Source organism: Sinohyriopsis cumingii, unplaced genomic scaffold (assembly GCF_028554795.1).
Source record: "Sinohyriopsis cumingii isolate HCF-2022 unplaced genomic scaffold, ASM2855479v2 utg001818l, whole genome shotgun sequence".
Taxonomy (NCBI): Eukaryota; Metazoa; Mollusca; class Bivalvia; order Unionida; family Unionidae; genus Sinohyriopsis; species Sinohyriopsis cumingii.
Window position 1 is genome coordinate 44235 of NW_028316062.1, and position 288358 is coordinate 332592.

The window sequence follows — 288358 nt, forward strand, 5'->3', positions numbered from 1 at the left end:
AGAAACACAAAGGATTGGTGCAGTTGGAATATTTCAAATGCGTGGACACCGGGAAATTCTACCACTGTGCAATTTGTTTATTACTAGTAATTTGAAATTGGACGTTATTGCTCGATTAATGAGACGGCATAAAATTTGACATTCATCTTGGACGAAAGGCATATGCATAATCAAGTTTCTCCTCACATCCTCTCTGTACGATTATTTATTTTTCAGCAGCCAAAATGTGTTCGATATCATTTCTACAATGCTGTTCTGTAAATAATGAGGAGCAAGATCAATATATATATATATATATATATATATATATATATATATATATATATATATATATATATATATATATATATATATATATAATGAAAACATGACTTGAACGAAAACAATGATTTTAATATTCTTGTTACCAAGTAAAAAGTTGGAAAAGTAAAATGCGTTTTGGAATAGTTGGCGGCTGATAATGTCTCGATGGTCAAATTGATTAAATCCTGTTACTGTAATGTGCTCGCTAAAATTCAACGTATCGATAAAATTTCCTGAATGACAAGAAATCTATGGATGCAACAAAATGCATATGTGATATTTTATATCAATGACGTTTGACTGATATATTGAAAGTTATGGAAATGTGATAGTGCACAAAAGAATAGATCGTTTTCGGTAAAACCATTTGCTTACAAACTTGATAGTAGATGGTTCAATATTCCATGATATTTTAACATACTGGAAGATGATCTCCGAACAGAATCGTTTAGTAGCGCAATTCTCACGAATTTAGTTTCAAAATGAACCATCAGTATGATGTTCTTGGCTACAAGTGTGAATGGTGGAACATGTTGTAAATGTGATCATAATGCATTGTTTCATAAACGAGACGGAGACGATTAGTGGAACTGCTTATGTGTTACTCAAAATAAACGACTAATACAACATTTCGTATTGAATTTCAGATATCAATGAATGTTCCTCCAACCTTACATGTCAAAACGGTGGTACCTGTAACAACACAGCCGGCTCATACAGTTGCATTTGCACAAGTGGATGGACAGGCGCAAACTGTACAAATGGTAAAGACACAATCTGAGTTTTCACGATAGCTTTGAAACAATTGTAGGTCATATCAATCATCCTTCAGACTATAGGAAATCTTTGGAAAAGAAATGGGAAATGGGAATCTGTATCAAAATGTGCAAATGCGCCGTTGCTTTCACATTTTATAAGTCCCTGCAGGAAATTGGTATGTGTGACCATTTCAATCAAATCTTTATGTCAGAGACTCAACAGAGTTGTTGCTACAAAATTAAAATAATATCATAACTTCCTTGAAATATAATATTTAATTCTTTCATTGTTATGAAAGATACTAATATCTTGCTAAAATGTCACTGTGGAAAGGAAACGTCAGCAAACCGTTTCAAGATGTTCATGTTGATTGAAAACCTAGCCGAAGGTTTCCTAGCAAAATTACTGATTTAAACATCATTAATGTTTGATTGATGCATGGAAAGATGATTCACTTCACCGAAAAAGGTAAATGCACACATGGACTTTTGTTTGAGACATTATCCTTTCAGAGACGTTGAAGATAGTACGATGCCATTGTCTAGGTTTGTACAAAGGAAAACGTTATCAATAACTCAGTATTGCCCTTATCAAAGTTCTTGCGTCGTTAAATTTGAAATCTTCAATCAGCATGTTCTGATTCGTTATACATGTACTTGCAGCAAACAGCCATAAACATGATCAGATGACACTGTTTCATTTCTGAAATCACCAATACTGATAGGAATTTCGTAAATGTTAATGAACATTAGAAAAACTTAAGTTTATGCATTCATCAGCATATATCAATGACTGTTCCTACTACTTTCCATGTGAAGGTGGTGGTATCTGTACATAAACAACCGGTTTGTACAGTTGGAAGTGTGCAAATGCAATGACACTTGAAAAATGTACAACTTTGCAATTGCGTATTGCACGTAGGTTAAATCTGGTTCTTATTGCTGGACTACTGAGAGAAATTAGAGTTTTTGATTAATCTTGGAGGAATCGAATATGCCTAATGAAGTCATCTACTAACCTCATCTCTGTTGGATTTTTTATTTCATTTTCCTTCTTACCAAGTAGAAAGTCCCAAAAGTTATATTTGTTTTCGGAAGATTTGGTGTCAAATAATGCTTTGATGCTGACTTAGATAAAAAAATATGTTACTTGAATGTGTCTTCTAAACATGTACGTATCGATGAAATCTCTCCAACGCAAAGCAATCAAAGGATACGTTCTAATGCCCACTTGAATATTTTGTATTAATGAAGATCGACTGACCTATTCAAAGTTATGGAAATGGGATAATGAACAAAAGGATATATCGTTCTCGTATAAACATTTGCATAGAAAATAGTTCCTAGATGCTTAAATATTTGGTGATATGTCAAGATGAAGAAAGATGATCTCCGAGCAGAAATGTCCTGTAGCGCAATTCTAACGTATTAGGTTTAAAAATGCTTCATCAGTATGATGTTATTGGCTACCAATTGGAATGGTGAAACAAAGTGTAAATGTAATCATATGGCACTGTCTTGAAGCGAGACAGAGAAGATTAGTGTAAATGCTTGCTGCTTACATGTTACTCAAAGTTTACGACATATGCTACGTTTCGTTTTGAATTTCAGATATCGATGAATGTTCCTCCAACCTTACATGTCAAAATGGTGGTACCTGTAACAACACAGCCGGCTCATACAGTTGCATTTGCAAAAATGGATGGACTGGCGTAAACTGTACAACTGGTAAACAATCTTAATTTTGCCCATAGAATTGACACATTTGTAGGTAATATGATTCCTCTTTCATGCTATGGTAAAATTTCGAATAAAGATAGGAAATGTTTATCCGTATCAAACAATGACCTGCTGCTATGTGGGACACCTTATATCAAACCATAATGACGTCGATTGATCGTTTGAGACAAAATGCGAACAATTTCGTTAAAACCATGAATTATAATATTTAATACTTTCATTGTCATGACACCTATACATCTCTTGCTAAAGAAAACTACCGTAGAAATAATGCATCTGCATATAATTTCAAGGTGTTCTTTTTAATTGGAAAATATATCTGGAATTTTCCTCTGCCCAAATTAATGACATGAGCATCACTGCTCTTTGACATCTGCATGGATGGAAAGATGATTTACGGAGAAACAATAATGAACACATGGACGTGTCGTTATGAAAAATTGTTCTTTCAGAACCTATTCAGATGCATAATTTGACTTTGTCAGGATTTAGTTCCAGGAAAATGCTGACACTAAATAAACAGTTTCGTTATCAAAGTTGTATTTAGGTTTGATATGTTCAATCAACATTTTGTGATTCATTCTAAATCTAATTGCGAGCAGTAGCCATAAAGATGATCACATAACACTGTTTCAGTTCTGACATAATCAATACTAATTTGAACATTTTCTTAAATGTTACTGAACAATAGAAAAACTTAAAATATTCGTATTTTTTAGCCAATTGATATGAAATTTACTACTACTTTCTATGAGAAAATCTTTAGAAACACAAAGGATTGGTGCAGTTGGAATATTTCAAATGCGTGGACACCGGGAAATTCTACCACTGTGCAATTTGTTTATTACTAGTAATTTGAACCTGGACGTTATTGCTCGATTAATGAGACGGCATAAAATTTGACATTCATCTTGGACGAAAGGCATATGCATAATCAAGTTTCTCCTCACATCCTCTCTGTACGATTATTTATTTTTCAGCAGCCAAAATGTGTTCGATATCATTTCTACAATGCTGTTCTGTAAATAATGAGGAGCAAGATCAATATATATATATATATATATATATATATATATATATATATATATATATATATATATATATATAATGAAAACATGACTTGAACGAAAACAATGATTTTAATATTCTTGTTACCTAGTAAAAAGTTGGAAAAGTAAAATGCGTTTTGGAATAGTTGGCGGCTGATAATGTCTCGATGGTCAAATTGATTAAATCCTGTTACTGTAATGTGCTCGCTAAAATTCAACGTATCGATAAAATTTCCTGAATGACAAGAAATCTATGGATGCAACAAAATGCATATGTGATATTTTATATCAATGACGTTTGACTGATATATTGAAAGTTATGGAAATGTGATAGTGCACAAAAGAATAGATCGTTTTCGGTAAAACCATTTGCTTACAAACTTGATAGTAGATGGTTCAATATTCCATGTTATTTTAACATACTGGAAGATGATCTTCGAACAGAATCGTTTAGTAGCGCAATTCTCACGAATTTAGTTTCAAAATGAACCATCAGTATGATGTTCTTGGCTACAAGTGTGAATGGTGGAACATGTTGTAAATGTGATCATAATGCATTGTTTCATAAACGAGACGGAGACGATTAGTGGAACTGCTTATGTGTTACTCAAAATAAACGACTAATGCAACATTTCGTATTGAATTTCAGATATCAATGAATGTTCCTCCAACCTTACATGTCAAAACGGTGGTACCTGTAACAACACAGCCGGCTCATACAGTTGCATTTGCACAAGTGGATGGACAGGCGCAAACTGTACAAATGGTAAAGAAACAATCTGAGTTTTGCCGATAGCTTTGAAACAATTGTAGGTCATATCAATCATCCTTCAAACTATAGGAGATCTTTGGAAAAGAAATGGGAAATGGGAATCTGTATCAAAATGTGCAAATGCGCCGTTGCTTTCACATTTTATAAGTCCCTGCAGGAAATTGGTATGTGTGACCATTTCAATCAAATCTTTATGTCAGCGATTCAACAGAGTTGTTGCTACAAAATTAAAATAATATCATAACTTCCTTGAAATATAATATTTAATTCTTTCATTGTTATGAAAGATACTAATATCTTGCTAAAAGATGTCACTGTGGAAAGGAAACGTCAGCAAACCGTTTCAAGATGTTCATGTTGATTGAAAACCTAGCCGAAGGTTTCCTAGCAAAATTACTGATTTAAACATCATTAATGTTTGATTGATGCATGGAAAGATGATTCACTTCACCGAAAAAGGTAAATGCACACATGGACTTTTGTTTGAGACATTATCCTTTCAGAGACGTTGAAGATAGTACGATGCCATTGTCTAGGTTTGTACAAAGGAAAACGTTATCAATAACTCAGTATTGCCCTTATCAAAGTTCTTGCGTCGTTAAATTTGAAATCTTCAATCAGCATGTTCTGATTCGTTATACATGTACTTGCAGCAAACAGCCATAAACATGATCAGATGACACTGTTTCATTTCTGAAATCACCAATACTGATAGGAATTTCGTAAATGTTAATGAACATTAGAAAAACTTAAGTTTATGCATTCATCAGCATACATCAATGACTGTTCCTACTACTTTCCATGTGAAGGTGGTGGTATCTGTACATAAACAACCGGTTTGTACAGTTGGAAGTGTGCAAATGCAATGACACTTGAAAAATGTACAACTTTGCAATTGCGTATTGCACGTAGGTTAAATCTGGTTCTTATTGCTGGACTACTGAGAGAAATTAGAGTTTTTGATTAATCTTGGAGGAATCGAATATGCCTAGTGAAGTCATCTACTCACCTCATCTCTGTTGGATTTTGTATTTCATTTTCCTTCTTACCAAGTAGAAAGTCCCAAAAGTAATATTTGTTTTCGGAAGATTTGGTGCCAAATAATGCTTTGATGCTGACTTAGATAAAAAAATATGTTACTTGAATGTGTCTTCTAAACATGTACGTATCGATGAAATCTCTCCAACGCAAAGCAATCAAAGGATACGTTCTAATGCCCACTTGAATATTTTGTATTAATGAAGATCGACTGACCTATTCAAAGTTATGGAAATGGGATAATGAACAAAAGGATATATCGTTCTCGTATAAACATTTGCATAGAAAATAGTTCCTAGATGCTTAAATATTTGGTGATATGTCAAGATGAAGAAAGATGATCTCCGAGCAGAAATGTCCTGTAGCGCAATTCTAACGTATTAGGTTTAAAAATGCTTCATCAGTATGATGTTATTGGCTACCAATTGGAATGGTGAAACAAAGTGTAAATGTAATCATATGGCACTGTCTTTAAGCGAGACAGAGAAGATTAGTGTAAATGCTTGCTGCTTACATGTTACTCAAAGTTTACGACATATGCTACGTTTCGTTTTGAATTTCAGATATCGATGAATGTTCTTCCAACCTTACATGTCAAAATGGTGGTACCTGTAACAACACAGCCGGCTCATACAGTTGCATTTGCAAAAATGGATGGACTGGCGTAAACTGTACAACTGGTAAACAATCTTAATTTTGCCCATAGAATTGACACATTTGTAGGTAATATGATTCCTCTTTCATGCTATGGTAAAATTTCGAATAAAGATAGGAAATGTTTATCCGTATCAAACAATGACCTGCTGCTATGTGGGACACCTTATATCAAACCATAATGACGTCGATTGATCGTTTGAGACAAAATGCGAACAATTTCGTTAAAACCATGAATTATAATATTTAATACTTTCATTGTCATGACACCTATACATCTCTTGCTAAAGAAAACTACCGTAGAAATAATGCATCTGCATATAATTTCAAGGTGTTCTTTTTAATTGGAAAATATATCTGGAATTTTCCTCTGCCCAAATTAATGACATGAGCATCACTGCTCTTTGACATCTGCATGGATGGAATGATGATTTACGGAGAAACAATAATGAACACATGGACGTGTCGTTATGAAAAATTGTTCTTTCAGAACCTATTCAGATGCATAATTTGACTTTGTCAGGATTTAGTTCCAGGAAAATGCTGACACTAAATAAACAGTTTCGTTATCAAAGTTGTATTTAGGTTTGATATGTTCAATCAACATTTTGTGATTCATTCTAAATCTAATTGCGAGCAGTAGCCATAAAGATGATCACATAACACTGTTTCAGTTCTGACATAATCAATACTAATTTGAACATTTTCTTAAATGTTACTGAACAATAGAAAAACTTAAAATATTCGTATTTTTTAGTCAATTGATATGAAATTTACTACTACTTTCTATGAGAAAATCTTTAGAAACACAAAGGATTGGTGCAGTTGGAATATTTCAAATGCGTGGACACCGGGAAATTCTACCACTGTGCAATTTGTTTATTACTAGTAATTTGAACCTGGACGTTATTGCTCGATTAATGAGACGGCATAAAATTTGACATTCATCTTGGACGAAAGGCATATGCATAATCAAGTTTCTCCTCACATCCTCTCTGTACGATTATTTATTTTTCAGCAGCCAAAATGTGTTCGATATCATTTCTACAATGCTGTTCTGTAAATAATGAGGAGCAAGATCAATATATATATATATATATATATATATATATATATATATATATATATATATATATATATATATATATATATATATATATATATATATATAATGAAAACATGACTTGAACGAAAACAATGATTTTAATATTCTTGTTAGCAAGTAAAAAGTTGGAAAAGTAAAATGCGTTTTGGAATAGTTGGCGGCTGATAATGTCTCGATGGTCAAATTGATTAAATCCTGTTACTGTAATGTGCTCGCTAAAATTCAACGTATCGATAAAATTTCCTGAATGACAAGAAATCTATGGATGCAACAAAATGCATATGTGATATTTTATATCAATGACGTTTGACTGATATATTGAAAGTTATGGAAATGTGATAGTGCACAAAAGAATAGATCGTTTTCGGTAAAACCATTTGCTTACAAACTTGATAGTAGATGGTTCAATATTCCATGTTATTTTAACATACTGGAAGATGATATTCGAACAGAATCGTTTAGTAGCGCAATTCTCACGAATTTAGTTTCAAAATGAACCATCAGTATGATGTTCTTGGCTACAAGTGTGAATGGTGGAACATGTTGTAAATGTGATCATAATGCATTGTTTCATAAACGAGACGGAGACGATTAGTGGAACTGCTTATGTGTTACTCAAAATAAACGACTAATGCAACATTTCGTATTGAATTTCAGATATCAATGAATGTTCCTCCAACCTTACATGTCAAAACGGTGGTACCTGTAACAACACAGCCGGCTCATACAGTTGCATTTGCACAAGTGGATGGACAGGCGCAAACTGTACAAATGGTAAAGAAACAATCTGAGTTTTGCCGATAGCTTTGAAACAATTGTAGGTCATATCAATCATCCTTCAAACTATAGGAGATCTTTGGAAAAGAAATGGGAAATGGGAATCTGTATCAAAATGTGCAAATGCGCCGTTGCTTTCACATTTTATAAGTCCCTGCAGGAAATTGGTATGTGTGACCATTTCAATCAAATCTTTATGTCAGCGATTCAACAGAGTTGTTGCTACAAAATTAAAATAATATCATAACTTCCTTGAAATATAATATTTAATTCTTTCATTGTTATGAAAGATACTAATATCTTGCTAAAAGATGTCACTGTGGAAAGGAAACGTCAGCAAACCGTTTCAAGATGTTCATGTTGATTGAAAACCTAGCCGAAGGTTTCCTAGCAAAATTACTGATTTAAACATCATTAATGTTTGATTGATGCATGGAAAGATGATTCACTTCACCGAAAAAGGTAAATGCACACATGGACTTTTGTTTGAGACATTATCCTTTCAGAGACGTTGAAGATAGTACGATGCCATTGTCTAGGTTTGTACAAAGGAAAACGTTATCAATAACTCAGTATTGCCCTTATCAAAGTTCTTGCGTCGTTAAATTTGAAATCTTCAATCAGCATGTTCTGATTCGTTATACATGTACTTGCAGCAAACAGCCATAAACATGATCAGATGACACTGTTTCATTTCTGAAATCACCAATACTGATAGGAATTTCGTAAATGTTAATGAACATTAGAAAAACTTAAGTTTATGCATTCATCAGCATATATCAATGACTGTTCCTACTACTTTCCATGTGAAGGTGGTGGTATCTGTACATAAACAACCGGTTTGTACAGTTGGAAGTGTGCAAATGCAATGACACTTGAAAAATGTACAACTTTGCAATTGCGTATTGCACGTAGGTTAAATCTGGTTCTTATTGCTGGACTACTGAGAGAAATTAGAGTTTTTGATTAATCTTGGAGGAATCGAATATGCCTAGTGAAGTCATCTACTCACCTCATCTCTGTTGGATTTTGTATTTCATTTTCCTTCTTATCAAGTAGAAAGTCCCAAAAGTAATATTTGTTTTCGGAAGATTTGGTGCCAAATAATGCTTTGATGCTGACTTAGATAAAAAAATATGTTACTTGAATGTGTCTTCTAAACATGTACGTATCGATGAAATCTCTCCAACGCAAAGCAATCAAAGGATACGTTCTAATGCCCACTTGAATATTTTGTATCAATGAAGATCGACTGACCTATTCAAAGTTATGGAAATGGGATAATGAACAAAAGGATATATCGTTCTCGTATAAACATTTGCATAGAAAATAGTTCCTAGATGCTTAAATATTTGGTGATATGTCAAGATGAAGAAAGATGATCTCCGAGCAGAAATGTCCTGTAGCGCAATTCTAACGTATTAGGTTTAAAAATGCTTCATCAGTATGATGTTATTGGCTACCAATTGGAATGGTGAAACAAAGTGTAAATGTAATCATATGGCACTGTCTTTAAGCGAGACAGAGAAGATTAGTGTAAATGCTTGCTGCTTACATGTTACTCAAAGTTTACGACATATGCTACGTTTCGTTTTGAATTTCAGATATCGATGAATGTTCTTCCAACCTTACATGTCAAAATGGTGGTACCTGTAACAACACAGCCGGCTCATACAGTTGCATTTGCAAAAATGGATGGACTGGCGTAAACTGTACAACTGGTAAACAATCTTAATTTTGCCCATAGAATTGACACATTTGTAGGTAATATGATTCCTCTTTCATGCTATGGTAAAATTTCGAATAAAGATAGGAAATGTTTATCCGTATCAAACAATGACCTGCTGCTATGTGGGACACCTTATATCAAACCATAATGACGTCGATTGATCGTTTGAGACAAAATGCGAACAATTTCGTTAAAACCATGAATTATAATATTTAATACTTTCATTGTCATGACACCTATACATCTCTTGCTAAAGAAAACTACCGTAGAAATAATGCATCTGCATATAATTTCAAGGTGTTCTTTTTAATTGGAAAATATATCTGGAATTTTCCTCTGCCCAAATTAATGACATGAGCATCACTGCTCTTTGACATCTGCATGGATGGAATGATGATTTACGGAGAAACAATAATGAACACATGGACGTGTCGTTATGAAAAATTGTTCTTTCAGAACCTATTCAGATGCATAATTTGACTTTGTCAGGATTTAGTTCCAGGAAAATGCTGACACTAAATAAACAGTTTCGTTATCAAAGTTGTATTTAGGTTTGATATGTTCAATCAACATTTTGTGATTCATTCTAAATCTAATTGCGAGCAGTAGCCATAAAGATGATCACATAACACTGTTTCAGTTCTGACATAATCAATACTAATTTGAACATTTTCTTAAATGTTACTGAACAATAGAAAAACTTAAAATATTCGTATTTTTTAGTCAATTGATATGAAATTTACTACTACTTTCTATGAGAAAATCTTTAGAAACACAAAGGATTGGTGCAGTTGGAATATTTCAAATGCGTGGACACCGGGAAATTCTACCACTGTGCAATTTGTTTATTACTAGTAATTTGAACCTGGACGTTATTGCTCGATTAATGAGACGGCATAAAATTTGACATTCATCTTGGACGAAAGGCATATGCATAATCAAGTTTCTCCTCACATCCTCTCTGTACGATTATTTATTTTTCAGCAGCCAAAATGTGTTCGATATCATTTCTACAATGCTGTTCTGTAAATAATGAGGAGCAAGATCAATATATATATATATATATATATATATATATATATATATATATATATATATATATATATATATATATATATATATATATATATATATATATATATATATAATGAAAACATGACTTGAACGAAAACAATGATTTTAATATTCTTGTTAGCAAGTAAAAAGTTGGAAAAGTAAAATGCGTTTTGGAATAGTTGGCGGCTGATAATGTCTCGATGGTCAAATTGATTAAATCCTGTTACTGTAATGTGCTCGCTAAAATTCAACGTATCGATAAAATTTCCTGAATGACAAGAAATCTATGGATGCAACAAAATGCATATGTGATATTTTATATCAATGACGTTTGACTGATATATTGAAAGTTATGGAAATGTGATAGTGCACAAAAGAATAGATCGTTTTCGGTAAAACCATTTGCTTACAAACTTGATAGTAGATGGTTCAATATTCCATGTTATTTTAACATACTGGAAGATGATCTTCGAACAGAATCGTTTAGTAGCGCAATTCTCACGAATTTAGTTTCAAAATGAACCATCAGTATGATGTTCTTGGCTACAAGTGTGAATGGTGGAACATGTTGTAAATGTGATCATAATGCATTGTTTCATAAACGAGACGGAGACGATTAGTGGAACTGCTTATGTGTTACTCAAAATAAACGACTAATGCAACATTTCGTATTGAATTTCAGATATCAATGAATGTTCCTCCAACCTTACATGTCAAAACGGTGGTACCTGTAACAACACATCCGGCTCATACAGTTGCATTTGCACAAGTGGATGGACAGGCGCAAACTGTACAAATGGTAAAGAAACAATCTGAGTTTTGCCGATAGCTTTGAAACAATTGTAGGTCATATCAATCATCCTTCAAACTATAGGAGATCTTTGGAAAAGAAATGGGAAATGGGAATCTGTATCAAAATGTGCAAATGCGCCGTTGCTTTCACATTTTATAAGTCCCTGCAGGAAATTGGTATGTGTGACCATTTCAATCAAATCTTTATGTCAGCGATTCAACACAGTTGTTGCTACAAAATTAAAATAATATCATAACTTCCTTGAAATATAATATTTAATTCTTTCATTGTTATGAAAGATACTAATATCTTGCTAAAAGATGTCACTGTGGAAAGGAAACGTCAGCAAACCGTTTCAAGATGTTCATGTTGATTGAAAACCTAGCCGAAGGTTTCCTAGCAAAATTACTGATTTAAACATCATTAATGTTTGATTGATGCATGGAAAGATGATTCACTTCACCGAAAAAGGTAAATGCACACATGGACTTTTGTTTGAGACATTATCCTTTCAGAGACGTTGAAGATAGTACGATGCCATTGTCTAGGTTTGTACAAAGGAAAACGTTATCAATAACTCAGTATTGCCCTTATCAAAGTTCTTGCGTCGTTAAATTTGAAATCTTCAATCAGCATGTTCTGATTCGTTATACATGTACTTGCAGCAAACAGCCATAAACATGATCAGATGACACTGTTTCATTTCTGAAATCACCAATACTGATAGGAATTTCGTAAATGTTAATGAACATTAGAAAAACTTAAGTTTATGCATTCATCAGCATATATCAATGACTGTTCCTACTACTTTCCATGTGAAGGTGGTGGTATCTGTACATAAACAACCGGTTTGTACAGTTGGAAGTGTGCAAATGCAATGACACTTGAAAAATGTACAACTTTGCAATTGCGTATTGCACGTAGGTTAAATCTGGTTCTTATTGCTGGACTACTGAGAGAAATTAGAGTTTTTGATTAATCTTGGAGGAATCGAATATGCCTAGTGAAGTCATCTACTCACCTCATCTCTGTTGGATTTTGTATTTCATTTTCCTTCTTATCAAGTAGAAAGTCCCAAAAGTAATATTTGTTTTCGGAAGATTTGGTACCAAATAATGCTTTGATGCTGACTTAGATAAAAAAATATGTTACTTGAATGTGTCTTCTAAACATGTACGTATCGATGAAATCTCTCCAACGCAAAGCAATCAAAGGATACGTTCTAATGCCCACTTGAATATTTTGTATCAATGAAGATCGACTGACCTATTCAAAGTTATGGAAATGGGATAATGAACAAAAGGATATATCGTTCTCGTATAAACATTTGCATAGAAAATAGTTCCTAGATGCTTAAATATTTGGTGATATGTCAAGATGAAGAAAGATGATCTCCGAGCAGAAATGTCCTGTAGCGCAATTCTAACGTATTAGGTTTAAAAATGCTTCATCAGTATGATGTTATTGGCTACCAATTGGAATGGTGAAACAAAGTGTAAATGTAATCATATGGCACTGTCTTTAAGCGAGACAGAGAAGATTAGTGTAAATGCTTGCTGCTTACATGTTACTCAAAGTTTACGACATATGCTACGTTTCGTTTTGAATTTCAGATATCGATGAATGTTCCTCCAACCTTACATGTCAAAATGGTGGTACCTGTAACAACACAGCCGGCTCATACAGTTGCATTTGCAAAAATGGATGGACTGGCGTAAACTGTACAACTGGTAAACAATCTTAATTTTGCCCATAGAATTGACACATTTGTAGGTAATATGATTCCTCTTTCATGCTATGGTAAAATTTCGAATAAAGATAGGAAATGTTTATCCGTATCAAACAATGACCTGCTGCTATGTGGGACACCTTATATCAAACCATAATGACGTCGATTGATCGTTTGAGACAAAATGCGAACAATTTCGTTAAAACCATGAATTATAATATTTAATACTTTCATTGTCATGACACCTATACATCTCTTGCTAAAGAAAACTACCGTAGAAATAATGCATCTGCATATAATTTCAAGGTGTTCTTTTTAATTGGAAAATATATCTGGAATTTTCCTCTGCCCAAATTAATGACATGAGCATCACTGCTCTTTGACATCTGCATGGATGGAAAGATGATTTACGGAGAAACAATAATGAACACATGGACGTGTCGTTATGAAAAATTGTTCTTTCAGAACCTATTCAGATGCATAATTTGACTTTGTCAGGATTTAGTTCCAGGAAAATGCTGACACTAAATAAACAGTTTCGTAATCAAAGTTGTATTTAGGTTTGATATGTTCAATCAACATTTTGTGATTCATTCTAAATCTAATTGCGAGCAGTAGCCATAAAGATGATCACATAACACTGTCTTAGTTCTGACATAATCAATACTAATTTGAACATTTTCTTAAATGTTACTGAACAATAGAAAAACTTAAAATATTCGTATTTTTTAGCCAATTGATATGAAATTTACTACTACTTTCTATGAGAAAATCTTTAGAAACACAAAGGATTGGTGCAGTTGGAATATTTCAAATGCGTGGACACCGGGAAATTCTACCACTGTGCAATTTGTTTATTACTAGTAATTTGAACCTGGACGTTATTGCTCGATTAATGAGACGGCATAAAATTTGACATTCATCTTGGACGAAAGGCATATGCATAATCAAGTTTCTCCTCACATCCTCTCTGTACGATTATTTATTTTTCAGCAGCCAAAATGTGTTCGATATCATTTCTACAATGCTGTTCTGTAAATAATGAGGAGCAAGATCAATATATATATATATATATATATATATATATATATATATATATATATATATATATATAATGAAAATATGACTTGAACGAAAACAATGATTTTAATATTCTTGTTACCTAGTAAAAAGTTGGAAAAGTAAAATGCGTTTTGGAATAGTTGGCGGCTGATAATGTCTCGATGGTCAAATTGATTAAATCCTGTTACTGTAATGTGCTCGCTAAAATTCAACGTATCGATAAAATTTCCTGAATGACAAGAAATCTATGGATGCAACAAAATGCATATGTGATATTTTATATCAATGACGTTTGACTGATATATTGAAAGTTATGGAAATGTGATAGTGCACAAAAGAATAGATCGTTTTCGGTAAAACCATTTGCTTACAAACTTGATAGTAGATGGTTCAATATTCCATGTTATTTTAACATACTGGAAGATGATCTTCGAACAGAATCGTTTAGTAGCGCAATTCTCACGAATTTAGTTTCAAAATGAACCATCAGTATGATGTTCTTGGCTACAAGTGTGAATGGTGGAACATGTTGTAAATGTGATCATAATGCATTGTTTCATAAACGAGACGGAGACGATTAGTGGAACTGCTTATGTGTTACTCAAAATAAACGACTAATGCAACATTTCGTATTGAATTTCAGATATCAATGAATGTTCCTCCAACCTTACATGTCAAAACGGTGGTACCTGTAACAACACAGCCGGCTCATACAGTTGCATTTGCACAAGTGGATGGACAGGCGCAAACTGTACAAATGGTAAAGAAACAATCTGAGTTTTGCCGATAGCTTTGAAACAATTGTAGGTCATATCAATCATCCTTCAAACTATAGGAGATCTTTGGAAAAGAAATGGGAAATGGGAATCTGTATCAAAATGTGCAAATGCGCCGTTGCTTTCACATTTTATAAGTCCCTGCAGGAAATTGGTATGTGTGACCATTTCAATCAAATCTTTATGTCAGCGATTCAACACAGTTGTTGCTACAAAATTAAAATAATATCATAACTTCCTTGAAATATAATATTTAATTCTTTCATTGTTATGAAAGATACTAATATCTTGCTAAAAGATGTCACTGTGGAAAGGAAACGTCAGCAAACCGTTTCAAGATGTTCATGTTGATTGAAAACCTAGCCGAAGGTTTCCTAGCAAAATTACTGATTTAAACATCATTAATGTTTGATTGATGCATGGAAAGATGATTCACTTCACCGAAAAAGGTAAATGCACACATGGACTTTTGTTTGAGACATTATCCTTTCAGAGACGTTGAAGATAGTACGATGCCATTGTCTAGGTTTGTACAAAGGAAAACGTTATCAATAACTCAGTATTGCCCTTATCAAAGTTCTTGCGTCGTTAAATTTGAAATCTTCAATCAGCATGTTCTGATTCGTTATACATGTACTTGCAGCAAACAGCCATAAACATGATCAGATGACACTGTTTCATTTCTGAAATCACCAATACTGATAGGAATTTCGTAAATGTTAATGAACATTAGAAAAACTTAAGTTTATGCATTCATCAGCATATATCAATGACTGTTCCTACTACTTTCCATGTGAAGGTGGTGGTATCTGTACATAAACAACCGGTTTGTACAGTTGGAAGTGTGCAAATGCAATGACTCTTGAAAAATGTACAACTTTGCAATTGCGTATTGCACGTAGGTTAAATCTGGTTCTTATTGCTGGACTACTGAGAGAAATTAGAGTTTTTGATTAATCTTGGAGGAATCGAATATGCCTAATGAAGTCATCTACTAACCTCATCTCTGTTGGATTTTGTATTTCATTTTCCTTCTTACCAAGTAGAAAGTCCCAAAAGTAATATTTGTTTTCGGAAGATTTGGTGCCAAATAATGCTTTGATGCTGACTTAGATAAAAAAATATGTTACTTGAATGTGTCTTCTAAACATGTACGTATCGATGAAATCTCTCCAACGCAAAGCAATCAAAGGATACGTTCTAATGCCCACTTGAATATTTTGTATCAATGAAGATCGACTGACCTATTCAAAGTTATGGAAATGGGATAATGAACAAAAGGATATATCGTTCTCGTATAAACATTTGCATAGAAAATAGTTCCTAGATGCTTAAATATTTGGTGATATGTCAAGATGAAGAAAGATGATCTCCGAGCAGAAATGTCCTGTAGCGCAATTCTAACGTATTAGGTTTAAAAATGCTTCATCAGTATGATGTTATTGGCTACCAATTGGAATGTTGAAACAAAGTGTAAATGTAATCATATGGCACTGTCTTTAAGCGAGACAGAGAAGATTAGTGTAAATGCTTGCTGCTTACATGTTACTCAAAGTTTACGACATATGCTACGTTTCGTTTTGAATTTCAGATATCGATGAATGTTCCTCCAACCTTACATGTCAAAATGGTGGTACCTGTAACAACACAGCCGGCTCATACAGTTGCATTTGCAAAAATGGATGGACTGGCGTAAACTGTACAACTGGTAAACAATCTTAATTTTGCCCATAGAATTGACACATTTGTAGGTAATATGATTCCTCTTTCATGCTATGGTAAAATTTCGAATAAAGATAGGAAATGTTTATCCGTATCAAACAATGACCTGCTGCTATGTGGGACACCTTATATCAAACCATAATGACGTCGATTGATCGTTTGAGACAAAATGCGAACAATTTCGTTAAAACCATGAATTATAATATTTAATACTTTCATTGTCATGACACCTATACATCTCTTGCTAAAGAAAACTACCGTAGAAATAATGCATCTGCATATAATTTCAAGGTGTTCTTTTTAATTGAAAAATATATCTGGAATTTTCCTCTGCCCAAATTAATGACATGAGCATCACTGCTCTTTGACATCTGCATGGATGGAAAGATGATTTACGGAGAAACAATAATGAACACATGGACGTGTCGTTATGAAAAATTGTTCTTTCAGAACCTATTCAGATGCATAATTTGACTTTGTCAGGATTTAGTTCCAGGAAAATGCTGACACTAAATAAACAGTTTCGTTATCAAAGTTGTATTTAGGTTTGATATGTTCAATCAACATTTTGTGATTCATTCTAAATCTAATTGCGAGCAGTAGCCATAAAGATGATCACATAACACTGTCTTAGTTCTGACATAATCAATACTAATTTGAACATTTTCTTAAATGTTACTGAACAATAGAAAAACTTAAAATATTCGTATTTTTTAGCCAATTGATATGAAATTTACTACTACTTTCTATGAGAAAATCTTTAGAAACACAAAGGATTGGTGCAGTTGGAATATTTCAAATGCGTGGACACCGGGAAATTCTACCACTGTGCAATTTGTTTATTACTAGTAATTTGAACCTGGACGTTATTCCTCGATTAATGAGACGGCATAAAATTTGACATTCATCTTGGACGAAAGGCATATGCATAATCAAGTTTCTCCTCACATCCTCTCTGTACGATTATTTATTTTTCAGCAGCCAAAATGTGTTCGATATCATTTCTACAATGCTGTTCTGTAAATAATGAGGAGCAAGATCAATATATATATATATATATATATATATATATATATATATATATATATATATATATATATATATATATATATATATATATATATATATATATATATATATATATATATATATATATATATATATATATATATATAATGAAAACATGACTTGAACGAAAACAATGATTTTAATATTCTTGTTACCAAGTAAAAAGTTGGAAAAGTAAAATGCGTTTTGGAATAGTTGGCGGCTGATAATGTCTCGATGGTCAAATTGATTAAATCCTGTTACTGTAATGTGCTCGCTAAAATTCAACGTATCGATAAAATTTCCTGAATGACAAGAAATCTATGGATGCAACAAAATGCATATGTGATATTTTATATCAATGACGTTTGACTGATATATTGAAAGTTATGGAAATGTGATAGTGCACAAAAGAATAGATCGTTTTCGGTAAAACCATTTGCTTACAAACTTGATAGTAGATGGTTCAATATTCCATGATATTTTAACATACTGGAAGATGATCTTCGAACAGAATCGTTTAGTAGCGCAATTCTCACGAATTTAGTTTCAAAATGAACCATCAGTATGATGTTCTTGGCTACAAGTGTGAATGGTGGAACATGTTGTAAATGTGATCATAATGCATTGTTTCATAAACGAGACGGAGACGATTAGTGGAACTGCTTATGTGTTACTCAAAATAAACGACTAATACAACATTTCGTATTGAATTTCAGATATCAATGAATGTTCCTCCAACCTTACATGTCAAAACGGTGGTACCTGTAACAACACAGCCGGCTCATACAGTTGCATTTGCACAAGTGGATGGACAGGCGCAAACTGTACAAATGGTAAAGAAACAATCTGAGTTTTGCCGATAGCTTTGAAACAATTGTAGGTCATATCAATCATCCTTCAAACTATAGGAGATCTTTGGAAAAGAAATGGGAAATGGGAATCTGTATCAAAATGTGCAAATGCGCCGTTGCTTTCACATTTTATAAGTCCCTGCAGGAAATTGGTATGTGTGACCATTTCAATCAAATCTTTATGTCAGCGATTCAACAGAGTTGTTGCTACAAAATTAAAATAATATCATAACTTCCTTGAAATATAATATTTAATTCTTTCATTGTTATGAAAGATACTAATATCTTGCTAAAAGATGTCACTGTGGAAAGGAAACGTCAGCAAACCGTTTCAAGATGTTCATGTTGATTGAAAACCTAGCCGAAGGTTTCCTAGCAAAATTACTGATTTAAACATCATTAATGTTTGATTGATGCATGGAAAGATGATTCACTTCACCGAAAAAGGTAAATGCACACATGGACTTTTGTTTGAGACATTATCCTTTCAGAGACGTTGAAGATAGTACGATGCCATTGTCTAGGTTTGTACAAAGGAAAACGTTATCAATAACTCAGTATTGCCCTTATCAAAGTTCTTGCGTCGTTAAATTTGAAATCTTCAATCAGCATGTTCTGATTCGTTATACATGTACTTGCAGCAAACAGCCATAAACATGATCAGATGACACTGTTTCATTTCTGAAATCACCAATACTGATAGGAATTTCGTAAATGTTAATGAACATTAGAAAAACTTAAGTTTATGCATTCATCAGCATATATCAATGACTGTTCCTACTACTTTCCATGTGAAGGTGGTGGTATCTGTACATAAACAACCGGTTTGTACAGTTGGAAGTGTGCAAATGCAATGACACTTGAAAAATGTACAACTTTGCAATTGCGTATTGCACGTAGGTTAAATCTGGTTCTTATTGCTGGACTACTGAGAGAAATTAGAGTTTTTGATTAATCTTGGAGGAATCGAATATGCCTAATGAAGTCATCTACTAACCTCATCTCTGTTGGATTTTGTATTTCATTTTCCTTCTTACCAAGTAGAAAGTCCCAAAAGTAATATTTGTTTTCGGAAGATTTGGTGCCAAATAATGCTTTGATGCTGACTTAGATAAAAAAATATGTTACTTGAATGTGTCTTCTAAACATGTACGTATCGATGAAATCTCTCCAACGCAAAGCAATCAAAGGATACGTTCTAATGCCCACTTGAATATTTTGTATCAATGAAGATCGACTGACCTATTCAAAGTTATGGAAATGGGATAATGAACAAAAGGATATATCGTTCTCGTATAAACATTTGCATAGAAAATAGTTCCTAGATGCTTAAATATTTGGTGATATGTCAAGATGAAGAAAGATGATCTCCGAGCAGAAATGTCCTGTAGCGCAATTCTAACGTATTAGGTTTAAAAATGCTTCATCAGTATGATGTTATTGGCTACCAATTGGAATGTTGAAACAAAGTGTAAATGTAATCATATGGCACTGTCTTTAAGCGAGACAGAGAAGATTAGTGTAAATGCTTGCTGCTTACATGTTACTCAAAGTTTACGACATATGCTACGTTTCGTTTTGAATTTCAGATATCGATGAATGTTCCTCCAACCTTACATGTCAAAATGGTGGTACCTGTAACAACACAGCCGGCTCATACAGTTGCATTTGCAAAAATGGATGGACTGGCGTAAACTGTACAACTGGTAAACAATCTTAATTTTGCCCATAGAATTGACACATTTGTAGGTAATATGATTCCTCTTTCATGCTATGGTAAAATTTCGAATAAAGATAGGAAATGTTTATCCGTATCAAACAATGACCTGCTGCTATGTGGGACACCTTATATCAAACCATAATGACGTCGATTGATCGTTTGAGACAAAATGCGAACAATTTCGTTAAAACCATGAATTATAATATTTAATACTTTCATTGTCATGACACCTATACATCTCTTGCTAAAGAAAACTACCGTAGAAATAATGCATCTGCATATAATTTCAAGGTGTTCTTTTTAATTGAAAAATATATCTGGAATTTTCCTCTGCCCAAATTAATGACATGAGCATCACTGCTCTTTGACATCTGCATGGATGGAAAGATGATTTACGGAGAAACAATAATGAACACATGGACGTGTCGTTATGAAAAATTGTTCTTTCAGAACCTATTCAGATGCATAATTTGACTTTGTCAGGATTTAGTTCCAGGAAAATGCTGACACTAAATAAACAGTTTCGTTATCAAAGTTGTATTTAGGTTTGATATGTTCAATCAACATTTTGTGATTCATTCTAAATCTAATTGCGAGCAGTAGCCATAAAGATGATCACATAACACTGTCTTAGTTCTGACATAATCAATACTAATTTGAACATTTTCTTAAATGTTACTGAACAATAGAAAAACTTAAAATATTCGTATTTTTTAGCCAATTGATATGAAATTTACTACTACTTTCTATGAGAAAATCTTTAGAAACACAAAGGATTGGTGCAGTTGGAATATTTCAAATGCGTGGACACCGGGAAATTCTACCACTGTGCAATTTGTTTATTACTAGTAATTTGAACCTGGACGTTATTCCTCGATTAATGAGACGGCATAAAATTTGACATTCATCTTGGACGAAAGGCATATGCATAATCAAGTTTCTCCTCACATCCTCTCTGTACGATTATTTATTTTTCAGCAGCCAAAATGTGTTCGATATCATTTCTACAATGCTGTTCTGTAAATAATGAGGAGCAAGATCAATATATATATATATATATATATATATATATATATATATATATATATATATATATATATATATATATATATATATATATATATATATATATATATATATATATATATATATAATGAAAACATGACTTGAACGAAAACAATGATTTTAATATTCTTGTTACCAAGTAAAAAGTTGGAAAAGTAAAATGCGTTTTGGAATAGTTGGCGGCTGATAATGTCTCGATGGTCAAATTGATTAAATCCTGTTACTGTAATGTGCTCGCTAAAATTCAACGTATCGATAAAATTTCCTGAATGACAAGAAATCTATGGATGCAACAAAATGCATATGTGATATTTTATATCAATGACGTTTGACTGATATATTGAAAGTTATGGAAATGTGATAGTGCACAAAAGAATAGATCGTTTTCGGTAAAACCATTTGCTTACAAACTTGATAGTAGATGGTTCAATATTCCATGATATTTTAACATACTGGAAGATGATCTTCGAACAGAATCGTTTAGTAGCGCAATTCTCACGAATTTAGTTTCAAAATGAACCATCAGTATGATGTTCTTGGCTACAAGTGTGAATGGTGGAACATGTTGTAAATGTGATCATAATGCATTGTTTCATAAACGAGACGGAGACGATTAGTGGAACTGCTTATGTGTTACTCAAAATAAACGACTAATACAACATTTCGTATTGAATTTCAGATATCAATGAATGTTCCTCCAACCTTACATGTCAAAACGGTGGTACCTGTAACAACACAGCCGGCTCATACAGTTGCATTTGCACAAGTGGATGGACAGGCGCAAACTGTACAAATGGTAAAGAAACAATCTGAGTTTTGCCGATAGCTTTGAAACAATTGTAGGTCATATCAATCATCCTTCAAACTATAGGAGATCTTTGGAAAAGAAATGGGAAATGGGAATCTGTATCAAAATGTGCAAATGCGCCGTTGCTTTCACATTTTATAAGTCCCTGCAGGAAATTGGTATGTGTGACCATTTCAATCAAATCTTTATGTCAGCGATTCAACAGAGTTGTTGCTACAAAATTAAAATAATATCATAACTTCCTTGAAATATAATATTTAATTCTTTCATTGTTATGAAAGATACTAATATCTTGCTAAAAGATGTCACTGTGGAAAGGAAACGTCAGCAAACCGTTTCAAGATGTTCATGTTGATTGAAAACCTAGCCGAAGGTTTCCTAGCAAAATTACTGATTTAAACATCATTAATGTTTGATTGATGCATGGAAAGATGATTCACTTCACCGAAAAAGGTAAATGCACACATGGACTTTTGTTTGAGACATTATCCTTTCAGAGACGTTGAAGATAGTACGATGCCATTGTCTAGGTTTGTACAAAGGAAAACGTTATCAATAACTCAGTATTGCCCTTATCAAAGTTCTTGCGTCGTTAAATTTGAAATCTTCAATCAGCATGTTCTGATTCGTTATACATGTACTTGCAGCAAACAGCCATAAACATGATCAGATGACACTGTTTCATTTCTGAAATCACCAATACTGATAGGAATTTCGTAAATGTTAATGAACATTAGAAAAACTTAAGTTTATGCATTCATCAGCATATATCAATGACTGTTCCTACTACTTTCCATGTGAAGGTGGTGGTATCTGTACATAAACAACCGGTTTGTACAGTTGGAAGTGTGCAAATGCAATGACACTTGAAAAATGTACAACTTTGCAATTGCGTATTGCACGTAGGTTAAATCTGGTTCTTATTGCTGGACTACTGAGAGAAATTAGAGTTTTTGATTAATCTTGGAGGAATCGAATATGCCTAATGAAGTCATCTACTAACCTCATCTCTGTTGGATTTTGTATTTCATTTTCCTTCTTACCAAGTAGAAAGTCCCAAAAGTAATATTTGTTTTCGGAAGATTTGGTGCCAAATAATGCTTTGATGCTGACTTAGATAAAAAAATATGTTACTTGAATGTGTCTTCTAAACATGTACGTATCGATGAAATCTCTCCAACGCAAAGCAATCAAAGGATACGTTCTAATGCCCACTTGAATATTTTGTATCAATGAAGATCGACTGACCTATTCAAAGTTATGGAAATGGGATAATGAACAAAAGGATATATCGTTCTCGTATAAACATTTGCATAGAAAATAGTTCCTAGATGCTTAAATATTTGGTGATATGTCAAGATGAAGAAAGATGATCTCCGAGCAGAAATGTCCTGTAGCGCAATTCTAACGTATTAGGTTTAAAAATGCTTCATCAGTATGATGTTATTGGCTACCAATTGGAATGGTGAAACAAAGTGTAAATGTAATCATATGGCACTGTCTTTAAGCGAGACAGAGAAGATTAGTGTAAATGCTTGCTGCTTACATGTTACTCAAAGTTTACGACATATGCTACGTTTCGTTTTGAATTTCAGATATCGATGAATGTTCCTCCAACCTTACATGTCAAAATGGTGGTACCTGTAACAACACAGCCGGCTCATACAGTTGCATTTGCAAAAATGGATGGACTGGCGTAAACTGTACAACTGGTAAACAATCTTAATTTTGCCCATAGAATTGACACATTTGTAGGTAATATGATTCCTCTTTCATGCTATGGTAAAATTTCGAATAAAGATAGGAAATGTTTATCCGTATCAAACAATGACCTGCTGCTATGTGGGACACCTTATATCAAACCATAATGACGTCGATTGATCGTTTGAGACAAAATGCGAACAATTTCGTTAAAACCATGAATTATAATATTTAATACTTTCATTGTCATGACACCTATACATCTCTTGCTAAAGAAAACTACCGTAGAAATAATGCATCTGCATATAATTTCAAGGTGTTCTTTTTAATTGAAAAATATATCTGGAATTTTCCTCTGCCCAAATTAATGACATGAGCATCACTGCTCTTTGACATCTGCATGGATGGAAAGATGATTTACGGAGAAACAATAATGAACACATGGACGTGTCGTTATGAAAAATTGTTCTTTCAGAACCTATTCAGATGCATAATTTGACTTTGTCAGGATTTAGTTCCAGGAAAATGCTGACACTAAATAAACAGTTTCGTTATCAAAGTTGTATTTAGGTTTGATATGTTCAATCAACATTTTGTGATTCATTCTAAATCTAATTGCGAGCAGTAGCCATAAAGATGATCACATAACACTGTCTTAGTTCTGACATAATCAATACTAATTTGAACATTTTCTTAAATGTTACTGAACAATAGAAAAACTTAAAATATTCGTATTTTTTAGCCAATTGATATGAAATTTACTACTACTTTCTATGAGAAAATCTTTAGAAACACAAAGGATTGGTGCAGTTGGAATATTTCAAATGCGTGGACACCGGGAAATTCTACCACTGTGCAGTTTGTTTATTACTAGTAATTTGAACCTGGACGTTATTGCTCGATTAATGAGACGGCATAAAATTTGATATTCATCTTGGACGAAAGGCATATGCATAATCAAGTTTCTCCTCACATCCTCTCTGTACGATTATTTATTTTTCAGCAGCCAAAATGTATTCGATATCATTTCTACAATGCTGTTCTGTGAATAATGAGGAGCAAGATCAATATATATATAATGAAAACATGACTTGAACGAAAACAATGATTTTAATATTCTTGTTACCAAGTAAAGAGTTGGAAAAGTAAAATGCGTTTTGCAATAGATGTCGGCTAATAATGTCTCGATGGTCAAATTGATAAAATCCTGTTACTGTAATGTGCTCGCTAAAATTCAACGTATCGATAAAATTTCCTGAATGACAAGAAATCTATGGATGCAACAAAATGCATATGTGATATCTTATATCAATGACGTTTGACTGATATATTGAAAGGTATGGAAATGTGATAGTGCTCAAAAGAATAGACCGTTTTCGGTAAAACAATTTGATTACAAACTTGATAGTAGATGGTTCAATATTCCATGATATTTTAACATACTGGAAGATGATCTCCTAACAGAATCGTTTAGTAGCGCAATTCTTACGCATTTAGTTTCAAAATGAAACATCAGTATCATATTCTTGGCTACAAGTGTGAATGAAGGAACATGTTGTAAATGTGATCATAATTCAGTTTTTCAATAACGAGACCGAGAAGATTAGTGGAACTGCTTATGTGTTTCTCGAAATTTACGATGAATAAAACATTTCGTATTGAATTTCAGATATCAATGAATGTTCCTCCAACCTTACATGTCAAAACGGTGGTACCTGTAACAACACAGCCGGCTCATACATTTGCATTTGCACAAGTGGATGGATAGGCGCAAACTGTACAAATGGTAAAGAAACAATCTGAGTTTTGCCGACAGACTTGAAATAATTGTAGGTCATATCAATCATCCTTCGAGGAATAGGAGATCTTTGAAAAAAATGGGAAATTTGAGTCTGTTTCAAAACGTGCAAGTGCGCCGTTGCCATAACCTTTCATCAGTCACTGCAGGATATTGGTATGTGTGACCATTTAATCCGAATCTTTATGTCAGCGAATCAACAGAGTCGTTGCTGCAAAATTAAAATAATATCGTAACTTCCTTGAAATATAATATTTAATTATTTCATTGATGGGAAACATACTAATATCTTGCTAAATGATGTTACTCTGGAAAGGAAACGTCAGCAAACCGTTTCAAGATGTTCATGTTGATTGAAAACCTACCCGAAGGTTTCCTGGCAAAATTACTGATCTAAACAACATTACCGTTTGATTGATGCATGGAAAGATGATTCACCGAAAAAGGTAAATGCACACATGGACTTTTGTTTGAGAAATTATCCTTTCAGAGTCGTTGGAGATATTATAATGCCATTGTCTGGGTTTGTACTAAGGTGACGTTATCAATAACTCAGTATTGCCCTTATCAAAGTTCTTGCGTCGTTAAATTTAAAATCTTCAATCAGCATGTTCTGATGCATTACACATGTACTTGCAGCAAACAGCCATAAACATGATCAGATGACACTGTTTCATTTCTGAAATCACCAATACTGCTAGGAATTTCTTGAATATTAATGAACATTAGAAAAGCTTTTATTTTTGCTTTCATCAACATATATGAATTACTGTTCCTACTACTTTCCATGTGAAGGTGGTGGTCTTAGTACATAAACAAACGGTTTGTACAGTTGGAAGTGTGCAAATGCAATGAAACTTAAAAATTGTACAACTGTGCAATTGCGTATTACCCGTAGGTTGAATCTGGTTCTTATTGCTGGACTACTGAGAGAAATTAGAGTTTTTGATTAATCTTTGACTAATCAAATATTCCTAATGAAAGCATCTACTGACCACATCTCTGTTGGATTTTGTATTGATGAGCTGACAAAAGTGTGCCATACCATTTGTACAATGCTGTTCTATAACAAATGTAGCGCCGTATGATACTATACAAAGGAAGCATAATATTGCTTCTATATAAGATAACGATTCAGATTTTCAATTTCCGTCTTACCGAGTGGAATGTCCCGAAAGTAATATTTGTTTTCGGAAGATTTGGTGCCAAATAATGCTATGATGCTGACTTAAATAAAACGTATGTTACTTGAATGTGCCTTCTAAAAATGTACGTATCGATGAAATCTCTCCATCTCAAAGCAATCAAAGGATACATTCTAATACCCACTTTAATATTTTGTATCAATAACGATCGACCAACCCATTAAAAGTTATGGAAATGTTGTGATGAGCTAAAGGATATATCGATCTCGTATAAACATTTGCATAGAAATAGGTCCTAGATGGTTAAATATGTTGGTGGTATGTCAACATGAAGAAAGATGATCTCCGAGCATAATAGTGCTGTAGCGCAATTATAACGTATTTGGTTTAAAAATACTTGATCATTATGATGCTATTGGCTACAAATTGGAATTGTGAAACACGTTGTAAATGTAATCATATTTTCACAGAATTGTAACCGAGTTGGTGTTTGGACGAAATTCACAAGACAAACAATGTGGGAAGATGGAATTTTATTACTGAATTAATAATGATAAATATATGATGTAAAAATACAATCGAAAATAAACAAGAAAAATAATAAATAAAATGAAGTGCAGATCCGAGAACCCTCATGGACTGCACATACCCAAACAGTATTTTGTTCAACAAGATATTCACAAAATCTCGAACAAAAATTATATTAAGATTCAAAAATAATCTTAACACAATATTCAAAGGAATCTTTGACACACTTAAAGATTCAAAATAATCTTTGACAGACCTTAATATTCAAAATAATCTTTGAAACAACTTAAGATTCACAATAATCTTATCACGACTAAGATTCACAATAATCTTATTACAACTAAGATTCACAATAATCTTATCACAACAGACAGCGTTGGTCTGGAAGCTCCAGATGACTCCAAGAAACTTTAGACGGCTTCGTACAGCTTCGGGCCGCTCTAGTCATATTCACAATAACATTTCATAGACATTCACGGCTACAAACACGGTCAGCTACCATAACAGTCAGCTACTATAACAGTCAGCTACGAACACAGGCAGAATCATCTTCTTCAAACCCAGTCAGAAAAAACTTCCAACACAGTCACAAACAGCTTCAAACACAGTCAGAAACATCTTCAAACACAGTCAGAAACATCTTCAAACACAGTCAGAAACAGCTAAAAGAAAACCAAATTGGACATGATAATCTCTAGACATATGATAATACTTTAAATCTGCGTTGTAATAAACACATTATTACGCGATAACACAGTACAAACCGAATAAGCTTCGCCTATCAAATAAAAAGAATGCAAATTTAACACTTACCCGTATGGCTGGAGAATAAATGGGAGTGTATACTCCTTGACGTGATCCAAAAAGACCAGTGTGGTTTTCAGAGATTCGTCTTACTTAAATCCATAGGAGAGTGAGTACAAGTCGGGGTAGAATACCCGTGCATATCATGTAAGTCATGATACCCGACACAAGTAATCTGTGGCTAGGTACATGTTAATACAGTCGCTTACCTGGAAAAACACATTAACCCTATATAACGTTCTACACACGTACAAGGAGAAATAGTCTAATTGGTTTTAAGACAAACCCAAGTTATTTCTTTGCCTAATTCTGTGACACATATGGCACTGTCTTTAAGCAAGACTAAAAAGATTAGTGGAATTGCTTGCTGCTTATATGTTACTCAAAGTTTACGACATATGCTACGTTTTGTTTTGAAATTCAGATATCGATGAATGTTCCTCCTACCTTACATGTCAAAATGGTGGTACCTGTAACAACACAGCCGGCTCATACAGTTGCATTTGCAAAAGTGGATGGACTGGCGTAAACTGTACAACTGGTAAACAATCTTAATTTTGCCCATATAATTGAAACATTTGTAGGTCATATGATTCCTCTTTCATGCTATGGTAAAATTTCGAATAAAGATAGGAAATGTTTATCCGTATCAAACAATGACCTGCTGCTATGTGGGACACCTTATATCAAACCATAATGACGTCGATTGATCGTTTGAGACAATATGCGAACAATTTCGTTAAAACCATGAATTATAATATTTAATACTTTCATTGTCATGACACCTATACATCTCTTGCTAAAGAAAACTACCGTATAAATAATGCACCTGCATATAATGTCAAGGTGTTCTTGTTAATAGAAAAATATATCTGGAATTTTCCTCTGCCAAATTAATGACATGAGCATCGCTGCTCTTTGACATCTGCATTAATGGAAAGATGATTTACGGAGAAACAATAATGAATACATTGACGTGTCGTTATGAAAAATTGTTCTTTCAGAACCTATTCAGATGGATATATGACTTTGTCAGGATTTGCTTAAAGGAAAATGCTATCACTAAATAAATAGTGTCGTTATCAAAGTTGTATTTAGATTTGATATGTTCAATCAACATTTTGTGATTCATTCTAAATCTAACTACTAGCGCTATCCATATAGATGATCACATAACAATGTTTCAGTTGTGACATAATCAATACCAGTTTGAACATTTTCTTATATGTCACTTAACAATTGAAAAACTTAAAATATTCGTATATTTTAGCCAATTGATATGAAATTTACTACTACTTTCCATGAGAAAATCCTTAGAAACACAAAGGATTGGTGCAGTTGGAATAGTTCAAATGCGCGGACACGGGAAAATTCTCCCACTGTGCATTTTTTTATTACTAGTAAGTTGAACCTGGACGTTATTGTTCGATTAACGAGACAGCATAAAGTTTGACATTCATGTTGGACGAAAGGCATATGCATAATCAAGTTTCTCCTCACATCATCTCTGTACGATTATTTATTTTTCAGCAGCCAAAATGTGTTCGATATCATTTCTACAATGCTGTTCTGAAAATAATGAGGAGCAAGATGAATATATATATAATGAAAACATGACTTTAATGAAAACAATGATTTTAATATTCTTGTTACCAAGTAAAAAGTTGGAAAAGTAAAATGCGCTTTGGAATAGATGGCCGCTAATAATGTATCGATGGTCAAATTTTTTAAATCCTGTTACTGTAATGTGTTCGCTAAAAGTCAACGTATCGATAAAATTTCTTGAATGACAAGAAATCTATGGATGCATCAAAATGCATATGTGACATTTTATGTCAATGACGTTTGACTGATATATTGAAAGTTATGGAAATGTAATAGTGCTCAAAAGAATAGATCGTTTTCGGTAAACATTTGCTTACAAACTTGATAGTAGATGGTTCAATATTCCATGATATTTTAACATACTGGAAGATGATCTCCGAACAGAATCGTTTAGTAGCGCAATTCTCACAAACTTAGTTTCAAAATGCACCATCAGTATGATGTTCTTGGCTACAAGTGTGAATGGTGGAACATGTTGTAAATGTGATCATAATGCATTGTTTCATAAACGAGACCGAGAACATTAGTGGAACTGCTTATGTGTTACTCAAAATGTACGACTAATACAACATTTCGTATTGAATTTCAGATATCAATGAATGTTCCTCCAACCTTCCATGTCGAAACGGTGGTACCTGTAACAACACAGCCGGCTCATACAGTTGCATTTGCACAAGTGGATGGACAGGCGCAAACTGTACAAATGGTAAAGAAACAATCTGAGTTTTGCCGATAGCTTTGAAACAATTGTAGGTCATATCAATCGAACTATAGGAGATCTTTGGAAAAGAAATGGGAAATGTGAATCTGTATCAAAATTTGGAAATGCGCCGTTGTCTTAACGTTTTATAAGTCCCTGCAGGAAATGGGTATGTGTGACCATTTCAATCGAATCTTTATGTCAGCGATTCAACAGAGTTGTTGCTACAAAATTAAAATAATATCGCAACTTCCTTGAAATATAATATTTAATTCTTTCATTGTTGGGAAACATACTAATATCTTGCTAAAACATGTTACTGTGGAAAGGAAACGTCACCAAACTCTTTCAAGATGTTCATGTTGATTGGAAACCTAGCCGAAGGCTTCCTAGCAAAATTACTGATATAAACATCATTACTGTTTGATTGATGCATGGAAGGATGACTCACAGGAAAAGGTCAATGCACACATGGACTTTTGTTTGAGACATTATCCTTTCAGAGACTATCTATATTTTATGATGCCATTGTCTGGGTTTGTACAAAGGAAAAGGTCATATAATAACTCAGTATTGCCCTTATCAAAGTTCTTGCGTCGTTAAATTTGAAATCCTCAATCAGCATGTTCTGATTCATTACACATGTTCTTGCAGCAAGCAACCATAAACATGATCAGATGACACTGTTTCATTTCTGAAATCACCAATACTGAAAGGAATTTCGTAAATGTTAATGAACATTAGAAAAACTTAAATTTATGCATGCATGAGCATATATCAATGACTGTTCCTACTACTTTCCATGTGAAGGTGGTGGTATCTGTACATAAACAACCGGTTTGTACAGTTGGAAATGTGCAAATGCAATGACACTTGAAAAATGTACAACTGTGCAATTGCGTATTACACGTAGGTTATATCTGTTTCTTATTGCTGGACTAGTGAGAGAAATTAGAGTTTGAGATTAATCTTGGAGGAATCGAATATGCCTAATGAAATGATCTACTCACCTCACCTCTGTTGGATTTTGTATTTCTGAGCTGACAAAAGTGTACCAAAGCATTTCTACAATGCTATTATATAACAAATGGGGGGCCGTATGATACGGTACAAAGGAAACATAATACAGTATTGCTTCTCTATAAGATAACTATTCGGATTTTCATTTTCCTTCTTACCGAGTAGAAAGTCCCAAGAGTAATATTTGTGTTCGGAAGATTTGGTTCCAAATAATGCTTTGATGCTGACTTAGATAAAAAAATATGTTACTTGAATGTGCCGTCTAAACATGTAATTATCGATGAAATCTGTCCAAGCAAAGCAATCAAAGGATACATCCTAATGCCCAATTGAATATTTTGTATCAATGAAGATCGACTGACCTATTCAAAGTTATGGAAATGGGATGATGAACAAAAGGATATATCGTTCTGGTATAAACATTTGCATAGAAAATAGATCCTAGATGGTTAAATATTTGGTGGTATGTCAACATGACAAAATATGATCTCCAAGCAGAAAAGTCCTGTAACGCAATTCTAACGTGTTAGGTTTAAAAATACTTCACCATTATGATGTTATTGGCTACAAATTAGAATAGTGAAACAAGTTGTAAATGTAATCATATGGCACTGTCTTTAAGCAAGACTGCGACGATTAGTGGAAATGCTTGATGCTTATATGTTACTCAAAGTTTACGACATATGCTACGTTTTGTTTTGAAATTCAGATATCGATGAATGTTCCTTAAGCCTTACATGTCAAAACGGTGGTACCTGTAACAACACAGCCGGCTCATACAGTTGCATTTGCAAAAATGGATGGACTGACGTGAACTGTACAACTGGTAAACAATCTTAGTTTTGCCCATAGAATTGACACATTTGTAGGTCATATGATTCCTCTTTAGAACTATGGTAAAATTTTGAATAAAGATAGGAAATGTTTATCCGTATCAAACAACGACCTGCTGCTATGTGGGCCATCTTATATCAAACCATAATGACGTAGATTGATCGTTTGAGACAAAATGCGGACAATTTCGTGAAAACCATGAATTACAATATTTAATACTTTCATTGTCATGACACCTATACATCTCTTGCTAAAGAAAACTACCGTAGAAATAATGCATCTGCATATAGTTTCAAGGTGTTCATGTTAATTGAAAAATATACCTGGAATTTTCCTCTGCCAAAATTAATGAAACGAGCATCATTGCTCTTTGACAGCTGCATGGATGGAAAGATGATTTACGGAGAAACAATAATGAACACATGGACGTGTCGTTATGAAAAATTGTTCTTTCAGAACCTATTCAGATGGATATATGACTTTGTGAGGATTCTGTTAAAGGAAAATGCTATCACTAAATCAATATTTTCGTTATCACAGTTATTTTTAGGTTTGATATGTTGAATCAGCATTTTGTGATTCATTATAAATCTAATTGCTAGCAGTAGCCATATAGATGATCACATAGCACTGTTTCTGTTGTGATAGAACGTATTTATGCACTCATTACGATTATAATAAGTGGATTCTGAGAAAAAATTTCGGGAATCTGTTGCCCTGACGTGACAAAAATTCAAGTAAGAGTTTATTGGCAGCGGGATCATACCCATCTATATTTGGTCTGTTCACGCATGCATATCGATGACTTGCCATTGAATTTCTGTCACTTAGTGGGCGCTCAAGAAACATATGTTAGTCACTATATGTGAGCAACTTAACTCGTTTTTGGTTTTAGACAACAATTCATACCATGCCATTCGCAGTGATGAGCAGTAATGTGCAGGATCTAACTTTTACACGTGTATGGATTATTCAAGCACATCAGCGAGCGACAACACATTGGTGCGCTAGTACTGATCGTGATAGTCACCCATTAGTTGCAATCAAATGCCTACAAAACCTTTTTTGAGTGCGCGTAGTTACTGACATAAATATCTTTACGTAACGGTGACGATTAAAACACTACAATCGGTGGTAAGTGAGTTTCAACAAATGTTTCCCAATCATTCATGTACTGGAAAAGGTACACTGCTTTTCTCATTAGCATCTCTGTATTAGTGGAACAATATCGATTAGTGTTTTGGAAATGTTCTGCCACTCGATTCCGTACTAACTTTATCAAGGAGTAATTCAGAAAATATTGTCGAATCCCTGAGCAGAGATCGCGTACTTTTGCACTGTCAGAACTAAAAGCTCCTTTGCATATCCAGCAATGAGTGACTTCAGAATATTATCACTGGTCTCAATCATATATATGGGGGAATAGAGATGTTAGCCATTTCGCTGTAACCTCAAGCGATTTAAGACAACTGTTTTGTTCATCCTCAAACACACATAATAATGCAAACATGTCAACTTTTCTTGTTCTTCATGGTATTCGTATATTACGTTTACATGCAAATCGCATCAGTTGTTGAACCGTTGCTGTTGCATTAGCATCCGTTGGTGTATTATCTGGGACAACAGGTTGATTCCAATATTTCATGTATATCTCTTTGTCGAATAAGGCTTGGTATTCTTATTCCACGCTGCTGTGCAATTTGTTTTACTTGGCATGCTTATATACGGGGAACGATTTCGCTAATTGAAAAGTCCACTTATGACTCGCTTTAATTTTCTAACAATATCAGGAACTTCAGTTCTAGTTATTATTTAATTTAATTAGGAACACACTTTCCTAACAACTTCAGGTGTTTGTGCAATCACAAGTTGAGCGAATTTTCGCCTGTCCATGAGGTTATATTCACTAACAAAAGTTGGTTATGTGATTTGATTCCGATGCCAAATTTACGATATGGTCAAGCAACTGTAGCAACAATATAAACGAGCAAATGTGATTTACAGTATGCCACATAATTCATATCTTCCTATGCATATTGCATGACAATTATTGCGTTTCAATGCCATGTAATTTTGTATATATGCTTATCTAATGGGGATAAAACACAGTAGATTGTTTCAGTTATTGCCGTATTAACTCTTTACAAGCTTCCAGTGTTATTTTATACCAATACATGTGGAGTCCGCCTGTAGTAGCACGAAATTGTGTATCAGCCCTTTATGAATCATTGCCTAGGTCATGGTCCTCATTGTAAAATTCCCTTGATGTATGATATATAATATACCTTTCACAAAGGAGTCGGCCCAGATCAGCTAAAATGGTCCGTCACCGAATATTACACCAGCTCGATCATAGCCAGATGTTGTACCTGTGCACCTAATATTGTCAATCGTAAAGTTAATGTATTCAGTAGTTTTTGTTTTCTCGTGTCTGATAATAGTTGCGGCACATTTTCCTCATGTGCTCGCGCTGCTCTCCTTCGCATCGTATATCTTTGTGTAAAAAGTATACTGTTGATTAGTCAATGTAGAAATAAGCATTGTTATGGCCAAGACAATTAGATTTTCTCCATTTATATACTACGAAAACTCTCCAGTCTATGATATACTATCTCCTAAATTTGTATAAAATATCCTCTGTCGGTACACACTCTTTTCCTTGATACACTGTTTAGTTAAATCATTAATGTAGCATCGGAGAGAAGATCGTCTGTAGTATAGTTGTAATCAATATTTTTCAAGTATAGTTGCAGTCAACAATCGTGTCTACCGAGGTAGTGTCATAGGTGTTTTGCCCGTTAGTGATCCAGATCATGACCCCTGTCTTGTATGATTCTAACCATTGTCTGGTCACTTCATGTTTGTGGATTAATAGTCACATAGTTGCACATAGTATACGGATTTGTTGCTAAAGGAATGAAAGTCGATGGGATAGAAGGACATGATTTTTAACTGCAACAAAAATACAAAACACCTATTAACACAATATGAAAGGTGGTATAAATGATAAACATGAATTATAAATAAATTTCTAAATCAACTCAAAAAAATTTTAACTTCTTTTCGGACATTAAAGCATTCCCAAGTATATGTAGAAAACAAACGCTACATGCACACACACCAATAGTTCAAACTTGTGCAAGTGTGCAAGCCTTTGGAAGGGCAGGAGTTGCACAGAAGATGCACATTATATATTTGTTAAAAATATAAAGGTACACATTATATATTTCTATTTTTTTTTCAAAATATAAAAGTATCAAGTATGTATATTGTATCCTAAATATTGTTTTACTAAAGATGAGTGCTATATTTAAATGAGCGCAAAGTTAATTTCCCAAAATGTTCTGCTTTCTGCCTTTAATATTTCCGGTATTAATTTCTTTACATAATTCTTTATTTGCACCTTTTGAGACAAATCAAATAAAACTCTGACTGCTCGACAACAAGAATATTTGAATTTATGTTCCCATTGTTATTATATTATATATTTATGGGGTAATGATGCATATAAACTCTTCTGAATTGCATTCGTTCCTTGGAGGGTGAAGCTGAGATTGGGAGGAGGAGGGGGTAATATCTTTGGCGTATACGCAATAAACATGTCATTTGATTAAAACATCTTGGTTTATTATATTTATTTTATATAACGATAATACCATAACATAGTATGAAAATTTAGTATTAATATGTGAAAAGATATGTCAATTTGAAACAGTCAGTTCTTGAATCATGTATGTTATAAGATGCGTTATAAAATTTGGGAAGATGAACAATACAAATGTTATATTTTAGGTCAGAATTTGCAATATACATCCACGTGTGATTATAGATGTTAACGAATGTGTCAGTTCACCATGTAGCAATACTTTTACATATGCAAATAACGAATAAAAAGGAATTTGAATCGACTTCATCTTTTTACTTTACTTGGTGCGGGTTGAAAGTGAAATTAATTTCGTAGAAATTCACGAGATAAGACATGTTTAAATTACGCTATGTATCGTTATCTGTGCATTGCAGATCTATTTTCTGTTGTTATTTGTGATCATGTACTGCCATATAATCTAAAACTCCAACACCTATCTATTTATAATTGGCAGCAAGTGACAGAAGGAATCATTCATTGCTTGAATCAATATATTGTACCATGAACACGATACGTTGAATAATACAAATTATACACCTTGGTCTAAATATAATATAAGTGTTATGTTTCAATTCAGACATTAATCAATATGTGAGTTCGTCATGTATAAATAACGTTACATGCACCAGGAAACATTGGTGATTGCAGCTCCTTCTGGTTATCGACACTTTATATTTAGACTGTTAAAGAATACCAACCTAGTCATGCACTATTATCCACTTGCATTATATTGTAGACGTGGATGAATGTCTCAAGACACCGTGCGAAAATGGAGGTATATGCAGAAATACAGCAGGGACATTTATTTGCAATTGTTCCACTGGCTGGAGGGGTTCGACATGCTCCGAATACCAAGGTAAATCGAAGGGGCTTCTTCTGTCCCAGTAAGGGAAATCGAATGTTCAGAATACTAAGTTAAAGTGATGGGGCTTTTCTGTTAAGTCTGGTGAAATATAAACATGCGTGCGTTACTATTATCCCTCATCAGTACATAAACTCGCAATTCACTGTTACAGTAGATACATTATCTCACTGTAACCACCGTTAAGTGATGAATTCTTGATTAACCATTTATATCAGAACCAAGTAAAGCTAAACACCAAAGAATGTATATCATATGACATTCGCATTGGTCGTTATCGTAGATCAGTAGTCATTTCATTATTTTAACTGATTCCTTTATCCATTAGTGTACTTAATTTTCATTGCTTACGTAATCTCGTACACACAGAATCACACATATGTGTAGACTACCCCTGTCGCTGAAGCCTGTGTTATTCCAGACTGCATATTGTCTCGTGTGTCTTGCGCTTTATCAATGTCAGCTATTCCGTCACGTTTTTGTAATTATCAATTTCTTTCTTTCTCTCTCTCACTCTCTCTCTCTCTTTAGATAGATAGATTAGATAGATGGATAGATAGATAGATATAGAGATATTGTGTGCCTATATGTACATGCTCATTTACCTATTAAATTCTCTATATATTTATTTTTCAAGCTTTCTCATTAATCTACGGCACGAACGCAGGGGATTCAGTGCTAACCGGCGTTGATGATGACTGTAGCTCTGTAATAACCTCTTCATTACAATTCCCTATTTATGGAATTCTTTATAGGGATATATACGTAAGTATTGCCCTTTCCGCACATGTCTATGTTTTCACTAATCGAAGTATGTACATTATAATCAAAGTGCAGAAAGTGATACGACCCCAACATCATTGGAGATCTCTACAGTAAAACATGTTAATTGCATAGTAGGTATACAAAATGCATTTGACATAATTGTAATTAATACATTTATTCCGGTACTAAACACTGACGAGGCTAAATTGTAGCCGAAATGTACAACTACCATTACAATCCATGCAGCGTAGGACTAGTTTTACCAACATAAAACATGACGTACACAAAACGAAGATTATACTGACACAATTGATTTGAAAACACAGTAAAGTTCAGTGCGCTTATAATTCAACTTTAACAGACAAACAATTGCCATAACAAATGTGCTGAACGTGGGCACATATTTATGCAGTTGGACATTGTTTTTTTTATATCACGTACTGATTTATGGAAGAAAACTGCGTGACCGAAACGTTCAGGAGCATGTTCAAATTACGTTCAGTTTATAAAGAAGCAGTACTAACTATTAAATACGCCACAATACAAGATTTGACCTGGAAAGCTACAAAACGATTATATTTATAACACTGCATCACTGTCACAACATAAAAAACAGAGCATAAATGGTAATACTTCTTTCAGACATTTTATTATGAGAAAATATCTCCTTCAGTCATGGCTTACATTGCATAATATATATCGCATGCAATTGCAACGACATAACATTTTGTACAGTTTGTTGTCAGTACGTTTCAATAAATCTAAATATTACTTTGACATTGAGTACGGATATTGCATGCAGACAAGCAACGAAATGGCTAACATACTAGAGTAGGACGTTTTTTCAACAGCTTTGTTGATGTTCTTATGGGGTTTGACACCATTATTAGTACAAGTTAGGCTATTCACGGCGGCCAGAATATAGTTGGAGAAAGAACCCTGGAAAACCCAGGAAAGAACCACCGACGCATGAGAAGCTACTGACAAGCTTTCTAACATACCCACATTTAGCCGACCCCGATGTGAGATGGCAGTGATCCGTAACAGTGAGCGCTTTAGGCTACTCGGCCTCTTGGCGCGCCCTCTTTCAACAGCTCAGTTATAGGCGTTACAATACTACGATAGTTGAGATCTTATATATTACTTCATATTTATAAACTCACTGTGATGCGGAACGTATTAAGTCACGACAATGACTACCTGTCCGACATTCCATTCTTAAATTTGTCTTTTGCCCATTCATTTTCTCAGAGTTACTACAAACTTTAGTTACCCAACGTTGTAGATGACTTGGATTCTGTGCAAGGAAAATAATATTGATTACAGATTAAAACGTTAAACAGTCACAGTCACAGTCACTGGAAAACAAACAGGTTGTCAGTCAGTAACATTATGCCCATATCACAGACTAACATGGTTTATTCTTTGGGTAGAAAAGAAGTCTACCGACATAGGTTTAAATAGGTGGAAGATCGACGTCGCTGTTGCATAAATAAGAAATTCATTTCTGCACATAAGATTCAGTTGTGTACAAAATTAACTTTCAATGTACATAATGTACCGTTCATGGTATTCTTGTTTTATGTTAAACATTCCATCCAGTGCATTATTTATACGTTCCGATGCACCTAGATTATTATGTTTATTAGAATATGCTGTTTTGGATTTACTGGAGATAGTTGCACTTGAATGAACTGACTGGAATGATTAGTGTAAACGATTTTCCGGAAATCAATGAGGCTTTACTTTGCAATATCATTTCTACGATTCTACCTTTTTATTTAATACAAGTAGCACTTTTGCCTTCGATGGGTACGTACCATCGTCCTCCACTACGGGCGGCTGGAAAGGTGCTACACATTGATTACAATTACTCTCAAAATAATTTATTTGTTAACCTTTATATATGGAGACATGGCAGAGACAGCCTAGTTAGTGAAAGTATTTTAGTGCATGATTTCTGGTCAAAATGTGGTATGATTGGAGTCGACTTTGATATAATACAATTGTAACATGTTCTATATCGAGAAATGACTTTAAATGTAGTGCCAATGTCTAATCATAATGATGTATTAATATAATTTAGATAAAAAATGTACCAACAACAAATTGTCATGAAATCAACCTTCAACCATACAAAATCAAATTTAGAATAGTGTGCTTGAGTACTTTGACTACATTGTATTTGGACAGTTGATATAGAACATATATATCACAGTCGATCACATTACAATAACATCGATTGTTTTATCCTTCTACAAAATTTTTACCAATAAGGAAAAACAAATTCAGACACAGTTCTATGAATAACTTTGACATCTAAGTTGGTGTGCTTATACAGTGGCACTATTTAACTAAAGGCTGTTGAAAACGTTAGTTAAACTTTTTCTTTCATTTCATGATTTGTACTATCGTTCATTCAATCCAGTGGAATATGCAGAATGTTTCAGTAATTATGTGCTTTGTTTGCAGGTATGCAGTAACGGGATCGTGTCATTCTCTAAACCCGTTACCACGCCCACCCCCGCACGTGATGATGAGGAACTGATACAGCATGCCTATCTAGCACCTTATTTTACTGACCTTGACCTTAGAAATAATATCTCATATGGGGGTGGAAAAATTTACTATCATGCATACGATATCATTAAAAATCAAACTTTAGGGACAAATGAAAACATAGTGCAGGCACGAAATTTCGTGCGTAGCACAGAAAGCGACCAGACAACTTTTAGTCCAACATTTGTTCTACTGGTTACATGGGACAGGGTGCAAGCTTATCCTGCTTCGTCCGGAAAAAATGAGGTATTTCATTTGTTCTTTATCAGCCATTGTATAGACACTACAACAGATGGAATTTTTTACATTTATCCTCCTATACTGCATTGCCTAAACGAACCTTATTCAAATGTTCCTTTAGAACAGTTACTATTACAATTACCAGTCATGTTTGAGAGAACATAATGTTATTGTAGAAAGGTGAAGTTTGAAAAGACATGCGCATATCCCGTTATGATAAAATGAAATGCCCTTTAACTTTTGGCATGGCTACGTCAACACGATTCAGCGTATTCACCTAACGTAAAAGACAAATCACAACAAATGACATTCTAAAATATATTTGGAATTATTTTTAAAATATATTTATTGAAATCACTTGTTTTTAAAATTTATTTCGCATGATTATGTTATTGCCAAATTAATCCAGTAATTTACTTTCGATCAAAGTTATTTCAATTTGTTCTTTCGTTACTTCAGATCACATATACCAGTGTGCTAAATATTTCCTTGCTGTTAAACAAAATATATAGATGAATAATATCAACACAGAAGCTGGAACATAATTTGCAATGATCTTTTTCGCGTGATTTTCATTAAAAAAGTAGAATCCACGTAATCTTAATCTGCATGTGTTATTTGATATATACGTCTGAACTCTTTATTGCATTGAATTCTGACTCTAACCTGGATATAATTCAATCGGCCTTCCAGATCTAAAGAACTGTCGTAGACATTTGAACGAGCAGTTTTTGAAGATGGGTCTATGAAACTGTAAACGTAGATGACAATATATACATAGGAAAACAAACAAAAGTCCATTTTGTTTTTGCAGCAAATTTTATGTCTGTGTCACAGACTAACTGACTAACCATAAGTTATATATCGCTTCACATCCATTTAAATGTGTAACCATGTCTTATTTGCTCAGCTTCGTAGAATACAGAAAAAGACGTGATGCAGGGTGGATGAGACTCATGATTACACAGTAATAAACACTAACTCTTGATTACACAGCCAACATGGCATTACACAGCCAACTCTTAATTACACATATTAGCCCCACATTTGTATTACATAGTTTAACCCCAGATTACATATTTTAACCCCCAAATCTTGATCACACATTATTAGATTCTAAACCTTACGATGAAATTAAACTGCATTTTAATTTCCTATCTTTCAGAGCATAAGTTTTCATGTAATATTGGTGACAGACGGATTGAACACATTTGCCCTTTACGTCTACCTCAGAGGTCAAATGCTCTTGCAACATAGCGAGGTTTTTATTGGATATGCCTTTGAAATCTCGAACACGTTGAAGAAAGATCTGAATTCCTTCACTACTAGAGCTTTAACTATTGATAGCAATGTTGAAACGAATGGTAAGAATATGTTCCTAACACACTCATATCCTCTCTTTATTTCTCTCTCTCTCTCTCTCTCTCTCTCTCTCTCTCTCTCTCTCTCTCTCTCTCTATCTATCTATCTATCTATCTCTCTCTGTGATGTAACTTTCTTAAGCGAAAATACTTTTCGATGCTAGTGTCCTTATTGCCAAACATCTTACTAGTTTAGATTGCTCACATGATGAGCATTTCAAATATGTATCTCTGCACTGATATTAACTTCAGCAATACACACACACACACACACACACACACACACACACACACACACATATATATATATATATATATATATATATATATATATATATATATATATATATATATATATATATATATATATATATATATATATATATATATATATATATATATATAACGTAGCCGTAGTTATGGGTACCAGATTTACCTTTTTATATTTAGCATATCGTTATTTAGTTCACGACTACATGAAACATTGCTAATAACAAAAACATATCTTTATATTAATAGTGTCTAAAATTATAATTAGAAATAAGTTCGACTGACTTATATCTTGCTCCTTAGTTGAAAGGATTTTTTAAAAATGCAGTGCTTAACAATGACGATATTGCTAATGAAGAATCAATTCAATGTCTAAAGCTAATAGCTCCTTACTCCTTTGTGTGTATCACGTGTTTTACAAAGTACCTCGGTATTTGTACCTGGGTCGCATACAAGTGCTGCACTGGAAACTTATTTTTGGACAGAAATGGCCCAAACTGGCACTCAGTTAATATATATATAGAAAGTAATATATCTCGTTTAAATTACATTACCTCTTATATATATAAAACTTGTTTTTTTTTCGGGTTTTATTTCGAAATCAGATTTGGACATGATAATAACACACGTGCTTCGTTTACATTTAAGATCTTTCCTTAATCCAATACTAGCTTAGAATCACGACAGTGTCAACTCTCACTTTGTTGAAATCATGTTTCATGTAATAAGATAAATCAACCTAGATTATTAATATGTGTCTGAATTTCTCAAGAAAAGGAAAGAATGGAAGTTGATAAATGTATTAGTGATGCAATACCAATGTCCATTTTGAAGTTCAGAATATGCTTACCACAAACGCCATTCCTACAAGCAAGTACATAGCAAACCATGTAATGTATAACAGCAAAATACTTCGCTAAAAGCAAGCGAAAGGAAAGTACTTACATCATTCTTTACGCAAAGAAAACAATTCACATTGATCACAGTAGCCAATGTCTAGGTAGTTGACTCAATTATAGCAATCCATGCTGTTTTATAGCTATATGTGTACGCTTCCCATTTCCACTGTTTCCTGATTAGACTAATCATTGATCTAGAAATTGGTAATATTTTTGGATGACCATTTATAAAAAGTTAATCAGAAAGAGTCAAATGATCATGTGTACACTTTAGCTCGCGTTTATTCAGCTGCCAAGTAATCATACGCGAGATGCATCTTGGATGAGTTGATTGAAAAATTGTAAAATTGGACATAAAAAGTATAGTAGATTAGATGATGCCTCTATGACGTGTGTACGAAATATATGTCTTACGTAATATATGTTCTCACTATTCGCTACTCTCGTGAAAAGAATGAACGTTATATCAACAAAAAGAAGCAAGCTTCTTTGCAGAGTCTGTAGAGTAAGTGAACCTTCGATTGTTTTCTTTTAACTATAAACAAAGAAGTCCAAAAGAATGGCTTGGCCAAATACTTTCCGATATGGAGACGACCTCTTTTTCTGGTGACATAATGGGGACATCTACGTCTTGAATTATAAGAAAACATTAAATAATACAGCAATAACACAATGTCTAGATTCACAAAATAATCCCGTTTGAATAATAATGTTGTAATGTTGGAAAAAAGTAAGCTAAACCAAAATTATTTCAGATGTTCTACGGTAAGTCTTCATTCTGGTCCATCTCAGAAACAACGAGCTTATAATACGGAATCTCTCATGACTTATTTACATACTATCAAAGGGGATTTCTCATATAAATTTTACAGTTTGAAGAAGCAAAATTATCGTAATATAACACTACAATATTGTGAATGGTGTCATTGCCCCAAGGCAAACGAACACGTGTTAATTATGGCAAGCAAATGATTGTGTCTATATCAATTATGTTGTCATTTATAGGTCTAAAAGGTGTTTTGTATTACCGATTGACACCAGTAGATTTTCAACTCAGCAGTGACCAACTTGTTTGTCTTTCTTGGTGGTCAGAAGACCGCAACAACAAGGATTACTATGAAAGTATGAATGACAATATGCCAGCATGCCCTTGCTCCATGAACTGGCTTTGGTGGGACAATAGTTTTGGTAGCTACTATTTTCAGGATCCCTATACATACTGTGCTGTCGTTCGACCAAGGTGGTGGTACAGTCCTCATGGAAAGGTAGATATCCTTTGATTTTCACTAGCTACATTCGTATACGATATTTACTAACATGGTGTTGATAAACTAACTTTACCATTTAGTTTCAATAGTACAGTCTATTTGGGAAATAATATAGCTAAGACTTCCATACTCATTGTGATGTCATGTGTCCTAAATGAGAATAAAGCCCTCCTTTTAAAGATTGTCATTTGACACTATTTTATATTTTCAGTGAAGATTTGTCTTTAATATAACTAGTGTAATTTTTAACATTTTGATCCTATCTTTGTTATCTTAGTTGATAATGGTTCAACCAAGTAAAGTGTACCCCAAATATCCCTCGTTGCGGTCACACCTTCTAATATACATGCCAAATTATTCCAAACTCTCGGCCGCATAGAATAAAGTGAGACATATTGAATGAACAGGTTATAAATATCAATGAACTATCATGGATTAAGTAGTCTAATTAAATCCATTACACGATTTAAACATACATAGAGAGATGAGATTTCATTTGTCTTGCAGCATCACGTGATTATTTGTTTAGAGGATACACACCACATGCATTTATTTAATTTGTTTCAGGTATAAATTACTATAAGAAAATTCTTATATAATTGAATTGAAGTAGGAAGCCATGTGGTAATTACGTTTATCATAATGATATTTGGGAACAACAGAGATAAAGGTATCTTTGATATTTGACAAGAATATGATATATGTTTTCTTCTATAATTAGCCAAATAACTATTTACCACCACCCACCTGCAAGACAATAGAAAATGTATTGTCTTATAGGATCAACAAATGTATCGAGTTTCTGTATAACCATATTCACATGCAAATGTGTATTTATTGGAAAGTCTTTATTCATGGAGTTATTATGTCTTGAATACCTCATTACGTTTAGTAAAGTTGCAGTAAAAAATAAATGTCCCAGTTCACATACTCACGCGTATTTGCTATATTCCCTACATTACAATCGTTATTCAAGGACATATCGTAAGTAACTATTCAGATAAATGGGTTTATAACGTACTGTTTCCGATACAAGAGATTATTTGCTTGGTATAATCCGCCTTACCGCATATAGTACTGATTCATTACAAAGAATGTAATCATTATAACATAACGAGAATGATGGTCAACGTCCGCCTTTTGAAAAAAAAAAAAACGATTTATTATTATTAGTAGTAGTATTATTATTATTATCATTACTATTATTAGACCTGTTGCTATAATGTAACGACTGAACAGTATCAACAAACAGCACCCACTGCAGGAGGGTTTCTACAATATCACAAGATAACTAACTCCAAGCAATATCAGGCCGTAGACTTGAGGATGAAGGACTATTGCTGCAATAGAACCAAACTATGTAACTTGTACTATGAGCTACGTCCTGTCAGCCCCTGTTACAGCATATTTCCGTACTTTTTCGGTGAGTGCGATTTCTGAATCGGTTGTTTGATGTGAGCGACGATATTTTACTATCCCAATTATAAAGAATAAATATCTTGTTTCGGAATAAATCAAATAATGTAGCAGATAAACAAAACTATATGTTCACATCCCTCGGGGTAAGATATATTCATATGGATTGACAATACTTAAAATAATTTTCCCAACATTAAAATGAAGGACAATTACAAGATCTGTCACCACACTTGTTTCTTAGAAACCTTTCTGAAGAGGGTAAATTTTTCATTTAGCTGATGTTCAGCTTGCTTCATCCGAGGCATTTTAGAGTAAGGATATTCTTAGAATACATTATTGTTCTCTATCTAAATGCAAGCAGCGTGTTCTGGCCAACCAGAGGGACAATTATTCTAAAGCAAAACTTATTTTGCTTCGTTGTTCATCGTCCTTTCTTTGCATTTAACAAACATGGAGTAATTGACAATGATTCAGTAAATAGTGGATCAAACTGAGGGAAAGAAAAATCAAACACATGACACTCTTATGTTAATATGCAGTTTCTATGATTAATGAAAGTTATTTACTTTGATTTATTGACTCAAAATATTACCACTTTGATAAGTACCCAGCCAATCATTCCATATCTTAGGATCCTTGTAGGCATATCATATTCCGACAATCCCTGTAAACTATGTACAAGCACTGCTAACGGTTTCCTCCGATAATTCACTTATTTATGCAATGCTACTGATTTGATTGTACTGCATAGTCACATATTCCTTTTATCCCTAGTAGGAAAAGGTTATTTGTATTATTATATTCTTATTTGACATTAGTTGTGTTTTTTCTATTAGCAATCAGACTTTATATGTATTTACCTGACGAATGAAAATAAATAGAAAATCATGATTTAAAAATGCCCGTGTGAGTAATCATTGAACAACGCCGAAGTTACTTTATTCCAACAACGTGAACGCAGGCTTCGTATGTTTATCCTTACAGTTGTTTTCTTTTCTCGGTTATCATCAACATAAAAATATAAAGAGATCGAAAATGTAAATGCATCTCATATTTTCCTAACAACATAGTGTTTTTCAATATGTCACTGGTTGATAGTGTTGATGGTTTAATGAAATAATATGAAAGATGCGATTTATTCGACTACATAATTAATTTTACAGCTATATTCTGGGGTGATCCTCACATTGAAACCCTCGACAAGAAGAAGTTTACATTCAATGGATGGGGAGAATACACACTTGTATCCTTAGAGACAACCAAAGCCACTTTCTACCTGCAGTCACGTACATCCCGAGCAGAGAAAGCTAACGGCAATCTGACAGACGCTACAATTTTTTCAGCCTTTGCAGCGAAAGATAATTTAGGCTCCAATGTACAGGTAGAACTCAATGGAAGGAAAGATGGTAAGCATTATTTTTGTTATTCTATTTTATTTTCTTTAACTTCGCCTCAGAACTTATTTACATTTTTAATCAGAATGAAATATATTTTATCGTTCCTTCTGTTGGTTGCGTTCAGTAAAAATAGCGTATTAATATTATCGGAGTTTGCTAAATCTTCTTGTCCTTAGCTGGATTCTTTATTTTCTGTTGTGAATGGTTTATATTATTGCATCACAACTCGAAATGTTATTAGTATAGTAGCTTTACTGACACTCTCCGATGACAATCACACTCCTTTCAATAATTATCTAAATACTCGTCTATGGATGAATTTGGGTAGGGCCGATTATATAAACGTTAATGTGGAAGAACCATTATCTTTGTTAAGTCAATAAAACAATTAAATACATCACAAATAAATATACAGGCAATAACTTTGAAGACGGCAATTTGCACAATATGTTGTCATAGTAATATTATAAACATCTAAGTTGATGGCATTGTTTTTCATGTTATCTACTTAATATCAGCTTTAACTATATACAAATATTTTCAACACTAGCGTTCCGATTATACTCAGATGTTATTCTAAGTCATTGGCGTTTTGCGTTTGGTAGTGTTTAGCCTTTGGCCTTTAGAAAAAGGATATACAGCATGACGATCTTATGGTAATGAACAATACAAGAAAAAAATGATAATGAAATATATTCCAAGATACCAAAACAAAAACAAATATAACATAATATAATACAACATACAAGTTTTAATTAGCAATGCTGACGAAACAATAACTTACATAACTGTGCTTTAATTTCTTATAGGTTTAATCATATACGCAAAATCCAGTGAGAATATGTCTTCGTTTGATGACTATACGAAGGACTTTGCTGACATGACCAAGGTGTTTGAAGTGCAGGATGAATATATTTCGCTTTCTCGAGACGATGCTACAAAGACATTAACGGCCGTATTTTCCAATGGTTTATACTATACTATTTATGTTTCATTCTGTATATTATCATCAATGTCAGAAAAAAATGTATTTAATAACTACATATATTGTTTCCATCAAATAAACTCCAATAATTATTTGGCTTGAGATATTGCTTTAAAGTATATGATTCTGGCCTTCTCTCCGTTAAAAATCCAAATCACATTCATAAATGAGTGAGAGTGGAAAGGTATAACGTAGTGAATGAAATTTTTCCTTTATTTCTTGCTAAATTTTGAACTGTTAAAAGTTCAGGGTAATATTAAACTCATCAATAATAATACAAATTCAAAATTTGAATGTTAGATTTGTTTTTCTGAAACTGATCACAGGTAATATTTAACTTTAATGTGCGTTAATGGAAAATTTTATTTGTATGAACGGGAAGTTATCCTTTTGCAAACATGTGTAATATTTCAAAAATTAATCATTACATTGTCAAATTTGTATAAAGTCAGGTACTAAATTATTATACACCTTAACATTTAAGGAATATCCTTCAATGTGTCAGTTGGTGTCCGGATGTTATCTGTTAGCGTGGTAATACCTACTGAGTTTAAAGGACAGACAAGGGGTCTGCTGGGAAACTTTGATGGAAATCCGGATAATGACTTTATGTTTGACAATGGCACTTTCTTGTCTTCAAATATCTCTGAACGTCAAATTTTCAGCTACGGACAAACATGTAAGTGGTGTTCCCGCTATCTAATTAATTGTAATCTGTGAATGTGCAAATAAAGAACTAAAATTAATGCCTTCTAATTCAACAGCAACGATGTGCGTTGACGGTGGAAACGTATACTATCCATGGTATCCGTTAGGGTTGACAGCTTTTAAAACAATTATTAGATGTATTTATCAACATCAAAGAAATGAACCAACTGATTTTCGGATCACTATCATGACAGTCAAAGTTATAAACTATATTTAGTTAATGCTTTTAACTTTAAAACTACAACTGATGTTTTACTGCTCAGAGAGCAAGCAAAGTCTCCTGACGAAAACACTGAAAGTGACTTAATTTTCCCAAACGATATGATATGTCTCTGTATGAGGCGGGGTTAATTGTTATTAATACATATATCTAGCATGAACGTCGACACTACCTTGCATTTAACCGTTTTTAACTTTGACTTTACACTTGCTTCGTTTTGTCATGAAAAGAGTTTACGACGATAGGTACTGTGCTCATCACGAATGACCAAATACACTTAAGGACACTAGTTTTATACTATTATTGGGTTTTTATATTTCAGGGGAGGTGAATTCAATGAAATCAGTTTTCATATATCCACTTGGAAAAAACCATTCGGACTTTCACTACAAAAATTTTGTCCCCAAATTTTTGGATGAAGCGAACGTTGAAAAGGTTAAGAATGCCAAGAAGACATGTGGAGAAGACAATCAGGAATGTATATTTGATCTAGTTTTCACGGAAAACGAGGCGGTTGCTAATAACACTCGCCATCTAGAAGCACAGGCTGCGACTGGTCAAGCAGAAATAGGTAACCAAATCATATTTAGCAGAATAATTGCACAATAGATCATTAACTCTGGTAAAGAGTTGTGATGTGATAATTGTAATAATCAACACACATACGCACACACACATACATACATGATTATATAAACAATCAAAGTACCAGTAAATGAATAGTCAGTAGACAAAATATCTGAAAATGAGACTATACAATGAGATGAGACTTGATTAAATGAAATTTGATAATGAGATGAGACTTGATTAAATGAGACTTGATAATGGGATGAGACTTGATTAATGACACTTGATAATGAGATGAGACTTGAGTAATGAGACTTGATAATGAGATGAGACTTGATTAAATGAGACTTGATAATGAGATGAGACTTGATTAAATGAGACTTGATAATGAGATGAGACTTGATTAAATGGAATAAGGAAGAACATATGTTTTAATTTGAATATACGTGAATCACGATAATGAATAGGATTTATTAATAAATTAAAATAAATACATCTTTCTTCTTGTTTTTGAACTTCTTGCCTACGTAATAATAGTTTTACTGTTGTTAACGTTGCTGTTGTGTGTTTTAATTTTACAAGTTGCATCATATAGACAGATGTGTAACACAACAATTACCAACCGTTAAAATTCTTCTTACAGTGAATACAATTCCAACTATCACTGGCAATAGCACAGTGTATGCGTATGTTGGCCAACAGGTTTCTGTTCGAGCAAATGCATCTGATGATGGACCGATTACCTACAAACTGCTTTATAATACGGCAAATGCCACGAAAACAGACCAGGCAGACAATTCCACCATCATTTCCTTTGTTGTTAAAAGTGATGACCCAGTATCAGTCAGGTAAATATATATATATATATATATATATATATATATATATATATATATATATATATATATATATATATATATATATATATATATATATATATATATATATATATATATATATATATATATATAGATAGATAGATAGATAGATAGATAGATAGATAGAGATTGCTGTAATGAATTTCATTTTGCATAGACATTAAGGTAATCAGTATTTTCTACTATGAATAATATGCAATTTGATAACGTAACCTATTATAACAAAGGTTTTCATTTAAAAACGTGAAATTACATATATTCTTTTATAATGCTTTATAATACGGCAAATGCCACGAAAACAGACCAGGCAGACAATTCGACCATCACTTCCTTTGAGTTAGGTATATATATGTATATATATATATATATATATATATATATATATATATATATATATATATATATATATATATATATATATATATACTGCTGTAATGAATTTAAGTTTGCATAGACATAAAGATAAGCAATATTTTTACTATGTATAATACGCAGTTTGATAAAGTAACCTATTATAATAAAAAAGTTTACATTCCCACAGTTAAATCGTGAAATTACATATATTTTTGTTTATATCGTAATGGGTAATAAAACAGTGAAGTGGACAATAATATGAAACATAATTAAGTCACAAATCAATATTAACGTTTTGAAATCCCGTCGAGAAATCTAGTAGCATTCACAAATCAAGGATTGCTTTCCATCTCTAAGTATGTCTATATACATGTCTTATTCCAATTAGGTTTTTGCAGTTCCTACACAGTAATGCAAATCAATTTTCCTGACAAATTCCAGGCTCTATTATAGAATAAACGTTCATAAAATAATTTTGTAAAAATAAAAGATATTAAAAATATATGCTGTTGCGTATATATTTTAGATATCTTTATTATTTTCACCAGGTCTAGTCATTTTCTTCCTGAAGGAAAATATTGAAACAAAATAGCACTAACGACGAAATTAATAAAGTTGCTTCTACAGATGCAGTTTTCTCTATAGAATGGCGTAGTGAAAATTAATGCAGTTACTGGCATAAGTGTATTCCGTGATGTATCCACAATATTGGACTCATCTAAAACATAAAACCATTTGATTCAAACTTTTAGATTATGTTCTCTAATGATTATAAGTGGTAAGTGTTGATGTCAATGAGTATCATATTACTCTTTTAATTTATAATTACCAATATATTGTATGTATATCAGAAAAGGATCGCATCATTCTCATTGCAGCATAACAGCTCAAGATAAATTAAACGTGCATTCCCCTGCGCTGATGCTTGATATATACCTATGTAGTGGCTGTAAAGAACACGGGCATTGTGATTTCACACAACAAAGGGCAGACAACCGGTCAACTCCGAAATTTAAATACGCTGTGTGCATTTGTAGACCTTATTGGCAAGGTAAACAAATCAGAATCTTACAGCTATGAGTAGTTTATTCCAAATATTTTCTTTCTTCCCTCAGTACTATGTCTGTTTTCAATATATATATATATATATATATATATATATATATATATATATATATATATATATATATATATATATATATATATATAATACAGATTATATAATGCAAATAACAGCCCTTTCATGTGCAATGGATCAGACAAGGAACCACATGAGTCAGGGATTAAGATAAGTACAATAATTTGACAACCAACAGTTTAAAACTAGTTTTTAACTAGCCTGAGCGCTTTCGACTCTAAAGGCAAAGAGTTATTCAAACATTTTAATTAACTGAGGCTACGACAAAAATCTGATAGACGAGGCAACCCAAATGGCTAAACAAACGAAGTACAATGACCAACCAAAATATGAAGAGAATGAAAAGGCTGATCGGATACTATTTATCATGACCTACTAACCAGACCTACCCCAAAGTATCTAAATTCATCAGTAAACACTGATCCATCGTGGAACTAAGGTTACTAAGGTTAATCCCTATCGGAGACCAAAAAATCTCAAAGACACCATAGTCATGGCGAATCTAACGCCAATCACTAACCATGACCGCCCTAGCAAAACTGGTTCTGTGGCGATAAAAGGTGTATAACCTGTCAACATATTATAGACACCAGCACATTTTTAGCACAGCGTCTGGCGAAAAACTTAACATACATTGTCCAGACAAAACGTGCAAAACAAAGAATGTAATTTATCTCATCACATATAGCTTCCAGTATGTTGAAGAAATTGAAAAGCTACACAAAAGGATCAACCTCCACAGATATCATTCAATGACCAAAGAATCTGTACAGATATCATTGGATGACAAAGAAGCAGAACACTTCTCTCGCGACCACACTTTCAGTGATATAACACTTATTGCAATTGCTCACAATCCCAACTGGAGTTCCGAAACCAGAAAAGAAAATAAATCTTACTGGGTATGCCGCCTTAAAATATTCAAAATGCAAGCGGTTCAAACCAAGATAAAGACAGCCACGCACAAATAAAATCAGCTTCTTGAAGACGGGCCATTTTCTTTTATATGATTCTCTAAATTTGCTTGTTAGATTAAAATTAGTACTGCAATAATGAAATATCCGGGATATAATTTGCGCTTGCATCATATCACAATAAAATCATATGGTGATATGGCTGATTAATTTCTAGGTCAATATAAAATATATGTCAGGATCCGCCTCAAGTTGAAGTATATTAGTTAAAACATAAAATATTTCATTTTCTGTAGAATGTCACGTAAACTTTTGTAACCTCAACGATATATCTGTAGTATTTTTAGTGTTTTTTTCTTTTGTCTCTATATTGTGTTTGCATTGAAAAAGACTGTTTTAGAACCAAAATCATTAATTCTCTTTGTAAACGTGTTTTGTGCTGTTCGTTCTCAGCTTATAGAATATATATATATATATATATATATATATATATATATATATATATATATATATATATATATATATATATAAATGGGTGTGGGTTAGTGGGTGTGTGTAGACTGATATAAAGTAATATATACAACTTACACGCAAGCCTAGATACCAACATATGTGTACAGAGACACGGTAATAAAAACTACTTTGTGCTAGATAATTGCTGAAACGCAGACTTGCCAGACCTGTAAACTCGTACGATTTTGCCGTAAGTCTTACGAAAACTGCCCTTAAAATACGGACTTACGACATACTCGTAAAAACTAGGGAAAGTAATCGTTGCCGAAAAATCCGGAGAATTGGTTCATCCGTGTTTTATTTGGACCCGGGTTTCATCTTAGAATTAGTGAAATTATTCAGGGAAACCAGACGAACTATACAGCAGCACTCCAGACGCTTTAAACTGCACCTTTTTGTTCATGCAAAGCGTCTGTATGATCAAACTGTTGATTATAGAATGTTTAAAAATGGCGCCCAGAAAGCAATGTATGTTTAAGACGAAAGGGAAAATAAGTTTCCAGAAAAGTGTTAATAATCAACACAGAATAAAAAAAGGAGTATTCAAATTCTTGTGAATAAAAGCTGGAAGGGACACAATTACGTTTATTGGACATAAGGTGTCAATATGAGTATGTCTAGTGGCGGGAAATTTGATTGCCGTCGTCATGAGAAATGGAAAAGAATTTCCAAGAATTATATCAAGTTGAGAGAGAGAAGCAAGCCACTGACCTGCATAGAGTTTGGAACTAGAGTTTGTGCAGCTGTACTAGTGGTAAATAAAGACTACGCGTACTTTACAAACTTTTCAGTTGAACATACTGTTTATCGTCAATGCGTCGAACTTGTCGGTACGTTTTCAAGCTTTACAATAGCAGTTATTTATGCATTCTTATACCTTACTGAAAACTGGTCAATCTTACGGAAAAAACTCAACTGACTTACGGAGACGGATTCGTCAGGGTTGGCAGGTCTGACTTGCTTTATATATATATATATATATATATATATATATATATATATATATATATATATAAACATTGTTTGATCGAAGCAAACACGCATAAACTAAACTACAGCATCAATGGACAAAAGTTCCTAAAATTTACATTGCAGGCGAAAACTGCGAAACTGATTTTAATGGTTGTGCCTCCACACCATGCTCTCCACTAAGGAATTGTACAGACAATCCAGCTCCTATCCATGAAAGTTTAAACCGAGCCTATAACTGTTCCGCCTGTCCTAAAGGATACACTGATGGAGTAATTGATCCCAGCAAGTGTATAGGTAAGTAGGCGATCTTTTTGTTGCTAGGGTGGTTGGCCTTAGCAAGTGTATATGTAAGTAGACATGTTTCGTACCAATGAGGTTGTAGTTCCTAGCAAGTGTATAGGTTAGTAGGAACGCTTTCTGTTGCTAGGGTGGTTGGCCTTAGCAATTGTATACGTAGGTGGACATGTTTCGTACCAATGAGGTTGTAGTTCCTAGCAAGTGCATAGGTACGTTGTCACATTTTTCATGCTAGTGTGTTGGTGCCTAGTTACGTAAGCTCGCTTTTCTAAGTTTAGGCAGTACATAGTAGATATGTTTCTTACTGATGGGGATGGTAGACACACGCAAGTAGGTACGCTTTTTGACGCAGGGTTGTTAGTCCAAGTCAGTGTATAGTTAAGTGACATGTTTCGCAATGATAAAGTGGTAGTCCCTATCCAGTGTAAAGGTAACTTGGCATATTTCGTCCTAAATGTACATCCTGTTGGAGTGCGTGATCCCGCATAATCTGTGTTTTTTCTTAGTTTGCATATATATAATGCACATATATATATATATATATATATATATATATATATATATATATATATATACACAAAACATGGCTTTGAAACCGTTGGTATATAAAGCAATACGATATACCAGTATTATTGGTATCTCAAATTGCGATCCGCCCATAGCGCAATAATACGCACATATAAATATTAACACGACTGTGTTCAGTTGATTCTAGATCAATGATGAATTTCTATACATTAATGATTAGTAACGTATAAAAATAACGATCAAAAGTATTAATACTCCCAGTTTTCGAAATGAATTTAATACAGCATACATTTTCTTCTCAATCCTTTCTGCTTTCTGTTCCCCCGTCCCCTCTAATGCATCACGCAGAAATGTGGAATGAGAGAAAAAAGAAATTTGAGCTGGATTCAAACATTGAAATATAATTTGCACCAAGTAACCTACAATGCTATGGTTCGTCGTAATGATATGTGTGCACTTTCCTGGGGATTTATCAACCGTATGTATCAATGATACAAACCTGCAAACCATGTCGACATTATACGGTAAATTTCTAGGTTCCGTGGTACACATACTGTGATGTGTTTTAATGCTTTGTTATTGTTTTTTAAACATATTATGATGCTATAAATATCGATTATTATTAATTAAATAATAAAATGTCTAAAGGCCTCTCTCTCTCTCTTTCTCTCTTTCTCTCTCTCTCTCTCTCTCTCTCTCTCTCTCTCTGGACCATTGTAGCAAGATACGGGCTAAAATCTGTGAAATGACGAGCGTAGAGGATTTTCGTTTGTGTCATCCCACGATTTCTCTGGACTTATGAATGATGGTAAAAGTTAAGTCAAACCGACCAGAGGGTGAGAGGGAGAAAGAGAGAGAGTGAGAGAGAGCTTTAAAGTCAAACCGACTAGAGAGAGAGAGAGAGAGAGAGAGAGAGAGAGAGAGAGAGAGAGAGAGAGAATTTTATTATCAGTGGTACTGTTACTAAAGAAGAATAATGACCTGGAGCAACTGAACATATATTAAAATATTTTCATTACATCTTGTTGGTTTTGTAATTTTGCTTAGATTATATTCCACATTAATTTCCATGCCACGGCACGTGAATGTCTAGGCGTTCATGTGAATGGGGTAGCTAACCAAGCGTTTGTAGTGCTCTACTTTCATGTTTAAATCATACGTTTGCATTATATTGATTTAATCAATGTCAAGAAAAATAAAGACTGAAAAAGAAAATAATCAAGTTATCAATATGCACAAATGATTGTGAATAGCCACAAAAGGCATAGAACTACATTGTGTAGCGGACATACTCTGGGTTGTGATTAGTTCATTCACTTGGTCAATACACAGCTGCCTGTAATAAATATTAACTCCGTTCAAAGGGTAAATATATGATTGTTGTATCAATATTTATTGTTGTATGTACACTGTATCAATGATATACTAATCGTTGTATAAATATTTCATTAAAACGATACGGCGTACATACTATATATATATATATATATATATATATATATATATATATATATATATATATATATATATATATATATATATATATATATATATATATATATATATATATGTGTGTGTGTGTGTGTGTGTGTGTGTGTGTGTGTGTGTGTGTGTGTATGTGTGTGTGTGTGTGTGTGTGTGTGTGTGTGTACTTTCATGAATTAGCTTTCCTTCATTTGCTTTACTCTGACTACATATTAAACAAAAATAATAGTGATCAAGACAATATATCGAGTCCAGCTTAATGATGTTTTTGGCTGATTGTCCCATTATATGAGTTCCATTGGGCATATATGGATATCGAAGTCTAGAGGTGATGATAAATGACGAAGATGAATTGGATCCTATGCAATGTGTAATTTAGTGTTTGACAAATTGAAAATGGTTTTACACATTACATATTTACACATAGAATACATTTACAATAATGGACCTTAATATCTTAAATACAGATGTCCATCACTAACACACTATTTGTCATTTAGGCATATTAACGTCTTGATCTGTACATTTGTAATCATATATATTCAGTAACTAGATATTTTCTTGCTTTTGTGATGCATACGTATGTACCAAAAACCTCATGTATAAGACATATTTCCAACATTTCGTGTTTCAGATATAAACGAATGCAACACAGCATCACATGGATGCACCCAGACCTGTGTAAATACAGACGGAAGTTATTACTGTGCGTGCAACAATACATTCAGATTACACTCGAATGGGAAGGACTGTCAAGGTTGTTACGGTTCTCGTACTGTTTATTTCGATGAATTGTAAAATCAAAACATTTTGATCTTAAGAAACCTTGGATAAAAATAGTACTAATTATTTCAACTTGGACATATACTTATTTCAGTATTGTGATATTTCTTAAAAGGTGCATTATACGGAAAATGATCACATACTCTACGACATGCATTATGTATGATTACTACAATAAAACAAACAAAATTAATCTTGGCTTTATTTGAAGTCTCGGGTGATGTTTAAATGTATAACTTTTTAGAATCGCAACAAATGAAGTTATATATGAGAAATGAAATTTATTTAGTAGATAAACTAATGTATTTGATGAAATATAAACATAAAACCTATGTAGAAGAAAAAATTTGACATTGTTATATCGTACATACACATACAATGGGTGGACCATAAATCAACGTGTATACCTACATATAACGTAGGTAACATGTATACCTAAATATAACGTAATCTCGCATATTAGTTATTTGCCCCTTTTTTAGTCTTATAATTCAATTTCTAGTGTTTCTATGATAATTTTATTGCACAGGAGATAAAGAGACTGCCATTGTCCTCTTTGGTTAATCAAAACTTCTATGTTGACACTGTTTTAGATATCAACGAGTGTCAAGAAGGCATTTCTAACTGCGACCAGGGTTGTAACAACACATATGGGGGATATTATTGTACCTGTAAAACTGGTTATACCTATAACAGAACCAAAAGCCAATGTGTACAAGGTAAGGAAGCATATTTATTTTAATGTGAATAATCGGGTAAAGAAGCAAACGTAAATATGTCATAAAATTAATCGGGAATCAACAGTGTGATATGCATTTTTTATTTATGATACCAGTCTGGTTCAACTCTTTCTATGTCATAGAGCTATACCCATTTTGCATACGTGTGTTCTCATAGGCGTATAAACATAGGTCCGTGCGCGAGTTTGGTCATTACTCGGAGAGCTCTGCCCAAACAATCGCATGGGGGCCTGTCGCTGGAAGCTACACATTCCAACCATTTATTCGACTTTTACTGCCTTTAATTTACAACCCTGTTTTGGTTCTATGCGCTAACGCATCTGTTCCGTAGTTGCCTGGAGTTTTCAATTTCATCTACCACAGTCTAAACCTCGATTGAAGTTATGGTTTAATCTTCCTTTTTATTATATAACCATTCATTTCACCGCCGAACTGTTTAACATCAGATTTAATATCTGTATTGGCGTTGACTTTGAAGAAAGCAACTGACAAACCAGATTATCTGAGTTCCTTCTTATCAGTGATTGTGGCCAGGCGTTTCGCGACGTGGCCTCATAAATTCAGAACAAAGTCGTTGATATTCACATTGGACGTTGCAGTTTTCCAGTTCAATCTTGAAAACTCATAAGATTTCTTTGGTCGACATGGACAAAACGAGGTTGACAGTCTCGATGAAATAGGCTTTGGTGGCAAATGTTTTCAGATCTACATCGGCACCAAGTAGGTTTACGTGTCCGTAAATGTCAACATGCATTTCGTGTACTTCAAGGATAGTTTCTAATGCTTTGTCCTTGCAAATGCAAAATCAGCACTGGTGTGTGATGCTGCTGAACGCTTGAATGCACGCAGTGTCCAAAGATCTATTTTTCAACAACATGATCATAAACCGCTAACAATGCTGGAATGGTCATGAGTAATGGATATATCCCACCGCTCTTTAGCATTCGCGTTACCTCTGCCTCTGACAATTTTACTGTTACTGACGTGTTCCTTTGTATGGCTCCAATGAGCTTATTATATTGCGATTGGCTTAATCACACTGGGAGACCTCCAGTTAGCCGTGCATGCTGTTCATCACCACGGCCAATCTTAACTTCGTGATTAAACATTAATCTTTCATGGTGCTGTTCAATTACGAGTTTGTGAAAACAATTTCAGGTTGATCATAAGTACGGGTTTTCCGCAAGAGCGTCAATGTCCCTTATCAGCCCACCTGTTCACTCAACTAACATTATCTTATCAGAGAGAATTGTAACAATGTATATACAGTTGAGTAAAGGGGGTTCGGTTACACCTCCATAAATGTCGGTATGGACCAAGGACTGCTCAACAAGGTCCAAGTGTTCCAACGAAAGATAATAAATCGTGCACAATGAGGCAAAGTCTTTTTTGTGACATCTGCAGACCTGTATTATAATTTTCATGCCTGCGCATGTAAGACCGCATATTTGGAGATTCATCTGCGACATGGGTGTTTGTGAAGTCGAATGAAATTTATTCCAAGCGTTTCTGATGTCCTTATCAAAGCCAATAAACTTTAGTCACTCATAACGTGCCACATAGCATTGTACCTTTGAGATGACCGCTATAAGCCGGATCCACAGATTGAGATACCACAAATGCGTGTAGGCGTGTGCTAACAATTGTTGGGTAGTAATTTACCATAATGTGATGTGTGATATGATTAGGATTTTAACGTAGACTTAACAATTAACATGGCAATTTATAGTGATGTCTAGCGCTAGGGCATCATACTGCAAATATGTAGCATGATGCAGATATGTAGCATGATGTCTTACCCAGTTACATTATCCTAACACCAGACCGACCAGTCCTAATACTAACCACCTAATGCTGAACGCCAAGCGAGGCAACTGTTAGTACCATTTTATATATCTTTGGTATAGCACGGCCAGGGATTGAACCCACGACCTCCCGCCTCCAAGGCGGGCGCTCTAGCCACTAGAGCACCGGAGCGGTCCATTTACCATGACATCTGCTGAATGATTTGTTCTGTCGTGTCTGTGCTGATTGTTAGAAATGACAGCGCAGTCATCCCTCTGTAAATCATGAACGAAATCTAAGCGCATTTTTCATCCAATGAAGGGGTTATTGCAGGTATCCGGATTGTAAAATTTGACAATACAACTCAGATATGTGACTAAGAAGAATAGCGCACGAAAACGATAATAAGCATCGAGGAATTTGACCTCAACACTGTACAAATCCACAATCGTAATTCACCTAGGCACCAAACAGCATAGGCTACCAGCAGCGCCAGGTCTGGCAGATATACCAGAAAGTTGGAAAACCCTGCGAACATCTTGCTCTGGTTGGTGTAAGAGATATATGGTATGAACTGCTTGGTCAGATTCATCTTTGCGAAACACAGACGAACCATCGGGTTTCGCATGCTCAAGACTGTACATGGTGAGTGCTATTATTATCCTAGCTACATAAACGTTGCTCATACATCCTTTGATTTCATACCTATTGATGAGACAACGTTTGTTGCTTAATATCTCCCTGACATTATTATTAACAAACCCATCCTGGGTACCGTCAGGGTAATCGACATCCTCGTTTTGTGAAAGTCTTTAATCGATTTCCGAGAAATCCTCGCAAATGAGAAAATACCGAGACGTGTCATGCGTGTGCAATTTTATTCAGTCTTTTTTATAAGGTCTCTTAGCCGGGTAGGAATAATGATGAAGATATCTGATACTTTAATATATCTACACCGGCGCATCAGTGTCAAAGGCAGTATCAGGTGCTTGTTTGAACTGTGCCATTGTTAAACTCTATGCATTATTAATTTCGACGATTATCTTTTGCGTTTCGTAAGCAACTGCTATAACTTTCCAAATGCGGCATCTGCAATCATCTAATCGGTGATGGCTTGTGATAGCTTTGCCAGACGTAGTTGAAACGTTTCATTACTGCTTTTACTAATTGGTGCTGAGGGAAGCACAACCGTCTTTGGCTGTACCTGAGGTGAGCGATAGACTAATCGTTGTAGCTGATCATGAATCAGATGCACCACGTGCAATCTCAGTTTTTTCAACAGGTCAACACAGAGCCTTTAATACTGTCAACGAATTGCGTCCCAACAAGTTTAGCAAATGGCGCTGGTTACGATGTCAACTCATGTCTTACGCTCCCATGCGAAGTTCAATAACATTTCAGGTAAAAATGCCGTACCCTGAGAACACAAACGATAAATTCGCATACGAATTATTCCTCTGTAGACCCTTAACCGGCCGTGATCGGATATTTGGCGAAATGTAATAAAACCACAACGAATCTTGTGCGAATTCAGGAGTGCTGGACTGTCTCGACACAAAATGATTCGCGGCTGGAAAGCCAAGCAAAAGTCTGGTTGACCATTGTGGTGACGACAGAGTTTCATTTGCAACAATACGTTGAATTGTGAATAGATTTTGGATGTGTGGGAAGTGCCTCAGAATTCATCATGGTTTGGTTCGTTGATGCATCTCGGTCCAAACTGATATTCTAGGACAACCAATGGGCTGCTAATTGGCCCTTGAACCTTAAATTTTGATCGAACAGCTAACATTGAATCCTCCTATTAAAGCTCTTGTCTGAGAAGAATTAAAGAGCATTCACGCGGATCCATAATTATTACTGTGCTCTATTTTGGCAACAGAGTGTGCCCATACGCATAAGCTGTAATTTCATCAAGGAAAATCTACCACTTGGTATATATTGAGGGCAAACTTACTTTACTGCAATGATAAACGATCATGCGAAGTTTAGGCGAACGTTTAAGATTTACCGCGTGCAGGAATTCGTGTAGACATTTTGTGCCGTAAATCCTTTCGTACAACCACACGTTGGATTCCTTTGGTTTTCTTTATGTTTTTATTGATAATCTGTTTCGTATATAATTTAAGTCGCTGTCTCTTGGATTACTCGATAGGCCTGCGAATTGCCTTTCACTTTCCGGAAGACTGTTTTGCTGAGGGTAATGAACAGAGGATGATCCTTCGGGTACTCGCTGGTGTCAACCTCGCTCTTGCGTGATGCCTCCCCCATTACAGCGTAGACGTCATTGGTGGTTGTGCGCATAGCAAGGAGTCCATATCCATGTACAGCATTCATATGTTGTCACCGTACTGTGGTTTGATCTTGTCGTAATAAAACATGCATATGAGCATTTTTGCCACATCCAGCGCAGACTCAGGGTTGATTGGCTTCGACAATTTTAGATTGGTGTTTTCAATGTGTGCAACAACAAGTCCAATATCAAATATCTAGCGTAAATATTGATTGAACTTCGTTCACAGTTCCCAACTGACCCGGTTTATCGACAAACATGCATCCCAGGCCATTACCTATGACGAGGAGTAGTTCACTAGGTCATTCTCATACACGTGCAAAGCATTATCGAGGGATACCTCAAAGACATCCGTAAGCGGCAACACTTCCTTGAATAAATGCATAGCGTGCTAGTCATCGACTTTTCGACGCTAGCCAGACGTGCATATTAGCGTGGTCATCAACGGAAGTGCTCTCGGGCAGACATGAATAAAATGTTTACATCGGTGGCAAACGAGTTTCATGAAACTTCGTGTCGCTCTGGAACATACCATTGCGTGTCTGCAAAGTGAACTTTTCAGGTTTAACTGGATCACCGCGAGAGTGATCCGACAACTGTTTTCGTCCTCAGACATGAATATGACCGCGATGACATTAGCGAGTGTTCCACCTTATCGAAAACTAGTTGTAAAGCGGACGTTATTCTTCATCAAAGGATGCTAGGGAGTTCGTCCATGCTAGAATTGAGAAGCTGCAGCGAGTCAATGTAGCTGATTCAGCCAGGTTGGCGTGTATTTTACATGTTTTGGGGAATTACACTTATTGGTGCATTTGATGCCTCCGCGATTCCTAGCATAATCATCTTGCAATTGTACGCACGCAAGTTATGAAACACAACTGGAATGCTTGTATTGCTAGGTAAATTCTCAGCTTCAGGTTGTATACGAGCAACTGCTCTATACGCGCCAGTGATGTGGTAGTGATCAAGTAAAGCAAATTCTATGTTGCCCGACTTGATGTCATCCAGTTGATTTCGGGCTTTTTAGGCTAAACTGTATCATATGGCTCAAAATGGAGCCCTGATAAAATCGTCCATTTTGTACGCACATTGTGGTCGAGTTCGCATTTATTACTGCCTGCAGTGGAACACTCTCTTGATTTGCTGTATAACTGGACTAGCCGGAAATTCTTAACTTGCACTTCTATTCTTATGGAAAGCGACCATCCTATCAAATTCCAGATAATTTATTTGAAATCTTTTCCTATTTCAATATTGACGGCTTCTGTCCATTTGCAGTGCAAGAGCACAAAAGCATCACTTTCAAACCCACGTGCATGCGATTGAATGTAGTAGAGAACTTCCTTGATAATTACCCAGACATTAGGTATTCCGCACCGATAATGATATTCACCTTGACCCTCACAGGCGAGTACATAGTTCGTTGAAGCTTTATATTTCTCTGATGCATTCTAAGGAGAAAGTCAAAAGCATCTCTGCATGGTTTGCACACATGTGTGAAGATTGTTCGGTAATCTCTGAAATTACTGACTCGCTTGTGCACTTTACACCAAAGCACATCGATTCATTGACGACCATATTCGACATCCGCAATATAATTTCCATATTAACACCCTTCGTGCATGAAGGAATTTTAATATACAGCAGCACTGCCGTTATACAAATCTGTCATTGGGCTTCATGCATCTTATCCACGATTCCCAACAGCCCAAGTAAGTTGAATTTTCTTCTTCCTCCTCCATGTTTCCTTATTCCACATTTGTAAGCGAACTGCTTCATATGAGTCATTTTGCTTCTCAACCAGCTGTGGTTCATCGTGGAAAGCTGATTCACAACCGGCCCTGGTTCGTGCGCGAGTTCTAACATGGCAAGCATATTTGCTTTTTTGCACCTTGTGGTGTACTTAAGCCATGGTCTCGTGCGAATCTCTTGAGCTTGTTCACGGCATGCATACTCTTATAATAATAATCATGTATCAAAGATTTTGAAAACATATATTCACTATAGCAATATCCGAAACCATAGTGGCTTCGATCAGGGGTATTATTTCATTGCCTTTTGTGTCTTTTAACAGGTATCGAGGTAGACAGCGTCGTTAGATTTTACCTAGACGTTATCAACGTTTACAGCATTATTGGGTTTTATGGTACCAACAGCATTATTTGCATTGTCAAGTATTCGTAGACTGTGTTTTAAAAAATCACTGTACACCTGCCATCACGATAATACATCATGCCAACTCGAAACTGACCATCTATTGTACATTCAGATCCAATAATGTAAAACACCTTGCAACGCTTGTCTTTAAACTTCGTATCCCCTACAATTACCGTGTCGTTCCTGAATAATGCCCGTATGCGTTCTGTGTCTATGCGTAATTCATCAAAGTACTCCCGCCTTTTTGTTTTGGCTGCTTATAATTTCCTCATAATCTTTCTTATTGCACATGAATGCATTGTTCTGATGCATGCACATATGCATAGGCTGTCTGTAATTAATTTGTTCTATATTATGAGTGTGAAGACGTTCGCTGCGAAGGCAGTTCTTGTCCTCTTCTCTGTCCTCGTTGAATTTTTCAATGCCACCGCTGGAGGCATCATTATTTTCATAGGTCGTCAAGGGTCACTCGCACCGGTGACGCTGTAAACGTCAGTTACGTGAGGTTTTCTCACCTCTGTCCTCAGCTAGAGTCTCATGCTCGACTTACTTGGGTGTTCGAGAAAGCTTACCTACATCTTCATGTAGGTCGGTAGTTCTTTGCGGTGGTTCTTTCTTTCACTATTAATTATTCCCACAGGTATAGCCTATCATATGTTGAAAAATAGTGCTAAACCCACAACATCAACAATGACTCTTGTTGTATTTATCGCCGTACACGTTCTAACGCGATCAGTAACCAAATTACGTTTTCAATGCGCTCCCGTTAGTTTTGAAATATCATGCATCACATGTTGTGCCTTCCTGCAGACGATGCATTCAATCCGAACAGAGGGTTTTTGTCTGTAACATCACAAACAAACCATTTCTATGGATATTTAATTCTCACATTAGCTTTAAACTCGATTTTTGCATAATATGTCTACGCAGACCATCTCAAAGAGAAATGTTCTCATATTAGAACTAAACAGCGATTAAATCGCGAAATGTACCCTTGCCGTCTGGTAAAAGGAAATCGGTTTATGATTTTCCTAGCGACTGTGTTTAACAATTGTTTTTGATTGCAATGGCTCTCATGATGTAATGGTTCTTTGAGCGCAGTAACTCTCCGAAACAACTATGGATATCGCATATATGCGCACATGTGAGCTCAAAGTCACGACACGGTATGCCACTTCTGTATCGTAAATGACTGAATTGGAGAGTTCACCAACAATAATTCGATTAGTGTTCATATCAGCGGTGGAATGCTAGACATTTAATCAAAATAATTTTCAAGCGTTTGGGAAGAATTATCGTCTCAACGTCTGGATTCAGACTTATGCAGGTTGAAGGCAGACTCCCAATCGACAGTAGCTTCCAAAGCGGGGTGCCACGAGGGTTCCTCATGCCAGGCTCACCAAAGGCTCTCGCAGAGTTCGTGTTTTGTCGCGTTCAGGCATTAATCGCGGTACATGACCATGAAATGAACCAGATCGGTAACATATATAAAAAAAAACACTTATCACTCATACCTGTGAACATATAGATAGGAGTGTCACCATAGAACCTTTCATGCCTTATGTTTAATATTGTAACGAAAGAACATCGTCTGCTTTATGATACATATTTTTCTCAATTAATCTTATCATAATCATTGTTGAAAGGAATAAATACTTTTGGAGAAAATGTCCATGTATGTATCTTTGAATTACTTTTAATTCTGTTGCATGAAATAAGACATCTAGATAATTGTCTCCTTTTAGAGACACTACTTTTTCTATAGTAAACATGAATGAACGAGACCTAATGTTTTCAAATTGGTTGTGCCCTTAAAATCGTTTTGAAACCACTGAATTGTATTAGTAGAAATGTGTATAGTATATTTGTCTCTTACTGTTTTCTTTTGTTGTCAAAGACAACCCTATTGAGGCATGTGCTACAATAAACTGTAGTCTAGCACACGGATGTACAAAAGACGAATATGGAAATGCAACATGCTTCTGTCGTGCTGGTTACAGTCTTACGGATGAGGGGACATGCAAAGGTAATCGAGTGGTAACTACTGAAACTTGTATTCGAAGGGTGAATGTGTGCATCAAAAGAAAAAACTATTTACTTTTGTATGTTTCTTGGCTGCTTATATCTGACACCTTATTTTCTCGCATGATATATTGTTAATAAAAGATTTATGTGGTACAGTTCAAATGTTTGTACTAAATGTATTGGCATGCTATACTCAGAACTGTTGCAACTATTTATTAAAATAGTTTCGACAAAAGCATTAAATATATATTTGGCATCGTTAATTATGTTATATTTACAAATGTTTAAGGAAGAATATGTCCAGACAAAAATTAAAAAAGCCGAACTTGAGTAAATGGTTATCATTTCCTGCATCCGGGCACATACATTAACCCTTCAGAAATAAGAACTTTAATCAAGATATTTTCCATTTACTCTGAGTAGGTAGAACCGATTTATACAGTTCAGAACTCGTCTTTAGAATAAGTTTGTTATATAAGTGAATTACGTATCACAAACAATTGATTTAAATAAAACATGTCTTCATATTCATCCAAATAAATTAAAAAGAATTTGTATAACTGGAGATGAATCTAATGAATACAACATAAATCTACTTTTGCCTCTGTCATTCAATAGCATGTATTTAATAACAATGATGGATGGAGTAGTGCCACTCGTTCAATAAAACATGTATTATCATTTACGCATATATCAGAAAGTATGACTTCTGGGAAAGCTCCATACCGTGCGCTTGTGCTTTTCATGTTTACTAAAACCGCGATCAGTGACGGGCATTCTCCAAACGTATGTAGGCTTTAGAGGGTCATAATGATATTAAAGGTTGCGTGTATATCAGTTTATTATTTCATTGTTAGGAGTCAAACAAACTTCCGTAATTCTAATTCTTAATTGAATTTTAGATATCGACGAATGTAAGCAAAACGTATGCCCTCAAACATGCGAAAACAGCATTGGAAGTTTCAAATGTACATGTATCTCAGGTTATACCATAGGGAGCGATGGGACATCATGTATTCGTAAGTAGATTGTTACATCTAAACTATGAACTGTTAAATCCAAATCAGTTAATATGTAAGCTGCCACACTCTAATTATGATAAAGAACCGCATTTACATTAATAGTCTGCTAGACGGGCAAGCTGTTAATTTTTATGTTTATGTGTATGTACCTTTTTCTTAATCTTCCTTTATCAAGATATATAAGACACGTTTCTTTGGAAGCTACCTGCTTGGCTGATCTGAGCTAAATTTGCTAGTACATTAACATAGTCTTTGCATGTGTTATTGGTGATATTTATCTGGGATCGGAATATATACGACACCTTGATAATAAAAACAATGTTTTCCTTTTATTACATCAGACGTATGGATCTTACTCTTCTTGGGTTATACTATTCACTATGGGCCATGTTAGTTAATGTCAAAAAATTGTCATACAAGGATTATTTTATTTTCCTACACAAATATCAACTCATATTGTTTGAGCAAACGACTATGGGCCATGTTAGTTAATGTCAAAAAATTGTCATACAAGGATTATTTTATTTTCCTACACAAATATCAACTCATATTGTTTGAGCAAACGACTTCAATAAAGAATAACTATACTTTGACCATAAACTAATATTTTCATAGATCATCTAGTTAAATTATTGAATGCAAATGTTTTATTTACTATCAGTATGTTATCATACACTTTAGCCTGCTCGTACCCTTTCTACGGAACAAATTGCCGCAACACGTGTACTTGTGGCCGAGGTGCCGAAAAATGTGACCCAGTCAAAGGTTGTGTTTGTGTACGCGGATGGACCGGAAGCAACTGCGACAAAGACGTCAATGAATGCACAGACAATCCGAACATTTGTGCCGATACACTAAAATCCTGTACGAATTCAATTGGCTCCTACATTTGCACGTGCATATCGGGATACACGGCAGTAAATAACACATGCATAGGTGAGGTAACATGTATATTTATACATAATTCTTATCGGTAATGATATAATAATCGCTATTGTATGCATATTTCTGAATCAACTGGTTATAGCGATTTAGAGTAACATTAAACTACAGCATTAGATGCATCCATGAGGAAATAAACATAACCTAAAATATGTGAGAATTAGCAAACATCATGACCATAAGGGATAGTTTTAAGACGCTTGACAACAAATGACAGCTAAAGTGTTCGAAACATTTGTACTGATGTAAGCAGTATCTGTTTATTGATGCATATAACGTTTGTTGTATTTAGTTGTATTTGTGTATCGTGCTAGCTACAACATAAATGCAGTGTTTAATGTAGGTTTACTAGCTAGGTGCAGTAAACATGACTGGTTTATATAGTTTTACTTTAATTCAATATCCGCTGTAAATTATAAACAATAATATATTTGGGATATAAAAAAGTGTTCAGAATAGGACAAATTCGTGTTAAAACACCACGTGCCTAGAGTCTTCTCACTGAGACTAAATTAATAAACACTCATTTGGCAAAGAAAAATAAAGCAAGCTTGTGTTGGTACTGATCAAACAAAAAGTGAAATTATATATGATCATTCCACATCGGTAAGCTTGAAAAAAGATTGCAGTTTATACATTTTCTAAGGAATTGAGATTATTCTTAAAGTCATAACTCACTTTCATAAGAGTTTGTATACATGAATATATATATATATATATTTTGGTAACGGATGATAATGATAAACAAGTCTGATTAAAATACATAGATTAGAGTACGTGGATGTTTACAAAATCAGAATTAAATAGATAATGGTATGTACATGATGATAGCCATGATGATAGCCAGCTAGAAATATATGAAATAAATTATAAAAAGGACATGATGATCAAATGCTTTCCACAATTTCCTTTTGATATATTAGACACCCCATTTTAATTATTGTAATATATTGGCTATGACACGAAATAGTACTTGTATGCTAGTCGCTTGTAGGATATTGCTGCAAACAGATATTCTAAAGCAGATTTCTAAAACCGCTCAACAGATATCAATGAATGTAACGACCCTACACTAAATGAATGTGAGCAGATTTGTAACAATACACTGGGCGGATATACATGTAGCTGTGGCTCTGGATACAATGTCGATGCACAAAGCAAGACAAAATGTAAAGGTATGTCGTATGAATGTATGTCTCTCTGTCTGTACCTTTTCCTCGCTAAAGTTTACAGTATATTACAAATGATTCATTACTTTATGCCAATAATTAGGCGGATTCAACATGATAACACTGTAGATGGTCTATATTTGTAAGTATGAAATCACCAGAGCTTCACATACATTTCCTGCCTTCAAATATAGCACCTTTCTTTAAATGACATATATTAATACGTCAGTTAAAAGCAACGTTCTTCATAGATGTTTTAATACAGACTTCGAGAAAGACTCGTGTATATATATATATATATATATATATATATATATATATATATATATATATATATATATATATATATATATATATATATATATAGACTCATAATGTAGTACTTCAATGCGCTAACTTCAAATGTAAAGCTCTGCGTTACTTGGACATGTTATATAAAATAATGTTCTGTATGTATATAAAACTGTATTTTTTTACAGATGGAAAGAGTCTTTGTTGCTACATATCTTTCACACTTGATAATACTATATTGTTTGTTGATTTATAGACATTGACGAGTGTGAAACAGGGCAGTCAGGATGTGAACAGGTCTGTGAAAATTCTGTTGGAAGATTCTCTTGTTCCTGTTATTTTGGGTACAAGCTCCAAGCAGATAGAAGAGCTTGTGAAATAGGTTTGTAGACCTCCTGGTTAGGTACACTTATATTCTTGCCTACTTGAGTGAACGACAGTAACACCATTGTGATAATATTATTATAAACTGACTGAACAAGATTCACCTAAGGATATGTGTACATTTGACGCAAAACTATTTATATCAATAGATAGAAGAGCTTGTGAAATAGGTTTGATTCCATCAGATTATTTGCATACTTTGATGATATAAAGTGAACTCTTTAAAACAATATCTGTTCCATGAACGGCGCAAAACGCCAAAGTTAGAATGTTCTGAAATAGTTAAATATGACCAGAAGCTATTAATATCGTAATATGTCAAATTAATAAGTTGGCTAACTCACTGTTTTTCTTCTAAAGAGCATTCGATATTCCTTCAAGTAACATTACATATAATTCAAGCAAAATAAACAATTTAACTTTTTTACATAATGCGCAAAGGTTCGAAATAGGGGATAATGTTGTAAAGGTGTCTAGGGTAGTTATCGCCAGTCACCAATGTCACTCTAGTTTGCATCGAAAATAGGTGTCAGTGACATATTTATTTCGGGAAGGTAAGTGTGAAATGTGTTTCATTACAGCCAAAGATAAATCTTTTAACATTAATAGTGTTGTTGTTAATTAGAGCGGATAATCACATTCAACAAAGGGACAGATTTTATTTGCACTGGAATATGTTATAGGTGAATAATTCCAATATTTGTATCTTTCAGATGAAAATCCATGCAAAACTTATGGTGATCTGCATTGCAGCCAGATATGTCGGGTCGATTTTGTAAAAAAGACTGCTGTTTGTGGATGCATACAAGGCTTCAAACTTGGGGCAGATAATCAAACATGTATAGGCAAGTTTATCTGTAAAACGTCCTTATGAGCAAATAATTTTCTTGTTTCTTTGTTGCAATACAGCTTTATTCAACTTCTAGCTATTTTTCAGTATATGCGATCTAACAAGGAAAGGTATAATCTGTACAAAAATGTAGCCATACGTTAAAATTGTATGTTTCAATATTACATAGGCAACAGCATTTCGAGATGATTTAATATTTGCATTTGCTTTTTTGTGCCTCATAAATTAATTTTGCGCACTAGTTACCAATATATTTCCTCCGTCATTTCAAGATAATAATAATAATTAATTATTAGTAGTAGTAGCATTGAATTTGCATTAGGTTATTATTATTATTATTATTATTATTATTGAACTTGCGTTACCCTAAAATGTCCCTAATTTTCAATTTGTGTTATAGATATTAATGAATGCACGGACTTAAATGGCACTCTTAATCTTTGTGGCATAAAAAGGAATTGTAAGAACACTAATGGCACTTATATATGTTCCTGTGACACTGGCTTCAAGTTGGAAAATGATCAACGTACCTGTTCAGGTAAAGGTCTATATTATTCTTTCTTAAGTTATTTGATCTTATGTCACGTACTTCCCCATCGTCAAACTTTTATATCTAAGCATGTTTCTGCATTGCAAATATTTCTTCATTTATCTAAAGAAGACAAAATGATCATAACGATGTGCTTTTAAAATATGTGTATGAATCAGAAAGGTATTTTAGGGCTATTAGTAGATATCTTAATTATCCATGAAAGACTATCCCCATGACCTGTCAAGATCACTAATTAGAACAGGTTATGCATTCTTAAATCGACTTGTGCTTGACTTACTAGTATATGCATTCATTTGGTTCATTGTATACAAATGAATTTTCTTTATATTATGCATACAAAATAAATAAGCGAATTAGTCTGCTGAGTGTAATGTGTCAGATATTTTATATGGAATCTTTACACTGAATGGAAATTAGTGGATGTCAAATACCTTCATAAATATTAGCATTTTAATGTTTGCATTAAACATTATTGAAGATATTTACATGTACTGTAGGCTGTCTAGTTAAGGTGATTCAGTGAGTACAAAATACTCAACGTATGAGACGGACGGACCCAAATACTGTCTATCTTCTCTACCCTCGGTCAGTGTGTGTGTGTGTGTGTGTGTGTGTGTGTGTGTGTGTCATTTGGATTTTTAACGTAGCTTTAACAATTTTTTCCGTTATATCGCTACGATGTCTGCAGTGTGGCAGTTTATAGTGATGCATAACACTTGGGCACCATGCTGCAGACATGTAGCATGATATTCCACCCAGTCACATTATCCTGACACCAGGCCGATGATTCCTAACAATAATCTCTTGCAGCTGAGCGCCAAGCGAGGCAGCTCTTAGTGCCATTTTTGTACGTCTTTGGTATGACTCGGCCGAAGCTCTAACCCACAACCTTCCGCATCTGAGGTGGACGGTCTAACCACTAGGCCACCGGAACGGTTACCTACCCACACCCTAGACGCGAGGAACTTTCAATAGAAATAGGAAATTACTAGAATTCAAGAGCCGAATTTATTACCATTTGTATAATGTAAATAATTGCTAATATGTCATCGACAAGCGATTGTCATCACCCTCTCTCGTTTTTCTACATAATCAACTCCTTACTTCTCGAGAGAAAAAAAAAACGATAATAAGAGTGTCACATTTCAGAAATTCATGATTTGATCTATACTCCATAACAGCCGGACAGTCCCCAATGTTTTTCAATGCGTGGTTGAAGCAACTACAACAACAAATGCATATCAAATAATGTTCAATAACATACATGAAACCTCGTTGTTTGCTATGTAATTATAATGCCTTTAAAATCAAGTTCCTGGACTGATTAGTGCTAATCTTGTAAACTTCTTGTTTGACTCCACGGTCGACAGTTCCACGCAGGCATATAGTTAAATGTTTGTGTCCTTCACACGGTTTTCAGGTTTTTATCTGCCCTGAGTGCTACGTTATGCTTCTGTTACAAGATTTCAGTTGCTAAACAGATATTAACTTATTTTATGGACAGGTCTTTTAAGAACAGAAACCTAAGTACATCCCATTAATGATTACATTATCCTGACAAAAATATATATTTAAGTAAGAATGCAAATAAAATTCAAAACAAACGTTTCAGTCGCACATCTTAATATTTTTTTGAATAACTGTTTATGCTTTCGTGTACGTTGTAAAATTCTTAATTTTATTTTTTGATATCTCGTGTTTTCTCTATCTCGCATTTAAGGACTATAACCTATTTGATCCTAAACTGTATAAAATATAATATAAAATATAAAACTTGGTGTACCTGTCTATGTAGACACTATAAATATGATCTAAATATAAAAAATAGCACTATATGCTAATATTGGTACATTTCTATTTGACCATAAGCAATTACTATCAACCTGGTATAACAAATGTACCACGAAACTATCAAACCTTATGACTTCTGACTGTGCAGTACCGAGTCAAATATGACAATATATATATATATAATCAATTGGTGAAGATAATAATTGGAAAATAATATTTAATTTACAAAGTAAATAAACCTTTTGATTACATATACCTTTCCTCGATTTACTTTTTATAGCATGTGACAACTTCCATTATGGAATTAACTGCGCCAACGAGTGTAACTGTGGAGTTGGATCCGAAAAATGTGACTCAGTAACGGGCTGTGTCTGTAAAAATGGATGGATTGGTGATAAATGCGACACTGATCAAGATGAATGTAGTACGGTGGGCATATGCACCGGAGCAAATATGTATTGCCGTAATTTTCCGGGGTCTTACCAATGCGTGTGCAAAACTGGTTATGCAAATGACGTATCAGGGTTATGTCAAGGTAACATGTGTATGCAATATAAATAAAATATTACATAGTTTAGAGTGTTCCTCAAGATTTTGGATAAATCTCAGTATCAGTATATTGTTCTTTTTTATATCTGAAATGCACTAAAGGTCTATTGATTTTATGTGATATTTTAAACATTTGATTATTTAGTATGTGACAGCCTTTCTGACATGCACTATAAGTGATCGAAATTCCGGTAGGAGTAAGCGATCTTTGTATAGTAATGCTAAAGTATATTTGGCTAAAGTAATAAATCATAACACAAAGTTGTATCTTGTTTTATGTAACCTGAATAACTTTCATGCAGTGGCAAGACCCTTGTAGTATTCAATGTCTTTATGTTCTAGACATGAATGAATGCACAAGCAACTCTATCAATGATTGTGAACAAATATGTACGAACACGGATGGAAGTTATGTATGTAGTTGCCAACCAGGGTTTCTAAAAAATGGAACGAAGTGTAACGGTATGTAACTATGCTTTTCTATATTTAGTAAGAAAACAATGCTTGTGAATTTGCATAATTACTACTGATGAATCCATTTCGTCTTTATGATTTAGAGGACCATAATTATTACTTTATTGTATTTATGATTATAATTAATACTGGTATTACCTGCAAAGAAGTTGTACAAGCATATTGTCGCTGTTTTTGTCTCTAACCATTTCTCTCACTCTGAATTTGAGCTATGTGTATGTTTAACTCCCCATTGCAATATAGCCATCATGATGCAACAGTATGGTACTTAAGATCAAACTTTCAATATCCTTTGACGGTGTCACATTTCAAATTTATCTAAATGTAACACGATAACTTCTGTACCTTCTACTGGATTGTAAGCTGCATGCCCTGTACGTTAGCAGTTTGTCATTGCTGATGCACATATTTGAATATCTGTTGATAGTCATCCCAGTATGAAAATGGATATACTGGTAAGTATATGTTTCCAATAAAACTTACTATTTTGTTGCATTACAAGCTTTTTTTTAACCTTAAAATCTTCATTGAAAAGATGGTAATAATATGTGTATGGTCCATCCACGTTAGATATCATGCTTCATGTTAGTCAACTTCTCATGCATGAACCCCGTAGTACACGCGTGTAGCATCGGAAAATACTTACCCTGTCTGTGTCACTCACTCTTTTTGTCATTGCAAATTATGTGATCTTGATATTATATAATTTGTTCAAAGTTTTTAAGAGTCATCGCAACCTTTATGCTGTCGAGGAGTTAAATCTTATATGTATGTGTTTATTTAGTACACTTCTAGGCCGATTAGAGTAGATACCTCTGTTGTAGACGGCTATTAGTCGTTTTAGCAATTCTTCTGTGATCGAGGTGCATGTGGTTGCCGTAAGAATTATAGTTGCATGATCGTCTGTTCAGCACCTGTCCTCCCGTTGTTCTTGATCTCCTGTTATTCTTTCTACGATTGAATTTATAAAATGTGTAAAATTAGCATTATGTGATATATGTCAATACTAATTTTATAGTTTAGTATCAGCAAGCATTTATATGGCTATATTTATAGAATATTGTCATTATAGTGCATTATTTTACATTCAGTTTTGAGGAACTGTGTTTTCTCCTATCATTCATTCTCCTCCTGACGATTAGTTTTCTAGCCCAATATTTTTCTTTCGAATTATGGTATCGAACTTCTTAGGTGTAATGCCATTGTTGTCTTTTTGTCTTCACTTGAGATCTTAAAGTCATTACCATATATGTGATATGACATGATTGTTTTGCCTTCATCGTGCCACATTGTTTATGCAAAATCAAAAATGCTTGTGAATATAGTCAATTTTGATTGGAATTCTGTTTCATTCCTGAGTCTTACCATTTTTGTGTAGTTTTCATTTCTTCCTAAGTAAAATGATCATGATTAGTGTTATTAATAATAATAAAATAATAATAATAATAATAATAATAATGAGGTGAATTAAATGACGAAGAAGCTATAAGAAGTAACAATCCATACCACGGCTAACAACAAATTACTAAATAAGGTACATAATAGAACAGTTTAAGTATGCTTGTGCAACAATAAGAACATTACCAATTTTGCAACAAAATTGAAAGACCATTGGAAATATATTTGCAGTGTGTAAAAAGAAGACATGATAAAAACTATTCCGCCACTTTCATGTCTACAACTTATCGATTTAATATTATTTCCTCTTCTGGTACTTAAAAAGCGACAACTAATTGCAAATGTTGATGATTCTAACTTTACGTTAATATATACAGCCCATGCAATAATGTATATTTGTTATAATCACTGAACAATATATGTGTGATGTGAGTCATATCTAGCTCAGACACAAAGCAAATGGACTGGTCAAAATAAGCCACCAGATGCTCAAAGACATCCATATATGTAGTCAAACTTTTAGATATAAATACAGATCCGACTTAATTAAGAAAACAACAAAGGCCATGACCGTTGTTGTCAATCAAGTACAGGTCTTGTCCAACCACGCATCTCTTTTTACAGCGTAGATGTAGAATGTGACGATTAATCCCACCTTGCCACAGTTTTGTGCTAGGGTCACGCTGCTACAACGTTTCTACTAGACCATGGTAGATTTTATTGGGGGCATTGAAGGGTGTCAGTCACATATAGTGTAGTAAGAGCTGTGTTTTAGTTGGAGTGCATAAGTGGTTTGGGTGTCAGTCATGGTAGTAAAGCATTAGGTTGGAGACTATCTTCAACACACCAGCTAGGACGCGGAGTGCTGATGGGATACCGTATCATCGCTTTAGCAAAGGAGCGTGAACAAGATTGTGGTAGTAGTGATCATGCCTGAGGATATATACATAGATTGGTTCATCACTTTCAGAGAAAAGAAAATTTATCAATGGAGAGAATTATACTGAAATATCATTCAGTTTCAAATGCTGGAAGATGCAATAGCCCCCTCGAGCAACAACAAAGCTAGAGCAATCTACAGGCTAGTATAAATAAACGTGGTGGGTAGCAAGCGACCACCAACAACACGCCCAATCAGAGAGTGGTGTATGTATGTTGTTTAATCAGTTGCCATAGTTCGACGAGAAGCCAACTCATGTAGATGATTGCCTTATGAAAATGCAGCACCGAATATGCTTCAGTACCTAATACAGAGACAAGATAAGGTAAGAGGAGCAAAATAATTCCCGTAAAACTATACCCGTGAATATAGGCGCAACACACCAACATTCATATAGAGTTGTAACGGAAAAGACAAAATCGTGGCGGACTATCAAGCAACGATACCATCTGACCATTGTCGAGAAGAATATATACTTAAGGTACTGAGAGCTACGACACCTGGGGTAATACAAAAAAATAACATACAAGATAGGAATGGAGGGTGTTAATTTTAATCTTAAAGTAAAGACTCAGCAAAAAATACAGAGGATGAATTTATGTATATGCCTGCTTACCTATCGGCCAGCCGAGCAGTAGTAGTGCGATTGGTTGACGACCTCAATGAATTGGTGATTAAGGCCGTTGGTAAGACCGAGGTGCGAATGGAAATATATACCAATAGAAGCTTTCGATTATTCAGAAGTAAGAATGTAAATTCTCAATATCGCCCGATTTCGGGTACAAGGTAACCTGGGCAGTTGTTAATGTAAAGACAAGAGCACCAGATGCTTCGAATGGACTGTAATATCCTTCCTATAATGACCATCACAATGATCATACCATATTGCACAGTATGTATCACAGCAAAACGACCCCGTATCCAGTTATATGTAGACGAAAAGGCGGCTAGTCAAACCTATCAAAAGCGGAGGATTGCAAACTCACTACCTTTAGTTATGACACCAGCCAGCAAGAATGCATTTACGAAAAGACCACAAGAGACAATTCTACATCACCGGCCAGTACTGGTGAACCAGCCATAACTGCTGCAGCCTCCAGCTGCGAATAAACCTATACAAATATAGAGTATCTATCATATTCCCTATCTGTGATACTACGACTACTACGTTAGTGGCGGCTCTGGAGATAGCCTAAATGACAGACAGCAACGCCATCTATAACAATATGGACAACTTACATTATCATTTCATTAGGGGAACTCCACTCAACCATTCAGCTTCTCCAAGACGGTAATATGACCTTCATCAGAAAGAATTTATCATCAACACTTGATATACCAAGCGCACTCTGTCAAGCAATTATGTATATTTGTATGATTGTATAGACGGTTGGGATCCGTTTAATCTAACTCTGCTATCCACCACTGAGGCTTTCTATAGCAACTTCAGCTCTTTGTGGTATATCCTCTGGGGATCAATAGCGCAGTTAACGCACGGGATACTCGCTACTCAAGACGTGAGTTCTTCATTTTCTCACTAATGTCTTTTAAGCTTTCGAGTTACATCTCTGAAAACTTAAGGCAAAATCCTACCCACTATCAAATAGCAGGACGCCCCTGTTAAAAGCACTCCTGGAATAAGCTGGGCCGATTAGCTCACAACTACGGGTGCACATATCAGCTGTTGACATAGAGCGATGTGTGTCTACTCATAGAGCAAGAGACTCGAGGAGACATTCCGAAATGTCAGCCCTCCTATGATATATCAAAAGGAATGTCGCAGGAAAGTACAAGAAGGAATATAACGGATATACCATTGCCTAGTTCGTTGACTATGCCACGATATCCATAACGTACTTTGCTATACAAACATTTACATATGCAGCAGGACTCACTAGATCAGTGTATTTACCATTAAATATCGAGCCTCTTCCCGATGGACACAACATATTGGATCGAGAGAAGCCTCAATGGCTCACCAGGTGGACAACTCACGCTACAGTCTGCATACACATTAAGACACTCACCCTTTCCCATCTTCAATATGACCAAAACACAGTTGGCAATGAAACATTCCAGTTCTCAACGCCGATTACCTCTGTCGGCAGAAGCGACTGGCAATTTAAGATCACGCGAGAAGCTTATTTAAGGAGGCGAATGGAGTAAAGTCTGTAGACTGGAGGTTGATGGCGCGCGCCGCGCATTTGTCACTAAATTACCCATGAACTTGGGCCTTATCCACTCTCGGTATTAGAGTAAACTAAGGGAAGGAACATTAGCTGGCTTCCTTTCAGTGAGTATAGGACCTGATCATCAACATCCTGCGGTGCTGAGCGACCTGCAATAATACTGGTATGATACTCGTGACCCAAACGGAAAGGTCGAGTTGACCTATGGATTCATGACAACTAAACGATATTTTTTTCAATCCAAATCTTAGTGTGTGATCATTCCCGGGATCTCAAAGGCGGCGGACGACATTAACTACGCCCAAGCTTACAACAATGCGATCATCATCAATGGTAGCATGGCTCAGTTTGATTGAGACCGCTACCTAATTGATACTCACTAAGTGGAAGTATGCCTAGACAATGTCTGCTTTGCCACGACTATTCTCGGCTTGGCCTGCAACAGCATCGACTACACCCACAGTAAGGAACCAACCGTAAATGATCTCATAAACATTGCTTTCGATGTCCAGTTTACCATGAAGCAAGTGACAAATGCAAATGGAAATTCCACAACGTCAACGATGTGTTTCACCATCTCTCAATTCAGTCTCTGACTTGCGATACAAAAGGGGCATCTCGACGTTCATGGCAACATTTTGGCGTTATACCATTGACTCTTATCTTTGGCTTATGCTTTGATGTGCACAAGGTCAATTTTGTAACCGAGAACAAGGTGTGTCTGACCTACGAGAAAAAAGGCGAAGAGGCTAACTTCTGCCCAAATGCTGATCCTAAAACCCAAAATCACGCTATCGATGCTTGCCCTGCGGTTGCAAGATGTGACACTGGCACTTGAAGTTGGAACCATGATACTTAACGTTATGCAAGGAGGACAGAGTACACAGCAGAAGGAAGTATATAGTCAGTGTTCCTGGCAAATCATATTCCTCCAGGTGTCAGGTTGGGAAAATGAACAGGAGCATAACTCAGTATTGTTCGATGACCTTGGCGTCACTTGACCACCGACCACCAGGAGCCAACTGTAACCCTCCCCCCCCCCCCTTTGCAGAGGGTGTGGTTTCATTGGCTGATTGTACTTTCTTTCAAGGTGTCCGCTTTATTCGGTTTTCGTTATCCAGGAGATGATTGCCCTCGGTGTTATTGCCGGGATCGAGTAAACTTAGAGGTAAAATAAATAAAGATCTGAGCAGATATATAGAACCGAATCACTCAAGCTCCCGTACATAAAAAAAATAATCAACTACATAAACAATGGTGATAATACATACATTGGGGGGGGGCCGAGTGGCCGAGTGGTCTAAAGCGCTGTCCGTTACGGATCACTACCATCTCACCTATGTCTGCGTGGGTTCGAGTCTCGGATTCAGCCAACGTGGGTATGTGAGAAAACTTGTCAGTATCTTCGCGTGAGTCGGTGGTTCTTTCTGGGGTTTTTCCGGGTTCTTCCTCCACCATTAATACTGGCCGCCATGTATAGCCTATCGTGTGATGACAAATGGCGTTAAACACAACAACAACTACAACTACAACTACAATACATTAGGAAGATACACTTCTTTTTGCAATATATCTTTCACCATATTTCAAAACACAATTATAATTTTAAAAATAGCCGATCTGGTTTGCTGATATGATTAGTTCATCAGACGATCGAGTGAACAATCGAAGTAATTGCCTTGTAAAATTACATAACATGCTTAGCTCTGGTTCACTCCGATTTCACTGAAGCTGTTCGCTGTCCTTTTGCCTTTTCTTTTCCTTTCATTTTCCCTTTTTTCTCCACCCTTCTTACTGTTTCGCCTCCCTTCGGCCCGCAAACTTTGTTTGGGTAGACGGATATGTAAGCTTTTAGATGCACATATTTTGGGATACGTCAGTGCTTAGGTGCATCTGATGATACGTCTGGGAATACGTCTGAAGAGCTATTTTCCCCTTTCAAAACAAACATACAACAATCTCAATTTTATGTCGCTTTTCCTACTGGGGATAGATCATTACTCCCCTCTTGTTATCAGATCTTACTATTGGCATTCAACAAAGGCTATTTGACCGAGTCAAGCGAGGCAGACCTAAACAATCCTAATTTCGTATGATTAATGTACTTTCTAATGGATAATTCATCACTTCGCATTAACACAATAGACATAGCATTTCTATTCTGGTTTCACTCATACAAATGAAATAATGAAATTTATTACATGACTTAATTACATTATGTTCAGCGAATGCACATATTCAGATATTTAGCATACATTAAATCACACTTTATGGATTAACAGCGTTAATTCAGTCAGTCATACGTGAATTTATCTGAGATCAGCGAATTCACACGGATTCTCGTAACTCATACCAACTAAAGTAATCCATGAAATTCTTATAACCTAATTCCTATAAACACAAGACAACTAATTCAAACAATTCGACTACCTTATATAATGAAGATTATTGTACGAATTCATATATATAAACTCAACACAGATGTACTCATATCAAGATAGTTGATCTACAAATTTAAACAAATAAATTCATGCACACATTATCAAAAAATTCCAGCGAAACATTATATTGCTATCAAAAAACTTCATGAAATTGACGCAAAAACCTTTTGCGGTTTCAGATGTGTCTGGCTTCTACCGCCAAACATTTGTCCGTTGACCTTCCAGACATCCGGTCACTTTGACAAATGTGTCGCAAAATAATTTCTTTCGAACTGATTCTCGGAGCTCCATGAAATCGGAAAAGCCTAGACTGATTAGACTTTTCGATGGGGGAATATTTACAGCTAGGAAATCTCGTGTGGGAAACACTCCCCTATTTGATATGACCAATCAGGATGAAGTATATTTACCGCCTTTTATAGCTAGATGCAAAACTTGGGGTCAGTTTGCCCTTCCAGGTTTTTACGACTAACTGTTTCTTTAATTTTTCACGTTTAACAGTTCCACTGTGAAATAGAAGTTAGCCGTGTCCCTAATAGTCCTCCTTGCGGTTAAGTAAACGAATACTTAATTTAAGATTCTCTACATCTACCAAATAGATATTAGAAATCATTGCAGTATAGCTATTTAACAAGCGCCTGTCCCCATAAATATAATTAGCTGCTATATGTCCCAAACTAATAAGCTCTACGTAGAGCGACATAAATTTGCCCCCTCACACCAATCAATGAAATCTTTCTAGAATTTGCAAAGAGCAACCTTCTCCGCGCCTATCTCCGTGAATCTGAGCTTAGTGAACATGTAGATTTCGCTCTGCAGATCAGGAACCGCTCTGGTGGCCTAGAGGTTAGAGCATCCGCCTCGGATGCGGAAGGTCGTGGGTTCGATCCCCAGCCGAGTCATACCAAAGACTTACACAAATGGTACTAACAGCTGCCTCGTTTGGCGCTCAGCATTAAGAGGTTAGTGTTAGGACTGGTCGGACTGGTGTCAGGATAATGTGACTGGGCGGGACATTATGATACATGTCTGCGGCATGGTGCCCCAGTGTTTGACATCACTATAAACTGCCACATTGCACACATCGTAGCGATATGACTGAAAAATTGTTATAGATATGTTAAAAATCTAAATCTCACATACACACTGTGGATCAGCCAGACGCCCTTCACCTAGCTATACCCGATCCACTACTTCAGCCCAGAAAACCTCTACCGAATCAGTCAGTTGCAGTTTGACATGTTAAGACATGCGTCTGACCGGTCTCAGCTACATCAATTGCCGAATCCACGCCGTCATTCTCTCTTAAAATGATGCTTATCAAGGGGTGAGGTAATAAAAGCCCAGCCCAATTATACCATTAGATTACAATACATAGAAACACATACATGGAATGCCATATGTACGACACCTTGTGGTAATCACCGAGTATCATTCGTTTAGGCTCGCCAATTCCTGGTGGGCGATTTCAGTCTACAGATGTAATGTGTTAGTAACACACGGACGTTATGATGAATGTAACCTGGTCCATTATTACCACACATTGCATTAAAAAGAAGATTTACTCACTGACCTGTTGGCCCACCACCTTTCCCAAACGGCTCCTTCATCTATACCAACCTTCTATATTTTATTTCGAGCGCTCCACCAACCTGGGCCCTAATCGATCTCCATAGATTGAGCTACTGCCTCCCAAATGCTGGTTATATCCACTGTAGTTCGTGCCGGCATAATGGTTTCGTGTATTCGAACGTAAGACCTTCAGCACCATCGTATTTCTCCATGCTGCCCATTTAGTCAAATCGACAATAGCTAGTACTTATGATCGATGATGATATCTTATAGAATAACCGAGTCGCTAATTGGGTGCTTGTGGTTGGCTTCACACCTCCATCTATTACAGCCACCACCTTCTATAACACCCAACAACTGAACACAGCTCTTAATACCCTCTGCATTGCGGCCACCCTGAATGAAAATGTATGCTTGTTGCTTCAAAATATAGTTTAAATATAAGAAAGACATCAAGCGTTTCCTTTGGTTATTCAAAAGTAGGACAATTTGTTATACGTATTACCTTTCCCCTTTGAATCGTTCCTGGTTCACTAGAACTTACAGTTACACTAATGTACTTTATATGTTCCTGACATAGTCAAATTCTCTCTCTCTCTCTCTTTCTCTCTCTCTGCCTTTTGATTCATTTTTGTCAGTTGTATCTGTCGAGGTTTTCCAAAAACAAATATATTAAAAGAATAACAGCAAGCTGATACGTTCAATTAATTCAATTTAAAATGGATAATACTTTCTTCTTTTGAAGAACAGGAAAGATGATTTAGAAATTATAAAATATAGTTTCATTGTGTTTCAGATATAAACGAGTGCGATGGTAACAATGACTGCTCTCAGATCTGCAACAACACTATTGGAAACTACAGGTGCTCATGTTTCGACGGCTTCCTCTTGAATACCACGGACCGACGTTCCTGCTTTTGTAAGTGACTAAAACTTTCGATTGCAAATTATTCCCGTAATTTTAAATATATGCATCTTTTTTAGCGGGTTTTGTGATCGGGATTTGATGGCGGGGGAGGGGGGGGGCTTTGTAATGTTTCAATGCACATGCCGATCTAAATACAAATGGTTGTGGACCTGTCCATTGTACAGTATGCCATAATGGTGAACATGTAAAAACAACGTTATGTCGTGCACATAGTGGCTACAAATCCAGATGGAAATTGTGGCATGACATTTCCAGTTTATCAGGGAAATAAATCCCCAGAAAATTATACATTTTGTCGCTTAAAAGTCAACTATGGGAGGCTCCTCTCGTAATAGTTCTTCAGACACGTTATTGTCCTTTGTCAATGAACTGACTATGGCAGTCAGTGAATTGACTGCTGCAATAGTGATATAAATGGCCATAAGTGTATAGTACATGCGGTGCTATTGTTATACGGGCAACAGTAGACGCACACTTGACCACGTTGAGAAATAATCCGCGAGCAAACGCAGAGGGATGTACGATGTGTCGCAAAATGAAATAGTTGGTGATATTGCCTTGTCCTTGAGGGAGGCGACTCTGTCGACGCCATAGACAAAATATCCAGGGAAGAAACACTGATTCCCACACATGATTATGCAATTATACACAATTTTTAAACAAGCTGATGACTCGTGTTGTGTTACCGTTCAGATACAAGAGTGTTTGACGTTCAACTGGATCAATGGCAGACTGTGCTTTTGAATCCGTGGAAAGATACTTACCTGAATTACAATATTTTTGTTCCTGATAATTAGCATGACAGCGTGAGGCTCTTATCATTTCCTATCTTATTCTCCATGATCTGTATGGAACAAATTAATTCGTGGTGTTGACTGATCTGTATTCGGTTATAGCCGGCGAATATCCTGAATACGTTAAGTTCTTGTATGGCTTTTCGGTTAATATTAAACGAATGGCTTGTAACTCACATCGCTATTGTTGGAAATATGCGAATCATCGATGATAAGTTGATTCTGATGTGGACAAGCATTGATGACCTCAGATGCGTAAACTGTGGTGATTCCCCATCGTTGTACGAGATTATATGTCGAAATTTAATGTGGGTTATAGTAATATATGTACCGGTGCTTATTGTATCCTTGATGATAAAATATAGTTTAGCCTGATCTATGACAAGTCTATTACATTCACGTTTACTGTCTGATAATGCCCGTCGTAAACTTTCCTATAATTCTCCGTCCAATGTCCTTGTTTGTGGTAATATTTATGCGATATGCACCAGAGGATGGCTCATAAAGCTAAACATGTTTATGTGGAAAGCATGTAATGATTGCACCTGTCACCGTTAACTGGGTCAAGATGTGCTTCTCCAGCACACACCTTAGATCCAATAGGATCAATGCCTGGAAGTGGGTGGGCCATTTACTGAAACTCTAGTAAGGTAATGTGTTGGATGAGGAGGTATGGTACGCACTCACCACGTCGAAGAAAATTTACAGTTAACACGCAACCATATCAACGCAAATAACATTGTCTCAATGGCAATACCCCACACAAGATCTTGCTTGGAGGGAAAATACAAAATAACCCACTACGCATGGAATTCCTGTTTGATACGTTTTATAGCTAACACGCTGTTGTCAGATTTTCCATGTCTGTATTTTTCCCGGTAATCGTTGTGATGATAATTAGCCACTGCAATGACAGTTCCAGCACAAATATATCATTGGGATTTACACTAGCATTTCTGACATTGTATTTTGTACCGAAATATCTTTGCACGTCGTTGCTCCGTAAGGCCAAATCCACCTGATGCATTTGTGACATGCTCGGCCAAACGCACTGTCGCAGTTTATATGACCGGTTTTCATCGAGGCCAGCAAGTTCTCGCTGTAATCATTCATGACATGAACTACATATATCAGAATCGCAATTTGATCTGCATTTTTGCAGTTGATATTGTCGATACTGCTCAGAACACAGGGTGAGTTTAGGATGTTATTGTGACAACAGAAGCACATTGATATCATGCCCCCCGTATTGGATCCATTTGGCTCTAATAACCCAATCGCCATTCTTTACCTTTGCGATAAATTTTATTATGAGAATGTATCTATTATCCGGAGGAAGAAGAGATAAAATAGATGCAGAACTGTTTAAAGCAACCGCAGATTACCAGGCGTGTTATAACGTTCTGCCAGACTACAAAGAGGCCGCCAAGAACATTGAAGGCGACTATACCATTATCAAATTCAACAACAATGTCGAATACACAACTGCCATCAACAATACAGATAACGGTTTAACAAATTTGGTTTGTTTGCGACGATGTGATGCTTTAGAAACAATCTTATCCAGCAGCGATATTTTCCAAGAGTAGACACAAAAGCAACGACATTATATGTCTCACACGATTCAAGTAGATTCCCAAAGTCATCAAGAGTAACGTCAATATGTTATTCGTGTTCAACGTAGTAGACTTACAGAGACTCAGAAATACTCATGCCACATGGTGTAATGGACACATGAAATCCAAAAAGATGTATCAAACATTTTTTTCACAAACACAAGCTACAGCAAACGGGTTAGTTGCCATTTCAATGTCAAAACCCGTGCAATATCAGATTGGTATAATACATCCGACAGATGTACTTGGTAAATGTAATGAAGAGAACACGAGGACAAGCGCAGGAGCGTCTGGAAAAGCTACAGTGATGTTTACCAACGCGAAATGCTGTAAGCTAGCTGTTATAATCGCGTCAGTCAATGAGGGATGATTTCATCCCGCTGTCAAAATGTATTGCCTACAAGAGGTCCAAAGACACTTCATGAGTGGTACAAATATGTAGAAGGTTGTCCCGACAGAATCATGTATTATAAAAGCGTGGAAAGAATAAAAAGTTCGATGACTACTGGCTTAGATTTGTTGAAATGGTAAAATACCTAGTGATCTCGATGTCTTCGGGTACCTTCCATCGCCAGACATAAAAGCAAACCCCCCCCAGGAATCCCCTGGTCCTCCGCAAGAACAAGGTCTCTATACAGCATCAATAATTCATGCGAATAACCTGATGATTGAAGTTGATCGATCAGCTGATCGGCGACTTGCATAACCACGAGCGCGATTAACCGCGAATATTATACGGCCGTGTTAGCACTATAATGTAGTCCACGGTGAATAACAACATAGTTATTTCATGATTTGATACAATAATTGCAAATACTACTCTAGCACCACCAAGATTATGTTGGTTTCGACGAAAAGTAAGATATCGGTCACAGAATGTCTTGTCATAACGGAATGATGACTCATACCACGACTCATGCCATTTAATCGAAACAAAAATGGAACAAATGAGAATCTTGAGATAAGCAGACATTTCATGCATTACGTTTTAGGATTGAATATGTTATATCCAACGCTTCATTATAAGACTTATAAATTTATCATTGAGTCACCATGCGATACAGATGAAGTCTCATTTTATATATCGAAAGTTATTTTTAACCTTTTTGACTAATACAGTGTGCGTAAGTTATTAGAACTCGTTGAATAATTTATGCTTTAGCGATATTGCTTAAATTTATTCTTTTGAAGTAAGCACTTCACTATTGTATGTTTCGATTATCTTGAAAAAGTTTTATTTGTCAGAAATGGATCGATTATGTTTTTTATTAGTGATCCTGATTATCTTGTGTGGGCTAGGTTTTCAACTGCGATATCGCTCTATATGTGTGTTAAGTGTTATATAGCCCTCAATGAATCATGCTGATAAAAGCTAGTTTCCACACAGCTCATCTGTTTATTGGGGTTATAATCAAATAACATATACGTTATACTATTTCAGAGTTACATCATTCTGAACATCGTGTATTAAGCATTTTCATAGATGTCATCCTGACCATCATATATCAGGAATATTTATAGAAGTTATTCTAACCATCCTGTATTAGGCATACTCATAGAAGTTATTCTAATCATAATGTATTAAACATATAGAAGTCATTCTGAGCATTAAGATTTATGCACACTCATGCATATATATATATAGTGTTATTCACATTGGTGAATACACATTAAGAACAATATGTACAGCTCCGTCAGACAGATACATCTTATGTAAGATAATTGATAAAAATAGAATCAATTATTTGTATTTGTTCTAAAAGAAAAAAATATAAAGACATGACATGTTGATAATGAAAATACAAACTTTGCGGTTAATTTGTTTTCTATTTTACATATAACTTCAGCTGAGGATCAGTGTTCTTCATCAAGGTTAGCAGCCTGTGAATCAAAGCATGCCTTGTGTATCCCCCGTAATGGATCAGCTCAGTGTTACTGCCCGAAAGGGTACCAAAACGACTCGCAGGGGTATTGCACAGGTTTGTTGCTATAAACTATCGTCTCGTCAAATCCAGTTTTCTATGTTAATGAAACTGGTATTAGGCAAAATGTGAAGTTTAGTTTCAGATACGCCAGCGAGCAAAGCTGTATATATAAACAAACAATGCCCAAAATTCAAAATAATGAAACCATACAAATAAACTCAAGTTCAGCAAATTATCACTTGTTTTTAACTGTCCGAACATAACTGTGAAATTGACCATCCGAAACGTAATCAACATATATTTTGTCAAGCAAAGATTTTAATGACTAGCGACATATGAATCAATAACATTATCATACACGTGTGTGTGTGATTTAGAAATTTTGCGTAGCTAACTTCATATCGCTACGATGTCTGCAGTGTGGCAGTTTATAGTGATATCCAGCGCTGTGGCATCATGCCGAAGACATGAAGCATGATATCTCACCCAGTCATATTGAACTAACACCAGGACGATCAGTCCTAACACTAACCTCTTTATGTTGAACGCCAAGCCAGTCAACTGCTTGTACAATTTTTATAAATACTTTCTTAATACCCAACCGGGGATCGAATCCGATATGTCCAAGTCTTTTGCGGACGCTAAAACCTCTTAGGCCACCGGAGTGGTACCATTATCTTACAGGTTAGAAAATGTTATAACCTGTATAAAATATTATTTATTCGAATTTTTAAAATTATATGAGTAGTATCAAGCATTATCTTCTAGGATCAATGGATAACACACACACACACACACACACACACACACACACACAATATATATATATATATATATATATATATATATATATATATATATATATATATATATATATATATATATATATATATATATATATATATATAAGAATACAAATCATATGGCGAAGTGCACTGGATCCAGCAACGTGTATCACAGATTGATTAAGATGTATGCAATAAACTGACAACGAACTAGTATATAAATACACTGCACGCACTTTTGACTTTTAATGAGTTGCAACATAATACATTTAAAGGTATCTTTCCTTAGAAATAGTAATGTAATGTTTTGCAAACAAGACGGTTGCTCTATTATATTTGTTTGTCTTGTCAATGTTTTGTATTTGCCATCGAAATATACTCATTAAGAGTCGAAAGCTGTTTTATCGTCTGATCTAAATAATCCTAGTGGTTCTAACGTGTGTGAGTCCAGAAGTTTAAGAGTTTGTTTTGTATATGTTTGGTTTGTTCTACCTCTGACAGATAGCTTGTTTATCTAGAAATTTTGGGATACCGTTTTCAATTTACGCCAGTATCAATTATATTGCTATTATAATGTATTTCAGCCAGTGTCAATTATGTTGCCATTAGAATGTATTTCAGCCAGTGTCAATTATGTTGCCATTAGAATGTATTTCAGCCAGTGTCAATTATGTTGCCATTAGAATGTATTTCAGCCAGTGTCAATTATGTTGCCATTAGAATGTATTTCAGCCAGTGTCAATTATGTTGCCATTAGAATGTATTTCAGCCAGTGTCAATTATATTGCCATTAGAATGTATTTCAGCAATAATATTCTACCCTTAGGATATGTTTCGGATTTAAGCTTGCTTTGTTTTCCTATTACAGACATCGATGAGTGCAAACAAAGTCGACTGCCATGCTCAGAAAACTGCACGAACGTGAATGGCAGTTATATATGCTTTTGTGGGCCTGGGAAAGAAATTGCTACGGACGGATTGACATGCATTGGTGAGATTCATATTTATATTAATGATGTCAATGCTTTATTATCTTATATGTATTTTAATATTTTCAACAGGTAGGGATATATAATATTGATATTTGATACTACTGGAACGCATTTAATCCTAATCAAAATATAAATATTAATATTTCTTGCAAAAGCAAAACTGCATATTTTCATATTCCCTACTACTCACCTCACCCACCTCAACCCCTCTATTACATATAAAAAGTCATAATCTTATGTCCATTGTGTGTTGTGTATCTTGTTATTTGACTTCTGTCATAAAGTTCGGTCAATAATATTTTATAGGATCTAGATTTCTTAATTGGCATATTTATATGTTTGTGGTTGATATTCACCTTCCTCGCGAATCTTACACCGAGAAATAGCTCCAATATTGCACCTCTTCAGCATCTAGTTACTTTATGGAAATACAACTACTAGATTTGTATGGAAATATAACTACTAGTTTTCGCATGGAGATATAACTACTAGGTTTATCATGGAAATATAACTACTAGGTTTGTATGAAAATATAACTACTAGGTTTAGCAGGGAAACATAACTATTAGGTTTTGTTTGGAGGTATAACTACTAGGTTTAACATGGAAATAAAACTACTAGGTTTGTATGGAAATATAACTACTAGGTTTAGCAGGGAAACATAACTAATAGGTTTTGTTTGGAGGTATACCTACTAGGTTTAGCAGGTAAATATACTTGCTAGGTTTTGCATGGAAATATAACTATTGGGTTTGTGTGGAATTATAACTTCTAGGTTAATAATGCAAATATAACTAATAGGTTTTGCATGAAAATATAACTATTAGGTTTACAAAGAAATATAGTTTCTACGTTTTCAAGGCAATATAACTACTTGGTTTCCAAGGAAATACAAGTACCGAATTTCACAAATTCACATTAACTGACATACAAAAGGATGTACGGTTGGAGTCTATTGTGTATTAAATTACACATCTTGGAACTTAAGCATACGATTTAATCAGTGTCACACTTTGCATTCCAGTTATCCACTAGTACATTTTGCTCAGATTGTACCGACCTACCTTATCTGATTAAAGATAAAGACTAGAATAGCATTGATGTACCCAGTTTGCATTGAAACTTTACTGATAGTGATTAGCTATACCATTTGTAAGTCGATAATTGAAGTTCTGATAAATTCATCGGTTGTCCTCACATGATCTATCTAAACGACCGAAAAACGGGGACACCTTGTTGTTAAATCCAGGCTTCAAATTTACATATTCATCCATTACTTTATTATTGTGTTTACATGTTATCCAATAAAGGGTAAGCTTTGTTTTCTAATTCAATCCTTTCATTCAGTATTATTACATGTATTACTAATGAACGATTTCATTTTTACAGAATGCCAAAAAGGAAAGTATGGAGATCACTGTGCAAAGAACTGTTCATGCAATGCAACCAACACAGATAAATGTGATCTAGTGAATGGATCATGTGCTTGTAAATCTGGATGGGAAGGTCAAGTGTGCGACAATAACATAAACGAATGCAATAATAGAACAATCTGTCCTGAACTTTCCAACTGCATAGACCTCCCAGGAACATTTCGATGCGAGTGTCACGATGGATTTGCTACAGCTGCCGAAGGATTTTGTGCCCGTACGTGTTTTAGTCCTTCTCAAAAGTTTCCTTATTTCTAATATCAGGAAAATCTAAATAGAAATAAATAAAACAAATCCATATATTTAACATTTCCGATGTATGATATTTGTTGTGCATGAGTTATTATTATTTTTCAGAAAGGTTTTAGCTTGTTCAGAACCGTATCTACGTAAGCAACAAACAATGACGATGAGCATGATGATGATGATAATATATAATACGTTATTATTAGTAGTAATAGTAGTAGTATTATTAAAACAGCAAGGATATATATATATATATATATATATATATATATATATATATATATATATATATATATATATATATATATATATATATATATTACTCTTAAGTTTAATACCAGGTATAACTGTTTAATAATAATTCTTACGTCAGGCTATGTAGTCAACCATTCTTTGACTATTTAATGTAACTAACAGTTGAACTAGTGTTTCTTTAATTTGGGTTTAAGTACAAACGTGTTATTGTTGGTAGACCAGGATAGGACACATTATATCTCAACATGTGGGAAATGCAAGGGCATGTAAACCAACACTATGTGGTTTTGCTTTTAATCAGTATAGTCTTTATTTTATAAAGACTGGCCTTATGTAAGTTTCTGTTAAAGAGATGTGTAACAGTATCATGGTTAAAAGCAAATAAACCTTCATGACGATTTTTATCCTAAGTCTCAACATTTTACACATTCATATATTAAAGACAAATGTAAGGTTTAATGTAAAGCATAAGTTTTGATCATCTATATGAAGATATGCTCAACGTCTACCGTTGTTTATAAAATATTATATTATATTATATTATATTATATTATATTATATTATATTATATTATATTATATTTTAATATTATATTGTATTGTATTATATTGTATTATATTACATTATATTATATTATATATAATTTAGGACGAACTAAATATTTTATTCAAAATTACGATTATTTCTCCAGTTTGAGTATGATATTATCTTAAAGCAACTGAAGCGATTCCAACCTCATTCAGAAGCATTCATTTCTACCTTAATATATCATATGATTCTAATAATTCTGAGGAATGTGTATCACAATTATCTATCTAATAACTGAGGACCAAAACACCCATTTGATAAGTATCACAATATTCTGCATAGTTACTGAGGACAAAAACATTCATTCAATGTGTATTACAATTATCTGCCTAATTACTGAGGACAAAAGCACTAATTCAATCTGTTCACAATAATCTACTTAATTACTGAGGACCAAAAGCACTCATTCAATGTGTATCAAAATAATCTACCTAATTTCTGAGGACCAATAACACCCATTCAATGTGTATAAAAAAGTATCTACCTACATACTGTGGGCAAAAATAACTAATTTAAGTATACATCAGGAACACGGTTGATCCTGTCTATTGACTTTACAAGTTTCTTCATTTTACTTGAATTTTATAATACGATTTTAAAAGTTAGTATAATAATAATAATAATGATGACTTTGTATAGCGCCTAATCTTTAGAAGCTCTAAGCGTTTTACAACATTAGACAACACCTATAAGATAAAAAAATATATAATGATATGATTACAAAAACAAACACCATGACATTAGAAAACAATATAAAAAGAAACATGCTGAGAATATTTAAGGAAGGAAACATTATTAGGTCTTTAAGTTTGTTCTTGCAGTCAAAATAAGTGAGTTTTGAGAGCCCTCTTGAATGTAATCCCGGTGTGTTTGTATCTAAGTTCAGTGGGCAATTCATTCCACGTTGCTGGGCCCTGGTATGCAAAAGAACGCTGTCCATATGACTTTGTTTTCATACTTGGAATAATGAGCAGCAGAGGGGGCGAATCCGACATTTTGTCCAATCGTTATTTTGCTTAATTATTACTTTCTGCAACTCAACGATCTAGTGTCGTCAGCGCCTGGTAAAAAAAAAACGACGACGTCGTTGGGGGATCGTCCAATCGTCATTTGGTTTAATTAACACCTTCTGCGCGTCGATCCCCAGCGTCGTCAGCGTCCGGTAAGCACATCGACGACCGCGTCGATGTCATCGCCCCCTCTGCTGCTTGGATTTGTATGAATCCATATGACATTTTCTTCATTGATGAGGAAACTGTCCTAGTTCCTATAAATAATTATTATGACAGTTTCTCCATGTGTGACAGGTCAGTTTTGCAATGACATTGACTCCATCAATGAAGGAACTGATTGACATTTCCTTCATCGGTCTGACACTTAACCATGTATGACATTTACCAGAATCGATGGAATTAATAATGACATTTTCTTCATTGGTGGAGAAACTGTCCTAGTTCCTATAAATAATTATTATGACAGTTTCTCCATGTGTGACAGGTCAGTTTTGCAATGACATTTTCTTCATTGGTGGAGAAACTGTCCTAGTTCCTATAAATAATTATTATGACACTTTCTCCATGTGTGACAGGTCAGTTTTGCAAAACAAAATCGATTTTTTTTACTCTGCCATGGGTTATTGTTGTTGTTGTTGTTGCAAAATAAAAAAATTTTTTATTAAATAATGCCCCATCGTCGGATTTTAACTGACGAGGATACCAATGAAATAATAAGACTCCGTGGGAAAACACCAATATCGGAAATAGCAGATCGATACAAAATCAGTTACCAGCGCATCTATAAAATTTGGAAAAATGAGCCCGACAACGATATCAGAATGATGGATCTCAGCATCGACGATGAAATAAACCAGATTGTTGATGCACCCAGTGATGCGAATTCATCCATGGATGCCATCGTGGATAAACAGACCATTCAGGACTTGCAATGGCGGCTAAATAATTTGACCAACGAGAATAAATCATTGCAACAACGGTTAAAACACGTGTCAAGCACGGCCGATTATAATCGTATACAACGGCGCTATGATTATTTGCAACAGCGTTATGACGATTTACAACAGCGACATGATGATATGCAACGGCGTCACGATGATACTCAACGGCGTAACGATGATGCGCAACGGCGTAACGATGACATGCGACGCACCATTAATGGGCTTCAGCATGAACTTGGGAGTGTTCGGAAGGAATTGAATGAAGCACAACACGATAATGCGCTACTGATTCAGCGAATCACCGAAATGACAGCCGTCCCCAGCGAGCCGGAAATAATCAGAAAAAAGAATAAACCCCCCTCGGATAAATCTCGTGAGGATAAATTCACGATCAACGAGATCCCCGGTGTGGTATCTCGCAGCGATATTAGGTTTGTGAACCGCATGGACAGGGCGCTTCAAGATAGCGACTAGACTTTTCGTTCGGTAATTACCCATACTGTGCCAAATCGTTTGACATCGTGGTTTGGGAACATTTTTTCATATTCTCGTTGGTAATATTTGTCGCGGAGACACAACCGAGCTTTCGCTGAACGGCTTTCAAATACCATACAATTGTATTTATCCCCGTTGGGAAATTTCTGAACCGCATGATATTTTCCGTTCTTAAATTTTACATTGATCGGCGTTCTTGGGTAGGATTTTTTATAGTCGCTGATGACGCTGTCGAATTTCACCGGATGATATTCCAACAATGACATTATAATTAAAGCCGTTATTTAATTAAATATTAAAATGATATCAGGTGGACGATCCTGGATGAACAGTTGTGCCGAAAACTTTTCCAGACAAGCTAGTCATTTCGTTGACGATGTTGCTTCGGGGCGAATTAAACTAGCACTACCGAAATTACCATTATTTCGGTACGACAAAAACCAGAATAATTTCTCCGACGAAACAACTTTACAAGGACACTAGAGTCAATACTATCTGTTTAAATATCAACGAGAAAAAGATCATCGAATTTGATTCCACCGCGGAGACGTGTAAATGGTTCAACCTCAGCCCGGACACAATTCAACAACCCTTTTTTCAGGCACGAGATGGAATATTATGGATCGTGTTGCGCGGTGATATCGGCGCGGAAAAGCGGGCTTGGTTTGATGACGTTGATACTCTATTTGATAACGCGATTAACAGTCTTCCAGAAAAATATCGGCTGCGGGTCAATTATTTACTCGAGTCCGGGGAGAATAAAACAAAATACGGCCTCAACCCCAAAATACCCACGGTTGCTGTTAACTTAACTAAACGAACAATCCTGCGATTCAGTTGTATCAACGAAACAAATAATTACTTCCGTGTCGGTACGTCACGAAAGCCGTTTTTTAAGTCAGCGGGGGATTATTGGATCGTAATTCGCGGTGATAAAAAACATTGTACCACCAAAGAGATAATTTCCGACGCGATGAAGAATTTAACGCCCGACCAGAAAAACGCGATGAAGGAAGTGTCATAATAATTTTCTTCATTGATGAGGAAACTGTCCTAGTTCCTATAAATAATTATTATGACACTTTCCTCATTCGACCACAATGTGCCACCGAGGAGAATTCCTCCATTACTCTAACAAGTCTCCGCTGATGGCAACACTTTCCCATTATTGACGTTGTCTCCGCTGATGGAGAAACTGTCCTAGTTCCTATAAATAATTATTATGACACTTTCTCCACTATCGGGAAAACCATCCATTGACCGACCACACATGAAATCGTAACATTGTAGTGTGTTCGTCCGTCGCGGTAACATCTCCCTCAGCGAATCCAACATCATCGATGGTCTCGTTGATCCACGCCGGATCGTCTATAAAATCAGATTTGGGCCACTCAGGATAATACAGAGTATAGTTAGATCGCTCAGCGTGTTTGACATTGTCGGATATCAATTGCCCGCCGAATCCCTTATAGATCGATTTGATTTTTTCAATGATATTTTTTAGCGTCAATTTACCCTTTCTGAACTTCATATCCGGAAATATATCGCCGAAATGTTTCAACAGCGCGTTATACTTTGTCAAGTCGGTCTGGTTGCGCCAGCATCTCAGATACGCTATTGATTAACCCGGCGCGACTCACAGGAACGCTCTTCACATCAAGTCGATCCGGAACCACATCGGGGAGACTTAACGCGCCAAGAACATTTCTAACGATGTTAAGTTGTTGCCGGGGGTTGATTTTATCGGACCGACATGGCGTCGTTGCTACGGCGTTACCGTTATTATACTCGTCGACGAGAACGCGCTGATATCGCTGCAGCCGCGAAACGTTCTTATTCAGATGTTCTATCCGGTATTTATCTAGTTTTCTTACATCGGTTTGGAACGTGTAATTGAGATACGTCAATGCCTTTTCGTATGGCTCCAGTCGCTGTTCGGGGTCGTATTGGTAGTATTTATCACCGATTTCATCGCCGGTAATTTCATCGCCGGTGATTTCATCGCCGGTAATTTCATCGCCGGTGATTTTATTGCCGGTGATTTCATCACCAGTGATTTTATTGCCGGTGACAGTATTTCCCGCCGCAGCGATTCTCTCTCCGACTGATGTCTTCAAAAAATCATCTACGCGTGGATCGCTATTAAGTACAGCGTCGCTGACTCGTTTCTGCTTTTGTTGTTTTTTTTCCTTCCATATTTCGTATTCATCTGGTAATTCCCATTCAACTGAATAACCGGTTCGTTTCATCATTTCAACCAGTCTGCACGTGAAATAGCGTTTTGAATTGTTCTCGTCAATAATTGTGCTAATAAACATGTATCCGTAACCGGTATGTACATCACAGCGGTTGGGCGTTCTAAACAGTAACTCCGTCGACGATAAATCCCTTTCATGTGATTCGATTGCGGAAATAATATTATCGCGGGTCAGTGGAAGCTCTGTGCGACTCCGTTTTGTTGCTGAATAATGTATTTCCGAAATATTTCTGAAACGATGGATGGCTTGTTTGGTAGCCTCTACAGAACCTAATTCCTCGGAAAACACCGTCATGTACTTGAATCGCGGGTCCACAATGGATATCCCGGCCTCGATGGTACAATTGTAGATCACCACGTCGATGTTTTCAAACGCCGCAGTGGTATCAGCGAAATCTCGTTGTTTTTTCGGCCGGGTCAGTGTCCGCATGATAGTACTTTACTCGGTATCCTAAGTGCTGTAACAATTTGGCGAGTTTCTCCACGGAATAATTTCCGCGTCGTTTATTGTGCGCGAATACAACTGCGCGATTTCCTCGTCGTAACATGTCTAACAGTTTACTGTAGTTGTCTCGGTGAGATTGTTCCACAATAAATTTTTTACCATGATCGGGCCGATATTCGTTGATGATGAATTTCATGTCCGGGCGATTCAAGTATTTCCTAAATAATTCTAAGTCGTCATTGTTAGCGTCCGCGTCAAGTACAATTACTCGTTTCGCGGATGAAATCAGCCATGTTAGTGTTCCCCAAATCTGTTTACCGCGTCTTGATGAGACTATCTGTCGAAGAATTCCGTGCCACTCGTCCAGCAATAGAACATCGGGAATTCCCCCGACCCGTACAATTGATTCTATTTGTGAAATGACTTTACGAGGTTTTTTAGCGTTAAATATAATATCTCTATGGATACTCCTCGTACGATTCGAGATTGTAGTCGATGGCGGTCTTTCTGGTAAAGGTCTTTCTGTACGATACGCACAACACAGACTGATCATCTCGTATTGATTTCCACGCCGACTCTGACTTGCCGAGTCCACAGTGGGATCCGTCCATGTAGTCGTCGTTGAGGATGATTTTGCATCCCCGGCCACCTTCATGAACGGGCGACTCGTGATAAGTATAATCGGGAGTCCTCTTGGGAAACTCTCCACTGTAGTCCTTGCGGCGATAATTAAAACTCCGTACATACCTTTCGTAGAGGGTTTTATCGTTACCGGGATTTCATCACTAGCACGCTGTATTATTATTTTTTGCGTGCTTCTGTAACAACCGATCACAAACTGATCAGAGTAGACACGCACAAATGCGTCAATGGCCTTTCCCTCGATGAATCCACCGATCTCATTGTACCCGTGACGTCGCTGACATATGTTGCAAAATGAGCCTGCAACTCGCCGTAGCGACACTATGTTGCCAAGTCGATTTGTAGTCCCGGTGATTTGATCGGGTTGTCCGGACAACAACGTGGAAAATTGTCGAATTTGTTCAGCGGTGATTTTATCATCAGTGATTTTATCACCGGTGATTTTATCATCATCACCAGCGATTTCAGGTTTCAGTTGTTCGTAACACGGCTGAATAGAGACCGGACAAGATAGCAGCGTGCTGGTGAATCCAACAGGATAAATCAATCGCTTATCAACGCTATTTGGTCTTGCCGACCTGGTTCCGGACAATTTGATGCTATACAGTCCAGCTTGCTTATCAACATTCCATGCTGGTCTATCCGCGGCGACTTTCTTCAACAGCGATTGATGTTCCTCGAAATCCACCGGGATCGTTTTCAGCATAATGTGATAACCGCCGCTGGTTTCAAAAACCAAAACATCGTTGATAGAGTCAACTAACTCATGGAAATACGACAACAACTCGGCCAGCGATGGCGTCTTGGAATCCACGTCGATGGTAGGATATCTGCACCGGTGTTTCGGAATAATTTCATTAACAGCGGAATGTCCCTGAAATTCCCTTATATCCGGATCATCTACGAACACGTGAAATCTCCCCATTTGTTGGATGATTACTCCACGAATTTGATAGTCTGCGACGGTGAGAAGATCAATTGCGGACTTTTTACTGGAAACACTCCAAGATGGACCCAAATGCCTTCGGTAGTATTCTCGTACGTCGTGATACGTTTCCGGGTGTGTAAAAAATTCATCCGGAGACTCCTCGTAGTAAGATGTTCCGCGCCCCAATTCGTCGATGAAGGTGTTATTGGAATAATGATTATCCATTATACTATATGCTTTTTAATATTTAATTGAATATTTAATAATGGTTAATAATAATGGTTAATCCGGCGCTTGCTGTCAACAAATGCAAATGGCTTCCCCAGGGATCAGGGGTCCCATGCGGAAAAAACTGCTACGGTGAGTTTTGCGGGGTGCATGATAGTAGATCAAAACAGGGGAGTAAGAACGGTCCTCAGCCCTGTCTCAGATGTGGAACGGGCGTCCGAGGAAAAAATTAGAATTTGTATCGGCTGTGGAAGTCCCCAGTATCGGTCCGCGGTAGAATACTGCCAACGAAAGAATAAACCGATACCATCCCCGGAAGAATTCTTAAAATCACGATGGGGTGACCCGTCACATGTCCCATCAATATTGACCTGCCACACGTCAGACCAATAAAGGAAATGTCAATCAGTCCCCGATAGTGGAGAAAGTGTCATAATAATTATTTATAGAAACTAGGACCAATGAAGGAAATGTCAATCAGTCCCCGATAGTGGAGAAAGTGTCATAATAATTATTTATAGGAACTAGGACAGTTTCTCCATCAGTGGGGAAAATGTCAATAGGAATTCATTCCGGTTTTTAACAGAAAAAAAAAATTCCCATGGTCGACCACCCCCGCGATGATGGACTTATTACGCCGTGAAAATGGCTCTATCATCGATGAAGGAAGTGCCCTAGTTCCTATAAATAATTATTCTGACATTTCCTTCATGGTGGTGACTTTGACGGCACAAAAATAGCGATGTAGCGTGTTAATGAGGGTAACGATTTACAAGTAAATTACCTATCGCGGCGATGAATTACAAAAAATATCGCGGCAATAATTACAATTAATTTTTTTCTCCGCGGAGAAAATATATCAGTTGTTTTTATTGTTGTTGTTATAGCAAGGTCACTATTAATAGTAACTGCTTAGGGGTCGATAACAACAACAATAAAAACAACTGATATATTTTCTCCGCGGAGAAAAAAATTAATTGTAATTATTGCCGCGATATTTTTTGTAATTCATCGCCGCGATAGGTAATTTACTTGTAAATCGTTACCCTCATTAACACGCTACATCGCTATTTTTGTGCCGTCAAAGTCACCACCATGAAGGAAATGTCAGAATAATTATTTATAGGAACTAGGGCACTTCCTTCATCGATGATAGAGCCATTTTCACGGCGTAATAAGTCCATCATCGCGGGGGTGGTCGACCATGGGAATTTTTTTTTCTGTTAAAAACCGGAATGAATTCCTATTGACATTTTCCCCACTGATGGAGAAACTGTCCTAGTTCCTATAAATAATTATTATGACACTTTCTCCACTATCGGGGACTGATTGACATTTCCTTCATTGGTCCTAGTTTCTATAAATAATTATTATGACACTTTCTCCACTATCGGGGACTGATTGACATTTCCTTCATTGGTCTGACGTGTGGCAGGTCAATATTGATGGGACATGTGACGGGTCACCCCATCGTGATTTTAAGAATTCTTCCGGGGATGGTATCGGTTTATTCTTTCGTTGGCAGTATTCTACCGCGGACCGATACTGGGGACTTCCACAGCCGATACAAATTCTAATTTTTCCTCGGACGCCCGTTCCACATCTGAGACAGGGCTGAGGACCGTTCTTACTCCCCTGTTTTGATCTACTATCATGCACCCCGCAAAACTCACCGTAGCAGTTTTTTCCGCATGGGACCCCTGATCCCTGGGGAAGCCATTTGCATTTGTTGACAGCAAGCGCCGGATTAACCATTATTATTAACCATTATTAAATATTCAATTAAATATTAAAAAGCATATAGTATAATGGATAATCATTATTCCAATAACACCTTCATCGACGAATTGGGGCGCGGAACATCTTACTACGAGGAGTCTCCGGATGAATTTTTTACACACCCGGAAACGTATCACGACGTACGAGAATACTACCGAAGGCATTTGGGTCCATCTTGGAGTGTTTCCAGTAAAAAGTCCGCAATTGATCTTCTCACCGTCGCAGACTATCAAATTCGTGGAGTAATCATCCAACAAATGGGGCGATTTCACGTGTTCGTAGATGATCCGGATATAAGGGAATTTCAGGGACATTCCGCTGTTAATGAAATTATTCCGAAACACCGGTGCAGATATCCTACCATCGACGTGGATTCCAAGACGCCATCGCTGGCCGAGTTGTTGTCGTATTTCCATGAGTTAGTTGACTCTATCAACGATGTTTTGGTTTTTGAAACCAGCGGCGGTTATCACATTATGCTGAAAACGATCCCGGTGGATTTCGAGGAACATCAATCGCTGTTGAAGAAAGTCGCCGCGGATAGACCAGCATGGAATGTTGATAAGCAAGCTGGACTGTATAGCATCAAATTGTCCGGAACCAGGTCGGCAAGACCAAATAGCGTTGATAAGCGATTGATTTATCCTGTTGGATTCACCAGCACGCTGCTATCTTGTCCGGTCTCTATTCAGCCGTGTTACGAACAACTGAAACCTGAAATCGCTGGTGATGATGATAAAATCACCGGTGATAAAATCACTGATGATAAAATCACCGCTGAACAAATTCGACAATTTTCCACGTTGTTGTCCGGACAACCCGATCAAATCACCGGGACTACAAATCGACTTGGCAACATAGTGTCGCTACGGCGAGTTGCAGGCTCATTTTGCAACATATGTCAGCGACGTCACGGGTACAATGAGATCGGTGGATTCATCGAGGGAAAGGCCATTGACGCATTTGTGCGTGTCTACTCTGATCAGTTTGTGATCGGTTGTTACAGAAGCACGCAAAAAATAATAATACAGCGTGCTAGTGATGAAATCCCCGGTAACGATAAAACCCTCTACGAAAGGTATGTACGGAGTTTTAATTATCGCCGCAAGGACTACAGTGGAGAGTTTCCCAAGAGGACTCCCGATTATACTTATCACGAGTCGCCCGTTCATGAAGGTGGCCGGGGATGCAAAATCATCCTCAACGACGACTACATGGACGGATCCCACTGTGGACTCGGCAAGTCAGAGTCGGCGTGGAAATCAATACGAGATGATCAGTCTGTGTTGTGCGTATCGTACAGAAAGACCTTTACCAGAAAGACCGCCATCGACTACAATCTCGAATCGTACGAGAGTATCCATAGAGATATTATATTTAACGCTAAAAAACCTCGTAAAGTCATTTCACAAATAGAATCAATTGTACGGGTCGGGGGAATTCCCGATGTTCTATTGCTGGACGAGTGGCACGGAATTCTTCGACAGATAGTCTCATCAAGACGCGGTAAACAGATTTGGGGAACACTAACATGGCTGATTTCATCCGCGAAACGAGTAATTGTACTTGACGCGGACGCTAACAATGACGACTTAGAATTATTTAGGAAATACTTGAATCGCCCGGACATGAAATTCATCATCAACGAATATCGGCCCGATCATGGTAAAAAATTTATTGTGGAACAATCTCACCGAGACAACTACAGTAAACTGTTAGACATGTTACGACGAGGAAATCGCGCAGTTGTATTCGCGCACAATAAACGACGCGGAAATTATTCCGTGGAGAAACTCGCCAAATTGTTACAGCACTTAGGATACCGAGTAAAGTACTATCATGCGGACACTGACCCGGCCGAAAAACAACGAGATTTCGCTGATACCACTGCGGCGTTTGAAAACATCGACGTGGTGATCTACAATTGTACCATCGAGGCCGGGATATCCATTGTGGACCCGCGATTCAAGTACATGACGGTGTTTTCCGAGGAATTAGGTTCTGTAGAGGCTACCAAACAAGCCATCCATCGTTTCAGAAATATTTCGGAAATACATTATTCAGCAACAAAACGGAGTCGCACAGAGCTTCCACTGACCCGCGATAATATTATTTCCGCAATCGAATCACATGAAAGGGATTTATCGTCGACGGAGTTACTGTTTAGAACGCCCAACCGCTGTGATGTACATACCGGTTACGGATACATGTTTATTAGCACAATTATTGACGAGAACAATTCAAAACGCTATTTCACGTGCAGACTGGTTGAAATGATGAAACGAACCGGTTATTCAGTTGAATGGGAATTACCAGATGAATACGAAATATGGAAGGAAAAAAAACAACAAAAGCAGAAACGAGTCAGCGACGCTGTACTTAATAGCGATCCACGCGTAGATGATTTTTTGAAGACATCAGTCGGAGAGAGAATCGCTGCGGCGGGAAATACTGTCACCGGCAATAAAATCACTGGTGATGAAATCACCGGCAATAAAATCACCGGCGATGAAATTACCGGCGATGAAATCACCGGCGATGAAATTACCGGCGATGAAATCACCGGCGATGAAATTACCGGCGATGAAATCGGTGATAAATACTACCAATACGACCCCGAACAGCGACTGGAGCCATACGAAAAGGCATTGACGTATCTCAATTACACGTTCCAAACCGATGTAAGAAAACTAGATAAATACCGGATAGAACATCTGAATAAGAACGTTTCGCGGCTGCAGCGATATCAGCGCGTTCTCGTCGACGAGTATAATAACGGTAACGCCGTAGCAACGACGCCATGTCGGTCCGATAAAATCAACCCCCGGCAACAACTTAACATCGTTAGAAATGTTCTTGGCGCGTTAAGTCTCCCCGATGTGGTTCCGGATCGACTTGATGTGAAGAGCGTTCCTGTGAGTCGCGCCGGGTTAATCAATAGCGTATCTGAGATGCTGGCGCAACCAGACCGACTTGACAAGTATAACGCGCTGTTGAAACATTTCGGCGATATATTTCCGGATATGAAGTTCAGAAAGGGTAAATTGACGCTAAAAAATATCATTGAAAAAATCAAATCGATCTATAAGGGATTCGGCGGGCAATTGATATCCGACAATGTCAAACACGCTGAGCGATCTAACTATACTCTGTATTATCCTGAGTGGCCCAAATCTGATTTTATAGACGATCCGGCGTGGATCAACGAGACCATCGATGATGTTGGATTCGCTGGGGGAGATGTTACCGCGACGGACGAACACACTACAATGTTACGATTTCATGTGTGGTCGGTCAATGGATGGTTTTCCCGATAGTGGAGAAAGTGTCATAATAATTATTTATAGGAACTAGGACAGTTTCTCCATCAGCGGAGACAACGTCAATAATGGGAAAGTGTTGCCATCAGCGGAGACTTGTTAGAGTAATGGAGGAATTCTCCTCGGTGGCACATTGTGGTCGGAATGAGGAAAGTGTCATGATAATTATTTATAGGAACTAGGACAGTTTCCTCATCAATGAAGGAAATTATTATGACACTTCCTTCATCGCGTTTTTCTGGTCGGGCGTTAAATTCTTCATCGCGTCGGAAATTATCTCTTTGGTGGTACAATGTTTTTTATCACCGCGAATTACGATCCAATAATCCCCCGCTGACTTAAAAAACGGCTTTCGTGACGTACCGACACGGAAGTAATTATTTGTTTCGTTGATACAACTGAATCGCAGGATTGTTCGTTTAGTTAAGTTAACAGCAACCGTGGGTATTTTGGGGTTGAGGCCGTATTTTGTTTTATTCTCCCCGGACTCGAGTAAATAATTGACCCGCAGCCGATATTTTTCTGGAAGACTGTTAATCGCGTTATCGAACAGAGTATCAACGTCATCAAACCAAGCCCGCTTTTCCGCGCCGATATCACCGCGCAATACGATCCATAATATTCCATCTCGTGCCTGAAAAAAGGGTTGTTGAATTGTGTCCGGGCTGAGGTTGAACCATTTACACGTCTCCGCGGTGGAATCAAATTCGATGATCTTTTTCTCGTTGATATTTAAACAGATAGTATTGACTCTAGTGTCCTTGTAAAGTTGTTTCGTCGGAGAAATTATTCTGGTTTTGTCGTACCGAAATAATGGTAATTTCGGTAGTGCTAGTTTAATTCGCCCCGAAGCAACATCGTCAACGAAATGACTAGCTTGTCTGGAAAAGTTTTCGGCACAACTGTTCATCCAGGATCGTCCACCTGATATCATTTTAATATTTAATTAAATAACGGCTTTAATTATAATGTCATTGTTGGAATATCATCCGGTGAAATTCGACAGCGTCATCAGCGACTATAAAAAATCCTACCCAAGAACGCCGATCAATGTAAAATTTAAGAACGGAAAATATCATGCGGTTCAGAAATTTCCCAACGGGGATAAATACAATTGTATGGTATTTGAAAGCCGTTCAGCGAAAGCTCGGTTGTGTCTCCGCGACAAATATTACCAACGAGAATATGAAAAAATGTTCCCAAACCACGATGTCAAACGATTTGGCACAGTATGGGTAATTACCGAACGAAAAGTCTAGTCGCTATCTTGAAGCGCCCTGTCCATGCGGTTCACAAACCTAATATCGCTGCGAGATACCACACCGGGGATCTCGTTGATCGTGAATTTATCCTCACGAGATTTATCCGAGGGGGGTTTATTCTTTTTTCTGATTATTTCCGGCTCGCTGGGGACGGCTGTCATTTCGGTGATTCGCTGAATCAGTAGCGCATTATCGTGTTGTGCTTCATTCAATTCCTTCCGAACACTCCCAAGTTCATGCTGAAGCCCATTAATGGTGCGTCGCATGTCATCGTTACGCCGTTGCGCATCATCGTTACGCCGTTGAGTATCATCGTGACGCCGTTGCATATCATCATGTCGCTGTTGTAAATCGTCATAACGCTGTTGCAAATAATCATAGCGCCGTTGTATACGATTATAATCGGCCGTGCTTGACACGTGTTTTAACCGTTGTTGCAATGATTTATTCTCGTTGGTCAAATTATTTAGCCGCCATTGCAAGTCCTGAATGGTCTGTTTATCCACGATGGCATCCATGGATGAATTCGCATCACTGGGTGCATCAACAATCTGGTTTATTTCATCGTCGATGCTGAGATCCATCATTCTGATATCGTTGTCGGGCTCATTTTTCCAAATTTTATAGATGCGCTGGTAACTGATTTTGTATCGATCTGCTATTTCCGATATTGGTGTTTTCCCACGGAGTCTTATTATTTCATTGGTATCCTCGTCAGTTAAAATCCGACGATGGGGCATTATTTAATAAAAAAAATTTTTATTTTGCAACAACAACAACAACAATAACCCATGGCAGAGTAAAAAAAATCGATTTTGTTTTGCAAAACTGACCTGTCACACATGGAGAAAGTGTCATAATAATTATTTATAGGAACTAGGACAGTTTCTCCACCAATGAAGAAAATGTCATTGCAAAACTGACCTGTCACACATGGAGAAACTGTCATAATAATTATTTATAGGAACTAGGACAGTTTCTCTACCAATGAAGAAAATGTCATTATTAATTCCATCGATTCTGGTAAATGTCATACATGGTTAAGTGTCAGACCGATGAAGGAAATGTCAATCAGTTCCTTCATTGATGGAGTCAATGTCATTGCAAAACTGACCTGTCACACATGGAGAAACTGTCATAATAATTATTTATAGGAACTAGGACAGTTTCCTCATCAATGAAGAAAATGTCATATGGATTCATACAAATCCAAGTAGCAGAGGGGGCGATGACATCGACGCGGTCGTCGATGTGCTTACCGGACGCTGACGACGCTGGGGATCGACGCGCAGAAGGTGTTAATTAAACCAAATGACGATTGGACGATCCCCCAACGACGTCGTCGTTTTTTTTTACCAGGCGCTGACGACACTAGATCGTTGAGTTGCAGAAAGTAATAATTAAGCAAAATAACGATTGGACAAAATGTCGGATTCGCCCCCTCTGCTGCTTAATGAGTATACGATTGTCAGAAGAGGATCATAAGTATTGTTCTGGTGTCTACACATGGGTGAGTTTGGATAGGTATGTTGGACTAGAGTCCGACAGTGAAATGTAGCACAGAGAACAACTCTTGTGTTTGCTTCTGGATTGAATGGATAGCCAGTGTAGGGTACAGAGCAGCGGGGAGGTGTACTCTGATCGTGGTACTCTAAGTATGTTCCGAGCAGCTGTGTTTTGAACATTTTGAAGTTTCTTGAGCAGATATTGAGATGAACCAGACAGAATTGAGTTACAATAGTCCAGTCTTGAAAGTACTAATGAAGACACAAGTGTTTTAGTGGCATCAACTGAAAGATATTTGCGAATTGAGCTGATGTATACGGATATCATAATCTGAAAGATTTCTTATTTCATTCATGAATGAATACAGATATTAAAAGCAAAAACACTCATTAAATCTGTATCACAATAATTTACATAATTACTGAGGACCAAAAGCTCTCACTCAATGTGTATCACAATTATTAATCTAATTACTAAGGACCAAAAACACTTACTCAATGTGTATCACAATAATCTACATAATTACTGAGGACCAAAAGCACTCACTCAATGTGTATCAAAATAATCTGTCTAATTTCAGAGGACCAAAAACACCTATTCAATATGTATTTAAAAAAATTATCTACGTACTGTGGGCAAAAATAACTAATATAATAATACATCAGGAAAACGGTTGATCATATCTATTGACTTTACATTTTACTTGAATTTTATAAGACGATTTTAAAAGTTAATATACTGATATCTTGGGTTCGAATCCTGGCCGAACCATACCAAAGACTTGTTTAAAATGGTACTAACAACTGCCTCGCTAGGCGCTCAGCAATAAGAGGTTAGTGTTAGGACTGGTCGACCTGGTGTCAGGATAATGTAACTGGGTGTGACATCATGCAACATGTCTGTGGCATTATGTCTCAGTGCTAGACATCACTTTAAACTGCCACACTGCCGACATTGTAGCGATATGACTGGAAACGTGTTAAAGCTATGTTAAAAATCTAAAACACTCAATCACTCTATTCAATTTTCCAGCTTGCCAAGGAAATCGCTATGGTACAAATTGCAAGGAAAACTGCACATGTGTCGCTGCCAATACCCTCACCTGTAACAATGTGAACGGTATATGTAGCTGTAAAGAAGGATGGCAAGGTCTAAATTGCAGCAATGATGTAAATGAATGCACATCTTTGAACACAACTCAGTGCAAAGGAGAAAACGAGATTTGCCTCAATACGTTCGGTTCGTACGTATGTACATGTTCCTCTGGATTTGCAATAGATGCACAAGTCGGTTGTGTCGGTAAGTCCATGCAAAATAATTCATTTTCAGTGTAATTCATGTCGATAAACGAGTGATTTAAAAATTAATTACTTATATTTTTTTGTAAAATGAATTTTGCTCTAAAAACTCAGTACTTACTACCAGTACGAAATACAAATTAAATTCAAAAATTCAAAAATATAAGTATAATTTTGTGTTTTTGTTACTAAAGGTAACGCTGATGAATGAATGAATATAATAAATTATAGTCACCTACGCAAACTAAGTGCTTTTGCGACTTGTTAATTCCTGATGACCAGGATATTTAATTGATCAGGGTTATATGAATGGAGTCACTACAACCCCGCGTTTATGTGTGATTGTCACACTTCTTAATTATATTGCCTAATTATAACGCTGATAATAAATAAATAGTGATGTCTAACGTTAAACTTGCTAAATATTAAATATTGATGTCTACAGTCAACCTTGATAACGAATACTTATTGGTTTTTAAAGTTAATCTTTAGAAGGAATAAATGGTGCTATTTAGAAATAACCCTGAAAACGAATAAATAATGCTGTTAAGAGTTAAACCTTATAACGAGGACTCTATTGAGTGAAAATGAGATGTAAATTATGCAAATATTACATATATATAGACAGCGCCTTTCCACCTGTTACTATATTGTTAGAGCCAGTTGACCGTCGCCATTCAGTGCTCAAGAAATGATGACTCATCAAATCAAATCTATGCAACATTATTATCTGGATCTCTTTGTGAACGTCTATATGCATTAAACTATCCTTTCCTCGCAGATTTGACAATTGTATATAAATGTTTACAGGGTGAACGAACGTCAAAAATAATATAGGTATTACATTTGATGAGACTACAGAGTGTTGATGTTTTTAAGAATATAATTTTTAACTATTTGGTTCAAATAAAGAGGGAATGTAAGAAAAACACACCACGATATTTGTGCCATTATACATTTAAATGTTGTCCTTAAAGACCCATTGTGTTTTCAAAGTGGAACAAGACACAAAAAATTTAAACTCTCGATCTCTCGCCAACATATTAATAATATGTTGCGTAATGTGAGATCTTACTTGCCAATTATGCTTTTATAATTCTGCATCCTACTTGCACTTGAAAGCGCAAAGAAATACATACTTGCGACAACATTTATGTTTCCTTTTTACGAATTAAATCAAATGTAGCTTTCACTCCCATATCACAATTAATATGTATACGAATCTACATATAAACTACCTCTTGTACAATGGTTTAATTTATGTCGACCAACTTCTTAGCAAACGATATTTAGTCAACCGAGTTATTCATCTATTTCGGTCTGTGAATTTTAGATATTGACGAATGTCTGGAGGGAACCGATGCATGTGTACAAGGGTGCAAAAATATACCAGGAAATTATACATGTGTATGCAATCCCGGATACAACGGAGATGGGATAAACTGTGTCGGTAAGCTATGCAATGTATCATTTCTTAATTCGAATACACGTTTGAAATTACAAAGTAAGACACGAAAGTAAGTAAATTTTACCTATAAGGATAAAAAGAATTGAATTACATTTGATCTCTTACCGCATGTTATTTTTTACTCTGAAATATATATATATATATATATATATATATATATATATATATATATATATATATATATATATATATATATATATATATATATATATATATATATATATATATATATATATATATATATATATATATCTGTGTGTGTGTGTGTGTGTGTGTGTGTGGTTTTGTGTGTGTGTGTGGTTTTCCCACCTTTGACCCTCGTACTCATTTGCATGTCAGATATTGACGAATGTCTGGAGGGCCCGTTTGGTGAATGTTACCATGGCAATTCCAATAATCAAATGGATTCAAATATTTTTTCAAATTTAAATGGTTCTAACGCATGATCAGAAGAACTGGAAATGTTACATATATAAATTATACATGATGCTCAATTCGCTAAAATTATCAGCAACGCTTATAAATAACACTCTATCAAAATCGCCTGTCGAGTAAAGTGCTGTTTGTAAGCGACTCATCAAATGCGTTACCATAGAAATCGCTTAGAACTTTCTCAACATAGGAACCCATACTTGCATGTACTGATATATATATATATATATATATATATATATATATATATATATATATATATATATATATATATATATATATATATATATATATATATATATATATATATATATATATATATATATATATAGATAGACAGAGAGAGAGAGAGATACGGATACAGAGAAAAGAACGAAGATGGAGATCATTTAGAAAGGATAGAAATCAAAGCTTAATTCAAATAAAAGCATTAACAGAAATCCCAATTATTGTGTTTCTTCAATATCATAGGAAACGCATGTAAAGTCTGAACCAATCCTGACAATAGGAATAAGATAAATATCAATAAATCATGACCATCAAAGAAGTAAATAATAAGAGCGCATTAAAAACACTTACAGAAACAGATCGATCAGTACGATTCCATTGTTTATTCAAAGCTTAGGTACAGATAATTCTTTATTGATTATTGTTATCTTCATGTTGCTTGAAAACATTGCCCCAAAGTATTCACATTTCATAATTCCTTTGATTCTATATAAAGCGTCACCCAAAAATTATAGTATCTGAATTTTTTAAAAATTACTATTGGTTCCAGTTATCGAAAAATTCTTTTCTCTGCCTTCAGCAACTTAAATTGTTAAAGTCTTCTCAATGGAATCTATCTGAATGGAATCTACACACTAACTATTGTAGTGTTCTGTTCTTAAGGAATTAACTTTCACGCGCTTCAGGACGAGATATTTTATGGGTTAAATTTTGCAGTTATTTGTTATAAAAATATTACATATCACTTTGATTAAAATGCATAGGGTTTCAATATTTACCTTTTCAGATATTGATGAATGTAAGACGAATCCTTGTAAAAATAGCGCTGTTTGTACAAATACAAATGGCTCCTACTTCTGCAACTGTCATGTTGGTTGGCATGGGATACATTGTGATGTTGGTAAGCATACGAGCAAATCTAATTCATAAAAATTGTGAACTAATTGAAGGGCAACAAAATTAATTCGACGAGATATGTATGTAAAGTACGATTTTAGGAAGAAATACGTAGTCTTGATGTGTTTTTCCACTAATTAGGTCTTCATCCAGGATGATATATACATATATATATATATATATATATATATATATATATATATATATATATATATATATATATATATATATATATATATATATATATATATATATATATATATATATATATATATATATATATATATATATATATATATATATATATATATATATATATATATATATATATATAGAGAGAGAGAGAGAGAGAGAGAGAGAGAGAGAGAAGGAAAACTCCGATTCCAAACCTATGTTGCCTTGTGGCTATACCCACTCATGGGAAAGGCTAAGGGGGTAAACCCCGAAAAAAAATCCGGAGACAAAGTCCCTAAGGCGGTCTGATATTAACTTCAACGTCATTCCGGAATTCCTGCGACGCAGTTGGTGCCAAGCTGTATCAGCATTCGGCGTTTCCTTGCGCCCACCAGCTGCGTGGAGAGGGGGGATCTGCTGCATGGACAACATCTGATTCTCCATACCACCCTGCCCAGGCTTCGTAGCTCCACTGGAAAGGACACTACAGCGTCGTCGTACGGCGTCGACACAACACGAGAAGTAGCAGTTTACCGGTTCTAAGTCCCAGTCATCAGCGGAGTCAAGCATAGATATGTCCTTGCGCCGACGCAATTTGCCATCTTCTTCTCCATGCTTCTCCAGTACGCCTTCAAGGACTTCAGCAAGGGAGTGTACATCCATATCAGGGCTGGCGGCAAGCTGTTCAACATCTCTTGTCCCTGTGCTAAGGCTAAAGTCACTGAGGTACTCATCTGTGAGTTGCTCTTCGCCGACGATGCAGCCTTGACATCACACACGGAAGATGGACTTCATCTGCTGGTATGCCGCCTCTGCCAAGCTTGTAAGAAATTTGAACTGACTATCAGTTTGAAGAAAACGAACGTCATGGCGCAGTATGCAGACTCCCCTCCCTCTGTCACCATCGATGTGTACAACTTGGAAGTTGTCGAGAACTTCACATACCTCGGGTCCAACATCTCCAGCTCACTCTCCGTTGACTCTGAGGTGAACGGGAGGATTGCCAAGGTATCAACAGTGATGGCCAGACTTAGTCAGAGGGTCTGGAACAACCCCAACCTCACCAAGAAGACCAAACTGCGTGTCTACCAAGCCTGAGTGCTCAGCTCACTCCTCTACAGCAGCGAAAACATGGACCACCTATGCAAGACACGAGAGGAAACTCAACAGCATCCACCTCAGATGTTTAGATGTTTGCGGCGAATTCTGCACATCCAGTGGCCGGACAAAGTACCCATCACAGAGCTTATAGAACGCGGAAAAAGAAAAAAAGGTGAGAAAGTTAATAAAGACTTCCTAGGGCTCGGCGTGACCAGCCGATTTGTCGGAACCGGGCCCATCCCGACCACCCGTCTAAGAGATGTAGAGGCCAAAGTAGTGTATTGCATCGGAAAGCCTCTGCTCAACTACCAGGATCCTTTCCTCCCCCGACACGGGACGCAACCCGCGGCAAACAGGTTGCCTCTACTTAGTTGCCTTTTACGACACGTAGCATATTATTCATTGCCATCCGAACATATGCATTCCAGAACAGTGATGAGCGAATTCATGTCAAATACGGGACTGACGGGATGTTGTGCAACCAGAGGCGATTGCAGGCAATCACGAAGGCGATTGAAGCGATCGTGATGATGGACATTCTCTTTGCTGGTGAATGTGCCCTCTATTCCAGATCAGAAGAAGACATGCAGGCCAACAAGGACAGGTTTGCTCAGGCGTGCGACTATTAAGACCTCACGATCAGCACTAGAAAAACTGAAGTTATGTAGCAGTCTCCTACTGAGAAGACCAATTATGAACCGAGCATCTCAGTGAACGGTAACATAGTAAAGGCTGTCAAACATTTTCGTGTAGCTGGGCAGAAACCTCTCAAATGCAGTCAACATTGACACTGAGGTCAACAGCATAATTGTACTGAGATGAATTCAGTCAGCTCCGCCTTCGGGATACTACGTGGGAATATATGGGACGGCAGAGGAAACAATCTTCCCACCAAGCTGAAAATGTACCCTGCTGATTCGTTCAACACCCTCCTCTATGTCAGCGAGACGTGCAGTGTCTATTAAAGATATTGCCGAGAAGTCAATCAATTCCACGATTGCTAATTCCCAGGTTCTCACGATCCCCGTGATAAAATCTGAATTCATGTTAATAAAGTTAGCTCCGACTTCGGGATACTGCGTGGGTATATATGGGACGGCAGAGGAAACAATCTTACCACCAAGCTGAAAATGTACCCTCTGATTCCTCTATGTCAGCGAGACGTGCACTGTATATTAAAGATATTGCCGAGAAGTCAATCAATTCCACGATTACTGATTCCCAGGTTCTCACGAACCCAGTGATACAATCTGAATTCATCTTAATACAGACTGCAGGGCCAACGTTAGCTGGGCAAAACACATCGTTCGTTTGCCCAAGGAACGTATTAGAAAACACCTGCTCTATGGCGAATTCTGCCCGGGTAAACCAGCTGTTGGAGGACAAAAGAAACGCTTTAAAGATTCCCTAAAGGTGTCCTTCAAGTAGTGGTATAGCAACAGTGACTGATGGGAGACCTTTGCGCAGGACCGTCGTTCTATGCGTGGCAATATTATATCTAGCGCCCACGCAGCAGAGCAGCACACTATTGCTGAGATGCAATAAATCCTGAAACTCTTAAGGCCAGAGCTACCAACACCTCTATTTCTAAACCAAACTGTGTGCGTTCAATATGTAGGAGAGATTTCCGTGCCAGCTTGTCCCTCTCTAATCCTCTCTGTACACACTGTTTTATAACAGATACATGACGATGTGGAGGGCATTGACATCGTTAAACAAATATTATTACACGTTTGAATAGACATGGATCAAATGATGATGTGCATAACATGTCACTGAGTCCATTGTAACCTGGTCAAACCTTTCGTTAGTTAAATCATTGAATAAGTATCTTCATTCAATTCTGTAAGTACTCATTACTTTCTCCTTTTCAGCATACAGATAAAAAAGCGTTGCTATTAATTATTTAAGGCATTGTTTGTATGTGTACTAAGCTTAAAGATAAAACTGTTACCTTTACAAACACCATGGGTTCATACGTATGCACCTTATTTATCATCTTTCTCTCCCACTCGAACCAGTTGACATGTCTTTCTAGCTGAAGGGTTGAATATGTTTCTATATAAAATACTCTTAGTTCTTGTTCGTTCCTCATTTTGTAGAGTCTTGGTGCCAATCAAATTAAATGTACATATTCAGAGAAATCGCTATGTTGAGAAAATAAAATGTTGTATAAGAACGTTTGTTGCTTCCGTTATAATTGCTGTTCGACATCACCACCATACATGACTGATGGAAAATACTCCGTCGTTCCCTTATATTTAAAATGTATTTGCGTTTTTCAGATATTAATGAGTGTTCCAATTTGACATGTGGAAATAATGCTACCTGTACAAATACCATTGGTTCATACGTATGTAACTGCACTAAGGGCTGGATGGGCAGGAACTGCACAGAAGGTATTTTCCCATTTATCTTCGACTGATGCTGTCAATCTTGCAAGAGTTTTCATGGCTCTGAAATACTGTCGATCAATCTCAGATTATTGTTTTGTTCAAATTAATATTCCATGTCCTGCAGAACTTTAATCTTTAATCCTTGCAATTTATATGTCACCGTACACCACCACCGTCAAAACTGAAAATATCTCCGAGTTTTAGTTTCTTTCAATGTACCTTTAGGTATTTGAATTATTCTATACCACCTTCTCCATTTTTCAGACATTATTGAATATTTCAATTTGACATGTGGAAATAATGATACCTGTATAAATACCATTGGCTCATACGTATGCAACTGTACCAGTGGGCGAAAGGGTATGAACTGCACAGAAGGTATTTTACCTTTCATCTTCGGTTGAATAATATCAGACTTGTTAGCAATTTCATGTCAATGAACATACTGTCGGTCCAAATCAAATTATTGTTTAATTTAGATTAAAAGTTAATAGCATATCAATCTTAAATCCTTGCTCTTTGTTAGTTCCTTGCCAATGTACACCGAAGCTTTCAAATGTGAACATATCTTCGAGCATTAATTTAGTTTAATCTCCTTTTAGGTTATTCAACAAAACAACTCGACCATGTTGGTTCTTATTTGTTTTTCATTTGTATATCAGTTAAATCAACGGCTGTCTGACTAAGACTATATCGAATCCATTGCAGCAAAATGTATTATACATTATAAAATTCTGCAGAGAAATTACTTTGATTCTGCCTTGAAAGCGATGTTTGATTTGTGATGAATAACTACACATAATCCTTATTACTAAACCTTTAGAAGCAATTGTTTTGAATGCAATTACATGGAAGGTCCCATTGATATATATTTGATAGGTACCACACTACTTTCATGTGCATTACTTATTACCATAAGTTGTGTGTTGCCTAAAATGTTCACACGAACAAAATCTACCAAATTGCTCATCTTTACAAAGTCCTGTCGAAAATCTACGTGATCAGATGCCGTATCTGCTGTAGTGCACAAGGCCGAGGAACTTGTACTGCTGCCGAAAATCACATATCTTGCAAATATTATGGAATGAAGGTGTCACCTGATAGGATTTTAAAAGCGTCAACATAGTCCGCCTCTATAAGGGAATGGGCATTCGTCATTGTTAGGACATCCACGGTTGAATTTACCTCCTGTCAAATGGAAAGATACTTTCTCGCATCAGGCTCATTCGCTTCATTGAACAACTTGAGTTTACTTCCAGAAAGGCAGTTATTTTCCTCGTAGGCGAGGGACATTCGACATGATATTGCCTGCATGACTGACAACATCAGGATTAATGCCAACACCAATTCAGAGACCTCTTGACAACCTTCGTTGACCTCACCATTGCGTTCGACACAGAAAGGAATTTGGAAGATCATGAAATTTCTCGGTTGGAACATTGTCACAGTTGTTAGTAAGGTCCTTAACGGCACGATTGCAATAGTAATGGAACCAGTCGAATATTTCGCTGTCTGCTATGATGTGAGAGAAATCTACGTTCTGGCGCCCACGCTCTTCAACATATTGTTCATTGCTATGTGCACAGATGCCATCCAGAACTGTGATGAGGGATGTTGTCCAATCCAAGTGTGATTGCAGGATATCACAAAGGCGAAGGAAGCGGTCATCAAGGATATCCTCTTTGCTGGCGACTTCGCCATATATTCCAACTAAGAAGCAGTCACGCATTCCAAAATAGACTGGTTTGCTCAGGAGTTTTGACAATTACGAGCTCACGATCAGCACTAGAAACACTGGAGTCATGTTCCAATCTGCCACTAGGAAGACGTATGAACTGAGCATCACAGCGAGGGGTCACATAGTCGACTGTTTCGTCTATCTTGGCAGGAACCTCTCAAAAGCAGTCAACATTGACTTTGAGGTCAACAGCAGAATTGCCAAAGTCAGCTCCTCGTTCGGGAGACTACGTGAATATATATGGGATAGCAAAGGAAACAATCTTACCACCAAGTTGAAACTATATCCGGCTGCTTCGTTCAACACACGTCACTATGTCATCGAGACATGCACTGTATATTGCAGACATTCGCGACAAATCAATCATTTGCAGGATTCCTGATTTCATCGTTCTCACGAACGCCGTCATACCATCTCATTCATGTTCCTATATAATGCAGGGCCAACGTTAGATTGGCATCAAACATCGTCCGTGTACTCAAGGAAAGTATTAGAAAACAGCTGCTTTATGGCGAATTCTGCCAGGAAAAACGCGCTTTAAGAGGGAAAAATAAGCGCTTCACGGATTCCTTGAAGTTTTCCTTCAAATACCTGTATTGCAAAAGTGACTCATGGGAGACCCTTGCGCAACACCGTACTCCTGGCGAGGCAATATAGCGCCCATGCAACAGAAGATCACAAAATTGCTGAAATGAATAAAATGCATGAAAAACGTAAGGTCAGAGCTACCAACACATATGTTTCTATATAAAACCTGGAGTGCTCTACATACAGGAAAGACTTATGTGCCCGCTTGTCCCTCTCTAATCATCTCCATTCTCACCTCTTGAAAACAGATACCTGAAGCTGTGGTCGTGATCGACACCGATGAACTAACATTATTAAACTTTTGAATAGATACGGATGATGCGCACAAAACGTCACTGACTTCACTGTAATCTGTTCAAGCGTCTCATTAGTTAAATGGTTGAATATGTATCTGCATCAACAGCTGTAAGTACTCGTTACTTTCTCCTTTTCAGCATCAAGATCAAAAAACGTTGCGATTAATAATTTAAAGCATTGGGTTGCATGTGAAAATACGTTTAAAAAAAAGGTTCCTGTTTGTGATTAAAAGGCTCATAAATTATTAATTCCAAAATTAATTTATAGAGAGATCGAGTTTATCATTGCTCTCTAATTAAAACTACGCAAATTGTCTTTGTTCCAGACATAGATGAATGTCTCAATTCAACATGTGGAAATAATGCTACCTGTACAAATAACATGGGTTCATACGTATGCAACTGTACTGCTGGCTGGATGGGTAGGAACTGCACAGAAGGTATGTTAGCAACATCCTCTGTTGATAATATCAATCTTCTAATCGGTTTCACGTTTCTAAAATGATTGTCAATCAAAATTAAATTACTGTTTCATTTTACTTAAATTTGCATTGGCATACAGATATTAAATATATGCTGCCTTGTAACTGGTATGAACTTATTGCACCTTCCCAATACAGATATATTTCATAATACTAATTTATTTCAATCTCTTTAGATTATTAAATTTAACAATTCAATATTCTCTACTTGTTTCCTTCCTATTGATCCGCTTTTTGAAGCTACATCTGAGACATCCTGATATGGGGTTCATCAAAGTAACATGTATAGGCATAAATAATGCTTTGAAAAATTGTATATGGTGCGGACTCAAGTAAAGGTGTTTTATTTAAGAGAGGTAAATATACATAATCCTTATAAGTACAAATGTACCTGAGGGCAGGAACGGCATGCAAAGAACAATATATTTTTTTCTAGGTAACACACACGTTTCATGTGCAATAGCGTTTTATTAAATGTCCCATATCGCACAACGTGCACACGTACAAATCGTGACAAAGCGCTCCTGTTAAAAGGTTGTGTGAATTGTAGGTTAACCCAATAGTATATTTCTTGCTTGAATATTTTGAATTTTCGGTACGGAAATGAAGATGAATGAATATTCGATCATTTTTAGTGCCTTTTCAAGAATGAATGATTCTTTGCGATCCTTTCAGCATCTTTTTAAACTGTAGCTGTGTTTAATTTTACACTACAAGTTTGTATTCGATTTCGTTTATGAACAATGTACTTTCATAACCTTTATAAAGTGACTTTAAAATATTAAATATGTATTGTTTTCACTCCACCTTTATAAATCCATAGTCTGCCCAGCTTTAGTGTGTAAGAATAAATAGATAAGGAGGAAATGACCAAATTTCCTTAAGCGTTCAGTCGAAACTGTTGACACCTCTTTTTAACTGAATGGTTGAATTCATTTCTTCATTAGTTACTGTTATTATTTGTTCCTTTCCTGACTTCCAGATTATCAGTGCCAATCAAGTGGCAAATAGGTATTTTAGAGGAATCGTTGTATGGTAAAATATAATTTGCATGAGAAAGTTACTTGTATTATGATTATTATCCGATATCACTGTCCAATATCGTCATCAAGGATAATTTTGAGTAGACTCTCCACTGCTTACTTAACATTAAGGAGTGTTTCACTAAGTAATTCGATCTGTTCCAATGCCACCGTTTCGTACGTGGGAGAATGTCTGGATGGCCACATTTGTAAAGATATTGTTTTACCCTGGTGAAACAGCCTCTAGATACATGAACCAGTCTCGGATAAATCGAACGTCATTGTGGATATGTCATTCATAATCCTACTTTAGGTAGCTTCAAACAAGCACGCAGAGTCTTTGCAATCAGTCGAAACAGTTGCGATGTCGGACAGAATGAGAACTCCAATCCCACGTAGGTTCTCTAGCCAATACTGAAAAGCTTTCAGAACAGTTTTCATCTCTGACATGAAAATATGTAAATAATGATCTGAATAGTGCAACACTTGTCTGGCGACCTGTAGTAAAAGCAGAGACTCCCCCATCGTACTCTGTGTTCCCATCAGAAAAGATGGTGTTTTTTACAAGTTGTACTTGCAGCGGTGTCCAAGTCGCGAATCCAGTGAGGTTTCCTTACCTTCGAGAAGTTGGTTCGATGGTCAAAGGTTCGGCCTCCATTTGGGCCACAGAATCTGCGTAATGGAAGCCCCCAAAATGTAATCTCGGACAAAGACATTCAATGTTGCATTGAGCGAACAACAGGCGTGAAAATGTCCTAGTGTGTGGATTGTTTTCTGTACAGGCGAGGAATCCACCATTGTACTATTATATTTCCTGAGGGAGACAAAGGTGGTTTACTTTAATTTTCCAGACCTAGATGCCCCAACATTTTCAAATCGTACGCTGCTGTAGACATCTTTTCTGACAAGGAGACTGGAAATGAGACGGAAAGGAACAAGTGATATTATCACGACTCAATGGCCTTAATCTAAGTAGAATAAAAAAGTGAAACCAACGTTTTATAAATTTCAACAAATATTTTGTCTCCAGAATACAAAGTAAAAATGTAGAATGGACTTAAGGTATTGCGGATTAAATTCCTAATCATCCTAGAATTTCTAACACAAGTCCAAATAATTAAAGTTCTGAATAACCTTTAGCTGTATTCCAAAATAAATTCAGACTGGCAGAGAGAAAAAATTGAATTAAACAATTTGAATCAATAAATTCCAGCCCTAATGAAATACTGGACAAAACAATAATACAGCTGATTCTGCTCAGATCTTGCAGCACAGATGAATAATTTCAGGGTAAAGAAGACTATATAGTCTTTTACTTGAACTCATTTACAATTATCATTTTGTATTTTTAAAAATATTGCGTAATGAAAAACTGTATTCTAGAACGTTCCAAATGTTTATTATTTAAAAGCTTAGTGGTAATCCGAAGGTCTGTTACTAAAATTATAATATAAGATGCGATCAATAATAGGCAGACTTTGAATTTCATGGGAAATTTCCAATATTCTGGACTCAGAGTGAGATAAACATGTTGTGTACAAAAGCAAAATCTGTTATTAAGGTTAGGTAGAAAACAATTTGATTTTGGACAAGGCAAGTTGAAGAAAAAAAAATTGTATAGCATATAATAATTAAAAAATTACAAACAATGCATATTAAATATACATAACCATATCATGTCTTGCTCCTAGACGTAACTAGCCTTTAGTTTAATAGCATATATCTTCTATAAGCAATTACGGGAACTTCCTGAAAGCCAATGGATGAGGTCGTGAAGTAACATCTCTTGCAATTTTACGTGATAGTCTTCCCAATAAACGGCATTTATAACCTGTTTTTGCATGTCATCATGAAGAAAAGACCATAAAGAGTTTTCTGAATACACAAAGTGTATACCCCAAGTTAAGAGTGTAACGCTTGTAGCTTGACGGAACTCAAGGTAGAGGAGTAATTGATTTGAACGTTCTACCGAGTCCACCGAAAAACATTTCTCGTGGATTAATGTCCAGCTTTTGCGAGCATTGACTCGCATTCATTCATCTTGCTTCATAAACATAATATTAAAACATTGCCCATTTGAGATTCTCTATTTATCTCATAGTATGTATACGTTCCCTATAGTATATGAAGCTTCAGATTATTACCAAATGTTAAAATATGATTTTATTCGATTCTGATTGGTCCAAAAAGACAATGCAATTATGGTGCAGTGTTCTCTTAACTGATTAGCTGTGATCGTGGTAACACTGTTTAAACCCAGCCTTCTGGAATTTTTGGATTTAAATGAACATTTTTTGCCGCCATTTTTCGAATTGACTTGTGAACGGAAATTGGGGAAAAATGGTCTCGTCTGAATCAATATGGCTAATTTACCCCCACACTGGCTTGTTATGTCATGTATGACATATAATAACATGAAAAATGGATACGAGCACAAGCCAAAAACAATAACAACAACAATTAAAGCTAAGGTTATTTCTTATCTGGGGTGTGGGTTGAGGGAGGCGGAATATCTGAAGTATGTAACCCACCCTATATAAAAGCGTGGTTTAAATGTTAACTTAATAAACTAACCTCTGTTCACAGATTAATGAAGGTATAAATCAGTATCCAAACTGAAAGAAACTTATCAAACCACAGCATATTTACACGGTAAATATGTGATGCAATTCCGAGTCAACAATGAAATTTGTTTGCACATTCTGTAGTCTACTGTTCCAAATCAAACACTGTAAATATCCGGTCACAAATCCAATACAGTAAATATGGGAATTTCTGCATCCGCTAAACCTTCTTTCACACGAATATTGCAATAGCAAAGTAATGTTTAGTTGTGAAAGTGACACTTTAAGGTTACGTAAACATGGATCGTCAACTGTACGGATAGTGCATCATTGGACATTTTGTCTCGAAAATGATTTTGTTTGTGTAAACTGTTTTGTTTATTTGGACGGATGCTTGTAATTTGATGTATAGCCTGTTAAAAGGTATAATCTACTTTTAAACCTCTATACTAGTTCAACTTTGGTTGAGACTATTTTCTACGTACAGCAAATGGAAGGTACAACGTCTGTCTGAATGAAAGAAATCATTCGATCTTCATTCCATCTAAATAATTTCCACTGAAATAAAAACAATTTGATAAAAAGAATCTCAAAGGGTAATGATTCAATATCAAATTTATGAAACTCTTTGAATGATATCCAGCTTTTGCGAGCTAACTTTCACCGTGCAGGTCGATTATGTGCCCAACTTGATCAACAAAAGTAAAAGGAAGGTTTCTCAACGGCGACTGTTGCATTGACGACACATCGGCGTGGAATTAATCAATATCAAATCACCAAGGACATCAATAGAGGCATACTCAAACAATTTATAACCGTCCGAAGCTCGCGTTTTTATAACTACCGCTGATGGCGTCAACGGTCAGGTTGGCTTGAGTTTTGAGGTTATCTCGACAAAATATTCGAGATATTGTAATTGGTGCCATCAGATCCTGCGCATAAAATTAAATGGTCCATGGGGACCTTATTCAGGAGGACCAAGAAGTGTTCTCAACGACAATTCTGCAATATCAACCGCATTTATAGGCAATTATATTGAAATGGCAGAGCTAAGCTTAGGTCATGTGTACATATACTAATTTTAAAATCGCGCTTGGTCACCTATGTAATCCAGCGCCGGATCTCTTCACTGATGGAATCAATCTCATATGCTACATTGGGAAGTCCAATAACGTTCCAAGTGATGTCAGACTCTGATGAAAGCACCAATAAATTATTTGCGGGAAGTCCATATCCGATCAACACGCAATGGCACCAGTGCAATTCCTACTGAGCGCAATTCACCAGCTGCATAGTGTAGAAAAAGTCAAATAAAAGTCTGGCTTTGTACACAAGATTATAATCATCGAGGTAGCGCTTTTGGTGTGTCTGCAACACCACGCTGCATTTCAGCATTAATTTCATGCAACATGCTAATTGTTTCAGAGCTCATCCTCAATGTCGTTATATTCAACCTTGATGTCTTCAGCAAGTTTATGCATCAACGTGCGATATGTGTTCCTGTCCATAATGTGATTGCCGAGTAGATGCTGCCAATTCAATGTAACTTAATGACTTATGTTGTTGTCCACACGAATTGAATCAACAAGTATTTTAATCAATCGGCATGGTCATTAGGGTCACACAATCAGCAGGGCCGTCTCCTTCTTCTGGCTATAACAGGTGCCATCTTCTTATATATTGGTATATCCAATCATATTGTTCTGCCATTGTGCGGCATTGGGGACAACGTTACTCATTTTTGCGTTTGCTTTCAAATTTGGCTCATTCGTCTGGTATTTTTCGCATTTGATATTCACTTTGGATGTTGTTCAAATTGTTCGGGGAAATGCTGAACAATTTAAAAAAACGATGTTTATTTTGTTGTTGTTGTTGGCTAGTGCTTTCACATGTGAAACACGTTTTGGTTGGTGTATAGTTAGACGTGCCTTTTTCTAGCTGTGGCTGTGCAGATAAAAATGCGGGCACGGATGTTTGTAGCTCTTTTCGCATTTGTTCTAAAGTTACATTTAGGCTGTTCAATATAATATAAACCTCAGTGTCGTTGTAATTCTGCATCTGTTCGATCTAAATATTGTATTCTTCTCTGTAGGTGTATGAATAGTAACAGAAGCCAATTCTGCCTCAGTTTTAGAAGTTGATTGACGTATTTTCCTATCGTATAAGAGTTAAGCAAACTTTCTTTTGCTTCATTTGCTTGAGCAATTACTCGAGCTCTAGTCAGAGTTAGTACGTCTTTATAATACACCAGCAGATTAATCTTGTTTGAACCCATTTAATTTCTTTGCATACCAACTAGAACCATAAAATGTGATAGTTTGTTTAGGATTTTTTATCACTAAATTTTCCAAGCGGGGGTGGATATAAAGAGCTGCATGAACAGAATTTGCACAGATTCACTGGTGACTGTATATATTAGAATTGTGATTCGATGTTTCCATCATTGACAGGTACCCGAGTGGTGTCATCATTGACAGGTACCCGAGTGGTGTCATCTAGTCAACCCATTCTTTGATATTTACCTCTTCTGTAATCTTTCAAATTTCACCGATGCTTTCTTCGACTTCAGCAACCATCATATCCAATAGTGTCTGCAGTTTTTATTGTGGCTTTTATAAATATCATTGGTACATTTAACTATTTACAAATTGGGCCCAGTTCTTCCTCTGATCCTGTTAGCGCTGCCATCTGTTCCATCGTTGCTCTTTTTACCCTTTTTAATATTATCTAAACCTTCCTCAACTAATTTTCTTGGTTTACTCAGCGACGCACATTTTGTTCCAAGTTACTGTTCATCCTGCCTGCTAAATTGTTCCGTCCAAATTCGATATGTACTTTTGTTCAAGTCCACCTGTCCAATCAACACAGCTATACGGGTCCTTGATGGCCTCACGTTTGGCGTGTGTGCGTATTGCTGAGTCAAATTGATTATATAGGTTTTTATACCGACATCGTGACAATATTATTGCAAGATTAAATTGATTTTCGAGCATCACATCGTAGTATATGAGAGGTTTTGTTTACGTGCATCAACATCGACAATGATGGCTGCTTCATCAAGTGTGAAACATTAATTAACGGTGATGGCATAGCCTGTAAACGGCGCTATATTACTCAATGCGTTTTGAAATATTTTGAAATGATCTTTACATGTTTGATAATAAGCGTACGGGGCAATCACGTAAAGCTGATCCAATGTCAGCCATATTAAAATCATATTCAAGAAAGTTGAGTGTTCCTGATCCAGAAGGACCACAGATTAGCGAACAAATTGAGTTTGTGCTGGTCAATCGCAACTATGCTAGCGTGGTTTAGGCTTTCCCTGCTGAGACGAGTAAAAGGCGTCGACGTTTCTTTTCGAGAGGCGCCACTGAATTTACAATTGTTACACAACACTATCATTTCTTTATATTATGTGCGATGCCACACAAACCCAATGTCTGCAATTCCAACACAAGTTTGTACCCTAATGGACGAAACCCAATCAAGGGATCATGTGTCCGATGTAGAGAAAACACGTTTACGCTCACCAGAACATCCAGTTCCAGAGGCAGAAGTCAATGATGCTGCTGCATTACCAAATTTATCAGAACTCCACGTAGTAAATATCCTGGCGTAATACATATTCCTGGATACCATTAATGTGAGATTTGTACACAGCTTGATACAAGGAATGATAGTAACAACCAGACAAGACCTGGTGAGGTACCCGTAAATCGTTTTGATACTGCATGTTACCGAGATGATTGTGTGCTTGTCAACGTACCGACCTGGATCTCATCCATTACTTTAATGCGATTGCGGGAGATTTTCTGCAGAAAGAATAGCAAGATCAAGAATCAAAGGAGGCATGGAAGCTAAGATATTTCGGTGGGCATTAAAAACAATTAATTTTGAAACAAACATAGATATTAAACGCTGAACATTATTAAGAAATGTTACAATCTGCATGGGTATTAGAAAGAAGAAGCCGCTGAATAAATGTTCGCAAGCGCGACAAAGGCCACTAGTGCGATGCTCGAGCATGATTGACAAAACAAGTGTTGTAGTAAATTTAAATACCAGTACGGAGAAACATTTTAGGATGGGTGGTTTCATATTCAAACACCAAATGAGGTTCATCAGGTTAATCTCTTTTTTCTTCCACATGATCTTGCCATTGATCAACTATGCACATTGAAATACACGTAACAAGTTGACACAAAGAGGCTGGCCAGATGACGTCAAAAGATTCCGCAATTATCATAGATGCAATGGAACGTATTTAAGCACTCGGACACGATTATAATAATTGGATTCTGGGAAACAAATTCGCGGATCCGTTGCGCTGACGTTGACAAAAAGTCAAGCAAGAGTTCGTGTTGTTTATGTAAATCAACCGTTGCGGAATCCATCCACGAAACTCCACCGACATGTAATGGTTAAATCATTGCCAAACCATACAGGTTAATAATCTGAATAGACATGATGTGACTTGTAGTGTCAGCGGGATCTTACCCATATATGTTTGGTCTGTTCACGCGTGCATATCGACGACTTGCCACTGATATTCTGCCACTAAGTGAGCGCTCAAGACACAGACGTTAGTCACTATATATGAGCAACTTAACTCGTTTTTTGGTTTTAGACAACAATTCATACCAAGCCATTCGCAGTGATGAGAAGTAATGTGCAGGATCTAACTTATACACGTGCATGGATTATTCAAGAATATCAGCGACAACACATTGGTGCGCTAGTACTGATCGTGATAGTCACCCATTATTTCCAATCAAATGCCGACAAAACTTTTTTTGCATGCGCGTAGTTACTGGCAGAAATACATTTACGTAATGGTGACGATTAAAACACTAGAATCGGTGGTAAGTGAGTTTCAGCAAATTTGTCCCAATAATTCATGTACTCGAACAGATACACAACCTTTCTCATTAACATCTCTGTATTAGTGGAACAATATCGATTAGTGTTTTGGAAATGTTCTGCCACTCGATTCCTAACTAACTTTTCCAAGGAGTAATTCATAAAATATACATACACACATACCTACCTATCTACCTACCAACCTACCTACCTACGTACATACATACATACATACATACATACATACATACATACATACACACATACATAATTTTGCACTGTCAGAACTAAAAGCTCCTTTAAATATACAGCAATGAGTGACTTCAGAAAACTCGAGAATATTATCACTGGTCTCAATCATATCTGCGGGCGAATAGAGCTATTACCTGGCCCATTTCGGTGTAACTTCAAGCGATTTTCGACAACTGTTTTGTTCATCCTCAAACACACATAATAATGCAAATATGACAGCTTTTCTTGTTCTTCATGGTATTCGTATATTACGTTTACATGCAAATCTCATCAGTTGTTGAACCGTTGCTGTTGCATTAGCATTTGTTGGTGTATTATCTGGGACAACAGGTTGATTCCTATTATTCATGTATATCCCCTTGTCGAATAAGGCTTGGTATTCGTATTCCACGCTGTTGTGCAATTTGTTTTAACTAATGCATAGTCGGCACGCTTATATAAGAGGAACGCTTTTCTAATTGAAAAGTCCACTCATAACTTGCTTTAATTTTCTAACAATATCAGGAACTGTAATCGCTTCAATTCTAGTTTTTATTGAATTTAATTAAGAACTCACTTCCCGAACAGCTTAGGTGTTTGTGCAATCACATGTGTTTGTGCAATCACAATTTGAGCGAATTTTCGCCAGTCCATGCGTTTACATTCGCTAACAAAATTTGGTCAAGTGATTTGATTTCGATGCCAGATTTACGATATGGTCGAGCACCTGTACCAACAATATAAATGAGCAAATGTGATTGACAGTATTTAGAAATGGCACATTCTGCCACATAATTAATATTTTCCTATGCATATTGCATGACAATTATTGCGCCTCAATGCCATGTAATTTTGTATATATGCTTATCTAATGGGGATAAAACACAGTAGATTGTTTCAGTTATTGCCGTAGTAACTCTTTACAAGCTTCCATTGTTATTTTATACAAATACATGTGGAGTCCGTCTGTAGTAGCACGAAATTGTGTATCAGCCCTTTATGAATCATCGCCTAGGTCATGGTCCTCATTGTAAAATTCCCTTGATGTATTATATAAAATACCTTTCATAAAGGAGTCGGCCCAAATGAGCTAAAAGTTTCCGTCACAGAGTATTACACCAGCTCGATTATAGCCAGATGTAGTACCTGTACATCCAATATTGTCAAACGTAAGGTCAATGTATTCAGTAGTTTTTGTTTTCTCGTGTATGATAATAGCACATTTTCCTCAAGTGCTCGCGATGCTCTCCTTCGTATCATATATCATTATGTAAAATTTATAATATTGATTAGTCAATGTAGAAATTAGCATCGTTATGGCAAAGACAATTAGTTTCTCTCCATTTATATACTATGAAAACTCTCCAGTATATTTATACTCTCTGCTAAATTTAGTATAAAATATCCTCTGTCAGTACAAACTGTATTACCTGATACACTATTTAGTTAAAAGCATTAATGTAGCATCGGAGAGAAGATAATCTGAAGTATAGTTGTAATCAATAGTTATCAAGTATAGTTGTAATCAACCATATAGGCCTGCGATGCTGATCATGATCTTAATAAACAATCGTGTCTACCTAGGTAGTGTCATAGGTGTTTTGCCCGTTAGTGATCCAGATCATGACCTCTGTCTTGTATGGTTCTAACCATTGTTTGGTCACTTCATGTTTGTGGATTAATAGTCACAAGTTGCACATAGGATACGGATTTGTTGCTAAAGGAATGAAAGTCAATGGGATAGAAGGACGTGATTTTTAACTGCAACAAAAATAAAAAACGCATATTAATACAACATGTAAGGTGGTATAAATGGTAAACATGAATTTATAAGTATATTTCCAAATCAACTCAAAACTTTTAACGTCTTTTCGAAACAAACGCTACATGCACTCACATCAATGGTTCAAACTTGTGCAACTTTGCAAGCTGTTGGAAGGGCAGGAGTTGCACAGAAGATATACATTATATTTTTGTGAATATAAAGGTACACATTATATATTTATTTATTTCTTTTCAAAATATAAAGGTATCAAGTATGTATATTGTATCGTAAATACTTTTTACATAAGATGCGTGTTATATTTAAATGAGCGCAAAGTTAATTTTCCAAAATGTACTGCTTTCTGCCTTTATTTGCAACGTTTGAGACAAATCAATTAAAACACTGACTGCTCGACAACAATAATATTCGAATTTATGTTCCCATTGTTATTATAAAATAGATTTATTGGGTAATGGTGCATATAAACTCTTCTGAACTGCATTCGTTCCTTGCAGGGTAAAGCTGAGATTGGGAGGAGGAGGGGTTAATATCCTGGGCGTATACGCAAGAAAACATGTCATTTGATTAAAACATCATGGTTTATTATATTTATTTTCTATAACCATAACATAGGCTGAAAAGTTATCATTATGTGAACAGCCATGTCAATTTGAAACAGTCACTTCTTGAATCATATATGTTATAAGATGTGTTATAAAATGTGGGAAGATGAACAATATAACTTTACCTTTTAGGTCAGAATTTACAACATACATCCACGTTTGATTATATAAATATATATATATATATATATATATATATATATATATATATATATATATATATATATATATATATATATATATATATATATATATATATATATATATATATATATATATATATATATATATATATATATATATATATATATAAACGAATGTGTCAGTTCACCATGTAGCAATAACTTTACATATGCAAATAACGAATGAAAAGGAATTTGAATCGACTTCATCTTTTTACTTTACTTGGTGTGGGTTGAAAGTGAAAGTAATCTTGTAGAAATCCACGAGATAAGACATGTTTAAATTACACTATGCATCGTTATGTGTGCATTGCAGATGTATTTTCTGTTGTTATTTGTGCTTATGTACCGCCATATAATCAAAAACTAATCAACACCTATATATTTCTAATTGGCAGCAAGTGACAGAAGGAAACATTCATTACTTGAATCAATATATTATCATGAACATGATACGTTGAATATTACAAATTATACACATTGTCTAACTATAATATAAGTGTTATGTTTCAATTCAGACATTAATCAATATGTGAGTTCGTCATGTATAAATAATGCTACATGCACCAGGAAACATTGGTGATTGCAACTCATTCTGGTTATCGACATTTTATATTTAGACGGTTAAAGAATACCAACTTAGACATGCACTATTATCCCCTTGCATTCTATTGTAGAGGTGGATAAATGTCTCAAAACACCGTGCGCAAATGGAGGTACATGCAGAAATACAGCTGGGACATTTCTTTGCAATTGTTCTACTGGCTGGAGTGGTTCTACATGCTCCGAATACCAAGGTAAATCGAAGGGGCTTCTTCTGTCCCAGTAAGGGATATCGAATGTTCAGAATACTAAGTTAAAGCGATGGGGCTATTCTGTTAAATCTATTGAAATATAAACATGTATGATTTAAGGTTATACCTCATCAGTACATAAAATCGCAATACACAGTTACAGTAGATACATTATCTCACTGTAACCACCGTTAAGTGATAAATGTTTGATTAACCATTCATAGCAGAACCAAATAAAGATAAACACCAACGATTGTATCTCATATGTCATTCGCATTGATCGTAATCGTAGATCAGTAGTCATTTTATTATTTTAACTGATTCCTTTATCCATTAGTGTACTTAAAGCATTGTTTACAGAATCTCGTACACACAGAAACACATATGTGTCGACTACCACTGTTTTTTGTTTGCAATTATCAATTCTCTCTCTCTCTCTCTCTCTCTCTCTCTCTTTAGATAGATAGATATAGAGATAGTGTGTGCCTATATGTGCATACTCTTTTACCTATTAAATTCTCTATGGATTTTATTTATTCAAGCTTTCTCATTAATCTACGGCACGAACGCAGGAGATTCAGTGCTAACTGGCGTTGATGATGACTGTAGCTCTGTCATAACCTCTTCTTTACAATTCCCTATTTATGGAATTCTTTATAGGGATATATACGTAAGTACTGCTCTTTCCGCACATGTCTATGTTTTCGCTAATCGAAGTATGTACATTATAGTCAAAGTGCAGAGAGTGTTACGACTCAAACATTATTGGAGATCTCTACATTCAAACATATTAATTGTATAGTATGTATACAAAATGCATTTGACATTAATTAATACATTTCTTCCGGCAGAGAACACTGACGAGGCTAAATTGTAGCCGAATAGTACAGCTACCATTGCAATTCATGTAACGTACGACTAGTTTTACTTACATAAAACGAAGATTATACTGACACAATTTATTTGAAAACACAATAAAGTTCAATGTGCTTATAATTCAACTTTTACAAACAAACAATTGCCGAACAATGTGCTGAACGTTCACGTCAAAAAGAACATCGACAGATAGTTATGCAGTTGGACATTGTTTTTGATATCACTTTCAGGAGCATGTTCAAATTACTTTCAGTTTATGAAGAAGCAGTACTAATTATTAAATACGCCACAATAAAAGATTTCACCTGGAACGCTAAGAAACGATTATATTTATAACACTGCTACACTGTCACAACATAAAAAGCAGAGCATAAATGGTAATAATTCTTTCAGACATTTTATTATGAGAAAATATCTCCTTCAATCATGGATTATATTGCATAATATATATCGTATGCAATTGCAAAGACAGAACATTTCGTACAATTCGTTTTCAGTAAGTTTCATTAAATCTAAATATTAATTTGACATTGATTAGGGATATTGCATGCAGGCAATCAACGAAATAGGCTAATGTACTAGAGTAGTTCGTACTTTCAACAGCTTTGTTGATGTTGTTATGGGGTTTAACAGCATTTTTCAGCAAAAGTTAAGCTATTCACGGCGGCCAGTACATAGCTGAAAAACCCAGGAAAGAACCACTGACGCACGAGAAGCTACTGGCAAGCTTTCTAACATACCCATATATAGCCGAACCCGATGTGAGATGGCAGTGATCCGTAACAGTGAGCGCTTTAGGTCACTCGGCCACTCGGGGCGCCCTTTTTCAACAGCTCAGTTACACGTATTACAATACTACGCTAGTTAAGATCTTATACATTACTTCATATTTATACACTCACAGTGATGCAAAACGTATTAAGTCACGACAATGACTACCTGTCCGACATTCCATTCTTAAATTTGTATTTCGCCCATTCATTTTCTCAGTTACTGCAAACTTTAGTCACCCAACGTTGAAGATGACATGAATTCTGTGCAAGGAAAATAGTATTGATTACAGATTAAAACGTTAAACAGCCACAGTCAGTCATTGGAAAACGAACAAGTTGTCAGCCAGTAACATTAGGCCCATATCACAGACTAAAATGGTTTATTATTTGGGTAGAAAAGAAGTATATCGACCTAGGTTTAAAAGGGTTGGACGATCGACGTCGCTGTAGCATAAATAAGAAATTAATTTCTGCACATAAGATTCAGATGTGTAAAAATTTAACTTTTAATGTACATAATGTACCGTTCATGGTATTCTTGTTTTATGTTAAAAAGTCCATCCAGGGCATTATTTACACGTTCCGATGAACGTAGATTATTATATTTATTAAAATATGTTGTTTTGTATTTATTGGCGATAGTTGCATTTGAATGACGTGACTGGAATGATTAGTGTAGACGATTTTCCGGAAGTTATTGTCACTCAGATTTACTTGTCATCCTCCTCCAAATCAACGAGGCTTTACTTTGTAATATTATTTCGATGATTATAGTTTTTATTTAATACAAGTAGCAATTCTACATTGTATTTTGACAGTTGATGCAGAACACACACACACACACACACACACACACACACATATATATATATATATATATATATATATATATATATATATATATATATATATATATATATATATATATATATATGATTCTACTTTTTATTTAATACAAGTATCAATTCTACATTGTATTTGGACAGTTGATACAGAACATATATATATATATATATATATATATATATATATATATATATATATATATATATATATATATATATATATATATATATATATCACAGTCGATCACATTACAATATTATCGATTGTTTTATCCTTCTACACTATTTTTACCAAAACAGTTCTATGAATACTTTAGACATACAAGTTGTAGTGCTTATACAGTGGCAGTATTTAACTAAAGGCTGTTGAAAGCGTTAGTGAAACTTTCATTTCATGATTTGTCTTATATTTCATTCAATCCAGTGAAATATGTAGAATGTTTCAGTAATTATGTGCTTTGTTTGCAGGTATGCAGTAACGGGATCGTGTCATTCTCTAAACCCGTTACCACGCCCACCCCTGCACGTGATGATGAGGAACTGTTACAGCATGCCTATCTAGCACCTTATTTTACTGACCTTGACCTTAGAATAAGTATGTCATCTGGGGGTGGAAGAATTTACTATCATGCATACGATATCATTAAAAATCAAACTTTAGGGACAAATGATAACGTAGTGAAGGTACGAGATTTCGTGCGTAACACAGAAAGTGACCAGACAAGCTTTAGTCCAACATTTCTTCTACTTGCTACTTGGGACAGGGTGCAAGCGTATCCTGCGTCATCCGGAAAAAATGAGGTATTTCATTTGTTCTTTATCAGCCAATTTATAACCATTTCAAAGTTTTGAATATTTGTATGTATCATCTTATATTGCATTGCCTAATCGATCCTTATTTAGAACAGTTAATATTATAATTACTGGTCATGTTTGAGATAACATAATTTACTGTAGAAAGGCAGAGTTTGAAAACACGTGCACATATCCCATTTAGACAAAATTAAATGCCCTTTTACTTATGGCATGGCTATGTCAGCACGATTCACTATCAGCGTATTCACCTTAAGTAAAAGACAAACCACAACAAATGACATTCTAAAGTATATTTGGAATTATTTTTATAATATATTGATTGAAATGAATTTCTGTTTAAAATTTTGTTTCGCATGCTTATGTTATTGCCAAATTAATCAGTAATTTATTGTCAATCAAAATTGTTTACATTAGTTCTTTCTATACTTCAGATTACATATATAAGATCACATGTACCAATGTGATCAATATCTTCTTGCTGTTGAAGATATATAGATGAATAATATCAACATGGAAACTAGTACATAATTCGCAATTATTTGTTTTGCGTGATACTCAGTGAAATAAAATAAGCCATGTAATCCTGATCTGCACGTGTTACTTCATACTTAAGCCTGAACTTTTTATTGGCTTGGATTAAGACTCTAACCTGGATATAATACAATAATAGACTCCAAACCTTACTGTGAAATTAAACTGCATTTTAAATTCCTATCTTTCAGAGCATAAGTTTTCATGTACTACTGGTGACAGATGGATTGAACACATTCGCCCTTTACGTCTACCTCAGAGGAAAAATGCTCTTGCAATATAGCGAGGTTTTTATTGGATATGCCTTTGACATTTCGAACACGTTGAAGAAAGATTTGAATTCATTTACTACCAGAGCTTTAACTATTGATAGCAATGTTGAAACGAATGGTAAGAGTATGTTCCTAATACGGCCATATCCTCTATTAATCTCTTTCTCTCTTCCTTTCTCTCTCTCTCTCTCTCTCTCTCTCTCTCTCTCTCTCTCTCTCTCTCACTTATTGAACTTTCTTAAGCGAAAATACTTCGATGATCGTGTTCTTATTTACCAAACATCTTACAAGTTTAGTTAGCTCACATGATGGGCATTTCATATTTATATCTCTGCACTGATTGAAACTTTGACTATATATATATATATATATATATATATATATATATATATATATATATATATATATATATATATATATATATATAACGTAGCCGTAGTTATGGGTACCATATATTCCCTTTTTATATTTCGCACATCGCTATTTAATTCACGACTGCATGCAACATTGCTAATAACAAAAACATATATTTATCAATAGTGTCTAAAATCATACTTATAAATACATTCGACTGATTTATATCTTGCCCCTTAGTTGAAAGGATTTTTGCTTAATGCACTGCTTAACAATGACGCTATAGCTAATGAAAATTCAATTCAATTTCTAAAGCTAAAAGCTCCTTGCGCATTTGTGTATCACGTGTTTAACAAACTACCTCGGTATTTGTACATGGGTTGCATAAATGTGGTGCACTGGACACTTTTTTCAGATAGAAATAGCAGAAACTAGCACTCAGAGTTAATATGCATAGAACATAATATATCTCGTTAAAATTAATGTACCTGTTTTATATATAAACGTGCTTTATCGGGTGTTAGTTTGAAATCAGATTTGGACATGATAATAACACATGTGATTCTTTTTCATTTAAGTTCTTTCTTAAATCCAATATTAGTTTACAATTATGACTCAACTCTCACTTTGTTGAAATCATTTCAATTATTCCAGATTATCCATACGGGTCTATCTCTCTCATGAACAGGAAAGAATGGAAGTTATTGTTCCTTACGTGCTATTTGTTCTCACTATTATTTAATCTCGTGAAAGGAATGAACGTTATATCAACAGAAAGAAGCAAGCTTCTTTGTATATAGTCTGTAGAGTATCTAAACCTCCGACTGTTTTCTTTTAACTATAAACAGAGAAGCAACAAGTCATAAAGAATGGCGTGTCCAAATACGTTCCGGTATGGAAAAGACCTTTTTTCTGGGGCCATAATGGGGACACCTGCGTCTTGAATTATAAGTAAAATTATCGTATTATAACACTACAATATTGTATATGTTGTCATTGCCCCAAGGTAAACATAAAAAGTATTAATACTGGCAAGCAAATGATTGTGTTTATATCAATTATGTTGTCATTTATAGGTCTAAAAGGTGTTTTGTATTACCGACTGACACCAGTAGATTTTCAACTCAGCAGTGACCAACTTGTCTGTCTTTCTTGGTGGTCAGAAGACCGCAACAACAAGGATTACTATGAAAGTATGAATGACAATATGCCAGCATGCCCTTGCTCCATGAACTGGCTTTGGTGGGACAATAGTTTTGGTAGCTACTATTTTCAGGATGCCTATACATACTGTGCTGTCGTTCGACCAAGGTGGTGGTACAGTCCTCATGGAAAGGTAGATATACTTTAATTTTCACTAGGTACATTCGTATATTGGTAGTTATCAGCACGGTGCAGATAAACTAGCTTTACCATTTAGTTTAATTAGTGCAGACTATTTGGAAAATACTATAGCTAAGACTCTCATACTAATTATGATCCCAAATGAGAATAAAGGCCTCCTTTCAAAGATTGTCATTTGACACTATTTTATATTTTCAGTAAAAGTTTGTCTTTATTATAATCAGTATTTTTTTTAAGATTTCGATCCTATGTTTGTTATAACAATTGATAATGGTTCAACTAAGTAACGTGTACCCCAAATATCCCTCGTTGCGGTCACACCCTCTTAACATACATGCCAAATTATTCCAAATGCTCGTCCGCAAAAAATAAAATGGGACATATATAATTAACAGGATATAAAAAGCAACGAACTATCATTAAGTAGTTTAATTAAATCCATTACACCATTTAAATATACATAGAGAAAGGAGATTCCTTTTGTCTTTTAGCATCACTTGATTTATTTTGTTAGAGGAACACACCAGGTATAAATTATTATACTTTTTTATATATATTATTGAACTGAAGTTACGAAGTCATGTGATAACTACGTTTATCATAATGATAACTGGGGACAAATTAGATAAAGTATCTTTAATATTTGACAAGAATATATGTTTTCTGCTATAATAGCCAAACAACTATTTACCACCACCCACCTGCAAGCCAATAGAAAATGTATTTGTCTTATATAGGATCAACAAATGTGAAAAGGTAATGTAGAACAATATTCGCTTGCAAAATTGTTTTTATTGGAAAGTCTTTATTCATGAGGTTATTATTTCTTAAATATCTCATTAACCTAAAAAACGTTGCAGTAAAATTAAATTAAATCACCCAGCTTACGTACTCAGTATTATTTGTTATATTTCCTACATCACAATCGTTATTCAAGGACATATCTTAAGAAACTAGTCAGATAAATGGACTGATCACAGACCGTTTCCGATACAAGAGATTATTCGCTTGGTATAATTCGCCTTACCGCATATAGTATTGTTCAATACTAAAGGTATAACCACTATAACATAAAGAGAAGGATAGTCCACGTCTGCTTTTTACTAAAAGGATTTATTATTATTATTATTAGTATTATTATTATTATCATTACTATTATTAGACCTGTTGCTATAATGTAACGACTGAACAGTATCAACAAACAGCACCCACTGCAGGAGGGTTTCTACGGTATCACAAGATAACTAACTCCAAGCAATATCAGGCCGTAGACTTGAGGATGAAGGACTATTGCTGCTATAGAGCCAAACTATGCAACTTGTACTATGAGCTACGTCCTGTCAGCCGCTGTTACAGCACATTTCCGTATTTTTTCGGTGAGTGTAATTTCTGAAACAGTAGTTTGATTATAAAGAATAAATATCTTGTTTTGGAATAAAACAAATTATTTAGCAGATAGGCAAAACTATATGTTCACATCCATCGGGGTAATATATATTCATATGGATTGACAATAATGAAAATAATTTTCCAGGCTGTAAAATGAGGGACAATTTAGGGATCAGTCACTGCACTTGTTCCTTTGAAACCTTTCTGAAGAGGGTACATTTTTCGTTTATCTGATGTTCAGCTTGCTTCATCCGATGCATTTTAGAGTAAGGATATTCTTAGAATACATTATTAGTCTCTATCTAAATGTAAACAGCATGTTCTGGCTAACAAGAGGGACAATTATTCTAAAGCAAAACATTTTTACTTCGTTGTTCATCGTCCCTTCTCTGCATTTAACAAACATGGAGTAATTTACAATGCTTCAGTAACGGGTGCATCAAACTGAGGGAAAGAAAAATCAAACACATGACAATCGTATGTTAATATGCAATTTCAATGATTTATAATAGTTATTTACTTTGATTTGTTGCCTAAAAATATAACCACTTTGATAAGTACCCAGCCAATCATTCCATATCTTAGGATCCTTGTAGGCATATACTATTCCGAGAGTCCCTGTAAACTATGTACAAACACTGCTAACGGTTTCCTCTCATAATTCACTTATTTATGCAATGCTACTGATTTGATTGTACTACATAGTCACATACTCCTTTCATATCTAGTAGGAAAAGGTTCATTGTATTATTATATTCTTATTTAATATTAGTTGTGTTTTTTCTATTAGCAATCAGACTTTATATGTATTTACCTGACGAATGAAAATAAATAGAAAATCATGATTTAAAAATGCCCGTGTGAGTAATCATTGAACACCGAAGTTACTTTATTTCAACAATGCGAACGCAGGCTTCGTACGTTACAGTTGTTTTCTTTTCTCGGTTATCATCAACATAAAAATATAAAGAGATCGATAATGTAAATGCATCTCATATTTTCATAACAACATTTTTTCAATATGTCACTGGTTGATAGTATTGATGGCGTAATGAAATAATATGAAAGATGTGATTTCTTCGACTACATAATTAATTTTGCAGCTATATTCTGGGGTGATCCTCACATTGAAACCCTCGACAAGAAGAAGTTTACATTCAATGGATGGGGAGAATATACACTTGTATCCTTGGAGACAACCAATGTCACTTTCTACCTGCAGTCACGTACATCCCGAGCAGAGAAAGCTAACGGCAATCTGACAGACGCTACAATTTTTTCAGCCTTTGCAGCGAAAGATAATTTAGGCTCCAATGTACAGGTAGAACTCAATGGAAGGAAAAATGGTAAGCATTATTTTTATTATTCTATTTAATTTATTTAACTTCGCCTCAGAACTTATTTACATTTTTAATCAGAATGAAATATATTTTATCGTTCCTTCTGTAGGTTGCGTTCGGTAAAAATAGCGTATTAATATGTCAGAGTTTGCTACCTCTTCTAGTTCGTAGTTGGGTTCTTTATTTTCTGTTGTGAATGGTCTATATTATTGCATCAAAATTGTATTATTATAGTAGCTTTACAGACATACTCCAATGACAATCATACTCCATTTCAATAACTATTTTAACACACGTCTTTCTATGACTATATAAACGTTAAGGTGGAAGAACAATTATTTAAGTATTGTACTTAATGGTGCTGACGATTGTACTGAAGACGAAATATTACCGTTTTATATCGTTGGCTTTGTCTGCATAGTTATAAAATACCACACATTAAAATTTGTGGAAGCCACTTAAAACTTACCATTGTATGACTGGTGTAAGCCCACTATCACGTAAGAAAGCAATTATGAATTGTTCATTTATTTGAATATAATTATCTTTTTTAAGCAACAAAATAATTAAATACATTAAAAATACCTATACAGGGAATAACTTCGAAGACGGCAATTTGCTCAATATGTTGCCATAGTAATATTTTAAGCAGCAATGTTAATGACATTGTTTTTCATGTAATCTAATTAATATCATCTTTAAGTATATACAAATATTTTCAACGCTAGCGTTCCGACTATACTCATATGTTATTCGAAGTCAGTGGCGTTTTGCGTTTGATAGTGTTTAGCCTCTGGCATTTAGAAATACAATATATAGCATGACGCTCTTGTGGTATTGAACAATTACAGACAATAATGATAATGAACATAATAGTCTTAATTCATTATTTTCAATTCTAATAGTAGCTGAAACATATTCCAAGATACCAAAATAAAAACAAATATAACATAATATAATACAGAATACAAGTTTTAATTAGCAATGCTGACGACAAAATAGCTTACATAATTGTGCTTTAATTTCTTATAGGTTTAATCATATACGCGAAGTCCAGTGAGAACATGTCTTCATTTGATGACTATACGAGGGACTTTGCTGACATGACCAAGGAGTTTGATGTGCAGGATGAATATATTTCGCTTTCTCGAGACGATGCTACGAAGACACTAACGGCCGTATTTTCCAATGGTCTTTACTATACTATTTATGTTTCATTCTTTATATTATCATCAAAGTGAATAAGCATGTACTATATATCTGCATATGTTGTTTCCATCAAATAAACTCTAATAAATATTTGGCTTTATATATTGCTTTAAATTATATGATTCTAGGCCGTTAAAAATCCAAATCAAACTCACAAATGAATGAGAGTAGAAAAGATGTAACGTAGTAAATTAACTTTGTTTCTTTTTGTTCTTACTAAACTTTGAACTCTTAATAGGTCATGGTAATATCAAACTCATTAATAATCATAGAAAATAAAGATTGTAATGTTAAATTTGTTTTGTTGAATCTGATCAAAGATAATATTTAACTTTAATGTGCTTTTATGGAGAAAAACAAATTGTATGAACGGGAAGTTATCCTTTTGTAAACAAGTGTAATTTTTCAAACGTTAATCATTGCATTGTCAAATTTATATAAGGTCACGTACTAAATTATTGTACATATTAACATTTAAGGAATATCCTTCAATGTGTCAGTTGGTGTTCGGATGCTATCTGTTAGCGTTGTGTTACCTACTGAGTTTAAAGGATGGACAAGAGGTCTGCTGGGAAACTTTGATGGAAATCCGGATAATGACTTTATGTTTGACAATGGTACATTCCTGTCTTCGAATATCTCTGAACGTCAAATTTTCAACTACGGACAAACGTGTAAGTGATGTTCCCGCTATCTAAATAATTCAAAATGTAAATGTGGAAATAAAAAACTAAAATGAAGGCCTAGTAATTCAACAGCAAAGATGTGCTTTGAAGGTGGAAACGTATACTATTCCTGGTGTCCGTTAGAGTTGACAATTTTCACAAATATTATGAGATGTATTTATCATAATCAAAGAAATGATCCAACTGATAATCGGATCTATATCACGACAGTCAAAGTTATAAACTATATATTTTGCAAATGCATTTAACTATAATACTGCAACTGATGTTTACTGTTCAGAGAGCAAGCAAAGTCTCCTGAGGTAAACACTGAAAGCGACTCAATCTTCCCAAACGACAGCCTTATTCAACGTCTTGCCAGCAAATGAGAAATTTTTAACTATAGTTCATCATGCAAGTTTCAGAGATCACCGTATCAATAAACCAATATTTATTCATATATCTCAGGAGTTAAATATATATAATAACATATTAGTTCAGTTCCTTCTATTCTCGGTTGTAATGAATCTGTAGAAACACATTCCTTTACTTTCTTATTTCTGCATGTATTTTGGTATATATGATATGTCTCTGTATGATGCGGCGTTAATTGTTGTTGAATATATATTATCTAGCATAAACTTCGACACTACCTTTCATTTAACCCATTTTGAATTTGACTTTACACCTGCGTCATCTTGTAATGAAAATAGTTAAATGCGATTGGTAATGTACTCATCACGATTGACCAAATACACTTAACAACAATATCTTTGCACTATTAATTGGGTTTTATATTTCAGGGGAGGTGAATGCAATGAAATCAGTTTTCATATATCCACTTGGAAAAAATCATTCGGACTTTCACTACAAAAGTTTTGTCCCCAAATTTTTGGATGAAGCGACCGTTGAAAAGGTTACGAATGCCAAGAAGACGTGTGGAGAAGACAACCAGGAATGTATATTCGATCTAGTTTTCACGGAAAACGAGGCGGTTGCTAATAACACTCGCCACCTAGAGGCACAGGCTGCCTCTGGTCAAGCAGTAATAGGTAACCAAATCATATTCTAGCAGAATAATTGCACAATATATCAGTAACTCGGGTAGAGAGTTGTGATGTGATACTTTTAATAATCAACACGCATACGCACACACGCATACATGCATATATGATTATATAAATAATTAAAGTACCTATAAATGAATAGTCACTAGACGAAATATCTGAATATGATACTAGATTAAATGGAAAAGGGAAGAACATATGTTTTAATTTTAATATACGTGAAGCACGATAAGGAGTAGGCTTACAGTAAATATATCTTTCATCTTGTTTTGTCCTTCTTGCCAACTTACTCACATTTTTGTATTGTTGTCAACGTTGCCGTTGTGTGTTTTAATTTTGCAAGTTACATCATATAGACACATGTTGTAACACAACAACTACAAATTACCAATCTTTTAAATTCTTCTTACAGCGAATACAATTCCAACGATCACCGGCAATAGCACAGTGTATGCGTATGTTGGCCAACAGGTTTATGTTCGAGCAAATGCGTCTGATGATGGACCGATTACATACAAACTGCTTTATAATACGGCAAATGCCACGAAAACAGACCAGGCAGACAATTCGACCATCATTTCCTTTGTCGTTAAAAATGATGACCCGGTATCAGTCAGGTATATATATATATATATATATATATATATATATATATATATATATATATATATATAGATAGATAGATAGATAGATAGATAGATAGATAGATAGATAGATATAGATTGCTGTAATGAATTTCATTTTGCATAGACATTAAGTTAATCAGTATTTTCTAATATGTATAATAGGCATTTTAATAACGTAACCTATTATAACAAAGGTTTTCATTGCGACATTTAAAAACTTGAAATTACATATATTCGTAACGGCTTATAAGACAGTTAAGTGGACATTACTATGAAACATAATGAAGTCACAAGTCAATATTAACGTTCTAAAATTCCGTAGATAAATCTAGTAGCATTCATAAATCAAAGATTGCTTTCCAGCTCTAAGTTTATATATGTACAGGTCTTTTTCTCAATAGGTTTTTACAGATCCTACACAGCAATGCATATATATATATATATATATATATATATATATATATATATATATATATATATATATATATATATATATATATATATATCCTGACAAATTCCAGAGTCTATTATAGAAGACACTTTCATAAGTGAAATAATTTTGTAAAAATAAAATATATTACAAATATATACTGTTGTCTGTATATTTATGTCTTTATTGTTTTCACTACGTCAATTAATCTAGTAATTTACTTTGTGACAGAAAATATTGACACTCAATGCAGTTACTGGTTTAAGTGTATTCCATGATGTATTTACAATATTGGACATATCTAAAACATAAAACCATTTGATTTAAACTTTTAGATTATGTTCTCTAATGATTATAAGTGTTAAGTGTTGATGTCAATGAATATCATATTACTCTTTTAATTTATAATTACCAATATAGTGTATGTATATCAGAAAAGGATGGCATCATTCTCATTGCAGCATAACAGCTCAAGATAAATTAAACGTGCAGTCCCCTGCGCTGATGCTTGATATATACCTATGTAGTGGCTGTAAAGAACACGGGCATTGTGATTTCACACAACAAAGGGCAGACAACCGGTCAACTCCGCAATTTAAATACGCTGTGTGCAATTGCAGTTCCTATTGGCAAGGTAAACACATCAGACCCTTACAGCTATGAATAGTTTTTTTCCAGTTACATTCTTACTTCCCTCAGCAATATGTTTATTTTAACTATATATATATATATATATATATATATATATATATATATATATATATATATATATATATATATATATATCAAGAATACAGATGATATGGCGAATAACAGTTCTTTCAAGTACAATGGATCAGGAAATGGACCACGTGTGTCAGAGATTGATTACGATAAATACAATAAGTTTACAACGAACAGGCGAAAACTAGTTTTTTTAAGTAGCCTGGGCTCTTTCGACTCTAAAGGCAAAGAGTTATCCAATCATTTGATTAAAAGAGGCTACGACAGATACATAATAGAGACAACCCAAATGGCTAAACAAACGGTCTAGAATGACCAACGAAACGATGGAGAGAATGAAAAGGCTGATGGGATACCATTTATCATGACCTACCGACCAGACCTACCCCAAAGTATCTAAATTCATCAGTAAACATTGATCCATCGTGGAATCATGTGCACAACAAAGCTTACTAGTGTTAATCCACTCGAACAAACCTTAATTAGCCTAACGGAGACTAAAACATCTCAAAGACACCATAGTCATGGCAAATTTAACGCCAATAACTAACCATGACCGCCTAGTAAATCTGGTACTGTGGCGATAAAGGTGTATTTTATAGACACCAGCACATTTTTAGCACAGCGACTGACGATAAACCTAACATACATTGTCCAAAAAGGACGTGCAAAGCAGAGTATGTAATTAAGCTCATCACATGTAGCCGACAGTATGTCGAAGAAATAGAAAAGCCACACAAAAGGATCAACCTCCACATATATACTTGGATGACAAAGAATCTATACAGAAGACCGCAGTATATTTCACCCGTGGCCCCACTTTCAGTGATATAACACTTATTGCAATTGCTCACAATCCCAACTGGAGTTCCGAAACCAGAAAAGAAAAGCAATCTTACTCGATCAAGTGGTTCAAACCATGAAGACTAGAAAAAGACAGCCACGCACAAATAAATATCTTCTTGCCGACAGCACATTTTCATTTAAATAATTCTCTAAATTTGCTTATTAGACTAAACTTTTTATTGTAATAATGAAATATCCGGAATATAATTCAGGCTTACATGTATTTATATAACATAACATATGCTGATAAGGCTTATCGATTTCTAGGCCAATATAAAATATTTGTCAGGATCCGAATCAAGTTTAAAGTAACCTCAAAGATTTGTCTGGGCATTTTAATCCGACTTGTCTCTGTTTTGAGTTTTCATTTGAAAAAGACTCCTTTAGATTCGAAACTACTAAGACTAGTTCGAAACTAGTTTTGCGCTGTTCGTTCTCAGCTTATCGCATATATATATATATGTGTGTGTGTGTATGTAGGTGGGTGGATGTATGTAGGTGGGTGGGGGTGGGGTGTAGACTGATATAAAATAATATATACGCCTAAATACCGACATATGTGTACAGAGACACGGTAATATAAACTGTATTTTGTGCTAGATAATTGCTTAAATGCATAAAGAAAAGACAAAAGTTCATAATATTTACATTGCAGGCGAAAATTGCGAAACCGATTTTGATGGTTGTGCCTCCACACCATGCTCTCCACTAAGGAATTGTACAGACAATCCAGCTCGCATCCATGAAAGTTTAGGCCGAGCCTATAACTGTTCCTCCTGTCCTAAAGGATATACTGATGGAGTAATTGATCCCAGCAAGTGTATAGGTAAGTAGGCACGTTTTTCATGCTAGTGTGTTGTGCCTAGTAAGTGTATAGGTACGTAAGCACGCTTTTCTAAGTTTGGCGGGACACTCTTACAAGAGCTTAGTTAAATAGACATGTTTTGTACTGACGGGGATGGTAGGCCCACGCAAGTAGATACGCTTTTTCACGCAAGGTGGTTAGCCCAAGTCAGTGTATAGGTAAGCGACACATTTAATGATAGAGTGGTAGACCCTATCTAGTGTAAAGGTAACTAGGCATTATTCGTCCTAAATGTTATTCTTTCTTGCTGAAATATGTGATCCCACTTAGTCTGTGTTTCTATTCTTCTTAGTTTGCATATATATATATATATATATATATATATATATATATATATATATATATATATATATATATATATATATATACATTTATTTATTTATACCAATACATAAATATGGCTTTTAAAGTGTTGGTATCAAACAATTTGATATACAAATAATATTGGTATATCAAATTGCGATCCGCCCATGACGCAATACTACGCACATATAAACTTTCTCGCGTCTGTGTTCAGTTGATTCCAGGTCATTATTGAATTTCTACATATTATTCATTAGTGACGTATGAAAATAACGATAATAAGTATTAATAATCCCCGTTTTCTAAAGTAATTTAATACTGTACATATCCTCTTCGCAATCCTTTGTTTTCTGTTCTCACGTCATCTTTCATGCATCACTGACACCTACGCAGCAATGTGGAGTGAGAGAGAAAATAAATTTGAACTGGATTAAAACTTGAAATAGAAATTACACCAAGTAACCTACAAGGACAAATGGTTCGTCATAATGATATGTGTGCACTTTTCTTTGGAATTTATCAACAGTGTTAATCAATGATACAAGCATGCAAAACATGTCGACATCATACGGTAAATGTCTATGTTCCATGGTACAAATAATGTGATGTATTTAAATGTTTTGTTATTGTTGTTGTTATTGTTGATGTTTTTAAAATATAACATGATGATATAAATACCGATTAGTATTAATTAAATAATAAAATGTCAAAAGGCTTCTCTGTCCCTCTCTCTTTCTCTCACTATCTGTCTCTCTCTCTCTATCTCTGTCTCTTGTTCTCTCTCTGGACCATTGAGGCAAGATAAGGGATAAACTCTATAATATTGACGAGCATAGAGGATTTTTGTTTGTGTCATCTCTATATGTGTGTGTGTGTGTGTTTGTGTGTGTGTGCGTGTGTGTGCTTTCATGAATTAGCTTTCCTTCATTTGCTTTACTTTGACTAAATATTAAACATAAATAATAGTGACCAAGACAATATATTCAGTCCAGCTTAATGCTGTTTTTGACTGATTGGCCCATTATATGAGTTCCATTAGGTATATACGGGTATCGAAGTCTAGAGGCGATTATAATGATGAAGATAAATAGGATCCTATGCAATATGTACTTTAGTGTTTGACAAATTGAAAATGGTTTTACACTTTACATATGTATACATAATATACATTTACAATAATGGGACTTACTATTTCATATACAAATGTCCATTACTATTTGTCATTTAGGCATATTGACGTCTTGATCTGTACATTTGTAATCATATATATTCAGCTACTCGATATGATCTTGCTTCAGTGATGCATACGTATGTGCCAAAAGCCTCATGTGTAAGACATATTTCCAACATTTCGTGTTTCAGATATAAACGAATGCAACACAGCATCACATGGATGCGCCCAGACCTGTGTAAATACAGACGGAAGTTATTACTGCGCGTGCAACAGTACATTCAGATTACAATCGGATGGGAAGGGCTGTCAAGGTTGTTGCAGTTCTCTTACTGTATGATTACCACGATAAAACAAAATTAACATTGTCTGTATTTTGAAGCCTCGGGTGTTGTTTAAATGTATACCTTTATAGCATCGCAACAAATTTTATATGAGAAATGAAATTTATTTCGTAGATAAACTAATGTACTTGATCAAATATATACATACAAGCTATGTAGATGAAAATAGTCGAGTTTTCATGACGTACATACACATAAACTAGATGGACTATAAGTCGACGTGTATACCTACATATAACGTAGGTAACATGTATACCTACATCAAACGTAACCTCGCATATTAGTTATTTCCCCTTTTTAGTATTTTACTACTTTATAGTTTTTCTTTGATGACTTTATTGCACAGGAGATAAAGCGACTGCAAATGTACTCTTTGGTTAATAAAACTTCTATCTTGACGCTGTTTCAGATATCAACGAGTGTCAAGAAGGCATTTCTAACTGCGACCAGGGTTGTAACAACACATATGGGGGATATTATTGTACCTGTAAAACTGGTTACACATATAACAGAACCAAAAGCCAGTGTGTACAAGGTAAGGAAGAATATTATTTTAATGCGTATAATCGGGTAAAGAAGCAAACGTAAATGTGTCATAAAAATAATCGGGAATGAACAGTGTGATGTTTTTTTTTTATTTATGATACCAGTTTCATTCAACTCTTTCTATAGCATAGGGCTATACCCATTCTGCATACGTGTGTTCTCATAGGCGTATGAACATAGGTCCGTGCGCGAATTTGGTGATTACTCGGAGAGCTTCGCCCAAACAATCCCATAGAGGCCTGTTGCTAGAAGCTACACATTCCATCCATTTATTCGACTTTAGCTGTCATTAATTTACAAGCCTGTTTTGGTTCTATGCGCTAAAGCAACCATTCTGCAGTCGCCTTGAATTTTCAGTTTCGGCTACCACAGTCTAAAATTCGATTGTAGTCATAGTTTAATCTTCCTTTTTATTATATAACCATTCATTTCACCGCCGAACTGTTTAACATCAGATTGAATATCTGTATTGGCGTAGACTTTGAAGAAAACAACCGACAAACCAGACTCTCTGAGTTCCTTGTTATCAGTGTTTTGGCCAGCGTTTTGCGACGGGGATTCATAGATTCAGAACAACGTCTTTGATGTTCACGTTGGACTTTGCAGTCTTCCAGATCAATCTTGAAAAATTACAAGCGTTTTTGGTCAATATGGACAAAACGCGGTTAACAGTCTCTATGAAATAGGCTTTTGTGGCAAACTTTTTCAGATCTACATCGGCACCAAGTAGTGTCCGTAAATGTCAACATGCTTTTCGTGTACTTCAAGGGAAGTTTATAATGCTTTGCCCTTGACAATGCGAAATCAAAACTCGTGTGTGATGCTGGTGAAAGCTTGAATGCATGTAGTGCTCCAAAGATCTATTTTTCAACCACATGATCATTAACCGCTAACAATGCTGGAATGGTCGTAAGCAATGCATATATCCCACCGCTCTTTAGCATTCGCGTCCTCCAGTTAACCGTGCAAGCTGTTCATCGCCACGGCCAATCTTAACTTCGTGAAAAAACAGTTTTCTTTCATGGTACTGTTCAGTTACGAGTTTCTGAAAACAATTTCTGGTTGATCATAAATACGGCATTTCCGCAAGAGCGTCAATGTCCCTTATCAATCCACCTGTTCACTCAACCAACATTATCTTATCAGAGAGAATCGTAACAATGGATATACAGTTGGGTAAAGGGGATTCGGTTACACTTCCATAAATATGGATATAGACCAAAGACTGCTCAACAAGGTCCATGTGTTCCAGCAAAAGAAAATAAATCGTGTACAATGAGGCAAAGTCTTTTTTGGGACATCTGCAGACCTGTATTATAGTTATCATACCTGCGCATGCAAGACTGCATATTTGGAGATTCGTTTGCGACATAGGTGTTTGTGAAGTCGAATAAACTTTATTCCGAGTGTTTATGATGACCTTATCACAGCAAATAAACTTTATTCACTCATAACGTGCCAAATATTATTGTACCTTTGAGATGACCGCTATGAGCCCGATCCACAGATTCAGACACCACAAATACGAGTAGGAATGTGCTAACAACTGTTGGATAGTAATTTACCGTGATGTGATGTGATATGATTTGGATGTTTGACGTAGTCTTAATATTTAACATGGCAGTTTATAGTGATGTCTAGCACTAGGGCATTATACTGAATATATGTAGCATGATGCAGATATGTAGCATGATGTCCTATCCAGTCACATTATCCTGACACCAGACCGACCAGTCCTAAAACTAACCTCTTAATTCTGAACGTCAAGAGAGGTAGCTGTTAGTACCGTTTTATATGTCTTTGTATAACACGGCCAGTGATTGAACCGACGAGCTCACGCGTCCAAGGCGGGTGCTCTAACTACTAGGCCACCGGAGCGGTTCATTTAACATGACGTCTGCTGAATGATTTGTTCTGTCGTGTCTGTGCTGATTGTAAAAAATGACTGCGCAGTCATCCTTCTGGAAATCATGAAAGAAATCTAAACGCATTTTTCAGTCAATGAAGGGGTTACTGCACGTATCCGGATTGTCATTTTTGACAATACAACTCAAATATGTGACTAGGAAGAATAGCGCACGAAAACGATAATAAGCATCGAGAAATTTGATCTCAACACTGTACAAATCCTCAATCGTAATATCATATAGACACCAAACAGCATAGGGCGCCAGCAGCGCCAGTTCTGGCAGATATACCAGCAAGTTGGAAACCTATGCGAACATCTAGCTCTGGTTGGTGAAAGAGATATACCGTTTGAACTGCTTGGTCAGATTCATCTTTGTTAAACATGGACCGTCGGGTTTCGCATGCTCAATACTGTATATGGTGCGTGTTATTATTTCCTAGCTACATCAACCTTGCTCATACATTCTTTGATTTCATATATATATATTGATGAGACAACGTTTGTTGCTTAATATCTCTTTGACACCATTATTAACAAACCCATCAGGGGTACCATCAGGGTAATCGACATCCTCGGTTTGTGAAAGTCTTTAATCGATTTCAGAGATATCCTCGCACATGAGAAAATACCGAGACGTGCCAGGTGCGTGCAATTTTATTCAATCTTTTTAAAAGGTATCTTAGCCGGGTAGGAATACTGATGAAGATCTCTGATACTTAAATAAATCTACACCGACGCATCAAGTTCCAAGGTAGTATAAGGTGCTTGTTTGAATTGTGCCATTGTGAAACTCTATGCTTTATTAATTTCGTCGATTATATTTTGCGTCTCGTAAGCAACTGCTATAACTTTCCAATTGCGGCATCTCCAATCGTCTAATCGGTGATGACTTGCGATAACTTTGCCAGACGTAGTTGAAAAGCTTCATTAATGCTTTTACTAATCCGTGTCTTTGGCTGTACCTGAGGTGAGCGATTGACTAATCGTTCTAGGTGATCTTGAATCAGATGCACCGCGTGCAATCTCAGTTTTTTCAACAGGTCAACACAGAGTCTATAATACTGTCAAAGAATTGCTTCCAAACGTGTTTAGCAATTGACGCTGGTTACGATGTCAACTCATGTCGTACGCTCCCATGGGAAGTTCAATAACATTTCAGGTGGAAACGCCGTACCCTGAGAACACAAACGATATATTAGCGTACGAATTATTCCTCTGTAGACCCCCTAACCGGCCGCGATCGGGTATTTGGCAAAATGTAATAAAACCACAACGACTCTTGTGCGAAATGCGGAGTGTTGGATTGTCTCGACACAAGATGATTCGCATCTGGAACGTCAAGCAAAAGTCTGGTTGACCATTGTAGTGACGCCAGAGTTTCATTGGCAATATTACGTTGAATTGTGAATAGATTTTGGCTACGCGGAAAGTGCCTCAGAACTCATCATTGTTTTGGTTCGTTAATGCATCTCCGTCCAAACTGATATTCCAGGACAACCGGTGGGCTACTAATTGGCCATAGAACCTTAAATTTTGATCGAACAGCTAACAGTCAAACGTCCTATTAAAGCTCTTGTCTGAGAAGAATTAAAGATCATTCACGCGGATCCATAATTATCACTGTGCTCTATTTTGGAAATAGCGCGTGCAAATTAAGTTTTGAATGCGCTCCAGTTACATTTGTGAAATATCATGCATCACATGCTGTGCCTTTTTGACAGACGTTGGGTTGTTGTCTGTAACAGCATAAAGGAACCATTTATATAGATATTTAATTCTCACATTAGCTTAAAACTCAATTTTTGCAAGATATGGCTACGCAAAACATCTCAAACAGAAAAGATATATTAGAACTAAACAGTGATTAAATCGCGAAATGTACCCTTGCCCTGTGGTAAAAGAAAATCGGTTTATGATTTTCCTCGCGACTGTGATTAACAATTGTATCAGACTGCAATGGCTCTCATGATGTAATGGTTCTCTGATCGCAGTAACTCTCCGAAATAACTATGGATATCGCATATATGCGCACATGTGAGCTCAAAGTCAAGACACGGTATGCCATTTCTGTATCGTAAATGATTGAATTGGAGGGTTCACCAACAATAATTCGATTACTGTTCATAGGAGCAGTGGAATGCTAGACATTTAATCAAAATAAGTTTCAAATGTTTGGGAAGAATTATCGTCTCAACATCTATATTCAGACTTATGCAGGTTGCAGGCAGACTCCCAATCGATAGTAGCTTCCAAAGAGGTGTGCCACGAGGGTTCCCCAAAGGCTCTCGCAGATTTCGTGTTTTCTCGCGTTCAAACATTTATCGCGGTACATGGCCATGAGATGAACAAGATCGGTAACATATATAAAAAAGAACACTTATCACACTATACCTGTGAACATATAGATCGGAGAGTCACAGTAGAACCTTTCATGTTTTATGTTTAATATTGTAACGAAAGAACATAGTTTTAAATCGTCTGCTTCATGATACATCTTTTTCTCAATTAATCTTTGTATGTATCTTTGAAATACTTTTACTTATGTTGCATGTAATAAGACATCTAGATAATTGTCTGCTTTTAGAGACACTACTTTTTTCTATAGTAAACATGAATGAACGAGGCCTAATGTTTTCAAATTGGTTGGGCCCTTCAAATCTTCCTTTTAATTACCATTCTAACCATTTTGAAATGAATTGTATTTGTAGAAATGTGTACAGTATGTTTATGTCTCTTATTGTTTTCTTTTGTTGTCAAAGACAAACATATAGAGGCATGTACTACAAAAAACTGTAGTCTAGCACACGGATGTACAACAGATGAATATGGAAATGCTACGTGCTTCTGTCGTGCTGGGTACAGTCTTACGGATGAAAGGACATGCAAAGGTAATCGAGTGGTAACTACTGAAACTTGTATTGGAAGGGTGAATGTGTGCATCAGAAGAAATAATTATTTACTTTAGCATGTATGTGCCTTGGCTGCTTATATCTTACACTTTATTTTATCGCACGATATCTTGTAAATAAAAGATTTATGTGGTACAGTTCAAATGTCTTTGCTAAAGTATTGGCATGATATACTCAGAACTGTAGCAATTATTTTTTTAAATAGTTTTGACAAAAGCATTCAATATGTATTTGATATCATTAATTATGTTATATTTACAAATGTTTAAGGAAGAATATGTCCAGACAAAAATTTAAAAAGCGGAACTTGAGTAAATCTTTATCATTTCCTGCATCCGGGCACATACATTAACCCTTCAGAAATAAGAACTTCAATCAAGATATTTTCCATTTACTCTGAGTAGGTAGAAACGATTTATTAAGTTCAGAACTCGTCTTTAGAATACGTTTGTTATAAGTGAATTACGTATGGTAAAAAATTGATTAAAATAAAACATGCCTTCATATTCATCCAAATAAATTATAAAGGATTTGTATAACTGGAGATGAATCTAATGAATACAACATAAATAGACTTGTCCCTCTGTCATTCAATAGCAAGTACTTAGTAACAATGTGGATGGAGTACTACTGCCACTCGTTCAATAAAACTTGTATCATCATTTACGCATATATCAGAAAGTATGACTTCTGTGAATGCTCCATACTGTTCGATTGTGCTTTTCATGTTTACTAAAACCGCATTCAGTGACGGGAATCCTTCAAACTTTAGTAGACTTTAGAGGGTCATAATGATGTTAAAGTTTGCGTGTATATCATTTTATTATTTCATTTTTAGGTGTCAAACAAAATTCGTAATTCTACAAATAATTGTGTTTTAGATATCGACGAATGTAAGCAAAACATATGCCCTCAAACATGCGAAAACAGCATTGGGAGTTTCAAATGTACATGTATCCCAGGTTATACCATAGGGAGCGACAGGATATCTTGTATTCGTAAGTAGATTGTTACATCTAAACTATGAACTGTTAAATCCAAATCGGTTAATATGCAAGCTGCCACACTCTAATTATGATAAAGAACCGCATTTACATTAATAGTCTACTAGACGGGCAAGCTGTTAATTTTTATGTATATATGTATGTACCTTTTTCTTAAACTTCCTTTATCAAGATATTTAAGACACGTTTCTTTGGAAGCTAGCTGCTTGGCTGATCTAAGCTAAATTTGCTAATGCATTATTATATTCTTTGCATGTGTTATTGGTGATATTTATCTACGGTCGGGATATTTACGACACCCTGATAATAAAAACATTTATTGCCTTTTATTACAGCAAACGTATGGATCTTAATCTTCTTAGGTTATTTGTATTTTCCTACACAAATATAAACTCATATCGTTTGAGCAAACGTCTTCAATGAAGAATAACTATATTTTGTCCATAAACTAATATTTTCATAGATCATATTTATTAAGTTATAGATTGCAATGTTTTATTTACCATCAGTATGTTATCATACACTTTAGCCTGCACGTACCCTTTCTACGGAACAAATTGCAGCAACACGTGCACTTGTGGCCGAGGTGCCGAAAAATGTGATCCAGTCAAAGGTTGTGTTTGTTTACGCGGATGGACCGGAAGCAACTGCGACAAAGATGTCAATGAATGCACAGACAATCCGAACATTTGTGCCGATACACTAACATCCTGTACGAATTCACTTGGCTCCTTCACATGCACGTGCATATCGGGATACACGGCAGTAAATAACACATGCATAGGTGAGTTAACATGTATATTGAATACACATCAAGTAATAGTATACTAATCGCTAATTTTAGCATATTTCTGTATAAAATAGTTATACTGGTAGCAATTTAGAGTGGCACTAAACTACAGCAATAAATGCATCCATGAGGAAATAAACATAACCTATGTCATGTGAGAATTAGCAAACATCATGACCATAAGGGACAGTTTTAAGACGCTTGACAACAAATGACGACTAAATTGTTCGAAACCGTTGTACTTATGTAAGCGGTATCTGTTTCTTGATAGGTACTGCATACAATGTTTGTTGTATGTAGTTTCACTTGTGTAATTGAGAAATTAATATATATATATTGGTAACGGATGATGATGATAAAATAGTCTGATTAAAAGAAATATATTAGAATACGTTGATGATTACACAATCAGAATTAAATATATCATGGTACGTACATGGTGATAACAGGTAGAAAGACATGAAATAAATTATAAAAACGTCAAGATGATCAAATCCTTTCCATACATTCCTTTTGATACATTAGATACCCCAATTTAATTCTTGTAGTGTATTGGATATGACTCGAAATAGTACTTGTATGCTAGTCGCTTGTAGGATATTGCTGCAAAGAGATATTCTGAAAGTAGATTTCTAAACCTGCTCAACAGATATCAATGAATGTAACGACCCTGCACTAAATGACTGTGAGCAGATTTGTAACAACACACTGGGCGGATATACCTGTAGCTGTGGCTCTGGGTACAAAGTCGATGCACAAAACAAGACAAAATGTAAAGGTATGTCGTTATATATATATATATATATATATATATATATATATATATATATATATATATATATATATATATATATATATATATATATATATATATATATATATTTCGCTAAAGTTTACAGCATAGAACAAACGTTTAATTACTTTATACAAGTAATTAGGCGGATTCAACATGATAACACTGTAGACGGTAAGTATGAAATCACTACCGTTTCAAATACATTTCCTGCATAAAAAATAGCACATTTCTGTAAAATGACATATATTAATACGTCAGTTAAAAGCAACGTTGTTCTTAGAGGTTTTAATAATACAGGCTTCGAGAAAGACTCGTGTATATATATATATATATATATATATATATATATATATATATATATATATATATATATATATATATATATATATATATATATATATTGACTTATAATGTAGTGGTTCAATGCGCTAACTTCAAATGTGAAGCTCTGTATTATTTGGACATGTTATATATAAGTTCTGTATGTACATAACACTGTATTTTTTTACAGATGAAAAGAGTCCTTGCTGCTACATTTCTTTCACACCCGATAGTAATATATTGTTTGTTGATTTTTAGACATCGATGAGTGTGAAACAGGGCAGTCAGAATGTGAACAGATCTGTGAAAATTCTGTTGGAAGATTCTCTTGTTCCTGTTATTTTGGGTACAAGCTCAAAGATGATAGAAAAGCTTGTGAAATAGGTTTGTAGACCTCCTGGTTAGGTACACTTATATTTTTGCCTACCTGAGTCAACGATAGTAACGCCATTGTGATTATATTATTATAAATAGATTAAACAAGATTCACCTAAGGATTTGACGGAAAGGTATTTATATCAATAGGTATGAAAACATTTTTTCCATCAGATTATTTGCCTACTTTGATATAAGAGTGAACTCTTCTAAACAATATATGTTACATGTACGAGGCAAAACGCCAAAGTTAGAATGTTCTGAAATAGTTATTATTACCGTAGAATGTTAAATTAATAAGTTCTCTAACTCACTGTTTTCATCTTTTACGAAGATTCGATATTCCTTCAAGTAGCATTACATATAATTCAAGTAAAATAAACAATATAACTTTTTTACATAATGCTCAAAGGTTCGAAATAAGGTGGGATAATGTTATAAAGGTGCCTAGATTAGGTATCGCCAATCACCAATGGTACCCTAGTTTACATCGAAAATCGGTGTCAGTAACATATTTATATCGGGATGATAAGTGTGAACTGTGTTTCATTACAGACAAAGATAAATATTTTAACATTAATATTGTTGTAATTAATTGGAGCGGATAATTACCTTCAACAACGGGATTTTCACTGGAATATTTTCTTGGTGAATAATTCCAAAATTTGTATTTTTCAGATGAAAATCCATGCAAAACTTATGGTGATCTGCATTGCAGCCAAATATGTCGGGTCGATTTTGTAAATAAGACTGCTGTTTGTGGATGCATACAAGGCTTCAAACTTGGGGCAGATAATCAAACTTGTATAGGCAAGTTTATCAGCAAAACGTCATTCTGAGCAAAGAATTTTCTTTTTCTTTGTTGCAAGACAGCTTTATTCAACTTCTAGTTATTTTTCAGTATATGCGATCTAATCATGGAACTGTATAATCTGTCCCAAAATGTAGTCATGAAAATACGTTAAAATGGTATGCTTCAATATTAAATATGCAGCAGCATTTTGTGATGATTTGCTATTTGCTTTTTGTACCTTATAGATTAATTTTGCGAAGTAATTACCAATATATTTCCTCCGTCATTTCAAGTGTTGTTGATAATAATAATAATACTAATATATTATTCTTATTGAATTTGCATTAGCTTAAAACTATTATTATTATTATTATTATTATTATTATTGTGTTATTATTTTTAATATTATTATTGAACTTGCGTTATCCTAAAATGTCACTAATTTTCAATTTGTGTGTTATAGATATTAATGAATGCACGGACTTAAATGGCACTCTTAATCTTTGTGGCATAAAAAGGAATTGTAAGAACACTAATGGCACTTATATATGTTCCTGTGACACTGGCTTCAAGTTGGAAAATGATCAACGTACCTGTTCAGGTAAAGGTTTATATTATTCTTTCTTAAGTTATTTGATATTTGAATAGAAATAGGAAGTTGCCAGAATCTAAGAGCCGAATTCATTACCATTTGTTTAATTTTAAATAATTGTTAATATGTCATCGCCAAGCGATTGTCATCACCTTATCTCGTTTTACTACATAATCAATACCTTACTTCTCGAGAGAAAAACAAAACGAGAATAAGAGTGTACACATTTGAGAAAGTCATGCTGTGATCTATACTCCAGAACAGCCGGACAGTCCCCAATGTTTTTCAATGAGTGGTTGAAGTAACTACAACAACAAATACATATCAAATAATGTTCAATAATATACATGAAACCTCATTGTTTGCTATTTAATTATAATGCCTTTAAAATCAAGTTCTGAACCGAATATTGCGAATTTGGTACACTTCTTGTTTAACTCTACGGTCGACAGTTCCACGCGTTCATACAGTTAAATGTTTGTGTCTCTCACATGGTTTTCAGGTTTTTCTCTGCCCTAAGTGCTACGTTATGCTTCTGTTACAAGATTTCATTTGCTAAAACAGATATTAACTTTTTTATGGACAGGTCTTTTAACAACAGAAACCTAAGTAAATCGCATTAATAATTACATTCTTATGACGAAAATATATATTCAAGTATGAATGCAAACAAAAATTCAAAACTAACATTTCAGTCATATATCTTAATATTTTTTGAATAACTGTTTATGCATTTTTATACGTTGTAAAATTCGTAACTTTATTATTTGATACCTCGTGTTTTCTCTATCCACCATTTAAGGAATATAACCGTAAAATATCTAAGCGTGGTGTACCTGTCTATGCAGACAGTGTAAATATTATCTAAATATTAAAAATAACACTATATGTTAATATTGGTACATTTTTGTGTTGACCATAAACAATTATAATCCACCTGGTTTAACAAATGTACCACGAAACTATCAAAGCTTATGACTTCTGACTGTGCAGTACCGAGTCAAATATGATAATAGACTATATATATATATATATATATATATATATATATATATATATATATATATATATATATATATATATATATATATAGTCAAGGGGTAAAGATAATAATTGGGAAATAATACTTAATTTACAAAGTAAATAAACCTTTTGATTACATATACTTTTCCTCCATTTATTTTTTTATAGCCTGCGACAACTTCCATTATGGAATTAACTGCGCTAAAGAGTGTAACTGTGGAGTTGGATCAGAAAAATGTGACTCAGTAACGGGCTGTGTCTGTAAAAATGGATGGATTGGTGATAAATGCGACACTGATCTAGATGAATGTAGTACCGTGGGCATATGCACCGGAGCAAATATGTATTGTCGTAATACACCGGGGTCTTACCAATGCGTGTGTAAAACTGGTTATGCAAATGATGTATCTGGGTTATGTCAAGGTAACGTGTATGCAATATACATAAAATATTACATAGTTTACAGTGTTTCTCAAGATACGGGATAATTCTCATTATCAATATATTGTTCTTAATTTTATCTGAAATACACTAAAAGTCTATTGATTTTATATGAAATTTTGAACATTTGATTACTTAGTAAGTGACAGCCTTTTCAACATGCACTATCAGTAATCAAAATTCCGGTAGGCAGTATGAGTTAGCGATTTTTGTATACTAATGCCAAAGTATATTTGGCTAAGGAAATAATTCATAATACAAAATTGTATCTTGTTTTATGTAACCTGAATAACTTTCACGCAGTGGTAAGACCCTTATTCAATGTCTTTATTTTCTAGACATAAATGAATGTACAAGCAACTCTATCAATGATTGCGAACAAATATGTAGGAACACGGATGGAAGTTATGTATGTAGTTGCCAACCAGGGTTTCTAAAAAACGGAACGAAGTGTAACGGTATGTAACTATGCTTTTCTATATTTAGTAAGAAAACAATGCTTGTGAATTTGCACAATTACTACTGATGAATTCATTTCGTCTTTATGATTTAGAGGACCCTAATTATTACTTTATTGTATTTATGATTATAATTAATACTGGTATTACCTGCAAAGAGGCTGTACAAGCATATTGTCGCTGTTTCATCTCTAACCATTTTGCTTACTCTCAATTTGAGCTCTGTGTCTGTTTAGCTCCCTATTGCAATTATTATGCTACAGTAGGGGACATAAGATCAATATCCATTGACGGTGTCGCATTTCAAATTTATTCGTCAACTGGAAACATGTTCATTCTGTATTCAAAGCAGTTTTAATCCTCTAAATGTAACACAATAATTTCTGTACCTTCTACTGGATTGTACGCTGCATGCCCTGTACGTTAGTAGTTTGTCATTTCTGATGCACATATTTGAATATATGTTGATAGTTATCCCAGTATGAAAATGGATATATTGGTAAGTATATGTTTCCAATAAAACTTACTATTTTGTTGCTTTACAAACTTTTTATTTTTGAACCTTGGAATCTTCATTGACAAGATGATAATAATATGTGTATGGTCCATCTACGTTAGATATCTTGCTTCGTGTTATTCAACTTTTCAAGCATGAACCCCGTAGTCAACACGTGTAGCATCGGAAAATACTGAACCTGACTGCGCCACTCAGTTTTTTGTAGTATTGCTTTGAAAGTTGAATTCCTCAGCAGATAATAATTTGCTTTTGTAATATGTACATTTTTGTTGGCTCTATATCGGTCATTGCAAATTACGTGATCGGATGTTATATAACTTGTCCAAAGCTTTTAAGGGTCATCGCAACCCTTATGCTGTTGAGGAGTTAAATCTTATTTGTATCTGTTTATTTGGTACACTTCTAGGCTGATTAGAGTAGATGCCTCTGTTGTAGACCGCTATTAGTCTTTTTAGCAATTCTGCTGTCATCGAGGTGCATGTGCTTGTCGTAAGAATGATAGCTGCACGATCGTCTGTTCAGCACCTGTCCCGCCGTTGTTCTTGATTTCCTGTTGTTCTTTCTACGATTCAATTTATACAATGTGTAAAAGAAGCATTATGTGATATATGTCAATACTAATTTTTTGGTTTAGTATCAGCAAGCATTTCTGTGGCTATATTTATAGAATATTGTCATTATATGGCATTATTTTACATACAGTTTTGAGGAACTGTGTCCTCTCCTATCACTCCTTCTCCTCCTGACGATTAGTTTTCTAGCCCAATATTTTGCTTTCGAATTATCGTATCAAACATCCTATGTCTCATGCCATTGTTGTCTTTTTGACTTCACTTCAGATCTTAAAGTCATTACCATATATTTGATTAGACATGATTGTTTGGCTTTCATCGTGCCACATTGTTTTTGCAAAATCAAAAAAGCTTGTGAATATAATCAATCTTGATTGGAATTCTATTTAATTCCTGAGTCTTATCATTCTCATGTAGTTTTCATTTCTTCCTAAAGTAAGATGATCATGATTAGTAATAATAATAATAATAATAATAATAATAATAATAATAATAACAATAATAATACATAATGAGGTGAATTAAATGACGAAGATGCTGTAACAAGTAACAATCCATACAACGGTAAACAACAAATTACTAAATAAAGTACATAATAAAATCAGTTTAAGTAAGCTTGTGCAACATTACCAATTTTACAACAAAATCGAAAGACCATTGGAAATATATTTGCAGTGTGTAAAAGAAGACATCATAAAAACTATTCCGCCACTTTCGTGTCTACAAATTATCGATTTAATAGTATTTCCTCTTCTGGTACTGAAAAAGCGACAACTAATTGCAAATGTTGATGATACTAACTTTACGTTAACATATACAACTCATGCAATAATGGCTATTTGTTATAATCACTGAACAATATATGTGTGATGTGAGTCATACCTAGCTTAGACACAAAGCAAGTGGACTAGTCAAAATAAGCCACCAGATGCCAAAAGACAGAAATATCTGTAGTCAAGCTTTTAGATACAAATACAGATCCGATTAATTAAAATTCCAACAAAGACAATCACAGCTGTTGTCAAGAACAGGTCTTGTCCAACCACACATCTCTTTTTACAGCGTAGATGTAGAATGTCACGACTGACTCACCTTGCATCAGTTGCGTGCTAGGGTCACGGAGCTACAACAGTTTTACTAAACCCTGGTAGATTTTATTAGGTGCATTGATGGGTGTAAGTCAAATAGAGGGTAGTAAGAGCTGTATTTTAGTTGGTGTCTAGAAGTGGCTTGGGTGTCAGTCATGGTAGGTGGGATACTATCATCAACACAATAATTAGGGACGCGGAGTGCTGATGGGTTACCGTATCATCGCTTTAGCAAAGGAGCGTGAGTGGATTGTGGTAGTAGTGATCATGCTTAAGGATATATACACCGATTGATTCATCACTTTCAGAGAAAAGAAAATTTATCAGTGGAGACAATTGTACCAAGGACTCGGAGAAGACCTATTGGTATATGATTTGTGACACAATGAAAATATGGTTCAGTTTAAAATGCTCGAAGATGCAATATCCCCCTCGAGCAACAACAAAGCTAGAGTAATCTACGGGTTAGTATAATAAACGTGGTGGGTAGCAAGCGACCACCAACAACACGCCAAATTAAAGAGTGGCGAATATATGTTATTTAATCAGTAGCCATGGTTCGACTAGAAGCTAACGCATGTAGATGATTGCCTTGTGGAAATGCAGCACCGAATATGCTTCAGTACCTATTGTGTGATTCACCGCACAGTGATACAAAGACAAGGTAAGGTAAGAGCATTAAAATGGGTTACACCTTCCCTAAGTCCCGTAAAACAGTACACATGAACATAGGCACAACCACCAACATTCATAAAGAGTTGTAACGGAAAAGACAAAATCGCGGCTGACTATCAAGCAACGATAACATCTAACCATCGTCAAGAAGAATATCTATCAAAGGTACTAAGAGCTACAACACCTGGGGTAATACATAAAATAACTTACAATACCGGACAGGAGGGTGTTAATTTAAATCTTTGAGTAAAGACTCAGTTAGCAACGATTACAGGGAAAGAAGTTATGTATATGCCTGTCTACCTATCGGCCAGCCGAGCAGTAGTAGTGCGATTGGCTGACGACCTCAAGGAATTGGTGATTAAGGCCGTTGGTAAGATCGAGGCGCAAATATATACTAAAAGAAGCTTTCGGTTATTCAGAAGTGATGATGTATATTTCTCAATATCGCCAGATTTCGGGTACAAGGTAACCACGGTTAAGGTGATTCTTAAATGGGCAGTTGTTAATGTAAAGACAGGAGCACCCGAGGCTTCGAACAAGCTGTAATATCAGCCCTATACCCCTTTAATGACCATCACATTGATCATACCATATTGCACAGTACGTATCAAAGCAAAACGATCCCCAACCCAGTTATATATAGAAGAAAAGGCGGCTAGTCAAACCTATAAAAAGCGGAGAAATAGCCAACCCACAACCTTTAGTTATGACACCAGCCAGCAAGAAGGCGTTTGCGAAAGGACCACAGGAGACAATTCTACATCACCGGTCAATACTGGTGAACCACCCATAACTGCTGCAGCCTCCAGCTGCGACTAAACCTATACAAATATAGAGTATCTATCATATTCCCTATCTGTGATACTACGAATGCTATTTCATTAAGGGAGCTCCACTAAATATCAGTTCCCACCATCCAATCTCTCCAAGATGGTAAAATGACCTTCAACAGAAGGACTTTATCATCAACACTCGATATACCGAATGCGACGGCGCGCTTCTAACAGCCAAGCGCGCGGTCAAGCAACGATGTATATCTGTATGATTATATAGACGGCTCGGATCCATTGAGGCTTTCTATAGCAACTTCAGCTCGTATGGTATATCCTCGGGGGATCAATAGCGCAGTTAACGTACGGGATACCCGCACCTCAAGACGTGTGTTCTTCATTTTCACACCAATGCCTTTGAAGCTTTCGATTTACATCTCTGAAATTTAAGGCAAAATCCTACCCAGTATCAAATAGCAGGATGTTCCTGCTAAAAGCACTTCTGGAATAAGCTGGGCCGATTAGCTTACAACTACGGGTGCACAGGTCAGTTGCTGCCAGACGTCAATATGTGTATACTCATAGAGCAATAGACTTGAGAAGACATTCCGAAATGTCAGCCCTCCTATGAGATATCAAAAGGAATGTCGCAGGAAAGTATAAGAATGAATATAATGGATATACCATTGCCTAGTTCGTTGACTATACCACGATACCCATAACGTGCTTTGCTATACAAACGTTTCCATATGCAGCAGGACTAACCAGATCAGTGCATATACCATTAAATATCGAGCCTGTTCCCGATGGAAACAAAACTATTTAATCGATTCCGATGGAGACGCAACACTAGCATATGACCATTCTTATTTGGCAAAGGCGGCTGACGAATAGTTTGAAGTGCATTTTCCCTTTATCTTTGATCGTTCAGGAGATACGTGAAAAACGTGGTCATTATCTTGAAAACGGGGGGAAACACCAATATGTATCTTCCGGTACTACATGCAGCTCCTTTTGCAGTAACCAACGTCGAGGCATCCAGGTTACGTCGCTGTACATGACGGCTACTAAGATTGAGCTGTAATGGTGTCACCGACAGACAGACTATACATTACAAAGATCGGAATAGTTTATCTTCCCGCTTTGACAACACCCCAGGGCCGAACAACCTTCATCTTGACACGTTTAAGAAAATTTGTTTCTGCAAGGACAAAAGAATCCCACTTGCCTCTTTAGCTGTGAAAGCTCTGCCTAGCGTGGATGTACGCCTAAGTCGATATAACCTTAACATGATTATCCTCTTTAGCGGGTCCAATACGCATGGCATGTGACGCCGATATGGACTGGCGCGATCTAATCGATATTTAACCGATGCGACTGTAGCGTCACAAAGCTATACTACAGAAGTACTGAAAACCACAGAGCATCCTAAGCTTCAAAAGACAAAGAGTGGATAAAGAGATTCTATAAATGCCTTTCTTCATAGCAAATGTGTGCCAACGGTTATATGTATGATCATTTGGAAATGACGAAAGGTTTTATATCGACCAGCGATATCGAAACCAAATAGTAGTTGAAAGTAAAACGATAAGATGGATAAGGACAATATATCAAGCTTCCCGATCGACGGGGACGTACATGTTAATAAAGACAGATGAAAAGTTGTTGCAAATAGGAGACGATAAAAACGTTACATGAAAATGCTCAAGGTGATGGCATACACTTTATAGCTTAAATATTTTCTGCTGTCAGGAATTCTATAATACAAGTGATGCTTATTGTATCGAAAAGTCCCTTCACGGATTGCACATTGTAATAATGTTTGCGCATATGTTGCAGGTCTAAACACTAACCATAAAGTGCTTAACAGCGAATGGTTTATTGCTGGAAACGCACTCTGGTTGGTGCTCGCCTTTTAGTATGTGGGAGTGGGTTACATGCGTATGACCAATTCGAATTATTGCAATGATTACTTCCTCCCTACGGATGGTTCTGTACGAAGGGGTTCATTCTCCTAGGGTTTGTTTGATGGCGTGAAGTTAATTATTCACTGCATCATTCCATGATAACTGCCACTTCTGACGTAAAGTCTTTTTTATACTAGGTTTAAAATTAGTATACGGCATTTTAAAATCAGATACTTTTGAGTTAAGGTAATTTTAGCAGCGCTATCTCCTTTATCATTGCCTTTAAAACCATCATGGCTAGGTAACCAACAGTATACGATATTGTGGGAGGAACTCTGCTTGGTATTTTTGACGAGAACATTGGTCAACAATGGGTTCTCAAGTTTTCTTCTGTGTAGTGAGTACAGTACTGATAGGGAGTCGGAGAAGATGATGCTGTTTGAAATACGTTTGCTTTCGATATATTGCAGAGCAAGATCTATTGCTCTGATTTCGGCTGAAAACATTGATGTGCCATTTGGAAAGCAACTTGTGTGTTTTCCACTAATGAAGGCTGCAGCAGCCTATTCCTCATCCTTTGATCCGTCGGTATAAATTTGTATGTAGTTTTAAATTTGGTGAGGAGTTCATGTTGAGAGTTGTGGAAAGGTTTGTCTCGGATTTGTTGGCCATCGTATAGCGTAAAAAATACTTTGGGTTGTTTGAGTATGAAAGTAGGTGTTTCTGAGATGGACGTTTTCGGAATTTTAGAAAGATCTTTTTCTGCACTGTCAACGCTGGATGATATTATAATCCCAAAGGAAGGTATGACATTTGGATTATTTTCGTATAAGGCTTTGTATTTGGGTTGAAAATAAACGCAAAAGCAGGGTTCAGAGTGTTTGATCTTAATTTGAGAACATACTGGGAGGAAAGCATTTCTCTATGATATGGTAAAGGGTGTTCATTTGCTTCCAAGAGGAAGCTTTCACACGAGGATATATTAAAAGCTCCCAGAGCGAGTCTTATTCCATTATGATGAATTGAGTCAAGCATCGTCAGATATGACTTCCTAGCTGAACCATAAACAATGCAACCATAGTACTGTTTGGAGCGGACAAACGTTCTATACAAATTGAGGATGACGTTTCTATAAGCACCCTAATCAGCGTGCGCTACTACTCTGAGTAGATCTGGAGCTTTCAAGCATTTAGCTTTCAAGTTCTTTCGGTTTGGAATAAAAGTCAATTTTCTGTCGAAGTTAATACCTAAAAATTTTGTTTTCTCAATAACTGGAATAGGTGTTCCGCCCAGCGTGAGTTAATGTTCATCATAATGTCTTCGAAACTGACAGATATGCATACATTCCTTTTTGGATTTTGTGAATTTAAAACCGTTAGTACTGGCCCAAATTTGAATCTTGTTGATATTTTGTTGTAGATGTTTTCCAATTGTATGCAAGTGCTTTGATCGGTAACATATTAGAAGATCACCAACGTATGACGAGCAATCCACGCTAGGAGCCAAACACTTGGTGATGATATTAATTTGTATGTTGAAAAATGTCAGAGATAGAATGCTGCTTTGCGGCACACCCATCTCTTGCTCGTGCAAATCAGAGAGGGTGGAGCCCACTCGTATCTTGAATTATCTGCCTGAAAAAGCGTTTGATATGAAAAAGGGCAGCTGGCCTTTTAGACCCAGATCGTGCAGGTCATTTAGTATCCCGTACTTCCATGTTGTGTCATAGACTTTTTCTAAATCAAAGAAAACCGCTACTAAATGTTCCTTCTTGATAAATGCGTCGCGAATAAATGTTTCCAATCTAACAAGATGGTCATTGGTGCTACGGCCATAACGAGAACCACTTAGGAAAGGATATATTAGATTGTTAGTTTCCAAGTACCATACAAGCCGAGAATTGATCATTCGTTCCATTGGTTTGCTCACACAGTTTGTCTGTGCAATGGGTCGATACTTGGTAGATCTGCGCAATCTTTACCTGGTTTGGGAAATGGTATTACTGTTGCTTATTTCAAAATCTTATGTTCATTACCAGTAATCCATAAATCATTGAAGATTGACAAAAGAGACATTAAAGATGATTCTGGAAGGTGTTTCAAAAACTTGTAATGTATTTTGTCAGACCCAACGCATATATCATGGGCCTTGTCTAATGACTCAATAAGCTCCAATAGTAAGAACAGTTGGTTATAACATTCCGAGTTGTTCGATGTGAATTTCAAACATGACTTTTATTTGTTTATATTTTAATCTTCAGAAGGCTTCCGAATAATTAGAAGATGAGGAACGTTTACAGAATGTGTCAGCAAGAATATTTGCTATGTCACGTTTGAAACGTAAATTGTAACTATTCAGCTTCAGATCGAGATAATTGTGTTTTCTCTTTCCGTTTATTTTGCGGATAGTGTCTCAAACTTTATTAATAGAGGAACGAGAGTTTAAAGAAGAATCATACTTTTTCAATGATGCCTGTTTACTTTCTTTGATTGTGCGGCGAGCTTTGGCCCGGGGAATACGGTATTTACTTCCATTTTCGGGCGTCCGATGATTATTAATTTTTTCAATGCTTCTTGCCGTTGTCTAATGGCTTCCTTACATTCCTTAGTGACCCAAGGTTTTGGGGTTCTTTTACAGTTCAGTGATGACCTGGGAATGGATTCTTCTGCAATCTCTATTAAAATGGAAGTAAAAATTTTGAATAGAGTTATTAACGTTGCAAAATGTCTCCTCATTAAGCCAAGCGTTTCAATCGGCCTTCTTTATATTCCATTGTGGAAATGCGTCACGAATAGTAGAGTTGATATTGTCAAGGTAGATTTGAAAGTAATCACTGATGTGAAGGTCATCAGCGACATTCCATTCATAACACTGGACAACAAATTTTTACAAAAGTCATGTTACTGAAATAAAATTAGTCAATTCTTATCAATTTTTATGTGCTGAACACGAATATGACAGTCAAATTGCAAAATTGGCTCTAGTTTTTTTGTAATCTGCAAGAAATTAATGTTTACATAACGAATGCATTCCAATAGCAAAAGGTCAACTGTAATAGCCTACCTATAAAAAATCAAGTCATTGACTACATCTTAGATTTCTTCGCCTTTCTCTTGTACAGCTGTTCGGGAGCATCTCTGAGGAGTGTCCAGCAGTAGTCAGCCAGCATTGTAGTGGACCATTTTCCCTGGTATCTTTGTTCCATTGTTGCGATATCTTGATGAAAACGTTCGCCGTGTTCATCACTAACAATACCACAGTTGCTAGGAAAGAAATCCAAATGGGAATGAAGGAAGTGAATCTTTAGAGACATATTGCAGCCAAGTTTCTTATACTTCATCAACATGTCTTCTACTAGTTCCTTATAGTTTTCTGCCCTAACATTTCCGAGGAAGTTTGTAGAAACTAGGCGAAAAGCATTCCATGCTTGTTTCGCGTCACCTTCCAGCAAGTTGTTGAACCGGTCATCTTTGAAAAGCTCTCGAATCTGAGGACCCACAAAAACTCCCTCTTTAATCTTTGCTTCGCTGAGTCGAGGGAATTTTTCATGCAGGTATCGGAATGCTGGCAAAGTCCGGTCAATGGCTTTCACGAAGTTCTTCATCAAACCTAGTTTGATGTGAAGGGGTGGTAGCAAGATTTTCTGAGCCTCAACCAGAGCTGGGTGTTGGATATTCTTCTCTCCAATGGCTACATTCTGCCTGTGAGTCCATTCCTTCCTCATGTAGTGCATTTCCCTTGCTCGGCTATCCCACTCGCATAAGAAACACATGTATTTTGTATATCCTTGCTGCAGTCCCATTAAAAGGGCAACTACCTTCAAATCACCACAGAGGTGCCAGCTGTACTTGTTATACTCAATGGAATTCAGTAGCTGCCTTAAGTTATCGTATGTCTCTTTCATGTGGACAGCATACGCTACTGGAATAGATGGAAGAATGTTTCCATTGTGCAAAAGCACAGCCTTGAGACTCAGTTTCGAAGAGTCCACAAATAGTCTCCATTCTTGTGGGTCATGAGTGATTTTTAAAGCATTCATGAGGCCCTCAATATCGGAACAGAATATCAGATTACTTTCCTTTCTGAAGAAAGGCTCCAATTGCTGGTGGCGCTTTCGATATGCAGTAATTGTGACATCTTCTTCTAGAAGATTCCATTGTTGGAGTCTTGATCCTAGCAATTCTGCCTTGTTCTTTGATAAGTCCAAATCACGAATCAGGTCTTTTAGTTCTTCCTGTGTTATTCTGTGTGGGGTTGATGATGCACCACAGTGAAAATCTGGATCACTGCATGCTGATGGACCAGGAGAAGAACAGGTCGACTCACCTTTGTCTTCGTCAGATGAATCAAGAGAATATTCTGCTGGAGGTTCTGGAATAGGAAGTCCCTCACCATGTGGAACTGGTCTCAATGCAGACGGAATGTTTGGGTAGACTATTCTCGACTTCTTTCGCTTCGTTATTCCGCCGGAAAGAGGAGGAACCAAGCAGAAGTAACAGTCATTTAGGTGGTTGCTTGGCTCTCTCCACACCATTGGGACTGCAAACGGCATTGATGACCTTTTGCAATTCAACCACTGTGAAAGCTGTGTTGTACATGTAGCACAGCATATATGCGGAGCCCAAGGCTTGTCTTGGTCACCAACCTTGCATCCGAAGTAAAGATGATATGCCTTCTTCACTTGAGAATTGATACTTTTCTTCTGGTTGGCAAATGTCACTTCCCCACAAATATAGCAAAAATTGTCCGCGGTATTAACACACTTTCGAGGCATTACTGTTCTTTATTGTACGTAAATGGATAAAATAATAAGTTTTATGTAACAGTAGCTTGAACTGTCTCGCACAACGTCTAAAATATTTTAAATGCTGAACCTATCTGATTGGGCTTTATATAGTACACTGCTTACGTCAGCTTCAGCAGCCGCCTGGCATTAGTATAATAGGCCTACACATGTATAGTACACTGCTGACGTCAACTTACTTCAGCAGCCGCATGGCATTAGTATTGCATTGCATCGGAAAATGATGCAATCAACTTTGGATGATGTGAGCATGATGGTATTATGCAATGTTACATCATTATTCCGGATGTTGCTGCAGTCCTACTGGAGAAATTTACACAGTGAAACATAGAAAATGAGGTATATGAATATCTTCAAAACGAGAGCCAATACAAATTTTTCACGGTTATATTCGTGTTCGGCACACCAAAATACTACAGATTAGGGCCTTTTCAAGTCAGTAATGATTTCACTGTTGACCAGTGTAATCCAAAAGCAGCAAAGGAGAACAAATTGTCAAATCGATATACGCGTATGTACCCGTTCCTGGGTGTAGATATGTCGGTTATTTGGTGTTATATAGACATAAATCCTATCTTGAAATGAAGTCTTCTACTTTGTGGCCTCTGTCACTTAGGTGATTTGATCCCCATAACATGGTATGGGCAATAAAATATCCGAGTAAAACAAAGGCAGGGCAAAGTTGTTGAACAAGATTGTCTAATTCATTTGATACTAAGTTGGTGTTTGGTGATATGTAAATAGAAGAATAGGTAATCACTCGATATAGAGTGACGCTTACAGCAATAGCTTGCATATCTGTGTTTAAAGGGATGACGCTATGAATGTCTCTATTGTTCACAACAACAGAAACTCCTACTGAGGCCCAGTCAACATTTTGAAAGTAGGTGTTAAACCGAGAGTAGTCTTTAAGTGTGATGGTATTCGTATCTTTCAAGAATGTTTGCTGAAGGCATAGTACTGCATGATCATGTTCGTTCAAAAGCAGAAGAATATCATTGTAGTTGGCTTTAAGTCCTCGACAGTTCCATTGCATCATGTTGTTCTTCATTATAAATTTAAATTAAAGATTGTGTAACTATGTTAGACCTTTCGCGGAAGCAATCTGTGTGGTTATTTCTCTGAAGGAAGTACGGGGGTGAATATTTAGTTGGTAGGTATGTGCCTACCTTGATACCATGAGCGCGTGGAGCAGTTTCTTCTGCATTCATGCTCTTAATGTCTCCAGAACTGTCATAAAAATTGATGGGGTCATCTGACCCCTTTTGCTGTCTATTTCCTTGATGGGTTCGGTGGTGGTGTAATATTGAAAGTTGTTTAAGTAGATCCCGTGTTTATTTTGTGCTTGGTAATGGGGGGGCCTGTTAGAGCTTGGTGTTGAATTGGGTAAATCTGTCTGTGTTTGAGCGTCCTTCGTTGTTTTGGCATTATTCTTCACTAGAGTGGAGAAGGATGGGCCAGGATGGACTGTTTTGGCCTGTACAGGCTTTTTGGATTTTGGATAGGGAATGTTAGCTATGTGCTTTATCCTCTGTATTTCCTTCTCCTGTTTATAATTTTCACAATCCTTGGAATTGTCGTGGTGTTCTTTTCCACATTTGAGACAATTTGGAGTTGCTGTACAAACATAAATACGAAATGCACTGTAGCCACATTATGCCTGCTAGATAAGTACATGTCTGTAGGAATCTTGAAATACTGTGCCGTCTGATATTAGAGAGTGTTTTTCAGCATTTGAATAGCAGCCAGTCTGAACATGACAAGAACTGGACTGTCTTGTATAGACACAGATATGCGACTGACCATATCTGATACGGAATGTGCTAGGTTCACGAGAAGTACCATATCAGAAACAAAATTGAACAGTTGAAGCATTTGACCGTGTTGTGTGACTCGGTGGTTTGCCCCGAGAACAGTCGGGAGAAAACGTTCTTCCGGGCATATCGGACTGGCAACATGTTCCCAGAACTGATAAACGAGGCAGTGCAGTATATCATCGGTTGTGCCATGTCGATGTCAAGGGCACGATTATGTATTAGGCATACGGCTCTTGGTCTTTTCTTCACAACGCATTTTTAGGCGCCTGAAATACATAAAATGGATATATTGCAAACGTTGCTGCATGTCTACTACAGCTGACCTATAGTTTGTTTCCTCAACGTTTGAACTACTTGATAGGCCGGCCGGCTTTTTAAGAGATCGATGTCATTAAGAAGGTGGTCCAGTGGCAGGCCACTGACGTGGGGGTAGAAGGCACAAATGATAGAATCAGGAAAATTGTCCGAGCCTTTCCCAATCCATAGAGAGAAGCCACAATCGCTCACCACGTGGAGAACTCACGCTCCAGCCTGCAGACACATTAAGACACTTATCCTCTCCCGTATTCAATACGACTTAAACGCAGTTCGCAATGAAACGTTTCCAGTTCTCAACGCCGATTACCTCTGTCGGCTGGAGCGACTGGCGATTTAAGATCACATGCGAAGCTTATTTAAGGACGGGGATCGAGTAAAGTCTGTAGACCTGGCGGTTGATGGACCTCACGAACTTACCCATGAACTCGGGCCTGAGCCACTCTCAGTATTAGAGTGAACTCAGAGATGGCACATTAGCCGGCTTCCTTTCAGTGCATATTGGACCTAATACTCAACATCATGACGGTGCTGCGCGACCTGCAGTAATACTGGTGTGAGACCCGCGACCCAAACGGAATAGGTGGAGAAGACCTATAGATTAATGACAACTAAACAATATTTTTTTCAATCCAATGCGTGATCGTTTGCGGCATTGCAAAGGCAGTGGACGACATTGACTACGACCATAATGCAATCATCAGCAATGGTAGCATGGCCCTATTTGATAGAGACCGCTACCTAATTGACACTCACTAAGTGGAAGTATGCCTAGACAATGTCTGCTTTGCCAAGACTATTCTCTGCTTGGCATTTAACATCAACGACTACGCCCACAGTAAGTAACCACAAATGCCTTAAACATTGCAGTCGATGTCCAGTTTACCACGAAGCAAGTTACGAGTGCAACTGGAACTTCCACAACGGCAACGACGTGTTTCACCATCTTCCAATTTAATCTCAGATTTGCGATACAAAATGAACAACGCGACGTTCACGGCTATATTTAGTCATTATACCACCGACTCTTATATTTGGCTTATTATTTAAGGTGCAAAATGTCAATTTTGTAACCAAGAACAAGGTGTGACTGACCTACGAATTTACGAATATATACCTCTAGCAACCAGATAATAGAAATCATTGAAGTATAGCGATTTAACAAGCGCCTGTCTCCATAAATCTAATTAGCTGTTCTCTGGCCAAAACTAATGTGCTTTTCGTAGATGAAAAGACACTTGCACACTCACACCAATCAAGGAAATCTTTCTAGAATTTGCAAACAGCAACTTTCGCCGCGTCTGAGTTTCACGAACATGTAGATTTCGCTCTGCGGACGAGGAACCGCTCAGGTGGCCTAGGGTTAGAGCGTCCGCCCAGGATGCGGATGATCGTGCGTACCATCTATGATCGAGCCATACCAAAGACTTACAAAAATGGTACTAACACCTGCCTAACTTGGCGCTCAGCATTAAGAGGTTAGTGTTAGGACTGGTCGGACTGGTGTCAGGATAATGTGACTTGGTGGAACATCATGCTACATGTATGTGGCATGATGCCCCAATGCTAGACATCACCATAAACTGCCACACTGCACACATCGTAGCGATATGATTGAAATATTGTTAAAGGTATGTTACAAATCCAAATCAAACATACACACACAAACACTCTGACGATCAGATAGAAGTCCTTCACGTGGCTATATCCGATCCACTACTTCAGCCTAGATAACCTCCACCGAATCAGTCAGTTGGAGTTTGATTTGTTCTTTAAGACATGCGTCTGACCGGTCACAGCTACATCAATTACCGAGTCCACGTGGTCATTCTCTCTTAAAATGATGCTTAACAAAGGGGTGACGAAATAAAAGCCCAGCCCGATCATGACATAAGAGCACAATACATAGAAACAATTACATGCAATGGCTTTTGAACCACACCTTGTGGTAATCACCGATTATCATCTTTATAGGCTCACCGACTCCTGGTGGGCGATTTCAGGCTACAGGTGTAATGTTTAGTGCTACACGGACGTTATGATGAATGTAACTTGATCCATTATGACCATAAATTTCATCAAAAATAAAATTTACTCTTTGTCCTGTTGCCCCACCATCTTTTGCTAGCGTCTCCTTCATCTATACCGACCTTCTCTAGTTTATTTCGAGAGCTCCACCAGCCTGAGCCCTAATCGATCTCCATAGATTGCGGTACTGCCTCCCAAACGCTGGTTATATGAATTATAGCTGATGCCGGCAGAATGGTTCCGTATACTCGAACGTAAAACCTTCGGCGCCCTCAGATTTCTCATTGCTGCCCATTTAGTAAAATCGACAATAGCTATAACTCATGTTCGATGATGGTATCTTATAGACAAATGGGTGCTAGTGGTTGGCTTCACACCACCATCTCTGACAGCCACCACCTCCTATAACACCCAAAAGTTGAACACAACACAACACAACTCTTACCACCCTCTACATTGCGGCCACCCGGAATGAAAATGTATGTTTGTTGCTTTAAAATATAGTTAAGTATATGAAAGCGTTTCCGTTTCAAACATAGGACAATTTCTTTATACTTATTTACTTTCCTCCTTTGAATCGTTCCAGGTCCAAAGCCTTTCTGCTTCACTAGAGCTTACAGTTACACTAATATACCTTATATGTTCCTGACAAAGTCAAATTCTCTCTCTCTCTCTCTCTCTCTCTCTCTCTCTCTGTTAAATCATATAAATTTGTTTGCTTCTAGTAATATCGTATTGTAATATTAATTTGCCTCCCCTATGTACGATGAACAACTTTTGTTGGAAAATGACGTTTACTTAAACTACGACAACCTGTGGCCAAATCCCATTGTAACACTTGTCAAAACAAACTATGACCAAACTGAACTGACAAAGATGATTTCAGTAACATTGGCATCAGCATGCCTGTTGATTCATTTTTGTCAGTTATATCTGTCGAGGTTTTCAAGAAACAAATATATTAAAAGAATAATAGCAAACCGAAACGTTCAATTAATTTATTCTAAGATAGATAAAACTTTCTTCCTTTGAAGAACTGGAAAAACGTTTTTAGAAATTATAAAAGACAGTTTCATCCTGTTTTAGATATAAACGAGTGCAATGGTAACCATGGCTGCTCTCAGATCTGCAACAACACTATTGGAAACTACAGATGCTCATGTTACGACGGTTTCCTCTTGAATACCACGGACCGACGTTCCTGCTTTCGTAAGTGACTACAAATTTCGATTATAAATTCTCCCCGTAATTTTAAATATATATCTTTCTTAGCTAGTTTTTTGATCGATATTTGTTGGGGGGGTGCTTTTTAATGTTTCAATACACATGCTGATCGAAATGCAGATGGTTGTGGACCTATCCAGTGTAAAGTATGCAAGTATGCCACAATGGTGAACATGTAAAAACAACGCTCTGTGGCATGACATTTCCAGTTTATAAGGGATATATATATATATATATATATATATATATATATATATATATATATATATATATATATATATATATATATATATATATATATATATGTAACGATATGAAATATGTATGTATATATGTATTATGTATGTATATATGTATGTATGTATATATAAACGATATGAAGTAGTCAGCGCAGTGCACGTATGGCGCAAAAACCTTTGAGGGCTAACCGGAATAAAATTTCGATGGCCGCAATCAAATAAGCAGTTTGATCTGGTAAGGTTCTTGCCAATCAGGAAATCTGCAAATTTTATACAGAGAAAGAATTCCAGAGAATAGCAATGCTTGAATCTGAGCCGGCAACCATGTTGTTAGATCGTGACCGGAATGCTCTTATTGGTGCTAAACCGCCTAAAGTATTTTCAATTTTTTTTATATTATATGTGTGATGCGAAGGATGAAGTCATGGATGACAATATCTGATCCATATATTCCATTAATATATCCCATGATAGCATATTATAACGAACTTTAATAACATGTAGGTCTTGCCAAAACCAGACGGCCCATGGATTATCGAAAGCACACTGTTGGGCAGGGTCTCATTGTGTTTTACCGGTAGGGGGACTTATGTCGCTTAAAAGTCAACTATGGGAGGCTCGTCTCGCAATAGTCAACGTTCTTCAGATACGTTATTATCCTATGTTAATGAACTGACTGTGGCAGTCAGAGAATTTACTAATGCCATAACGATATAAATCGCCATAAATGTATAGTACATGTAGTGCAATGGTTACACGGACACAGAAGACGCACACGTACCCACGTTGAGAAATAATCCGCGAGCAACCGCTGAGGGATGTACAATGTGGCGCAAAATTATAAATCAAATAGTTGGTGATACTGCATTGTCCTTGAGGGAGGCGTCCCTGTCGACGCCATAGGCAAAATATCCAGGGAGGAAACATTGACCAGAATATAATCACTGTGGTCTTGGGACTCGAGTGGATATCCGACTTTATTTACGCGAAGTTCCACTTGATGGTGAGAATTCAGTCAACTTTATAGAACGCGCATGCTACTGACAAGATCTCTCATACCATAATCGTGGTTTGTCGCAGCCACACATAAAAGATCGTGAGGCAATTGACGCGTTAAATAACATTTGAGTACTAACAGCGCAATAAGTCTTGCACGACGGTTAATATCAACCACAATGCCGGCAACGTTAGCGGTGGAAGCAATTAATTAGGGTGTTAATTAATATTACAGTGTTAATACTAGAATGCTAGTATTATACTAATTAAATCGATTTATTACACTTCCGTTTATTATTGGAAAGTATCCACAGCGATCAGCGAATTAACGAGTGCTGCTTGCATAGATAAAATAGTCGCTGATTGGTTAGCGCTTTCAAGATTATGGAAAATTTATGTACCAGCACCAAACAAAATCTACTTTGGCGGTTTGACCGCAAAACACAGAACGAAGTTCGGCCGCCGGATATTTTCTTTCTTCCGCGCAACAACAAATGCTACGGCACGTCGACCACCGTCGATATAGCTAGTCGCTGCAATGAAGTTGTACATTTGACATCGGAAACGGGTCTCAGGCGCATGCGTGCGAACATAAGCGAGTGGGCCATTACGTTGGCAACGTCTTCTGCAGATGATTGAGACATTCATGAAACATAACGTAAAATTTGTCCTTGACACGTAGGCGCTCATCGTGATCAAGCCGTAGACGGTTATGTGGACATCAATGCCCACAAGAAATGTTGACGCAGCGAAACGCATACTCACGAGAATTAGTAGCAAGAGTTCATGTTGTGGTAGCTGCATTGAACAACGAAGTTACGTGCGCGATGGTGATGAAACCCGTTGTGGAAGTAAAAATATAGGCATTAGTATCGCACGTTAACGTGCCTGGTACCGTCAGTCGCCTTGCACCAATATTGGTAGGCGCCAGACGCGATGTAGTGAGATTAAACGTTTGGAACAAGAATTACTTATTCTGCGAGGAGCCTGACTATCGATAAAGTTTCACATGTGACCCGTCCCACCAATGCGCCGAAGATTTATTACTTTGAAACGTCAGCACACACTCGTGGGTTTGTAGAAAACGAGTTGCAATGATATCAGCGTATAAACAGTTATCTCCACGTCAGGTCATGCATCAGCAAGGTTGCAAGCACGAAAGGCTCTAGTGCCTAGCAGTCGGTTTACTCAAAATACGTTAGGATGACGTTAGCACGACAAATATATTGTTGGTTATCAATACGATCTATGGTAAATTGTCTGGAATCACTGACATTGTAATCCCATAATACTTCGACGTTGCATAGGGTGCAACGAATGTTTTGTTGTTGCGCTATGTCAATAAAACCTCGCTGTTTGACTGCTATCAGGGGGCGAATTTCATGCGGAAGCGGTTGGAAAAGTTTACTTTGCCGAATTGTGATAGATTCTCGACATGTGACACAACAAGATATACAAGATTTCACCATTATATACGAACGTCAATGATCCAAACACGATATGGTTTTTTTTATAGCTTATTATTTTGATGAGAATCCAAGACACCAATGAGAGGAATCATCGCCCGTTGGCGTCACACCACCATCTCTGACAGCCAACACCTCATGACAGCATGTTCAACCTCGCACAATGGCACATCGGCTATGTCATCAAGAACATGTCTGAGTGTGTTTCCGTTCCAGGTATCAGCACATATAAGTTTTGCCTCCGAATATTCACCTATCTGTGTACGAGTGTGGCATATTTGTTGGGGTATATTTTTATGAAGTTTAAAAGTTCCTGCCGAAGAGTGTAACGAGCTTGTTTTCATATCGCTGGTGGACATGGTAACAAGAAGGTCATCGCATGAGGTTTCCGGGTTAGGCTCAGGCATTTTTGTCGCATTGTTACTGGTCAGTTTTTATCCACATGTGTAATGTTAACTCATCATAGGCATTATGTGTGGCCTGATAATCGTCCAGAACTTCCAAATAATGATCCATGATGGACACCAATCAGTCATTGGGAGATTTGCCAGAAGTAAGGGAGGCTTACCGTGATCCCCACACATAATTATGCAATAATACAAACTTTTTAAACAAGCTGATGACTCGTGTTGTTTTACCAGAACTACCATACCCCGTTCAGATACAGGCGTTTGTGACGCTCAACTGGATCAACAGACTGTGCTTTTGAATCCGTGGAAAGATACTTACCTGAAAAATAATAATATTTAGCAATGCAGCTTGAGGCTCTTATCATATCCTATCTTATTCTCCATGATCTGTATGGAACAAATTGATTCGTGGTGTTGACTGATCTATATTCGGTTACAGCCAGCGAATATGCTGAATATGTCAAGTTCTTGTATGGCTTTTCGGTTAATATTAAACGAATGGCTTGTAACTCACATCGCTGTTGTTGGAAATATGTGAATCATCAATACGAAGTTGATTCTGATGTAGGCGAGCATGTCAAAATTTAATATGGGTTATAGTAATATATGTACCGGTGCTTCTTTTATCCTTGATTATAAAATATAGCTTAGCCTGATCGACGACACGTCTATTACTTACACGTTTACAGTCTGATGATGCCCCGTCGTAAACCTGCCTATTATTCTCCGTCCAATGTCCTTATTGGTGGTAATATCGATGCGATATGCACCAGAGGATGGCTCAGAAAGCTAAACATGTTTATGTGGACTACATGTAACGATTACACCTGTCACCGTTAACTCAGCCAAGATGTGCTTCTCCAGCACACACCTTAAACCCAGTAGGACCAATGCCTGGAAGTGGGTGGGCCATTTACTGAAACTCTAGTAACGTAATATGTTGGATGAGGAGGTATGGTACGCACTCACCACGTCGAAGAAAACTTACAGGGTAACGCACAGCCATATCAACTGAAATAACATCGTCTAAGTTGCAATCCGTGTTTCAAGTACCACATTGACAATACCCCACACAATATCTCGCTTTGAGGGAAATTACAAGATAGCCCACTACGCATAGAATTCCTGCTTGATAATTTAATATAACAATTTAGGGGGCCCCGAGTGGCCGAGTGGTCTAAAGCGCTCTTCGTTACGGATCACTGCCATCTCACCTCTGTCTGCGGCGGTTCGAGTCTAAGATTCAGCCAATGTGGGCATGTGAGAAAGCTTGCCAGTAGCTTCTCGTGGGTCGGTGGTTCTTTCCGGGGTTTTCCGGGTTCTTCCTCCACCATTAATACTGGCCGCCATGTATAGCCTATCGTGCTGAAAAATGGCGTTAAACCCCACAACAACAACAACCTGCTTGATACGTTTTATAGCTAACACGATGTTGTCAGATTTTCCATGTCTGTATTTTCATGTGTTGTGAATAACTTCCCCTTTAATGGTTGTGATGATAATTTGCACGTCGTTGCTCCATAAGACCGAATACACCTGATGCATTTGTGACATGCTCGGCCAAACGTACTGTCGCAGTTTATTTGACCGGTTGTCATCATGGCCAGCAAGTTCTCGATGTTGTCACTCATGGCATAAACTCCATATATCACAGTGGCAATGTGGTATGCATTATTGCAGTAGATACTGCCGATACCTCTCAGAACACAGGGTGAGTGTGAGATGTTAGTTTGACAACAGAAGCACAGTGATATCATGCCATCCGTATTGGATCCATTTTGGCTCTAATAACCCAATCGCCGTTATTATAGGCGTGTTATAAAGTCCTGCCAGACTACAAAGAGGCCTCCAAGAACATTGAAGGCGGCTGTAACATTATTGATTTCAACAACAACGTCGAAGACACACCTGTCATCGACGATATAGATTACGGTTTTACAGCTTTGGTTTGTTTGCGACTATGTGATGCTTTAGAAACAATCTAATCCAGCAGCGATATTTTCTAAGAGTAGACACACAATCAACGACATTATATATCTCACACGATTCAAGTAGATTCCCGACGTCATCCAGAGTAACGTCAATATTTTATTCGTGTTCAACGTAGTAGACTCACAGAGACTCAGAAATACTCATGCCACATGGTGTTCCGGACACATGAATTCCACAAAATATATCAAACGTTTCCTTACACCCACAAGCAACAATAAACGGGTTAGTTCCCATTTCAATGTCAAAACCAGTGCAATATCAGAATAGTATAAAATACGCGACAGAAGTACTTGGTAAATATTTTGAAGAGAACACGAGGACAAGCGCAGGAGCATCTGGAAGCGATACAAACGATATTTACCAACGCGAAATGTTGTAAGCTAGTTGTTATAATTGCGTCAGTAAACGAGGGATGATATCATCCCGCCGTCAAAATTCATTGCCTACAAGAGGTTCAAAGACAGTTCATGAGTAGTACAAAAATGTAGAAGGTTGTTCCGACAGAATCAGGTATTATAGAATCGTGGAAAGAAGAAAAAGATTGATGACGACTGACTTAGATTTGTTGAAATGGTAAAATATCTAGTCATCTCCACGTCTTCGGGTACCTTTCCATCCCCAGACATAAATGCAAACACCCCCCCCCCAGCCCCCCGGGATTCTCTGGTCCGTCGCAAGAACAAGGTCTCTATACGGCATCAATGTTACATGCGGATAACCTGATGACTGAAGTTAATCCATCAGCTAATGGGCGACGTGCATAGCGACGAGGTTGATTAACCGCGAATATTATACGGCCGTGTTTGCACTATAATGGAGTCCTCGGTGAATAACAACATAGTTATTTCATGACTTGATACAATAATTGCAAATACTAGTCTAGCACCACCACGATGATGTTGGATCCGCCAACGAGGCCAGAAGTTAATGTGGTAGCTCCCATCGCGATTACAGCGCAGCTCGGTAGCACACTTAATATACCGTTGACTCAGCTGCGTGTATATTACTGTTGGCCAAACATTAGATCGGCATATTTTATTGGTCTACTTGCCAATAATATAAATGTTTGTCATGAAAAACACGGACGGGCGGCGATGGAATCGTAACTATTTCAGATGCCACTTAGAAGATTGACGCAATCGATTGTGAAATCCAACGTCGTATAAGCCACTCAGACTGTATTTGTACGATGTCAAACAATAGTCTTGTCCGCGTGAGATTTACACAGGCAGACCAAGATAAACATTTCCTTGAAAAACGTGCCGTTAGTTTGTACATCAGGGAAACGCAAAAAGTAATGGGTGGTAAGTGTTGTGCACATGTACGTCAAAGGGTTAAGACTGCCTAAGTGAGCAAGCTCACAGTGAGCGGGACGTTGTCAAAATTTGATTTACTTGAAATGGTACAGAAAAATCGAGTCAAGTTCTGGCTTTATGAGAGATAAGCTACCTGATGAGCTCCGGACCCATGAAAAAGGAATAATTATTCTAGATTCGTACGAAACTCCCGGGCCTCATTAGCTACCATATTAAATTAATCCATGAAACATATTCATATATATATATATATATATATATATATATATATATATATATATATATATATATATATATATATATATATATATATATATATATACAATTGAAAGTAAAATATCAGTCACAGAATGTCTTGTCATAACGGAATGATGACTCATGTCATTTAATCGAAACAAAAATGGAACAGATCAGAATCTTGAGATAAGCAGACATTTCATGCATTACGTTTTAGGAGGATTGAATAGGTTATATCCAGCGTTTCCTTATAAACTTATACATTTATCATTGAGTCACTATACGATACAAATGAAATCTCAATTTATATATCGAAGGTTTTGTTAACCTTTTTTACTATTACAGTGTGCTTAAGTTGTTAGAACTCGTTGAATAATTTACACTTTGGCGAGATTGCTTAAATTTATTTTTTGGAAATAAGCACCTTACTATTGTATTTTTCGATTATCTTGACAAAGATATATTTGTCAGAAATGAATCGATTATGTTTTTTCAAAATGATCCTGATTATCTTGTGTGGACTACGTTTTCAACTGCAACATCGCACGCTTTGTGTGGTTAGTTTTGTTCAGCCCTCAAAGAGTCATTCTGATAAAAGCTAGTTTACCCACAGCTCACCCATTTCTTGGGGTTATAATCAAATAACTTATATGCAAGAATATTTCAGCGTTACATCATTCAGAACATCGTGTATTAAGCATTTTCATAGATGTCATCCTGATCATCCTGTATTAGGCATATTCATAGAAGTCATCCTGACCATCATGTATTAGGCATATTCATAGAAGTCATCCTAATCATCCTGTACTGGGCATATTCATAGAAGCCATCCTGACCATCCATTATTAGGCATATTCACAGAAGTTATTCTAATCACAATGTATTAAACATATATAAGTCATTCTGATCATCCTGTATTAGGCATATTTTAGAAGTTATTCTAACCATCCTGTCTTTGGCATATTCATAGAATTTATTCTAACCATCCTGTATTAGGCATATTCAGAGAAGTTATTCTAATCACAATGTATTAAACATATATAAGTCATTCTGATCATCCTGTATTAGGCATATTCATAGAAGGTATTCTAACCATCCTGTATTAGGCATATTCATAGAAGCTATTCTAATCACAAAGTATTAAACATATTCAAGTCCTACTGATCATCATGTATTAAAGCATTTTCATAGAAGTCATCCTGACCATCCTGAGTTAGGCATATTCATAAAGGTTATTCTAATCACAATGTATTAAACATATAGAAGTCATTCTGATCATCCTGTATTAGGCATATTCATACAAGTCATCCTGACTATCCTGTATTAGGCATATTCTAATCACAATGTATTAAAAATATAGAAATCATCCTGATTATCCTCTATTAGGTATATTCATAGAAGTCATCCTGACCCTCATGTATTAGGAATATTCATAAAAGTCATCCTGTGTTAGGCATATTCATAACAGTCATCCTGACCATCCTGTATTAGGCATATTCATAGAAGTAATCCTGACAATCCTTTAGTAGGCATTATTTAATCACAATGTATTAAACATATAGAAGTCATTGTGGTCATCCTGTATTGGGCATATTCATAGAAGTCATCCTGATCATCCTGTCATCGGCATATTCATAGAAGACATCCTGACTATCTTTTATTAGACATATTATAATCACGATGTATTAAACATATAGACGTAAATCTGAACATCTTGTGTTAGGCATTTTCATATAAGTCATCCTGATCATCTTGTAACAGGCGTATTCATAGAAGTTATCCTGACCATCCAGTATTAGGCATATTCATAGAAGTAATCCTGGCCATCCTCTTTTAGGCATATTCATACAAGTTATTCTAATAAGAATGTATTAAACATATAGAAGCCATTCTGATCATCCTGTATTAGGCATATTCATAGAAGTCATCTTGACCATACTGTATTAGGCATATTCATAGAAGTCATCTCGACCATCCTGTATTAGGCATATTCATAGAAGTCATCCTGACCATCCTGTATTAGACATATTCATAGAAGTCATCCTGACCAGCCTGTATTAGACATATTCATGGAAGTCATCCTGACCATCCTTTATTAGGCATATTATAATCACAATGTATTAAACATATAGAAGTCATTCTGACCATCCAGTATTAGACATATTCATAGACGTCATGCTAACAATCCTGTATTAGACATATTCATAGAGGTCATCCTGACCATCCTGTATTAGGCATATTCATAGAAATCATCCTGACCATCCTGTATTAGGCATATTCATAGAAATCATACTGACCATCCATTATTAGGCATATTCATAGAAATCATCCTGACCATCCTGTATTAGGCATATTCATAGAAATCATACTGACCATCCATTATTAGGCATGTTATAATCACAATGTATTAAACATATAGAAGTCATTCTGGTCATCTTGTATTAGGCATAATCATAGAAGTTGTTCTAATCACAATGTATTAAACATGTATAAGTTATTCTGAGCATTAAGATTTAAGCACACTCATACATAAATATATAGTGTTATTCACATTGGTCAAGACACATTAAGAACAATCAGTACAGCTCTTTCAGACAGCTACATCTTATATAAGATAATTGATAAAAATACAATGAATTCTGTGAATTTGTTCTAAAAGAAACAATATAACAGACATGACATGTTAATAATGAAAATACAAACTATGCGACTAATTTGCTTTATATTTTACATATAACTTCAGCTGAGGATCAATGTTCTTCATCAAGTGTAGCATCCTGTAAATCAAAGAATGCCTTGTGTGTCTCCCGTAATGGATCAGCTCAGTGTTACTGCCCGAAAGGGTACCAAAACGACTCGCAGGGATATTGCACAGGTTTGTTGCTATAAAAAGTTCAGCAAATTAACACTTGTTATTATCTGTCCCAACATTACTGTCGAATTGACCATCGGAAACTTAACACATACTTTGTCACGCACATATTTTAATTACCTGCGATATGTGAATAAAAAACATTAACATACACGTGTGTGATTTAGAAATCTAGCGTAGCTAACGTCATATCGCTACGATGTCTGCAGTGTGGCAGTTTATAGTGATATCCAGCGCTGGGGCATCATGCCGAAGACATGAAGCATGATGTCTCACTAAGGCATATTGAAATAACACCAGGTCGATCAGTCCTAACACTAACCTTTAATGTTCAGCGCCAAGCCAGGCAACTGCTTGTACACATTTTATAAATACTTTGGTAATACCCAACCGGGGATCAGACCCGCGACCTCCCAAATCTTTTGCAGACACTGTAACCACTTATGACACCGAAGTGGTACCATTATCATACAGGTTAGAAAATAATGTTATAACCTGTATGAAAATGTTATTTATTCAAATTTTTAACTTATATGATTAGCATCAAGCATTCTCTTGAATGGATAACACACACATACATACACGCACACACACACACACACACACACACACACACACACATATATATATATATATATATATATATATATATATATATATATATATATATATATATATATATATATATAAAGCGAGAGAGAGAGAGAGAGAGAAAGAAATATAGACAGACAATGAGTGAGTGAGAGAAGAGAGAGATCCGTGGATCCTACTAAGGAATCCTTCAAAACAATAACAGGCTTTCTAATGCGAATAAATAATAATATCATACAGGTCAGACCATTTCAATTAGTACACTATGGAGATTGGAATACATGTCCCGGTGTTTCGACACGCATCGCCTTGCCAGTGTGATATATATATATATATATATATATATATATATATATATATATATATATATATATATATATATATATATATATATATATATATATATATTACAAGCTAATATCAAGGAACAAATATACACCACTTCCAACTACCTTCTATCCAATCGACCTTCTGGATAGGTTTGCAAATTTATTCCGTGACAAAGTACAAACCATTAGAGCATACAGTATGGATACATAACTTCAGCGGCAACCATTAGCAGCATTTAAACCTGTTCCTATGGATTTCGTACGTACAATCATGCTGAAGAGAGCACCACAGTCAGCTGAACTTGATCCAATTCCAACATCACCGCTGCTTGAGTGCTTAGATCCAGTATTGCCTTCACTAACTGATGTTATTAATACATCTCTCTCATCAGGGGAATTCCCATCATTTTTCAAAACTGCCATTGTAAAGCCTCTGCTGAAGAAACCAATACTATACCATAACAATTAAAGAACTGCCGCCCAGTTTGTAATCTCCCATTCATATCAAAAAACATAGAAAAGGTTGTTATATCCCAGCGTGTATCTCATCTGAATTCAAACAGTCCTTTTAGCAATGTACAATAAGCATATCGCCCTTGCCACAGTACTGAAACTACTCTTCTAAAAAGTAGTGAATGACATTCTCTCTGCGGAAAGATTACGGTCCTCATAGTCCTTGATTTGTCTGCAGCATTTGACACAATGGACCATGATATATTACTTCAACGTCTCCAGCATGGATTTGGCATTCATGATACAGCCTTACTGTGGTTCAAGTCTTACTTGGTCAACAGGACACAAATTGTATCTGCAAATGGAATACACTCCAGCCCAGTTGATCTATGTTGTGGTGTTCCACATGGGTCTGTTCTTGGACTTGTTCTCTTCACTTTGTACACTGTCGCTCTCAAGTGTCATAGATCATCATCCAGTGTCTCACCAATTGTACGCTGATGACACCCAAATATACAAATCTAGCCACCCAACTGAAGTTGATGCTACCCTCCAAGGTGTAGAGAGATGCATTTCTGATGTGAAATCATGGATGACATGTAACAAGCTGCAGATGAATGATGATAAAACTGAGGCCATTCTGATCACAACACAAAAACTTTCTCATTCACATCCTTTACCTCAAACAATAAATATCAGCAACGCCAACATTAAATTCACACAATCAGTACAAAACCTAGGTGTTACTCTTGACAGTACTCTCACATTGCACCAACATGTCCTGAACATATGCAAGGCTGCATATCTTGAGCTGAGACGCATCAGCTCAATTCGCAAATATATTTCAGCTGGTGTCACTAAAACACTTATGTGTTAAGTAGTACTTTCAAGACTGGACTATTGTAACTCAATTATGTCTGGTTCATCTCAATATCAACTCCAGAAACTACAAAAAGTTCAAAACACAGCTGATCGGATCATACCTAGAGTACCACGATCAGAGCACACCTCCCCACTGCTCTGTACCCTACACTGGCTATCCATTCAATCCAGAATCAAACACAAAATTTGTTCTCTGTGCTACGTTTTACTGACTGACTCCAGTCAAACATACCTATCCGACCTCACCCATCTGTACACACCAGCAAGATACTTATGCTTCTCTTCTGACAATCGTATATTCATTATTCCCACTATGAAAATAAAGTCATATGGACATCCTTCTTTTGCGTACCGGGGCCTAGCAACGTGGAATGAATTGCCCACTGAACTGAGACACAACGACACGGTGATCCTATTCAAGAGTGCTCTCAAAACTCACTTATTTCGCTGCAAGAACAAACTTAAAGACCTAATAATGTTTCCTACCTTAAATATTCTCAGCATGTTTTTTATGTTTTTTAATTTCATGGGGTTTTTTTTAATTCGTATCATTATATATATTTTTTTATCTTATAGGTGTTGTCTAATGCTGCAAAGCGCTTTGAGCTTCTAAAGATTAGGCGCTATACAATGTCCTCATTATTATATATCTATATATATATATATATATATATATATATATATATATATATATATATATATATATATATATATATATATATATATATATATAAGAGAGAGAGAGATGGATAGATAGACAGATACATAGATAGACACATAGATAGATGCAATGAACGGACAACGAACAGGTTGAGCGATTTCAACTCTTAATGAGTCTTTTTCAAAGTCAAATACAAAACATAGACAAGACAAATAAAACAAAATAACCTTTGTGTTTGCAAACCTGTGTTTCAACTAGTTTATTTCAACTTGTTGAGGAAGCTGGAAAATATTAGTATTGATGTATAAATCGATTATATATATATATATATATATATATATATATATATATATATATATATATATATATATATATATATATATATATATATATATATATATATATACTTTACATAGAATTCAAATCATATGGTGAATAACAGTTCTTTCCAGTGCACTGGATCCAGCAATAGATGACGTGTATCAGAGATTTATTAAGATAAATGGACTAAACTGACAACAAACTAGTATCTAAATAGCCTGAGCTCTTTTGACTCTTAATGAGTTGCAACATAATACATTTAAAGGTATCATTCCTGTAGAAATACTCATGTAATGTTTTGCAAACACAACCGTTTTTCTATTTTATTTGTTTGTCTTGTCAATGTTTTGTATTTGCCATTGAAATAGACTCATTAAGAGCCCAAAGCTGTTTTATCGTATGTTCTAATTCGCTCCTAGTGTTTCTAATTTGTAGTAGTCCAAAAGTGTTAAGAGTTTGTTTTGTATATGTTTGGTTTGTTTTACCTCTGACAGATAGCTTATTTATCTAGAAATTTTGGGATACCGTTGTTAATTTACGCCAGTATCAATTATATTGCTATTAGAAAGTATCTCAGCAATAGCTACCCTTATGATATATTTCCGATTTAAGCTTGCTTTATTTTCCTATTACAGACATAGACGAGTGCAAACAACTTCCACTGCGATGCTCGGAAAACTGCACGAACGTGAATGGCAGTTATATATGCTTTTGTGGGCCTGGGAAAGAAATTGCTACGGACGGATTGACATGCATTGGTGAGATTCATATTTATATTAATTATATCAAAGCTTTATTAACTTATATGCATTTTAATGTTTTAAACAGGTAGGGATATATAATATCGATATTTGATACTACTGGAAGGCACTTAAACCCTAATCAAAATATAAATATTAATATTTCTAGCAAAAGCAAAACTGCATATTTTTGTATTCCCTATTACTCACCTCAACCCCTCTGTTGTATATAAAAGTCATAATCGCATGTCCGTTGTGTGTTGTGTATCTTGTTATTTGACTTCTTTCATACAGTTCGGTCAAAAACATTTTATATGATCTAAATTTCTTAATTGTCATATTTATATGTTTGCGGTTGATATTCACCTTCCTCGCGAATCTTACACCGAGAAAGAGTTCCAGGAATACACCTCTTTGTCATATAGTTACTTTATGGAAAAAAACTACTAGGTTTGTATGGAAATATAACTACTAGGTTTTGCATGGAGATGTAACTACTAGGTTTAGCATGGTAACATAGCTACTAGGTTTTGTTTCGATGTATAACTACTAGGTTTAGCAAGGAAATATAACTACTGAGTTTCCATGGAAATATAAGTACCGAATTTCACAAATTTACATTAATTGAAAGACAAAAGGATGTATGGTTGGATGTGTACGCCTCTTGGAATTAAGCATACGAGTTAATCAGTGTCACACTTTGAATTCCAGTTATCCACTAGTACATTTTGCTCAGATTGTACCGACTTGAATTATCTGACTAATGGCAAAGACAAGAATAGCATTGATGTACCCAGTTTGCCGAAAAACGGGGACATAACCTAGAAGAGTGTTCCAGGTATCAAAACCTGTTCACCTTGTAGTTTAATACAGGCTTCAAATTTATATAGTCATCGATTACTTTATTATTATGTTACATCTTATCCAAGAAAGGGTAAGTTTTGTTTTCTAATTCAATACTTTCATTCAGTATTATTACATGTATGACTAATAAACGATTCCATTTTTACAGAATGCCAAAAAGGAAAGTATGGAGATCACTGTGCAAAGAACTGTTCATGCAATGCAACCAACACAGACAAATGTGATCTAGTGAATGGATCGTGTACTTGTAAAACTGGATGGGAAGGTCTAATGTGCGACTATAACATAAACGAATGCAACAATAAAACAATCTGTCCTGAAAATTCCAACTGCACAGACCTCCTAGGATCATTCCGATGCGAGTGTCACGATGGATTTGCTAAAACTGCAGAAGGATTTTGTGCACGTACGTGTTTTATTCCTTCCCGAAAGATTCCTTATTTCTAATATCAGGAAAATCTAAATAGAAACAAAAAAAACTAATTAATATATTTAACACTCTTCCGATCTATGATATTTGTTGTGCATGAGTTATTATTATTTTTCAGAATGGTTTTAGCTTGTTCAGAACCGTATCTACGTAAACAACAAACAACGATGATGAGCCTGATGATGTACAATTTATTATTATTATTATCATTATTATTATTATTATTAGTATTATTATTAAAACAGCAAGGATATATATATATATATATATATATATATATATATATATATATATATATATATATATATATATATATATATATATATATATATATATATATATATATATATATAATTCTTACGTCGGGCTATGTAGTCACCCATTCTTTGACTATTTAATGTAACTAATATTTGAATCAGTGTTTCTTTCTTTGGGTTTTAGTACAAACGTGTTCTTGTTGGTAGACCAGGATATGACACATTATATCTCAATATGTGGGAAATACAAGGGCATGTAAGGGAACACTATATGGTGCTGCTATTAGATCAGTATATTCTTTATTTTATACAGACTGGCCTTTGGTAAATTTCTGTTAAAGAGGTGTGTAACAGTATCAAGGTTAAAAACAAATAAGCCTTCATGGCGATTGTTATCCTAAGTCTCAGGATTTTACACGTTCATATATTAAAGACAAATGTAATGTCTAATGTAAACCGTACGATACATGATCATAATTTTTGATCATCTATATGAAGATATGCTTAAGTCTACTGTGGTTTATAAAATATTATATTATGTTATATCATATCATATCATATTATATTATATTATATTATATTATATTATATTATATTATATTATATTATATTATATCATATTATATTATATTATATTATATATAATTTAGGACGAACTAAATATTTTATTCAAAGTTAGGATTATTTCTCCAGCTTGAATATGATATTATCTTAAAGAAATTGAAGCGACTCCATCCTCATTCAGAAGCATTCATTCCTACCTTAATATATCATATGATTCTAATAGTTCTGAGGAATGTTTATCACAATTAACTACCTAATTACTGAGGACCAAAACACTCATTTCAATAGTGTCACAATATTCTACCTAATTGCCGACGACCAAAGGCATTCATTCAATGTGTGTCACAATAAATTACCTATTTGCAGATAACAAAAGAACTTTCATTCAATGTTTATCACAATTATCTACCTAATTACTGAAGACCAAAAGCACTTTCAATCTGTATCACAATAATTTGCATAATTACTGAGGACCAAAAGCACTCACTCAATGTGTATCACAATTATCAACCTAATTACTGAGGACCAAAATCACTCACTCAATGTGTATCACAACAATCTACATAATTACTGAGGACCAAAAACACTCATTCAATCTATATCACAATAATTTGCATAATTACTGAGGTCCAAAAGCTCTCACTCAATGTGTATCACAATTATCAATCTAATTACGGAGGACCAAAATCACTCACTCAATGTGTGTCACAACAATCTACATAATTACTGAGGACCAAAAGCACTTACTCAATGTGTATCACAATAATCTACATAATTACTGAGGTCCAAAAGCTCTCACTCAATGTGTATCACAATAATCTACATAATTACTGAGGTCCAAAAGCACTCACTCAATGTGTATCACAATAATCTACCTAATTGCTGAGGAATAAAAACAATACATCAGGAAAACGGTTGATCATGTCTATTGACTTTACATTTTACTTGAATTTTATAACACGATTTTATAAGTTAATATACTGATATCATAAAGGACATACAGATATTAATACATGGAAATTAGATGCAGATATAACCATTCTGTATAATATCTTAATATAAAGCATGGGCGCGTCTGCTTCAATCGGTTTTATTTTGTGCTCGCTTGCGCACAGAGTCAACAAATTATGCATGTGACTTTAGATTATTTTGTTTGCATCTTCTATGTAATTTTCACAGCTCCGATGGCCTAGTGGTTAGAGCGTCTGGTCGGATGCGGAATGTCGTTGGTCGAACCCCGGCCGAGTCATATCAAAGACTTTTAAAAATGGTACTAACAACAGCCTCGCTAGGCGCTCAGCAATAAGAGGTTAGTGTTAGGACTGATCGACCTGGTGTCAGGATACCGTGACTGGGTGGGACATCATGCGGCATGATGTCCCAGTGCTAGACAGCGCTTTAAACTGCCACACTGTAAACTTAGTAGTGATATGACTGGAACATTCTTAAAGCTACGTTAAAAATCTAAATCACTCACTCACTCTAATCAATTTTCCAGCTTGCCAGGGAAATCGCTATGGTAAAAATTGCAATGAAAACTGCACATGTGTCGCTGCCAATACCCTCACCTGTAACAATAAGAACGGTACATGTAGCTGTAAAGAAGGATGGCAAGGTCTAAATTGCAGCACTGATGTAAATGAATGCACATCTTTGAACACAACTCAGTGCACAGGGCAAAACAAGATTTGCATCAATACGGTCGGTTCGTACATGTGTACCTGTTCCAGTGGATTCGCATTAGATGCCGACGTCGGTTGTGTTGGTAAGTCCATGCAAAATAATTCCTTTTCAATGTAATTAGTGTATATAAAAGAGTGATTTAAAAAAAAAAAATTATTTATATTTGTGAAATGAATTTTACTCCAAAAACTCAGTACGTGCTACCAGTACGAAATAAAAACTAAATTCAAAAATTCAAAAATATAAATATTATTTTGTGTTTTTGTTACTAAAGGTAACGCTGTCGAATGAATGAATATAATAAACTATAGTCGCCTACGCAAACTAACTGCTTTTGCGACTTGTTAATTCCTGATGATCAGGATATTTAATTGATTAGGGTTATATGAATGGAGCCGCTACAACCCCGCGTGTATGTGTGATGGTCACGCTTCTTAATTATATTGCTTAATTATAACGCTGATAATGAATAAATATTGATGTCTACAGTTAACCTTGATAACGAATACTTATTGGTTTTTAATGTTAATCTTTAGAAGGAGTAAATGGTGCCATTTAGAAATAACCTTGAAAACGAATATATAGTGCTGTTAAGAATTAAACCTTAAAACGAGGACTATATTGAGTGAAAATGAGATGTAAAGTATGCAAACATTACAGATATAGACAGCGCCTTTCCACCTGTTACTCTATTGTTAGAGCCAGTAGATCATCGCCATTCCTTGCTCAAGAAATGATGACTCATCAAATCAAATATATGCAACATTATTATCTGGCTCTCTTTGTTGACGTCTATATACATTAAACTATCCTTTCCTCGCAGATTTGACAATTGTATATAAATGTTTACATAGTGAATGAACGTCAACAATAAATATAGGTATTACAGTTGATGAGATGACAGAGAGTTGCTGTTTTTTAAGAATATAATTTTAAACTATGTGATTCAGATAAAGTCAGGGACTGTAAGAAAAATAATACCACGACATTTGTGCCATTATAAATTTAGATGTTGTCCTTAAAGACCCGTTGTGTTTCCAAAGTGGAACAAGAAACAAAAAATTTAAACACTCGATCTCTCACCAACATATTAATAATATGTTGCGTAATGTGAGATCTTACCTGTCAATTATACTTTTATAATGTTGCATCCTACTTGCACTTGAAAGCGCGAAGAAATACATACCTGCGGCAACATTTATGTTTCCTTTTTACGAATGGAATCAAATGTAGATTTCACTCCCATATCAAAATTAATATGTATATAAATGAATATATAAACTACCTGTTGCACAATGTTGTTATTTTATATCGACCAAATTCTTAGCAAATGATATTGAGTCAACCGAGTTATTGAATTTTAGATATTGACGAATGTCTGGAGGAAACCGATACATGTGTACAAGGGTGCAAGAATATCCCGGGAAATTATACATGTGTATGCAATCCCGGATACAATGGAGATGGGATAATCTGTGTCGGTAAGCTGTGCAACATATGATTTCTTTGTTCGATACACGTTTCAAGATACAAGGTTAGAAACGAAAGTAATAAATGGTACCTATATGGATAAAAAGAATTGAATTACATTTGATCTGTTACCGCGTGTTATTTTTTTACTCTGGAATAATTTTATATAGAGATATATAAATATATGTGTGGGTGGGTGTGGGTGTTTTCTCACCTTTGACTCTTAAACTGATTTGCATTTTAGATATTAATGAGTGCCCGTTTGCTATGTTTTACCATGGCAATTCCAATAATGCAAATGGATTCAAACATTTTTCAAGTTTAAATGGTTGGAATGGAATTAATTGCCCGCATAATCAGACGAACTGGTAATGTTACGTATATAAAATATACATAATGCTGAGTTGCATATATAAATTATACATGATTCTGAGGTTATTAAAATGTCAACAATGCTTATAAATACTGCTATATCAAAAGCGTATTTTGAGTAAAGTAATATTTGTGGGCGTCTCATCAAATGCGTTACTATATAAATCGCTTATAACTCGCTCAGCATATGAACACACACTCGCATGTACGGATATATATATATATATATATATATATATATATATATATATATATATATAGAGAGAGAGAGAGAGAGAGAGAGAGAGAGAGAGAGAGAGAGAGAGAGAAAAGAACGACGATGGAGATAATTTAGAAAGGATAGAAATAAATCAAAGCTTATTCAAATAAAAGCTTTATAAGAAATCCTAATTATTGTGTTTCATCAATATCACTGGAAACGTATGTAAAGTCTAAACCAATCATGTCAATAGAAATAAGATAAATATCAATAAATCATGACCATCGACGGAGTAAATAATAAGAGCGCATTAAAACACTTACAGAAACAGATCGATCATTACAATTCCAATGTGTATTCAAAGCTTAGGTACAGATGATTATTTCTTGATATTTCTTATCTTCATGTTGTTTGTAAACATTGCCCCCAAAGTTTTCACAGTTCATAATTCCTATGATTTCGCATCCATCATACAGAATTATTAACTTTTTTTCTTCATTATTTTAATCGTCATAAATTTAGTTTTGTATATCAGATTATTCTCCCTTTAAGATCATACAGACGCGTTATTCATTTACCTCTGGCATATTAATAACATTGTATATAACTAGTTCGTCAACGACACAACATGAATTCATTGTCTACTGATGTCATTTAATTGCACTGTGTGTTGGATGTAAATCTAGCATTACTAGACCATAATAAATGGGCTGACATCTTTTCCTTCAGGCTTCTTAAATTGCAAAACGTGCACACCGACAAATCTTACCAAAACACTTCTCTTCAAAAGTTGTATGGATTGTCGGTTAACCCAATAATTTATTATTTTGTTCAATTTCTTGAATTTTAAATACAGAAATTAGCGCAAGGGAGGCTGGTAGAATATTCGATCATTATTATTGCCAAAATTGACAGATTCTTAGATATCCTTTCAGTATCTGGTTAACCTGTAGCTGTGGTCGATTCTACTATATGTTTCTATATGATTTATTCTTTGGGCAATGCACTTTCAGACCTATATATAGTGACTATAAAATATCAAATATTCCTCGTTTTCACTCCACCTTTATCTATCATTACCCTCCCCCACTGTATTATGTAAGAATACATAGACAATGATCATACGAGATGGAGAAATTTCTTTAAACACTCGATCGAACCATTTGACATGTCTTTCTAGCTGAAAATTTGAATGTATTTTTGCATTAAATACTCTTAGTACTTGTTCCTTTCCTTATTTCTGAGAGTACTGGTGCCAATCAAATGAAATATCATTATTCAGTGAAATCGCTATATGGGAAAATAAAATATTGTATAAGAATGTTGGTTGCGTCTATTATAACTATTATTCGATATCACCATCAAAGATGACTGGATAACGATTCTCCGTCGCTCATTTATATATTGAATAAATGTACATTTTTCAGATATTAATGAGTGTTCCGATTTGACACGTGAAAATAATGCTACCTGTACAAATACCATTGGTTCATACGTATGCAACTGCACTAAATGTATTTTACAATTTATCTTTGATTCATACTATCATACGTCCATATGAAGTTAACATTGCGTATCCTGCAGTGTTTTAATCTTTGCTCATTGCAACGTCCATATCAGTGTACACCACAACCGTCATATCTGAAAATATCTCAGAGTATTAAACTCTTTCAAGGTGTCTTTAGATTATTGAATAATAAAAGTCCACCTTCTCTGTTTCCAGACATTAATGAATGTTCCAATTTGACTTGTGGAAATAATGCTACCTGTATAAATACCATTGGTTCATACGTATGCAACTGTACCAGTGGATGGAAGGGCATGAATTGTACAGAAGGTATTTTACCATTTATCTTCAGTTGATAACATCAGTCTTGCAAGCGGTTTCATGTCACTAAATATACTGTTGTTCAAAATCGAACTACTGTTTAATTTCGATTAAAGAAATAGCCTAATATGTCTTTGCTCCTTGGTACATGCAAATCAATATACACCGCAACGTTGAAATGTGAACATATCTTTGGGTATTACTTTCTTTCAATCTCTCTTTGCTCGTATGGTACGAAAAGACTATCTGGAACAGGCGATCATCCTATGTATCATATCGAAAAAATGTAATTATCGAAATATATCAATAATTCAAAAACAATATATTCCTCAAATTAATGTTAGTCGAAGACATCCAAACGGTGTGTCATTTTTTGTTGTAAAGGGTGTATAAACCATAAGACTTACTGAAACTTAACGTGTAACACGTGCTTTCATTTTCAGGCGGAAGGAATGATCTTTTGTTTCTATCAGCTGTTATAACTATATATAATGCAAATATATTACAAGGTCGCATTAAATTTAGTTCTCTTCTGATTTAAGAAACTGTCGTATATTCGTTGTATTTTACATTTGACCGGAAAGTGGCATAATGGTCCCTAAGTTACTTGAATACATTTCTTAATTACGTTTTCTGATAACATGTATAAGTTTCTTCGGGCAGAAAATGCTTTATATTGAAGCAATGTTTAACTTTACGTTCTATAGGACTTTTATTATTTTTTAAATGTACGATAATGATTTCGTCACAAACAAATATTCATTAATTTTCTAGGACTATAGCATCGAAATTTTAATTGGTCGAGTATAATGTTAATTTGGTTGTTCACTTATGCCCCGGACATCGCCAACGAGTTTGAAGGAAAATACATTTAGGTGTGTTTTTAATAATTAAACAAATTCATCACTAAACAGGAACCATTGGCCAAGCTGTACTTACATGAAAATTACTACTCCAATTTTTTTTACAATTAAAATGCCGTAAATTTACAACACAAATCTATATGCATTATTTCAAACAAAATTATTGTTAATATATTTTTTGTTCTTTTAATCGTCATACATTTAGTCTTGTCTATCAGATTATTCTCTATTTTAAGATCATACATACGTGTTATTTATTTACCACTGGCATATTCATAATATTGAATATAATTAGTTCTTCATCGATATAACATAAAAGTATTGTCTACTGCTGTAATTTAATTGCACTGTGTGTTGGATGCAAAGCTAACATTACGAGACCTTAACAACGGGCTTACAAAGATTTATTGGTTTTAAGATTGAAACATTTTTTTAAACCACTTGAAAACAGATACATGATGATGTTATCGTGATCGACACCAATGAACAAACATTAGTACACGTTTGAATAGACATGGATCAAATGATGATGTGCACAAAACGTCACTGAGTATATTGTAACCTGTTCAATCGTCTCATTAATTAGATGGTTGAATATGTTTCTTCTTCAAAAGCTGTTAAGTACTCGTTACGTTCTCCTTTTCAACAGAAAGATCACAAAGTGTTCTTTTAATTATGTAAAGCATTGGTTGTATGTGAAAATAAACCTAAAAATCAGAAATGTTGCCGGTTCAAATAAAAAGGTTTACAAATTAAGAATTGCAAGGATAATTGAGAGAGTGTTTATCATCGCTCTCGAATTAAAACTATGATACTTGCCTTTGTTTCAGACATTGATGAATGTCTCAATTCAAAATGTGGAAATAATGCTACCTGTATAAATACCATGGGTTCATACGTATGCAACTGTACGGCTGGCTGGATGGGTATCAACTGCGCAGAAGGTATTTTAGGACTGTCTTCGCTTGATAATAACAATCTTCTAACTAATCGGTTTCATGTCACTAAAAGGATTGTCAGTTAAAATCAAATTACTATTTCATATTACTTCAATTTCCATTGCATAGAGATCTAAAATATTTGGTCCTTGGTACGTCCATATGAACATATCGCACCATCCAAATGTGTCGATATATTATGATATTAATTTCTTTCAATCTCGTTAGATTATTGAATTAAACAATTCAATATTTTCTACAATGTTTTCATTCATTTGATCCACTTTTTGAAGTTACGTCTCAATAGTCCTGATATGGGATGCATTAAAGTAACATGAATAGTGCATACAACATGCTTTGAGAAGAGGTATCTGGTGCCGACTCAAACAAAGATGTTTTATTCAAGAGAGGTAAGCACATATAATCCTTATAAGTACAAATGTACAAAAATGGCAGGAACGGAATGGAAAGTACAATTGCTGTATTTTATTTCTAGGTAACACACAACTTTCATGTGCATTGTTTTCCATCAGGTTTCTTATATTGCAAAGCGTGCACACCAACAAATCTTGCCAAAACGCTCCTCTTCAAAAGTTGTATGGATTGTCGGTTAACCCAATAATTTATTATTTTGTTCAGTTTTCTTGAATTTTTAATATAGAAATCAGCGCAAGGGAGGCTGGTAGAATATTCGATCATTAGTATTGCCTTTCCAATCCTTTCAGTATCTGGTTAAGCTGTAGCTGTGGTCGATTCTACTATGTGTTTCTATATGATTTTTTCTTTGGGCACTGCACTTTCAGACCTATATATAGTGACTATAAAATATCAAATATTCCTCGTTTTCACTCCACGTTTATCTATCATTACCCTCCCCCAATGTATTATGTAAGAATACATAGACAATGATCACCCGAGATGGAGAAATTTCTTTAAACATTCGATCGAACCATTTGACATGTCTTTCTAGCTGAAGGTTTGAATGTATTTCTGCATCAAATACTCTTAGTACTTGTTCGTTTCCTTATTTCTGAGAGTACTGGTGCCAATCAAGTGAAATATCATTATTCAGAGAAATCGCTATATGGGAAAATAAAATATTGTATAAGAATGTTGGTTACGTCTATTATAACTATTATTTGATATCACCACCAAAGCTGACTGGAGAAAGATTCTCCGTCGTTCATTTATATATTGAGTAAATTTAAAATTTTCAGACATCAATGAGTGTTCCGATTTGACACGTGAAAATAATGCTACCTGTACAAATACCATTGGTTCATACGTATGCAACCGCACTAAATGTATTTTACAATTTACGTTTGATTGATACTATCATACGTCCATATGAAGTTAAAATTGCGTATCCTGCAGTGTTTTAATCTTTGTTCATTGCAACTTCCATATCAGCGTGCACCACAACCGTCATATCTGAAAATATCTAAGAGCATTAAAATTCTTTCAATGTATCTTTAGATTATTGAATAATAAAATTCCACCTTCTCTGTTTCCAGACATTAATGAATGTTCCAATTTGACATGTGGAAATAATGCTACCTGTATAAATACCATTGGTTCATACGTATGCAACTGTACCAGTGGCTGGAAGGGCATGAACTGTACAGAAGGTATTTTACCATTTATCTTCAGTTGATAAAATCAGTCTTGCAAGCGGTTTCATGTCACAAAACATACTGTTTTTTAAAACCGAATTACTGTTTTATTTCAATTAAAGAAATAGCCTAATATGTCTTTGCTCCTTGGTACATGCAAATCAATATACACCGCAACGTTGAAATGTGAACATATCTTTGGGTATTACTTTCTTTCAATCTCTCTTTGCTCATTTGGTAAGAAAAGACTATCTGGATTAGGCGATTATCCTTTATATCGTATCAAAAAAATGTAATTATCGAACTATATCAATAATTCAAACAATATATTCCTCAAATTAATGTTAGTCGAAGACATCCAAACGGTGTGTCATTTTTTTATCTACAGAGGTGTTGTAAAGGGAGTATAAACCATAATTCTGACTTGGCAACTTAGCGTGTAACACGTGCTTTCATTTCCAGGCGGAAGGAATGATAATTTTTTTCCTTCAGCTGTTCTAACTTAATATAATGCAAATACATTACAAGGTCGCATTCAGTTTTGTTCTCTTTTGATTTAAGAATCTATCGTAAATACGTCGTATTTTACATTTGACCTGAAAGTGGCATAATAGTTGCTAAGTTACTTGAATACATTTCTTAATTACGTTTTCTGATAACAGGTATAAATTTCTTCAGGCAATAATTATGTATCTTGAAGCAATGTTTAACTTTTCGTTCTATAGGGCTTTCATTTTTTTTAAATGTACGAGAATGATTTCGTTACAAAGAAATAATCATTAATTTTCTTGGAATATATCATCGAACATTTAATTAATCGTCTATAATGTTAATTTGGCTGTTTTCTTATGCCCCGGACATCGCCTACGAGTTTCAAGGAAAATACATGTATTTGTATTTTAAATAATTTAAGCAATTCATCACTAAACAGGAACCATCGGCCAAACTGTAATTTCATGGAAATTACTACTCCAGTTTTGTTTACAATTAAAATGCCGTCCATATGCATTATTTCAAACATAATTATTGTTAACGTTTTGTTTCCTTATTTTAATCATCATAAATTTAGTCTTATATATCAGAGTATTCCCCCCTTTAAGATCATACAGACGCGTTATTCATTAACCCCTAGTATATTCATAGCATTGTATATAACTAGTTCGTCATCGATACAAAATGATTTTATTGTCTACTGCTGTCATTTAATTGCAATGTGTGTTGGATGCAAATCTGGCATTAATAGACCATAATAATCGGGCTGACAAAGATTTATTAATTTTAAGCTTCAAACACTTTTAACATTTAATGGCCTTTTCTAAGCTAAATTATTGCTCAATGTTAGCGAAAATAATTGTTTTCAGACATAGACGAGTGTTTCGAGAGAACAGCTAATTGCCAGCAGGCTTGCGTGAACACTAATGGAAGGTACAATTGTTCCTGTTATTTGGGATTTGGTGGAAATGGTTATAATTGTATTCCTGATGCAGCGAAATATTCTGAAACAATATTCTTGAAATTCAACTTCAACGTCCCGCAGAATGAGAGTCTGAATGAGTCCAGTACCTACCAGAAATATAAAAAGGAAGTGAATACCACGGTATGATATCGGAAAACCAACACGTAAAATGATTTGATATCAAAGCAATTTTTTTAAGCGTTTCACTCAGGCTTATATTCGCTTGATCTATATGTCATAAAAATAGCTCTAATAGTCTTATATACAACATAATAAAGGTGTGGCAGTTTATATACAAGAGAAGAAATCAATGTGCAATGGTAAATTTAACTTTTAGTTCATCGATAGTAAAATGTAATGCTATGTAAATTGCAATTTAAATCATCTGTGTGATCCATCCTTTGAAGCACAACACACTTAGTGTTCCATTATTTAATTCCCAATACACTTCATTTTCCATTGGTTAATGCCCAACAGACATCGTTTTCCATTCGTTAATGCCCAATACTCTTCGTTTTGCATTAGTTAATGTCCAACACACTTCGTTTTCCATTAGTTAATGACAAAAACACTTCGTTTTCCATTAGTTAATGAACAATACACTTCGTTTTCCATTCGTTATTGCCAAACACACTTCGTTGTACATTAGTTAATGACCAAAACACTTCGTTTTCCATTAGTTAATTCCTAATTCACTGTGTGTTCCTCTGGTTAATGTTCAGTACACTGAGTGTTCATTCGTTAAAGCTCAATACACTTCTTTCCAGATCTGGGAATACTTTCAAGAAAAGCTTGGTAGCGGTTTTGAGAGCGTAGAGATCATACGAATTACGTAAGTAGTGTTTTAATATTCCTAGAATAAATGTGTAATATTACAAAATATTGTTGGCGTGTGTTAACTTGTTTCATTGTTTCAAAAAACAATTCATAAAAAGCATGTGCTTCGGATCTTTGTGATGTTGAACTCTATCTTAAGATATAATACTATACAAATGCATGCTTATTATTATAAGAACGTTCTGCATTTTCTCTCAGAAACATTAGCAATATTACCTTAGCATGTATTAGTCCTCCTTTTTCCAAGGAATTTCTACCATAATAACATATATCAACATACTACAATTTGGATGCATAACCGATAATACAAATTAGATGTCCAAAAACTTAAAACCTTCTACACATTATTATTCAGTTAAAGGTTTTCTCAAAAGTAAGATAACCTTGTGTCAATCAGAACACTGCCTAGTTTACTTTTTACATTATTCATTATGTACAAGTCATGTAAATGTATATAATTTTCTCTATCTATACTGGAATTTCGTTGGAAGTAGTATAACGAAATATTCATGTCAATACTTAGGTCACCAAGTGCTATAGGTATAAATTATAGGTAGTGTAATGGATTACTATATGCTGGTTTTCAAAATAGCAATCCTAATCAACGTCTTATGACAAATTGAAATCTTAATCAACGTCTTATGACAAATTATAATCTTAATCAGCGTCTTAAGACAAAAGAGCAAACTTAATCAACGTGTTATGTGAAATAGCAATCTTAATCAATGTCTTATGACAAAATAGCAATCGTAATCAACGTCTTATGGCAAAATAACAATCTGAATGTCTTATGACAAAATAGCAATCTTAATCAACACCTTATAATAAAATAATAATCTTAATCAACACCTTATGACACAGTAGCAATCTTAACGAAGTATGACAAAACACGACATTCTACATTAACTTTTAGATACCGAAACTAAAGTTAAATGCCTACCATTATGACGTAGCCAAATATAATTGATTTCACAAAGTAAATATCTTCACAACATCTTTATTAAGAATTTCTGCTAGAATGTTTTCTAACACGTTTAGTTTCCATGTGTTAGTGGTACTATTGCACTATGATATTAGTTTCAATCATCTATACCATGCTGGAATTCAGTATTTTAGTTCGACATCCTCTACCTCAAAACGTCTAATATATTACTTAAAAATAGAAATCTCCATGTCATATGCGGTTCGATTATTTTTAAAAAGCTCTAGTTTTTCAACCAACAATTCAAACGTAATTTTCCGTTATATTTACATTTCTACACTCATTGTGTACAGCATTTTCATTGAAATGCGAGTTTATTTATATTTATTTATACCCAAACGTCGTGTCTTATTTATCGACTATGTCATCACTAGTATATTGGTATATATTAGACCGTTTCTTTCTAGGTCTTTAAAACTCCTCATTTTTTTAGAAAATTCTTTGTTATTAAATAACTTGTATAAAAGAATTCAGTTATGTCTATTCGTGTATTTATTTTTTATTTCTGAAGGATAGTTGCACAAATGCAGTTAAAAAAACCTATTAGATTTTAGGGAAAGATTTGTGTATATGGTAATCAAGAGTGTGAATATGATAAATATGCAAAACGAAAAGCTTATTATGAAGGGCTAATTACAAACGTGAGTCTACATTGCTTTTGTTTGGCACTTAATGTGCTATTACGGTTGTATAAAACTTGAAATTTAATATTTTAAACTAGTAGATATCTTTAAACGTTGAAGACTTTGTATCCTGTGCTTTCAAATAACGAATGACATATTTAAGAGACTTTGAATGTGTTGTTCGTGTAGACAGAATATAGATTTAAAGTAATTGTTGAAATAATCTGAATTTACATTTGGTTCAAGACAGCGTAACTGTTTCTAGTTTTGTATTACATTAAACGTACTTGGAAATGGTTGATAAATAATGACATTTAAGGAAGCTTTTAAATAAAATGGTTCACTATATTGTCCAACATTGAAGATGCATTTGATTGCTAAATAAATCTAACATTGTGAGAATTACTCTTGCGTTGGACATATTTTTTTCTGAAAGATACGAAATTATTTATGAGTCTTCCAGAGTAAGTACAACAAATACGGATTTGAAGGTTATGGTGCATGTGCAAAAGCTGCGCAATAAATCGACATTAATAAGCACCATCGAACTTTGATACAACAAATCATTAATTTATATCGTTATGTATGCCTCTCTGTTCGCAGGAGTGTGTTAATTTTAATCGGAGTCACAAACAATACGCGTTATGATCAGCGCTTTGCTAGCGCGTAAACAACCCAAACGAAATTTGTAGTCGCTATTACTTTTGATTCCTTTTGTATGGGCATTTATGGTTTAGGTTAAATCGCGAATATGTACTAATGTACATTATTTGCAACAGTAACCTTATTAAACATATTTTGTAATATTTTCGTATTGCAGGAATGGCAGTTTGAACGTAGAGTTCCGCATTACTACTCAAAACACAGATACAGTCAAAAGGTTGTTGATCAAAAACGTAGCAGACGTTTTCAAAGCCACTTTTGTTATAGACAACATTAGTGTTTCAGTTGCTTCGGCCCTAATTGGTAATCTGACAGGTAATATACAAATATGTAAATTAACAACAACTTAACACTGACATGCTAATAATAAGGTGCTCATTTTTAACGAGCGACAAAAATGAGTTGATACAAAGTGTTTCATACATACAAAGAGGTGAAAGGATTTAAGCAGTGCAACCATCGCACGAGAATGTTTAGACACTTCAAACATAGTTATATAATATGTTGAGTTCGCGGTTATGAGTTAAGTCGACGCTGATATATATATATATATATATATATATATATATATATATATATATATATATATATATATATATATATATATATACGTTTGTGTGTGGAGAGAGAGAGAGAGCGAGAATAAACAAAGGAAATGTAGATGTATGTTGACAAGCACATGATCAACGTAAGAAGGTATTCCACAAGTTTATACATGCATTTATTTATTAAGCTTAGGCCCATAAACTATGCTTATTGTAGAAGAAAAGAAAAGAAGTGTCATGTATATATATATATTTATTTATTTATTTATTTATTTTTTCAACAGTAAACGAAACTGCTGACCAGTGTGGGCTGTATAAATCGTTGACACAGCCATGTCCCAGTGACTATACATGCATTGTTGAAGAGAATGGCCCAGCATGCCGGTAAATAATCATAGATAATAACTGATACAAGTTCGAACTTTTCTCTCGGATATGAATGAAATGTGATACCTGATGAAAAAATTCAGCAATATCACTACTACTTTCAGTCGGACAACTAAGTCACTCTCTCCTCTCTCTCTCTCTCTCTCTCTCTCTCTCTCTCTCTCAGACATACATACACACACAGATGTAATTTTAATAAATGCAGAAATCTCGTTATTTATACAAGCAAGTTTCTTGACTTACTCTCTACATTATTGTTTCCATAACCTATATTCGTATACAAGACACTTACAATACAGACATTCCTTTATTTTATACGAGTCCAAGTGCATTTCATTGTATCATTTTGTGACTCTAATTATACAACTGTTTTACTACTAAGCTTACATGAAAATACTAGTTTTAGGTTTGTTTTTATAATTATTTCGGTCCTATATTATATGTCATACTCTATGTTATTCCATTCTATGGGCTTTCTGATTATATGCATACATAAATCACTCCCACATATCGCCATCTTGTAATTATCAGAAAGGAATTGCCAAATAATTATCCATTGAGTGCATTATGTTTAATATTCTGACATATCAGATTTAACATGACCATAACAAATTTGACTCTGAAAGAAAATGGGTTTATATGTCATTTTACTTACGTTGCTAGTCGACTTCGGGGAGGGTTATTGAAATTTGAGAGGTTTGTAGAATTTAGAAATCTTATTTCCCTTTGCGAACAACTATCATATAAACTTTATATAAATTTGTTCTGTTAAATTTCAGACAAACTTACAAACCCGATGGTAAGTTCAAACATTTTGTTACATGTTATTAAACACAGAAATGAGCAACTAACAGTATAGTCCAATTATCCATTTACTCTCTTATTCCTTACTCTTTCATGGACCTACCTTTACATTAGCGTCCAATGATCCCTTACTCTTTCATGGACCTACCTTAACAGTACAGACCAATTATCCCTTACATTGTATCAGCCTTCACGGATTCTCGATATGTAGTCTGTAGTCTGTAATGAGACATATGCAGTCTCCTTTATCTACCTTAATTGCTAGAACACAAATGTTTTTAGGTGTGTAAGACTAATCGTTTTGTTTTGTTAATCAGTATGAAATATTCCTTGTTTCTAGTGGATGAAAACCGTTGTAACTTTAGGTAACTCAACATGCGTGTTTGTTCTTGTTTTCAAATAATATTTCATGACCATCTTGCTCATTAACACATTCAACCTGATAAAGAAATATGGTTAGTCACACAACGACTCATTGTTTCATCTTTCAGATAACTTTGAGCTTGTGGTCGGTTTAGGAGTCGGACTTCCACTAGGGATACTCTTAATTCTGGTAGTTATTGTGGTAGTCATCTACTGTGGAAGAATTAGGAAGAAGGAGGATCTTTCAGATAGCTCATCCCAAGATGAAAGGTACATGCTTTATAATGTAATCTTGTTTATGTTTCCTCGACTACTGACAACAGTAATTGCTTTCATATACATCAATCCTTCGTTTAATGTCAACCAAACTAAAATATAATGTAAAGATCGTGCTCATTATGATATAATGTTAATAGTTGCCACATGATTCACGTGTGAGATGTCCATCCATTGATGTTGCGCTGTATTTCTTGGTATGTGGTCATTTAGCATGGCCTCTACGTGACATGACAATATCAGGTTCCGATTCTTTTTTAAATGGCATTTTGCATAGATGTCAAGGAAAACAAATTGCATTTTATTTCTCTAAATTACGTGAGTATTCGACCAAGGATATTGTATCATATAGTTCCTGATACGCTTTAATTTCAATTGACCATGCTTTACAACGCGCCGATACACAATGAATCGATGCCAATTTGCTTTCATATTTCACATTATCCTTTAAAAATGAATCATTAAAATAAATATCGTTTTACCTAATAAAACCCCAATCAAAACATGATACCTGTTCTAGCGTCTTCTCGTCTGTATAATTACAATAATCCATTATCCATTATAGCCGTTTATCTTATTTACTTTCATGGCCTGAAAGACTGTGCGCCACATCCAAATGTGATAGTTATCACATTGGTGGTAAACAGATTGTTTAATAACAATTCTGAAACCTGGACACCTTAAAATAAATAGATAAATTAGCCAGCGTCCGGCTAACCCATATTGGCATTGCTTCGACGATTAGATAATGATGATCCCGATTCATATATTCTAAAGAAATTTCATAAAAATGAAAGAAAAGATTCAAAAATAAGTGAATGATTTCATATCATTGGATGGAAATCGCTGGATCGTATGGTGAATGTTATGCTGTAATATGTAGGTTTTAATTACTTATTACTTAGTTATCAGTGGTGAGACTGAGCAGGGACAAGACGGTATATCATACAAAATCAGGATTCATGAGAAGGTGCTCAACTTCCTCGCGAAATTCAGTACATAAGTACTTTATGTTTAACCCGGCAGCAAAAGTACACGGTAGCGTGAGCGGACATCATTTATTTAAATTCAGGTACTGATGAGTTTAAACATCAACACATGTCGTAACTTACTAAACATTATAGTAGGATGCAATTATAGTATATATTTTATTTTTCATTGATATTTATTTCTGTTTTGCCTCGTATTTATGATGACAACATTGTATTTCTGGTGAGCTCACTGCATAACAAAAGAGATATGCATGGTGAAATAAACTCGAAAAACCCGGTCATATCAATTCCCTGATTTTCGACGGTTTATGAAATGCAGTTTATATTGTAAAGGAATGAACGAAAAGATGGATGGATGCAACTTATGAAGAACATAGAGACATCACTTACAAAAAGATTGAGATGATATAAAATTAAATGATTACGATGAACTAAACAAATCAATGCATAATAGTAAACAAACCCTATTGCATTTAAGCCTTTCGTAAATGGTATTCCCTGTTCTGAAAGATCCTTAGAGCCCTTTATGGTTCTTGCACTAAGATATTGGCAATTCGATGACTTCTTCACTCTAGATTACCCTCTAATGGCTTTCTAACTGTGTATGCACGCCTTCTGTTTGCGTTTTCACTGTATAGGGTTTCAAGCGGCTTACTCTGGCCGTGATAAATGTCCCGGTTTTAGCTCATGTCCATAGTAACCGCTCATGTGACCGCCAATGTTTTACCTTGCATATTGTCGCTTTATACAGACCTTAGGTTACATATCATGAAATACACGAGCTTCTCGCCTGGTGAGAACTATTTCGCCACTATCATGGTCGTATTGCTTACGTGAGTTTGTATTCTACAGTAACAGTCAGATAATACGTTTTTACCACATACGACTTCAGATAATAATTTTTTCCTTTCTTTATTAAATAGAAAATATAACCTTATTGAATGGATAATTATAAAAAGTAAATTAGTTTAAGTCGCTTTGTGACAGTTAATAATTTTAAGTCAGTCTGTGACAGATTTGTGTCGTTCATGTGCCTGTACTCTGGTATAAAAAGAGGGTTTTGTTAAATACTTTGTGCGTTGTTTCTTTAAAACATGTTTGTTGTTCATACTTGCTGTACCATTCGATACATTTTATCTGCGAAACTGGAAGGTATGTTCGCTATGCTAGACTGTACTGCATATACATGTAGGCCTTTCAAACAGGCATACTCCATACACAAGTGTGTCTTGTAAGATAGGCACAATACATTCACAATAGGCTTTCTCAGATAAGCACATTACATACACATATACACCTTGTCAGATAGGCACATTACATACTCATGTAGGCCTCGTCCGATAAGCACATAACATACACATGCAGGCCTAATCAAATAGGTACATTGCATAAACATGTAAGACTTGTCAAATGGGCACATTACATACAAATGAAGGCCTTGTCAGATAGGCACGTTACAAATACATTTTGGCCTTGTCCGATAGGTACAGTACATACACATGTAGGCCTTGTCAGATTGGCACATTGAATACACATAAAAGCATTTCAAATAGGCACATTACATGGACATGAAAATCTTGTCAGATAGGCACATTACATACACATGTAGTCCTTGTCAAATATAGGCACAATTCATACAAATGTAGGCCTTGTCCGATAGGTACATTGCATACACATGAAAGACTTGTCAGATGGACATATTACATACACATGAATGCCTTTTTAGATAAGCTCATTGCATAAACAAGTAAACCTTGTCATCTAGGCAGATTGCATGTATCTTCCCTATTAATAGCCGTTGCGACTAATTCATTGAACTTCATATGTACCCGTATAATCACAATACAAAGTCGCGATGAGCAAACGCCGGCATTTTCCGCAATAATTTATTATATAAATTAACATTAGTGCAATAAATAGAACATACTTGGCAAAAACGTTCGAATATGATGTTGACAAGGTAATTATCCATGTATGATTGTCTTTATAAAAGACTAAAGAGCGTCCGATGATCTCTATGAAGTGTCAACTGGCCATAAACTTCTCATGGTGTTGGGTCATATACTGGTTTTTATATTATTTATTGTTTTATTAATATAAATCGAAAAAAAATTATCATTTTGTCTTCATGTGCACGTTTTCACACATATTGTGGTCGCTACTTCTGTGAAATTTTAACTCCTGTTTTCTCATTGCATTGAATGTTGATCATAAGGAACAGAAACGTGTCGACGGAACAGGTTCTTGTTTTCGTTTCCTCATTAACAGTATTATTTGTTTCCAGATCAAGAGTTACATTTCAAGGATTTGCTCCTTTTGGAATACCAACAAAAATGTCCAGCCAATCTCCTAACAACCCTTTTACTGGACAATCTAAGTCGTACTTAGATGTAACATCAGTTTGGCCTCGTCATGAAGTTAGTGCTACAACAGACCAACAATTTCCACAGTTCAATCCTGACACTGGGCATGAAGGACGTACGTACCGTGTATTCAGTAACCAACGCTTTGATAGTTTTCGACAAAAACAACATATATAACTGCTACATTTTAATAATCGTAGCATTATGAATTAATAAGATCAATCAATTATATTTTCGTTGATCATTTTCAATAAATCCGTTTATTTTAAGACCAATTACTTAACTGAACCCGAATTATGTAAACACTTCCAATTAGAGAGTACAAGAGGAGTCAAATGGCAAGAAATTATTGTCAGTGGAAATCTGTATCGACAAATAGCTGGCAGTAGTATTAGATCAGTTTGTTAAAAAAACTTTTACAAACTTTGTTTGCCTGATTTGTACAGTTTTATTGTTGAAAAGTATAATTAGGAGATAGGAAAGTATTATTCATCATACTGTTTCATTTTTATCTTGATAGCACAGTCAGAAACCGTGTCAGATGAAATTGTGTTGAATGGTCTGCCGAAACAAAAGAATACTACATTAATGGATAATATTTCATTGACATAACTTTGAATATGCTTTTAGATCAAATAAGATACGTTATTAGATTTGTTTCAATTTTCTAGATGCTTATAAAGATGATGAAGACAAGCAGAAAGAATCCAACTTTTCGTGGGACTTCATATTAAATTCTTTGAATCCTGATCAAAAGGTGATCCACAAATTTTTGAGAATTGCTTAGTTTACTTGTATTTCTAAAATGTAAATTCAGTATTAAGCCCATGAGTTAAATATGTCTTTCTTTTATATGTATTTTGCTCTTAAGCTGTCAGACGCTGCAAGAGTTATGTTAATGTTCTTCAAAAAGTACTAATGCATACGTTTGAGAAGATGTTCACGTGTTTCCTGTCCAGTTTACATTAAATTTAAATAAACTAAGTGATAATGAATTTTTCTTAATTCCATGATATTAGAGTAAATACAGACACGAATGATTTTTCTTAAAAATGGAGTATGATTATAGCTAACTTCAGGCATGTGAACAAACTGTTTTGTTAAGTTTCATGATTATTTTCTAAACAGCCCGACTAATATATTGGCAAGATGAATGTAATCAAACTGTTGCACGTGGCCTTATCAATTGATATGTATACAGGAATAGACAGTAAATCTATGGTTTCATTAATATTGTGTGTATCAATGTTGAATTTGTTAGTTTATCTCATCAGTATTGTAAATATCATTACTTCTGTTTACAAGTAGATTTTTTTCGTCGATTTATATTGCATAAGACATTATATTGTTTTTATTTCATTTCATGTCAAAGAATAAGCAATATCAATAGAAGCCGCAATAATATATAATACATACATACACATACATACAGACACACAGACAGACAGACGAAACGTATGTACGTACGTAATGCATACACATATATGCATTTTATGGAATTTCAGATGCAGTTAAAGCATTTTTTTCTTTCAGTATGAGATAAAACGTCCTCGAACGGAAACCTCACCAAACCCTCTGTATGGTGTAAGTATATATATATATATATATATATATATATATATATATATATATATATATATATATATATATATATATATATATATGTGTGTGTGTGTGTGTGTGTGTGTGTGTGTGTGTGATGTTTATTTATACAAATTTCATTAACTTCTGCATAACCTCTCTATTCAATATTGACATTTCATCACTAGCATTTATAAAATCACATTTGAAGCACGGGCATGACGGGAGAGCGTTTCAACACACCCATTGGGTTCAGCGAAGGTCGATACCATAACCTATAAAAAACATGTATGATGGTTGTAATTACATACAGAGACATTCAGAGTTTCTTCCATTAAAAGCACCAGTTCGGTACGTTGACTTTACTGAATGTATATAACTTGCACGGCTCTACCTTCCGAACCATTGATGTTAAAGAATCAATATACACGGGTATCTCGAAAAACAGCTAGAGCTAGCTGTCTTGAGATTTCGACAAATGCTCACATTTACGAAGCATTCAAAATTGTATGTCTTAACTGCCAGATTTTTAGACGATCAATAGGTGAACTTTCCTAGATTATGAACCGTCTTTTGAATCATACACACATGAATCTTCATACACATATGGATTTTAAAACCCACATGAATCTATACACTGTTTACTGTAGAGCAGATAAGTAAAGTGTCCGCTGAGTGGTTTTATTTGTTTTGCAGGACAGGCGAACGTAACATAATTGTACGCTTTCACCCAATGCACACTCGATAAAAAATGCAAAGTCGTTTGATTTGGGAGTGGTCCCTAAATAAATTATAATTACTTCAACACATCCTAGTAGCAATACAGTGCACAATCAAATGTTTTATAGATACGGCAACAGTCATGTCGTTTTACCTATGTGCTCACTCAGTTATATGTGAGAATATCATGTCATCGGAGTGGTATAACTAAATCTGCCTGGCATTCAGATGAACAGAAAATATAATTGTTAATTTTGTCAATCTTTCTGGTTATTGATTTCTTCGTGATAGCGTATTTCAAATAATGATATAGCAAATTAGATTTCTCCTAAAATAAAAGTTAAAATGAACAAGGAAATGACCCTATGTAAGCATTCGTACATTTGTGTGTGTTTGTGTTTGTGATTTGGAGTTTTAACGTAACTTTAACAAGTTTTCAGTCATATCACTACGATGTCTTCAGTGTGGCAGTTTATAGTGATATCTAGCGCAGACATGTAGGATGATGTCCCACTCAGTCACATTATCATAACACCATCTGATCAGTCATAATGCTAACCTCTTAACGCTGATTGCCACGCCAAGCAGCTGCTAGTACCATTTTTATGGGTCTTTGGTATGATTCAACCGGGGTTAGAACCCGCGACCTCTCCTATCCGAGACGAATATTCTAACCACTGAGGCCACCGGAGCGGTTTATAAATTAGCAATATTATTGCTTTGTTATTTCACTTCCTGACACCAAAGCCTAGTTTTCATAATGGTCATAATGTATTTATATACAAAGTCATGTGACTTTACTAGCAACAATATCTGCCAAGTTGATCTAAATTCAAACGCAATTCACAGTCTCAATGTAAAGCGAATGAAATGACGGACCAGCATAGATAAATCTCAGGCAACATGCAAATATTGCTTTTTTAATCTGGCCAAGTATTATAGTCCAAATAAGCAACACGTATTAACGTATTATCCATCTATAACGCATGTTATATGTTCTCCTAATGCAATAATTTTCAGCTTGGGTTATGTATGATTTTATTCAACTTAAGGTTTCTGGTTTCTCTTGGCGTACTCATACAATCTTAAAACACCCAAATATATCCAATCTTCAACATTTTTTGTTCCGATCGAAGTTTTAATTCTTAGCCTTACCTAAGTCCGTACGAATACTATTCTCTTCATTACTCGGAACTTAAAAAATGCCGGATTGTATAATTCCTTGTATTATGTAATAAATGTATAACCATGAAATAATTATCATCACGCAATTGCCACATTTGACCATTGCGTTGAAGGCCTGTATTAACTAACATATGAAGGAACCGTTCAACGTTATCGTATGGTGATCATCAGTTAAGTGTTATGTGCTGTAGAATGACATTGGGGGTCATTTCTCATTAATTTGCTAATGACTTCTTACTGATAGTAGTCGTTGAATCTTTATGTATCGAAATGTCGTTAACTATGATAGAAACATAACCTTAACACCCATATATCAGACTCCAAGAAATCAAAATATCCCATGAATGTAATGCAAATAATGGCAATTTCCATGGCCCACCATCTGTGTAGATGGTCATTGCATTTTTATTGAAAAGAGGATAAATGGTATTAAACAGAACAGTTGGTATGAATATTTAATAAATAGCTAACATCTCATCAAGTGACACTCTATCGTGTATTGGATTATTATGTATGCCAAAATGTGTATAGTTTTTCTTTCATTTTGAAGCTTTACTTATTCTTATATTTTCAGGCCGATGTGTGATCAGACCATAAAGTACGCAGTTAAATTGTCCACCCTCTGCAATAACATGACTGACAACCTTAGACCGTGAACATATACAAAGAAACAATGAAGCATGCACTTACATATGTTTTATGATTAATATATCTGTTAATTTAAGTCATATAATCCATAATCCACTGCATATCCAGGAACCACTACAACGTATCGGATGGCTCGTTTAATTTGCTGCAACTTGTGTAGTGTTACAATGTTCTAATTAAGCTATTGAAACGACCATGGGGATTACTTTCTTAAGAGAAACATTTTGTACCTTTTTATAGTATTTTATTGGGCATAAGACGGTGTAATTGTTGATTTGTTATATAAGTTTAGCTTATTCAATTTGCGTTAATCCCAATAACATAAATAACTAATTGTGATTTGTACAAACACTTTCTCGATGTTTTCGTCATATGTCAGAATTTAACAAGGGGTAGACTTATGTGTTCTTGAATTTATTTAGCGTATTTGTCCAAGTAACCATAGAAATATTTTTGTTTCTCCTTTTTGCTTTTTCTTGTCGCTGTCTTTCCTTCTAAATATAGGTACCCTCTCAACATTTGTGGTTTACTCTTATTCATCATCCGTTCACTGAATTAATATTCATTTTTCCTCTCTGATGTTTTCCAGATGTAACATTGTACATAAGACACCTTGACATTATCCAGGTATAAAACTATACATATCTCCTTCACGTTCTCCAGATCTTACACTTTCATAAGTTTCCATGACGTTCCCAGATGTAGCATTATGCATCAGTCTCTTTCAAGTTTTCTAGATGTAAATAGGTTTCCAGACGTTTTCTACATGTTACACTGTACATAGGTCTCCGTGACATTATCCAGCTGTAACATAGTAGCAACATATGTGGAGGTTTCTGGCTCAGTAACCTAAACAAAACTCCAAACAAGTACAACGACGTATTTTTGGCCAACCAGGGACAAACAATCAGTATGTGCACGAAAAGGATGTTATATTGGGGTTGAAAAAAATATCTGTGACTGTCGTACGAAATGTACATGTTTAGAGCTTTTTGGTGGTTACTGATCAATAAACCCTCTCTTATGCTACTACTGAATAATATATACCATCGGATAGTCTGATTTCATTTTATTACTAAACAATAGAATATACAGTAAGAAGATGGATTTGAGTGAACGTATATGTGAGGAGTAGTACCTGACCACATAATAAACATAATCGGACTAAGCAATAAACATGTTGCAGAATTTGAGGCAAAGAAAATGGCACTTATAAACTAAACCTATCAAAGGAAGCCTTAATGTATGCTTTTATTGACACTTTTGACGAATCTTTCTGGATATTATTCAGATCAGATGATGAAATATTAGACTATTAGATGTCCAATCATGTTACAGGTGTTTTTGATAACTCAATTAAATACTTCCTGAAACAAAGAAACGACGATTGTGTTATTTGATGAATGTCGAGTATTGCTATCATCAGAAACAATTCTGTTAGATTATTTATAAAGTTTAGACAAAATTTCATACTTTATTATTTTGCACAAAGTGTTCTAGAAGTTTAGACAAAATTGTCAATATCGGCTTTAGAATCAATGCTGCATTCTTCTTCATAGGTCGGCTGATACCTATTTTCATACTTTCTTATTCTCATTGGTAATATATATGTTAACACACTGTCACTGATACGAAATTCGTGTATCAAATCATCCAGTACATATTTGGAGACGCGCAAATATTATCTTAGTGATCTAGTATTTTTTTTGAAAGTAACGCATGCTGTTTTGCAAGCACTTGTTCTGTCTCAAATCGAAACTCAATTCGCTTACACGCTGTTGATACACTTACAGCAACACCTGATATCTCCAGTAAAAACGGGTTTAATGAAGTTTTGCTAGAACTCATGCCATAACCTGTCATTAGCATAGGTAAAATTACTTGAAGTGTTCTTCTGTAGTATTTGTAAGACTGTCTTGCAAACCAAAATTTCTTGTAATAAAATGTATAATATTGCATGGAATATCCTCCAAAAAATGACTGAAATTGATTATTTGTTTGGTTTTTATTCGTTATTTTATAGGATAAACTAAAATCTGTCAGCGATAAATTTTACACAGTAGTAAAAGTTGTGTTACGAACCACTGAATCAAGTAACTGGCGAAATTTATCATTGGCAGGATCAAACAGAAAAACTCGTTATTTATCGTAGACAATTAACGCGATATCCTCATAGTGCCCGTCCCCCAATAGTTCATTTTTATTAGACAACTATAACGAATAAAACTCAGTTTTATTCCAATATATTTATCATTTACTGGTTTAATGCAAAGTTGCTCGATTTCATCAATAAAACCAAGTACTTGTGTTATATTGCGTGTACTAAAATTTTAAGCACAAGATGTTGCATAGACGGTCATACAGTTTTGAAGCATATGCAACTTGAGATTTTCAATTGTGAGTACTTAACCAAATATCTTATTTTATTTTACAGCCTTTTCATAATTTTTAATATCAAGATAAATTACATTTTTCTTTCGTCATAATAGTCTCTCAGCTTCACTTACAGCATGGTATGCGTACAAATTTCTATTGTTACTTGTATTAACAAAATCATTAATAAATTTATTTCTCTTTCTTCTTGATTATGACTATTAATTTCAGTAAGTAGATCCTTAATTATTTTTAGTGATATGTCAACAATAATAGGATTATAATCAATTATGTATTTGACGCCGTTCACATCATTTTCTGGCATCAACATCGGTAAAATTGCGTTAATTTGCGCTTTTATAAGTAATTCAGCATTGTCCCGATTATCACATATTTCCAATAATGTTTTCTTATCGCGGTAATACATTCCAAGATGTGTAAATATTTCTCTTTCTGAAAAGCTATCATTCAACTTCTTTTACTTTTATTATTTTTTTCTTTATTTTTTTTTCTTACATCCAACAGTTTGTTAAACCGATTATGAGCATTTCCTATCCTAGTTTCTTCCTGGTATCTTCCACCATGAGCATTTGCCACTATCAAACCTGATTTACTTATCATTTCCATATTTTCTTTGTTAAGCTCAGGCAATATTTTTAGCAAGCTTTCAAGTCGCTCTTGTTCTTCACGACAATCTTCAGGATGACAGTATCTACTTATTACATATTAATCTCGTATTGTGTCTCGCAATGCGGTCACTCATATGCAAGATTTGAATAAAATCAGTTTCGGTTACAGTTAATTTACTTGTTTGATCGTTTATAAGTTTATAAGATTAAAATTAAGAATGTTCATTCTGTGAATTTTGTTTATATTAATTGTTGTTTCATCGGTTTCCTTTGTTGAAACATCCTTGTTTGTATTAAATGTATTGTCATAAAAATTATTTTGTGACTGATATAATTGCAAGGTCTTACATTAATTTTTATTCGTCCGATTAAATTCGATCGCAACGATTTAATCGTCACGATCACACTTGATCACCGAGTGCATATATCTGAAACACGGTAAACCAGGATATATGCTTTCTGCGGTGACAACGTATATTCGAAAATACAAGTACTTGTTACCTGTGTTTGCGGCGGCAATTTGAAAATATTGTGCTGTCGAAATATACGTGTTTGTTGTGCTATACAAAATTAACCAGGTTGTATTAATCGTTAGATCCTTCCAAACGACAGTTATAAATGCGTCCTACACCAGAATTTAATCGGCCACGCAAATGAAATTTCCAAATTGCAACTACGACAGGGCACTTAATCTTAATCAAAAAGTTAGATGTTTGTAGTCCACTCCTGTCCGCCAACCACAACAAAACAAAAAAGAAAAGTGTGGTTTGGATTATTGCCAAAATATTGTGTAGACGCTGTTGCAACGAACCGGACTCGATTATAGGATGCCTCAACAAGTATTGGAATATACCCTACGTTGTCTTTAGTGCTTTTAAACTCACCAACTGCAACACTGTCGATATAAGCTTTATTTGCTAAATTGAATGGATACACTGGAGTTAGATTTGTTGTTATTTTGTTAGCAACCATATCGATAGAGCCTCTCATCACAGGTGCTAAATAATCAACGTTAACGGCTGATATTGCTGAGGTCTTACTGTCGCCAACGTATTTTGTTTTTGCTGGTTCATTATCAACAGTTGGCGCAGTAGATGACTTTACTTTGTTGGCGCCCATATTTAAGTCACCGGACATTGTGTCCCCGGATAAACTGACGAAGTTGCTTTGATAAATCTGACATTAGTCAGCCAGTCATCATTGGCAAGCGTTATGCTGTCAAGTTGTGCATTATAGATTAATTTTCCGCCCACATCAATCGAACCGGTCATTATTCCACCGCCCAATCGTTAATATGGCGTTAAAGTGCCTGTCTACTGGACATAACTAACGGCATCAATATCATCAGCAGGAGGTGAGCTTGCGGATAACCTAGTTACTTTTGCGTTGTTTGGCAAAGTTAAATTTCTAGTCATTTTATCGCCTGTTTTCTTCACTGCGGAAAATACTTTTTCTTATTTGATAAACTAGCAGGTGACCCAAAGAAAAACAAGAAAAAGTTGTATAATATACGAAATGAAAATGAACATAAAGATGAAGAAGTTGTATCGGCAAGTTTCGATAAAATGGATGGCTGTATAATAATTATCAAAATGGCATTATTGATGGACTATACATCAAAGTTATTCAAAACATTAATTATGATACTGAAGTTTTAATGATGGTAGAAAAAATTAGCAACACTAGGAAAAAGTACTGATAAAGAACGAGTAAGAGAGAAACTTGGATATGGCGTCAGAGTATTTACCCCAGACGTAGAGATGGTTGATCTGCTAATGTTATGGATATCCTCAAAAGAAGCAGGAAATCGACAACAAAATAGTAGATATACTTGATCATCTCCGCGCAAATGGATTATTAAAGTCAGGTAAATATTAAATTTTACATGGCGATCTTCTTCATCGAATCTTCACAAACCACAATTTTACTCTAGCGATAAAAGATGATATCAGCAACGCTATTACTTGACTCTTCACAAACTACAAACGAAAGCTCAAACATTACTGTTAATTATAATCCCGCAATATAGAATGATCCTGCTCGACACTACGAAACTGGATTGATTTCTGCTAGTACATGACACTCAATGGCTAATGATAAAACAGGTATCAACAATGATTTTATTTTTCAAACTGATGTGCCCTCTTTAATGTCGTTTAAAATACCACTGGGCACGTATAACGTAACGTATCTAAACAAGACAATTAAGGACCTAATAATACAAAATGGAGGTACAGCCGCCATTGCTGATAATTTCGAGTTGACTCCGACATACAACACGCTACATTCCAGAATTACGTTAAAAAATAATCTGTTAATTGATTTTTCACCATCAAAAGTGTTGCGTCTTTGCTGGGACTTAAAAAAAAACCAGGACGGTTCAGTTGTAGAAAAAACAATCTCATACGATAAAGATGTTCCAGTAAATATAACAGAAATAAATACGATCCTGGTTAATTGTTCAATTACGTCTGGTTCTTACTCGGCCATTGGCAGTCGCGGACAAACAATATACAGTTTTTAACCTAATTTTCCGCCTTGATGGCTGATGCAAGTTAAACCGAGGCACATAATATATTATCCTGTTAATCTTGAAACTTAATTATCAAGTATAAGTATGCAACTGACTTATCAGTCTGGACGACATCTCGATTTAAACAATGAAATTGTTACTTGCTACCTGCACTTCTGCAGCGCGTAGGCTTAAAAATCGAGTTTACTAAACTACATTTGTCAAATTAATTTTGTAAGGTAACACTAAATAACAATGAAACAAAGAAAATAAATAAATATTTATGGAGGTTTCTTTGGAAATATATTTTCAAAGATTGTTGGAAATATACTGGGAATCGCACATAACGTTGCACCTATTGCTGTTGGTGCGTCGAAAGCTTTCGCTACTGTGGCAGCATCTGCTACAGGTACCGCGGTCGTACAAAAGATAGCCGATAAAATTAAAGACGCAACACAAAGTGTTGTACCTGCACCGACAGCAGCTGATATTGCACAAGTCATATCAAGAATCTCACCAACGGCAGATACCAAACAAGCAATGATAGCCAAAACAACAAAAAAGCTATCTCCGCGCGGTGAAGATGTAATATGAATATTGTTAAAGAAAACAAGACCTATTAAAACAGATATTGCGGTTTTCTAGTAATGTTGTGCCCGACGTCAACGGCGTGGTAATAATTTTGTGCCACACCAATTATGTGTGGCGATTACAAATAAAATAATGTAAATTACAAACTTTCTTGATCTTATTGAAGAATTTGATACCGACGACGTAGGAACTGAATTTGATTGCGTCAAATATCTTGACAAAAATTTAAACGAACCAAATAAAGCTGGCGTTCGAACATTTAACACACGAGACGAGGATGTTTTTCTCCTGCCGCACATGGCCGTACTTGAAGTACTCGGTCAAATACTAGACGCAGTTGGTGCTGCAATAGCAGCTAATACGGAAATTACACTTGTCAATAACGGATGGAGATTATTTAAAAGCGCGCGATATCAATTGGCCAATCAGACCGTATAAAATATATCAATGCACTTACCTGTTGCAAGAACAATGCTTAACATTATCTCATTTAGCGATGATTATTCCAGGCCGATGTCGACAAACATGACGTGGTTCAAAACAGATTTGTACCTAATGCGGATGCTAATAACAATCTGGCTACTGTTAGAACCTCTCTTACTGATAACTCTAATTTACTGCGAATAGTAAAACCAGGTGCAGCTGCATATAAAACAGCTGTAAAAGAACCACTCACAATAGTTTGTAATAAATTTGGTCTTACCCCCACAGGAGCTGCGGCTAATGGAACAGCTATGTTAAACGTTGTAAATGATTTAATTATTAAAAATTCTGAGGCTACGTTAAACGAAAAAGTTTACAAATGGATCTCGTCAAATAAAAATGATGTTACCTCTGAGCACAATCTTTGGATTTTGCCGCGATTACATCAAAATATTTCGTGGGATTAAACATGCACTTGTTCTTGATCGAGCAGAAAAAAACGGATGCTTGATTAGACTTGGAGGTGCCAACGCACATGATGTAATTTCTAGAATTGAGCTGTGGATGCAGCGTATTGTTCCGTCAATTAGCAAATCAAAAGAACTTGAGTCAATGCCGACGGTATACACGAAAAAGATTTATTTTCAACAAAATAAGATATGCCACACCGCAATTCCTAACACAACCGATTACACATGGCGTATTACAGTCGCGTGTATTGAACAATCGCCAAGACATTTGTTTGTTGGGCTTCAGCGGCGTGATCGTCTGGACAATCAAGAGCAAACCAACGCTATATTTGATAACGCTAATGTCAGACGAATCTTTGCCAGAATAAATTCGAAACAATACCGCACACGGTAACAAAAACATATCGCAACCATACATGTACTTGATGGAAGCAACACAAAAGTATCAAGACACGGGTAGCTGTTCTCAAATAATAATTGAGGAATTTCAACGTTATATCCGATTTTTTACTTTGACGTGAAAAAATAGTCCGAACGAGCTATTGGATCAACATCTGATATTGTAGTTACTTGGAAGCTTAACGTGGCTCCAGATGACCCATATAATATTGATGCGCTAGTTGTCAGTGACCGATTCTTAACAATTGACGCAACTAAAGGCATAATGTCCAAGTGTGACGTTCTTGGAACGTTCATATTGTGTGACCAAAAATGATGACAACGAAACAGACTACTAAAGAGATATATGTAACGCAAGGACAACTTAAAAATTGGCAACCGCAGTTGCTAATATACGTGCTGTTTCGCTAAAGATATCTCCAACTAGCACTACAGGTGTCGCAACAGAACTAATGTTGACACATCAGCATGTAACAAAACTCAATCGCAAAGCGATCGAAGGCAAACCTTTTGTACTTAATTTATCTGCGTCTCAAGTTACACCAATGACAAAATATGTTGGATTCTTTAGACGCGCACTTGCAACAATAGCCAAGAGGGTATTACCAAAACTACTGACATTAGGTAGTGCAGCTGCATCAGTAACAATATCAAGAACAACTATAAAAGGCGACATCCGGAGACAGTATCAAACAAATTGTTTAACTTTTGTCTAGCATCAAAAAATAAATTATCCCAACTCGAAAAAGGTCAATCGCAAGCACAAAGCGCTCACCAAGGACAAGAATCAAACGCAATATGCAACAAAGCGGATTTTTTGGTCCGCTTTTAGCAGGAGTAGACGGCAGTCTCCTCCCAAGTCTGTTGGGGATCGGAAGGGGAGTCAACGGACGCGGATTAATGCGGCCGGGCACCAGAAGCTGAAAACGTCTGCGTTAAGCAACTTTGAAATACTTGATAAACTAAAATCAGTGAAGGGTTTTCAATTAAACAGTTAACACCGGAGCAAAAAGCCAATCACGAGCAAGCAGAAAATTGCCAAATTTGTGAAATGCCGCTGTACAAAGACCGTGTTCGTGATCATTGTCGTCTCACAGGTAATTATTATGAACCGGCAAATGACAGTTGTAATCTGAAATTTCATTCGCCAGATTTTATACCTGTCTTTTTTTACAACTTCTGCGGATACGGCAGCCATATCATTGTTGAAGCTTTTGGTGACCCAGAAGTTAAAAAACGTTTAAAACTTGAGACTGAAATCAAATGCATTCTAAATAATTTTGAAAAGTATATGCCAGTCACGTTAGTTAAGTTGCGATTTATTGACAGCCTGCACTTTTAGGAGGCGTTGTCGGATGAGCTTGTTCGCGGCTCTAGCAGCGCTCGTAGTTTATTTTATAATCTACAACATTGTTTTGGTGATAAAGCAAGTTTACTAACAAAAAAGAATATTTCCTTACGTGTACTTAGATGAGTGTAGTAAGTTTGAAGATACTCAATTACCAGACAAGGATAACTTTTACTCGTCATTGAAAAATGAAAATATTACAGACGATGAATACAAATATGCGCTTGATATTTGAAATAAATTTGATTGTAAAACGTTTTGAGATTATCACGATTTTTACTTTAAAACAGATGTTCTGTTACTCGCAGACGTATTTGGGAGTTTCCGTAATGTAAATTATTCAAACTACTGACTAGATCCATGTTGATACTATTCTGTGCCTGGTTTGTCGTGGTACGCCTTACTCAAATTTAGCAAAGTCAAGTTAGAATTGTAGACCTACTTTCATATGTTTAATTTTATTGAAAAGGGATTACGCGGCGGAATTATTGTTATCACAAAATGTATGCGATTGTAAACAGCAATTGTATTAAAGCTGAATATGATTAAAACATGAAACCGATTTGAATTATCTACCTTTATCAAAATAATCTGTACAATTATGCAATGTCGGAGCCAATGCCTTAAGGCAAATTTCATTGAATATCGTTGGAACAATTCTTAAAGGAAACGGAAAAAAGAGGTAGATATTGTTTACTTTGTCGAGGTTGATTTGATTATCCTCTTTCGTTGCATGACTTACAGAAAGACTTTGTTTTCTGTGCAGAATCTATGATACTCGATTATAGTCTGTTATCATAAAATCAGCAAATGATAGCCTGCGACAAAAAAAGTTAGTTGGTAAGTAAGCTAGTACCACATTTTCTTGACAAACGAAATTACGTTTAGCATTACAAAATCTTAAAACAATCAGTAGATATCGTCCTTGTGTTAAGGAAAGTTCACTGTGTGATAAAATGCACTCAATCGCCGTGAATGAAAGATTATATTAATTCAAATACAGCACGACGAGCAGTCGCGACAACCGATTGTGAGAAACACTTGTTCAAGTTGATAAATAACTCGGTCTTTGGAAAGACAATGGAACATATTAGAAAGCGGGTTAATATTGAAATTGTAAATGATATTAACCGACCAAATAAACTTGTTTCTGACGAAGTTGTGTCAGTATAAATTTTTTAAAATGAAAATCTTGTATGGAGTAATGAAGAAAAACAAAGTTGCAGTTAATAAGGCGATTTACGTTGGTGCTGCTGTGTTTAATTTATCCAAGTAGCTAATGTACGATTTTCACTACAATTTTGTTATAAACAAAACAATTGCGGTCAAGTAAAGAACTTTTCTACGATACCGACGCGTTAGTTTATGAAATTTTTGTGGAAGATGTTTATCAAGAAATATATAACAACCGCCATCTGTTCGATCTGTCAGATTATCCTCGCGACAGTGGATTTCAGGATAAGTCGAACAAAAACGTTATTGGTAAATTTAAAGATGAAACAAACTTTCGTATGGTTAAAAGAGTTTGTTGGATTGCGGAGTAAAATGTATGCAGCACGATTAGCCAATAACAAACTGACAAAAAAGCAAGAAGAACGTGAATGGCTATTAGAACAAAGCATCAGACTTGACACTGTTGTTATTGCGAAAAGTGGATTGAGCAACTTTGATGATAAGCGATTATTGTACAAGAAAGTTTGATGTTCTTTATATTATCTTGTCTGAATGAGTATGAAATTGTGTCTAAACTGTATAAATAATGTTCGAAAAATTGACAGTTACAGATGGAAATAGTAGCCGGATTATAAATCTAATGATTGACAATAGACAGTTGAAAGTTGACATAACAAATGAAACTTCCCGAATAGTTCAGCAGCGCCTCCGGCGTCATGTTTAACAAACAATTTCACTTCGTAGATTTATTGGCATTGAATATTTCAGATACTTTGATCAATTGCGGAAAGAATTATCGAAAAGAATTAATAAATTCCACAACCCGCTCAGTCAACAAAAAATATATTAAGCTAACAATCGATCTTAATCGGTCAAACGTATTTTATGTCGGTATTAAATATCAGCTAAATAAAATTACAATGGAATGTATATTTGATTGCCGTCGCAAAGTAAGTGGAAGAATAAAGTTTTGTCTTTACCATCACGATGAAGAGATATTCCTTATATTTACAGTTGATACTTTGATGATAGATGAAGGAGTGGTATAAATTGTATCTAGCAATGAAGTATAAGTAATCCAACAATCAATCGTCAATCATCCAACAATAAATTTTGTCTAAACTTTATAAATAATCCGGTCAGTAGTAACATATGATGAGGGTTTCTGGATACGTAACCCTAAAAAATATTCAAACAAGTACATTTTCGTACGACAGTCACTAGTGTTGTCATCCACCATATAACCAGAGTTTTAGGTATATCCTCAGACAGTGGTCCCAGTGGGTGGCAAAAAGACGTCTTTGTACTTGTTTGGACGTTATTTTAAGGTTGCTGAGCCAGAAACCTCCTCATATGTTGCTACTAACATTATGCATCAGTCTCCTTGACGTTCTCTAAATGTAACACTATGCATAAGTCTGCTTGACGTTTGTCACGGAATTCAATTCTTTTGTTTATTGAATACATGTACTCAGGATTCGTTTTGTGTACAACGATATCCGATGGTTATTTATGTATATTGTGTCGTATTTCGAAATAGTGAGTTCGATTCATCCCATGCCGCACGTGTGAAGTGCTCTCGATGGGACGAACAGAATGCCTACAATGCACAGACTATGTCTGTGTATAAATAACTCGCCGTACATACATTTCTTTACAATACGGATAAGTCTTCTCAGCCAGGAGTCTGCTTCAAGGACTTGATTCATTTTTGCGCATACAGTAGAAAATGCCACCCGAGCAGGCTGCAGTGAGCAAGTCTTGAAGATTTGAAGATCGCAAGATTAATATGCACCTAAGGAGAGGTATTTCTCTTCTCTACTTGCAATCACGCAAACAACAATTGTTATTCAGCAACAACACAAATTAAGATTTAAGCCAATGCTTTACTTAAAGTATAACATATAAAAACCGACAGGAAATGGAAAACAAACACAATTTTTTGAAATATGGTTTGAGGCTACTATCATGTAATGTAAACGGGCTAAATATCATAAAAGCACAAAATCTAATAAACCATGCAAGAAATTATGATATTATATGTTTACAGGAAATACACGATATTAAATCCCAAACAGTAAACTACATTGATCACATCCGCGTGATTGGAAATTTCAATCCCTCGCAACTGGGAAGCATTATGCTAGATTAATAGCACCAGCACGTACAGACCATCTCATGGGAAAAGGTAATAGAACCCACTGAAAGAGTGTGCCACAAATTATCAATCGTCTTCTATTGCGGCTACCCGCTGTCGTACTGAAGAAATAGTTATGGCAATTTAACAAGAATCTGTTAACATGGGCAACTGATCGCCCCTCAACACTAACTGTCATGTCCTCAGGAATACGTACACGTACCACGGCATCCCACTGAGCTGAGCAACGAAACTGTGTTCGATAATGTATAAATGCATTCGTGACAACTACGCTGAGAAATGATCTCATCCAACAACACTAATCCTTATAACCATGCATGCAACTTTTCCACAACGTCCGCGTGATGGAAAATTTCAATACGTTTTACACTTTTAGTGCTAAGGCACTACAAATACAAAACCCTAAGGAAAAAACAACCACTACAAGACAATCTCTTTATTCGAGCAAGTGGAAATAACATTGATTAATAACAAATCGTTTTAGATTAGAGCAATTTAACTGATAAATAATACGACTATAGTTAATAGCAAATAACTCTAATATCACTATAATATATAACAAACTTGCATCTGGGTGTTTCCCATCACGCGTGTGGAAAATCTCAATCCAACCTTAATACACAGCGTGCTCAGGCACGTTATGCACAAACTGAAGAACCGTCACAAAAAATACATACGAATTTATGCTAAGGCAAAACAGAAATTACACAACAAACAAAATACAAACACGCATTCACAAGCAAAAACACAATGCATTTATACATCTTATTTATTTAAATGTCGGAAATAAAAATTATTTTCCAAAATATATAGGATTAAATAATGAAGAAACTGGAAAAAGAATTTGACCTAGATAGTGCCGTCCAAACATAGAAACGGGGACATGAAGCAACACGTACACCATCAACAACAACACACTGGACAATTAGACTCTGGCAGAGTCACTATTTTAGACAGACCATTATGGGGATAAGGAGAAGAACACTACCTCTGGACTTAAAAGTCCTTGAGGAGGCTAGTACTCTCCAAAGTTCTAAGTATGAAGGGGCAGAAATCAGACCCACTGCCAGCCCAGGCAGAGGGAAGAGAGTATATCCCCCCAAACTTATATGGGATAACCAAAACTCAATAATATGATGAACAAAACAAAGAGCAATCTTGCCAAATTCTACTATTTATATTATTTTGTTTTGGAGACAACAACATCTACAACACTTTATTGGATGTAAAAGGAAACCTATAACACATAACACTTTTTGGAAAACAGGGTTTCACCTCTAAGTCTTAACCAACCAGATGTGTTGGGATGAGGCTAAGATGTGTCAACAAAGCTTCAATTACTTGTATATCTTCAGCTGTAGACGTATGTAAGTTTATTAATTTCTAGTCTATAAGTTATAAATACTGTATTACCATGTTTATTTTTGTATGTTTGCTCTGTAGGTTTGGTGTAAGCAGTATAATGAAAATATTTATATTCTTTTTTCGACTTAGCAAGGGGTTTATATTAGTAATGTAAAGTTACACTTTTTAAGAACTGTTTAATACAGTAGGATTCTTATCGAGCAGGGTTAGGTTTATTTCTGAACCTGTCATTTTGCTGATTATGCAATCTATATAACTTACTGTGTATAATGTCATTACGTTATGTCCGTGTCATGTATAGTACACGGTAATGTAAATAGTTTCAGCTGTCTAGAGTGTCCGGAGTGTCTAATGTCTAGAGTGCCCAGGGTGTCTAATGTCCGCAGTGTCTAATGTCCGGATGGTCTAATGTCCGGATTGTTCCAAGTGTTCAAAGTGTCCAAGTGTCTGGAGTGTGTAGAGCTGTGCAGAGCTGTCTCGAGTGTCCAGAGTACCTAGGACGTCTAGAGTGACCATAGTGACTCGAGCGTTCAAAGTTATGTGATAGGGGTCAACGTGGTGCAAGCTGAAAAGCCAACAACATGAATTAACTGTAGCAGCTGTGAAGCTGAACTGTAGCAGCCGTGGAGCTGAAACAAAGTGTACCGATGACGGAGTGTATCTCCTTATATATAATTCATTAGCCTTGGGCTAATTTTGGGGTTCGTAAAACCCAGTGCATCTTTCGAGACTCTAAAGATAAGTTGTATATCTGTCTTTTATATCACCATAATTGCACTACCTGAATGAATTCATATTACTACATGAGTAAAATGTTACATTGTTTACTACCTGAGTAAACTATTAGCCATCGTTTCATTGTCAAATCGTTGTGAACCATTCACCCTTTGTCTTTGTATTTGCTAAATTAATGTATTTGTATTTTCCATCATTATGTCTGTGCGTTCTTATGTTAATTAAATCCAATATTAGGATTATATATACATGCAAATATTCATAATTAATTGCTCATTCAAGCCATCCATTATTAAACATTGTATTTATATCATCGTCAAGTGTTCTGTTGTGAATCCGAAAAATCCCACCCGGTTATCTTGTTACAACGTTTTCCGGATGGAGCACTATACACAAGTCTCCATAACGCTTTCGTGATGGATACATATAAACTAATTAATCTTTATATCCCACTGCCGGCCACGCATTTAATCAGAAATTAAAACAACTGCTATGGCTACTACTACTATTAAGATCAACATCGTCATCATCAACATCGTCGTCATCAACATCGTCATCATATATGTTATTATTACAAATGGATTCATTATCATCATTACAATTTAGTAATTTCATTCCCCACGAAGACATCCTGTACAAAAGTCCTAATATATGTCTCCATTGGAATGTCCAGGGTAGATGAGTTTTGTACATCTCTAATGGAATGTCCATTTTAGTTGATTTTCGTATAATTGTGTATGTATAGTTTAGTGCATCAAAAATGGAATATTCTGTAAATACTGTACTTGTGTCCTAAATTTTCATACGAGGATTAAGACTAAAGTCATACCTGAGCTATTTCTAACTGTTTTTTGTATTAATTGGTCTACAATTGCACATTCTTATGATGTCATACCGATGATAATGCTATTAGCAACTGATTTATCTATTAATTTGTCTTCAATTGCACACTCCTATAACATCATCTCACCTTTGCACAGCTTGTAAATCAATTAATAACTTTAAGTCTCGAACAAAGCAATATTATTCCCACGTTATTTTAGTTCACACTACCCCTGTACATTTTTACACAAGACTTCCACCACCAGGCACTGCCCTCAAACTATGGATTGAATGTTCATACTGTACAAATCTACAGCCCCCTCATAGTCACATCCCAAATGTTTCAAGTCTCTATTGTAAATGGTATAGCAGGAGTTCCTCAAAATAACTTAAATCCTAAAATTAAAACATATTTTACATACAGTAGCATATATGCACCAGTGGTCATCTTGACCCACAACTCTGACTCCACGTTCGAAATTCTAAAACAATGTCCACATCATCCACCCCCCACCCCCACCCCCGTCAAACAATAGTCTCAGAGTTTGCAATCTGTATCTTAAACGATATTGGACGGTTCGCGTGACATTATGCACACAAGACATCACGAACAGACAGAATAACATTGTCATGGAATCTCCATTTACTTAGCAAAACGTGGGGATAATGAAAGTCGATTGAAGTGTCTAAAGTCCATTTTCATGGATCAAATATTGGATTACGTTTTAACAATCTTGTTATATTTATCATGAGATACACAGTTAAATAATTCGCTTGAGACTTATTTGCTTAATGTGCTTTCTTAGTTGAAGGGACGAAAATGAAGGCTCAATTAATTTCTAATTAGTGTTGCTTTACAACACTTTAAAGATTTTGCTTCTCTTAGGTTGAAAATGTAAACATATTGAATCCCATTTAATCATGTTGTAACATGATCATTATGGTTCGTGTCCGATTATAATGAAGACAATAAGAGTGATTACATGAAGAAAATGTTTGCTTATAATGTGATTGAAATTATTGAATTCTGAAACCAAACAATGAAATTAACACAATGATGTCCACTGAGTTAAACTACTTGTATAAAAAAAATGATATTGTTCCAAACGGGAAAGATTTATATCCATAACATACAAATCAACAATTGACATGAGTGAGTGACAAGAAAGAAAAATAAAACGTGATTGACTGACTGATCTATCAACATGGATGACCAACGATGGGAAATTAAACAAAAACAATGATTAATCGCTAAAATAATGGCCATGACGACTTCAATCAAATATTGATAGTGACTATCTTCACTCAAATACTGACGACTCTCAAGCTAATACAGATTATGATGAATGTCATAAAATTAGTGATAATTATAGTTTTCACTCAGACGGTGATAATGGTAAATAACCCAAAGAAGACAACACAAGGTATCTTTAGTAGTACCGCCATCGTATGATCAAGGAGCCACCAAGAATGGTCCGCACCTCCCATTCTAACTAAAGAATCCTACAACGACCCTTTTGTTCCCTGTAGACGCATTGATCAAATAGCGTTGGTCCCTCAAAAGGTTGATACCACTACCTTCCAACAAGCCAACGTCACAACCAACAGTAGCACGCCAGGTATATCCAAACTCGCATAGTACCAGGACATAACATTCAAAATTAGCATCACGCATCCAACACAGAGGACAAACCCATAACACAACTCTAACGCAGACAGCTATACAGTTGACATTTACACATACCACTTCAGCATCTCTACAGCTGCCCAGCACACACACACACACACACACACACACGCACACACACAGCAACACAGAGTCAAACAACTATTACTTGCCAAACTGCTTAACATAGAGAGCCAAAACAGACAGGATGGATCCAAACATCTCAAACAACTCGACAGTCGAAAATAAATATTCTCCAAACAGTCAAATAAGCCCATAAAAGTGCAAACACAGCACAGACACATCATATCTCCAACACGAACAGCACCAACAGTTATACAGTTGCCTGACTGCCTAACACAGACAGTCCAAACAAACTGCGTGGACGACGACATCTCAAACAGCTCTATAGCTGAGATACGCATCGTCTCTAACTCGGTCAAAACCACGGTTGCCCCAATGACTGTAACTGTAATGCCTACAGCCGTGTAATGTATGCTACACCATAGTATATAAAATTCAGTGACGTACGCTACGCAATCGCGTACCTGGAGTTAATTAGTTCACAGTAATAATAATTAATTAGTTCATCGGTAATATTCTGCAAGATTATCATGAATATCGAATGCGAATCTGCGTCTGACAGAATCTTACAGAACATTAAGAACTAACATTTTCTCATCCCTTACTACATGCTAAATGTATGCGAATACAATTCTACTGTTCCCTTATACACTGGACAATCCTTCTGTTCAATTATACACTGGACAATCCTTATGTTCAATTATACACTGGACAATCCTTCTGTTCCCTTATACACTGGACAGTCCTTCTGTTCAATTATACAGTGGCGAACATAAAAGCAGAGAATAATAAATCTAATAACATTACATTACCTGACTTAGGTCGTGCCTATCTAAAATTCTGAATAGATATTTTAACAATTTAACAGTCCAATAGAAAACGAGTACAATTTTATATATTTCTGCAGCTGGATATTTGCTCCGTAAAGTGCACCGCTTAATGATTTCACCTTTCAGGTTATAAAGTTAGAGTCGTACCTCTAGGATAAAGGTACCCTGGCTATGGTGCAAACCAGTGTCAGTGAGTTTAAGGTATATAGATTTTCTCATCGTAAGTACTTTGTTCGTGAATAATAAAGCGAATCATACTCACTATATTTAACTAACGTACGATGCACATAAACCATTATCGAGTATTTCTGTACGCACGAATGAAACCCGAGTACATTGTATTTCAGATATAATACATAAACATTAAATATACACAATTATTATAAACTCATTTTTTCTCCGTTAACTTTACATTCTCAGAATCGTTCAGTATTTTACGATATTGCACTCTCGCGCTTTCTTCATATTGCAATCATAAAAAAGCTATTTTATATTGTAAACAAACAATAGACACAGTCGCCAGCACTTTTGATTATTTTATTCGTCTGTGAATGGAGTAAACTAACTGTTTGAGCCATTTAAAAGTAGAATTTGACAATGTGGATGAATTCATAGACTCACAAAGAATTATTTTCACGAAGCAGGTGACTGAACTTGATATCAGACATGTGCAGGGATGGCTGCATGATAACTACTTTGTAAATAAAGTATGTTCACTCACGTAGTAGACTCTTTACATTTTGGTTGATTCAATTTGTTTCTGAATGAACTAAAGCAGCTGTTTCGTGGACTGCCACATACGAGCTGCTTTACTGCATTCCGCGTTAACGTTTTTGATACAATGTTTCGGATTAAGCTGGCGACAGACGCCAGATTTCATAAAATTGCTGGGTCCCTACACATAACACTCAAGTGACAAGACATAAACTGTCTTATTTATCTGGTAGTAAGAATGTAAAAAAAAAATATATGCTTACAATTTTACATCTTGAATTTCCTCCGACTGTATTTACTTAGTTCTGTAAATCCGAATTACATGAGCCATGTCATGGGTTCTCAAGTTTGATTACACATATCGAAATTGTACTGTAATTACAACTATATTCCAAGTGCAATTAAATCGTCCTTACTGGAATCAGAATGAAATAAACATTATATTCATGTTTTTCCCACATTATGATTTCAAACATGACAGAACAGAAACACACTTGCAGATGTCAACACGCTGCTCCGTCGCATCTGAAATCTGATGTACTTCATGTAGAATTGGCACAGTTATTCCAGTCCATAAGTACGAAAATTCGTAGAAACGACAAAAAATACAAAAATCTATTCATTCCAGATCAAATGGAAACAGTGTTGCAATGCGCATTCATTCACAATATGACTCCAAAATTAAATTTTAAGTAGACCAAAACTCCATTTTCTTTCGAAATTTGTGTCTAGCGCGCGACTAAGTTCAAATTTATCTGGGCGGAGTTATGTGCGCATTAATGATGTTGCTCTTGTGCAATGATAAATCTGCGTTTGTGTATTTAGTTTGGACTATGGCATACATTCAGTTACATTTCTGGTGTAGTGTAGTTTTGTTTACATTAATAAAAAGCATACAATAAAAAGGTTACTGCATTTGTATGAAAAATATGAACTCGTTTTGTCGGATGGATATGCTGTACTCCCAAGGTCGTGCAGTATTTCCACCCGAAAAGCTTGTTCGTATTTTCCCAGACAATTAAACGTTAAATGAAAATTTATTCTATTTATTGTCTAAGTCCTATTCAACGTTGAGATATCTGACACATGTTATTTGGCAAATACGGCACAAGGTTCACTCACGAGGAGCTGAGGTTGCTATATGAAAAATAATCACCATAAAAAACAACCTTCGAAATGGCATCCAGCCAATCTACGTTTGGGGTCGTTAATATCTACAGGGGCTCCTATCGTTGCTTAAAATGTACATGTCTCACATGTACTATTTAATAACTACAAGAGACGACACCAGCACGTCATCTTCTTTTAACCAATGAGAGGAGAGTATTCCATTCAGCGGAATTTTTGTTGCATATTAAGCTGGCGCGGTCAAGGCTATGGGTTGCGGTAGCGTGGGAAAATGGTATGGCAGTCCTTTACGGTATGATATTAAGTCAAACTTTGGACAGAGATACACAGTCGAATGCCTGAGATAAACATTGGTACCAAATTTGTTACGCTGCGCAAAATGTAGCTTGAATTATCAGCGTTTATTCTTAAATAGGTCACGCGAGAAAGAAGTCCTCCCTTGTAGTTATTATATAGTACATGCATGAGAAATACATTGTAAGCAGGGATACGACCCATTTATGGTACTGCGGAAACCTTTTTTCAGGTCAGCATTGTTTCAACTTTATACTATACAAACTCCTTAAAAAAGAAGAGAAAATGGTTAAAGATGGCTTTTAAGAATCGATAGCAGTGATAACAAATTATTACAGCGTTAGCTTCTTACGTTATGTTTGATACCAAGAGATGCATATTTCATGGAGGTCTTTGTACATTAGTCCCGCTAATGAAACCGTATCCGATGCCACTTGCAATGATCGGCAGATTGTTACTCTTGACTGCTAGACAGGCCAACGGTCTTCTATAAATGCAATCAAAGCAAGCCTATAATTTTCCGTGAATTAAGCAATTATCTGTCCCGCTATCATTGAGGTGACATAGAGAAGATAGGTTGTGCGATTTCCTATCAACTCTCCAGTTTCTGGTTCGATCCTAAATTATACTAGCCTAATAGTTAACAAAAGGTTATTGTTGTATGTATAGTTTGAGATATAATATACAGCAAGTTCCGTTCTTTATAGAAATGTGTTTAGAGAGCGTGCTAGCTACCCACTTATCCATTTATCCACCCATTTTTTAGTTCTTCGAACTACCCATATTTTCTATATTTGTCTCTATTTTATTGTATATTTTGTTTATTTATTGATTTTCTTTAGGATATTGGACATAGCTCCATGGATACATAAAATGGTAATATTTGTCCTTTGATGCGATATAATTCAGTGTAAGATAGCATGCGTATTGTACAATATATATAACATCATGTTTGCTGTGGTCAAACGGAAACGGTTTAACATATTAGTAATTCCATATTAAGAAAAGCTTAGGCCACATAACACAATCTATTGAGTGCTCGTTGAAAACACCAAAGCAAACAAACCCTATCTTGTCATGTGCATATACATTCAAATACATTGTTTCTTCTTTCGAAACAATTTCAAGATTTTTTGTCTGTCTTTCATAGATCGTAGAGCTTTGACGATAACTGATTTTTGTAATCAAGTTGTTGCTTCCTGGCACACGTTTTTTAATCAAGTTTTCACTTCATTGCACACGTTTCATTTATACCCTGGCGGTATAAATAGTCTTTCTTCTTGACAAGGAACTCATTATCAAATAAAGATTTATCTGTATTTTTCAAAGACAAAATGACTAAAATAAATAGACCTATTGTGTATATACAATGATCTTTAATTAAGTGTCCCAACATCAGAAATCTATAGAATTAACTTATATTAATCAATGTTGATGGACTCTGTTATCATTGTTAAAGATGGATATTTTTACTAATTTCTGGATCTGTTTATTATCTGCCATTACCTATACATGTTTCCGTGACTTTAAATGGATTAAGTAAATACTTACCGAATGAATTCATAGTTTATTATATGGCACTCATCCACCGCGCAATATGTTCATTTATAACATAATCGGTAGCATTTCCCATGGGCAAGACACACATGCCGACACACATACATCTACTGTCAGTATAATGTACAGACACATTTACATGATACTCGGTAAAGACATCAATTATTTAAAACGTATCTCAATAGTCGGGAAATTTCTCTCAGCACCATGTGTCATTTCTGGGGCCGCCAGTGGCCGAGGGGTCTAAAGCGCTCTCCTTTACGGATCACTACCATCTAACCTATGTCTGCGTGGGTTCGAGTCATGGATTCAGCCAGTGTGGGTATGTGAGAAAGCTTTCCAGTAGCTTCTCGTGGGTCGGTAGCTCTTTCCGGGGTTTTCCCGGGTTTTTCCTCCACCATTAATACTGGCCGCTATATATAGCCTATCGTGTGCTGAAAAATGGCGTTAAACCCTACAACAACTACAACTGTGTCATTTCTATTTACCCTCTAAGTTATAAAATCCTAAGCCATATGATACACTACTTTACCCATGTGGAAACAGCTTCCAGCTTAAATTTGACATTGGTTAATTTGTCATTGCGGAGGCATACGTGATTCGATGTGGAAACAGCTTCCAGCTTAAATTCGACATTGGTTAATTTGTCATTGCGGAGGCATATGTGATTCGATGTGGAAACAGCTTCCAGCTTAAATTCGACATTGGTTAATTTGTCATTGCGGAGGCATACATTCACCTGCTAGTTACATTACTGATAAGAATTATTTTGACATGCCGCATCTAAACATGACAACACCATCTTGAAAATGCTTTGAAATCAGTCCTTTCTTATTCATTGAAACAAAGCTTACAAAGATCAACAATTATATTTCTACACGTGAGTCTTCATTGTCATTGCCAACAAGGTACGCTTTAATGGAACATAATAGTATCATTGGATATAATATTTACTCTCTCTTTAACAGAAGGACCTTAAATTATATATTCTGCAATAGAATATATTGATTTCAAATTGAGTGGGTTTGAAAGGCACTTTTAAGATGGCATACGTTATATATTGCTTCGGAAATGTGAATTAGGTGTCTTTCACAAGGACACAATGAAGCAAACGAACCGGACTGGCAGGTTGGGTATCGAACCCGCGACCCATATAATACGAATCCGACACTCCACCAATCACCTACCGTTGCGCCCCGCTATAAAACTATATTAGAACTGAATTTTACTCCTAGTTATGCAAAATTAAAAATTATTATTCAGACGTATGGGAAATGTTTGTACAAAATTCTGCATTTATGTTTGTGCACAAATATTCGATGATGCTCCATATTTTCAGTAGCCCACTCTTTAAAAAAAAATCTCTGCTGACATATTTAAGTCTGAAATGTCAGACTGCACCGCAAAACATTACCACACTATTCATTCATTGTCCAATGCAAATAGTGTGATCAGTGAGATAAACGCCGTTATTAAGCATTGATATATTGTTTCCGCTTTCTTTCCATTATCCGTAATTGAAATCAACTAACTTAAAAACTCCAACTGTAATGTTTTAAACTGACAACCCTTACTGTAACACGCATACGTAGAGCCAGAGTGTGTAATGTGTAAAACAAAGTTATTTTTAGAAATGTCGCCCTCTGTTAAGTGGAACAACTTCACCTGCAATTCTCCTTACACGTTTAACAATAAATTATTTCCAAATTACATAATTTGCAGATTGTAAGTATAAGTGCGAAGCATTCCAATAAAGAAGACATTTGTCCGCGTGACCGCCAATTGCAGAACGTACTTCATGTTATATAAGCATTGACTTTACTGCAACCGAGATTAGCTTTGGAGCCCGAGACACAGCAGAGGAAATAGTATTTGTTGTTCATATATACGTTTGGTGTTTCTTTTGACATTTGGCAAAAGGAAAGGGATCTGACCGCAGAATGGACCTAAAATTGTACTTATATTACTATTCATGTTTCTTCCACAAAGAACTAATGAACAAAACTAAGTTTTGTTTCAGAGAGATGGTGAGTAGAAACCTTTGATTCCAACATTTCCTCAAGGCATAATAATAATTGCAGCTCTAACCGTTTCAGTAATACTTGCATCTGCTTCTTTTGATTTTTCTGTGGTATTATGATGCTAGTACTATAGATTTCAAGCTTATATTTCGAGCAATCCAACATTATATAATATATGTAGATCTCCTGTTTCATAGATATACATTTGTTTGTCGGTGCGCCTTGCGCTTTCTTTTACAAAACATTCTATGTATGGGTAAATAAGTCATACTAATCGAATGCAACCACCGATTTTCACAAACTTGATATCAATCACTAGGTTTCTCAGTAGTCTAAATCCATCCGTACCAACAGAAATAAGTAAAAATTCGACAACAAAAAAGTTGGTACTTTTGTTTATCCAATATTGCGTAGGGTTCGCGAATTGCGCAATCTACATAAGCATGCTATGTGTCTCTTCAGTTGCCGTTTTTTGCTAATGTTCCACATACTTAGATGCTTGTACTATAGATTTCAAGCCTATATTTCAAGCTTTTCAACAGTATATAATTCATGTAGATGTCTTTTTTCACAGATGTACATTAGTTTGTCAGTGCGCCGAGCGCTTTATTTTATAACATGTTTGGGTAAATAAGTCATACGAATCGCATACAACCACCGATTTTCACAAATTTTACACCGATCTCTAGGTTTCTCAACAGTCTAAATCGATATGTGCCAATAGACCATTCTACGGTTATTATCTCCCCATGAAAACACCAGAGGGTGTCTCGGTGCAACCAACTTCCGGACAGTTCAATCAATAAAGATGGCAGATGTAGATCAAGAAAATGTGACAGACCGCTCATATTCCACAAGCAAGATCGACATCTCACTATCTTAAAAAGAAATTATATCAATATTTGGTCAATTGTTTTTACATCTTTTATTTTTTCTCTAACTTGCGCTGTTTACAGTTTTCAAAAAAATGTTCTCTGTCCATTTAAGAACTTCATTTGTTCTTTCCATTACTATCTCATGCTCCATTTTGCATTATTTGATTGTGCAAAAGTGTATCACTGCGTATTAAGACTGTTATTGCAATTTATCTCGTTTGAAGGATATTGAAAATATATTTATATTTTTACAGCTTTAATCATTACATTTAATGGAGGTTGAAGGACAATGAGAACAAAATTCTAACTTATTAATGTTCTATTATTATTGATTTAGACTAGTTCATTTATATCAATGTTCATTATATTTTTCATGAAAGAACTTGAGTTATATCTAGGAAGGATATATCTTTTTTCAAAATGCACAAATGTCATCCACGCTTGAACAGACAGGCACACGTACGAGTCTCCTTGATGATTTTTTTAATTTTCTTGAACGGTTGGAATTTTTAGAGTATACAGTTTGGAGAGATATCGATGGCAGACACACTATGCATGTATAGGACATTTGTGGCTTTCACCTATCTGCCTGTCTGTCTGTATGTATGTATGTCTGTCTGTCTCATTTCATCTGGTGCATGGGTATGTATATGCTTGAATGAATGTGTGTTTGCATAAGAATATTACATAAACAGGGGCCCCGAGTGGCCGAGTGGTCTAAAGCGCTCTCCGTTACGGATCACTGCCATCTCACCTCTGTCTTCCTGGGTTCGAGTCTAGGATTCGGCTAATGTGGGTATGTGAGAAAGCTTGCCAGTAGCTTCTCGTGGGTCGGTGGTTCTTCCCGGGTTTTTTCCCGGGTTCTTCCTCCAACATTAATACTGGCCGCCATGTATAGCCTATCGTGTGCTGAAAAATGGCTTTAAACCCCACAACAACAACAACAACAACAACAACAATTACATAAACATACTTCTGGGTAAAAACGAGTATATAATGGGGCTAAGATAGATATGACTGATAGATAAAGATAGCAAACATGAATATTTGTGAGTATCCATTTATTCTTGACTTGAAGAGCATGTTCTTCCAAACAGTCTCTTTCTTAAATCATAATGTCTGCAAGTTTACATCCGGTCACGTGGATCACTATTGATTTAAAAAGCGAACCAATGTAAGAGGACGGAATCCGTGAAATAATTGGATCTTTTAAACTTACATATTTGATGCAAGGAAAGTTAAACAGAATTAAACTAATTTTAAGAAGGCTGTTCCAGATGAATTTGCTGATGACAATCATAAATTTTGTCTAAAGACCCCAGCAAATACGAGAGTTATCACAACGTGTCAGCATAAGCAAAGCAATTTCATGCTGAAAGTTATTGCATCAAACCTCCGATACTTGATGTTTCAAAAGTCAAAAAGAAAACGTCATTGGGCATGTTAATTAATCTAAATATTGTACGATATTTACACCCAAATATGAATAAATCTTCTGTCTGCATTAATTAGGCTCCTTTGTCTTTATGATAGCTAATGTAATTATTGCTCTGAATACTTTAATATACTGTGTTCCATTTTAAAAAAAACCCAAAAAACTATTCTGGTTTAAAATATTCAGCATTACAGATCAGCTGACGTATCGAATTCGTGTTATAAATTTCTTATCGAACTCGTGTTATAACTTTCTTAACTAATGTTCCAAACGAACTATTAGCCTGAGAAAATAACTGAGAAAGAAGGATATATCAACGTATGAGAAATGCAGATTGCTGAGACGGTTTCTTTAAAGTTATGCAGCCAAAAATGTGCAATACAAATTTAAAATCGGAGAGCAAAATGAAATGTTCCTACAAACGTACCTGAAATTATGGATAATGAATCTATATTATCTTTTATAATATGCATATGGACAGTTTATTTTATTTAATTATGTAATATCATTTAAGTATAGACAGTAAATATGCGCATTGGAGCTAAGGGAGGTAATTTTAAGCTCTACGATCGGTAACTGTTGCAACCGTGAAACGCTCTATAGAAATCAGTAAAAATGCAAAATAAAAAAGTTGTTATTTTGTATCCAATATCACTTAGGGTTCGCGAATCGACCGATCTACATAAGCATGCTATGTGCCTCTTCCTTTTTTTTTTCTTTTTTTTGGGGGACACCAGACAGATGCCCCCCTACTTAACCAAATATAGAAATAGTTTATGTGTTTGTGTATCCCCCAAAGGTGCGTTTTGTGTGGGTTTTCTTAAATAATTTTGAATCATTAGAAATTTCGAATGGGGTATTTCTAATTTGTCCCTAGTGTTTCTATAGGGTTGTTCATCCGAGAATGATTTCTGTCATCTTCTCGGAATTCCTTCCCAAGTTCTTTTAAGTTGACCTTGATAGGGGTCACCTACGTCCCGTGTATGCCAGATGTTTGTGCTATATGTTGTGTTTGCTATAATTGTTTTTTGTGTTTGGACAGCAATTTTTTTCGAATTTCAACCCAGGTGTCTTATCTTATCCCAATTTCATCATTGGGAGATTTATGTAATTTTGAATTTTGGCGAGTTAGCGTTATCTAGATATGGATTAAGTTTAAACATTAGTGGTTTATATGTGTGTACCTATATATGTCACTCTCGCATTTTTCCATGAGACTCGCTGTGCTCGAAGTGGGGTCTATATTTTTTTTAATTTTTTGTACTTCTCCCTTCTCGAGCAGGCTGTCTTTTAATTATTCATTTCCGAATTTCCAAAATATTTTTAAAGAGAAAAACTTTTTTTTCCCCCTAACGGGGTGTATAATACAGTATGGGAGCTGTACTTGTGTTAGTATCGGTAAATTGAGAGATAAGGCAGAGACATTGTTATCGTATTTATATATACATAAACCATCCATGAGGGTATTTTCCAGACTCTTCCATGGGCCTGTTCACTTCGCGTAGCGCCAAGTGACATAGCCCCATGGCGTCATCGTACCGTACTTCACTCATAGGGGTTTCTTTTAATTAGTTATATATATATATATATATATATATATATATATATATATATATATATATATATATATATATATATAGCGATTTTGGATTTCTGTGTGTTTATTTTTTTTATAACAATTACTTGGCCAGAGGCCTTTATTATTGTTACTATATATTCAGTTATTTTATATAAGGTATTTTTGCTGAAATTTCCATCCAAATATAGTATGTTTTCTTTTTTGTACATATAATTTTTGCATATTTCAGCTAAAATTTGGACTCTCTTATCTTTTGTTTTGATGCATTGTGTCATGGTGTATAATTTACTAAATGGCCCCATATTGTACAGTGGACATTTTGGCGGTACTCTGACCATATGCCGTCTCACTGCAACCTCTCCCGTCATCCATGCATTGTGCATGTATTTGAAGCAGAGGCTTTGCGTTTTAAGGGAGCCCAGTTTCGACCAGTGCCCCCATGCTCTATTCCAATTGACATGCATGTTATCCCTTTCTACCTTACATTTTATTTTCCCCGTTATATCCTCTCTTATCCATTTATACGTTAGTTTTTCTTCCCTATCCCATAATTCTTTTCTATCCCTATATTTTATTAAGAGTTCTTTTATGCTTTTGAATTTTCTTGTATCTCTAATGTTTTACAAGTTTATTGTTTTTGTATATGGGTATTTTGTATATATCTGACCTGTTTCTTAATGTAAACCCGTACCAATAAATGTATATCCCCCTCCCATGCTAATTTGGTTCTGCTTGTATCCTCTTAAATCTGTTTAATATATTAGAGATTTTAAGTAGTATGGGGCTAGGTAAGGCTAGCCCTATTCCCCCCCCCCCTTTTTTTTTTCCCTGGCACTATAAAGAGTTTCCTTATTAATGTAATGCATTTTAAAATCCCATATGTAGTCTAAAATTTTATTGTCTAATTTATTTAATGTAATGTTACTAATATCTGTGGATTTTAGGATATAATTTATATTTGTGTACATATATGTTTTTGCCACTTGGGCTCGTTCCATGAGGCATAAAGGCGTTAGTGCCCAGATGTTCACATTTTTTTATCTCCTCTTCCATTTTTTTTACAGTTTTCTTTTTCTTCATTTACTCCACAGTATATACTTTGTGCTTTGACTCTTTCTTTTATAAGATGTGGTGGTAATCCTAAGTGTTTACCTCTCCAGTTTCTTATTTTCATAATTTCTGTTTTTTCATGGTTGATTTGAGATCCTGATGCTTCTCCAATCTTTTAAATTCCCTCATTAAGTGCTTAAAGGAATTTGGATCTCGTATAAAGTTTGTGCAATCATCTGCATGTTGTAGCATTTTTACCGCCTGTTTTATATTTGGAACTTTAGCACATACTATGTCTTTGTTAAGTTTTATGCTAATGTTTAGCATTTCGATTGCTATTACATATAATAACATTGACAGTGTGCATTCTTGCCTCACTGATCTTTGGATGTCTAATTTATCTGTCATGGCTCCGTTAACCTGTACCTTTGAGGTTATTGTATTATACAGGATTTTAGTCTATTTTCGGAAGTTAGTCTCGAAACCAAATTTTTCTAACACTTTTTGTATATAGTTATGTTCTATTCTATCGAAAGTTTTTCTTGGTCAAAAAGTACCATAGCAGCTTTTTGTCCATTGTCTTGTATGAAATCTATTATTGTCCTTATATTTAGTATATTATTTTGTATATCCCTTCCTTTTGGCCCACATGTCTGATTAATGTTTATAAGTTTCTCCATACCTTTCTTTACTCTATTTGCTAAAAGTTTACTTAATATTCTATAATCCATATTAAGGAGGGAGATGGGCCTCAATTTTTAAGTTCTTCCCTGTCTTCCTTCCCTTTGTATATTAAACTTATTATCCCCTCTCTCAGACTTTCTGGCATTTTCTCATTTCTTAGTAAAATGTTATTGTATAACCATTCCAGTATGGGCGACAACTCTCCACGGAATTTCATGTAGAAATCAGGGGAGAGCCCACCTCAGCCTGGTGATTTCCCTTTATTGAATGTTTGTATACTTTCTATTATTTCTTCTTGCGAGATGAAATAATCACATAAGTCTTTATGTTCTGATGATATCATCTCGCATTCGATGTCTTGCAGATATTCGTCAATGTTATTATCTGCAATTCCCTCTGTTTTATATAAGTACCTGTAAAATCCTTTTATGTGGTTCATAATATCAATTTTATCTTTAGTTATTTTATTTCCCGTAGGTTTTAAGCTATCTAGAATTTTTTCTCCCCCCTTTCTTATCTCTTCCCGCGTATATAAACCCACTGCCTTTTTGATATACTTCTGTAAATTTTCCTGCTCTAATTTCTTTACCCCTTAGTTCTTCCTCTAATATTTCCGCCAATCTATTATTTAATTTCATATTTAGATTTGCTGTGTTTGTTTTTTTTAAGTTGTAGTTTTATCGCTTCTTTTTCCATTTTTTGTTTTCTGCTTCTAATCTGTGAAAATTTAATCGCTATTTCCTTAAATCTTTTTTTTTAAATTTTCCCACTCCTTAATTATATCAGTGTTACGATTTTCTCTAAACGTTTTTATTTCTTTTTTTATTTCGTTTGTAAATTATTGATTTTTTAATAGTAAATTATTGAACATCCATCTTCATTTACCCAATTTTTTGTTATTATATAATTATATTTTCATATAAATGAGTTTATGGTCCGAAATTTTTAAATCCATGATCCCTGCTTCTTTGTGCATTTTTTCGTTACAGTTTGTTACTATAAATGTATCCAATCTACTACCTTTATTTTTTTATAGTCAAAAGTGAACTCTTTTCTCGGCATGTTTAAAATCCTATATATGTCCGTGAAATTGTGTTTTTTGATAAAGTCTTCTAATTCTGGTCTTATTTTTAAGTCATTAGTTGTTAGTTCCCCTTCCCTATCAATGTTTTCCCCAACCCAGTTAAAATCCCCTCCTAATATCACATTTTCCATAGTATATTGTTCTAGATATTTAGTAAGTTTCTCTAAGAAATATTTTTATGTTCCCTTTTTGTGGGCATATATAAATTTATAAAATTGGTCTTATCGATAGTTATATGTAAAAGTCTACCCCTAAAATATTCTCCTTCATCAATCCTTTCCCAGTAAATCCCCCTTTTATTTTTAATTAGTGTTGCAACCCCCCCCCCCCCATGTAATTTCCTTCATAATCGTTCGTTAATAGAATCCCATTTAATTTGTTCTCACATATTACTTTAATTTCATTAGTAAAACCATTGTGTATTTCTTGAAGGAATAAGATATATTCAAAATCATTCCCAAATTTAAGTAATTTGTCTTTATTTATTCCATTTACATTTATGGACAAAATTTGGAAGTTCTTTCCTTCCATTTTCGTCCCTCCCCAGGTTGTCGTAGTAATGGTTATACTTTCTACGAAATTTTAAGATTATTTTATTTGTGAGATTTTAGGTTTAGATGGGGGCACTGGTGTCCCACCCCCTTCATTTGAAATGTTGGTCGGGATTGTTTGGATTGTTTCGTGTGATGTATTTTCCGTCTCATATTCAGTTGTTTCTGTCTTTATCGTGTTTCCTGTTTCTTCGGTACTTTCATATTCAGTTTCTGTCTCCGTTTCTGATTTTCTTTCTTCTTCATCGTCCTGTTCGCTATCTATGTCCGTTTCCATTTCACTGACGTCGGTTTCCTCATTTTCTCTCCTTTTTTTGATCGTACTGTTTCCTTTCGCTGTTCCGTCTTCTTTTTTGTCTGTATTCAGTTTTGGGTCTCTTACTCCCTCTTCATTTTCTTGGGGCGATTCAAGACCTGATTCTGCCTTTCTCTTCTTCCTATTGCGCTTGGGTAGCGGGGTGGATGTTAGGGGTCCCACTCCCGTTAGTTCATTTTCTTTCATTTCCTCTCTGCTATTCTCTTCTTCTTGTAGTACTTCTTCTCTCAACCCTTCGAATCTGTTTTTCAGTGCTAGCTCCTCCTTTACGGGTGTCCTGATTTTCCTCGTTTTATTTGGACTCAATATTTCCTCCCACTCCGGTGTTTTCTGGGTATCCTCAATTCCCGTTAAGTCTATTTCCGGTAGTGGGTGTGTCGTCTCTAATCCCTCCTCTTTGGTTTGGTTTCCATTGTTTTCTTCTTTTCCTTCCCTGATTTGTTTTATTAGTGCCAATATCTGTTCTTGGTATGATTTTTCTTGTTGTTGTTGTTATCGTTGCTGCTGCTGGTCACCATTTGGATCATGTCTTGGTGAGGCTGCTTTACTTGCATATGTTGTTTAGCTTGGTGCAGGCTCTGTTGTTTGCCCATGGCCTGGGCAGTCCCTTGGGCCATGTCCTGTCATAAAACATCTTGGACACATCCTGTCATCTTCAGAACCTTTGTACCAGCTTTTTAAACGGAAGCCAAGTACATAAAAGAAGATAGGATTTTTTATTTGCATCCTCTCTGCTGACATAGACTTTTTTATTCCTGATTTAATGGGCGCAAATCCCCATAGAATGGCCATCTTGTGTGTGATGATATTCGCTTTAAATTTTCTATCTATCTTCTGAATCAGCACATCATTGGTTACTTCAAGAGGTAGGCCCATTATGTGAACCTCCGTGGCTCTAGGCTCGATCTCCCTCACTAAAGGTGCAGATTTTGTCACAGTCGCTGTCATCCCTTTGTTATTTTGGCTAGTTCTGTAGGGGGGTTTTGGTGTTTAGGGCATATTACAAACTTGTTGATTCCCCCCCCCCCATTTTGCAGACCATCAATCTTGCCTATGTAAATTCCTAACATGTTCAGCGCCATCAGAATCTCTCCATGTTTTGGCGCTGAGGGTGCTTCTCCAAAATCTAGAGTTCGACACCATTCTGGATGACAAACTATTAATCTTCTGTCTTCCACTACCGTGTGAAAATATTGATTCAGTTTGGGGCCCTTCTGTATAGCTCTAACCGGCATTGTGTCGGTATCCATTTAGCTAGTATAAGTAGATGAACAGAGTTCACTGAATGCAGGTCTCACACCACCATGTTTTTTTTTTCATATTGCAAATCACTGTATTTCTGTGTACAGAGGTGGTCACTCCTAGCTACTTAGCTAACAGATTGAGTACTGTACACTTACAAAAACACAATATTGCAAACCTTTCACTGTAGGTAGATTATTTAAGACAATGAAAGGCAAATTTGTCAGAAGTGCAAGGTGCCTGCTAGTCCCAGCCGGGACATCCTCACGCAATTTTCACTACAGCAAAGGTATAAATAGATGTCAATAAGCAATATTAATAATATCAATAATATAAAGGTGATAGTACATGAACATTTCTCACCAATCTTGCTTTGTTCTTGCCATTTCAGACGATAAAACAACAAACTGAACTTCTCAAGAAGGAGTATAAGAATGGCGCGTTGATATTCAACGCGAAATACATACATACGTACATACAAAATAAACAATTAAAGGCCAAAGTCTTCTTGTCAAATCCGCAAATTTTGTTGTATGACAGCTGTGTGTGTGTGTGTGTTTATGTATTTGTTTATGTATTTGTTTATGTATATTTTCTAGAGATTTCTATATGGTTTTCTGTATTTACATATCTCATTTTGTAAATGCATTAGTTGACAATGTATATATATCATGCTTGCGTTCTCGTCTAATGTGTCTCATAATCCTATGATATGTATAATATGTATCTTAGCAACCTGATATACTCTTTGTTGAAGAGGTAACTAAGTCCTTTAGACAGTCAGTCATAGATAAATGCATGCACGCACGCATACGCGCAAACAAGTATATATATGCATAAATACATCCGCCATATGAAGAAAAAAACTACATATAGAAGTACACTGTTATAAGTTTTTCATTTCATTTTCGTTGCTATCTCGAACTTAATGTTAAGCACATAACACTATAGACGTATTAATCTTTCGAAATATTATCATCATCAAGCAACTGTTAAAAGATCAGTGTCATGCTCCGCCAAATGATTGCAGATTTGCATAATTGCAGGTATTGAGATATTTCGTTTTGTCAATACGGTAGCTGACACAGAATTACTATTGTATTTTTGTCAATTTTCTGTTCTATTTTATGATCTTGTATTATCCTGAATTTCTTTAATCTGATGTAATCTCTTTTGAAGAGGAAATAAAGTCAGTCAGTCAGTCAGTCAGTCAGACAGACAGACATGCATGCATACGTACCTACGTACGTACATACATACATAAATACATACTTACATCTTCCCTTGCCTTTTTGCGAATGTGTCACACATTTAGATGCTATTACTATAGATTTCAAGCCTATAATTATACCTACCTACCTACCTACCTACCTACCTACATACATACATACATACATACATACATACATACATACATACATACATACATATGCATTTTGTTTGATATTAAATTGTTTTGATTGCGATTAGGTAAGCCAGCCAACGCTTACATAAATTTTTGATGCTTATGTAAACGTTGCTGTTTCCGAAACTGACGAATGGGGGCGTCTCGTAGCTTGCAGTTTCAGGTGGCCCTGAAAAGTGTTGTTTGCTGAATAGCTGTTGAAAGAGATTTTAGTAATAGAAATGTACCATTCTATCTTATTGTGTAATATACCATTGATATTGCAATATCCATATATATCTCCAAAATCATTCATTCGTATCGGAAACACTGCTGCAGGTAGCTGCCGCATTTTTGTGAATGTTCCAATCTCGCCATCCTCGCTTTAAAAAGAGCCCTGTTCAATTGGTTTGGTGTCATGGTGTACATTTTTATATTACGTTATTTTCCGCCGTCGTAGTAGGATTCTCGTGTTGAATGCTCTTTCTTCTTTGAAACATACACGTCTCCTTATTAAATGATTTCTGAACCGTCTAGTTTGTGTACTAGAGAAGAAAAACACCATGGTCGTGTGTCCTAAGCTGTCGTATTCAATATGGCAATTATTTTCTGTAATAAAATGTATGAGCTCTCTCTCTCTCTCCAAGTGCTCTATTATCATCGATATTGGTATATTCTTGATATGGTAGTCGGAAATAAATGGCGGGTGCTAAGATCACTGGTTTACTAAAGCCTCCTTGAAAAGCCATTGCTTTGTGCAATTTAGTTTCATGTTCCGCTAATTACGTAACTTGCAAACTTCTAGCATATATCCATACATACATGAATACATACATACATACATACATACATACATATATACATACATAATCTGATGTAATCTCTTTTGAAGAGGAAATAAAGTCAGTCAGTCAGTCAGACGTACATACATACATACATACATACATACATACAATATATCCTTGTTGAGCTGGATTTGATTTTTCAAGATCTATTTGATAGCTGCCAACAATTACATCACAAACGAGACTGAGCACGATCGTTGAAGTTATATTAACAATTCCTAGTGAAATATGATGCCCGCCGCCGTATGGATCATTGTCATAACTGGAGGTGGAGCTATTTTTCTCTTTAGTTCATCAGTCTTAAATCCGGGAAATGCAAATTTTAATATTTGTTCTCCGGATATTTTATAATGATTAAAAAATAAACCCTCAACTTTTATTACACCTACTATGCCCACCTCTGGTCTTTCCTCGTGTATACGCTTCTAGCTTCATGTGCTAATGTAGCCAGGATTTTATTAACATGTTCAAGAACAGACACAACTTAATTTAGATGTTGTATTGTTTCAATGATCTGCTGTTTTGTTTCATCGCTGCAATATTGTTTAATACCAGAAAATAAATTATGTAATTTGATGATTGTTTATTGATGTTCAGCCTTAATTGCGTCAGAACATAATTTGGTACGTGTTTCATCAATGACCGGTCTTCGATTATCATTAACAAAGTATAATGGTAATCGTGAATAAATATTTCTTACCACTAAACGTACTACAAGTTACATAATCACCAAAGGATATTGTGTTAATTTATATGACCAAGGGACAATATCACGATATTTAGGATCTGTTATAAATTTCTTTACCTTAGTGATAAATTCATCTCGTCGCGGTTCTGGTGGTCCAAGATATTCTGGTCCTAATTCAGGCCAACCTGAAACAGATCTAATTGATGATTGATAAATATCAACGGCATAAAATCTGGAGAATATATTTCGATCGTGGATGGTAAAGTTGGTTCATGAACTGAAATAGCTATTTTCGATTCTTTTCCAGTTATTGATTTGATTCTCTTTTGAAAATCATAATTGATTTGTTCGATTTGATAACTGCAGTAGGAATAGAGAAAACTTCCTAATCGGGCTTTCCATTTGGTTTGTTTGTATTTGCAAATACAAGCAAATCATTTGCATGTAATCCACCGAATGATTTTGATCTGATCATGGCCAACTGTAATGTACTCGTAATTGTGCTAGTGTCATTTCTTTACTGGAATTGCAGTTGGAAAGTTGACGTTAAACTCAGTATTAGTCGAACTTGTTGATATCTTCGTGGTTTTCAAGGAGCTGTGTTCGTTACAATTTGTTGAAGTAGTTCACCTGACGATGTCATTATTAGTAGTAGTAGTATTTAGTATTAGTATTTAAATTGGACACATTTGTATATTTAATGGCAGCGCCATCATTTTAAATTTAAATCATTTCTGAAAACTCAAAATCAGAAATTATTCCATCGTTAAGGCTCTTTGATAATAATGATAATAATTTGGAGTATACTGTTGTCGCTGTGTGTAACTGTATCATATAATCATGCAATTTTGCATTTGTGCAAGTATATATATATATATATTTTTGCAATAATAGCGAGAACACCGGCAATTGTTATTACAGCTACTGGCACCATCATTTTTATCGTTGATAATAACACGCCGGTTCCAGCAACAACAGTAGACACTGAATAAACAATTACATCAACAATAACTACGCGTCTGCGATATTTCTGTATTTGTATTTTGTATTGTTCGACGGTATCTTTTAATTTTGTTTGCCATTCACGTGCTTGATTGTACCTAAATTTCTGAACGTCGATTGAGGTACTCATTAGATTTTACTTAGTAACAAATTGAGGTGTTTCAGCTTCAAATTCTAGACACCAACAGTAAGATGTTGCGGTTAATTTCTTATCAGCTGCTTCTAGAATAAATATTTCTTCGTTTCCTTTATTTAATATGACAGACACGACTCCAGAAAACTTAACTGTTGAATGCCGCCAGGGATACGTTGTGAATATCTAAAATTTTCCAACACTGAACACAGACAGTCTCTACACACCAGTAACTTCTGAGAGTTTTCTTTTGCTCTGACCATGTTCAGAATCCAGATGATATTGTGTATACTATGTTGGTAATCTGTTCCGGAGATACTCCCGGGGTGAATTTAATCAGATTAATTTTGTTAACGATTATAGGAATTCCACTTACGACATTTTCTAGTGTTTTTTTTTTTTTTAATCGTTTCAATGCTCGTCTTGACATCAGAGAGTTTCACGTCAGCGGTCAACAGTGCACCAAAGAATCCCTCTGCGATTTCATTAAGTTTTCTAAAGTTTCTACGGAGATTTCGTAAACGTCCTTACGTGAACATCATACTTGGCCCACAACGTGGATAATTTGCCATCTACGCTATTGTAGTTAACGTCCACATAATTTGTGTTGCGGCATATTCATCAGATGTTGAATCTCTTAAAACAACTATCTTATTTCCGTTTATGCTGAGTTCGCCTGTCATTACATCACAAACGATTAGCAACGCTTCTTGCAATTTCATTTCTAATAGTTGTGAATTATATTTTTGAGTATGTGATTCTACCACCGTCAGTATATACTGGAATGTTATCCGTGGCCGCACCAAGAACTCTACGAATTATATAATTCCATTTGATGTTGCTCGTTTTTAAAACACCGTATTTATCCTGAAAAATAGCAACTTCATCTCCGTCAACTCCAGTAAGGTTCATAATATCAGTAAGTTGATTTTTCTCAAGTAATTTGACAAATCAGTATCATCTTTTTTTTCTTGTCTTTAATAGAAGAATATCTTCGTAAATATCAACCATTATACTTTAAGATCTGTTTAAAACTACGCGGTTACTTGTATAATCATGCACGACGTTATGAGGTGCATTGGAAAAATTTGATATAGCGTCAAGTACATTAATTACTTCACGACCACATACTAGTGGATCAGTTAGTACTTGGGTTGGTAGTGTTGAATACCAGATAGGCGTTGAAAACAAACGAGTTTTTATTGTGTTTATGTATTTTAAATCCTAAACTGGTGGGGGAAGCCCATAAGAATCGAAATAAACGATAAAACGTGGATCAAATGCGTATGCAACCCAACGAGTACCATGTCCTGAATTATCATCAACATTAACAATACCTGTTTCAAAATTGTTTGGTTGTTTTGGTAATTGGTCACGCATTAAAACACCTCTAAACAAATTATATTTAATTTTTAGCAGCATCAAGTAAATCAAAATTTGACATTGAAAAGATCATCGAAATGTTCCTGGAAGTCTCAGACCTTTTCCATATCGATTAGGGGTTCTTGGTAATCTTACGCCTTTTCCTCTTTTTTTTAATCCTTTTCATGTTGCTTTCTTTAATGCCATTCCAGCAGCGGTTCCGACAGCACCTAATGCTGCTGCTTTTGCTACAGCTGGGACCTCAGAGGCAATTAAAGCTGGTGTAGCTGCAAGAAGTGGGAATATACCACCAACTTTAACCATAGCTTAAATAGCGCTCGAAGAAAGATGAAGTTGAACTCCCGTTTTTGATTCCATGGCTTTATTAAAATTTTTAAGTTGAGTCTTAGTTAATGATAATTTTTTTGGACCACCATTAGAAATTTGATCCTTTTTTAGTGATATTTTTGTTCCGCATTTACTCGCGAGTTTTGATTGTAATTTGTTTCACATAATCGGAAGTCAGAGTGACATTAACGTGACTATACGACATTTTCATAATATGATAAGTGATTTAATTACATGTTTTCTACTGAAGCGTCAATAACCCTCATTCTTCAACCAGCACCTTCAAGTAACATTGATCTATCTGAAAGAATAACCGCAATAGTTCTATAGTTAGCACCAGCACCTGGATTTACGTTAGCTCTAAAGTGTATATCAACGACAGATTGTCTAGATAAATCAAGATGTTCCAATGAAAATAATAGATTGGATACAGATTTCTAAAATCTAATGTGATATTTGTAGACCGGTATCAATATTTTGATCACGTCCCATAAATGTCATTAAACGATGATATGCAGGTGCTATGTCGTTTTAAAAAAAAAAATTAAAGTTAGATCTTCAGATGGTAGTTGATGTCCATTTATCCGTAAAGAAACTTGACTAGTATTAAAACTGTCAAATATCATATGACTACGTTCTTGATTATTTAATCGTTCAGCATTTTGTAAAGCGATAAATATATGTCTTCGTGCAGAAACTCCTTGTTGTGATGCAATATGCCATGTAAATAACCCAGCAATATTACTCTGAATGCTATCTGGTGTAATTGTCAACCACGATAGCAATGATTTACCACCTGAATCCATAAAAGACAGTAATTTTTCTTCTTCAGCAAGCGATGGAGACATTGCTGGCATCCATAATGAAAGTTTAAATAAAATGACTTTACCTTCAAAAACAGCGGCTGGTCGCCAAATAGCATCATTATCGTTACTCTTTCTCACAAGTACAACTGTATGTTTCGCTACGAAGATAACTTTTCTGACATTTCTACAAAATCCAAATATATGAGATAATGGAATAGTGCATGAAAATCTTCTACGACTATCTTTTAACATTAATTTACGTGTAGCAAAACCTATGTTGTAATTTGGTCTGGTGTTAATAATCATGTTTTCAGCATCAAATTCAGCAGCGCCTGCATTATTTTTTGTTCGTCTTATATTATGCTGGTTACTTTCAGGATGATCAGCGTTATCCTTGGCGAACATCACTGACGGTCCAGCTGATCTAGTATAATCATCTGAATATCTTGCTAAACCTATTATCGTTGTAGCAACATCATCGTCTTTTTGAATTGTTTCAATATTTCTTCCATCAATCATGTAAGTGTCACTATCAAATAACGCCATAATACCATTGTTAACAAACCCAACTATGACATCAGCTCCATATGCTGTATTAAGAGGAACATCTGTTACAAGATCTCCTTCCACCTCAATAAATGCTTCGGCGGGTAAGAAGTATTTGCTTGTTTCTTGAACTTGTAATTCGATTCGACCACGCTGATTTGATTGTCTTTGGTCATAAGAATAAAATTGATAATCACATATTGATTCATCTTTGAGAACCGTTGCGTCTATATCGAACGCCGGATCGGATACACACTTGAACATTTTATTATAAGTGTTATCGTCTAACACGAAGACCACTTCCTGAAATAAAACTTGTATTTGTTGGTATAATTTCATTAGCTTTCTTTGTGGGAACAACTTCACTAGCAGCCAATTCCGCTAGTTGTTTATTTGCGGCTTGATTTATTATTTTATGACATTTGCGGGCACAACTACAGTGCTGGATAATTTTACTTGCTGCGGTTTTCGTCTAATTAACCGTGCTAGTCTATCCCTGAATGTCGATAACGCCTTTACCGGCAACATTACCAATTGCGCCAGGAAGTTTTTCACGGACAAGTTCAATAGATTTCATTCATAGTTGTTTTGCAATCGGCGTTGCTTTTTATGACTATCATCGCAAAAAAAAACATTAACAATATAGCCGAGTCCATCACCGTAAACTGCTTCGTAAGTTGGTAATCGTGAATTTACTAACCTGACCATGATCGGTCGACGTTGGGCAGTGTGTATAATCATCTTATTTGTTATTCATTTATCTAATCGTAACAATCTTAATCGCTATAATACTCATCAATGATTTCATCAATGAGAGGGCGATACACATTAATGTCCATGATGCCGCCGGTAAATAATGGTCGACAAATATCAGATATTTCATTGATGAATTCAGGAGAATTATTTCCTGCCGTTTTCCTCCAATCAGAATGTCTAGTCGTTCTACGTCAGAAAGAATATTTTTAGAACAAGCGCCAAGACCACTTCCTCTGCAACTCTTTCATTAACTTTTGTAACATGTTTAAATAACTGTTCTGTACCTTCTGCAAATTCTACTTATGCTACTTGACATTCTTGCAATTTTTGTCTAACAGAGTCACGAACAGGAAGAAATCTTTTGATTGCTTCTATTCTCTCTCCTGCTAATCTAGCGGTGTAAGATTCTTTAGCTAGTGGCATTATTGATATGATAATGATTTAATTATAGCAGCAGGGAGTGATCGACCACAAGTTCAATTTCGTAATATATCTGCTTTTATCTTTGATAAGTTTTCAGTTCGTCGAAATAACTATAAAAAACTAACCCAATTAGAGATACCTCAGCGTGGTTAGAATATTTTGATTTTTAAGTTCTTTACGCCATTTAATCTTTTTATTACAAAAGGCTTATTTCCGCATTTGGACCCTTCCAAATAGTGGTATGTTCGCCCTCCCTACTGCTCATACCTACATACATGTATACATACATACATACATACATACATACATACATACATACATACATACATACATACATTCATACATACATACATACATATATACATACATACATACACACACATGTATAAGAATATGACATACATACATATTTATAAATACATACCTCTTTCAAACTTTATATGTATGTATGTATGTATGTATATATGTAGGTAGGTAGGTAGGTAGGTAGATAGGTATGTATGTATGTATGTATGTATGTATGTATGTATGTATGCATGTATGTATATATGTACGTATGCATGCATGCATGTAAGTACGTATGCATGCATGCATGCATACATACATATATACATAGATATGATTATTCCATGGAATATACAAGTCAAAATGCCATACTTATTGGTATATTACACAGTAACATAAGATAATAGTATACTATGAAATTTTGACCTAAAATATTAACATATAATGTCATTATAAAATAGGCTGTTTGTTCATCTCTATTATAAATACCTCTGTGTATAATTTGTTCGCTGTCTTCAATGATTTATAGAGTCCATTTTAGCTACAATTGAACCTATATAATATAATATTTGAAGCACTAATTAAAGCAGCAGAAAAAGCAGAACAAGCATTGCTCCTTCCACATCAACAGCGAGAAGAAAAGGCACGAACGAAACGACAGGAAGCAGAAGAAACAAGGTCGAAGAGAGAAGGAGGACAGTGAAAGTCGACCGGTGACGGTACTCTTAGACATTTTGGGAGAGCTAAGGAGTCTTAAACAGATGTATCAGACATTTTAAATTCGACCAAATAGAACAAGAAATTCCCAAGCCAAACAGCCCTACCCGGTTCAGATACATACCACACCTGAGATACCAGCCCTAGTGATTTATACCAAATCATCGACAGGAGTACGTTCAGGCGTAGGCCTTGGCTGTGGCAAAGGCTTAAGGCAGTTAAAGCTGATTGCTTCCCGTTTCTGAGTATGTTTATTTTTATTAATAAAAAAACACCCAACGGTCCTTTTCAGGGTTTTCCCACTTCTCTCGCAAAGAAATACTAGTTGTTTTGCCAAAATCTTTTAAAACTCGAAATCCTTTTTTTTCCTCCATGATGAACGTGTGTGAATGCGTGAGTGTAGGTCCTAATTCTAAATATCAAAACCAAAAGACACTAACGTGTTTTGTCTGTTATCTTCTGGTACAAGTTTTACAATCCAGTTTACAACACAACACTTTAAAAGAAATTCATCGACTTGTTCTGTGTCTTCGTTCACTCTCTACATTTTTTAATTTGTTCACTGTAACAGGATTTTCATCTTCTTCCTCTTCTTCGTCTCGTCTTCTTTTCGTCTCTTTCTCTTCTCTTTCTGGATGGTCAGGGTTCTTCGTTTTTGGAGGGTACTTCTTCATCCTGTTCAGAACCCTTCTCTCCCACTTCTTCCTGTTGTTTCTTAAGACAGTCTGAAGACGAATGTCTTTTCTCTTGACAATGACAACAGGTATCTTGACTATTGTATCTTCTGATACCTGTTTTGCTTTTTTTGACTGTCAGGATACTACGTAGCCAAATACCCTTTGTTCTGACAGATATAGCAAGTATAGTGACTTTTATCTCGAAAGGAGGATAAGTTGTCCATTGGCTTGTCTGAGGAAAACTTTCGCATGACACCTAACAAAGCTCTGATCAGAAGATCTGTTTTGGCTCTTCCATATTTCTGATCAGCTTGAGAATTAAATAAATTCTGGGAGGGAAGACACTGATCCTTTATATAGGAAGACACTGGTCTGACATTGATATAGGGACCCATAGCGTTTAAAATGTAGTCATTTGGCATTGTGCAGTCATGAAACGATCACATCATTTCGTGGAAAAAGGAGGAGAAAGTAAAAGGCAGAAATGTGACCTATCGCCTCGCACGGAAGCTATAGTCTTGGCTCAGATATATACCAGCGATTTTGGAGATGACATGAGTGAACCAGAATCCAGACCAAGAGAGTATACACCAAACCAAAGTCCACCACCATTTAAACTACTACCACATTCTAGAGAGGGAAAAGCGCTCCTCTAAAAAATTTAGAACCACGGCATACACGTTCACGGTGAAGCTCTAAGATTTTAAGTCCGACGTACCGTTGGAGAATGTAGACGAGTTCATCACCGATGTGTGGGATTTTTGTTAAATACACTGAAACGGCACTGTCAAGCCAAAGAAGACGATCTCTTGCGACTTTCCTTTTATCACGACAGTTGAAAGTCACCCGTTTGGATCGAGTTTATCAACCCGGCAGAATTGACACCTTCCAAAGTCATCGACAAATTCAACACATGCAGCAATCCAACGACAAGTTTCATATCACCGACGGAAAAGCAACACTGTTCATGACCCACGTTTCTCTTACCCAAGGAACCGGACAATGCAGAAAAATGTTAATGGTAGACGACCTTCGTAGCATCAAGACCAGATGTGTTTAGCCCGTGTTATCGTGGTGGGACTAACGTATACCGACAAGAATGATAGGTTTAATTGAAAAGAGCCTGGAAAACTAGTCAACGATCGGAGAGAGAAAAACAAGGAAGAGAAGCAGAACTCCTGCTACAGCAAGATGGGCTATCCAGAGACACACTGTGGAATTCCTCAAATGCAAACATTGCAAGACGTCTTGACCCCACTCTACACCTTAAAGGTGCACCCTCAAAAAGTGCGCAGACCTCGAGGCAAATATTTCTAAGACGGAAAATATATTCACGTTTATCATCACGATCAACATTTATATGCCATCACCAGTATCACTACATTCCTGGGATACTGTTTGTACTGTGAGAAATGTGACTATGACAAACACAAGCATTGTGGATCGAAATGATACAGATGTTTGGCCTCTAAACCCTGTTTGGACGAACGACAATAACGAGTGCACTACCTAGCTTGTCAGCAAACTTTTGTCAGCCCTACCTGTTGCCAACAATATCTGAAGACGCAAGGTTCACAGCAGAAGAGTACTTGTCAATTCCTGAGATTGTGCCCTACTTGTGGATAAGTAATATGTAGCAAAAATGCCAAGGCGCAAGTATGTTCAGGAAAGAAACGAAGTCACATTTGTCGCCAAATCGTGGAATTGGAATACGAATGCCATATGCAAAAACACCAACCCCAGCAAGAGGAAGATGACTAGAAGAAAGGCAATTTCATCTTTTTCGATTTCGAATGCATGCGAGAGACTGGCACTCACAATCCTAATTGCCGCGTGACTTACTGTGCGTGAGATAAGTTCATACAAGAGCCTATCTTTAGCCATTGTTCTCACTGCAACAAGATTCCTGGAGGACGTGAACAAATTTTTCGGGGACCGAACACTTTGGCCGATTTCTCCCAATGGATCTTAGACCCCACCAACAAGGAGGCAAAACGACCATCGGAACGTATTCGGTGAATGGTTGAGACTTAGAAAACTCTCAGATCCCAACTGCTACTTTCAACGTGGCACTAAAAATCAGTTCTTACAACGGACAATGGAAGACTTGTACCAGGCCTCTTGTCAGCGGCGCTTGCAGTTAGAACAGCAAGGATACCAAGTGGTGGAAATTTGGGAAGACGAGTACGATAACCGTCTGAAAACCGATCCCGAGTTAAAACGCATCGTGGAAAGTTACAAGTTGATGGACCCTTTGAACCCACTGGACAGTTTCTACGGAGGACGGAAGAATGCCACATGTTTGCTGTACCACACTGAAGCGGAAAAAGGAGAAGAAATCAGATACTTGGACTTACCTGTACAAGTATTTTCATTTTCTCTCAGGACACCAGCAATTTGCGACCGAACACATCGACCTAGGCAACACTAGACAATACGAAGGATTGATTAAATGCAATGTCATTCCTTCCACGAACTTGTAACATCCCGTTTTACCTCACCATATTCAAGGAAACTGAGGTTTCCCTTATGTCGTACTTGTGCCGAAACGTGCAACCAAGACCAACCTTGTCAGCACACTCAGGAAGAACGCGCCTTGACAGGAATGGGTCAGCGTGGAATTGTTTTAAGCTTTGGACCTTGGATACCAACTGTTAGTTGTGTACGAAATTTACCACTTTCCCAAGACAGAACAGTACCGCAAGGGCGACGAGACTCAGAAAGGCATTTTTGCAGACTACGTGGATGCTTTTTTAAAACTGAATCAAAAGGCAGCGGCTATCCTTCCTGGTCCCAGAATCCTGAAGACCAAAAGAAATTCAAAGAGAAATACTGGGAGCAGGAAGGCATCACTTTAGACCACGTGGGGAAAAACCAAGGAAGGCGATCGTTTGCTAAAGTGATGTTGAATTAATTGTGGGACAAAATGTCACAACGACCGTGTTTACCCAAGACGGAGTATTTGACAGCACCTTTGCTCTACTTCCAGATGATTCACGACAAAAGCACATACATGAAACACGTGGAAATCCTTCATGATGACTTGATATTAGTCTATTGCGAAAAAGAACTAGACTTTGTAGAAGATGACCAATTTGGAAATGTCAGCATTGCGACTTACGTGACAGTCAATGCTCGCTTAAAACTGTACAAAGCGTTACACAAATTAGGCGATAGTGTGTTGTATATTGACACGGACAGTTGTATCTGCAGCGATCGCCTGGGTCAACGTCACCCTTTCATGGAAGGAGACCGTTTAGGAGACTGGATGGACGAGCGCCCCAAGGACAAAATTCCCAACAATTTCGGGTACGAATACCGGGACACCAAGAAGTGCACACCGAGTGTAAGCAAAAGGACTGACTCTCAGTTATAGCACCAGTCAAGTGGTGAACTGAAAAAACCGTTGCAATCCGGAGAAGATCGAGATTTTAGAGTTAGCACCTACCAACCACACAAGATTGTACGTTAACCACACACCAAATCCACCGTCTACCTTTGGTAAAAGTCTATCAAATCGTGTACTAGAAGCGAGTTAGACTTCCCAACCACTTCACTTTACCGTACGGCGACGTCGATATTGGTCATCATCTAAAAAGGGACAAAGTTCAAGAACATTAGGACTTCTTGACTACCATTGTCAAGCGAGAAAGATGAATCTTTCTAACAATCAAACAACTCCATTGAAATTCAGTGATTCACAAGTGGAGTGTGATGCTGTGCCTTGCGATTGCAGGGATGCCGTACCTCAGCTACTCAGTACCACATCATGGGAACTTTGCTATGACTTATTCAGCAGGATATTATGGGAACCTTGTTATGACTACTACTACTACTACTACTACTACTACTACTACTACTACTACTACTACTACCATAGAAAGTGATGATGTGCGTGCCAAACCTGACAGATGCGAAAGCGATGCTACTCATTATCGTGGACTATTTACTGGTTTTCATTGTCGATGTCATCAACCACGCGAGACCAGGCGTCTACCACCCTACAGATGTCATCCAACCCCAAGTACACTCCTGTGGATTTCACTGTACCCTCATCGAAATGAGCCTGTGAAGGACTGAATCCTGTGACTTTGAAAGTCGATTCCAAACCTGTCGAGGAAAATGGACCAAATGTCAGGTAAGGATCTACCCTTCAAGAATTAGCCAGAACCGGATTTATCTACTTGGGCGAAGGGATAAAGTGATTCAATTGCGATGTGTCACTTCACGAGTGGGAGCAGAAAGATTCGGCTTATCTGGAACATGCTCGATGGTCTCCAGATTGTCATTACCATTCCGGGAGGACACCTGTGAGATTGTACCAAATGTGATTGTGCTCTAAGAACATTGCACACTGTCCCTAGAAAACCACACCTCCGTAACAGAAAATTTTGTACAGAGACTTTTTTATGTTCCACTTTGATCTTTTTAATGTGTATTTTATCAATGTACTTAAAGATTTGGCTATTATGTATATTTGTCTTTCGTTTTGTTCCATTTTGACTTTCAATAAACGTGTCCGGAAATAATGTGTACAAGTGACATTCCCTGCCCTATGGCTACCCCTACTGTCTCTGTTCTCTCCTCCACTTTCAAACTCATCGACGAAAACTTAGATGTTGCCAGCTGGGAGTACTTGTATATTCGCCATCCCTTTAACATGTTAGTTGCTGGACCCAGAGGTTCAGGCAAAACCGAATTTGTCAAACGTTTGATTGATTATAAACATCATTTGATTGATCGTCCACCTCAACTGATTAGGTGGTGTTACAAAGAGTGGCTGTCGGTGTACGGCCACTTGCGAAAAGTCAAGGCGATGTTTGTGTTCGTGAAAGGCATTCCTGGCTAAGATGACGGGATCGTGTTTGACCCCAGCCAAACCCATCTTGTCATCTTGGACGACATGTTAGGAGAAGACGAAGAAGAAATTTAACTGTGGTTTACGCGCAAAGGGCATCATCGTAACGCCAGTGGTATTTGCCTCACTCAAAATATGTTTCAACAAAGCAAAGCCAAACGCACCGTCAGTCTCAATGCTCATTACGTGGTCTTGTTTAAAAGCCTTAGAGATAAATCGCAAGTGCAAGTGATAGCCAAACAGTTAGGAACGCCTTGGCCGACACATGCGTACGACGATGCCACTCAAACCTCACACGCCTACATTATCGTGGATTTAAAACCTACCATCCCCGATAATTTGCGATTTTGTACCACACTGTTTCACCACTGCCTTCAGTGTCACCTTCCTGTCAAATTGACACGTGTCTCAGAAGCCAGGCTCAAAGAAGTCTCACAATAGTTTACGGTGATAGCACATCAATTACTAAACGTAATCATTCACATCCGCCGTCACATCAAACGCTTTTTTAACAGAAAAAATGTAGCCATGACAAAACTGGCCGATCCTTTCATCGACGCTCAAACCAAAAACAAAACATTTTCAAACCTGGAAGTAGTGGTTCTCTAGGAGGTGTCATCATTCGTTCCCTCTTAAAATGGGATCCCAATGTCCCCAAAGTCCTCGCCAAGAAGAAACCCACTCCCCAACGTACCCAGAATAAGAAAAAAAAGTTACGGTATCAAGACCAGGTCACAACCTCAGAAAAGGAAACGTCCACAGAAAAGACGACATAAAACACCTTTGTCCCGCACGAGAGACACTTTGGCCAGAACGCAACCATACATCCCCAAGTCGCGACCTCTATCAACGGTGATTGCGTTTCCAGTAGCCTCGGGGTCTTCCATTATTCCGTTGCTAGTGATGCCAGCCAAGCTCAATTTGACAGCCATTCTTCCTAATTTGATGATACAATTGAAACCCGCGTCTCCTAGAACTTCTCCTACAGTGGTGACAACCTCTTCCTCTTTAGCTGCAGTGGCAGCTGCTCACAAGCTACCCCCAAAAGCAAACTCCAAGATAAATCGGGCATGTTACAGAGATTACTGGATTTATCCAAGCAAGAACTGTCCCGATTTAGTTGTGCTCCTGAACGCCCAAAGAAGTACACACCATTACCACCATCTTCGTTCTCCTGTCCAAAAGGGAAAAGGAGAAAGGAAATGGACAGTCTTGGCATCCAAAAAAACGCTTAGACAAGCATCGACGTCGCCCACAGAAGAGACCCTATCGTCCAAAGCAAAGGAGAAGCAAGCAAAGTGGAGGAGGATTTGGCCCTATAGAACATATGTTCTAACAGTTTGAAAACAAACTAATTTAAAATTACACACCAACATATAAGATAAGAGGACGCGTGTCAAGCCATTTACTTCAGTGTATTATTTGTGTGTGCTCCTGAACGCCTCAAAGAAATGCACACAGTTACCATCGTCGTTCTCCTGTCCATAAAGGAAAAGAAACAAAGAAATGGACAGTTTTTTCATCCTAAAAGACGAAGAGCCATACACCGACGCCACCCCATGAAAAGAGAGTCATCTAAAGAAAAAGAGGAGCAACCAAAGAGGATCATTCTTTGTCGATTTTGTGAAAAAGCCGTATCTTTTTTGACGATGAGATAGTCAACAAAAAGAAAAAAAGCGTGTGTCAAGTCATCGACGCCATTGTATTTTTGGTGTGTGGCCCGGAACCAACAAACAAACAAATAATTCACCCCCAGAAGAAATCCTTCTTTTACCTCCAGACAAAAGAAAAGGAAAGGACTTCCTCCTAATTTAGTCAAACATTGGAACATGTTGTCCGTATTGTCAATTCTTCTCCATCCATGAGAAAACAACTCATTTATACAACTTCCACATACGTCATCTATAGACGAGCGAATGTTGCATGAATGTCTTGAAAGGCACAATACCTTCTCTAAACATCAGACACAACGCTTAGCCAAACATCGACACGTACTTCGCCAATTGGTCCAAAAGAAAATCCCAATCCGTCAAAAGAAATATATGTTGGTGCAACGAGGAGGATTTTGACTCGTGTTAGGACCTATTGCCAAAGCACTAGTGGGACCAGTGTTGGAACTTCTGGGAGGTATTTTAGAATAAAAGAATGATTCTGGAGTTAAAAGAACTCAGGCGTGACCATTGGAATCTGACGGAAGGACGAGAATTCACTTTAGTGCCTTAAAACCGATGGATGAGACACCATCGTTGGCAAACATAACGGACCCCGTATTTACCTGCCAATCCTCATTTGACCGAGATATCCCAGTTGCTGCACGAATTACAACGGTTGATGCATAGCAGCTATTAGTCAGAAACGGACCAAATGCAATGGTACGGTCAAGTGTTTTAAAGACTTCAACTGTTTCACCAGAAAGCTGTAGACGAAAACGCTCAGCCGACTCTGAAAGACTTTAAGACCCTGATGAAACGTCCATCATCATAACCACCACTACCCCCAGTGACCAAGACAGAAAAAGAAGAAGAATGGTTTTAAATTCCGCCAGAAAAGGTACGCAAGTAAACAAACACCACCAGAGAAAGTATGCAACTTAACAATACCACCTACTTCCAGAATTGGATGGATTAAAAAGATGGTGGCCACCCCTTCTTCCACAGAAGGGTAAAGGCAGGTGAAGACAGAAGTGAAACATGAACCGATTACCCATGTTCAGACAGCGTCCTCCTCTACACCTATCGCTCGCCGGACATGCAAAGTATTACATAAAAGCAAATACCACACGAAAAAAAGAGTAGCATCAGTGAACAGTGGGTGACCTATTAACGACAACGGAGCAGGTGGTAGCTAACATTTTCTACGTTCCAACCTATCAAGCGGAATAAGGAGGAGTTCGGCAATTGCATCGTGCTGCCAAAACTAGACTGAAAAGTATCCGTTTATTTCAAGTGCAACGATGATTACAATAATAAGCCACGTAAACTTTACACAAACCCATTCGACATACATTTTCAAGTACTTGCACCCGAGTAGAAGGCATCAATCATAAATGGCAAGCCGATTTCGCTGATGTCTCTCATTTGGTCACCTACAGTAGTGGCTACAAATATTTGTTTTGTGTTATTTGCATGGGTCATGTCATTGACATCCAGATCGAGCACTGAGTAGTGCGTGCCCTCGAACTGTTAATGAAGCAATGTGGTTGTCAATCCCTTCGATAGCAAACCATGATCGGCACTAGAATATCTGAACTAAGCCTTCCTAAAAGAACTGAAGAAACCAGACATTCATTTTTTCACCAACGAGAATCCCAAAAACAATGCCTTCATCGTGGAACGTTTTCAGCTCACCTTGAAAGAATGCATGTGGAAATATTTTATGATCAACACACTCAAACGTGCATCGACGTCTTACCGCACGTGGTTGAAGCTTACAACCAATCTTACCCTCGAAGCATCGGATGTGCCCCACAAGAAGTGACTACTGAAAACGAACCGACTGTTTTTAAGTGCCTGTTTGTTACGTCCCCGACAGTAGATGTCCATCAAAAAGGTAAAATGATGGCAGCAGTAGATATGGCAAAACTAAAAGCACTTTCGACAAAAGTTACTTACCCAACTGGACCACCAAATTGTTTCGTGTCACTAGACGAGTGCGTGGCCGTAATCCTGCCGTCTATACAGTGGAAGACATGAACGTGGAAGTGTTACAAGGAACGTTTTACTTGCCCGAGTTACGACGTGTGACCGAAATAGTAGACGCAGTGTACGACGCCTAAAGCATTATCGAAGAAGGACCCTAAAAGTGGGAAAACGCCATGTCAAAAAAGTAAAAATACGTTGAAAAGGATATTCTCCCAATTTTGATTCTTGGATCGACGCTTCACAAGTCACCGACTATAGAAAGAAGTGACCATCATGCCTTTCAAAACAGCCTCAACCGCTACCACCGCAGTGACCACTCCTTCACGCAGTTCTTCTCTGCAAGATCTACAAAAGAAACCCGTGTGGGTGTGGTGTGCAGAACGTGTGCCTAAAACGCAAATCGTCTTTTTCTGCCAAAACTTTGTGGTGTATTGTGTCATAGATGTGGTCATTGCTAATTTCTGTTTGCAACAAGGAGACAAACAATTGTGGACCATTTTACGAAGAAGTGCATCGGTTATCTTCCCCCAATCCTTCACTGAAATACTCCTATAACGGTACCAATGGGAGCTTTGTATCCAAAGTCAATCACTCTCCCAGCAGTCACCACTCCAACAACAAGCAAAATAATCATCTTTTAGATACCCCTCTGACTTTGAGCGAACCTCAGACAGCAGAACTATGGGATTATGTAAAACCAATTATGCTTGACTTTACCCAGTGACAGTTCCATGGAGGTGTTTCCCAAAAACACTTTGTGCTGTTTCAAGGCCGAATTGACTCCGACCATCCAATAGGATTACGAAGCCCATTGGGATGTAACTGGGCCAGGCGTTACTGCTTTCCTGACGGCACAGAAAGGACAAGGCAGCAAGAGACGACGAAGACACACTTCCTGAGAACTTCCCACCCAAGAGCTAGAAGGACTAAGAAAAGAAGAACTGACCGAGACTTAGACGTTTTTGATTAGTAAAAAAATCACAGAGAGAAAGAAAGAAAATGATGTTCCGATAGTCTTGCGCATGTTCCAAGTCGGAACTGGATCTGTCTGCCATGCCGCCCACTATGATGACGATGCAAGAATCCCAATAGGGCGAATTTCATCCGATCTCCTCCTTGACGGCCTCAGTTTCCATCGAGTTTGCAATCAAATGACAGCCCGAAAATTACATCGATCTGTACAGTACTTATTTGTATTTGAAAGTCAAAGTGAACGATACGGATGGTTGCGATCTAGATGCCAATGACGCAGTAGCTCACGTCAACAATGTCATCCATTCCTTGTTCAGCGAGGTTAATGTGTACTGGAATACCAAACTTGTCAGCAGCAGCATGGATACTTGCCCTTATCGAGCGTACCTGGAAAATATCTTGATGTACAGAATATAAGCCAAAAACATCCATATGAATGCTTGAATGGTATAGAAACCTGACACAGCGGGCAAGGTCGATGAGGTAGCAGATACAAATTTCACCAATAGCTGATTCGAAGAATGTCGAAAGAAAATTATTGAAAGCCGAAGTAGAACTGATGGACCGCTTGTATATGGCCATGTGGTTACAAGAAAAGTATTTGCTGAACGGCGTTGATGTTCACATGAGACTGAATCTCAACAGTACCGCTTTCCATTTGATGGTTGGTGCTGCCGATTACAAAACCATCATCAAGGAAGCCAGACTCAACGTGTGACGAATGGAAGTGTTACATACTGTGGGAAACGACATCAGTCAAACTTTGAACAGAATGACCGCCAATTATTCCGATACGACGAGTGGAAGCAAAACCCTTCACCAATGCTACTGGACTCCGATCCGAGATCGAAAATCATTTGTTCCAATGACAGTTACCCAAGCGATTAATCGTTGGTAAAGTCAGTAATGCAGCCTTCAACGGAGCACACAACGGAAATCCGTTCGAGTTTCAGCACTACGACGTGTCCAAGATGAGAGTCAGTTGCGATGGCAAGACCTTGTGTACCGGACCCTTTGAACCTGACTTTAGTTCCAAGATGAATAACTTGGGGTTATACTTATCCCTGCAGGAATACACCTGATAGTTAGAGACCAATACCAGTCATTACGTACGAGGATTATGCCTGAGACTATTCTTTGTGGGATTTGATTTCACTCCAGACAAATGCAGCGACGATGGACATTTCCCCCCTCTAAAATCAGGACAGATTCAGGTGTAACTTCAGCTTGCTAGAGCTCTACCTTAGACGGTGAACATCATATTGGATGCAGAAATCGATGATACCATAGGAATCAACAGTTTGAGAGAAGTCATTCTAGATATGGAATGGGGAGCAGAACCCAAAGACAGAGAGGAAGAGATCATAGAGATGAGGTCCAGATTCCCAATACAAGAACAACATTTAGTCTCCTGTTTTGCCACTCACCTGCCATAAAAAATCCGGAATTGATCAGGAAATATTACTATGAATTTCAAAACGATCATCAAATTCAACACGATAAATGTCTGATGATGAGTGAAGAAGAAATATTTGACCAGTATATGGAGGACGCTTTGGGCCTCATCTCAGAAGAAGCAGTGTTACGTCAGTGATACAAAGTCTTGCGTGAGCATTCCTCTCCTCCATTGATTGCTCTAGAGATCAATCACATCGAAGCTTCTTGGATCAAAGCGGGGAGACAACGCGAAGAAACGGTAATATGTTAGAGATTTGCAAACAAAAATTCAGGGTTGAATTGATGACCATTACCCTTGAAAAAACAAGATGAAATACGAAGAAAAAATAGAATGGATAACTGGGAAATGTATTACCCTTTGAACAACAGCTCGTACACTCTTTCTTGGAATCATTTCGTGTGTGCTAAAGATGAACGGCCTCATCGCAAATCTCAAGACCGTCAAAAGTATGTCATCAACACAGACGACGGTGGTCTCTCAGGATACCACTGGGTAGCCGTCTACTTTCCCCGTGATGGTTGTGTGGAGTATTTTGTTTCGTATGGATTGCCACCTTTGGAAGACGATATCGTTGACTTTATGAGAAGCAATGCCCTGACGACATCATTCAAAAAATGAATTTACAAGGCACAAAGTCAATGGTGTGTGGACAGTATTGTGTATTTTTTCATCAACGCAGTCTTGGATATCTCTTAGAACATTTAGCGACTTATTTTGATCGTAACTTTTCTAGAAAAGATGATAAAGTAGATCGATGTTTTTTTTTATCATTATGGTTATCTTTTATCTTTAGCTAGGAAACGTGGTGTACATCACTGGCCCAATGACCTGGCTCAGTGTAAATCTAGCTTGACTTGACAACGTTGTCAACCTTGTTATAAATAGTTTGTTTTAGATGTAATATGATTTGTTGTTTGTTTTTTATTGTTTGGATAAAAATGTTGTGTTTTAAAAACAAATGTGTATATCGTTTGTTTTCAAAATATTGTGTGACCATACATGCTATTTGACTTATCTCTATCACTCACTATAAAGATCAGCTACCATAGCGTTCCGACCCAACAAAAATCGTACGGGTGTTTTCTATTGCGTCCGCGCTTAAACCATATAAAGCGACTCCGTCTCCAGTCTAACCATCCATTGTTGACTCATCCTTCTATGAAGATGTCTGCAAGACCACCCAAGCTGAATGAAGCTTACGTGGATTTACATCGTGTCAGGCGAAACCGTATATCCAAGCCTGATGAGATAAAGAATGTCAGGATGTTGAAAGTGACTTGATATAAATGTTCTTCAGAGATGAAATCAAGAAAGGACAAGAAGAGTGGACGGAGACGTGCATACTGCACAAGCAGCAGAGAGAGCAGTAGCAGTAGCAGCAACAACAAAAAAACAGGAACCATGCAGAGGATTTGTGGACTGCTGTGTTGACAAGAAAGAGTTAGCCTACTCTTTCCACAGAAGCAGACACTAGCCAGACGGGGACGCAACCTTAGGCAATACAAGATTGCCCTAACTCCCCGTCAACACAACAACCCTTGTTCAGGGCTATCTAACCCTCAAGATAAGAAATACTAGTCAAATTGCCAAACTTTGTAATTTAGTCTAAAAAAAGTTAAGTATGTCTATAAACACTCGTTTCTTTGTTTTGATGTAAAACAAATAAGAATGTGCCTATCAACTCATTGTTTTTCTGCCTTTTCCGCGCGTTCCATGTTTTCAGGTGATGATATGAGTATTGTGAGTTTTGGTGCAAGGGACGTTTTCCTTCACGTCCACGCTTCAGACATATATAAAAGAGAGGGTTCGTCAGTCTAGATTTCCATCATTGATTGTACAATGCGAAAAAATGAGTAACAGAAATGCCACATTGTCGGAACTCGAAATGCACATTGATTATGCCAAACGTTTATTGGTTGAGCATGATATGGAGGTGATTGCAGAAAGTGCGAGAAACGAACAGGAGGAGGAGGAGAGGAAAAAGAAGAAAAAGAAGGAAGAAAGAATCCTGTCTCACCTCATGCTAAGGCCTCTGACAACTATACGGCGAGTACAAGTAGCACAACCAGTACCAGCACCACAGCCACTACCAGTACTGCAGCCTTTACCACCACCACAGCCAGTACCAGTAAAGTTGCGTGCGCAGCAGTTAAGGAGGTCACGTCATATACGAGTGTGGAACTGAAGAAGACAGACGTAAGTCTTCACTATCCCCGAAAGTAAAAACTGGGAGAGTGAAGCCAGTCAACCCCCCCTCTGCGCTACCAGCCACAACCTTAAACTGGAGCAGAACTGGAGCCGGCGATGTATCTGTGGTGCCAGGCCTAGGATATGTCACCATTAGCCACGTGTATTTGGAGTTAGAAAAAAAAACAGCCCTTCTCAGGGATAACCAGATATCTAGAAAAGAGAATAGTCAAGTTGAAAATTTGTGTGAATGTAGAGTGGTGTAACTATAAACACAGACTCCGTTACTAATGTGTGTATGTATGTATGAGTTCTCATACGTTTGTGTGTTGATAGCAAATATTTTGATTGTATGCGTTCGAGTACGTACGTGGATACTACCTACTAGGTTGTTTCCTTGTCTTCTGTTTGGATAGTAGATATTGGTATGGATAGCATAACAAAAATTGTCTTCCCCTTCTGTGTTAATAGTAGAGTGAATGTGTTTGTATGCGTACATTTGTGTGTTGATAGTACATATTGGGTTTGTATGCGTTCGCATACGTGTGTGGATATTATATAATGTTTTTTTTCCATTCTTTCTGTGTGGATAGTAGATATTGGTATAGATAGTATATAATGGGTCTTTTTCTTCCTATTCTCTGTGGATTGTAGATATTGGGGTTAGTGGATAGTAGATATTATGTGAAGTTACTATAAGGGATGTTTTCCTTCACGTCCACACTCAAGACAAATTAAGCCGTGTGTTCGTCATCCGCATCATTCAACATTGAATAGTCAGCAATGGCGACAAAAAAATATTGACAAGATGAAGAAGTTGCAAGATATTATTGACAACTTGACCATGGTAAAAGAGATTCTGGAGAAACTGTGTGATGGTTATTATTACAGTCCCCATAGAGTGTAAATGGAGATCAATAACTTGAGAAAGTTAAAGGAAATGTTGAAGGAGATGATAACAGAAGTAAAGGAGAAAAAAGAAGATGAAGAGGATTTAATAAGAATGAGGAAATTGACCGAAAATATAGAAAAGGAAGAAGAAAATTAAAAGAGGAAGATAAAGGAGGGGGATGAACAGGAGAAACAGGAGGTGGAAAATAATGAAAAGAAGGTGACAAAAAGTGTAAGACAGAAAATAAGAAGCTGGTGGAAGAAAAGAAAGAATTAGAAGATAAAGAAGTAGAAGAGAACCAAATGCCTTTTTCAGGGTAACTCATATGTCTCGAAAAGATTTACTCTTTTGCCTAAACAATTTTTTAGTCGATTTCATATTTTAGGTGTGATAGACTGATATTCATCAACCTATGTATGTGTTATATATGTCAATGTCTATGTCTTTACTGTATTTATCTCTACCAAGGGTAGCCTGTATTCAGGGCAGACCCTTGCCACATTGTTGCCAATGTCCAGTACCGTGACGTCACCTTATCCCACATGAAAGCTACGACGAGGCCAATGCCATCAAGCCATTACGATGATATAAAAACATTTATGAATAAGCAGAAAGTGTCTAGTTAATAAAACCTTTAATCCGACACTGATTAGCATATTAATATTGAAGCAAGAAGTTCGATACATTGTTAATATGACCCTTTGAATGTGATGTTATAACCGTGCTGCATTTTGGCGGTGTTTAAAGTGTAATCGTTGCTACGCAGATTAAAGAACCAAAATCATCACCTTGTTCTTCTAGCGCCAGCCAAACTTTTCAGTTAAAAAGACAAATTTAAAGCTAAGCATGTTTTGCATTCACACAACCAAATATATATGTGTGTTTGTTCCTAAGCTAAGTAATACGAAAGAGGGAAAGTTCTTTCAAAATTCAACACATGATTTATTTTCCCCTAGTATACTGCATGAAATCGTAAAAGCAACTTTCAATGTTGTGAATTAAATCCAAATTAGTGATTAAAGATATGTCTCTAGTCCATATGTATGAAGTTTCAATTGAATTCAAGAGGTATTCCAAATATATTTCAATATTAGATGTTTTGATGTACATATAATCTATAAAGCGGTAATGTGCAAATGACCAGGTTTGTGGCGACGTGTCAAAATTATTTTGACGTATCACAAGAATATAATCCAACACTATTCTTTTCTAACTTCCCTATAATAACAAATTAATTCTTCTTTCCAAAAATTGTATTGATGAGCACTTTGTATTTCAGTGAATAATAATTTGAATAAATGATTGCACCCAAATAAAACATGTACACACCAATAAAGCTAATTCTCCTTCAATATATTAAAGCAAGAATAAGTAACTTTTTTCAAAAAATATAAGAAATAAGACACAAACCAGAACCATGGTAAGGGTCAAAAGTGTACTTTTAGAGCATTCTCCACAAGATTAGGTATATTACTAAAATTATAATAAAGAACATGGCAAACATCGGGTGCACCAGATTTTATCCATCTAGTAATACCAATATCCTTAGAATCAAATGAAGATAAACAAGTTTGACTCAGCTGATAATGGTCATAATATTTAATCTATGCCCACAGAGAATTATTAACTATGTATTATGTTAGTTTACAAAATCAATATCCCTGGTCTGGTACAATATGAACTTGATTCTCAACTAAGGTCAATTACAAACGCAAACGCAAAGATATATGACATATAATCATTTAGAAAAAAGCCAATAAGCAATGCAAATTATATATATATATATATATATATATATATATATATATATATATATATATATATATATATATATATATATATAACATAGCCACTCATAAAGAAAACGAAAGATTGTTACAATAAATATTTATGTCAAGTATTAGGCAAATAAACATATGTCTAAAACTTATATCAGATGAAGTATTCTGAATGACACAATATATGCAAGAGATAATACAAGATTTCTATTCATGTGAAAGTGCATCTACAATTAGAATATCGAAGCAAATCATTCCTTGTCGACTGTGGAATAATTTATCTCGTGCTTATTTGGTTTGTTTAAACAATAGCACTCCGTACGATCTACACCATTTGTTCCTACCCGAATCAATAGGCAGCCAACCCCAATATAGCCTGCATCATGAAAAGTTTTTAAACATGAGCACTGATTTGCAGGTGTTACATCACGAACAAATAATATCTACCATGGCGATGAAATTGAGATTCCACACATGTGATTTATCAATACAAATCCTGAACAGAAGCTGGTTTTGAAATTCTGAACGATCTAGTAGATGATCACGGTAATTTAATACCTTTTGAGATAATAAAACAAAAAACTGGAAGCGATGATTTCTTGAAATACTTCTCCTTAATATCCAGAATTCCTAAAGCATGGAAAGATGCCATAAAAAACCACCTAGTACATAATAATTTTGATAAGCTGGAGGATAAAATAACGAACTTGCGAAAACAAGATTCACTCAAGTTTGTTTACAAAGATCTTTTACAGGAAACTAAAAGGCAACACACTGCGAAGCAAGAAGCTTGGATGTAAGTATTTAATAAAAATATAAGTAGTGAGGAGTGGTCTGATATATGTAGCCGGGCAAAATGCTGTACCAAGGATACCAAGTTGATCTCTTTTAACTTTAAATTAATCCATAGAATAATCGCTACTAATGATTTTCTTAAAAGAATTAACATATTTGATGACAACAAATGTACTTTCTGTAAGAGTGAAACTGAAAGTATTGAGCATCTCTTTTATGACTGCAGTATTACTTCACAGTTTTGGTACCGTTTTATTGAAGTTTTTGCACCTTTTTGCCCAAATATTGTACATCTGTCCAAAAAAGAAACATTTTTAGGAAGTGAACAACTGGACAGTTTGGGTAATTTTCTGCTTATTTTGGCAAAATATCATATTTATACTTGCAGATTCAATATGAAAAATCCTTCTATATTTGCATTTAAGCAAATAGTTGCAATGCATAAGAACATTGAAAAATACACTGCTAAGGTAAATAAAAAAGAGGACCAATTTCTTCAAAAATGCACCTCAACAATGAACATTTAACTTGTCTCTGACTTGATGGTAAACAGGAACAAAATATTGTATTATCACAAAGGCCATGTCACCTATGATTGTGTGCCATATGCATGTGTACATGCGTGTGTGTGTGTGTGTGTTTTCTTTTTACTTTCTCTGTAGATTATATTTATTATCCCTACATTATCTGATAACCAGAAATGTTTAATTGTAAGGTGACTCTGGGATGGTTCCCCGACCCATTGGTCAGCCTATTACCGGGTTAATAAAAAAAAACAAAAAAAAAAAAAACACACACACATGTGAAACACCATCCATACAGGATGAATCCGTTCAAGCAGGAATGTTTAAAACAGGAAATTCACTTATTGCTGGATAGTGAATGCATAGAACCAAGTAAAAGTGATTAGAGTTCTATACATTCATTCTCCAGCAAATACTGAATGATGTTTCAATTCAATTCCGATTGTCAGGTCACAATAAATGGTTTACGCAACCAGTCATATGTTAATGTCATCATGTACACAGATCGAACAATCGCACGGGCAAAGAAGTGAGCACCATGGTCCGCTTAACATTCCTATATGACATTGTATCGGATATACTAACAACTTGAGATATCTAACTAAAAAATGAATTCCATCATCGTACTGACCAAATCAGAGACTCCACTGAAATACACCTGAAGACAACAAAAGGAACGAGAGGTAGAACAGGTAAAAATATCATTTTTATTTTGTAACATGGATGGTCAGATTTTGCATGCAATCAGAAATCTGACAGAAAGCAGAATCTTGAACCAAGTTGTCTACAACATTATGTAACTTATCGATTTTTAATCGAACATCAAGCCATTCAGGCCGTCTCCACGTTCTTTTCAAGTTATATTCAAGTTTAATGCCTACGTTGAATAACACACAGAACACGTATATATAAGTATCGTCACACATGAACGCGATGAGGAAAGGTATCCTGCGTTCTCCACAAAGAGTAGGTGTATCCATTATCCGAAACATGACAAACATTCAATGCATTTCTAAATATTGCCTTCTACTCTCGAATGTCGACATACGGATCTGATAATGAGATATGATGGATATATGCTGGCCCCCTAATTTCGCGATAGAATCACATTAGCCAATTTCCGTTAGGGATTAGGGTGGGGAGGGGTTATCAATTGGCGGTAGGTGCCATCCGCTCCCTGATTTACGTCTTTACTATTTTAAAAGAGAGAGAGAGAGAGAGGGAGAGAGAGAGGAAGCTTGTATTGAAAGCAGAATTTGTATCGATGTTTACGTAAATGTATTATGTGAGAATTTAAAACATGTGATGTGAAGATTAGCCGAAATTACAAATTGATGAAAAATAAATACCCCAAAATGTATATTTGCAAGTATTATATAAATTGACTATTTGTTGCAAGTATCACTATATCTGCTTGTATATAAAATGTCTGCCTAATGCCTGTCTCTCCTCTTCAAAGCCTGTATTGTAAGAAATTTGCACTTTAATAAAAGTTGTCTGATTATGCAAAGTAGAAGCTACAGAGTACTATCAATAATGATTCAATACTGAATTTTTGTATTATATGCCATTCGATATTTCCACTTTATAACATGTTCAGCTATACCGAGACTGCAGCCGTATACATTTCGAACTTTATTCTCTCCCAATACAAACAGACCAATAATACTCAGTTACTAACACGTTGAAAACAAATCATCCAAACCTGTAATGTCTCCTGCCACATATTGTTAGCTCATCTCTTCCAATGTTCTATGCAGCCGTATACATTTCGATCTTTATTCACACCCAACACAAATATACCAATAATGCTCAGGTATTAAGACATTAAAACAAAGTATATACCCCTGAAATTATCCTAGCAAATATTGTTAGCTCAACTCTTCGAATGTTCTAGTGGTTCGAGCGTCTGTCTCGGATGCGTATGGTTGCGGGTTCGAACCTCGACAGTGTCATACCCAGGACTTCAAAAAGCGGTACAAATAGCTGCCTCACATGGCGCTCATCATTATGAGGATAGTGTTAGGACTGGTCGGCCAGGTGTCAGGATAATGTGTCTGGGTGGGACATCATACTACATATCTGCGACATGATTCTCCAGCGCTAGACATTAATATACACTTCCACGTTGCAGACATCGTAGCGATATGATGACAAAATTGTTAAAGCTAGATTAAAAAATCCAAATCACACAAGCACAAATGTAATAGGAGCCCCAGAATACAATCATTGGCATCAGTTATTCAAGTTTAGTGATTTACACATCTTTATTGGGTTTAAGAAAGCATGATATAGATTTGTGTCAACGAATATGTATTTGTTTAACCTAATAGTTCAGAGCTACTTAATGTTGTTTATATGACCTAGTATCACTGTGCTAATGAACATTTATTTCTAATTTCACTGTTGTCGTATATATACCGTGTTGGTACATAATTATGATACCGTGATAGTAGTTTTCATGGGAATGTTTAGTTTCATCGCATAGGTACCCTTGTATTACAATGAAAAGAATACAATGTGCAAGTAATGTTGAATTTTAATATTTTTTTATTTGTATGTATCTATGAGATGTGAAAAAATAATGCATTTGTTTTATTGTTGTTCCTACTATTTGAGCAAATGGTAAAATTGCATTTCATTCTATGTTCTATATTCATCTATTTAAAGTGTATGTGTATCATGTGTGTGTGTGTGTGTGTGTGTGTATGTAAGTGTGTGTGTGTGTGTGTGTGTGTGTGTTTTAGAGAGTGAATGTTTTCTTTGCAAGCATTAATCAGAAGTCAACCTATTGCATGACTCATTAGCCTCAATATTGCACCTAATGTTTTGTGTGATAATGATTTGTGTTTTAAACATCTTGGTACATTTCTTGCATACAAAATCTCCCTTTTTTCAATATACCTGCACAATCGATTTTGTTCATGTAGGAAGTGGATAAACATTATAATATTCATATTATAGCTGCGTACACATCATCATACATCGATTATAAAATCGTTGTTAAGCAAACTTTTCCAAATGCAGATTGCCAGCTGTTGAAATATCCAGGTGTGCCTTGTTCCAATACAGTTGAGAGAAAAACATTATTAGTCATTTGAGAGACATTTTGTAACGCAGTAAATAGGATTAAAACTACCAGCCATGTTCAACCGTTAGTTTACCTGTTGTTTATAACCATAAAGCGTGAGGTGGGGTGGGGGTGGAGATTACGACGGAAACATAATAAAGCACAGTTAGAAACAAAGACGCTATTAAAGCAAAGGGAATTTGATGTCAGCTGAGTGTATTTGAAGAGTAGCATTAGTATTAAAGAAGTACATTTGTACAGGCATTTCGTTTGCTAGAATATAATGATTTGAAACCCTATTGGTACATTTTTGTTTTATCTTAGAATTTTCATGTAAGCTACGATGACTTTTCAATGTCTGATATGCACTTTTAGAATTTGTATCACTGAGTTATTCTTGCTTGTCTTACCTCTCACAGGTGGCCGCACGTTTTTTTTTTTTGTTTTTTTTGTTTTTTTCTTGTATGAAGTCCTTTCCCATAAACCCCAGCGGTATTCAAATAACAATAGAAAACGGAGGATATTTCGCGAGCGTTAAATTCCATTGAAGATTATAAACGCAGTTTAATAATTTGTATAATTTGTATGCATTCGAAAGCAAAACATTGTTTTCAATGCTGATAATTTTTCACGTTTATCTGAGATGAATTAAAATGAAAGACTGTATTTACGATAGAAAAACCAAAAAGAACAACAAAATATTGATTTTGTTCAATAACAGCACAAGATACTCTAGTGTGTGATTTGGATTTTTAACGTAGCTTTAACGTAGCTTTAACCATTTTTCAGTCATATTGCTACGATGTCAGGATTGTGACAGTTTATAGTGATGTATATCACTGGGGCATCATGCCGCAGACATGTATCGTGATTTCCCACCCAGTCACATTATCCTGACACCAGACCGACCAGTCCTAACACTATCCTCATAATGCTGACCGCCAAGCGAGACAGCTGTTAGTACCATTTTGCTAAGTCTTTGGTATGAGTAGGTCTGGGATCAAACCCACGACCTCCCGCATCCGAGGCGGACGCTCTAACCACTAGGCCACCAGAGCGGTGATACCCTAGTGAAATTATATTTGGGATATTTGCTCGTCAATGCACAGCATTAGTTTCTATAACACGAAGTCTTACATTTTTGTGAAGACAACATGTTTTACAATACATTTATATATTAATTTTAAAAAATGCAGTTGTTTGGATTGGTTAAATGACTGAATTACAAATGCACATCACCTTTTCTCTAAACTGTATAAATTGTTCCGTTAAAGTATTCTATTGTTTGTTAACAGACTGGTTATTTCAACCTTGATAGAACATAAGAGGTTTAGCGGCTAGAGACACCTTAATTGCCCGGTGAATACGTCCGAATTGAAATATTGTTGTTGTTCATCTCTGCTTATATAGCTGCCTTAAAATAACTCAAGGTCATGCATACCCCTAACTTAAGGTCATGCATACCCCATACGTATGTAATGGAATAGAAAGGTATTAGAGATATCATTTATGTTTAAGGCGGTAAACTGATTGTATCGAGTTTATGTAATAATAGTTTTATTTGTAATACTAACCACTGGCCCATAATACATATCCATATATCATGCGGTACAAAAAATGTTACTGTGCGTAACAACAAACATCGTATTTATAAGTAATATCCATGAAAGTAACAATTATTTCTTTTTCTCGGATATAGGTAAGATACAATTATGTACTGCACAGTAATCAAACAAACGGATTTAAGAGTAACCATAAAGTTTCCGTGGAGCAAGATTTGTGACATTGATCTAAATTCCTGTATAGCGGGAGTCGTTGATAAAACGGTTTCTCTAATTTTTAAGGATTTTATGTTAAACATTGCTAAATTAGTCATCATAATTTTTCTAATATCATTGTGTATAAATGACCTAAATTTGTTTAAAGTTTGATTTTTAAAAACAAAAGTGGGTAAGTATTTTCTTCGTATTCGTCCGTATAGTGGACATGCAGTAATAAAATGGAGTTTTTTTTCGATGTTAACGTTACAAATTTGACTCAATCTTTGATCATATCAGATACCTTCATATCTTCCCGTATTACCTCTGATTGAAAAGTTCCCCACTCTGAGTGAATATATAACAAAGATCGTTATCTCTCAACAATCCTATATATTGGTGAGTTTATACAAAAGTATTTATAAAGGTTGTTTTCATTATAAACGCAATGACATGTTTCAAATTTTATAAGAGTTTGAAAATACGGAAAAGAGTAATACTGGAATTTTATTTTATCTACGGTTAACAGACACAAGTGTTTTAGTATTCTATCTATGATTACTGTATAGCTTTGCCTTGCTGTCTGTCCTTGTATCACCCACCACAATCACGATTGCATAAAATATCCATAAAAGTAAAGCTATAAATTACATTCAACAATATCCATTAAGGCAACTTCATACACCTGCGATAAAATGTTTTTCGACCCTTGCAAGAGTGGCAAGTCACATCGGTTTATTTTTGTAAAGATAAACGTAATGTATATTTCCCTTTAACAAAAGAAACAACAGAGAGAATGAGTTAAAATATTAAATTTCGTTTAGCCTGTTGTATATACTTTGAGGAATGTTTAGGTGCCGTCTTCAAGCGGACCGTCACGTATCTTATTTAATGGATATTGCGATGAATCAACCATAAAGCAGATCAATAAAAAGCATTTAATTTGAAAGAGTAGAATAAACAAAAATCACTGTTGTCCTTCTACTTTAATATCGTATTAAACACTGTTTGCTAACAGCTCTTGAAAAATGCAAATCTAAGTTTTGTTTTTTTTTTTGTTTTTTTTTTTTGCAAGACATTTGAGACACATGTAATATTCAAATCGTCACTTGTGAGCAATGTTAAGTCCAGTTTTGTGACGCAATACATACCATTTAAACAACACGCTATACACAGCTCTTGATTTACATGTCGTTTAACAGGAAATATAGGTCATCTAGACTTGTTTGAAAAGTATTATTTGTATTAGAGCAGGAAAATATATAAGCATTCATTTTTACAAGAATGATTCGTAACACATTTGGTTCATTTATGTTTTATCTTAGACTTTTAACATGGAACAGTAGGACTTCCTCTGATTGGCTGATAAAACTAGCGATTTTGGTAATATATTTCGCTAGAACATGACCCTAAACAGTCTCTGTTAGATCGACAAAATGACATTACTGAGTACTCACACACTACGTAAACACTGTTTAAAAAAGGTACTCGATTTTATATCCTGATAATTTACAAATCTCATTCATATTATTCTGCTTAAAGGACAATAAATTTAAAAAATCACACTAACAACTGTGTTATAAATATCAACCGCTCAAACGTTTGTTCATACGCAGTGGATTTTATTCTGAACAAAGACAAGCACATTTTAAATTGACCGAGTTTGCAATGCGATCTATAAATCTGATTTCGCTTTCTTGTACATTATTATGCGCTACAAAGAAGTCAGCATAGATGTTGTTTTGGTTGGTTTTAACGCCATTTCTCAGCGCAAGACAGGCTATAAAGGACGGCCAGGATAACTGCTGTAGGAAATGAAATACATATTTAATTTATATTGTTTGTTGTTTCTTCTCAGTGACTATGTGTTGTTTACATTTGTAGTTTGTACTTGACCTTATCCAAAGTCAAGTTCGTAGTGTACCTTACCAGTGACAATGATGTTGTAAACAACCTTAATGCACAGCTAGTATTTATCTAAGCGTCTACATTAAATATTCATATTATTATCGTTGGTCATCATGTTTTTTTGAATCTCTGTCTACGATATAGCGTTTCACTTGGAAATTCCTAAACTTGTTTTGACAACTTTGAATGTTTTAAAGAGCAGGCTGATCCACATCCTGGTTCAATTATTGTGTCGTAGCTTTCTCTGTAATCTTTATTTGCGAAAATGACTTATGACTGCCTTTACATCGGAAGTAGAACCAGTCGTATTGTTTTGTTCAGTTTTTGGGTGGATTATTATTCACTCTAATTACAAGTGCTCAGTATTATTCATTGACTGGAACATTACCTTGCTAATAGAGTGAATTTAGACAAGAGCAATTTTGATTTTATTATTTTTATATATCCAACGACTATTAGCACATCATCACAATCTAGGTAACTGTCGCATTTGTACGTTAGAGACAACATGCATATCAACCATTTTAACTTATTTGAAATACGACTGGGATTCAGTTAGAACTTCATACTTTAGACTTGTGATAGAACGTTTAGGCCTAGTTGGTCACAATACTTTAAGTTCGTTTGAAGTTTTTAATTCTGTGTTCTAGAAATATGAATTATTCTGAATTATAATTATTATTTTTTTTTCACTCTTTTATATTACTTAGTGTAAGATCATAGAGTGATATCAGAAGAACGCGAATTGTGTTGAGACAGCGTCTAACTATATTTAATCGAGCGACAGCAGGCATGACGAGGACACAATAGTGAAACGATGCCCACCATGAGGGATTAATCACATCAGATACGTGATCTTAATGCTACGTCTCTGCGGTCAGGCCTACGGCTACGCATCAGACCTTCAACCACAGCAAATACCAGATCAAAGACGCCGGGCCTGCTGATACGTATGCTACTGTAGCTACCTACGGCATCAGCGGATCCAGTGGAGCTTCACCAACACCTTCTCTACAACAGTTGACTCCGCAAGAAACAGCATGTATACCAACTGTCATCAAGATAAACTATAGGGACTGCTAAATTTTACCTGGGGAAAGGAGCATAGACATTGGTTAGCGCGCATCGAGACCTGGCGCAAAAAAATCTATATCGTCAATAAAGAAATGTCAATTAAAATCCACATACAGGAAGCCTACAGACATTGAATAATGGCAAAAATACGCCAGAAAAGGCAATTCTCAGCCTGATGAGACAATGGACGCTGAGGCTCTAGCTGAACTTCAATAGAAACATAATTATGCTAGGCCTTATCCGACAATTATTTCAACACAAAAGACCTTTAAAAAAACATGAACCTGACAGCGATGAGTTATTAAAAATTTTGAAAGAACATATGATGGGATTGAAGGTGATGTTTCCAATATCGCAAATGCCGCAATCACTGTATACATAATCCAGCAGGTCTACAAGTGTTAATGTCCAGCTATGGGCGTTACCAAATACTATCAGGTACATCTTTCGCATTCTTAACAAGGACCAACGCTGAGGAAAGCATGCAGAACGAGATCGTAAGAAAGATATTTAGCAATAACGTGACTGCCTTAACCAAACATCAGTTAAATAGGCTTGTAGCTGGCAAGATTGCTTTCTACAAAGATGCTTAGAGTTGGCTTGACTGCTTTCTAGAAAGAGGCTTAGATTTGGTTTGATTGCTTAGGCTTAGAGTTGGTTTGATTGCTTTCTAGAAAGAGGCTTAGAGTTGGCTTGATTGCATTCTAGAAAGATGCTTAGGGTTGACTTGATTGCTTTCAAGAAATCGGATCTTACTGGTCATGTTCACTTAGGTATGCTGACAAATCTATAAACAGTGCATTCAAACATATCAACAACTAGCAGAGTTATAATGGAACGTGCTGAATCATAGACTGCATGTGCACGCTCGACCTATAGTGAAACGGAAGCAGCCATGAACCTAGACAGAGTCTGCATCGAAGAAGTGGAATAGGTGGTACCCGTACAAAGGTATAGTTGGAAGTCAATTTAAATCCTGAAAAGGGAAAGGAAGCCGTTGAATCTGAGGCTCAGACCAAAGTCTTTTAAGCAGTAGTAAAACAGGATGGCGGAAATAACCGCTGTCAGTAGTCGGGTATTTTTGATGATCCTCACCAGCCTACTTAGAACCGAACACGCGCACTAGCTCATTCTCTCCTTCTGGCGATAGTGAAGAAACATTTTTTGTGTTGGTTTGATTGTATGTTTTACGGCGCACCAGCACCGTTAGGCTATTTAGCGCCATACAAAAGGTTATATGAAGGATTATTTAAAATTAATACAAATTTCATATTGACCAGCGATATCAAAACCAAATACGATATGATTGTAAGAGTAATGCATACAGTTTCCCTGCACATTGTTAATTAAGAAAGATGAAAAGTTATTGAACGGGTCGGTATATACATTACATAAAAGTGCTCAAGATTATGGCATAAAAGTTATAGCTTAGAGTAAATGTTTACTTCTTTCAAGAATTATATGATACTAGTGATGCTTATTGTATCAAAAAATGTATTTCATGACGTGCACATTGTAATAATGATCGCGCGAAAGTTGCAGGTCGAATCACTCTGTCATAAATTGCTTAAAAGTGAATGGTTCTGTGGTGTGTCGGGTTGTTATTCCGCCACTGTGGTAGGTGTTATGGGTGGGGTAGGATGCTCCCAATATTATATTTAAAGTATTATGGAAGTCCCACTCAAGCTTGATTTTGGATGGACGTTAAATTAGTGAAAGATAATTGTACGCTCGGAGCCCCCAGTCAGCAATGCCGACGGTTAATTGATTGAATTTACGAGAAAGTGAAATTCAACAAATAACAATTTAATATAAATTCAGTAGTCATATGCTTCAAATGTTTCAAGTAATCCTTCCGATCGACCTTGTGATATCATATTGCATCATTTGATTAGTAGTGTGCGAGATAGCTTTCCACCCGTCCTTGTATTCCACTCATCTGTATATTCTTATATTCTCTTCCTCCAATTTCTTCTCCTCTTCCTCCCGACTTTCTCCAAATTCCTTTTCCTCCTCGACTCCTCTACTCCTTTTCCTCCTCCACTTTCTCCTGGAGACTAACTTTTCCTCCTTGTCCACCTTATATTCACCATCTCTCCACTGAATAGATTTTGTTGACTCCGACTGCTCCGCTAGTCAAACTTCCGTCTCCCCTCTTACAGACTCGTGACTCAAGTGAACCGGATGTAGTGTACCCCAGAAACTTTCTGTGTATACACAAGGACTGTACAGTGATTTCCTAAGCCCTCTCATCTCACACTACACCCAGCCTATCATCAGATAACGCTATTAAATGTATTCTGTCCCGCATTCATTGACATCGAAATACTCGTACGTTCTTGTATAGTAAATCAACATCGTAATAAAAGCACTGTAACAATTATTTCTCATACATACATCAATAAATTGGGTCACATCAGTACATATTCCTAATCCCATTATACTAACAAGATGACAGCAATCAGACGCAGTTCTTTACATTACAACTCATACAAAGTATACAAGGATTCAAATATCCATGCTTTGATATATATATATATATATATATATATATATATATATATATATATATATATATATATATATATATATATATACACACATCACTATTAACTAATCTTACACACTCTAACCATTTTCCAAATTCACAATTCAAGCATGTGTAATTTCTAAGATATCACATGAATATATTCATTAGTTTATTACGAAGTAACCTAAAAGCGAATTACAAAATTAATTCTGACCACAAGCTAACAATCTACATAATTCTCAACATAATAAAAGAGGTTATTTCTCAAATAGGTACTAAATTAAACACTACAAAGGTATTTTTACGTCCTAAAAGATCCTAGAAATTAAGTATACATACTTTACATAATTACAATTACAATGCCGTAATATTCTTCAAAAATCAAGAAAATAGCCTACTGACCTTAACGAAGCTTTGTTTTTCCGCAGAATAAATTCCTTAAGTTTCACATCGCTCCCCGAGCGAGTCTTATTCATTGATGATGAATTGGGTCAAGCATGTTCAAATACGACACCCTAGCTGAACCATAAACAACGCAACCATAAAAGTTTGGAAGGAATACAATTTCTATATAAACTGAAGATGAGTTTTCTATCGGCACCCCAATCAGTATGCGCTACTAATTTAAGTAAATCTAAAGATTTAAAGCATTTAGAGTTCAAGATCTTCAGGTGTGGAACAAAAGTCAGTTTTCGGTCGAACATAGTAGCTAAAGCTTTGTCTTCTCAACAACTGGAATAGGTCCGTCTAGCATGAGTTTAGGTTCATCATGATGTATTCGTAACGGACAGAAACGCATACATACCGTTTTTGATTTCGAGAACTGGAACCCATAAGTACTGGCCCAATTTTGAATCTTACTCATATTTTGCTGTAGTTGTCTTTCAATTGTATGTATTTGTTTTGATCCATAACATATGAGAAAGTCATCAACGTATAACGAGCATTCCAAACTAGGAGCCAAACAATGTGTGATGCTATTAGTGTTGATGTTGAAAAGCGTCATAGATACAATACTGCCTTGGGGCACACCCATCTCTTGCTCGTGCATATCAGAGATGGTGGAGCCCACTCGTACCTTGAATTCTCTGTCTGAGAGAAAGTTTGATATGAAAGAGGGCAGGCGGCCTTTAAGACCCAGATCACGCAGATCATTTAGTATCACGTATTTCCATTCGTGTCATGGGCATTTTCTAAATCAAAGAAAACCGCTATTAATTGCTCCTTCTTGATAAATGCGTCGCTAAGAAATGTTTTCGTCCTAACCATATGGTCATTGGTGCTAAGGCCAAAACGAAAGCCACTATGGAAGGGAGATATTACATTGTTAGATCCCAAGTACCATACAAACCGAGAAAATTGAGCATTCGTTCCATTGATTTACTCACACAGCTTGTCAGCGCAATGTGACGATATTTGTTAGGATCTGCGCTATCTTTACCTGGTGCGGGAACTGGTATTACGGTTGCTTCTTTACACATTTTTGATACGTTGCAAGTATTCCATAAATCATTGAAGATGTCCAGAGGAACTGTTGATAATGGTTATGGTAGGTGTTTCAATAACTGGTAATGTATTTCGGTAGGTTCAGCGGATATATCATGGGCCATATTCAAATATGCCATAAGCTCAAGCAGTGAAAACGGTTGATTATAACTTTCTTAGGTATTCGGCATGAATTTCAACTGTGTCTTGTATATTTTATTTATTTAATCTTCATGAAAGCTTCTGGATAAATTAGACGACAAGGAAAATTTAGACGAACTATCAGCAAGTATATTAACAATGTCATGTTGGAATTGAAATTCGTGTTGTTTATTTTCAGACGTTGGAAAGAATTGTGTTATCCCTTACTATGCATTGTGTGGATCGTGCCCAAACTTTCTTTACAGAGGAACGATAATTTAATGTTGAAACATAATTGTAAATGATGCTCTATTACCGTCCTTAATCGTTCGGCGGATTTTGGCCCGAGCAATACATTACTATGTTAAATTTTCGGGCGTTGGACGCTTATTAAATTTGTTCAGGCATTTTCAGCGTTGCCTAATGGCCTCTTTACATTCTTTGGTGATGCACTTCTTTTGGGTTCTGTTACAGTTCAGTGAGAATTTGTTAATGTATTCTTCTGCAATCTCGATTAAGACAGAAATAAAATACTGAATAGGGGCATTGTCATTTGAAACGGTATCCCTGTTAAGTCTAGCTTTACAAAGTGTTTCAAAGCTGGCCCACTCGGCCTTCTTTAAATTATATTGTGGAATTTCTTCAACAATTGTAACGTTGGTGTTTTTAAGAGAGATTGGAAAGTTGTCACTGCTGTAAAGGTCATCAGTGACCTTCCAGTTATAATCCAAAAGTAGCGAAGGAGAACAAAGTGTCAAATCGATACACGTGCATGTATCCTTTCTTCTGTGTAAATACCTCGGTGATTTTGGTGCTATATAGACACAAGTCGTGCCTAGAAATGAAATATTCAAACTTCTTTGCCGCTGTCGCTTATGCAGTTTAATCCCCATACAATGCTATAGGCATTACAATCCCCAAGTAGAACATATGGAGCGGGCAGTTGTTGAACAAGGTTGTCTAAGTCGTTTGATACTCGGTTGGTGTTTAGAGGTATATAAAGAGAAAAATAGAGAATCACTCGATGTAGTCTCACGCTTACAGAAATGGCTTGCAAATTTGTGTTTAAGGGAATGATGCTATGATGAGCCCTACTGTTTACAGCAACATACTTTTTCCCGAGGCCTTGTCACCAAGTGTATGTTTTTTCTGTCTAGTCTCTCTCTCTCTCTGAGTTTTTTTGAAAGAAAAATAATATAGTTTTCGCTCTAATTTTCATCAGGTTTTTAAAAAGTTGTTTTTAAGTGAGATGTTATTGGTGTCTTTTAGAAATGGTTTACTGCAGGCAAAATACTGCAGGATCATGTTCGTTTAAAGCAGAAGAAAAACATTGTTATTGGTCTTAAGTCGTCGACAATTATATTGTATGATGCTGTTCTTCATTATGGATCTTTTTGAATCAGGGCGGATGTAACTAGGTTAGACCTTTCGTGTGTGCATATTTGGGTTTGTTGTCTGGAGGAATAAAGGGATTAGTTGTGTTGGTTGTAGGTCTGGAGCCACCCTGAGGACACGGAGCAGCAGTGTCTTCTGCATCCATAACCTCAATGTCTCCAAACATGTTGTCCAGCTTTATAGGTTTATCAGACCCCTTTCTGTGCCTTTTTCTTTGAGACAATTTTTACAGTTCGGTTATTATGGCGGTGGAATGTTGTTGAATGTTGTTTGAATCGATATTGAGTTTTTCGGGGGTTTATCATGCGGGATGTGTGAGCTGAAAGGCGATTCAGGTGGGCTTGTTTGGGATTGGGTGTCTATCGTTGCTTTTGGATCGTTTTCACTACATTTGAGAAGGCCGAACCGGAGAGGGAAGTTCTGGCTAGGACAAGTTTTCTAGTCTCTGGATAAGGGGTGTAAGAGGTGTACGTATCTGTCTGTATTTCCTTTTCCTGTTACCAGGTGTCACAACCCTTTGAATTAGCATGGTGCTTCTTTCCAAAGATAAGGTAATGCGGAGTTGCTCTGCACTCGGATTCCCGTTGGCCACATACTTGGCTTTTCGAGCATCGGTCTACATGATGGGCTTATTGCTAATAATTCAAGCATTGATGGGGAATTTGGTATATGTGGTTCATACAAGGCACGGAGATAAACAAAAATAACAAGACCAAAATAAACAGAGAAACAAAACGAACAACAACAACAACAACAAGGTTGCAATCCCTGTCAAAAGATAAGTCCGAAGGATGAGACGGACTCACTATGGTGTTTGCCATCAATTTCGCAAAGAACGTAACAACTTTATACATGCTTTATGTAATGCCGCGAACAGTGAAGGAAGGCTCAATAACCATACTATATAAAGGGACGGGGAATAAAGAAGAGCACATGAACTGGAAGCCCATTTCACTACTAAATGTCAATTACAAACTCCTAAGTAGACGTTTGGGTGGAAGAGTAAGAAACATTGTATCTAAGATTATCAACGTTACTGAAACCAGTGGGGTAAAAGGAGGAACATTCAAAGTAAAATTTTGTCAGTTAAAATTATTTTCTTTAATTAGATCTTTCTCTCTAATCTCTCTTTGCTTTTACTTGAAAGAAGAATAACATATTGTTTTCACTCTAATTTTCATCAGAAAAACTTAGCAGAATAACTGGTCATTTATCTTTAGTTGCCTTTCATCATTTGGAATATCACGGACATCTTTCTGGACATAACTATCTGGCAAACATTGTAATTTAATGTTTAATTATTTTTGTATGTTTTCAATATATGTCGTTTCATTAGGTACTGCGCTATTCAACTTTTAACATGATAAACCCGTCCTGGAGGTCCCATTTTGTACACTAATCATAAGAGAGAATGGTCAGTGATATACCCTGGTACAATATACGCTGCTTCATTATAAATACGTTCTCCGAAACCAGGACAATTTCTAGGCTTACTTTGTTTTTGTCTACCCACTCCCTCAGTGTACTTTGTCTTTT

The 288358-nt window shown here is 35.7% G+C and overlaps 1 protein-coding gene across 1 annotated transcript; it reads left to right on the plus strand.

Moving 5' to 3' along the window:
• Positions 1 to 30727: 30727 nt before the first annotated feature.
• LOC149771494 (uncharacterized) lies at positions 30728 to 217503 on the plus strand (the record flags this gene model as incomplete). The annotated part of the gene is made up of 78 exons (XM_089948375.1): positions 30728 to 30844; positions 32568 to 32684; positions 37075 to 37194; positions 37838 to 37965; positions 40438 to 40770; positions 41930 to 42128; positions 44300 to 44559; positions 45772 to 45985; positions 47145 to 47387; positions 48188 to 48346; positions 48848 to 49042; positions 49614 to 49862; positions 50502 to 50706; positions 51969 to 52141; positions 54751 to 54921; positions 57572 to 57694; positions 58314 to 58439; positions 66593 to 66721; positions 67623 to 67739; positions 68424 to 68678; positions 69731 to 69859; positions 70401 to 70526; positions 71242 to 71373; positions 71779 to 71916; positions 74003 to 74257; positions 74614 to 74733; positions 84082 to 84204; positions 88471 to 88602; positions 90202 to 90324; positions 91715 to 91972; positions 108693 to 108959; positions 110292 to 110408; positions 111874 to 111987; positions 115544 to 115657; positions 118603 to 118716; positions 130683 to 130802; positions 131342 to 131469; positions 133762 to 134094; positions 134832 to 135030; positions 136343 to 136602; positions 137773 to 137986; positions 139103 to 139345; positions 140372 to 140530; positions 141028 to 141222; positions 142017 to 142265; positions 142693 to 142897; positions 143798 to 143970; positions 145561 to 145731; positions 147436 to 147558; positions 147998 to 148123; positions 152803 to 152931; positions 153834 to 153950; positions 154486 to 154740; positions 155396 to 155524; positions 156122 to 156247; positions 156917 to 157048; positions 157495 to 157632; positions 158815 to 159069; positions 159426 to 159545; positions 175128 to 175250; positions 184665 to 184796; positions 188666 to 188788; positions 189783 to 190040; positions 192384 to 192650; positions 193933 to 194049; positions 196333 to 196446; positions 198131 to 198244; positions 199753 to 199866; positions 201213 to 201448; positions 202075 to 202139; positions 204570 to 204727; positions 205242 to 205341; positions 206124 to 206143; positions 206640 to 206781; positions 210064 to 210257; positions 210814 to 210899; positions 211676 to 211726; positions 214203 to 217503. Coding segments are annotated over 78 exons (12620 nt in total), but the record flags the coding sequence as incomplete, so codon positions are not given.
• Between the last annotated feature and the right edge of the window lie 70855 nt (positions 217504 to 288358).